At 48.2% G+C, this 288,358-nt stretch overlaps 2 protein-coding genes and 2 long non-coding RNA genes across 20 annotated transcripts; 3 read left to right on the top strand and 1 right to left on the bottom strand.

The window, feature by feature from the left end:
- Positions 1 to 25,346: 25,346 nt before the first annotated feature.
- GPR119 (G protein-coupled receptor 119) lies at positions 25,347 to 26,383 on the bottom strand. Its single transcript, XM_005310936.3, has one exon. The coding sequence runs from the start codon at positions 26,331 to 26,333 to the stop codon at positions 25,347 to 25,349; it is 987 nt and encodes a 328-aa protein (XP_005310993.1). The 5' UTR covers positions 26,334 to 26,383.
- A 35,387-nt stretch (positions 26,384 to 61,770) lies between these two features.
- Positions 61,771 to 217,379, top strand: ENOX2 (ecto-NOX disulfide-thiol exchanger 2). 17 transcript variants are annotated; one of them, XR_010590187.1, is made up of 16 exons: positions 61,773 to 61,981; positions 114,336 to 114,479; positions 120,358 to 120,489; positions 124,391 to 124,546; positions 137,980 to 138,186; positions 148,625 to 148,858; positions 159,526 to 159,738; positions 161,795 to 161,901; positions 176,246 to 176,360; positions 180,606 to 180,787; positions 190,620 to 190,727; positions 197,029 to 197,085; positions 202,797 to 202,934; positions 206,599 to 206,684; positions 215,683 to 215,831; positions 215,931 to 217,379. XR_010590187.1 is itself a non-coding variant. In XM_005313159.4 (15 exons), the coding sequence occupies exons 1-15, from the start codon at positions 61,810 to 61,812 to the stop codon at positions 216,060 to 216,062; spliced, it is 2,157 nt and encodes a 718-aa protein (XP_005313216.3). In that variant the 5' UTR covers positions 61,778 to 61,809; the 3' UTR covers positions 216,063 to 217,379. The 17 variants fall into 17 exon arrangements, 7 of the variants coding, with proteins under 7 accessions (XP_065412442.1, XP_065412441.1, XP_065412440.1 ...); XR_010590185.1 differs by having other exon boundaries at positions 61,774 to 61,981; positions 120,355 to 120,489; XR_010590184.1 differs by having other exon boundaries at positions 61,774 to 61,981; positions 120,355 to 120,489; positions 202,826 to 202,934.
- Positions 70,153 to 76,106, top strand: LOC135973377 (uncharacterized). Its single transcript, XR_010590193.1, has 3 exons — positions 70,153 to 70,299; positions 71,179 to 71,311; positions 74,594 to 76,106. It is a non-coding gene; the product is annotated as an uncharacterized LOC135973377 (long non-coding RNA).
- Positions 217,380 to 224,785: 7,406 nt separating the features above from the next.
- Positions 224,786 to 246,565, top strand: LOC135973378 (uncharacterized). The gene is made up of 3 exons (XR_010590194.1): positions 224,786 to 224,932; positions 244,760 to 244,873; positions 246,278 to 246,565. It is a non-coding gene; the product is annotated as an uncharacterized LOC135973378 (long non-coding RNA).
- The last annotated feature ends 41,793 nt before the right edge of the window (positions 246,566 to 288,358 follow it).

The raw sequence follows: 288,358 nt of genomic DNA on the forward strand, positions 1-288,358 counted from the left end.
GGAGCCCAGACCCAAGCGCTGATCACCTGGGTTAACTCGGCAGTGTAAACATACCCTGAAGGTTGCCCAACACTGCAACATATGCTTCTAGAATGTTGAGTGCACCAAGACTTAAACATCTGGAAAGCAGGAAATCCAGAGCTAACCTTAACTCTGCCCCTTGGAGCTGGCAAGAGCCAGTTGTCAGTATGCTTCAGGTAGGACTGCATCATAATACGCATAATAAGGAGTGACTAAGTAAATGTGCCATTTTTGTGGTGTGATGTGGCCCACAGAATTCTATGTCATCTGCATGCATTCAACCACTCTGTGCTGTGTTGGGGTAGCTGCATAGACTGGGGAAGGGGTAACTTTCTACAGGTTGTCACAGATCACACTGCACTGCCGGGGTCTCTGCACCCAGCGGGATCACAAACCCCTGGTTTCTGTTCTGAGTTATGTGGGTTGTGCAAGTACAAAGGTTTGTTCTTGCTGTAGGGATTTGTAACCATCTGGTAAGGCACATGACTGCGCACTCCAGGGCAGAGGTAAGTGTGGGCGATGTTCCATAGAACAAAGGTGAAGAGGCGGGAACACTGGCGTCTCGGGTGGGGTGTGCAGCTGGCGTTCACAGAGCCTGCCCTAAATGTGACTTTTGCCTTGGTGAGGGCACAACCGGACAGTTTCTCCTCCTGTTTCCACAGTGCTCCAAGGTAGAGAGCTAAGATGTCTGTCAGGGGTGGGTTCGGGCTATCACCTTATATCATGGAGACTAAACTGGCCCATAGCTTAGAGGAAGTCTAGTGGCAAAAGCATGAAAAGAGTCAGGATAGCTGCGTTCTCAGTTTTGTCAAGAACAGTAATAGTGGGACCCCAGGGAAGTCAGTGCCAGTCTCTGAACATGGGTTTTGTTATCTGTAAACCAGGGATAATAAAAGAAACCAAAAAGGCTTAGCAGCAATATCTCCTCTGTGCCGGGGCTAGGCCAGAGCCAGCTCAAAAGAAGGGGAAGTGGAGACAAAGGAGGGGCCACCAAGAGCAGGAAATAGATTATAGGCCCATCCTGCTATTAAAGAGCAGTTCCCATATTGCTATGGTAATCAGACTCCCTCACTGAGATAATGGCCACTGTACCTGTAGGTGTGTATTAATAGCTTCCTGTGCTGGTATATCTTAGAGGAGAACAACCTCAGCCAGGCTCAGTGGAAATGCCCCTGAAGTATGATGACTTCTCCCTGCAGGAGCCTCTCTGGGTTGCTTGAATAAATGATTAAGTGCCTGTGACGCATGAAAGTTATGGGCACATATCTGCTTGCTGTGGGGGCTGGATACTTACCTGGGTGTGAAGCTCTAGTCCCTCCTTAGCTGCTGCAGAAATGCACAACAGAGGGTACCAATACAGTGACATACAGGCCAGCGGCAGTCACACTGACCCTGGGGGCTGTTCTGTGCAATGGGATGTGTAATTAGTGTCATACATACAAGTGGTAAATGCACTCAGAGACCAGGCAAAGGACCATCAGCACCACAGGGCCTGGGTTTATGAGACACTGTAACTGTCTCACAGGACGACACCAGCCCTTTAAGAGAGAGCAGAGCTAGTGCACCTGTGCCACATTAGCTGACCCAGGTTGGGTTTAAAAGAGGGCACCGGGAGCTGGGGGAAGACTCAGTGAGAGAGATCTGGGCAATCAGAACTAGGAAGTGGGGCCATGGTCTGAGCAGTGGCTGAGTCCAGAGGTGATGGGTCATTATTGGTGCCACCTTCAGTTCTATCTACTGGCATGAAAAGGAGACAGGTGGGGTACAACACTGCAGGAGAAAGGTGAGTTATTGACCCACGGGGGGGCGGCCCTCAGGCTTCAGCCTTGGGGTAGTTGGGCAGCAGCCTCCAGCGGCGGAACTTCAGGAGCCTGGCCATGGGGCTTTGGGTGGCGATCCCTGGAACTTGCAGCGGGTGCTGACCACTGGCTCCGGCTATGTGGCCCCGACCTCTGGCTGCAGGACTTTCGGCTCTGGCCACCAGCTACGGCCATACGGTGGTGGGTGCTGGCTCCCATCTCTGGTCCCAGGCTCCAGCTGCATGGTGATGGGAGCCATCCTTGGCTCCAGCCGCACAGCAGCAGGCTCTGAACCTTGGTTCCGGCCACAGCTCTGACCACACAGTGGTGGGTGCTGACCCCCTATTCTGGCCAAGTGGCCCTGGCGCTGACCCACAGCCCCAGCTGCGTGGCAGCGGGTGCTGACCCTTGGCAGCAAGAAGAGCTGGCCCTGGGTGCAGACCCCTGGCCCTGGCTGCGCAGCAGCGAGCGCCGGCTCTGGCCATGCAGTGGCGGATGCTGACTTCCGGCTCTGGCTGCAGACACTGACCCCCATCTCTGGTCACATGCTCTGGTTCCTAGTCACACTACAGGGGATGCCAACCCCTGGCTCCAGCTGTGTGGTGGTGGGACTCACCACCACCACCCATTGCCCTGGGCTATTGCTGCCTCCCTTGGCCCCCCCATCCATCCCCCATCACTCCTCACCCCTGCTGCCTCCCTCTCTGGCCCCCCCATCCAGAGCTTAATTTGTCGTGGGGCTTGCTGAGAAAAGTGATATTAATGTTGCCAGCACAGAGTGCCTGAGGCAAAGCAACAGCGGGTTCGTTGCCCGGTGTGCTTCACGCCAATAAACACACCAGGGGGAGAAGCAAACAAAGTTTATTTGGGATCCCAAAGCGGTGCTAGGAGACAGGCACGTCTCAGATCAAGCACACTAACAGGAACAGTTTTTCTTTTTCTATACATTTTGCAGTTAAGCCTCACCCCCCCCTTTCCCCTCTAGCCCTCTCTTTCTCCCCCCCCCATTCCTCCCTCTACCCCTCCCGTCCCTGGTAATAGTTACTAAGCAAATAACGATTACATTTAAGCAGTTAAATCATTCTTGGCAGCTATAAGCCTAGCTTGTTAGTAACTTCTTTAAACCGTTATCTTGTCCTTTTCCCCTTCAGCCAGAAACATGCAGGCCTCATTATTACCGCTTGAGCAAGGGGTTGCACACAGATAACTGGTTGCTTACATATTCCAATTGCACCTGGCTTTTGAGGTTGATTAGAGTTTAAACATGGAAGGATAGAGTTTGGTTCACTTAGGCCTAGTGCAGGAAGGCTTCATTGACACTTAGTGGCCTTCCACCCTCCCAAGTTACCTAGGGTGAGGCCTAGTGACATCAACATTAACAAACGTGTAACTTTAGTGCCCTCGTGGCCAAGATGGAGTCTGCTCTGCAGGCAGCTCTGGCCAAGAGATGGCGCACGCAGGAATGCAGCAGGAGAAATCCCTTCCACACCAGGGGCACCTTTTTCCAACCCCCCAGAGTGAACACTCCCCCCCCCCCCCCACACACACACACAGGAAAAGTATAGTGGCTATAACAAGAGAAATATTTATTTACAGAGGGATGAGAGGAGAAAAACAACAAGGGGAAATATAGGGGGAGCAGTAAAACAGGGCTGCATCCAAGCCAAGGCCCCACAGGCCCAGTGGTAGCACAGTCTGGAAGGGCAGACACTGAGCAATGTGTCTGCACACAGAGTTCAGGAGTCCTGAGCAAAGTTCCAGTCCAGTGGTGAGTCTTGGGTGCTTCTGGTCGTCTTCAGCGCCAGTGAACTTCCCCCAACAAACCCTCCAGTGCCCTCTTCTGCCGCTCTCTGCAAAGCCACACAGAACGACCACCTCCCCACTTACCTATCTAGCAACCTCCCTCCTTGTTCCCAATGCAGAGTCCCAAGCCCAAGTACTCACTGCCCCGTGCAGCTCTGGGCAGCCGTGATACTGGGTCCAGCTCCGGCCTGTCCTTCTCGGCAATTCCTCCCTGGCTCCTGTCCTGGGGTGTACCCGATCGGCCCTGTCCGTCTTAGGCCTCAGGGGAGGTGCTCTGCTGCTTCACTTTTCCAAGGCCTGCAGGATGCCTCTCCCTCTCCTTGGAGCTCCAGCGCTGCCCCCTGGAGTTTCCCTCCTTTTTTCTTACTCTCCCCCTCCCCCTTAGGAAAAAGATTAAAGGGCCATGCTCTCTAAACCCCAAAGGGGTTACACATGCAAGGATCACTCCTCACAGCAGACTTACTAGCTAGTTAGGAGGCTATGATGAGTGATACTTGTATGTTAATAAGTGTGCTGTGAAAAGTGATATTAATGAACATACAAATATCACTTTTCACAGCATTATTTTTATTATTGAGTCTACAAAAAACCCTACATAAATAAATTACAATTATTTGGATGTGTACTTGTGCATATTTATTTATTTTTCCTAAGGTTAATTAAGTATTTTAGGAAAAAGTGTTAGTGTGGCTGCCAGCAAGAGTTGGTGGCCTCGCTCTGAGGCACCAAAAAATTTGTTGTGAGAACCTCTGCACTAGGATAACCCCTTTGTATTAAGTCCAGGAAGTGTTTAGCTTATTACTTGAATGCAGGGATATTTTCAGGTCAACTTTTAACTTGAACAGTATTTTTCCAATAAGGACACTTGCTTTTTCTTAACTAACCAACAATTTATTAATTCACCCAGAACCACATTCATATACAATCAACAGTTCACCACTGAAATGTAGACACAACCAATTGTGTGTACTATACACAATATAGTCTTGCAAGCGATTATCACAGGCCAGAGTTGAGACTCGGCACTTATATCCAGGAACAATGGAAATTACCTAGATTTCTTATTACATTTAGTTATGATGGTAAATTCTCAATGCCAAACACATTTATCACACTTCTGAGGATGCACTTGTCTTTAAGCCACCTTTTAAGAGTGTGGTTACTTCTCTTTGCTTCTTGCGTAGTCCGTCGGTTTGACAATAACGTTTTCATACTATCTCTTTTTGTGGATTCTGGAGTGATGCTGATGTCCAAAGCATGATGTACATTTTTGGGAGCAGATAGGGCGGGCAGACAGTCATCTCTTTGCTTGGATTGGTCCAAAATGGATAAGTTTAGAATATTAAAAACAATTGCTTAAAACAATTAATTTCAATTTCTTTTAGGCCAATTTGCTTGAACTTATAAAGGAGTTAAAAAATCATGGTTAGGTGAGGTCTCACTAGAGAGTGTAGATTCAGCAAGGTAACCTACAATTGATACTGAAGACTAGAAGGGGAAATACAATCTTTGAAATGAAATCTCATCACTTCTTATCAGGGGGTGAAAGTAAGTCCGGTGACTTACTGGTACGCTGGGGCCAGCTCTGGCCCCCGGAAGGGGCGGAGCCTAGGGCGGAAGGGGCGTGGCTAAGGGAGTCAGAGCCAGCCCCAGCCAACCCTGTAAGGTAAGTCCCCGCCTCCCCCCCCCCCAGGGTAGCAGCAGCAGCCCTGGGCTCTGGAGGCTATTTAAAGGGCCCGGGGCTCCCCTGCTTCTACCGCCCTGGCCCTTTAAATAGCTGCCGGAGCCCTGGAGTAGTGGCGGTGGGGCTCTGTCGGCTATTTAAAGGGCCAGGGCGTTAGAAGCAGTGGGAGCCCCGGTCTTTTTAAATAGCCCCCAGAGCCCCGCAGCCCTACCCCAGGGCTCCAGCAGTGGGGCTCTGGTGGCAATTTAAAGGGAGCCCCTGCTGGGAGCCCCAGGCCCTTTAAATAGCCCCCTGGGGAAGCCGGGCTGCCCCGTACGGGAAACCGGCTCTTGCCGGTACGCCATACCGGAGCGTACTGGCTTACTTTCACCTCTGCTTCTTATCCTCTTAACCCTGGGATGGGAGAGAATCCTTTTCACACAGCTGGTCTGGGCATCTGTCATGGGTTCTTCAGCCTCTTGCTGGGTTTAGTCAACTCAGTTGACACATGGTGACTTCAATTTACACACCCTAGTGTCAGGGCTCATAGGAGAGGGCCACCCTCTTATACCTATTGCACATGCCAAGTGAGTGCCTAAATTTTAGCTCTTTCAATTTCTTTGATTAATTTCAAGGCTTGTATTTCCCCACTATCAGTTGGGAAGCCCCCCCCCCTCCTTTAAGCAATTTCTCTTAGTGTCCCTAAATTATACCATAGTTTTTATGTTTTAATATTTCTTCTTCCTTGTGCCAAACAATTCCTATTCTTCTAGAGTGCAAAAATTATTTACAATGAAAACCAACTCCTTATAATCTTCTAAATTTGGAGGATGTACTCCATATATTATTTGATTATACTTAAGCATTTCACATTATTTAGGACTTACAGTAGAACAAAATACATTATTCAGATATTTTTTGCCTTGTGAGTCAGAACTAAGTCCAATAAAAGTTATTACCTCACCCTGTTTCTCTAAGACAAAAAAATGTGACACTTCTAATTTGGGGTGAAAGACAGTGTATCCTAGGGTTACCATATTTTGTGCCTCCTAATGGAGGACACTTCCGGGGGCCCCGGCCCCGCCCCCAGCCCCGCCCCCGCCCCAACCCCGCCCCCTCCCAAAGTCTCCGCCCCCTCCCCTGCTTCCCGCGAACATTTAATTCGCGGGAAGCCTGAAGCAGGTAAGGGGGGTGTGTGTGGGGGGGAGGAGGCGCAGCCCCGGCCGACCACCCCCGGCTCCCGGCTCCCAGCCCCGCGGGCCTGGCTCCCGGACCCCGGCCCGGCTCCCAGCCCCGCGGGCCCGGCCCGGCTCCCAGCCCCGCGGGCCCGGCTCCCTGAGCCCAGCTCCCCGACCCCGGGCCCGGCTCCCAGCCCCGCGGGCCCGGCCCGGCTCCCAGCCCTGCGGGCCCGGCCCGGCTCCCAGCCTGGCTCCCAGCCCCGCGGGCCTGGCCCGGCTCCCAGCCCCGCGGGCCCGGCCCGGCTCCCCGAGCCCGGCTCCCCGACCCCGGCCCGGCTCCCCGAGCCCAGCCCCGCGGGCCCGGCCCGGCTCCCAGCCCCGCGGGCCCGGCCCGGCTCCCCGACCCCGAGCCCGGCTCCCCGACCCCGGCCCGGCTCCCAGCCCCGCGGGCCCGGCCCGGCTCCCAGCCCGGCTCCCAGCCCCGCGGGCCTGGCCCGGCTCCCAGCCCCGCGGGCCCGGCCCGGCTCCCCGAGCCCGGCTCCCCGACCCCGGCCCGGCTCCCCGAGCCCGGCCCCGCGGGCCCGGCCCGGCTCCCAGCCCCGCGGGCCCGGCCCGGCTCCCCGACCCCAAGCCCGGCTCCCCGACCCCGGCCCAGCTCCCAGCCCCGCGGGCCCGGCCCGGCTCCCAGCCCGGCTCCCAGCCCCGCGGGCCCGGCCCGGCTCCCAGCCCCGCGGGCCCGGCCCGGCTCCCCGACCCCGACCCCGGCTCCCCGACCCCGGCTCCCCGAGCCCGGCCCGGCTCCCCGAGCCCGGCTCCCAGCCCCGTGGGCCCGGCCCGGCTCCCCGGCCCCGGACCGGCCCCACGCCCCCGGCCCCGCGGGACCGGCCCGGCACCGCGCACCCGGCCCGGCTCCCGGCCCGGCACCATGCCCCCGGCCCCGCGACCCCGGCCCCGCACAAAGAGGCCCCGGCCGAGCCTCCCGATTTTCCCGGACATGCCCGGCTTTTGGGGATTTCCCCCCGGACGGGGATTTGAGCCCCCAAAAGCCGGACATGTCCGGGAAAATCCGGACGTATGGTAACCCTAGTGTATCCATAATATACTTGATTAATATATTGATTTACAAGGAAAACAGTGTGTAGTTTATAATTTGGGGTGAAAGCATGTGGCTTGGCTTTCTTGGCGTAACAGGCAGTTTGCCTGTCATTTTTAGTTTGCTTAACTTGCAGCTTCCCCATCTTGATCCAGTCAAGATGCAGTGGGCTACTTTGCATAGGAAAGCAGGGTGTGACCCTTGCTTGGTAACTTGGAGTTCTTTTTAGCTAGGTTGGGAGGGAGAAAGAGGTGTTATCTGTATGCAGATTATGAGGGATTCTTACATAGGCGATTAACAGACCTGAAGAAGAGCTTTGAGTGGTTCGAAAGCTTGTCTCTCTCGCCAACAGAAGTCCAATAAAAGATATTACCTCACCCACCTTGTGTCTCTAATACTCTCATTTAGGCATTTTAGTTTCTATTCTTGGGGAATGTCCAACCTTGGCTGATCTGTGGGTCCTTAGACAAGGTGTCTCACATGATGCGAACCATTTTCTTATTGTCTTCATAAGTGGATCCTATTCTGGGATAAACAGAGGTGGATAGTTTTTTTTTTTTTTTTTTTTTTCTAATTTTTGAGGGCCAGAAGGGATCGTTAGTTATTAATCATTCATGGCATACCTAGTCTATGTATCCCTTACTGCTCTCCCATTCTCTCATCCTGGGCTCCAGCAGGCTCCCACTGGAATCAGTCATTGCAGTGCAGCTGACAAATGGAAATACTCGTTCACTCAGGCTTTATCCCTGTTCACTGCAGACTCTTGGAGACCAAGCCACCAGTTTTTGTGTCACTGCAAACTCTACCAACTGATCGAGTCAGCAAGAGCAAATGGCAAATCCCTCCTTTTGGAAAAAACAAACAAACAAAAAGAAATCAGGGCGGCCAGGACAGGGTTTAAAACAGGGACTGTCCCAGCCAAAACAGGATGTATGGTCACCCTAGATAGTCTAGTCTGACATCCCGTATAACACAGGCCATGAAACTTTCCCAAAATAATTCCTAGAGCAGATGTGTTAGAAGAAACAGCCAATCTTGACTTAAAAGTTGTCAGTGATGGACAATCCACCACGACCCTTGGTAAACTGTTCCAATGGTCATTTACCTTCACGATTTAAAATTTACACCTTATTCCCAGTTTCAACTTATCTAGCTTCAACTTCCAGCCATTGGATTGTGTTAGACCTTCCTCTGCTAGATAGTAAATATTTATTCTCTATATAGATATTTATGGACTGGGCTCAAGTCACCCCCTAACCTTCTCTTTGATAAGCTAAATAGATGGAGTTCCTTGAGTCTATCACTATAAGACAGGTTTTCTATTCCTCTAATCATTCTTGTGGCTCTTCTCTGAACCTCTCTAAGGGCTTGAAATACTAGAGCGGCACTGCTCCAGCTGTCTCAGTGAAGACACTACCTACACCAATGGGAGAGCTTTTCCCGTTGGCACAGGTACTCCACCTCTCCCACTGACCTAGTGCTGTCTACAGCGGGGAATTGGGTTGGTTTAACTGTCGCTCAGGTGTGTGGATTTTTCACACCCCTGAGTGACGTAGTTCTACTGACTTAATTTCCTAGTGCAGACCAGGCCTAATTCATCAACATTTTTCTTGAATTGTGGGCATTGGAACTGGACACAGTATTCCAGCAGCAGTTACACCAGCATCAAATGCAGAGTTAAAATAACCTGTTTACTTCTACTTGAGATTCCCCTGCTAAGGATATTGAAAAGCACTGAGCCAAGAACAGATCTCTGTAGGACTGTGCTTGCAATACCCCTATTGATGACGAATCCCCATTTACAATTGCACGAGTGATCACTCGGTTTGCTAACTTTTAATCCATTTAAAATGTGCTATTTTGATTTATGATGTTTTGATCAGACTATCATATGTTACTTGCAGAAGTCTAAGTCTATCAGAGCTACACAGATACTGTCATGCAAACTTGGGATCTCATAAAAACTGATACAAAGTTTGTTTGACAGACCTATTTTCCATAAAAACATATTGATTGGCATTAATTATACTACCATCCTTTCCTTCCTTATTTGCTTTGTGTGTGATTTGCCTACAGTTACTCGGGTAATCCTGTTTACTGTTTGTAAATATCAGCACAACATTAGCTTCCCCTCAGTGTTTTGGAACTTCCCCAGTTTTCCATGATTTATTTAAAAAGCAACACAGGTGGTTCACAACGTTCCTTGGCCAATGCTTTAATACTCTTGGGTGCAATATATCAAATTGTACAGATTCTAAAAATCTTTAATAGCTGCTGTTTGATGTCTTTCCTAGGTGATAGTCGGATAGAAAGAATTATCACTGTAAGATGTGTATACATCATCCTGCTTCTTTCCAAATACAGAACATAAGTATTCATCCTTTTCTGTGTCATTGATCATTTTAACATCTTCATGCTCTATCTGACCTATACCATTGCTAGGATTCCTTTTGTTCCTGATGTACTTTTAAAAATTCCTCCTTATAATCCTTAACCTTAGCATCCATAGATATTTTGAATGACACTTTTAGTTTCCCTTGTCAGGTCTTCGTATTCCCTTAATTTTAATTTATTGTCATTTCTATCAACGTCCTGTGACACTTTCTCAGGGTGCTCAGGACTGTGAGTCACCTTGTTACACCCCTGCTTCTGTGAGAGGGAGACTTGCTGGTGCTGAACTGGGTGACACCCAAACATCTCCTTATGGCTCTGCCAGCCCTTACTTTACCTTGCAGGTTAACATTTGTTGCACTCCAGTCCCCGACACCCTCCCCCCCCCCGCCAAGTGTCCCCCTGTAGTGTCCAGTTCCTGTCACTGGACTCTCACAATAACCAGGGCCGGCTCCAGGCACCAGCTTGGCAAGCTGGTGCTTGGGGTGGCCACTCCGGACAGGGGCGGCAGGTCCAGCTATTCAGCGGCAATTTGGCAGATGGTCCCTCACTCCCGCTGGGAGCGAAGGACCTTCCGCTGAATTGCCGCCGCAGATCGCGATCGCGGCTTTTTTTTGTGTGTGGCTGCTTGGGGCGGCCAAATCCCTGGAGCCGGCCCTGCAATAACTACCATGTTCACTGTTCCCAAGGGAACAGAATATGCACAGCTTGACAGATGCAGGTCCTTTATATCACCACAGCACAGAGATATAGTTATAGTAAAACAATCTGAAGTTTATTATTAAAGATTAAGTTTTAAGAGATACTGAGTATGGATAATGGGTACCTGGAATTGATATGCAAACTAGATTGAATAAGGACTGGGGATGGCTGAGCCATTACAGACATTGAATCTATCTCCCCTTGTAAGTATTCTCACACTTCTTATCAAACTGTCTGTACTGGGCTATCTTGATTATCACTTCAAAAGTTTTTTTTTCTGTTACTTAATTGGCTTCTCAGAGTTGGTAAGACAACTCCCACCTGTTCATGCTCTCTGTATGTGTGTATATATATCTCCTCAATATATGTTCCATTCTATATGCATCCGAAGAAGTGGGCTGTAGTCCACGAAAGCTTATGCTCTAATAAATTTGTTAGTCTCTAAGGTGCCACAAGTACGTCTGTTCTTTTTATAAAACAAAAGCACAACATGCTTCTTAGAGTCTAAACTTACCTTTAATAGGCTAAAATCCTTGTCTAGACTAGAGCATCTTATCACCCAAAGCTTGCTTTTCATGTCACCCACCCACATGGCTGGGATCCACCATTCATGGATGTAAAAGCACTGTCCTTTTTCTCTCTCCGTGATGGACAATAGGGTGCTGTCCCTGTGCCCCTCCCCTGGTTATAGTCTAATAAACCTTGAAGTGCACCTCTAAACCAGCGGTTCTCAAATGTCATTGCCCTGCGACCACCTTCTGACAATGAAAATTACTACACGAACCCAGTGCCCGGTGTTACTCTGGTGTTAGGGGCAGAGGAATTGAGTGGGGCCCCAGGGGGCTCCAGGAAGCTAAGTTGCTCAGGCTTTGGCATCAGCCCTGCACTGCAGGGCCCAGGCTTTGGCTTTTTGCTTTGGGCCACAGTGGAGGCTAATGCTGACCCTGGCGACCCCATTGAAACAAACTCACAATCTACTTTGCCGTCGCAACCCAGTTTGAGAACTGTTGCTGTAGACAAAGCTCTTTTCCCTGCCGTTCTTTTCCTGTTGACTTCCCATCCCCCTATTGATTTGTATCTAAATAGACTTCCACTGTTTCAGTTTACAATGCTTAATCTACATATGAAGAGATTCAGAGTAGCAGCCCTGTTACTCTGTATCCGCAAAAAGAAGAACTGAATGAAGAAGAATGAAGAGATAATATACATCCCTTTGTCTGGCAAAGCCTGCCTGTGTACCTTGCTTGGGATGCAGATTTTCTAGGGCTACCATACGTCCGGATTTCCCCGGACATGTCTGGCTTTTTGCTCTTTAAATAGCCTTCTAGGGGGGATTTCTAAAAATGTCCGGGATTTCCCCCCTGGTCGGCCGAAAAGTGGCTGACAGGGCAGCCGAGCACCGCTCGCATTGGGGCCTCTGCAGCCAAAGCCCCTTCCCGGCTCCCCCTATCCCCTGCAGCCTTAGCACACTGCCCGGCAGCACTGGGGGGGCGGGGCTGTGTGCCGGTGAGGGAACATGGCGGCAGGGCTGGCAGCGGCAGCCAGAGCCCCTCCCCCGCTTCCTCCCTCCTCCACAGCCTCAGCACGCCGCTCGGGCGGGGCGGAGCGGGGCGGAGCCAGACACTTGCTCTAAGCCGAGCGGCACGGTAAGGGGGCCGGGGAGTTGGAGAAGGGGGGCAGTCGGGACAGGGAGCGGGGGGGGGGTTGGATGGGTTGGGAGTTTGGGGGGGGTGCTGTTAGGGGGGCAGGGGTGTGGAGCGGGCTTTGGGACAGTCAGGGACAGGGAGCAGAGGGGGTTGGATGGGTTGGGGGTTCTGGGGATGCTGTCAGGGAGGTAGGGGTGTGGAGGGGGTCGAGGCAGGCAGGGAGTAGAGGGGGTTGGATGCGTTGGGAGTTCTGGGGGTCCTGTCAGGGGGCAGGGAGCAGTTGGATAGGGCATGGGAGTCCCAGAGGTCTGTCTGGGGGCGGGGGTGTGAATATGGGGTGGGGGTGTGGATAAGAGTGGGGCAGTCAGGGGACAGGTAGGGTCCTGGGGGGCAGTTAGGGTGGGGGGTTCTCGGGAGGGGGCAGTCAGGGGACAAGAAGCAGGGAGGCTTAGATGGGGGTGGAGTTTTAGGGGGCAGCTAGTGGCAGGGGTCCCAGGAGGGGGCAGTCAGGGGACAAGGAGCGGGGGGTTGGGGGTTCTGAGGGAGGCAGTCAGGGGGTGGGAAGTGGGAGGGAGTGGATGGGGCGGGGCTAGAGCAGGGCTCCCCCCCCAGTGTCCTCTTTTTTGATTGTGGAAATATGGTAACCCTATTTTAACACATCTTTTCAGTACATTGACGTAACTTTTAACATATACTCAGTGCATACGTTTCACAATGATAGTAATGACCAGCAGGATCCCACTTTCCCTGAAGATCGTTCTTTATGGCTAAATACAGTGACAGCAGTGTGTGGGGTGTAGTGAGTTTGTCAGGCCCTGTGAGGAGCTGCTGACACAGATCAGTGACCCCTTTGCCAGCTGGCAGGGCCTCGGAGTCACACGTCCATCTCCTAGGGTTACCAGACGTCTGGGTTTTCCTGGACACCGCCTCTTTTTTGAGCCTCCGTCTCTGTCCAGTAGGATTTTTCAAATAACACGCAATGTCCAGGTTTTTGCAGAGCAGACAAGCTGCAGGTCAGCGGGTTGGAGTTGCAGCTGCAAGGTGGGGGTGTTTAGGGCTCTGGGCGGAGGGTGGGGGCTTGGGGCTTCTGACCCTCGGAGTGTCAGGGCTTGGGTGGGGAGCTCAGGGCTTCTGCCCTACAGGAGCATCGTGGCTCAGAGCTTTAGACTTGGGGGGAGAGCTGGGGCTTGGACCTTCAGCCCTGTGGCTCCGTTCCCAGCATCAGTCCTGCAGGGGGTGCCAGGGCTCAGGGCTTTAGCTACAGGGGGAGCACCAGGGCTCCCTGTGGTTCTGCTCCTGATTTTAGCCCCAGTAGCTAAAGCCCTGAGCCCTGGTGCACTCCCCTACCCCAGCTGAAACCGGGAGCTGAGCCATGGGGAGCCCCAAGCTCCGACACCCCCAAGGTGTGTCCTGGGGCCTCCTGGGCTGTTTGCCCGTGAAATCCCAGTGGTGCCAGATGGGGGCACCCAGAGCAGCACCTACAGAGCTGAAACAAAGCAGGAAAACTTGGTTAGCGTCTCAGGTGGCCTCTGGTCAGCCTGGGCTCGCAGGGAACGCTCCAGGATGTGGGTTAGGGCAGGCTGAGAAAGGGTTGGTGTTGTCCAAGGTGGATTTTGGAGCTGCCCTGCCCTCCTCATTACTTCTGTGGGGTTTATAAGCCCCACATGACATGCTCTAGTCTGATCAGACAGGATGACACAGAGGTTAGGCTGGAGCATTGCATGCTGGGAGCTGTAATCTCCCTAGCTGCAGCTGTGCAATGAAGAGGAGAAGCTGGAAGTGGTTCCACTTCATGCAGACAGGTGTGGCCTGGCAGGATCCCAAGCCCCAAATTTGCAAACCCCACAAGTCAATTAAAAACAAAAAGGAGACTTGAAAGTCTAAGGTTCCCTCCCAGAAAAGCAGCCCACTGCCAGTCCTAGTGAAAGGAACTGGAGATAGCAGCCAGAAGCCCAGGGTCCACAAGTGAATAGGAACTTGCACAAACAGGAGTCACCACTGCTGCAGGCACAGGCGCTGACTTTTATTTTTCCCCAGAGGTGTTCCACCCCTGCTCAGCCCTGAGGCCCTGCTCCCACTCTGCCCCTTCCCCTGAGGCTCCGCCCTCATCCCACCTCTTCCCACCCCGGTTCCGCCTCCTCTCCTGAGGCTCCCACCCACCCACCCACTGCTCTCTGCTCTTCCCCAGGCCTCTTCCCCAGCTGCTGAACAGCTGATCAGCACCACCGCTGAACAGCTGTGGCTGGTGGGTGTTGAGCACCCACTATTTTTTTTCCATGGGTGCTCTGGGACTGGAGCACCCACAGAGTCAGTGCCTATGGGTGCAGGTACTGGAAGCATTCCCATGGGACACCAGTGTGCTGCTGGGGTATGGGTGAGGGAGGCTGCCTCTACACAAGCACTCAGGCTCCAGAGGTAGGTGCAGGCAGGACACCCCCTTCCCTCTCTCACTGGGGCTGCTCACTTTCTTCCCCTCTTGAGCCTGATAAAACTAACACAGTCTTGACTGAAGAGACGAAGTGGCTGAGGTACAGGGCCGGTTCTAACTTTTTTTCTGCCCCAAGCAGCAAAAAAAAGCCCCCCACCCCGCCGAGCGCCCCACCCCGCCGAGCGCCGCGCTGCCGGAGCGCCCCCCGCTGAGCGCTGCCGGAGCGCCCCCCGCTGAGCGCCGCTGGAGCGCCCCCCCCCGCGGAATGCCATGCCGCGCTGCCCCCCGCCACCCCAAGATTGGCCGCCCCTTACCAGGTGCCGCCCCAAGCATATGCTTGGTTGCTTGGTGCCTGGAGCCGGCCCTGCTGAGGTAATCTCTTTTTTTGGACCAATTTATGTTGGTGAGAGAGAGAAGCTTTCAAGCTTACACAGAGCTCCTCTGATGGGCTGGGTAAGGTACCAAGAGTATCACTGCTAAGGACAAGGCGGAACAGATAGTTTAGCATAAGTAGTTAGCACATATTCTAAGAGACCATTCAAGAGCAGGCCTATAACAGTCTGTAACAAACAGACTCCATCCATTCAGTGCCTATGCCCAAGTCATTGCATGGCTGCGTTCTCAGAGAGACGGGTGTGGCTGTGCGCAGAACTCGCTCTCAGTCGGCATCTGGCAGAGCAATGGCTTCCATTGGGATGCACAGCTCCCATCACACAGCTCTCCCCTTCCACTGAGCACTATGATCCTTCATCTTGTGTCTCATCTTAATCAGTCCACAGCGGTGTTCTCCTCTCTCCCATGTCAGCCTGGGATCTGGTCCAGAGACCTGAGGCATCTGCACAGGCACAAGAACATGGTTTTATACAATCTAATTTGCACCTGCTAAACTTCTGCTTCAGAGACCCAGTAACAGATGCCTGATGAGAACATCCAGCTAATTGCTCCAGGATGTTGTCTCCCACCCACAATCAGACAAAGGAAGTGGTTCTTTGGGTACTTTCCCCCTTTCCGTGATGGGCTAGATATGGGGAACTTGACTTGTAACAGGATTACATTACCCTGCAAGGGCAGCTCCATCTTGATCTACATTGTCCAGTGTGTATTTACATGTCCCACAGCACATAATTTGGTGACTGGGTACATGTAGTAGTTATGCCCACCTGCACAAATTTGTTATTTAAATGAGTACGCTTCTGAACACTTGGCTCCCTTTTCCCAAATTTCACTCCCGCTCCCTTGTGGTGAGGAGAGGACAAGAAGCAATGGGCTTAAATTGCAGCAAGGGAGGTTTAGGTTGGACATTAGGAAAAACTTCCTAACTGGCAAGGTGATTAAGCACTGGAATAAATTGCCTAGGGAGGTTGTGGAATCTCCATCATTGGAGATTTTTAAGATCAGGTTAGACAAACACCTGTCAGGAATGGTCTGTCTAGATAATACTTAGTCCTGCCATGAGTGCAGGGGACTGGACTAGATGACCTCTTGAGGTCCCTTCCAGTCCTATGATTCTATGATTCAGTTCCCTTCATTCCTTTGACCCCACATTCCCATAGTTTTCCATGACTCCTAACCACCTACAAAGAGGAGCATTCTCCTGAATTAACATAGTGGAAATATTTCAGCAAGGATCAAGTTCATTTTTAGCAGCATCTCCCCCAACCACCGTTGCATATGCTGTGTGAGGAGTTTAGTTCATTCTCTCATTATCCACCACAGATAACCTGGCAACTGAAATGTCAAAAGCCAAGTGCAGTTGTGACGTAGATGACTGTGTCAGTTGCCCTTCTGTAAGTGAGTGTGAATGGGTTTGAATCACCCAGATTGCAGGTCAGTTGAACTGTTATCCCTGCAGGCATAGGCTGTAAGTCAACTCTCATAGGTAGCAATTCAGAGTAATTTCCAGTCATTATGGAAGATATGCTGAGGAAATGAATTGCCTAACCTAGTTTATGCACTAGCAGAATTAAATGTGGCGCAGGAATTCCCCAGTGCAGAAAGTGTAACTATGGTAACCTTCAGATCAATCCCTTGTTTTCTGAATTGTCGTCCTGCTGTACAAGGTAATGCCCAACAGGCCTTTCTCTTGCAAATTTCCATATTCTGCCACATCTTTCCCTAGAAGTGCCACCTATTGGTGCATTGCCATGCCACCTGACTACAGAATTTGTTCTATCCTCGGAGTGCAGTTTCCAGTCCCTGCCCCTCCTCTGGGATTCTCCATGAGATGAGATGCTCCAGCCTTTCATTTTCTCTTAATTTTTCCTTTAACTTCCAAATCCGAAATTACAAAACACTCTCTTGGAATGAGTCCTGGCTGGTGTCTGTGTCCATCAGGAAAAAACAAGCCAACAGAGGGATCTGAAGTGAGGGGGGAATTTCCCTCCCAATTCTGCTTGACCCTAAACCCATGGCAACTCCCTCCACAGCTCCTGGGGCTGAGGAGATGCTGGTATTCTGTTGTAGGCTGACGGAGGGGTGCAGGACAGGGCTGTGGGGAAAGCTTGTTCTGTGATTCTATCCATGACTGAGAAATGGGCTTTATGAACACTTCTCTCCCCTGGACCAATCTGCTGGGAAGTGGGGAAGGGGGCTGAGCATGGGGCTGTGGGAAGCCAGAACCTGGCTGGGCATTAATGCTGCTGTTTCAGTATTAACATGGGCACTCTTAGGGGAGAGCTCGGTCTGGGGTGGATGTGTGCCTTTTGATATTACTTCATTTATTTCCTTTGCAATGTTACTGAGGAATGGAGTGGGTCAGATTCAGTGTTAGGGTAAGCAGGCACGGCTGCCCGTTGACTTTGATGGTTACGCAGGTACTTGCCCAGTATGTCTGCTGCAGGCATGCTTCCAGAATGGGGGCAAGCGCTGCTTGTGTAGCCCCCATGTGGACGGTGAGAACTCCTGCTCTGGGGGTAGCTGCTCTCAGAGGATAACGCTCTTGCCTTCTTTGGGTGATGTCATTTCAGCCATTGGGCTTTATGTGGGTTAAGTGCAGGGGAGCCTGGGAGTGGGGAGGGGGGGATTATGACAAGAAGAGGACATGCTGGTAGTACTCAGTACTACAGAGATTCTGGGATGTAGAGCCTGGGTAAGGCTGGCAAAGCTGAATCTAGCCCCAAATCAATGCATTTCCTTAGTGTCTCTTCATTTTGGTGCCCATTCTTTGTATTTTCTCTGTATTCCCTAAACCCATTGGCATCAGTCCTGCAGTGTCCACTCTCTCCTCCCATGCAACCCGGGCATGGCAATGGCCTCACATCATGAGCTCTTTTATTGTCTGCCCGCATCCTGGGAGCTCTGCACACAGCCATGCTCCCGTGTGACTGAGGGGGCTAGGCCTCTTCCCTGGCATACAATCGAGCAGTTCTGAGTTTGGAACTCCTCTGGTTGTGTGCAGCTCACAGTTCTGATCTTTCCAGCTCACTCTCTGGAGCTGGGGTCACTTGTGTGGGTCTGACCAGCTCTCGGCAAAGGGCTGAATGCACCTTTCTCTAGATCATTTGATGGAAGTGCTGAATAATGTCGGTTCCCCTATGGAGGCCCAAGCCAATTGGGTGACACCAGGGACAGTTCTGACCCATTCTGTCTGACATGGAGTGTGCTGCTGTCTGAAGGGGACATAGCTGTCCAAGAAAGGGCATAAAAGGCAAAGAGGGAGTGGGACTGTTCAGGGCGGGGTTGTGGGGTGGGGTTATGACAAATGTCTGTATTATTTCTTATTCATATTATGGGTGACCCTGTTTCCCTTTTCAGTTTGCTTCTATGACCTGCTTGAATGCATAATCAAATCAAAGCAGGCTGTCAAAAGGAGTTTGTTAAGCAAGCCAGGAGGTAAAACAATGATACAGGTAAGACAGTTTCTCAGGTACCCGCTTCAAAGGAGTTACAGAAACAATAGCTGCGGGCCAACAGTTTGGAGAAGAACCTACTTCGCTGGCACCATCCAGATTAGGCCCTACAATATCATTTAAGAACTTTGTTCTAGCTCACACACCATCGCCAGTACCAGATTTCTGTAGGCTAAATGCTCCTTTCCATTACATCTGTCCTTCCTTATTGCCTTCTGTAACATTGCTTCCTCAGTTACCCTTGTGCATAGACATGGATTGAAATGGTTATTAAAACACAACTGTACCCATGCTCCACATTCCAAAGAAAGAAGCATTCCACAAAAGGAATAAAATCAAACTTATTTGAAAAGTATTTTCACTGTGTCTGAAGCTAGCTAAATTAGCATTTCCAAGTCCATCTGATACCAAACAACCCTGTCAAATGACCCAAAATAAACCCAAGAGTTGCAGAATGCTAGTGGTGAAAGGACTCACTCAAGTAAAATCTTTTGAACTTCCTAAAATAGAAAGTTTGCTCCAAATCCCTGCACATGTCATCTGTCCAATGATGAGGTTATTGCTACAACCTGGTTACTTGACTCAGTAAGCAGCGATAGCGCATTTTCTTTTTGTTGCAAGATTTTTGCTATAAATATGAAATCTGCATTGGCAAGTGATGGTCTTTGATACTGGAAAATGTATCTGCCGTTCTCAGCAGTCATGAAAAAAAATCTCTTGATCACATCTCATCTTTCTAGACATGGAAAAAACTGGAGGGGAGATAAAACTATAATAAGACAGTTGATCAATATAATCGGTGTATACTTAGTGCAGAAACAAAACACTGGTGCAATGGTCTGCATAGACTTGTAGCTCTTATTTGGACACCTGCTGTTCAGAATTTGGCTTTTCAGGGCCATTTGGTAATGGAAACTTTCTTGTGTAGAGTTGATGGGCATGTTTGTTGGCATATGAAAGAACATCTGCAAAGAATAACATCAATTGAGACCCATATTCATTACCTTAGCCCTGGTCTACACTATGAGTTTAGGTCGAATTTAGCAGCGTTAAATTGATTTAACCCTCAATCGTCCACACGACGAAGCCATTTTTGTCGACTTAAAGGGCTCTTAAAATCTATTTCTGTACTCCTCCCCAACCAGGGGATTAGCGCTGAAATTGACCTTTCTGTGTTGAATTTGGGGTAGTGTGAACACAATTTGATGGTAGTGGCCTCCGGGAGTTATCCCACAGTGCTCCATTGTGACTGCCCTGGCCAGCACTCTCAACTCAGATGGACTGGCCAGGTAGACAGGAAAAGCCCCTCGAACTTTTGAATTTCATTTCCTGTTTGGCCAGCGTGGCAAGCTCATCAGCACAGGTGACCATGCAGTCCCAGAATCACAAAAGAGCTCCAGCATGGACCAAAAGGGAGGTACTGGATCTGATCGCTGTATGGGGAGAGGAATCCGTGCTATCAGAACTCGGTTCCAAAAGACGAAATGCCAAAATATTTGAAAAAATCTCCAAGGGCATGAAGGACAGAGGCTATAACAGGGACCCGCAGCAGTGCCACATGAAACTTAAGAAGCTCATAAGATCATAAGTTCATAAGCCAAAGGCAAGCCTACCAAAGAACCAGAGCTCCAGACATGGCACTTCTATGATGAGCTGCATGTCATTCTAGGGGGTGCCCCTACAACTACCCCACCCCTGTGCTTGAACTCCGTCAATGGATTCTCATGCAACAGGGATACGGATTTTGGGGACGAGGAAGATGATGATAGCGCACAGCAAGCAAGCAGAGAAACAGTTTCCCCCGACAGCCAGGAACTGTTTATCACCCTGGAGCCAGTATCCTCCCTCCCAACCCACCCAAGGTGGGCTCCTGGACCTTGAAGGCGGAGAAGGGACCTCTGGTGAGTGTAAATATAATGCATGGTTTAAAAGCAAGCGTGTTTAATGATTAATTTGCCCTGAAGACTTGGGATGCATTCACGGCCAGTACAGCTACTGGAAAAGTCTGTTAACATGTATGGGGATGGAGCGGAAATCCTCTTTATCTCTCTGTGTTAGCCTCAGGAGAGTGATATCATTCATGGTCACCTGGTTGAAATAGGGGAATTTTATTAAGGGGACATTCAGAGGTGGCCGTTCCTGCTGGGCTGTTTGCCTGTGGCTGAACAGAAATCATCCCTGCTGGGGGGAGGGGTGAAGCAATCATCCCAGAGAATTGTGTGTGTGTGTGTGTGTGTGTGTGATTAGCTGGGTTTGTGTTGCACATTAACCAGAAAACCGCAGCCCCTCCTTTTAAATGGCCAACCCAACAGGTGCTTGGTATGGGAAATGAGGGTGCTGCTGTTTGAAACCATTCCCACATATTATGAAGGTTAAAGAAGCCAAAAGACTGTGGCTTACCATGTCTGCCTGCAAGCTGAATTCTGTTGCCCGCTGGCCCTGCGTGTGTGATCTCTCACACCAAACCGGCAGGCCCTTAATATAAGAGGCAAAATGCGACCTTGTAAAGAAAGCACACATGCTATGTAATGTTAACAGCTTGGTTCACCATGAAAAAGTCTACCCATTGTTCTCTAAAACGTGTCTTTTTAAATACTACTCTCCCTTTTTTCCTCCTGCAGCTGCAAATGTTTCAACGCTCCCCATATCATCTCTGTCCCAGAGGCTAGTGAAGATTAGAAGGCGAAAAAAACCGCACTCGCTATGAAATGTTCTCTGAGCTCATGCAGTCCTCCCACACTGAAAGAACCCAGCAGAATGCGTGGAGGCAGACAATGTCAGAGTGCAGGAAAGCACAAAATGAACACGAGGAGAGGTGGTGGGAGCAAGAGGAGAGGTGGCGGCAGGTCCCCCTCTGGATCCTAAGACGAGGTGCAGCCAGGCAGCTCTGCGCGGTGCCCCAGAAGCAGACGCCACCCCAGCAGTTCCCATTGGCTGCGGTTCCCGGCCAATGGGACCTGCAGAGCAGCGTTTGGGGCAGGGGCAGCGTGCGGAGCCCCCTGGCTGCCCCTACGCATAGGAGCCGGAGAGGGGACGTGCCGCGGCTTCCAGGAGCCGTGCAGAGCCACGTAAGGCAGGGAGCCTGCCTTAGCCCAGCTGCACTGACGACCAGACTTTTAATGGCCTGGTCAGTGGTGCTGACTGGAGCCGCTAGGATCCCTTTTCGACCGGGCATTCTGGTCGAAAAGCGGACACCTGGCAACCCTAGGCTGGGCCTAACTGAAACTGGGCTGGAGACTGAAGGGCTGAGTTTTCTCTTGACAGACTTTGTGCTGGCGGTAATATGCTGAACGGGGAATGTTTTGAGTATCTGGCCCATGCAGACTTTTTTAAGGGCGCCTGAGCTAAGGCAGGCCTCAAAAGAAGCACACTTGGCCAGAAGGGGGTGCTACAGGGCAGGCACACCCTTTGACAACCCCACAAGCCAGAGCTTGGTATAGATTAGAAGTTCCCAAACTTTTCTTATTGCGTACCGCCTTCCAGCTCTACCAGCTTCCCGTGTACCCCAATCCTTCTCATCACTGATACTTTGTGTCTTCTTCTTTATGCTACCTGTCTGTAGCCATCTGCCCCATTTCACTGTTACGTACAGATATAGTTACAGTGTAATGTATATAACAAATCCCCACCCCCACCCCACACACACAAAACCCTGACTCAGTTCTGAGCTCACTTAGACTGGACAATTGCTGGGTAACTGAACCTGCACTGTAAGGTGATCGGAAGTGAGAGCTCTGTACGTCAGTGTCTCTGTGTTCTCATTGGTACAGCTTGAAGTAAATTAACTACTGTATTTTATGTAACAAATTCCCACAGAATTTTAAACCTTTGTCTGAATAGCCTATTGTGAAAATGCGATAAATAATAAATAAATAAAACCGTCTGTGACGGGTTGGGTCACAGAAACCCCTTTGGGACTGCCACCTGATGTGCCTAGACTACCTCTGAGCCTGTTTTCCCTGCCAGCTTGGGACTTCAGTGCCCTGCCTGATTGTGCCAGACATGCTAGCCTGCTACAAACACAAACCCAGGTCTAAAACACATCCCCCAAAAGATGCAGGCTTAACTGAAAACAGCTTAAGAAGTGTGCCTGTTTCCAACACTCAGGTGCCCAGCTCCCAATGGGGTCCAAACCCCAAATAAATCTGGTTTACCCTGTATAAAGCTTATACAGGGTAAACTCATAAATTGTTCGCCCTCTATAAGACTGATAGAGAGATATGCACAGCTGTTCCCCCCCCCCCCCCAGGTATTAATACATACTCTGGGTTAAGTAAAAAGTGATTTTATTAAATACAAAAAGTAGGATTTAAGTGGTTCCAAGTAATAGCAGACAGAACAAAGTAAATTACCAAACAAAATAAAAAAAACACGCAAGTCTAAGCCTAATACAGTAGGAAACAATGCAGGTAAACCTCAGATGTTCCAATAAGCTTCTTTGACAGACTAGCCTCCTTCTAGTCTGGGCCCAATCCTTTCCCCAGGTACAGTCCTTGTTCCAGCTCAGGCGGTAGCTAGGGGATTTCTCATGACTGCAACCTCTTTTGTTCTGTTCCACCCCCTTATATATCTTTTGCACAGGCGGGAATCCTTTGTCCCTCTCTGTGTTCCCACCCCTCCTTCTAAATGGAAAAGCACCAGGTTAAAGATGGATTCTAGTTCAGGTGACATGATCACATGTCACTGTAAGTCTTCATTACCCTCTACCTAGCACACAGGTACACAGGAAGACTTACAAATAAACAGAGCCATTACAACCAATTCTCCTGGTCAATGGGAGCCATCAAGATTCCAAGCCACCATTAATGGCCCACACTTTGCATAATTACAATAAGACCTCAGAGTTATACTTCATATTTCTAGTTTCAGATACAAGAATGATACATTTATACAAATAGGATGACCACACTCAGTAGATTATAAGCTTTGTAATGATACCTTACAAGAGACCTTTTGCATGAAGCATATTCCAGTTACATTATATTCACACTCATTAGCATATTTTCATAACATCATATGGAGTGCATTGTCACACCCTCTATTACACAATTTCTCCTGTGCACCCCCCAGAGATGTCTCATGTACCCCCAGGGGTACATGTACCCCAGTTTGGGAATCCCTGGTATAGATTCTCTGCTCCAGCCCCCTCCCTCCATTCATGTGGGAATGATACATTTAAAAAATGTCCAGGTTTGCTTGCAGAGGATTATTCTGCACTGGGCCAGGCCTTCTCAGCCATGTTCTGTGACCTGTCCCTGCCCACACAGTCCTCACTGACCCCTCCCCAGCATATTACGCATGCCAGCCTTGGTGATGCAGGGGCAGGAAAAGGAGTGAATGGCCCAAGTGAGCAGTTCCCCCTACCCTCCCAAGCATGCAGTTTGGGTTTCAGCTGCTCTTTATTGTGTCTTCCCTTCCAGGCAGGTGCTAGCTAATGGTGCCAGGTTTACTGGCCCGCCTCACTCAGCTGCCACCCACTGCCTAGAGGGCAGGAGGAAACATATACAATCCCTTCCAAAGCACACCTGCCTGTGCCAGACTGAGCCCCAAGCTGTGGGTCTTCGCTGTGTGCGCTTTTTGTGATTCTCTGGATAAAGAGCAGAGCTGCACCTGGCTGTTTTCTCATGTCATCATTTAATTTTCCTCTGGGTGATCTGAAATAACCTCAGCTCTGGAGAGCAGGATACAGCACCTGCAGGAGACTTCGAGTCACCCCAAGGAATTAGCTAGGAGGCAGCCATGACAAGGGAGGTGTGTCAGTGGTGGAAAGGGATCCTGAGCTGATGGTGCGAGGCTGCTGTGAAAAAGGCCTGTTCTGAGCTGGGCCGGGCCAGATTCAGAAGACAGAGGGTCCTCTTGCCCAGTGTGGGGAGGCTGCACCAGGGGCTGCACTTAGCTTGGGGAACCTCGCTTTACAAAGGGCCAGAAGAACTTCAGAGGAGGTGACCAGCCTGATAGTGGGAGTGGAGATCTGCTGCAGGGCCCGGAGCGCATTTAACCAGAGAAATGGTACCTGGGGGGGTTGGCAAGGGGGATGCTCGCTTGAAGAGTATGTCTGCACAGCAGCTGGAGGAGTAATTCCTAGCTTAGACATACATCCATGTGATAGTTCTGCTCAAGCTAGCATGCTATAAATAGCATGGTAGTGTGCCAGCTGCCCGAATATGTACCTAGGGTCTCAGACTGCGTTGTACTTGTGTGGCTCACCCAAGCCACCACCTGGGCTGCCGCAACCATGCTACTATTTTTAGCGTGTTAGCTCGGCAGAGCTCATGCAGGTCCACCTACTGCAGCTGGGAATTACACTTCCAGTTGCAGTGTAGACAAACCCTAAATCTGGGAAGGGAGGGAGGATGGCTGTTTTCACAGGACTCTGGAAGGTAAAACCAAGAGCCGACGGACTTAACCTTAACTAAGGCCAAGTCTGGGCGTTGAACTAGGGGAAATGTCCAGAGGGCATAGCCAGATGGACACGGAGCTGATTGCCAGAAAGTGGTTCCTGGCAAACTCAGAGCTATTGACAAAGGCTGTTTGCATAACGGCCATTGATTTTGGTGCCCAACTTGAAACACGCCAGATCAGTGGGTGCTTCTGAAACTGTGGTTGCAACATTTACGTTAGGGCTGAATTTGGCCTTGTCAGTGTCTGCAAAATGGAGCCCAAGAACATGGCCCAGACTGCCCAGTGAGTTCCTCCCAGCTCAGTACCCTCCGAGCCTGTGACTCTACCAGGGGAGGAAGGGGAGAAAAGCCCACATCTCCTTTCCTTACCGTATCACTCCTGGAACTGTGGGTGGGATATGGCACGAATCGGTGCTGGACCCCTGCTGGGAACCCGAGGGCCACTCTCCATGTGGAAGAGAGGGAAAACTTTCCTCTTCACACACAAGCACAGCTGGTAGATCTGCAGCCGCACCTCCTTCTGCCAGTAGGCATAGATCAGTGGGTTCAGCAGAGAATTGCAGAGTCCCAGCAGCCATAGGTACCTCTCAATGACATCATACGGGAGGCATTTCTGGCACACAGTCTTCACAATGCTAGCTATGAAAAAAGGGGACCAAGACAGCACAAAGCACCCAATGAGAATAGCCACAGTCCTCACGGCTTTCATGTCACTGGTGTTATGAGGCGAAGGACTGTTCCCCGACAGCCCAACCTGCGCCACTTCTCGGATGTGCTGTACATGCAGAGAGGCAATTTTCAGGATGTCACAATACAGGTAAATGAAAATGAACAAACCTGGGAAGAACCCGATACAGAAGATGGTGAGCATGTATGTGGGCTGGAAAACCCCAAAGAAAGTACACTTCCCCTCGTAGGTCTGCTGAAAACCCTGCACTATTACTGGTAGAAAGCCAATAAAGCAGGCAGCCAGCCAGAGACCTACAATGCAGGCACCAATTACCAGGCCACTCATAATTCGGAAATACTGGAAAGGTTGTTTAATGGCCAAGTATCTGTCAAAAGTCACCATGATCATGGTGAGTATGGAGGCAGCTGAAGGGGAGATGATGAAGGCCATCCTCAGGATGCAGAACATCTTCGGTGTGGGGTGACTGTGTATGGAAAGCTCGTCTGTGACCAGCCCGGTGATTGTGATGCCAACCAAAAAGTCTGCAACCGCGAGATTAAAGACAAAATACAGCCCTGTGCAGCCGTTCTTCTGGATCAGCCGAAACAAAGCAACAGCAACAAGTATGTTTGTAGCAATAATGAGAGAGGCCAAAACAGCAAGAACCACTCCAAACGCAAAGCCATCCATAGCTAATCTCTCACCAGGGCATGGCAGGTCCAGCCTTACTGACTTGACTCCATGGTGTTCCCTGGGCTTGCTATCGGAACCACAGCTCAGCTAGGAATCCCGGGGAAAAACATGTCCTGGAGAAACGTCAGACAGTCACTGTGCAATGGTCCTGGGCTCAGCTAAAAGAGCTGACTTGGAAAGCTCAGTGGATGTGGGTGTACTTGTCTCCTTTCTGGTTAGGGAGCCCATAAGGTTGAACCGTGCCTATGTATCCCCAGCTGTCAGCCGACAGGAACTGCAAGGTGCATGCTGCCAGCAGCAGCCAGTGACCAGGTCTAGTCCCTCCCTTTCAGGAATCCAGTTACCAGACAACTCCGGAGTAGGGAGGGGGAAATGCTCTTGCTGCTTTCCAGGCTGCTCTGACAACCAGCTGGGTGGCTCAGCATCCCATCTGCATGCATAGCATCACCCCAGGGGTTGGCGGACTGCAGCAGGCTGTGCAGAGTCCATGCTGGGTCTGACGAGAGCAATCATAGTGAACGATCCCACCAGGAGCTCCAGACAGGCAATGCCAACGCTGTTTTCCATCCAGGACAATCACCCAATCCTTTGTAGTTATTGTCGCACACCCCAGCTCATAACTCAGACATCCCGTGTACCCCCTCCTGGCCCCACACATCCAGGACGCCTCCACATGCTGCTGCTGTTTCTTCTCCAAAGTCTTTAAGGTCCATCCGTTCCTTTCTCCACCCACAGCTAAAGCTGCTGGAATCAATGGGTGCTGGGAGATGACCAAACAATTGTTATTACAATTCATTGTTTTTACAGCCCCTAGACATGGGCTGGGCACTTTCCAGCCCCCTCAGAAAGCCACAGCCCCCTACCCCAAAGAGCTGGCCAGCTGCATTTGGGGGAAAGGAAAAAGGTGTGGAAGAACAAAGGCTGCAACATCAGGGTAACAAAGTTAGGCACATGAAGATCTTTGTGAAACAAGAACTGGATTCTGCTGCCCAGCTCCCTGGAACCAGACTTTGGGGTTGTCATGGTTCCCAAGGTAACTGCACCTCTGACCGCTTCATGGCCTCTGTAAGGGCACCCCCATTGTCGTCTCAGGCCATCACCTTTCTCAGGTTCCTGGCGGGATCTCTCAGCCTCTCCCTCCAGACTGGGGCCTTAGGCTGCAGACTTCCACATTTCACTGTGATGAACTCAGCAGGGCTGGCTTCAGCTCAGCAACTGCCGTCTTGTTCTGCCAGGGGCAATGATAGGGTAAACCAGTGGCCAGCCAGCTCTCAGGAAGCAAAGTCCTATTTTATATTCAGAACAAAAGCATGACAGAGAAGATATCTTAAAAACAATACAGAGCCTATATGCAGGGCTGGCTTATGGGCATCTCCCATCTTCCACCTGGAGGGTCTGGCAGGTTTCTGAGTAGGTCAGGTCCTCCCCAAGACCTGCCCCTCCGGTCACAGTCTTACGACCATTCATGGATCAAGGGTGAGTGACCATCTCCATGACAGGTTGGTCACTTTATGCAGCTCTCAATTCTTTGTCTCCCAAGCCTCTTGAACCAGGTCCAGCCAGTCTATGTCATTTCCCTGAGAGAAGAGGAAGGGTAGAATGTCCCCAGACTTGTTAACTGCCTAGCAATTGGCATTCGTTACCCCAGTGACTTTAGTTTCAGCAGGAAACCCGGTAACTCCTCCACTGCGACAGGAACACAATTGCGAGCCCTCCGATAAGGATGCATATGGCACTTGTGGAGTCAATGTAACAGGCTTTACATGGTTCATATGTCCACAGGATCTGTCAGAGGGGCTCATTCCTGAAATGTTGCCTCTGAAGGCAGGAAACTGCACCCCACCTGCCTTCGGAGATTGTCCCCTTCGGAGTACCTGCCACTAACCTGGCAGCTGCTGATTACTCCAGCAGGAGCCTGTGAGGGATGTGTGGTGCATCTGCCGGAGAAGCAACCTCCTGTTCTGGCTGCTGTTGGGCACCTCCCTCTCGCTGCTGCTCTAGAGACTGAGGTGAGATTGAGCTCTGCCTAGTGATGCAAGTGTTTCTATGCTTCCCCATCTCTGAGGCACAGCATCCTGCCTGTGGCACCAAGTAGCCACCCAGCTTGGGGTCGCATTTAGGTTCAGTTGCTGTCTGGCATTTAAAGGGTGGTGTCCACACACATTTGTACAAGGACATCAGGACCGTGGTTCTTTGGGTTCCATGGTTTCTTCTGCCATTCCTGGTATCTTACAGATCTTACTTATCTTACTGTGTCTAGGAACATATCCTGACATCTCTGTCAAGCCCTGCCCTAAGGTCTTTCTCTGATGCACCCAGGCAGGCCATCCTGCACACAGCAAAAATTGGAGTAAAAGCCTTTGGCCTGGGGATCAGAGGCTGCCCTCAGCCTTTCTTGTGATGCCTGTGTCACTGCGGGTACTGTGCCCTGGGAGCTATCTCTCCATTCTGTTACCCCAAGACACCATGTTTATGGTGCTCCGTGCGTCTTTTTGTTGCTGTTGCGGGGCAATAAGAAATAGAAAATAATAAGACCCTCCATCCCTGTCCTAAGATCTCTTCTTCTCTTTAGTGAGATCAAATTTAAAAAGCGATTCCATAGCAGCTATTCAATATCCAGCCTTAATTCCTTCTTCTGCCTCGTTCCTGTGCATTTTACCTGGAATTTATTTCTCCCAATACATATCAAAGCCCTTCTCCCTTTTCCCACAGCCCTTTTGGCAGCAGGAGCACCTTCTGCTCTTTCCCTGGCCCTTGGGCTGCTTTTATTTCTTTAAACTTAAGTCACAGTGACATTAACTGCACTGCTTCCCAGGGCAGTTGACTGACACAAAGCCATGTGAATATTGTCATGCTAGATTGTTGAGAGTCTACTGTGGTTTACTTCCTGGCAGTCTGATAACAAGGGTCTGATAGGAGTTTGTTTCCATAGGGTGGGTCACCCTCGGTGAAATAGTTCACAAAAGGAATCCAGACAAATTGTTGCTTGTTTGTATCTGATTTGGCTTTTCTGCCATCCTAGGCCACGTGCACTGTGGCCCATCATGTACCGAGAACACTTAGAGTACAAAGCAAGGGAAGGTGCTCCTGGGCTGGAGTCGGAGCATTGCATACTCACTGGACATTGCTGTCGATGACAAGGTCACAGAGATGCTGGGCCACAGAGAATCCCTCCCTTCCCCCGAAAGGATCACAGAGGAGCTGGACTCATCTGCAACTGACCAGTTGTGAACATGCATAGTGGGAGAACTGTCCCATGGCGTGAAGCAGGCATAGCTGTCGCCTGTGCCAACGGCGGCCCACTCTAGCACAGGTGTGTGTATGTGCGTTGCAGCGTGGGAGCAAAGCTGGCCCAGAGCTTGCCCTAGGATCCCCAGCAGTCCTGACTGTGTTCTTCACCAAATAGGGTGGCCCTGAGTGCTGATTGTACCTGTGATGCTAAGTGCCCTGTGCTCACATGCTATACACCACTGTAATATTCTTTGTATAACATATGCCTTGTGCAGTATCATCTGCAAACTATGGGTATGTCTACATTATGAAATTAGGTCGATTTAATAGAAGTCGATTTTTTAGAAATCAATTTGATACATTCGATTGGGTGTGTCCCCACTAAGTGCATTAAGTCAGTGGTGTGCATCCACAGTACTGAGGCTAGCATCGACTTCCGGAGCGTTGCACTGTGGGTAACTATCCCACAGTTCCCGCAGTCTCCCCCGCCCATTGGAATTCTGGGTTGAGCTCCCAATGCCTGATGGGGCAAAAACATTGTCGCAGATGGTTCTGGGTACATGTCGTCAGGTCCCCCTCCCTCCCTTCCTCCCTCCATGAAAGCAACAGCAAAAAATCGGTTCTTGACTTTTTTCCTGGGTTACCCGTGCAGATGACATACCATGGCAAGCATGGAACCCGCTCAGCTCACTGTCACCGTATGTCTCCTGGGTGCTGCTGGCAGACACCGTACTGCAGTGCTACACAGCAGCATCCCCTTGCCTTGCCTTGCGGACGGCAGACAGTGCAATACGACTGCTAACCGTCGTCGTCATCTCCTGGCTGCTCCTGGCTGACCTCGGTTAGGTTGGTCGGGGGCACCTGGGCAGACATGGGAATGACTCCAGGTCATTCTCTTCTTTAAATTTAATCTAATGGAGATTCAGTCCTGCCTGGAATATCATGCGAGCTGGAGGCTTCTGCCTCAGGCTGCTCTCCCAGGCGGCAGCACCGTGTGGTTGTACCTACCCCAGCCTACCCCTTGCTCCCATGGCTCATGAAGCCTGGACAGTAGTAAGGAGCAGGGATGGCCGGGAAAGGTACATGACGCTCGCATCTTTAGGAACTCTGGTCTGTGTGAATGGCTGCAGCAAGGGACTTACTTTCCAGACCAGAAAATAACTGTTGGGGATGTTGAAATGCCTATAGTTATCCTTGGGGACCCAGCCTACCCCTTAATGCCATGGCTCATGAAGCCAAACACAGGCACCCTAGACAGTAGTCAGGAGCTGTTCAACTATAGGCGGAGCAAGTGCAGAATGGTGGTAGAATGTGCCTTTGGACGTTTAAAAGTACTCTGGCACAGTTTACTGACTCGGTTAGACCTCAGCGAAACCAATATTCCCATCATTATTACTGCTCACTGTGCGCTCCACAATATCTGTGAGAGCAAGGGGGAGACGTTTATGGCGGGGTGGGAGGTTGAGGCAAATTGCCTAGCTGCTGATTACGTGCAGCCAGACACCAGGGCAGTTAGAAGAGCACAGCAGGGCGCGGTGTGCATCAGAGAAGCTTTGAAAACCAGTTTAATGACTGGCCAGGCTACAGTGTGAAAATTCTGTTTGTTTCTCCTTGATGAAAATGCACCCCCTTGGTTCACTCTACTTCCCTGTAAGCCAACTGCCCTCCCCTCCCCACTTGCAGAGGCAATAAAGTATTGTTGTTTCAAATTCATGCATTCTTTATTAATTCGTCACACAAATGGGATAACTGCCAAGGTAGCCCGGGAGGCGTGGGGGAGGAGGGAAGCACAAGGGTGGGATAGTTGTGGGGGCACCCCCTAGAATGACGTGCAGCTCATCATAGAAGCGACATGTCTGGGGCTCTGAACCTGAGCGGCCATTTGCCTCTCTGGTTCTTTGGTAGGCTTTCCTGAGCTCCTTAAGTTTCATGTGGCACTGCTGCGGGTCCCTGTTATAACCTTTGTCCTTCATGACCTTGGAGATTTTTTCAAATATTCCAGCATTTCGTCTTTTGGAACGGAGTTTGGATAGATTCATAGATTCTAGGGCTGGAAGGGACATTGAGAGGTCATCGAGTCCAGTCCCCTGCCCTCATGGCAGGACCAAATACTGTCTAGACCATCCCTGATAGACATTTATCTAACCTACTCTTAAATATCTCCAGAGATGGAGATTCCACAACCTCCCTAGGCAGTTTATTCCAATGTTTAACCACCCTGACAGTTAGGAACTTTTTCCTAATGTCCAACCTAAACCTCCCTTCCTGCAGTTTAAGCCCATTGCTTCTTGTTCTATCCTTAGAGGCTAAGATGAACAAGTTTTCTCCCTCCTCCTTATGACACCCTTTTAGATACCTGAAAACTGCTATCATGTCCCCTCTCAGTCTTCTCTTTTCCAAACTAAACAAACTGAATTCTTTCAGCCTTCCTTCATAGGTCATATTCTCTAGACCCTTAATCATTCTTGTTGCTCTTCTCTGGACCCTCTCCAATTTCTCCACATCTTTCTTGAAATGCGGTGCCCAGAACTGGACACAATATTCCAGCTGAGGCCTAACCAGCACAGAGTAGAGCGGAAGAATGACTTCTCGTGTCTTACTCACAACACACCTGTTAATACATCCCAGAATCATGTTTGCTTTTTTTGCAACAGCGTCACACTGTTGACTCATATTTAGCTTGTGGTTCACTATAACCCCTAGATTCCTTTCTGCCATACTCCTTCCTAGACAATTTCTTCCCATTCTGTATGTGTGAAACTGATTGTTCCTTCCTAAGTGGAGCACTTTGCATTTGTCTTTATTAAACTTCATCCAGTTTACCTCAGACCATTTCTCCAATTTGTCCAGATCATTTTGAATTATGACCCTATCCTCCAAAGCAGTTGCAATCCCTCCCAGTTTGGTATCATCTGCAAACTTAATAAGCGTACTTTCTATGCCAATATCTAAGTCGTTGATGAAGATATTGAACAGAGCCGGTACCAAAACAGACTTCTGCGGAACCCCACTTGTTATACCTTTCCAGCAGGATTGGGAACCATTAATAACTACTCTCCGAGTATGGTTATCCAGCCAGTTATGCACCCACCTTATAGTAGCCCCATCTAAGTTGTATTTGCCTAGTTTATCGATAAGAATATCATGCGAGACCGTATCAAATGCCTTACTAAAGTCTAGGTATACCACATCCACCGCTTCCCCCTTATCCACAAGACTCGTTATCTTATCAAAGAAAGCTATCAGATTGGTTTGACATGATTTGTTCTTTACAAATCCATGCTGGCTATTCCCTATCACCTTACCACCTTCCACGGATTCGTCTCCCCATACAGCGATCAGATGCAGAACCTCCCGTTCGGTCCATGCTGGAGTTCATTCAAAAGTTCGCGGGGCTTTTCCCATCTACCTGGCCAGTGCATCTGAGTTGAGAGTGCTGTCCAGAGCGGTCTCAATGGAGTACTATGGGATAGCTCCGGGAGGCCAATACCGTCAAATTGCGTCCACACTACCCCAAATTCGACCCAGCAGGGTCGATTTCAGCACTAATCCCCTCATCAGAGAGGAGTACAGAAATCGATTTTAAGAGCCCTTTAAGTCGACAAAAATGGCTTCGTCGTGTGGATGGGTGCAGGGTTAAATCGATCTAATGCTGCTAAATTCAACCGAAAGTAGTGTAGACCAGGGCTAAAAACTCGCTGGTCAATAAATCAAGGTAAAATGTCTCCATGTTGGATTCCTTAAAGGCCTGATCCAGCTCCTGCTACAGTCACTGGGAGTTTTTTCACAGACCTCGCTGGGAGTAGGATTGGGCCCTAAGCCAATAAAGAATTGCCTGTCAGAACCCCAGCACGTTGCTAAGCCCAGGGCGCTTGCATGCTGCAGTGTACAAGGGACCTGGCTAGCAGGGCCGGCTCCAGGCACCAGCTTACCAAGCAGGTGCTTGGGGCAGCCACTTCGAAGAGGGGCGGCACATCCAGCTGTTCGGCGGCAATTCAGCAGACGGTCCCTCATTCCTGCTCGGAGTGAAGGACCTCCTGCTGAATTGCCGCAGCAGATCGCGATTGCGATCGTGGCTTTTTTTTGTTTTTTTGTTTGTTTGTTTGTTTGGCTGCTTGGGGCGGACAAAACCCTGGAGCTGGCCCTGCTGGCTAGACAGGGCTCTGGTCATATAGTGCTGTCATGCAGACAGTCTCATCAGCTCTCCCAAGGTTTTCCCACTTATGGGATTTTGGCTGGGGGCAGCTTGGAGCCCTTCTGGCAATGCCAGAGATGTGCTAGTGATTTTGAGCCCTGATTGGCTGCTCATCCCATTCACCTGCCTCCTGGGGCAGCATTACCAACCAGAGCTGTTGCAGAGACGGCTCTCTTCCTCCCCGGCTGTTCTCACAGGAGGGGAGGGGGGCAGCAAAGAGCCCTGCAGCTCAGGGCAGCTCCTTCCCCTTCCCCCTTCTCCCTGCAGCAATTGGCCTGGGCAGGGCAGAGGGTGGTGAAGAGTCCCTGCAGCCCCCCAGCTTGGAAGAGGGGGTGAAGAACCCCAGGAGGAGCAGAGGTGAGTCAGGAGAGCACTGAACGGATGGGGGGGTGAACTGGGGGGGTCGGGGAGACTGAACAGGGGTTGGACAGAGCTGAGCTGATGAACTGTGGGGTGGGGACTGAGCTGAATAGATGGGGACTGGGTGGGGGCAGAATTAATTGCTGGCAGGGGATGGGTAGCTATGGGGGTGAGAGTTCCTGCAGTGAGGGCCAAAACCACCTTACCTAATACATCTGGGAGAGCGGGCAACATGAATGATCCCCCACACACTGGGCATGGGCACAGGGAGTTCAACAATCAAAAGGCAGACCAAAACCAATAGAATTGTGATGCTGGCAGACCAGGTTCCAGCTCTTGCCTTGGCTTTAGGCCTCAGTTGAGCACTGACAAATTCATTGCTGGAAACCAGTCTGTGTCACCTGTGTGTTAGTGTGACTAAGATGGGTATTGGACTTATAACAATGGGTTTAGGGTGTAGACTTCATAAAATGCTTGCAAATTTCTGCCTGCATTAATGTCACATAATATGTTTATCACACACTATAAGGTAATATTTAAGTTTTTGCTTTGTAACTATAAAAACTGTTTGCTCTGAAACTGTGCACCTGTGAGGAGGGATTGTCCCCTGCCCATCAAGAAGGCCTATCAAAATTAAATGGGCCATTGTGGGACATCCCAATACAAAGACTTTGCTAATTGGCCCTGCACACCCATGAAGAGGTTACGTGCAAAAGGGATCATCCCAGTAGCTTGAATTCTGGAAGAAGGGAATAAAGATAGTGGACTAGAAAATTTTTGATCTGTTTTGCTGTTTGGACTCTCACATGGCTGAAGCTACAAAACAGAATCAGAGATCCCCAGAGTCAACCTGTCTTAGTGCTAAAAGACATTCAGAGCTGACAGATTACTGCAACTCTGTCACTGTTTAAAACCATACATAGACTGTAACTCATTTGTATACATATGTTTGCTTGCTTTAACCTCGTAATAATGCTCTCATTTCTTTTTCCTAGTTAATAAATCTTTAGTTAGTTTATTACAGGATTGGTTATAGGTGTTGTCTTAGGTGATAGATGTAAGGTGATTGGTCTCTTGCGACTGGAAGTAACCTGAATATTTTGTGCTCTTTGGTGTATAGCAACCAATTATCACTAAGTCCAGCTTGCCTGGGTGTCAAGATAGACTGGCGTGCCCAAGGGGACTGTTTAGGAGTCCATGATAAGGCTGTTATAGTGCTTTAGGAGTTCACATTGTTACTGGGTTGGGGAAATCTAATTATAGGACATACAGGCAGTTTGTGATCTCTGTTCTGCTTCTTGACAGTCTGCCCTGAGCTTGGCACTGATGGTCATGAGCCACTCCAGACAGCATGACAATAATCTTTTAAAAAAACCTTATGATTTTCTGGGGCCTGGCTCAGGTTTGGTTCTCTTGAAGTTGGCAGTACTATACTGTACAGGAGACCTGCTGGAGTGCTGATAAGAGGCTACTCTTCATCTCCTAGCCCAGTCTGCATCCATGTATCAGGCTTCAAAATAGGGATGTAAAATGTTAACCGGTTAACTGGTAAGCATTAGGCTTATCAGTTAACCAACCTTAACTGTTAAACCCTGGCCCCGGCCGCAGCACGCTGGACCCTGTCTGCGCCATGCCAGACCGCACCGGCTGGACCCCAGTCCTGGCCATGCCGAACCCCACTGTGCTGGCCAGCCGCCAGCCGCACCATGCTGGACCCCACTGCGCTGGCTGGACCCTGGCCGCACCCTGACCACGCTGCGCCGGACCCCACTTCGCCGGCTGGACCCTGTCCCCAGCCGTGCCACACTGGACTCCGGCCGTGCCATGCTGGACCCTGGCTGTGGTGGCCAGATTCTGGCTGCGCCGGACCCCAGCCCTGGCCCCACCCGGCCGGCCAGCTGGCTGACTCCAGTCCCAGCACTGGCCAGAGCAATCCCAGGCCCTCTCCCTTTAATTGGTTAATCGTTTAAATGATATAATTTGAATAGTTTAAACGGTTAACTTTTAAAACAATATTTACACCCCTACTTCAAAACCACTGTCACATGAGAGGCACCAGCACCCACTGACTCCAATAGCTCCTGTTACTTCTTCCCATCCTGGAAATCAAATGCAAATATAACCATCTCAGTGTGAAGTGGTACTCACCAGAACATGTGATAAACACCCCCAGAGAGCGGGGCAGACAAGGTGCCCTCTCCATGTCAGGGCAGACTCATGGGCGCTCATGGCTACTGGTACAGCCACAATGACCAGGGACTGATTTGGGACGGGGAGGAAAGGGGCAGGATCTCCAAGATAAGAACTTCACAACATTAGGGACTTTTGTTTCAAACCAGGATAAGTCACCATGGGACAGCCCCGATATATCGCAGGGCAGAGCAACTACATAGGAGTGGCACCTGCAACCCCGCCATGGAAACAAGTCCTAAAACACGTGCAGTCCAAGACACCATGCTGAGTCTAAATTAGGGTTACCGTATCTAATAAATAAAAAAAGAGGACCCTCCACGGGCCCTGGCCCCGCCCATTTCCCCCACCCCTAGCCCCGCCTCAACTCCGCCCCTTCTCCGCCCTAACTCCGCCCCCTCCTCCCTCCCACTCCCAGCCACGCGGAAAGGGCTGCCCCAGCGCTACCGGCTTCAGGGTTTGCCGGGCAGCCCCCAGACCCTGCGCCCCCGGCCGGCGCTTCCCCAGCGCAGCTGGAGCCCGGGAGGGGAAGCGCCCAGCCGGGGGCGCAGGGTCTGGAGGCTGCCCGGCAAACCGTGAAGCCGGTAGTGCTCGGGCTTTGGGCAGCCCCTATGCCTCCGGACCCTGCGCCCCCAGCCGGGCACTTCCCCTCCCGGGCTCCGGCGGCGCAGGGTCTGGAGGCACGGGGGCTGCCCGAAGCCGGTAGCACTCGGGCAGCCCGGCTCTTAAACAGAGCCGAAGCGGAGCAGAGCCTCCAGCCGCGGCGGCTCTGCTCCTCCCCGACTCTTCAGCTCTGTTTAAGAGCCGGGCTGCCCGAGCGCTACCAGCTTCGGGCAGCCCCCGTGCCTCCGGACCCTGCGCCACCGGAGCCCGGGAGGGGAAGTGCCCGGCTGGGGGCGCAGGGTCTGGAGGCACGGGGGCTGCCTGAAGCCGGTAGCGCTCGGGCAGCCCGGCTCTTAAACAGAGCCGAAGAGTCGGGGAGGAGCAGAGCCGCCATTTTCCCGGACATGTTCGGCTTTTTGGCAATTCCCCCCGGACCGGGGTTTGACTGCCGAAAAGCCGGACATGTCCGGGAAAAAGAGGATGTATGGTAACCCTAGTCTAAATGGAACCCTGGCCATGTCCCACAGCCAGAGCTCGTCCCACAGGCAGAGTCTGGCCCACAGCTGGAGCCCATCCCACAGCCACAGCCCATTCCACAGCCACAATCCATTCCTTAGCCCCCACACATCCCCAAGCCAGAGCCAGGCCTCATGGTGACAGAGAATCTGGGAAATGCATAAGCACCTGGGGACACAATAGAATGGGCCTGAAGTGCAAAGAGCACCAAGGCCTAGCTTAGGGGATGGAGAGGGCACCCTACTGTAACGATGCTGGTCTTGGTGGGACCCAACTGAGAATGCCAATTCAGGACAAACTGCTTAAAGCAGGGCAGTTACAGCCCAAGGCTGGGGTTTTTCCACCTCTAAAGCAAACCAAACCAGCCAGACAGAGAGGACTTTGGTTTTGCCCCACTGGCTAACCACAAGTCACACGAGCAATTCCCTTAGGCACTCCAGTTTCCCAGTATCACCACCAGTGCCACTCGTTATGGGGATGAATGGTTATGAAACTCAATACCCTAGTAAAAGAAAAAAGGTTCTCTTGATCCCAAAGGACCAAGCCCCAGACCCAGGTCAATATACAAATCAGATCTTACCCACAAATCACACTGTTGCCAATCCTTTAGAATCTATAATCTAAAGGTTTATTCATAAAAGGAAAAAAATATAGATGAGAGCTAGAATTGGTTAAATGGAATCAATTACATACAGTAATGGCACAGTTCTTGGTTCAGGCTTGTAGCAGAGATAGAAAAACTGCAGGTTCAAATCAAGTCTCTGAAGTACATCCCCAGCTGGGATGGGTCATCAGTCCTTTGTTTAGAGCTTCTGTTTGTAGCAAAGTCCCCAGAAGTAAGAAGCAGGATTGAAGACAAGACGGAGATGAGGCATCAGCCTTTTATAGTCTTTTCCAGCTGTAAGAACACCTCTTTGTCCTTACTGTGGAAAATTACAGCAAAATGGAGTCTGGAGTCACATGGGCAAGTCCCTGCATACTTTGCTGAGTTACAAGGCGTATCTGCTTTCTCTCAATGTGTCAATTGTATAGCTGATGGTCCATCAAGCAGGCTAGGCAGAGCTGACACCAACTTGTCTGGGGTGTCACCCAGAAGCATAGCAGAAGTTTGAAATACAGACAATATAGAGCCAATATTCATAACTTCAACTACAAAAATGATACACCTTTACAGATAGCATAACCATAACCAGCAAACCATAACCTTGTCTTAGACACCCTATTTGACCCCTTTATACAAGATTTGGTGCCACTACAGGACTTTGGTTGCAATAACGATCTATACAGTCCCAGTTCATGTCAATAACGTCACACCCACATCACTGGAGGGTAAAGGTATTTCCAGTGGGTCAGAGCTGTTGGAAGAAGCTGGGTGGCACTTCATCCTCTCAGTGGCAAGCATCCACAACCCACCCTTTCTCCCAATGGATAATTCCTCCCTCATAGCTGCACCCTCATCCCTTCCAGCTGCCAGTCGCTCCTGTGCTTCCCCTGCCTAACTTCCCTCCTCGCTGCTACTCGCTCTTGCATTACCCAGTGACAAACACCCCCACCCTGCCATCCCCTTTCACCGCACACTGACAAACACACATATCTGGCCCCCAGGCTCCTCCTGATGTGCAAACCTGACATCACCCTCGTTGACAGTCCTTCTTACTTGTGTCTAACCCACTAGCCCCTGGGCCAGCTCCTGTCCCAGTGGAACTCCCTTCCTGTGATGCTGTGAAGAAAGGTGTCTCAGTTGTTTGGAGCAGAGTCTATGGACCCCCATAAGAGGTGGAGCTGATCTGGCCTGTGATGGGGTGTACTTACCCTTCACTGGCTCTGCAGGGCTTAATTACACCCTGTGAGCCAAGAAGGCCACGCCCTCTCACCCTTGCTGGGCATGCTCTGACTGGAGGCAGACTATAAAAGAGGGCAGCCCAGCTCAGTGTGGGCTGACTAGGGAGGAGAGTGGAGGTGTGTTGTAGACTCCTGCCCAGAAGCTGTTGAAGCCCCAAGCTGCAGAGACCAGCCATGCTAAGACCCCAGTGAGTACCTGGATATCCACTGAGGCCCATGGAGGGGAAGGAGTTGCTAGAAATCTTGCCTGCTGAATACTCCAAGAAGATGGAGGACATGCAGACTTCAGACTGGGGAGGCAGGGTAGGAAGCATCCCATGGGAACCAGATATTGGTCTGGCTGTGGTATCAGGAACAGAGTTAGTGTGTTTCAGAGGGATACCTGCTGACACAGTGGTGGGACCACTTGCCACTGATAGGGCCCTGGGCTGGGATCCAGTGGAGTAGGGAGGACCTGGGTCCCCATACCTCAGCTGCCAACTACACCACTGGGTGGTGGTCTGCTCCCCTTTGGGCCACAAGGGGGGCAAGCTTATTGCTGACATGCCCCAGTCAGGAGACTGTGGGACCTTAGATGGTGAGGGCTGCTTGCCCTGTCCTATTGATTCTGGGCCCTAGGCCATGCTGTCCTGCTCCAAAGGGCCTAGAGTTACCCCCTGGGTGGTATTGACTGGCCTGGCTGTTTTTTTTTTAAATAGATTTGCCAGTTGCAAGAAAAATTTAATCTGTTTTTTTCATGTGGGTCTAAAGATTTGCATTATCATCACAATACACAGGAATATCTAATGTTAAAAGTTTCTGTGTTCAGCTAAAGATGCTGCAGTGTTCCCACTTCTGCAGTTTAACGACAACAGATCAAAACTTGAAAATATAGCAGCCATCTGCCACCAACACCCAAGTGCATGGTGTGTGTGTGTGTGAGGGAGAGGGTTTGAGTAATGTGAGAGTGAGGAGATGTGCAATGTTATCAATCTTACCTCTGTTATCTCGCTAGATACTGTAAGTGACTGTTGAAGGGGGGCTTGTGGAGTTGCTTTGTAGTTGGGGGTTGGGATTGCGGCAGGCTTGCCTTGTGAGGGGTGTACCATTTTTTTGCATTTCAAAGGTGATAACCCTACAAGGGCCACCCTGTTGACTTGGGCCACTGGGCCATGCTGTCCTGCACAGGAGGGTAGCCACCTGATGCTGTCCCAACACCCTGTGACAGGGTGTACTTACCCTGTGACATGGCCCCAGTATGGGGCAATGATCTCTGCTATCCACCATGACACCAGACAAGGCATGGGGGTGGGGGGCAGAGGTGGAGGCAGTGAGATCTCCCTGGTGGCTTCTGCACCAGCACCCAGGGGCAGGCTACATGATATCTCACCACTTAACAATGGCCATTAACACAGTGAGCACTGAGCAAACCAAGGCTCCTAGATACCAGTAACAGCTAATGGCAGGGCACAGAGGCAGCCAAGGGCTATACAATCTGTCACTGTTTGGCTTTGGCTGGAGAGCACTTTCCATCAGGTTAATGAGTAACCAGGACAGAACTGGAATGAGTGACTGACATAGGAGGAAAGGCTCCCATTGAGGTGTCTTTGGAGTGCGCCACAGTGTTTGGTGGGACAGCGCTGAATGCGGGAGTCTCAGCCACACTCCCTGAGATGGGGAAAGCCAGGATCCATACTCCGTACCCCAGCACTGTATCCGGGTTAGCCAGGGTGCTTGAGCCGGGACATAGCTCTCAACCTTCATGTCTGCCAGAGCGTGACAAATGACCAAAATGTGGATCCACTGTTCTTGTGTGCATCGCCCCCTCATTTTAACATGATCGTGTTGTTTAATGATGCCTGTTTTAGGGGAAGTTTTCCTGCTGTGTGAATTAAATAACTAAGATTTTAAAAGAGAACAAATTCCCTTATGCATGACTACGAGAAACCCCGGTTGGTTCACCAAGAGGGTTTGAACCTTGGTCTGTTAGGCCCCCAGCACTGACCTTGGCCACCTGAGCTAGAGGAATACCAGCAGAAGGCTGTTGGGAACACACTCTTTTCCAGTGTCTTACTTCATTACCTGCTAGACAGCATTAGGACACGGGGCCAGGAGTCCAGAGCTCTGTTCCTGGATCCAGGAGGGAGTTCACTTGTACCAACTCCATGTACTGTGGGGAGGCGGACAGGAAAGAGTTCTCTGGTAGGCTGTTTAAAAAGAGAGTTGTGGCTTTCTGAAGCTGCTCAGAGCTCGGGATAAAGGAAGCAAACAAAACGCTCCCCAGAATATAAACCCCCTGGAATTAGCAAGCTGTGACCAGTCACCTCTCCGATCACTTTGTGTGCTTTCCCCACTCTCCACCTGCATTTTCTCTTTCTAGGCTATGTCTACACTTAGAGCGAGGAGTGTGATTCCCAGCATGCACTGATGCATAGATATACTTCCATTAGCGCTCACTGAGCTAGTGAGCTAAAAACATTAATATAGCTGCGATGGTAGAATGGGCAGTGGTGAGTAGCGGCATGGGTTAGCCACACCGAGTACAAACCCACCTGAACCGTGTGTACATGCAGGCCCATGCGGCGGCCTGTACTGCTGCAGCTACACTGCTATTGTTAGCTTGATGAGAGCTGGCAGGAGTATGTTAATGCAAGCTGGGAATCACATGCCTAGTTCATAGGGTAGCCATAGCTGTAGACTGTATTGTGGTCTTATGAATAGGGACTGCATCTTCCTGTGCTCTGTACTGTGCCCAGGGGGCAGGACTGTAATGCTGTTCATAACAATAGTCCCTGCAGTGATGTATTAGCATGCAGAGTAAAGGGACATGAGAAGTTGCATTTATCACACAGTCACAGTCAGAGTCAAAGAGTTTAAGGCCAGAAGGGACAACCAGTTCATGTAGTCTGACCTCCTGTACATCACAGGCCACCACCACCACCACCTAGCGTCCGCACACTGACCCACCAGCCAAAATGAGACCAAAGTATCACAGCCCACAGGAGACTACACTATTATGGGCCACAGGCAGAGAATAGCAGGACTGAGGTGCACCAGTGCAGTAGCAGGGAAATGATTAAGTGAGAGATACCCAGATAATTCTGGTCAGTGACCTGCACCCACGCAGTGCAGAGTAAGGAGGACCCTCCCCCCCCCCCCCCCCCCGGTCACGGCCAATCCGACTTGGGGAAAATTCCTTCCCTGCCCCACTTATGGCGATCAGTTAGACCCTGAGCATGTGAGCAAGAACCAGCCAGCCAAGCACCTGAGAAAGAGAGAATGCTCCATGCCACCTCAGAGCCCTGGCTCACCCTGTCCAATGTCCCATCTCCAGCTGTGGTTACCCCTGATGATTCAGAGGAAGGAGATAAACAAAACCAGAATACATTGTGGGGGAGAATCCTGTCCTGACCCCTGCAGGTGTGGCTGAAACCCTGAAAAATGAGCTTTTAGGATCGTAAGACATAAATTGGAAATGAGCCCCAGGGCTACTGTGCCCTGCCTCACAAGCTGTCCCATCATACAGCCAAACTCAGAAATTTGTCCTGATCTCTCTTAAAACGAATTAAGTTGTCTGGCCCCACAATTCCTAGTGGGAGACTGTTCCAGAACCTCACTTCTGATGGTTGGAAACGTTCTTCTAATTCCTAGCTGAATTTCTTCATGCCAGTTTATACCCATTTGTTCTTGTGCCAACATTGTCCTTTAGCTTAAATAGCTCTTCTCCCTCCCTGATATTTACCCCCCACTGTATTTATGGTGACATTTCCCAGGCTACCCAGGACTGTGAGGCACCTCACTATCACATGCCCTTAGCATGAGTCTGTGCTTGCTGTGGGTCAGCTCTCTGACTACACCAGCCTTTGGCAACACAAGCCCTCCCCTCCAGGTCATTTACAAACCCACACGATGTAACTTTCTATGCTGACCAACCGCCTTTTCCATTTCCCACAGGCTCTCTACTTACTCCTATAACCTTTCTGAGGCTGGGTCTGGAGCCTTTCCCTACAAGCCTTTCCCTTGCTTGAGATGCAAATTTCAGATAGTTTTTGTGTAGTTCAATCTGAAGACCTTCTAAGCCTCTGCCACTCTTAAGTCCTTGAGCTCTTCAGTCCAGTTGAGTTCTTTAACTAATTTCCTTAATTTCCCAGAGTCTGTCCTTTTGAAACACAGAACCATACTTGACGACCTGGTTTTGATTACTCATCCATTTAATTTAAACCGAATCAATTCGTGATCACTCGATCCAAGGTTATTTTCTATGACCAGCTTTTCTATGATGTCCTCACTACTTACTAAAACCAAGTTGAAAATTGCATCAACCAATGAACAAAAAACTGTCACCTATCACATCCAGGAATACCTGGGCCCTATGGGTATTAGTGGCATTTATTCTCAACCTATCTCTGGAAAGTTAGTCTCCCATTGGGATACAATGCCCCAAAACATTTATCTCTAATAATATTAAAGAGATCTCTATCCATATCCAAGTCTGACTCCAGAAGTCTATGGTAGACCCCTAACACTATCCCAGGAGAACCTTTTATAATCCTTCTCCAAAGTGATTTTGACTCAAACAGATTCAGTTTTGTTCATATTATCACATTGTATTTCTTTATGGTTACTGCTTCATTGATGTACAATGTACACCTTCACCTTTATTCCTATCTCTCCTAAACAGCACTTATCCTTCCATACCTGAGTTCCAGTCATGAGTGCTATTCCACCATATTTCTGCAATCCCTATAATATCTGGCTTGACCTCCTGCACCAGTAGTTCCAGTTCCTACATGTTATTGCCCAGACACTTGCATTCATGTACAATCATTTCAGTTGTTTCCCTTGGACCTTCACTCAGTTTTCTAGCTGGATTAGATATAATCCTTCACTAACTGAAACACCTTCCTGACTATTACTCCAATCAATATTGGAGTATTGTATTTTCTTTCTCCTTGCTGTCCATATTCTTACCTTGTGATGTTCCATTATCCCTTTTTATATCTTCTTTTGGATGATTTTTCCTCCTCCTGAATATTGAACCCAGGTGTAGAGATTTCATGAGTCTCTCCCAACCTTCTCCCCTCATCTCCTAGTTTAAAGTCTTTCTTATCAATCAGGACAGCCTTGATCCCAAAAGGTTAATACCCCAGGTACTCAAGTGGAGTCCATAAGTGGAGAAGAGTCGTCTTTCTGTAAATGCTTCCCAATGGTCTATCATGCCAAAACCTTCCTTATAGCACCAATCCTTGAGCCATCTGTTGATTATCTTGTCATGCCTTCACCCTTCATCTAAGGACAGAAATATTCCACTGAAAATCACCTGATCTTCCACTTCTTTAAGTGTCTCACCCAGCCACGCATAGTCATCCTTGGCCCATTCCAGGGAGATTCTAGAAGTGTCATTTATCCCAACATGCAGCACAATCAGGGGTTTTCCCCCCACTCCCATCAGGATCCTTTTCAGCTTCACATCCACATCTCCTATCCTTGCTCCTGGCAGACAGCACACACTTCTGTTTTCTGTATCTGGTCTAGTGATAGGCCTATCAGTTCTTCTTCGAGTGCTTGCTCATATCCATTCCATTAGGTGTGCGCGCGCCGCGTGCACGATCGTCGGAAAAATTTCTACCCTAGCAACACCGGCGGGTCGGCTGTGGAGCCCCCTAGAGTGGCGCCTTCATGGCGCTGAATATATACCCCAGCCGACCCGGCGCACCCTCAGTTCCTTCTTACCGCCCCTGACGGTCGTTGGAACTGTGGAGCGCGGCATAGCTGTTCTCCACTCTCCCTAGCTTAGTTAGTTATTCATAGTTATAGTTAATAGTTCTAGTTGTTTATAGTTCAATAGTTAAATAGTTTAAAAGTTGTTATAGTAGTTCAGGGGATTAAGGGGGTCGTCTCCCCCTTTCTCCCCCGGCCGCGGGGCCGGGCTCATGCCCAACGCTCCAGGCTTCAAGCAGTGCGCCTCCTGCGCTAAGCCTATGCCCACGAGCGACCCGCACGACTCCTGTCTGAAGTGCCTGGGAGAGTCCCATCAAACAGATAAGTGCAAGATCTGTAAGGCCTTCAGACCAAGGACCAAGAAGGAGCGGGACTTTCGGCTCCGGCAACTCCTTATGGAGGCGGCACTTAGTCCGGACGCTCCATCAACAAGTCAGGCCCCGGCACCTAGCGCTTCGGTGCGCAGTGCCCCGGCGGCACCGGCCATGCCGACCACGCGAGTGGCGTCGGACAAGCCTCCCCGGCACCGGACCTCGTCGGCACCGCAAGCACAACAAGTGCCTCGGCGCCGGTCATTATCCCCGGGGCATAAAAAAGCCCATAAGACGGGGACCTCCGTGCCGAAGACGCCGGCTCCCCCAGTGCCGGGGGTAGAGCCGCGTCCGCCTGTGGAGCACCGGAAACAGGTGCCTCCAGCACCGTCGACTCCGGTGCCGAAGCCGTTGAGTCCGGTGCAGATAGCGTCTCCACCGAGGCCGGCAGTGATACAGTGCCTCCCATCGACTCCAGAGACCTTCGCGGCGGCGAGAGACTTAATAGCTCTCACGGAGCCGGCACCGCAACCACCGGCACCGCAGGCACCGTTGACTCGTCCGGTCCAGTCTAGGGGGAAACCTGCCTTGATGCGCCCTCCATCGCAAGGGCTGGAACCACGGCACCGGTCCAGGTCCCGAAGCAGGTCCCCACGCCGCTCGCAGTCCCGGCGCCGAATATCACCTCGGCACCGGTCGTACTCGCGGCCAAGATCTTCGTCGCGGCACCGCTCTACGTCTCGGCACCGCTATGATCGTTGGCACCGATCAACGTCGAGACGTAGTTCTCGGCACCGCTACGGTCGACGCTTGACGTCGAGAGACCGCTCCCGGCACCGGGCCTACTCCAGGTCCTCGTCAAGGTCCAGATCCGACTCCCGGCACCGACGAGGTCATCGGCACCGGTCGCGGTCCCGGCACCGATCGCCGGCACCGCGTAGAGATAGATCATCTCCGGACCGGCACCGTGCGGCACCGCAGCCCACGGGAATCGTCTCGACGCTCTCGGCACCGCCATGGCCATCGAGATCGGTGTCTCGCTCCTCTGAGGACCTATCGAGATAGGCATACCCCCCTCAGGGGCAAGCCGAGGAACAGGACTTGGGCCATTGGCAGGAGATAACAGAGGACCATTCTCATGGCCCATCTCACTGGTCGTTCTGGACCCCGTGGGCGTACCATCAGGCGCAAGGGGCTCCGATAGCTTCGACCTCTTGCTCGGGTCACTCCGTTAGAAGGGCCCCGGAGTCCACCATCTCTCGGCCTCCGCCAGGGGGCATGGAGGCTTCCGTGTCCGCACCACCTGACACCCTGGACCCAAGCGCAAGTGATGCTCCGGCCCAGGAGCAGGGAGACCAGGACCCTCCCTTGGATCCTGTACCACCGGAGGCGTCTTCCTCTTCCTCTCCGGATGAGGCAGTGGCGGGCACATCGTGCACAGGTCCACCTCCAATAGAGCTTCGGGCTCACCAGGATCTCCTGCGTAGGGTGGCCCGTAACATGGACCTGCAAGCGGAGGAGATAGTGGAGGTGCAGGACCCCATCGTGAATATCCTCGCAGCGGATGCCCCATCGAGGGTGGCGTTACCCCTGATCCGCACGATACAAGCCAATGCAACTACGATATGGCAAACTCCTGCCTCTATCCCACCCACAGCGAGAGGGGTGGAAAGGAAATACTTTGTTCCGTCCAAGGACTATGGGTACTTGTATACCCACCCCCAGCCGTGTTCACTGGTGGTGGCTTCAGTGAACGCAAGGGAGCGCCACGGTCAGCAGGCCGCAGCGCCCAAATCGAAGGAGGCTAAGCGCCTCGATTTGTTTGGCCGTAAAGTTTACTCAGCCGGAGGGCTGCAACTTAGAGCGGCTAACCAGCAGGCGCTCTTGAGCCGCTACAACTTCAACTCCTGGAACTCTATGGGGAAGTTCAAGGAGTTGGTTCCCCAAGAGTCCAGAGAGGAGTTTGGAGCCCTGGTAGAGGAGGGTAAGAAGGTGGCTCGGACCTCCTTACAGGCCTCCTTAGACATAGCGGACTCTGCTGCGAGAACCCTGGCCTCAGGTATCGCTATGCGGAGGATCTCCTGGCTCCAGGTTTCGGGTTTGCCTCAGGAACTGCAGCAAACCCTGCAGGATCTGCCCTTTGAAGGACAGGGGTTGTTTTCAGAAAAGACGGACTCTCGCCTGCAGAGCCTCAAGGACTCCAGGACAATCATGCGTTCCCTGGGGATGCATGTTGCGGGCCCTCAGCGCAGGCCATTTAGGCCGCAGGCTCAACGCTTCTACCCCCCCCCCCCCCGCCTCGTCAGAGACAGGACTCGGCCCGGAGGCGAGGGCGAGGTGGTAGAAGAAGGTGGACCGGCCCTCAACCCGGTCAGAACCAGGGGCCACCTAGACCACCTTCAGGCCCCAGGCAGAACTTTTGAAGGTGCGGTCGAGGACGGCGCCCCAGTCATCCCCCAGGATCCAGCCCCCTCCTTTCGGGATCGCCTTTCCCATTTCCACCGTGCTTGGTCCCTTATAACTTCGGACCGTTGGGTCCTTCGCACGGTGGACAGGGGATACGCTATCCAGTTTTCTTCAATCCCCCCCTCCTCCCCCCCTTCCCCGTCCCTCTTCAGGGACCCTTCTCACGAGCAACTTCTTATACAGGAAGTTTCCACGCTCCTTGCTATGGGGGCCATAGAGGAGGTTCCAGTGGAGTTAAGGGGCAGGGGATTCTATTCCCGTTACTTCCTCATTCCCAAGTCCAAAGGAGGTCTGCGACCCATCTTGGACTTGCGCGGACTCAACAAATTCGTAGTAAAGTTGAAGTTCCGCATGGTCTCTTTGGGGGCCATTATCCCTTCCCTCGATCCTGGAGACTGGTTCGCCGCCCTCGACATGAAAGACGCATACTTTCATATTGCAATTTACCCGCCTCACAGACGCTTCCTGCGATTCGTGGTAAGCAAGGTGCACTACCAATTTGCAGTCCTTCCCTTCGGCCTATCCTCGGCCCCAAGAGTGTTCACGAAATGTATGGCTGTCGTGGCAGCGTACCTTCGTCGACAAGGGATACAGGTGTTCCCGTACCTAGACAACTGGCTGGTACGCGGTCGCACCAAAGAGCAAGTTCAAGCTCACGTCCACATAATAGTGCACACATTCAACAAGTTGGGCATCCTACTCAACAAGGACAAATCCACTCTAGAACCTACCCAGAGAATAGAATTCATCGGCGCAGTCCTAGACTCCAGACGTGCACAAGCTATCCTGCCAGACAACCGCTTTTGCACCATCACGAGCCTCATTCAAGGGCTCAAAGCCTTCCCAACTACCACGGTGAGGTCGTGCCTTACCCTGCTAGGTCACATGGCTTCCTGCACGTACGTAACCAGGCATGCCAGACTTCGGCTTCGCCCACTCCAGACCTGGGTGTCATCGATATACCGCCCACATCGGGACAGCCTGAACATGGTGGTCACGGTCCCGAACTCGGTCCTGACCTCCCTCACATGGTGGCTAGATCACAATGTAGTTTGCGAGGGGATGCCGTTTCACGCCCCACAACCCTCTCTGCACCTGGTCACAGACGCTTCATCTCTGGGTTGGGGCGCCCATCTCAACGAGCACCATACCCAGGGTCTGTGGACTGCACCCCAGATAGCTCTGCACATCAATGTTCGGGAACTGATGGCGGTGCGCCTGGCGTGCCAGGCATTTCTCAACCTCCTACGTGGCCGCTGTGTGCTAGTTCTTATCGACAACACCACGGCCATGTTTTACATCAACAAGCAAGGAGGAGCACGCTCGTCAATTCTATGCCAAGAGGCCATTCGCCTGTGGGACTTCTGCATCGCCCACTCAATCCATCTCACGGCATCATTCCTCCCTGGAGTCCAGAACACTTTAGCGGACCGACTCAGCAGGTCCTTTCAGACGCACGAGTGGTCTATCCGTCCGGACATCATACATTCCGTTTTCCAGAAGTGGGGGTTTCCCCAGGTAGACCTGTTTGCATCTCGAGACAACAGGAAGTGCCACATGTTCTGCTCCCTGCAAGGTCGAGCTCCGGGCTCCCTCTCAGATGCGTTTCTCCTTCCCTGGAAAGACCACCTGTTTTATGCCTTCCCTCCGTTTCCTCTGGTCCACAAGGTACTGCTCAAATTGCGCAGAGACCAGGCACAGGTGATTCTGATCGCCCCAGCGTGGCCGAGACAACATTGGTACACCACGCTGTTGGAGCTCTCGGTTCAGACACCGATCCCGCTTCCATTATGCCCGGATCTCATCTCTCAGGACCACGGCCGGCTGCGTCATCCCGACCTGCAATCACTCCACCTCACGGCGTGGCTGCTCCATGGTTCACCCAGGCAGAGCAGCAGTGCTCGCACTCTGTCCAACAGATTCTGCTGAGCAGTAGGAAGCCCTCAACACGGACCACATACTTGGCCAAGTGGAAGCGGTTCTCCTGTTGGTGCGAACAACGAGCCACGTCCCCGTTACAGGCACCTATTCCTCTCATATTGGAATATCTCCTCTCCCTAAAACAGCAAGGGTTGGCGATGTCTTCAATTAGAGTTCACCTGGCCGCTATATCAGCCTTTCACCCAGGAGAACTCGCGTCCTCGGTATTCTCTAACCCGATGGTCGTTAGATTCCTCAAGGGCTTAGACCGGATGTACCCACAACAACGTCAGCCCGTTCCGACGTGGGACCTCAACCTGGTTCTCTCCAAGCTCACAGGTCCTCCATTCGAGCCACTGGCCACCTGTTCACTTTTGTACCTATCCTGGAAGACAGCCTTCCTCGTAGCCATCACCTCAGCAAGGCGCGTTTCTGAACTCAGGGCGCTTACATCCGAGCCCCCTTACACAGTTTTCCATAAGGATAAAGTGCAGCTTCGTCCACATCCTGCCTTTCTCCCTAAGGTGGTTTCTCCTTTTCATATCAACCAGGATATATTTCTCCCGGTCTTTCATCCTAAACCACATGCTACTTGCCAGGATCAACGTTTGCATTCTCTGGACGTACGCAGGGCCCTGGCCTTCTATATTGACCGCACAAGGCACTTTAGAAAGACGACGCAACTCTTCGTTGCGGTGGCCGACCGGATGAAAGGCTCACCGGTCTCCTCACAACGCCTATCCTCCTGGATTACGTCTTGCATCCGGACTTGCTATGACCTGGCAGGTGTCTCAGCACCACACATCACCGCTCACTCCACGAGGGCCCAAGCGTCCTCGACGGCTTTCCTGGCGCAAGTTCCGATCCAGGACATTTGTAGAGCGGCGGTTTGGTCATCAGTCCACACATTCACAGCTCACTATGCACTAGTGCAGCAGTCCAGGGACGATGCTGCATTCGGATCAGCGGTTTTGCACACAGCAATGTCTCACTCCGACCCCACCACCTAAGTTGGGCTTGGGAGTCACCTAATGGAATGGATATGAGCAAGCACTCGAAGAAGAAAAGACGGTTACTCACCGTTGTAACTGTTGTTCTTCGAGATGTGTTGCTCATATCCATTCCAAACCCGCCCCCCTTCCCCACTGTCGGAGTAGCCGGCAAGAAGGAACTGAGGGGGCGCCGGGTCGGCTGGGGTATATATTCAGCGCCATGAAGGCGCCACTCTAGGGGGCTCCACAGCCGACCCGCCGGTGTTGCTAGGGTAGAAAATTTTCCGACGATCGTGCACGCGGCGCGCGCACACCTAATGGAATGGATATGAGCAACACATCTCGAAGAACAACAGTTACAACGGTGAGTAACCGTCTTTTCTTTGGAGTGTATAGTCCCTGATCACATAGACCTGTCTCTTCCTGGTGCTGGTATGAATCTGTTTTATGTTCTCTCTCTGACCCCTGTGCATAATCTTCATTTTCCCTTAGGGACCAGACCTCTTCTGGAGAGACTGGCTTCTCTTCTTTTCTTCCTCACCATCCTATCTTCTGCCTGTTTCTCCTCCTCATTCCTCAGTGCAGCAAACCTGTTACTCAACTTGATTGCACCACCACTAGCTAATCTTTCACTGACTTATCCTCATAGTCACATTCTTCCACAGATCACCCTCCTCTTCTGGCAGTCCTCTCTCTGGACCCTTTTGTTTGGCAGGTGTCTGTGAACCTTGAGTTGAGTGCCATCTCCTCTCTCCTCTTCTGCATTATACATTCAAATTCCCATCTGCATTCCAGCATCGCCTCCAACTGCATCTCTATCCCTTGAACCTTCTCTGTCATGAGCTCAGACATTTCATGCATAAGTAGCTTTTACCATATACCCACTCAAGGATGAAGTATATCCCACAGCTTCTGCATCTGACCATCTTCATTGTCTCTCTTTTCCCTGGGTCACTTCTAGATCTGCCTCAGTAGCCATCATCCTCTTCTCTTCCTAGACTCTATGGGTGCCACATGGGTGGCATGTAAACTAGGTAATGCTATGTCTGTGTACACTGCCAAGTACAAATAGGTCAGATTAGTTAGGGCCCATTCCTGTGGAGACACTTTGACCTGGAAAATAAAATAAATTATTTCAATCAGTACTAAGAATCAGCTGCCCTTAATGGTATTTAAAATAAAACAATTAAAAAATATTTCAACTATTTCATTATCTGATTATGCATTACTAATACTGACATATTATGAAATAATATAACCATGAAACATCATAAAATTTACCTACATCCTCTTTGTGAATCTAGTCCCAAGTTATTTCTGACAATTCTTGTGAGAAATAGACTGGACTTTGCAAAGAACAGTGGATATTTGCAGAGCCAGTGGAAACTGTGCTTTCCAAAGGAATCTTTTAGCAAGCAGTGAGAGAAATGAAAGGCATCTAATCCAAAATGTATTAGGAGAAAATTCAAAGGAGAACAAACTGACAAGAGAAACCATATGTGTTGATGATAAATGGAGGGCATTGCAGCACACAGGGGTCCAGCACCTCTGGTAAGAGACCACTTCTTATATCCTGACCCAGTCTCATTTGAAACAGGTTGTAGTTGCAATCAGTTAAAAGGCCAGTCATATGAGAGGTGTCAATATCCAATGACTTCTATGTTTACAGTTCTACCTTTTTAAAAAACCAAGTGCATCAGCAGTCCTGTGCATCACACCTATATTACAATGATCTAAATATGGAAACCTCTATGTCGGTGCTAAGTTTTATTAAATTATGGCAAACAACTAACTGATAAAAAGATGACTTTGTTATGCAGGACCTTTCACCAGCCATAAAAATGTGCTAAATAAGAAAGCTCTGTGATTCAGAGGTCCAAAAAGATTGAGACTGACTAATAACTTGTCCCAAATACTCCCACTAGCCTTTGCAGTCAATGAATGGATGTGTTTGGTAACCTCTATTTGATTGCTAGGTTTGTATGTGTGTGTCATGACAAAATCAACACCTGGATAAAATAATCACTGAAGATGGTGTTTGAATGTCAATAGAAGTGAGGCTCTCAGGCTCCATGAAAGCATGTCCGTCTGAAGCACCCTGGCTATCCCAGACACAGTGCTTTTGTACTGAGCATGGATCCTGGCTTTCCTCATCTTGGGGAGTGTGGCTGAGACTCCCCCATTCTGCGCTGTCCCACCAAACACTGTGGCGCACTCCAAAGACACCTCAATGGAAGCCTTTCCTCCTATGTCATTCACTCATTCCAGCTCTCTCCTGGTTACTCATCAACCTTACCTGCCTCTGGAAATTTCCATGACTTGCATCTGAAGAAGTGAGGTTTTTACCCATGAAAGCTTGTGCTCCAATACTTCTGTTAGTCTTAAAGGTGCCACAGGACCCTCTGTAACCTTATGGAAAGCACTCTCCAGCCAAAGCCAAACAGTGACAGATTGTATAGCCCTTGGCTGCCTCTGTGCCCTGCCATTAGATGTTACTGGTATCTAGGAGCCTTGGTTTGCTTAGTGCTCACTGTGTTAATGGCCACTGTTAAGTGGTAAGATATCATATAGCCTGGAGTAAACAGCCCTAGAAAGCTCTCATTTTCTTTTTTTTAAAAACTCTTATTTAATTCACATAGAAAATAAATCTTTAAAAACAGCCTTTTAATTAAAAGGCATTATAATTGGAAAACTGTTTTGCAACAAAGCCCAGGTGTTCCACATTTTGGTCGTTTGTTCTACATTTCATTGGCTTGTGTTGCCCTGGTAGGTGTGCAAACTGAGAGGGTCACCTCTTCCCCCTCTTTCTTCCCTTCTGTTGCTCTCTTTACAGCACTGCTGCATGATCACCTTTGCTGTGGTTGAGACTCAAATTACCTCTCCTTGAAGCTATTCTGCAGAGTCTTTGCCCTTGTGCTTCTTTTTTATTTTTCTGTTACTCTCTTCCTGCAGAGATATACTGTGTTCATTTCTAACTCTTCTGTCTGACCAGGCTGGTAGTATCTTAATACTCAACCAGTCATGGGTACCTAGGGACCCCCAACACCATGAGTCTTGTGCCCCTGGGTGAACTTAGCACATGGGGAATCACACACTTTCAGCATGCAGGAATTCACAACCAAATGGTCTCACCAGAGGAAGTGACTCTCTTGAAGCCTTGAAATTGGGTGTCTTTTTGTAAAAGATCTGTTCTAGCTCAGCTACAAATTATTGGGCTCAATGCATGACTCACTGGGTGAAATCTAAGGCCTGTTTTTTGTTCTTCAAACTGGATGATCATTAGCGCTACTCGGAAAATGAAATTTCCATCCCATGGGAAATTCTGACATTTCAAAACTTGTTTTCATTCTGAATCAGAAAGAAAATAGAAAATTTCATTTTTTTGTGTGTAATGGAAATTCCAAAACTTTTTGATTCTGAAACATCAGAATGACCTTATTAGCACTTTTTTTTTTAATAATGTCAAAATGAAACCTTTTAACCTGGTTGACCAGGAAGTCCAGTGGTGGCCATTTCTAATTTAGTTTTCAGTACATCAGTGAATCAGGCTGGTGAGAGAGAGAGGAGGACTTACACATACTAACAAAATAAATAAATAAAAGCTCCCTAGAAGGACTAGGATGGGAGATAAGGTGGAGGAGGGAATGAATGCACCCCCTCACCAGTCCAGAAAGAGGCGCTCCACTCTCTGGGAACATTTCTCAGTGAGGACAGCTCCCTTTAGCTAGCTGCCTACCACCAGTGAGAAAGAGGGCTTCAACACCCCCAGAGGGAGGTACTGGAGTCAAGACTCTCACAGTTTCTCTGGTCCAACCCATACAGCTGATCATACCCTGGATCAGATCTTTAGCCTAGATGTCAAGATCGAGGAGATCACAATTAGAGCTGGTTGGGAATTCTTCAGTGAAATGTTTTTCCATCAGAAAACGCTGATTTGTCAAAACGAAAACTCTTCACAGGAAAGGCTTGGTTCTGACCAATATTTCTACTCAAAAATATTTTGGAACAATGTTTCAGAAATAGTTGAAATGAAACATTTCGACATTTTCAAAATTAAAAATATCTGTTTTTTCTGGTTTGAAACAATGATTTGTTTGACTATAATTAGCTAAAATTTCTAATATATAGCTGTATTAAATTTAAAATGGTTGAAATCAAAATGGTATGTTTCAAAATTATCAAAATGAAACATTTCAATAGATCTGAACCATTTAAAAAAATTATTTCACTTTTTTGTTTAGATTTCAACTTTGTCCCAATTAGGGAAACAAAGATTTTTCAGTATCTTAAAATGTTCACAGGCTGGAAAAACCATTTCCTGCCCAGTTATAATCACACCTCAGCCATGGACATGGACAGACTATCACCTCATTAATGCCATGGTCAGAGCCTTGCCAGCCCCCAAGGAAACAAAGACCAATATTCCTGATTCTACCAGGAAGGCTCATGGACTCCACCAAATTTCAAAACTTGCTAGAGGAGAGCAGCACCCAGTGACAGGATGAGGAGTCAAGGACTTAGTAAATCATTACCATTCTACACTGGCCTTGGCCACTGACATGTCAGCCCCCAAATGACCCTTTCCTCCCCAAAGCCCACACAGATCCCCTGGCTTTTCTGGCTCCTGGAGCTGATAAAGAGGTGCAGAAACTCAAGCACTGATAGAGAAAAATGAAGGTGGAAACAGACAAGATGTGAAACAACAAATTCCTCCAAGCCTATACTGAGGCTTATTACAGGCTGGAAGAACCTTCTTATCTGCCTCCACTGAAGCTGTTAAATCATGCCCTGAGGAGCTATCCATGGTGGTAAACCAGGTACCTCTTCAATCCCGTACGTCTACAACCTGCCTCAGAATTGAGCACCGGACACCCTGAATGTACTGAACTCTGGGAATACAGAGGTACGGGGGAGCTGTTGGTTGGTGGGTGCAGAGCAGATCCAGGCTATTTGAGAAGGCATCCGAAATGTACATAACCTTTTTCAGTGCAGAAGAATGATAGTTTTTCAAAGCATTTGGTGCACTGAAAAGGTTTGGTAAAATTGTAGCATAACCTGGATTTTCAAACTAAGAATAGAAATTAATCTGTTGGGATCCAGATAGGAACTTCCTATCACTTACTTAAAAGGATAAAACAGATTTTTAAGCCTCTTGTTACGAAATTAAAAGTACAATATCAATATCAATAATGCCTTGCTTATATTCAATGCCTTTTATCTTGAGGTATCCCAAAGAATTTAAATTACTCCTAAATAAACTCTATAGGAGTTTCTCCACCCCATTTAAGAGGGATCTGGCTACTGTTTAACAGTGTACTGCAATATTCCAGAACAGTTTTTTTTGATGGGCAGTGAAGACTGTTAATTGAACTGAAACTGCAAAGGAAATTTAGTCATCAGACTACAATTGTCATCTGAAACCTGACCAGAGGACCTTAGTTGAACTGAACTGTAAAGACAAAGGTCTTAATTAAATACAATTACAGTATATAGTATAAGTAGATTCTATGGGAAAACATACAGGCTATTAAAGGAAAAACAATGAGAAGTCCTTGTGGCACTTTAGCAACTAACAAATGTATTTGGGCATAAGCTTTTGTGGGCTAAAACCCACTTCATCAGATGCATGGAGTGGAACATACAGTAGGGAGGTATAAATACACAGCATATGAAAAGATGGGAGTTGCCTTACCAAGTGGGGGGTCAGTGCTAATGAGCCCATTCAATTTAAGTTGGAAGTAGGCAATTCTCAACAGTTGAGAAGGAGTGGAAATCACTTTTCTAGTGTTAATTAGGCCAGTGTAAACAAGGTAGCCCATTTGAAACAGTTGACAAGAAGGTGAGTATTTAGCAAGGGGAAATTAGTTTTTGTAAAAACAAGGAGTACTTGTGGCACCTTAGAGACTAACAAATTGATTTAGTTTCTGTAGTGACCCATCCACTCCCAGTCTCTATTCAGGCCTAATTTGATGGTGTCCAGTTTGCAAATTAATTCCAGTTCTGCAGTTTCTCATTAGTCTGTTTTTGACATATTTTTGTTGAACTGCCACTTTTAAGTCTGTTATTGAGTGACCAGGGAGATTGACGTGTTCTCCTACTATTTTTTGAATGTTATAATTCCTGATGTCAAATTTGTGTCCATTTATTCTTTCGTGTAGAGCAGTGGTTCTCAAACTTTTGTACTGGTGACCCCTTTCACATAGCAAGCCTCTGAGTGTGACACCCCCCCATATAAATTAAAAATACTTTTTTTATATATTTAACACCATTATAAATGCTGGAGGCAAAGCAGGGTTTGGGGTTGAGGCTGACCGCTTGCAACCCCCCCATGTAATAACCTCGTAACCCCACTGAGGAGTCCCAACTCCCAGTTTGAGAACCCCTGGCATAGAGACTGTCCGGTTTGGCCAATGTACATGGCAGAGGGGCATTGATGGCACATGATGGCATACATCACATTGGTATATGTGCAGGTGAACGAGCCCCTGATTGTGTGGCTGATGTGGTTAGGTCCTATGATGTCCCTTGAATAGATATGTGGACATAGTTGGCACCAGGGTTTGTTGCAGAGTTTGATTCCTGGGTTAGTGTTTTTGTTGTGTGGTGTGTAGTTGCTGGTGAGTATTTGCTTCAGGTTGGGGGGCTGTCTGTAAGCAAGGACTGGCCTGTCTCCCAAGGTCTGTGAGAGCGAGGGATCCTCCTTCAGGATAGGTTGTAGGTCCTTGATGATGAGCTGGAGAGGTTTTAATTGGGAGCTGTAGGTGATGGCTAGTGGTGGTGTTACTTTCTTTGTTGGGCCTGTCTTGTAGTAGGTGACTTCTGGGTACCTACTACAAGACTGGCCCCCCACTTGATACAGCAACTCCCATCTTTTCATATACATCCCTACTGTATGTTCCATGTCATGCATCTGATGAAGTGGGTTTTAGCCCATGAAAGCTTATGCCCAAATTTGTTAGTCTCTAAAGTGCCACAAGAACTCCTCGTTTTTGCTGATACAGACTAACATGGCTACCACTCTAAAACCTGGGTATTAAAGGGTTATTTTCTCTAATAGAGAGAAATAGAACAAGAACCAATAGCTGGAAGTTAAAGCCAGACAAATTCAAATTAGAAATAAGACACATTTTTAATAGAGAAGGTGATAAACCATTGAAACTAACTACCAAGGGAAGTGGTGGATTCTCCATCTCTTAGTGTCTTAAAATGAAGACTGGATGCTTTCCTGGAAGCTATCCTTTAGAGAAACACAAATTACTGGGCTCAGTGCAGGAGTAGGGGTGCCCCCACTACACTTGGTTTTAGGGAAATTGTGGGGTCTCAGTCATTAACTAATTTTTGGGGAGGGGGCGCATCAGGAGGAATAAGGACAGAAAGGAGAGGGCTCAGGGGTGGGGTTTATTCCTGAGGACTGTGGCGGGAGGAGGAGGAAGAGATCTGGGGTAGGAGAGGGTATGAACTTGAGAGCACTTGGAAGGGGGCAGGTATGTGTGAAGGGGAGATGGGCTGAACTGGTTTGAGGGATCAAGGCTGCAGTTTCCTAAGAAAGGAAACACAAGTTTCCCTCAGGGATTGGAGCCTGGGAGGGGGAGGTGGTCTCACTGGGGTGGGGAAGAAGGCAGAGCAAGGCAGCACCCTCCCACTACCCTGTCCCATCCCAGCAAGCTCTGAGTGGTGCTGAGCAGTGTTCAGCTGAGTTTCTGGTATCAAGGACCTGGGTTGGGAGCTACCTGAGGTCGTGAACTTTGGAGAAGTGGGAGCTGCACAGAGAAATGGCACCCTGGCCTGTGCCTCCCTCCTGAGTGAGGCCCCTTGACGATTTGAAAGTATAGGTTTGGTCTGCAGGCTGAAAAGATCAGACTCCCCCAGACTAGAGCGTATCTTTCAGAAAGCCTCCCAGGGAGGGATTTTTACAGGAGCCTACGTGATTTAGGAGCACAAGTCCTTTCAATAAGAGTTGCACCTCAGTTACTTAGTCCCTTGTTTGGCTTCAGGCACGGAAATGATTCTTCCCGGGAGTTCAGAGGCACCATTGCTATCCTTTTTCATCATCATCTGTTCTTGTGTCACTGAGTGTCATCACATGGCTTGAAACTTTTTAGGAGTTTTGCTGTGACCAGTTTGTGACCTCTTCACCTGTTGCAAGGTTCTCCTCAATCTGGTTTGTCTTCTCAATCTGCACACCAAAAAGATTTTGTGGCATGTTAATTACCACAAGAGGGGGCTCATGTTCATCTTCTGGACCAATGTCTTCATTTGGTGAATCCGCAGTTGACTTGGCAAGGGTGAATTTGCATTTAGCAAAGCATTTTTTTGATGGTGTGTGGCTCAGTTTCACTCCAGGCTTGATGAAACCAATATATTGTATCCAAGAGTGAAACCATTTTCAAAAGCATTGGACTCGAAGTTACATCAGATCCATTTGATGAAGAATAAATTGAATTTGCCTTTTCTGAAACTTTGTTTTAGGACTTGAATTACCCCAGCATCCATAGGTTCTAACTAAGGTTGCCAGGTGTCTAGTTTTTGACTAAAAGTCTGGTCGAAAAGGGGACCTGTCAGTGTCTGGTCAGATGTACTGACTGGACACCAAAAGTCTGATTAGCAAGGGCGGGGGGAGGGAGGTCCTGGGTCATCAACCCAGGGCAGCCCCTGCTGAGGCAGGGCCATCTTATCAGCATCTTGTGGGCAGTCATGCAGCAGGCTCAATGTCAGGCTGCAGCTCCCATACCAGCTCTGGAGCAGAGGGAGCCCAGCTGGGAGTGGGAGGGAAGTGAAGAGGATAGAGCGAGAAGGATGGGGGAGAGGAGTGAGCATGGGGCGGGGCCTTGGGGGAGGAAGAGGCGGGGAAGGGGAGGGTCTGGTTTTCAGAAAGTAGAAAGTTGGCAACCCTAGCTGAAAAGCAGAGTTTAATGTTTGTGAATTTGAGAGGGAGGTGGGCATGGGGCATTATCCACAAACAGAATTTTACATCCCTCCAGTAGCAAGCTGCGATCAAATCTTTGTAACTGTTTTCCAAAAAGCTCAGAGTTCACCCATGCTTTCTTGTTGAGTTCATATTCCACGGGCAACTCGATAGTCAACTTGCCAAAGCAGTGTGGGTGTTGGGATTTACTGACCAGTACAGGCTTTTCTTTATCTCCAGTCATGTTGGTGCATAGAGCGAGGGTGCTTCAGCAGGATTGCTGAATGCTCAGCACTTTTGAACTCAAAACCAATTAAATATTTTTCAAATTTTGTAGAAACATTCTACTTTGACATTCAGAGTAAACCCAACAAGGAGTCTGGTGGCACCTTAAAGACTAACAAACTTATTTGGGCATAAGCTTTCGTGGGTAAAAACCTCATTTCTTCAGATGCATAGAATGAAAGTTTCAGATGCAGGCATGAACTTTCACGCTATGCATCTGAAGAAGTGAGGTTTTTACCCACGAAAGCTTATGCCCAAATAAATCTGTTAGCCTTTAAGGTGCCACCAGACTCCTTGTTGTTTTTGTACATACAGACTAACAGGGCTACCCCCTGATACTTGACACCATGCAAGAGTAAATCCAGTAACTTTAAGGTGAAACCAATTTTGCAAGCCAAGGATATAGCCTTAAATTGGGGCATTATATGTGCAGCTCGTTGGAACCGGGGACAGACTGCCTTCTGCCGCCTCATAATTTATAATAGGGTTACCATATTTAGTGCCTCCAAAAGGAGGACACTTTAAAGGGGCCCCAGCCCCGCCCCCGCTCCCGCCCCAACCCCTCCCCCTCCCCAAAGTCTCCGCCCCCTCCCCTGCTTCCCGCGAACATTTGAGTCGCGGGAAGCCTGAAGCAGGTAAGGGGGGGTGTGTGTGGGGGGGAGGAGGCGCGGCCCACCCCTGGCACCGCAGGTCCCCAGCCCGTCCCCCGAGCCCCCGGCCCGGCACCCGGCCCGGCACCCGAGCCGCCTGGCCCCGGCCCCCCCCCCGAGCACCGCCGGCCGAGCCCCCGGCCCCCCCGAGCACCGCCGGCTGAGCCCCCGGCCGAGCCCCCGGCCCGGCACCCGAGCCGCCCGGCCCCGGCCCCCCCTGAGCACCGCCGGCCGAGCCCCCGGCCCGGCACCCGAGCCGCCCGGCCCCGGGCCCCCCCGAGCACCGCCGGCCGAGCCCCCGGCCCGGCACCCGGCCCCCCCGAGCACCGCCGGCCGAGCCCCCGGCCCGGCCAGGCCCCCCGAGCCCCCGGCCAGGCACCCGAGCCACCGACCGCATGTCCGATTTTCCCGGACATGTCCGGCTTTTTGGGATTTCCCCCCGGACGGGGATTTGGAGCCCAAAAAGCCGGACATGTCCGGGAAAATCCGGACGTATGGTAACCCTATTTATAATTATTAGCATTGGATTATTATGATGATCAAATTAACATAGAGTGTAATGAAGAATTGTAAGATGCCATGCACCTGACTTGAAGGGTGAGTAAAACTGGTAGGCTATTATAAAGTATTATTGGCACAAGCATGCATCCAGGTAGAGATGGTGCCCTAATGGCACGCTGGGGGGCAGAAGCAATGGGGGTTCAGCCCTGTCTGGCATGCCCTGATGTTGGGTGCTTAGGAGGTCCCCTGACAAAGGGGTGCTGGAACAATCTGTACAGTGAGGTGCTGAGAGCCATTGACCCAAACTGTAAACCCTGCATAGATGGAAACCACTGGAGCACCCCTAGCTCCAGCCCTTATGCCCTGAATGTTCTCCGGATACTCTGGCTGCTATGGCAACCTTCACTGAGGTTGGATCTGCGCCCGTCGCCATGGTTTCCAGGCACGCCCTGGTCACGCGGAGCTACGATGGTCCTGTCAGAGGCTTTGTACATCCCTTTGTAACGAGCCTGCGGCGACCCCGTCGGGCGCTCTCCGCTCAGACACCCCCGCTCAGGCCGGCCGGCGCCTTGTGGGCCGCGGGGCGGGCAGGCAGGCAGCGGGAGATGCGCGGGCCCGTTGGGACTTGCAGGGCGGGCTAGTCTGCTGCGGCCTAGCGGCGCGCTCGGCCAAACCTAGTGCGGCTCTCTTCACAGTCTGCTCTGAGTACAGCCACTACAGCCTACGTTACCCAGAAAGCCTCGCGTCCGGAGTCCTGATGACCAATTAGAGAACGAGTGCCTCCCCAAGAAACTACCATCCCCAACATGCCTCCGGGCACACAGCGCGCTCCCGGAGAGCGGTGGCCAATGGGAGGCGGCGCAGGCCGCTTTGGGGCGGGGTTGTGTCTGCGGCCTGTGCGGGCGCAGGCTGAGGAGCTGTCGGGCGTGCTGCGGATGTATAAGGAGTATCGGGGCGGCGCGGCCCGGCGGGCGGCAGGTGAGGGACCAGTTGGAGCGGAGGGGCCTGGAGGGAGCTGGCCCCGGAGGGCGGCTGGCCCGCCCCGCCCCGAGTATAAGTGGGGTGTATGTGTCCCTGGGGGCGCGAGGCTCCAGACCGGGTTCCCCGGCCTCGGGGGGGGGGGGGTGAATGAGGCCCAAGGGAGGGTGCTTGGCTTGGCTTGGCTTGGCTTGGCTTGAGCATCGACCCGCTGCCCGTGCTGGGTGGGCGTGCACGCCCGGTCCACTCAGGCTGGGTGAGAGCCGGGAAGAGAGGCCTTGCCTCGGGCCCGAAGCGATGGGCTGCAGTCACTGCTCGGACAGAGGCCTTGAGCACGGTTGAGGTGGAGGCATGTGCCTGAGTCTGCAGGCAGCCCGAAAGGATAGCTCAGAGCAGGGTGAGATGCCCCTGACTATGAGCCATGTGTTCATTACACAGCCCTTTGCTGGCTGTTGGGGTCAGTCCTGGGGGTGCATTCCTGCTGCTTGCTGATGGAAAGGGGCCTCTCTTATCATGTTGCTGCTTGTTTGAGAAAGGCCCCCCTTCTTTCTAACTCCTGGTGCAGAGGGAGGAGGGGGGCAGTGCCACAACACAGGGCTGCAGAGGAACCTAGGTTGTGGTGCTTGGGATTTGAGACTGTCTCAGTTCAGCTCTATGTGCCTGCTTTTCCTTTACACCTGTAACCAAAATGCCCAGCAAGCATGTCCTATGTGCACCACCCAAATGGGTATTCATTGCTTTTTTTTTCTCTTATGTTCTCAGCCTTGGCTGCTTCTGTGCGGGCTTGCTTCTGAAAAGCCTTTTGTGTGTGTGTGTGTGTGTATTTCTTGTGTTTTGCAGGCCTAAGTGCCCCTCAGGCCTACCTAGCTATGTAACTCTTCTTGCCATGACCAAATAAACTTGGCAGCTTGTCCCAGATTGCTCAACCCTCTCAAAATCCCCTTCTTGTAGTAAAGATCCATTTTTTTTTTTTCAGAGCTCTATGTGAATTTGTTTCCAGCAAGGGAGCTGCTGATAAGACACTGAAAGTAGTGTGCACGTTCACTAGCCAGCTATTTTGTATCTTTAACATAATTGAGTGGTGCATGTGGGTCACCTCGTTTGGCAAAAGTCTCAATATTTTAGACCAGAAATTAAAATTCCAGGATGGTTGAGACTTAAATTATCATAGACTTGCTTTGGTATTTCTATAATAATAGATAATATGAAGTTATGGGATATTAGTTGTCAACTACAGACCATGAAATCACTCTAGGGAGCAGGATGACCACTTCCTTACACACCCATCGACAATGTGCTTGGGTGGGGGAAGAAAGCTGTGTAATGATGGGAGACTTCAGTTTGAGTGACATGTGCTGGAGGTCTCATGCTGCCAATACTAAAACATCCTTGGAATTTGTCAGTGTTGTAGATGAAAATTTCCCAACTCAAAAAGTGTTGCAGCCCACAGTGGGGAATTCTTTTAGACTTTGTCTTAACACATAAGAACGGCCATCCAGGGTCAGACCAATGCTCTGTCTAGCCCAAGGTCCTGTCTTCTGATGGTGGCCAGTGCCAGATGCTTCAGAAGGAATGAACAGGGCATTTATCAATAAAGAGGAACTGATCACAGAATTAAAAATTAACAGTAGCTTAGATACAAGTGATCATGACTTGATCACATTTATAATGTGCAGGCAGAATAAAGTCCAAACCAGTATATATATATAAAAACAAAAAATTGGTGTTTTAATAGGGCCATTTCACAAAGCTGAAAACAGTTGAGCCAAATCAGCTGAAAAATTCATCCAGAAAAATGTGAATAAGTAGAGAACACCTGCCTAGATGCTCAAAAAGCCAAAATTGAGGAGGAAGGCTGTACTGGTTAAAAAGCCAACCTGGTTTAGAGGGGAAGTGAACGCATCTATAAAATTTTATATTCTTGATAGTAATGATTATAAATCAGAAGTTTGGAATTCTAGTAAATTGGTAAGGGAAGCCAAGGGACAAAAGGAGAAATCTATGGCTTGCAGAATTAAGGACTATATGAAGGAGTTGTTTGAATACATTAGGTACAAAAATAATCCTGAAAATGGTATTAGTCCATTACTAGATGGAAATGGTAGAATTAGGAATAATAATGCAGTAAAGGCTGAAGTGTTCAATAAATATTTCTTTTCTGTATTTGAGGGGAAAAACAGATGCATCATCTCATTATATTGCAATATTAACACTCAACATTCCACTGGTATCTCTGGAGCATGTTGGACAGAAGCTATTAAAATTGGACCTTTCTAAATCAGCAACTTCAGAACTTGCATCCAACAGTTTTAACAGAACTGGCTGAGGAACTTGCTGGACCATTGATGTTGATTTACTATAAGTCTTGGGATGCTGGGGAAGTGCCAGAAGACAGGAAAAAAGCTAATGTTTTGCCAATATTTAAAAAGGGTAAACAAGATGACCAGGGTAGTTATAGGTCTGTCAGTCTGACATTGAACTATGCTTAATCAAGAACTAAAGGAAGGTAATGTAGATTAACATGGGTTTCTAGAAAATTGATCCTGTCAAACTAATTTTGTATATTTTTTTTGGATGAGATTACAAGTTTGGTTGATAAAAGTAATAGCATTGATGTAAAATACTTAGACTTCTCTAAGGCGTTTGCCTTAGTGCTGCATAACATTTTGAATGAAAAAAAATACCTAGAATGATATAAAATTAACACTGCACACATGAAATGGATTAAAAAATGGTTGATAGATCTCAAAATAGAATTGTAAATGGGAACTTATCATTGTGTGGGTGTGCTTCCAGTTGGGCCCCCATAGGGATTGGTTCTTGGCCTTACACTAGTTAACATTTTTAACATTTTACCTGGAAGAAAACGTGAAATCAACACTGATAAAGTTTGCAAGTGACCCAAAAATTTGGGGAGTAGTGAATAATGAAGAGAATAGGTCACTGATACAGAACAATCTGGATTGCCTGGTAAAGTGGGCGCAAGCAAGCAGTGTGCATTTTAAAATGGCTAAACGTGTACATCTAGGAACAAATAATGTAGGCTGTATTTACAGAATGGGGGACTCTATCCTGGGAAGCAGTGACTGTGAAAAAGATTTGAGCATCATGGTGGATAATCAGTTGAACGTAAGCTCCCAATGTGACACTGTCTGAAATCGCTACTGTAATCCTTTGATGCATAAATGGGGATCTTGAGTAGGAGTAGAGGGGTTATTTTACCTCTGTATTTGGCAATGGTGTGACCACTGCTAGAATCCCGTGTCCAGTTCTGGTACCCACAATTCAAGAAGGATATTGATCAATTGGAGGGAGTTCAATCAGAGAAGAGCCACGAGAATTTAAAACGGATTGGAAAACATACCTTATAGTGATAAACTCAGAGAGCTCAATCCACTTAGCTTAATAAAGAGAAGGGAAGGAGTGACTTGATTACAGTCTATAAATATTTATATGGGGAACAAATATTTAATAGGCTCTTCAATCTAGTAGAGAAAGGTATAACACAATACAATTGCTGGAAGTTGAAGCTAGACAAATTCAGACTGGAAATAAGGTATAAATTTTTAAGTGAACATAATTAACCATTGGAATAGCTGACCAAGGGTCATTGTGGATTCTCCATCACTGGCAATTTTTAACTACAGATTGGATGTTTTTCTAAAAGATCTGCTGTGGGAGTTATTTTAGGGGTGTCTATGGTCTGTGCTGTACAGGGGGGCAGTCTAAAAGATCACAACGGTCCTTTCTGGTCTTGGAATTTGTGTATGTATAAAGTACAGCAAAGGAGATGGAAACCCACAATTTTGATTGAATAGGATGAGATGTGACTCTCTATTGAGTTTCTGTTGTTCTAGAACGGTGGTTCTCAAACTTTTTTCCCGCAGACCACTTGAAAATTGCTGAGGGTCTCAGTGGACCACTTAATGATCTTTCCAAATGTTGTCTGTACCGTTAGCTAACTATTGTAAAGCACTTTGGATAAAAGTGCTATATTAAAAAAAACACCTTAATTGTTTTTTTGTTCTACAAATAAAAGCACATAACTCATATTTTAATATCAGTAGTCTTACCTTTCTAATGCAATGGATGTGTCCTCTCTCTCCCCTGCTGCGGCAGCCCCCAAGCTGGGGCTGGGAAGGAGGGGGGTCTCTCCTTCTCTCCCCTGCTGTAGCAGCCCCCAAGCTGAGGCTGGGAAGGAGAGGGGGATATCTCCCTGCCACAGAGCTGAGGCTGGGAAGGAGGGCCGTCTCTCCCCGGCAGCCGCAGCCCTGGAGCTGGAGAAAGTCACCTCTTTCTCTGGCCGCCGCAGCCCTTCATGTCCCAAATTCCCCCCCACCTCCTCTTCTCACCCCACTGCCCCCTCCCACTTACCCCCTATTCCCCCCAAGGACACCACCTCACCTTACATGTGCATCTTCTCCAGGGTTCAGGCACCTAATTAGTGGAGCAGGGCAGCCCCGAGCTGGGCGCAGGTCACTTAGGAAGGCGCTGGGAGTGGGTTCCTGTGCTCAGCCTGAGTTAGGGACATTGCTTCTGCCCCTCCCCTTGCTGAGGGGTCTACTAGTTCTGGGGAGAAACTTTGTTGCTGTGAGTTCCCTGCCAGGGGCCCAGGCTGGCCTGGTAGTATGTGCTCCCTGCTCCTGCAGCCCCAGCCTCATGGGAGCTGGTGGGACTGGCAGGTTCCTGCACCCAGGGGCAATGCATGGGCTGGTCACGTGCCCCCACCTTCCCCTGAACTTTTAAATTGTGCCAACCCCCCCCCCATTGTCAACAGTTACATGTTGCCTCTGGAGTTAGGGAAGTATTAATGCCATTTTCCTCTGGTAAGACCTCATCTGGTCACCCATTTTCAAGAAAGATGAAATCCAGCTTGAACAGGTGCAGGAAAGGGCTTCTGAGATGATCAGTGGAATGGAGGGTCTATCTTATAAGAGGAGACTACAATAGCTTGGCTTGTGAAGCCTAACAAAATGGAGTCTGAGAGGGAATATGATTGCTATCTATGAATACATCATCGTGTAAATGCCAGGGAGGGAGAAGAGTTATTTAAGCCAAAGGACAGTGTTGGCCAAAGAACAAATGAGTAAATTGGCTGTGAATAAGTTTAGTCTGGAAATTAGAAGAAGATTTCTAACCATCAGAGGAGTGAGGTTCTGGAATGAGTGAGCTTCCCAATAGAAGTGGTGGTGGGGAAACCACATATCCTCTTATTAAGCTTGATAAACTTCTGAACAGAATTATATGGCAGGGTTACCAGTCATAGCAGGGGCTCAACTCAGTGACCCAGGAGGTCCCATCTTTTCTTGTGCTGTGTATTTATACCTGCTACTGTATTTTCCACTTCATGCATCTGATGAAGTGGGTTCTAGCCCATGAAAGCTTATGCCCAAATAAATGTTAGTCTCTAAGGTGCCACAAGGACTCCTTGTTGTTTTTGCTGATTCAGCTACCACTCTGAAACCTGTTATTTAAATAAACTTTATCAGAAACTCAGGCCCAACAAAGAAAATAACAGAACACCACTAGCTGTCACCTTCAGCCCCCAACTAAAACCTCTCCAGCGCATCATCAGAGATCTACAACCTATCCTGAAAGATGAATTTTAAGAGTTAGTCAGCAAAAAAAAATTCAAGTAGACTGTCCTACATTGCTTTTGTCTAAAGACAGTAGTTACATGTAGTAGAATTTGTAAATAAAATACAGAAATCTAAATAACATACGTAACATATTCACATAATTGAAGTTGTATAAGTTAGATCAATTTACTGCGGTAGTGTAGACCAGCCCTCAGTGTATGAGAATATTTGTGCATAGAAGAGAACCCTTGCTTGCCTCACAGTTATTTTAAAAATTGTACCATATCTTGTGTGTTTAAAAGGTGCATTATAAGTATGTGCAGGAAAAGTCTCTAACAGTTATATCGTGCCCTTACAAACTTTTCAAAATATGTAGGGTAGATGCCTATGCAAGATATTTGTCCTAGAAAAGCCTCTGTGGAATTTAATCCCTAATTCCGTTTACAAAATACACCGAGTGGAGCTAGCTTGCATGTGGTCATTTATATGTAGAGAATTGTCATCACTGTGATCAAGTAACTGTGACATATGGGATTTCCTCCATGAAGTGTATCTGTTCAAAGCAGGTGAGTCCCATACTGGGCCACTTAGAATGCAGCAGAATATGTAGTCTGCCGTTATTGTGCCCTTGTAACTCTTCTGAAGTAACTTCAGTATGTATTGGAGTGAAGATTTCTTTAATATGGTTGACCTGAACAAGATACAAGCAAATTACAAATTAAAGGTAAGTAATACTGACTCTAGAGTTCAGTCAGCCAATAAACAGGGAGGACCTTGATTGAATTCCTAGTGTGCGTGCGCTCTCTCTCTCTTCTCCCCCCTGCACCCCCCCAATCATTCTCAGGAGAGGCATTTACTTCCCCTTCTGTCATGGATGTTTATGATGCAGATGATAAAGGTATATTTCTGGATAAGGAGACCTATCAGCAAAAACATATTTCCAGTGTGTATGGTGGAGATTCTGTAAATGTTCAGTGTTGCAACCTTCCAAGGGATATTAAGAGAAAAAGTCATTTAATGCCTGGCTGTTCAGTTTTTGTTTAAAATGATACCTGGGGTCTTAGGACAAGAGTGTTTTTACTATTGCTCAAGATTGATGATTTTTATACATGCTACTAGAGTCCAGGTCATGTAATCTTTTCCCTCCTGAACTCAATTTTTGAGTCAAATTTTCTGACTTATGTTGGAGTGAGAGAAGGAGAGAGAGGACTGAGGCACACTAGTGCATTTTTATTAAATTATCAACCCTTTTTACATATGCAAAGCTTAAAATACACTTAAACTTAACAACCTGGCTTATCGTGAAGGAGTCAAATTCTTTTAGGCCCCAGCAGAACATGAGCTTCTCCAAATAGCCCTTCAGACAAAAGTCTGTATATACAGGTAACCTTTCTACAAGGCCTAACAAACTCTGGATGTGTTATTGGACCAGCTTGTGGGGCAGGGAAATTAGTTCTGTAGTTGAGGACTCTTTAACTTCATATAAAAATACTCTTCCCCCATCCCCTAGATGTATAGATCAAAAGACTGAGCAACCTGAGCATTCCAGGTGATATCAACTTTGGGCTAGGAGAGGAGAGGTGGTCTCTGAGGGACTGCTCAGTGATGAAACTCTCATGTAGCTCATTGGAACAGGATCAGGCCCTAAGGTAGCTAGGACACAAACTATGTAGGGCTTAAAAATCAAAGCCAACATCTTGAATTTCCCTCAGCTATGTATTGCAAGCTGGCATGGTCTTGAAGCACAGCCCAAGTGAGTGGACAGCCATAGTGTGCACCAGCTGAAGTTTCCAAATGGTCTTCAGTAGTAGCTCTAAGAGCACATTCCAGCAACCCACCCCTGGGGGTGGGGGGGAAGCATGGATGAATGTCAACCGCACATTCAAAAGAAGAAGTCATAATGTCCTCAACAAATAAATGTAAATCGGGTTGGGGAAAGCATTCTTGGATCCTGTTGCCAATTTTCCAGTTTGGCACTTCTGAATATCAAGACTGACTTCCAGTCAAGAACTCCTTCCCCCCCCCTCCTCCAAAAAACAAAAACAGCTACAAATTTATCAAGACCATCTAGCAAGAGTTGTGTTGCTTTTGATATTGTACTTCTGCTAAGAGGTCCGTCATCACAGATTCCCACACGTGGGTCTGTGCTCCAGTGCTGGAGTTCCTTCAGTTGAGCTTTCTAAAGTTGTTGTTTCCAGCAGGGGCTGTCTTGTACCAGCTCCTGCTATGGAACACCAGCATCTCCTGTTGCTTCAGCAGCCAGTTTCTTTCTTTCACTGGCAGGTGAAGGAGCTCTTTAGCATTACTGTTCCTGCTAATTCAGGCCCTGTAGCTGTCTGTTTCTTAACACCTCATTAGTTTCTTCTGCCACAGGATTTTATTTTAATTATCTGCTACTTTGAATCCTAGTTTCATTTAAGAGGAAAATCAGCAATGTTAGCAGTTGGTGGTGTTGCTTCTTGTGCCTTGAGCAGCTTTCTGTATCTGTTAGCACATCAGTTCTCTCTTCTTGTTCCTTGGCACCGTGTGAGTTGGTTGACTCATTAGGACTGTAGTTCAGTTTGCATGGATGACTCCTGTTTTCTCTTTCAGGTCTGGAAAAGACAAAGCCACTAGCTTTAAGAAGTGTTCTAAATGTGGTTGGACCATGTCCATCAAAGACAAGCATGACTGCTGTATCCTGTACTGAGGAATGAAGTGTGATAGGCTTGGTTGTTAGGCTGCCTCTCAGATATCAGTGTAAGCAATCAAGTCTTGGATGGGGTGCCTGAAAGCTCTTCTGGCTTCCTCTCATGCTTCCTGTAAATTCACTGAGAAGGTAGCTGAGAAGTTCCTGAAGACTTCAGCCCTTGAATCAACTGGAGTTGTGCGTCCCAGCTTCATATGAAGTCTTTGTTGGTTTGGTGAGAGGTCCTGGAGCTCCACTTTGACATCTTTTTAAAATAAGTCAGTGAGACCTAGGGTGTTGGTGACAGCAGTAGTTGAGATTTCAGTGCACTTTGTGCCTCAGAAGTGATCTGCAAAATGTTTTTGAGTTCATTTTTACTTTTTCTTATGGTTCATGAAGATCCACTGCTGCTTTTTAGTTATTTTGTCAAAACCCATGTCTTCATGACCTTTAAAACTGAAAATAGTGTCTCTGACCCCCCTCCTCACTGAAAAACACAAATGAAAGGGATTTAAAATCTGCCCTCTGCTGACATGCAGAATTGTTTCAAACAGCATTCCCCTCTCCATCATACTCTTTGCATATATATTGCTATAGCGTTTGTTTAAAGTTGTTACATTGTTTAGGTTATATTGCTACCTCTCAATATAGAAAGCATGGAGGGGATAAAGCTTGGAGACTAGAAGGAGCTCTGATTAGTCAGTGATTGACGTGTCTGTAGGATTTAGACTGTCACTGTTTCACAGAAAAGGAAGTTCAGCAAGTTGCTGAGGCCAGTGGGGTGTGTCCAAAAGGCAAACTTCAAGGAGGCATAACAGCCAAATTAAAAAAAAAAAAAAGTGGGGTGGGGGAAGAGATTAGGACTTGAAAAAATATGGGTGCTGTTAGAAATACTCATCAAAGTTTTGCAGGTCAACTTTAATGTGTCAGTCTTGTGTTTTGTACCAAAGCTTCATTGAACAAGACATCACTACTTCTGTAGTCTAGAGAGAAGTGTCTCTTTGATCGCAGGAATGCAACTGGCTCTATCTACTTCTGGCAGCAAGCACCTGACATCTCTAGGGACCCAGGCCTGAATTGCTAGTGAGTTGGTGTACCAGTTATTTGACAGAAATAGACAAAAGAATGTGTTCAGACTGATGTCTTCATTTAACCAGACTGCTTTGCTTGTGTCAAGGCTGATTCCCCACTCTGGCACTTTGAGTGCAGAGTGGGAGCCTGCAAGGATTCTAAAAATTAATACTGGCCACTTCAGGCTGGTGTCAAACTCCCAAGGTTACAGCTTTTCTCTGACCTTGGATGGGTAGATGCTGCCACCACCCAAATGCAAAAAATCCCTTTTTACCCAGGAAGGAGCACTTGGGAATTCTTCCTTGTGGGTACCCTCAAGCCCCTTCACCCCCCATCCGGGGAAGAGCTGAGAAGGAAGAACAAAGGAAATCAGCTGTTGCCACCAGCTAATTAAACAACATATGCACAAACCTCTTATCCTTAAAACTCCCAATCCTTAAAAAAGGGAAATTTTATTAAAAACAAAGAGAAAATACATCTAGAATTTAGGCTATTGCTAGATTTAAAAAGAGCAATTATAATTAAGCATCAAGAATGGTTTTCCTGAGGTCCAGCTTAAAGGTTACAAGCAAAACAAAAGCATTTGGAGTTAGCACAGAGGAGTCCACAAGCTTTAATCACGTCTTTTTAGGCGTTTTCTGATCTACTTACATATCTGGGGTTTCAAATTGAGTAGTTTTAGGTATGATCTGGTGATTTTCATAACTGGTTCACAGCTTTTTACAGCATAGCTTCAGCCCTGTTTTGCTCTGTCTCCTCTCTCCGGATAACAACAACAACAGACAGACAAAAGGGGAGTCTTGTTTCAAGTTTAAAAAGTTCTAGCCTTCCCATTGGCTCTTTTGGCCCAGTGCCCACTCACTTCCCTTTACCTATCCATCTAGTCAGACTTTTTAACCCTTTACAGGTAAAGCAAGTGGAGAACAGCTAGTAACAGGGATTTTATAGCGAGCTGGCTGGCTGGCAGTCCATAAAAGGTAGCTCTGCTCCCCCCCCCCATTTATCACAGCTTGCACCAAAGATTTTGTGCCTATGCCACTACATTTTATTCTATAAAGGTTTTTATACTGCAGTCACAACTAGTATCTTGTCCTGACAGTATTAGGAACCCTTGACACTGCACGAGTGTTTGAATTGGAGCTTGTGCCTCAATTATTCTGAAGCAGTTGGAGATTCTCTTGATGCTGGCTTTGACATTCAACTGACATGTCAACAGGATCAAGCAGATTTGGCTGGCCTGCGCACAGCATCAGTGCAGTAGTCTGCAAGGCCTGTTAGAGACAAAGGGGCTGATGATGATGATCAGGAGTGAAATTCTGACAGATGGAGGAATCTTCTGAATACAATTATATTTTTATTGGAGGTGAAGGCAGAGGGAATAACACTCCTGCAGATGATAAAGTGTTAATATCAATTTGGTTATGGCCTTGTTTCACTTTGGAAACAGACCAGGTCCACAAAGCAGATCTTTCAAGGCACCTGGAGATATTTCCCTCTGAAATGTTTATCCAGTACTTTCTGAGCTTGTTGATAAAGGTGTGGAAGCAAACCTATTACAGGTACTTGATAGAAAGTATCTTCTGCTTAGAGAACCAGCAACTAGTCCTCACCATGATAGCCTGGTGCTGGTGTTTGCAGCAGCCTTAGACAAGACTTAGTAGATTTTCAGTGTACTGTTTCCAGGCTTTTTCTGACACCCTGGATGTCTTTTGACGTATTTTAAGAGCTGCAATGCACAAAGTTCCACTGTGAAATGTCAGTTCCTCACGGGCAAACAGTTTAAGCTGTAGAAGAGGCCTTGCTTTTTTTTAAATGGTTTTTGTTTCTGTTCACCAAAGAAAAGCAGGACATCTCTCCTTATTTGATACAGCTGCATATAACCATAACTCCATCTAGAGCATCTCCTTCTCCATTTTAAATTGAAACACTAGCAGGGTATTTTTCCTGAGAGGGTCTCAGCTTTTATAATGTCTTAATGTCTGTCTTCATTTAGTCTGCAAGAACCTGGATTTGTTAACTTTTCTAGCGTGCATTTGCTTTTTGGGAGTGAAGGCATGTTTATGGAGGAGTTAAGTTGGGAATGTAGAAGGTTTGGCTCCAGGGTGTGGTGGTACAGTGTAGGATTAGTGATGATGAATGGGTACTTTTGGAAGTAGATAAATGGATTTAAAAAATTAACTTACAGTTGTGTGGAAACAGCACAATATCAAGAGCAGGTGTCCTTTGCTCATGGTAAATCAGTGAGGGCAGCTGACTCTTGTCTATCTCAAGTGGCTCTATTTAGCAGGTCTCCACCTGGAGGTTCAGCAGTAGCTGTAGGCCCTGCCATATGATACGGGGACTTTTGAAAGGGGGGACGGTGGGTGAAGTAGGAAGTCACTTTTGCAAAACTAGCTTCTTTCCTTCTTTCTGGTATGATGTTCAGGCATTGTTATAGGGGAGAACATAAGATTTATATGCTCACGACAAAAATTGCTTCAAAGTTTGGGTGACAGACTTGTTGCGATGAAGGGGTATCAGGCTTCAAGTTGTTGCTTAGAGTCCTTTTCTTATTGTTTATGGCATTAAGAAGTTAGCCGTGCTTCTTGGGCTTTATGGTATAGTACTTGGCTTGCTTTTACCATAGTGACCTCACCGCAGAAATCCTTCCATACACTTCCAAACATCTAACAGACCCAAAATGGAGAGAACTCAAGAACTGGAATTCAAAGTCAGACGGCCTTTCATTTAGGGAATGTTCTCTCCCCCCTTCTATTTATTTATTTATTAACAAAAAAAAATCTTTCAAAAGAAACAAGTTGTTTTGAAAATCTGTTGCTGATACCAAAAAACTCTATACTTGAGAGAGAACACTAGGACTCCATTAGCTTGCATGGCTGACTAATATGTCAATCCACACATGTGTTGCTAGGGCACACAGTTAATCTGCTGTTTGGATTTTGGCTAACCAGTAATTAAGATTATCGCTGCTTTTTAGACAAATGCAAGAAGTACGGATAACTTCTGTCTTATTGTTGTGTACTGCAAGCAGGAACAGTGCACAAACAAGTCAGTTATAAACTTTCCTGGTTTTGGATGACATCTGCCTGGCATGTCCTGGCTAATTCCTACCAGTTCTTCTTCCTGTGAGGGCAAGGCTGTTTACACTGCCGCCTCCTGTTATGTCAGATATAATCATGGTAATACAGAAATGCTTTAGTTTGCACTTGATTGGACAGAAGCCAGACAACAAAGACAGAAGCGAGAGAATATATTAGGAATTAAGTGATGCTCTTTCCTTCCTTTCTTTCCCAGGAATCTTAAATCCTGATACAGCAGAGGTTTTTTGTTAGGATTCAACTGACCTGCTATCATGATGTCCCCACTAGTCCAGATGAATCCAAATTTTTCCCCAGGTGGCAAATGAGATCAACTGATGTGAGAAACTGTAGCATCATACTGCTGTATTCACACCCTATCCACTATTGTAATAATGTTTGTATAAATTATGCCTTGTAAGGGATCATTTGAAAACTCATAATTTGCTGGTCTGTATTGTCCTGGTAAAATAAGTTGCAACATTGTATGTGAAGTTATAAAAATCCCCTTTAGGGTGTACATATTTCAAACACCACATTCCTGTCCATGCCGAAGCTGACAAACAGATCTGTCTTAAATAAAGGAATGTGTGCTCCTCTTAATTTGCATTTAAGTAGTAAACCGTCATCAAGCAGGTAGGAAAGACAAAGGAAGTTCAAACAGCTTTAAAACCAGCAGGGAACATCCTTCCGCATATGATTCTTTGTTTCCTGGTTCTCAGCTAGAAATGTTTTTAAGAGGGGACTGAGGCTATGTCTACACTGCCGAGTTTTGTTGCCAAAAGTTATGCCGTTTTAATTACAATGCTTTAATTAAACCGGTGTTGCATGTCCACACTATGCTCCTTGTGTCGGAAGAGTGCATCCCACTGTGCAACCAGCCGCAGGGTGCTTTGGGAAGGGTTTGCAATGCCTCATGGGGCAGGTACAGCGTCACATGATGCAGGTTTCTCAATTTAGTTGTTCCATGGGCATCCTACTAGATTGCCAGCTGCTTTACAATTGAAGTGTGCATGGAGGGGTGTGTATGTGTGAGGAGAGACTGCTGGGGGAGTGTGTATGTGAGAGAGAGAGAGTGAGTGTTGGAGGAGTGTGGGTTGGGGGAGAGTGAGCTTGTTGGCATGCTGTCTCATAAGTTCAGATAGCTGCCAGAAGCAACCCCCACCCCCCTCCCTGGCTCTGCACAGCGCGCGCACACTCCACGTTAATGATTTGCTCTTTGTTGCCCAGAGCAGAGCAGCATGCTCAGCTGTCAGAATGGAGCTTTGAAGGGGGAGTGGCGCATATCTGCAGGGTCGTAGAAACTGAAGAGTTTTGTCCCCAAAAGTGGCATAGCAGTGTGTCCACCTCGACTGTTTTGTCTTTTGGTGACAAAACTCTGCAGTGTAGACAAGGCCTGAAGCTAGTAAAAGGAGGGACAAACACCCTAAGGCATCCCTCAGTCTTTCTCTACCCATCACATTTAGTATACCTGAAGAGACACAGGAAGCAGCTGTTGGATTCGGGGGGGGGGGGGGGGGGGTCCTGACCTACACAGTTTGGTCAGTTAGACTGCTGAAAGCATGTGGTGAGAAACTCTGCTTGGAATCTAATATAGTTTGTTAAATTAGGCACCAGTAAATGTTTTATCTTTCTTTTTCTTGTAACTATTTCTGACTTAAGCCTCGTTACTTGTACTTACTTAAAATCTCTCTTTGTAGTTAATAAAGTTGTTCGATTGTTTTTTCTAATCCAGTGTGTTCAAGCTGAAGTGTATGGGTAACTAATTTTGGGGTAACAAGTTGTGTGCATATTTCCTTAAAGGAATCATATATTTAATAACTTGTACTGTCCAGGATAGGGCTGGGCAGTATAGGAAGTACATTTCTGGGGGAAAATCTGGGGCTGGGAGTACGTTAGGGTCACGCTGTGGTACTCTTTAAGGCTGGTAAAAGCTGCAGAACACACACAATAGGCAATGATTTACGTGCTGGATGCTGTTTGTGAGCTGTCTGGGTTGGTGGCTACAGCAGCAAGGCATTGTAAAGGGCACCCCAGGTTAGAGAGTAGGAGTGACACAACTACCCAGTCTGGATTGTACCTTCGTATGTCACAGTCCTCGCTAGTCCAGATTTAGCAGAAAATTTCCCCACAGAGGAGATCAACTGATGTGAGAAACTGCAGCACCTCTCAGGAGTTCCCGGTGGTTCTCACTCAAATGTGCAGAAGGGACGTTATCAACCATCCCTGTCCAGTTTAGACCATTCTACTGCCACAAATATAGACACTTCTTTCTGTTTCAGGGAATTCCTAGCTCATCATTATGCTACCTTGTGACCTTTGGGAATCCTTGGATGTCATTTGAGCCTAAACCAGCTCAGTTACCATGAATTAACTAAGGGGCCACCAAATGAAATTTAACAAGTAGCAGGTTTAAAACAAACACAAGGAAGTATTTTTTTTTTTTTTTCATGCAACACACTGTCAACCCCTGGAACTCCTTGCCAGAGGGTGTCGTGAAGGCCAAAAGGGGCTCAAAAGGGAGCTAGATAGATTCATGGAAGATAGGTCCATCAATGGCTATTAGCCAGGATGGGCAGGAATGGTGTCCCTAGCCTCTGTTTGCCAGAAGCTGGGATTGGGTGACAGGGCATGGATCACTTGATGATAACCTGTCTGTTCAGAACCCTTGGGGCACCTGCCATTTGCCACTGTCAGAGGACAGTATACTGGGCTTGATGGACCTTTGGTCTGACCCAGTATGGCTGTTCTTATGTATAATTAAAGGAATTGCATTGTTTTTTAAATTGTTGATAAAAATTGTGACACATTTACAGATATTTTGCCTGTTTTGGCTCATTGTGGATTTTTTTTTTAAAGATAGCTAAACTTAAAAAACAAAACAACCACCCTCAACACTATTTTTCAATGCAATAGACCACATTCCTTACAGTTTCTTTTGCCAGATATTTCATACCTACATTAAACTGGCTGAAAGTTTACTAGTCCGTCTCTCCCCCCCCCCCCCCCCCATTCCCTAGCCATTGGGTTTATGAGGGCTTGGACATTTCTAATTAGAAAGCCGTCTGTGGTGCTGTTAATATGGTCCTGACTAAGCTGCTGAAGCTCCTTTTCAGCCAGTATGTGCTCAAGTTTCTTAATTTAAGGTCACTTTACTGGTATCAGAGACTTGCGCTCATAAATTGACTGAAGTCCAGGCTCTAAAGTGACTGATCCGCCTTATGTCAAGAGTCTTCAGGGATAAGGTGGTACTAAAGAAGCATCCTATATTCCTTCCAAAGGTGGTGTCAGTACTCTACTTCTTCAGCTATCCTGCTAATATTTGCCCCATGCCCATATATCCATCCCAGCAAAGCTTTTCTTTGCTGCCTCCAGGCCCCAGCTGCTTTTGGACTCCATAGACAGGGACTAGGCCTCTTGGCCCCTAGCCTGCTATTGTTCCTGTTTCCATGGGGATATTGGTGCCCTCTGAATCCCTAGACTGCTCCAGTCTCCATAGAAGGGGCCAGGATGGGGGGATTCTTGCTGCTTCCCGGCTGTAGCATCAGAGGTCAGTGGGGGATGCCACCTATACCCTGTACCTTCTGTCTCTGTTCCTGGCCTGGATTCTGTGGGGAAGGGACAGAGCCGGCTCCAGGGTTTTACCCGCCCCAAGCAGCCCCCCCCCCCAAAAAAAAGCCACGGTCACGATCTGCGGCGGCAATTCGGCGGGAGGTCCTTCGCTGCGAGCGGGAGTGAGGGACCGTCTGCTGAATTGCCGCCGAATAGCTGGACGTGCCGCCCCTCTCCGGAGTGGCTGCCCCAAGCACCTGCTTGCCAAGCTGCCTGGAGCCAGCCCTGGGAAGGGAGGTCTACCATCTTTCCCCCCCATAGGCTGGCTGCTCCAGGTCCCGTAGGCAAGTGTTTATCACTCATCTAGTTGCCTTCTTTCTCTCTGTCTTGATTTAAAAATTGTTAGTGATGGAGAATCCACCATGACTTCCTTATTGCCAATCTGTTTGTCTCACTTCACCTTCTAGCCTTTGGATTGTATTATACCTTTCACTGCTAGATTGAAGAACCCATTACAAAATATTTTTTTGCCATCTAGATACTTATACACTGTAATCAAGTCGTTCATTAACCTCTTTGTTAAGTTAAATAGAGTGAGCTCCTTGAGACTCTCACTGTAAGGCATGTTTTCTAAAGCTCCGTCTACACTGGCAAGTTTCTGCGCAGTAAAGCAGCTTTCTGCACTGTATCTCCCGAGGTGTACACACTGCCAAGCCACTTAGTGCGCAGAAACTGCGCAGTTGTAGCGCTCTAAAAAAACCCACCTTGACGAGAGGCGTAGAGCTTTTTGCACTGGGGCTACAGTGCTGCAGTGCCAGTATAAACACCGTGGTGATTACAGTGCTGCGATTGGCCTCCAGGAGGCGTCCCACAGTGCCTGTTCTCACCTCTTTGGTTATTGGTTTGAACTCTATTGCTCTGCCCTCAGGTGACCAACTGTCATCCCCTCCCTGTACATTCCTTTGCAAATTTGAAAGTTCCCTTCCTGTTTGATCGGTGATGCATGCAGTGGTCTCAGTGCATCTTTCCAGGTGGCCATGCCTGCTCCACACACTAGGCGATCCCATGCTTGGAGCAATGCCGAGCTGCTGGACCTCATCAGCATTTGGAGAGAGGAAGCTGCTCAGTTGCAGCTGCGCTCCAGCTGTAGGAATTATGATACCTATAGTCAGATTTCATGATGCAGGATAGAAAAGGGCCATGACACGGACACACTGCAGTGCAGGGTCAAAGTGAAGGAGCTGCAGAACGCCTACCACAAGGCGTGGGAGGCAAACCGCCACTCCGGTGCTGCATTCACAAGCTGCTGGTTCTACAAAGAGCTAAACGTGATACTTGGTGGTGACTCCACCTTCACCGCGAAGGCCCCTGTGGATACTTCGTTGGCTCACGTGCCAGTCGAGAGTGGACTGAGCCAAGAAGAGGAAATCTTGGACGAAGAGGGAGCAGGGGACCCAGAGGCAGAGGATGGCTCGGAGGCCAGAGATGTATGCAGTCAGGAGCTCTTTTCTACCCTGGAGGAGCCTAGCTAATCACAGTAGTCAGATCTTGGCGAAGAGCAAACAGGAGAGGAGGCCCCAGTAAATGGATCTGATTTTGGGAATTGCTGAAGTGATTTGTTGGGGGCAGGAGGTTTGCCGAAAGCAGGCTTGTCTCCCACCGCATGCCTATTCCGAGCAGTGGAACAGGCTGTTGATAGACTCCCTCACTTCACGGGAATCTCCCTCAGATCGCCAGGAAACTGTCGTGGAGATACTGGGCAATCTGCTGCCTCAGGTTCCTCAGCAGAGCTGCTTTATTTCTTGCCCCAACAACGGTAACTTTCCCACGCCACTGTGCTGTCATGGGAGAGCGGGTGGGGGACCATTGCTGTACATAGGTGAGCAACAGGGGCCAGGGCAGAAGCCGCAGGCTTCAAGAAGACCCTCTCTTGATTTCCTGCTGACCCTCAGCAGCGAGATATCTTCCGTAATGATCACATCCTGTGGAAAGTGTGGGGACAGGAATGATTATCAAGCTCCCCCTACAGTGCTGGCACTCCCCAAGAGCCACATGCCTAGTATACAGCAGAGTCTGGGAATAGTGATTCACTCTGCCCCTGCAGCTACTCACTATTTTGAGGGTCTTGTGGCTCATGTGTGCTTGCCTTGCGTCAGCCAATTAGTGACAGGTGTGTGAGTAGTGGCTGTGTTTTAAAGCACTGAATCAGTGTTGTCTGTGTTGCGAACAATACTGCTTCTGTAAAATGTTACATTTAAACGTCACAGAGATGACCTTGGGAGGCCAGCCTTCCTTATCGGCGGCAGAACGGCTGCACAGAATTAGAAAGCAGCCATGAAGAACTAAGGAGGACTTTCTCCGTGAGGTTATGATGCAGTCCGCAGCCGAGAAACAGGAATTGAAGGAGTGGCGGGACAGCGAGAAGAGGGACCGAAAGGAGAACACGGCACACCAGAAAGAAGCCATGGAGCGGCTTTTAAACGTTATGGAGCGCCAAATGGACACGCTCCAGGCGATACTAGATCTTCAAACCGAGCAGCTCCGCGCCTGCCCTCCCCTACAGCCGCTGTCACAAAATTCTTTCCCATGTGCCTCCCCCACCCCCCCACCGCCAACACATACTTATCAACCTCCTGGCTCCACTCTCTACCCGCAGCATTCCTCTCCTCCCAGTCCAGCAGTGTGGACTCCCACTACCCATTGCACTCAACACCCATCCCTCTGCAGTTTGGCACTGCTGAAGTACAGCACCCACTGCATTGTACTCCAAAGGAGAAGGTTGGGTATGATCCCTGGACATACACAAATCTGTAGCCGTCCTGGGACCCCTCCTCCTCTGGAGACCTTGCCTCCCTCCCTCCTCCCCCCCCGCTGATGTATTTTTGTTGTTTGACTCTCCTCCAATTGTTGTCCTTTAATAAAAGAATTATGTTGGTTTGAAAGCAGTCTTTAGTCTATTAAGTGAAAGCAAAATGAGCACTGTAAAGCAACATACAGTTACGTTAAGGCCCCTTCTTGCATCATGTGCACCAGTCACCTCCTAGCATTACAAGCACTGCAATAGCAACAAATATTAGTGGCTTTCAGCCTCAAATTGCTGCCTCATGGCATCCCTGATCCTTATGGCTCTGCGCTGTGCCCCTCTAATAGCCTTGGTCTCTGGCTGTTCAAACTCAGCCTCCAGGCGCTGAGCCTCTGCGGTCCAGCCCTGAGTGAAGCTTTCACCCTTCCCTTCACAAATATTATGGAGCGTACAGCACGTGGCTATAAGCATAGGAATATTGTCATCAGCCATGTCCAGCTTTCCATCAAGGCAGTGCCAGCGGGCTTTTAAACGGCTAAATGCAAACTCAACAGTCATTCTGCACTTCCTCAGCCTGTTGTTGAACCACTTCTTGCTGCTGTCAAGTTGCCCTGTGTACAGCTTCATAAGTTACGGCATTAAGGGGTAGGCAGGGTCTCCCAATGGGCATTTCTACTTCCCCTATGGTGATCTTCTGGTCTGGGAAGAAAGTCCCTGCTTGCAGCTTCTTGAACAGCCCACTGTTCCAAAAGATGCGTGCGTCATGCACTTTTCCGGACCAGCCTTCGTTAATGTACGTGAAACGTCCCTGGTGATCCACAAGCGCCTGGACAACCATTGAGAAATACCCCTTGCGATTAATGTACTCGGTGGCGAGGTGGTCTGGTGCCAGAATTGGAATGTGTGTGCCATCTATCACCCCTCCGCAGTTAGGGAAGCCCATTTGTGCAAAGCCATCCACAGTGTCACGCACATTGCCCAGAGTCATGGTCTTTCGGAGCAGGGTGCGATTATTGGCCCTGCACGCTTCCATCAACACAAGTTCAACGGTCGGCTTTCCCACTCTGAACAGGTTAGCGACTGATCGGCAGCAGTCTGGAGTAGCCAGCTTCCACAGTGCAATCGCCGTGCGCTTCTCCAATGATAGGGCAGCTTTCATTCTCCTGTCCTTGCGCCGCAGGGCTGGGGAGAGCTCATCACACAGTCCCATGAATGTGGCTTTCCTCATGTGAAGGCTCTGCAGCCACTGCTCATCATCCCAGACATGCATCACAATATGATCCCACCACTCAATGCTTGTTTCCCAGGCCCAAGAGTGGTGTTCCACTATGGTCAGCACCTCCGTGAAAGCCACAAGCAATCTCATGTCATAGCTGCTGCATGTGGCGAGATTAACATTGCACTCCTCTTGACTTTGTAGTTTAAGGAATAACTCCAACGCCACTTGTGACGTGTTGGTCAGAGCGAGCAGCATACTGGCTAGCAGTTCGGGATCCATTCCTGCAGCCTGAAAGAGGCAGGGTGCGAAGTACACAAACCGTTGAAAGATGGCGCCAAATGCAGATGGAAGCACAGTGATTGCTGGGATGCGAAGCAATGCCTCACGGGGCATTGGGACTGGACCCAGGATGCTTTGCGAGCCCCTCCACCTTCCCACAAGTCTTAGCACCTCTTTCTCTTTTGCCACTCTGTGGGATAGCTGCCCAGAGTGCACCACTCCAAATAGTGCTGCAAGTGCCCCAAGTGTGAACACATTATTGCGCAGGCAGCTGTCACTGCGAACACACAACAGTGGTTTTTCTTCTGTGCTCTCTGAGCGGTGCTGTAGCTGCTGACGCTGTAACTTTGACAGTGTAGATGTGCCCTATTCCTTTAACCATTCTTGTGGCTCTTCTCTGAACACTCCAATTTATCAACACCCTTCTTGAATTTTGTGCGTCAGACCTGAGCAAAGTACTCCAGCAGTGGTCATGCTAGTGCTAAGTACAGAGGTAAAATAACCTCTCTGCTCATGCAATCTCTTGATTTTTAACAACTGGGGCTTTATGAACACCAAATACGATAGGCCTAGACATAAAATCATGAGAGTTGGCCACACTAAGGAAGTACATCTAATCATCAACACAACAGTTAAACTGACCAGATGCAAAATGTTATTGAGGCACAAAGGTGCAGAGAAGAGCAACCTGGACGATCAGGGAAATGGAGGGCCTATTTTATGAGAGGAAACTGGAAGAGCTTGACTTGTTTAGCCTAGGAAAAAGAAGCCTAAGAGGAGATATGATCTCGGTCTATAAATATATTAGGAGGGTAAATACCAGGGAGGGTGAAGAGCTATTTAAACTAAAGAACAACTTTGGCTTCAGAACAAATGGGTATAAACTGGCCATGAAGAAATTCAGGTTGGAAATTAGAAGGTTTCTAACAGAGGAATGAGGTTCTGGAACAACCTCCCAATAAGAGTTGTGGGGGAAGCCAACTTAATTAGTTTTGAGAGATGGACAAATTTATGAGTGGGATTGTATGATGGGGTTGCTTGTGATGGTAGGGACAGGGCTTGGTAGTCCCTTCTAATTTTATGTCTTATGTTTCTGCAGGGGTCAGGAAGGAATTTCTGCCCCTAATGCGTATTTTTTTTTTTTTGTTGGTCTCCTTACTCTGAAGCAACAGAGATAGATATGGCTGGAGATAGGACAGTGAGATAGGATCCAGTGTTCTGAAATGACATTGAGCGTTCACTTTCTCTCACACTCATGGTCTGATTGCCATATGTGGGACTGGGGAAGAATTCCCCCCCAGGTCAGATTGGCAGTGACCTAGAATTTTTTTTTTTTTTTTTTGGTCTTCCTCTGCAACATGGGATGGGTGTCACTTGCCAGGATTATCTGGTTATCAGGGTCTTTGGCACTGGTGCACCTCTCTCTATCTCCTATTCTCTTCCTGTGGCACATAATAGTTTGGTCTCCTGTGCACTGTAATACTTTAGTCTAATTTTGGTTGTTGGTTTTCATGTGAGGGCGTTGAGTGGTATTATACATGAGGTCAGACTAGGTGATCCCTTCTGGCCTCTATGACAAAACAAATTTAAAAAAATACCGCAAATTTAATTCTGTCAGTAATCTTTCATTTCTCTCCTATCTTAAATTGAAAAGGTGCCTCAGGCTCTAGAGGTTCCATGCTCTGCTGTCCTGCCAAAAATTGCTAATATACTGTATATATTCCATGAACTGATGCTGTTTAGCTGGGACCACCAATACAGCTTGTCTGACCTGCCTGTGCGGGAGTAGCAACACCCTTTCCCCCAAAGTGATGTCTGGGCACACTTTTGGTGCCTGAACATGATTTTATAGCATGGAAAATACAGGGTGGTTGGGGGTGTGGGCTGAGTGATGGGCAGCCCAATTGCATTTCGGAAGTATGCAGAGGGTACAGTGGTAGCACCAGCCACTTTCAATGTAGACCTCGTTCAGGTACAGGTAAGCAAAGACGTGTTGGTTAGGCTGGTCTAACAGCTGCCCTCTAGTGGCTGCTCTGCGTATTGGTCATACTTAAAAACAAAAAAAACCAACCAAACACCCAAACAAACCCGAAAACTAGCAGCTGGAGTAGGGGAGGGGACACTTGTGCACAAGTGTGAATGAGTTGTACCAGTTGGTGCTGACTGAGCCTTTTTGAAAACTCTGGTCATAGAAACAGACAAGTGAAAGAGCCAAGAGGCCCGATTCTAAATCAGGAGTGATTCTGTTGTGGTCAGTGGAGTTGGACTGGTGTAAAAGGAGAGGAGATACTCACAAGTATCTTCACACAGTCCTGTGTGTCACTGGTTTCTGACTGCCTGGATTTAAAAATCTAGGTCTTTATAAACTGCTTGGGGATAAATTGCTCATCTCCCTACGCATGTCCTTGGCTGTATGTTGGCAGGTAGGCAGGCCAGGCATTGGAAGGCGCTATGCATAACTGACCCTCATGAAGGAGGGTTCTGATTGCCTGTATTCTGAATGCCTCGTTGTAGCTGTGTTGGTCCCAGGATATTAGAGAGACAAGGTGGATGCGGTTGGGTAAGTTTTATTTCCTCACCCACCGTGTCTCTCTCATAAATGCAGGTCTGTTACAGTTGTGCATGCTCCCTTACTCCCCCCTCCTCCCCCCCCCCCCCGAACACAAGCTATTCTGGGAAGCACATACATACCAAGCAAATGATTTTAAAACTGTCTATAAATCCTAGAGGTAGCTTTATGTGCTGTGTCCCTTTACTAGCCAGAGTGGGCATTCAGAGGGAAGTTGGGAGAGTGTGAACGTGAGCTTGCTGTAGCACTATATTGGCAACAGAAACAAACATTCTATGCTGCAGAATGCTCAGCAGTGTGGATAGGCTGTTGTGAGGGCAACGGAGGATGCGGTGGGGAATGATGTCCCAAGGGAGAGGCAGAGACACATAATTTTTTAAATATTTCAAGTAGGGCTGTCGATTAATCGCAGTTAACGCACATGATTAACTCAAAATAATTAATCACAATTTAAAAAATTAATCGTAGTTTTAATCGCACTATTAAACAATAGAATACCAATTGAAATTTATTAAATATTTTGGATGTTTTCTACATTTTCATATATATTGTATTCTGTGTTGTAATTGAAATCAAAGTGAATATTATTTTAAATTAGAAATATTTGCACTGTAAAAATGATGAAAATATTTTTCAGTTCACATTATACAAGCTCTATAGTGCAATCTTTGTCATGAAAGTGCAATTTACAAATGTAGATTCTTTTGTTACATAACTGCACTCAAAAACAAAACAAAGTAAAAGTTCAGAGCCTACAAGTCCACTCAGTCCTACTTCTTGTTTAGCCAATTGCTAAGACAAACAAGTTTATTTACATTTACAGGAGATAATGGTGCCCTCTTCTTATTTACGATGTCATCATAAAGTGAGAACAGGCCATTTGCATGGCACTTTTGTAGCCAGCATTGCAAGGTATTTATGTGCCAGGAATGCTAAATATTCATATGCCTCTTCATGGTTCAGTCACCATTCCAGAGGACATGCTTCCATGCTGATGATGCTCATTAAAAAAATGTGTTAATTAAATTTGTCACTGAACTCCTTGGGGGAGAATTGTATGTCCCCACATTCTGCCCTATATTTCATGTTATAGCAGTCTCAAATGGTTACCCAGCAAATGTTGTTCATTTTAAGAACACTTTCACTGCAGATTTCACAAAACGCAAAGAAGGTACCAATGTGAGTTTTCTAAAGATAGCTACCGCACTCGACCCAAGGTTTAAGAATCTGAAGTGCCTTCCAAAATCTGAGAGGGACAAGGTGTAGAGCATGCTTTCAGAAGTCTTAAAAGAGCAACACTCAGATATGGAAACTACAGAACCTGAACCACCAAAAAAAGAAAATCAACCTTCTGCTGGTGGCATCTGACTCAGATAATGAAAATGAACATGCGTCGGTCTGTACTGTTTTGGATTGTTACTGAGCAGAACCTGTCATCAGCATGGACGCATGTCCCCTGGAATTGTGGTTGAAGCATGAAGGGATATATGAATCTTTAGCGCATCTAGCATGTAAATATCTTGTGACGCCAGCTACAACAGTGCCATGCAATTAATTGCCTGTTCTTACTTTCAGGTGATGTAAACAAGAAGCAGGCAGCATTATCTCCTGCAAATGTAAACAAACTTGTTTGTCTGGGTGACTGGCTGAACAAGAAGTAGGACTGAGTGGACTTGCAGGCTCTAAAATTTTACATTGTTTTATTTTTGAATGCAGTTATTTTTGTACACAATTATACATTTGTAAGTTTAACTTTTATGATAAAGAGATTGCACTACAGTACTTGTATTAGGTGAATTGAAAAATACAATTTTTTTTTGCTTTTTTTACAGTGCAAATACTTGTAATCAAAACTAAATATAAAGTGAGCACTGTATACTTTGTATTCTGTGCTGTAATTGAAATCAACATATTTAAAAATGTAGAAAACATCAAAAATATTTAAACAAATGGTCTTCTATTATTGTTTAACGGTGCGATTAATCACACGATTAATCATGATTCATTTTTTAATTGCTCGATAGCCCTAATTTCAAGTAAAGATTTATTTAATTTCATATTGGCCCAGTCTGAAGGCGTAAAGGGGTCAAAGATCCCTTGCATCACTACGCATAGATTACTTGGTAAAGCAAGCCTCTCTCAGTTCCTGCTGTAGTTGACTTGTATATCTCTGTTGGTCCATGACAGTAGAGGCATTATTGTCTTGAAAACCACATGGAAGCGCCATTGGGCATACCGTAAGGGGGATTGTAGATACACTCTGCAGCATAATCCTGAGTATATCTCTGGTGTGTCCCTCTGCTGCTTGGTGTCTGGAAATACTGCATGGGGTAACTGGAACAAAAAGTCATTTCAAACTGAAAAATGAAACTTTTACCCCCACCCCCAAAATGAACAATTGGGTGAAGTTGGCATGAATTCACAAAACCTTTCAGTGTTGCTGAATCTGTATTTTTTTGCCAAAAAAGAGTTGTCTGTGAAACTTTTTATCCAGCTTTAGTTGTGTGCCCTTCATGCTGCCTGGAAGAGGGAGAACTCTAACCAATTATCTGAATGAGGTGAGGGTCTGTTCAAGACAGTGGTTGTATTGTGATGACTTCTATTTCCACAGCTGGTTCAAAAATCGTTTCTAATGTGTAGCTAGCTCTGTGGGTTGGACTGGAAATGACATATGAAAAGCCTAAGGAGGCAAGAGAGGCAAAAAGCTTTTGGGCTTTTGCGTCAGAGCACTTGTTGAAGTCCCCAAGACATGGATACCTTTGCCACCATTGCTGACAGCAGCCATCAGCTCCGTTCTAAACCTCTAAGTCTGTGGAGATCTGTAGGTGACTAAAAAATCTTTGTTGGCTTTGGTTCTGGTTTCCATTGCTAGATGTAGGACCTGAAAAGTCCTAGTATTTCTTGGAATTGTTTTGCTTTTGAAACTGGTATAGAAGATAAATCCCATGCTGTGCTGACAAGGGGTACAGATAAATGGAGTCCTGTAACTTGGCATTTTCTTGTCTTAAGGGTTTGCGTTGAGGGAATGACATTCACCCAACCTCAGTCCCCTTTTAAGGTAGTTTTTGTTTCTGGCTATTGTGATGTTACAGCCCATATTCTTCATAGAAATATGGTTATGATATGATATGGCATAACTAAGATATACTTTATGCAAGATGGCTCATGTAAGATATCATTGGAAAGGTTATGATTTACCTAATGTGATTATCCAATTGGCATGCATGTATCACTTCTGTATCTAAAGTTAGGAATATTGATTATGTAACAATTACCACTGTGTGTGTATTTGGGAGACACACATCAGACAACTGGTCATCACAGCCTTGATGGGCCATTAGGAAGAAACAATAAGACTGTGAAGATGTTAATCTCTTTCTTTCAGTCCTGGGACATAGCTGTATCAGGTGATCTTATTACCTGATACAAAATAGAAAATACCACCTTGGACACTGCTGGTGCTTTTCCTCTGTAAGGGATGGGGATCAAACAAAGGATTCCCGCCTTAGGTAAATCCTTTTTAAAGGCTGGGGAGGGGGGTTGATCTAGACTGTCCTCCATTGCCTGCCCCAGAAAAAAGACTGCTGAAAGTACCTGAGGGTAAAGGCAGGGGTGAGTCCAGACTGAGACAGGGATCCAGTCTGTAAGAAGAGATAACTGGAACTCTAAGCTACAGTAGGGTTACCATATCTAATAAATAAAAAAAGAGGACCCTCCACGGGCCCTGGCCCCGCCCATTTCCCCCCACACCTAGCCCCGCCCTAACTCTGCCCCTTCCCCGCCTTAACTCCGCCCCCTCCTCCCTCCCACTCCCAGCCACGCGGAAAGGGCTGCCGGAGGCTACCGGCTTCACGGTTTGCCGGGCAGCCCCCAGACCCTGCGCCCCCGGCCGGCGCTTCCCCAGCACAGCTGGAGCCCGGGAGGGGAAGCGCCCAGCCGGGGGCGCAGGGTCTGGAGGCTGCCCAGCAAACCGTGAAGCCGGTAGCGCTCGGGCTTTGGGCAGCCCCTATGCCTCCGGACCCTGCGCCCCCAGCCGGGCACTTCCCCTCCTGGGCTCCGGCGGCGCAGGGGCTGCCCGAAGCCGGTAGCGCTCGGGCAGCCCGGCTCTTAAACAGAGCCGAAGAGCCGGGGAGGAGCAGAGCCGCCGCGGCTGGAGGCTCTGCTCCTCTCCTGACGCTTCAGCTCTGTTTAAGAGCCAAGCTGCCCCAGCGCTACCGGCTTCGGGCAGCCCCCGTGCCTCTGGACCCTGCGCCGCCGGAGCCCGTGAGGGGAAGTGCCCGGCCGGCGGCTGGGGTCCGGAGGCAAGGGGGCTGCCTGAAGCCCATAGCGCTCGGGCAGCTCGGCTCTTAAACAGAGCTGAAGAGTCAGGGGAGGAGCAGAGCCCCGGACGGGGGTTTGACTGCCGAAAAGCCGGACATGTCCGGGAAAAAGAGGACATATGGTAACCCTAAGCTACAGAAACTCTGCTTCCTGCCTAATTCAACGTTTAGGGTGAGAAATTACATTTGTAACCTGTTTTCTTTAGTGAATCAAGCTTAGTTTGCTTGTTTTGTTTTATTTGCTTCGTAATCTCCTTTGTTCTGTTTGCTGTCCCTTATATTCACGTAAAAACTGCCTTTTATAGTTAATACATTTGTTTAGTTTATTATTAAACCCAGTTTTTGCAATCTATATCTAGGGGGGGCAAGAAGCTGTGCATATCTCTCTTCACATTGAGGGAAAGGGTGGATTTTTATGAGCTTGTGCTATGCAGATCTTTTTATACAGTGCAAGACAATATACTTTTGGGTCTGCTCTCCAAGGGAGGTGGGCACCTGAGGGCTAAGGCAAGTCCCTCAAGCGGAGCCTTCCGAGAGCTGATCTAGTGTCTGTGTCTGTGTCTTTCTGCAGCTGGGCGTGGCCCTGCCTGTGTGTGTGCTAGAGGAGGCTTAAGAGCCTGACTCAGCAAGACAGGGTAAAGGGGACCCAGGCTGGCGGAACAGGCGGGCTCAATGGTATCCCAGTACATGAGGTGTCACCTTAAAGGGAGGCAACCTGTCACAGCTATATAGAATTTTTTTGTAGCTCTGCAAATATTTTAGATGTGTAGATGAGTTTCAATAAACACTAAACCCTGACCATTCCTCCTTCCTTCTTTCAGCCTGAAGAGGTGGTGTTCAGTAGAATTTTTTATTTATTTATTTTTTAATATCTATACTGGAGCTTTTTAAAAATGACCACTTTTAGGGAAATTAGATGTTCTATTGGAATGTGAACTTTTTCAGAACAAAAGGAGTGCTATGTTCTCTGGCACTTGTAATTGTGTCCAAGGCATTACCAGTGCTTAGCTGCTCTCTGTGCTAAGGCAGCAGCTTGCAAGGCTTGCATGTTGTGAAGTTCAGATGTGTCAGCTGCATGCCACTTTTCAAGTCACTAACATATGGAATCCCTTACCAATTCACACATGAACATGCCGCTAATTGCTTCTCTACCTGCTCTTCAATCTCCTTCCCCCCCCCATCCAAGAGTCAGCCTATAAGTGTCAGTCACTGGAGACTGATGGTAACACATGCAGCAGTGGCAGCAATTCATAAAAGCCAGTTCAATCCCTCACCCTCACGATTCCTGGATTTTCCACTGCTGCCTTTTGTGTAAGTGTAGTGTCAGTTGTACTAGCATTAGGATCCTTCATTTGCTCTGGTTGCTGTAGGTCAGCTCCATACAAGTAACTGAGCTCAACAAGAGCATCCTATGTATGCTGAACTGTTGTGATCTTTTTTCTTTTATTGTGGAGTTGGGAGTGGCAGGGTATCTGTAGGATCTGTTGAGGAATTTTGCCAGCAGCATCTTGCAATGTTCCTGGTACAGTATACAGGTACAGTATATACTTTGCTCTCTTCCCCCCGAAAATACATTTCCCTGTGATATCGCCAGGTGATCATTGTTAGAAGGTTATATTGGCTTGATAGTGGCAGTCATGTTTTATGCAGACCTTATCTACAGTGGGTCTAGCAGTTTTCTATGTATTTTGAACTGATAATCCTGATTCCTCAGTTGTACATGAATTTCTTGCCTTGAATTGCACATGTCTGAGGTCCGTTACTACTATTAGGTTATCGCCTGGGGAGCTTGCATTGAAAAGCAATTTTCAAGCATTTGGCATTTTTCTGTTCCCCTCCCATTTTTCTTCACTCTACATCTTCTAATTTATTGCAATAGATTTGGAATGCACTTTAGAACGGGGACTTAAAGTCAATCCAGAATAGCAACTTCTATACATTTTCCTATCTATTCAATTTTGAAATGAATGGCATTTAAATAGAGAAATATCACGTAATTTCTTCCCCTACAGCTACTGGCAGAAATAAAAAAAAGAAATAAATTGCTAGCAAAATGGTTACAGAGAAGCAGAACATCTTTTGGCATCAAGTTATTTCTTGGAATAGACCTAAGAGAAACCCATTAAATATCACAAAATGTCACCTTTGTGTAATACCATAAGTATTCAAGATTTCCTTGACGTTTCTAAACACAGACATTGTTGCATTGTTAGAAATAAATGTGATGCCAGAACAAAGACTACAAGGCTTATAGTTCAGGCTGGTGAATATTGCTCAATGTTGGGGGGAAAAAAAATTCTAGTAAGGCCTGGGCCAGTTCATCCACTCCTCCACCCCACCGTGCAGTATCATTACTTCTACAGGGTATTCTTTTGTAAGTTTGTGTTCAAATAAACATCTGGAAAAAGGCTAATGTAGTGCCCATCTTTAAAAAAGGGAAGAAGGAGGATCCGGGGAACTACAGGCCAGTCAGCCTCACCTCAGTCCCTGGAAAAATCATGGAGCAGGTCCTCAAGGAATCAATTATGAAACATTTAGAGGAGAGGAAAGTGATCAGGAACAGTCAGCATGGATTCACGAAGGGGAAGTCGTGCCTGACTAACCTAATTGCCTTCTATGATGAGATAACTGGCTCTGTGGATGAGGGGAAAGCAGTGGATGTGTTATTCCTTGACTTTAGCAAAGCTTTTGATACGGTCTCCCACAGTATTCTTGCCGCCAAGTTAAAGAAGTATGGGCTGGATGAATGGACTGTAAGGTGGATAGAAAGCTGGCTAGATCGTCGGGCTCAACGGGTAGTGATCAATGGCTCCATGTCTAGTTGGCAGCCGGTTTCAAGCGGAGTGCCCCAAGGGTCGGTCCTGGGGCCGGTTTTGTTTAATATCTTTATTAATGATCTGGAGGATGGTGTGGACTGCACTCTCAGCAAGTTTGCAGATGACACTAAACTAGGAGGCGTGGTAGATACACTAGAGGGTAGGGATCGGATACAGAGGGACCTAGACAAATTAGAGGATTGGGCCGAAAAAAACCTGATGAGGTTCAACAAGGACAAGTGCAGAGTCCTGCACTTAGGACGGAAGAATCCCATGCACTGCTACAGACTAGGGACCGAATGGCTAGGTAGCAGTTCTGCAGAAAAGGACCTAGGGGTCACAGTGGACGAGAAGCTGGATATGAGTCAACAGTGTGCTCTTGTTGCCAAGAAGGCTAACGGCATTTTGGGCTGTATAAGTAGGGGCATTGCCAGCAGATCGAGGAACGTGATCGTTCCCCTTTATTCAACATTGGTGAGGCCTCATCTGGAATACTGTGTCCAGTTTTGGGCCCCACACTACAAGAAGGATGTGGAAAAATTGGAAAGAGTCCAGCGGAGGGCAACAAAAATGATTAGGGGTCTGGAGCACATGACTTATGTGGAGAGGCTGAGGGAACTGGGATTGTTTAGCCTCCAGAAGAGAAGAATGAGGGGGGATTTGATAGCAGCCTTCAACTACCTGAAGGGGGGTTCCAAAGAGGATGGAGCTCGGCTGTTCTCAGTGGTGGCAGATGACAGAACAAGGAGCAATGGTCTCAAATTGCAGTGGGGGAGGTCCAGGTTGGATATCAGGAAAAACTATTTCACTAGGAGGGTGGTGAAACACTGGAATGCGTTACCTAGGGAAGTGGTGGAGTCTCCTTCCTTGGAGGTTTTTAAGGCCCGGCTTGACAAAGCCCTGGCTGGGATGATTTAGCTGGGAATTGGTCCTGCTTTGAGCAGGGGGTTGGACTAGATGACCTCTTGAGGTCCCTTCCAACTCTGATATTCTATGATTCTATGATTCTATGAAATGACGTTGATAAGAGTAAAGGAGGTGAAGAATAGGACCCATTTCTGTTTTCACTGAGTGACAGACAGGTGGTATTTAGACTTGAATATGTGCATTGATTTTTCTCTCTCTGCTAAGTGGATATCGGGGAGATGAAGTGTAGGGATCTGAGTCACAGTGTTTCAAGATTACTGTTTCAGAACAATGTAGTAAATCAGCTGTCTAGTCCAGCAGCTGGTGAATTGAATTGTGTTCAGTTAGAACAATAGACTTGTATACAGTGTCTGTGCATCCAGCTGATTGAAAAAGCTTCATTCTCTTTTCTGCATTGATTAGCTTGTTTCATTAAAGACACTTAAAACTTTTGCCAGCATAGCTATGTCTATTAGGAGTGAAAAAATCACACCCCTAAGGGTATGTCTACACTACGGGATTAATCCAAATTTATATAATTTGAATTTTGGAAACAGATTGTATAAAGTCGAATGTATGCGGCCACACTAAGCACATTAATTCGGTGGTGTGCGTCCATGTACCGGGGCTAGCGTCGATTTCTGGAGCATTGTACTGTGGGTAGCTATCCCATAGCTATCCCATAGTTCCCGCAGACTCCTCCGCCCATTGGAATTCTGGGTTGAGATCCCAATGCCTGATGGAGCCAAAAACATTGTCGCGGGTGGTTCTGGGTATATCCTCCCTCCTCTCCAGGGAAGCAATGGCAGACAACTGTTTCGCGCCTTTTTCCTGGGTGAACAGTGCAGACGCCATACCACGGCAAGCATGGAGCCCGCTCAGCTCAAGACAGCAGTCATGAACGTTGTAAACACCTCACGCGTTATCGTGCAGTTTATGCTGAACCAGAACCTGCAAAACCAGGCGGCGAGGAGTAGGCTACGGCAGCGCGGCGGCGAGAGTGATGAGGATATGGACATGGAATTCTATCAAACTCGGGACCCGGTGCTTTGGAGATCATGCTGTAAATGGGGCAGGTTATAGCCGTGGAATACCGATTCTGGGCCCGGGAAACAAGCACAGACTGGTGGGACCTCATAGTGTTGCAGGTATGGGACGAGTCCCAGTGGCTGTGAAACTTTCGCATGTGTAAGGGCACTTTCTTGGAACTTTGTGACTTACTTTCCCCTGCCCTGAAGCGCCAGAATATAAAGATGAGAGCAGCCCTCACAGTTGAGAAGCGAGTGGCGATAGCCCTGTGGAAGCTTGCAACACCAGACAGCTACCGGTCAATCGGGAATCAATTTGGAGTGGGCAAATCTACTGTGGGGGCTGTTGTGATGCAAGTAGCCAAAGCAATCACTGAGGTGCTGCTACGAAAGGTAGTGACTCTGGGAAATGTGCAGGTCATAGTGGATGGCTTTGCTGCAATGGGATTCCCTAACTGTGGTGGGGCGATAGATGGAACCCATATCCCTATCTTGGCACCGGAGCACCAGGGTACCCAGTACATAAACCGCAAGGGGTACTTTTCAATGGTGCTGCAAGCACTTGTGGATCACAAGGGACGTTTCACCAACATCAACGTGGGCTGGCCGGGAAGGGTTCATGACGCTCGCATCTTCAGGAACACTAATCTGTTTAAACGGCTGCAGCAAGGGACTTACTTCCCGGACCAGAAAATAACCGTTGGGGATGTTGAAATGCCAATAGTTATTCTTGGGGACCCAGCCTACCCCTTAATGCCATGGCTCATGAAGCCATACACAGGCAGCCTGGCCAGGAGTCAGGAGCTGTTCAACTACAGGCTGAGCAAGTGCAGAATGGTGGTAGAATGTGCATTTGGTCATTTAAAAGGTTGCTGGCGATCGTTACTGACTCACTCAGACCTCAGCCAAACCAATATCCCCATTGTTATTGCTGCTTGCTGTGTGCTCCACAATCTCTGTGAAAGTAAGGGGGAGACCTTTATGGCGGGGTGGGAGGCTGAGGCAAATCGCCTGGCTGCTGATTACGTGCAGCCAGACACCAGGGCGATTAGAAGAGCACACCAGGAAGCGCTGTGCATCAGAGAAGCTTTGAAAACAAGTTTCATGACTGGCCAGGCTACAGTGTGAAATTTCTGTTTGTTTCTCCTTCATGAAAACCCGCCCCCTTTATTGACTCATTCTCTGTAAGGAACCCACCCTCCCCCTTCCCCCATCTTGCTTTCAAAGGAAATAAAGTCACTATCATTTAAAAATCATGTATTCTTTATTAATTGATTATAAACATAGGGAGAGAACCGACAAGGTAATCTGGGTGAGGTTTGGGAGGAGGATAGGAGGGAAGTAAAAGGCCACTGAAAAAATTCAATATAATGACAGCCTTTTGGTTGGGCTGTCCACTGGGGTGGAGTGAGAGGGTGCACGGAGCCCCCCCCCCCACCACGTTCTTACCCGTCTGGGTGAGGAGGATATGGAACATGGTGAGGGGGGAAGGAGGTTATACAGCGGCTGCAGCGGCAGTCTGTTATCCTGCTGCCGTTCCTGAAGCTCCACCAGACACCGGAGCATGTCCGTTTGATCACGCAGCAGCCCCAGCGTTGCAGCCTGCCACCTCTCATCTCGAGCGTCCCTCATGACCTCATGTTCACTGGCATCTTTCCTAAATTTAGATACTGTGTCCTTCCACTCATTCAAATGAGCTCTTTCATTGCGGGTGCACGCCATTATTTCCGTGAACATCTCGTCTTGCGTCCTCTTTCTCCGCCGCCTTATCTGAGATAGCCTTCGGGACGGAGGAGGGAGGCTTGAAAAATTTGCAGCTGCTGGAGGGAGGGTTGAAAAAAAGGAGAGAAGTTTTTAAAATGATACATTTTACAGAACAATGCTTATACTCTTTCACGGTGTCCAACATTATTCACATTACATAGCACATGTGATTTCAGTACAAGGTCGCATTTTCCATCTTAATATTGAGTGCCTGTGGCTTTGGTGTTAGAGATCACAGACGCAGGTCCGGGCAACAGAATTCAGCTTGCATGCGGCCATGGTAAGCCATTGTCTTTTGGCTTCTGCGCCCTCCTTTCCCACATACCAAGCAAAGCCCGTTGACTGCTGCGGTTTTCCTGTTAACCTTCAGCAGCAGAAAACAAACTAACCAACCCCCCCCCATCCAATTCTCTGGGATGATCGCTTTATCCCTCCCTCCACCGCATGGCTGGTATCCGGGAAGATCCCTGCAGAAACCAAACTAACCCCCCCACCCCCCCACTTCCTGCCATGAATTATCTGGGATGATTGCTGTACCCCTCCCCCCATCGCGTGGTTGGTAACAGGGAAGATCCCTGCACGCCAAACGCGAAAAGCTCAGGGCCAGTTCTCCCCCGCTGCGCTTGACTAACTGCAGGGAAGGATTTCTTTTCAGCCACAGGCAAACAGCCCAGTAGGAACGGCCACCTCTGTCACCTTAATTAAATTCCCGTATTTCAACCAGGTTACCATGAGCGATATCACTCTCCTGAGGATTACACAGCGAGATAAAGAACGGATGTTGCTTGAATGCCAGCAAACACCGGGACCATACGCTGGCAGGCTTTGTCATGCATTTATACCAGATTACTTGCTGCAAGCATGGCGTGGTCAAGTGTCCTACCATGGAGGACGGAATAAGGCTGCACTGCCCAGAAACCTTGTGGCAAGGCTTTTGGAGTACCTCCAGGAGAGCTTCATGGTGATGTCCCTGGAGGATTTCCGCTCCATCCCCAGACACGTTAACAGACTTTTCCAGTAGCTGTACTGGCCGCGAATGCATCCCAAGTCCTCAGGGCAAAGTAATCATTAAAAAACGCTTGCTTTTAAAACAAGTTTTATATTTTAAAAGGTAAACTCACCTGAGGTCCCTTCCATGGGGTCAGAGTCTTGGGTACTGGCTTGGGAGGGTACTTCAGTCAGGCTGAGAAAAAAATCCTGGCTGTTGGGGAGAACGGAGTGCTGGGTGCTCTCCGCAAGCTCGTCGTCCTCCTCCTCCTCCTCTTCCCCGTCCGCAGAATCCTCAGGTGTAGCTGATGAGATTATCCGCACCTCGGAATCCACGGTCAGAGGTGGGGTAGTGGTGGCGGACCCCCCCCCCCCCAGAACTGCATGCAGCTCGGCGTAGAAGCGGCACGTCTGCGGCTCTGACCCGGAGCGACTGTTTGCCTCCTTTGTTTTTTGATAGGCTTGTCTGAGCTCCTTGACTTTCATGCGGCACTGATCTGAGTCCCTATTGTGGCCTCTTTCCATCATGCCTTTGGAGATTTTTTCAAAAGTTTTGGCATTTCGTCTTTTCGAACGAAGTTCTGCTAGCACTGAATCCTCTCCCCATACAGCGATCAGATCCAGTACTTCCCGTACGGTCCATGCTGGTGCTCTTTTTCGATTATTGGCCTGCATGGTTACCTGTGCTGATGAGCTATCTGTGGTCACCTGTGCGCTCCACGCTGGACAAACAGAAAATGAAATTCAAATGTTCGCGGGGCTTTTCCTGTCTACCTGGCCAGGGCATCCGAGTTTAGATTGCTGTCCAGAGCGGTAACAATGGTGCACTGTGGGACAGCTCCCGGAGGCCAATACCATCGAATTGCGGCCACACTAACCCTAATTCGAAATGACAGTATCGATTTTGGCGCTACTCTGCTCGTCGGGGTGGAGTACAGAAATCGATTTTAAGAGCCCTTTATTTCGAAATAAATGGCTTCGTTGTGTGGACGGGTGCAGGGTTAATTAGATTTAACGCTGCTAAATCTGAATTAAAGTCATAGTGTAGACCAGGCCTAACAGACATAATTATGTCCATAAAAGCTCTAGCATGGTTGCAGTTATATTGGCAAGAAAATTACTTTTTCTAGTATAGCTTATTTTGTTTGGGGAACTGGTATAAGTTACACCAGCAAAAGACCTTTTTGCCAGTATAAATAACATCTCCACTAGGGGATATTTGGTGGTTTAGCTCAGTGGCTCTCAACCTTTCCAGACAACTCTACCCCTTTCAGGAGTCTGATTTGTCTTATGTACCCCCAAGTTTCACATCACTTAAAATCTACTTGCTTACAAAATCAGACATAAAAATACAAAAGTGTCACAGCACACTAGTACAGAAAAATTGCTTACTTTCTCATTTTTACCATATAATTATAAAATAAATCAATTGGAATATAAATATTGTACCTACATTTCAGTGTATAGTATATAGAGCAGTAGAAACAATTAATTGTCTGTATGAAATTTTAGTTTGTACTGACTTTGCTCATGCTTTTTCTGTAGTCTTTTGTAAAACTAGGCAAATATTTAGATGATTTGATATACCCCCGGAAGACCTCTGCGTACCCCCAGGGATACGTGTACTTCTGGTTGAGAACCACTGGTTTAGCTATACCAGCAAACCCTTTCCAGTGGAGACAAGGCCTAAGTAAGTGTTGGAGATCTGCTTGCCTGATGGTTTCAATGTCTTATTCAATAACCTTTATCCAAAAGATCCATGTGCACATCCCTGAAAGAAAGGCTTCTGTGTTTTCTGTAGTTGTGACTGAATCAAAGCAGTACATTCTCTTTTGGGATTTAACAAAACAAAAAATAAATAGGAAGATGCAGAGCATGATAAAAAATATGTAAAGTGTTTTTCCTAGAAATAGGATAATTTCTTACTTTACTGAATAATACAAATAAGACTGACTTGAGTTCTCACACTATGGTTACTATATATACCAGAAGAACTTTTTCTTGGCAATGCACTTACTACAGTCATCATTTCAGGAGATGTGTTAAATAATGAACAAAACTGAAATTCCAGAGCTTTTAGGTTTAAAAATCTCATTTCCAGTAAAGAACTACAATTCTTTGTGATTCTAGGGTCATGCTAATCAGTGAGAACCAAACTTGTTTAAGTAAATCTTTAAGAACAAGTGGAGCTGGTGCTTTAACAATGAGCTAAGTCAGTAGTTCTCAACCATTTTTGTTGGAATCCTGCTGGGATAGATTGACAGATTCTCCCCCCACCCCATCCTATGTCATGAAATGGTGCAAATTTGCTACTTTCTCTATTCCACTTTCTATGATTGGATGGTTTTTCAGAAGGATATGCACTAGGAATTATTTTGGGGGAAATTCTGTGGTCTGTGCTATACAGGTCATCAGACTAATGGTCCAGTAGAATCTGTGACTTCAATAGAGTTTTCCCTTACTCAGAATGGCTGCCAGTTTCTATAACTTGCAATGGGATTGAAACTTCTGATGGCCACTACCTCACTACTGTGACGGGGTGCTTCTGGTAACACTGCTCTACAGCCAAAATGCTTCTGAAATAACTGTAGTCAAACTTTACTAATTCTGGGTCACTGAGAACGAAAATGATGCTTAAAATTGTTGATTGGCTCTAGTTTTCAAGATATGCTATTGGGTCAGTATATACGACCCTTGACTTGGGAATGGCGGAGGATAAGTGAGTTATAAAGGGAAGGGATCTCAATTTAAACCAGAAATGACTAAAATACATCTTTGACTGGATCTATGAATAAATCTATGACTGGGTTTGGACAGTACTTGCTTTTTAGGCAAAACAATGAATGATGCAATCTGAAGCTGGTATTGCGTCATGCATGATATGAATTGCATCATGTTATTCCTAGAAGTCATGGATGATGCAATCATAACGAAGCTTACATCACTCTGCTGAACAAATTGCCCTATATCAGCTCTAGAAATCATACAGTGTCGTGCTCTTATTTGTCAGTGTTTGATTTTGCAAAGGGACACATTTCTGTTTAGCCAGAGTGAGCAGAGATGCCTCGTACTTGTGTGAACAGTGCAGATAACTTCTGCTATATTTGTGGTGAAGTGACTTTTGCATCACAAAAGCGCAGTATAACCACTATGGTTAAGAAAGCCTATCACCTTTATTTTGGCTGCAAAATTGGAGATCAGGACAAGGGGTGGGCCCCACACATATGCTGCAACACTTGTGCAACAAATTTTCGCAAGTGGTTGAACAGGAAAAGGACATCTATGCCTTTTGCAGTGCCAATGATTTGGAGAGAGCCAACAGATCATACCAGCAATTGTTACTTCTGCATGGTGCCTCCAGTTGGGAAAGGTGTGTCAAAGAAGAAAAAGTGGACTGTGCATTATCCAAACATTCCATCAGCTATACGCCCAGTACCCCACGGAGAAGGACTGCCGGTTCCTGATGCACCAGAATCATTCTCACTTGAGTCAGACGAGGAAGAGGAAGAGGATGAAACTTCTGGTCCAGAACCATCAATGTCACAGGACCCACATTTTCTCCCATCCTCCTCCTCTGAACCACACCTCATAACACAAGGTGAACTGAATGATCTTGTCAGGGATTTGGAACTACCCAAGAGTAAGGCAGAGCTGTTGGGCTCCAGACTACAGCAGTGGAATCTCCTGGCAGGTGATGTTAGGGTTTCCATGTTCCGTGACCGTCAAAAGGATCTTGTCCCATTCTTCTTCATGGAAGGTGATCTTGTAGCCTGCAACAACATCGATGGTGTGATGGCAGCCCTCAACATCGTTCACGATCCAGATGAGTGGAGACTGTTCATTGATTCATTGAAGACGAGTCTTAAAGCTGTTTTACTGCATAATGGCAATGTTTTGCCATCAATTCCAGTTGGTCATGCAGTCCATATGAAGGAAACCTATGACAACATGAAACAACTTTTGAGGTGCATAAACTATGACCAACATCAGTGGCAGCTTTGTGGCGATTTGAAGGTTGTTGCTCTCTTGCTTGGTCTGCAGACTGGATACACAAAGTACTACTGTTTTCTCTGCGAATGGGATAGTCATGCAAGAGATTCCCACTACATCAAGAAAGATTAGCCACTCTGACAGTCATCGGAGCCTGGGAGGAAAAGTGTTCAGCATCCACCACTTGTTGAATCAAGGAAGATTTTGTTACCACCCTTACACATCAAGCTGGGTCTGATGAAGAACTTTGTCAAGGCCATTGACCAAACACAAGCAGCTTTCAAGTACCTCCGTGGAAAATTTCCAAGGTTAAGTGAAGCTAAGATAAAGGAAGGTGTCTTTGTTGGTCTTCAGATTCGTGAACTTCTTCGAGATGATGCATTTGACCATGTACTGCGTGGCAAGGAAAAGACGGCATGGAAAGCCTTCCAGTTAGTGGCAATACATTTTCTCAGAAACAACAAGGCAGACAACTACAGGTTGTTGGTGGAAAACCTCCTCAAGGCATACAAAAGCCTTGGTTGCAACATGTCACTAAAGATACATTTTTTGCACTCTCATCTAGATTTTTTTTCCACCGAACTGCGGAACAGTGAGCGACGAGCACAGTGAGCGATTTCACCAGGACATTGCAACAATGGGGAAACGCTATCAGGGCAAATGGAGCCCATCAATGCTTGCAGACTATTGCTGGACAGTGACAAGAGATGTCCATTTAATGAATACAAGAGAAGCGCCGAGTAGACACTGAATAGGACTAAACTATGTACATAATAGTTTTTTGCCTTTTGTTTCATAATAAATTTTATTTATATAACCCTTTTGCTGATTTTTAAAGTGTTACATAAACAGGACAGGTGAAATATTATCATGTAAAGCAACCATAAACACATGAAAAGACCTAGGTTTACAATTTGATTAAAACTCTACTATCTACACAATATACATAGACATAAAATGTAAAAACTTAAATATCTTAGAAACAGTAGCCAATCAGTTGTTTTAATTGTCATATTTGAATTCTGCACATCAAAATACATAATAAATAGCACATTTTATCTCTGAAGCAGACGACTTCTCAAAAATTGTAGACCAGTGTAATGATAGCTGCTATTTCCATTTGTTTCAGTTGGGATTGAAGCCACAGGCTCCCCCTGGGAAGATGGATGCCATTTCACTGCCTGCCTTTATGCTTCTCGACCTTCAAACCTGCTGGCGTGTGACACACGCCATATAAATGTGTGACAAATGACTGCAATACACAACAGAACACAGGGATTGCACATTGAGCCTAATTATTATTTTCATTTATTCATATTACAGTAATGCCTAGGCCTGGTCTATGCTGGAAAATTGGGTCATTTAACTATGCCACTCAGGGGTGTGAAAAATCCACACCCCAGAGCATAGTTTAAATGACCTAATCCCCGGTGTAGAAGCACTAGGTTGACAGAATAATTGTTCCATTGATTTAGCTGTTGCCTTTTGGGGTGGTAGATTACCTTTGTCACAGGGAGGGGTTCCCCTGTCAGCATAGGTAGTGTCCACACTGATGTGCTATAGCGGTGCCAGTGTAGCATTTCAGGGGTAGACAAACCCTGAGATTGAGACTCCATCGTGCTAATCACTGTACAAATCTCGAGTAAGCCCCTGCCCGGAAGAGTTTACAGTCTAAATAGACATAGGGTTGAAGAAGAAAGGGATATAAATACAAACAAAATGAGTAATGTGATAGTTGGCAAATGTTATGTTAGTACCATTTTTGTTTAGTGGTTTTTTTTTTTAAACAACCTGGCTGAGGGGGCTTTGGATTACGATTTTTCACAATAAACTGTTTTAAAGATGGCTATCTCCCTGTAACTAAATAAAGAGAACTTGAATTCTGTCATGTGCTGCTATAAAGTTAATAACTTGTCTTTTATAAATTCAACATGGAATAAAAATCTTTGTCATTACAAAACAAAATTATTTCATTGTTAACACCAAAAAGTTATTTAGAGATTCAATACTAACCAAGTTCATATTTGTGGTAATTTTTTTATATACAATCTGGAAAATACTGTTGTTAATGCATCAATATTAATGTCATAATGCAACATTTTAAACGTAATTCACAGTTTACAAGAGTCATCTATATTGACTCAGGGTGCTTTCAACATTAAAATGCTTAAAAAAGAAAAATCAGCTTTGAAGCCAAACCTGTTTCCATGCAGTTTCAAAATTTTTAGTACACCCAGCTGAATGAAGAAAACAGTCCTCCAACGCCAGCCAAAGAAGCTGTAGCAGTCAACAGCTGAGATGCAATTTCCATGTATAGCTGTTCTTATACCTGTCTGTTCATTCCCTTTGGGGCACCTGCCATTGGTCACTGTCAGAGGACAGGATGCTGGGCTTGATGGACCTTTGGTCTGACCCAGTATGCCTGTTCTTATGTTCTTATATGTTGTCACTTGGCTTGCGTGTGTACATGTGCGCAGATAGCTGGTGTAGCAGACATCTAGTGTAGTTGAGTGCTGATGGCTGGAACATTGTTGCCATAGTAACGCTGTTCAGGCTTCTCAGTGCTTCTGTTTTTGCTTATTTTTAGCCGCAGATAAGGTGGCCTGCTTATTCAACAGCTTTTGATGTTACTTATAAAGAAAGACCACAGGCATTGTTCAGTGACAAAGGCACTCGGCCAGGTTTATTGCTAACATCCTGGCTCCGTGAGACCTGGCTCCATGGTTACAGGTACGCTAACACAAGAGCAAAGAACAGCTAAATCAGCAGCCGGAATTTCTGCTGTCCCCGTGGCCGAATAAAGGGTTAAGGCAAAGTACCCTGCCATTTATAGGCTAAGTCAAACAACTGGAATACACAACTTACCACTTTATGTATTTCATAACATCTGTTTGTTTCCTCTTCTTGTTCCTGATATCTTGGACAAAACATCCCTATTCATTATTTTATTAAACTATTTTCTTTGGTACTAAATTGGGATATATCTGTACTAGCTGGAATATATTTACGTAAATATCTAGTGCCTGGTGTGACGGGTTGGATCACAGAAACCCCCTTGGGAACTGCCAACTGACGTGCCAAGACTACTTCTGCCCCTGCTTTCCCTGCCAGCCTGGGACTCCAGCACCCTGTCTTACTGAGCCAGACACGCCAGTCTGCTCCAACACAGACCCAGCATCTGAACCACGTGCGCCACTGCTGCAGACTTAGCTGAAAGCAGCTTACAGAAGTGTTCCTGTCTTTAACATTCAGATGCCCAAACCCCAAGTAAATCCGTTTGACTCTGTATAAAGCTTTATACAGGGTAAAATCATAAATTGTTTGCCCTCTATAACACTGATAGAGAGATATGCACAGCTGTTTGCCCCCTCAGGTATTAATACATACTCTGGGTTAATAAGTAAAAAGTGATTTTATTAAATACAGAAAGTAGGATTTAAGTGGTTCCAAGTAGTATCAGACAGAACAAAGTGAATTACCAAGTAAAATAAAATAAAACATGCAAATCTAAGCCTAATACAGTAATAAAACTGAATACAGATAAAATTTCACCTTCAGAGATGTTTCAATAAGTTTCTTTCACAGACTGGATGCCTTCCTAGTCTGGGCACAATCCTTTCCCCTGGTACAGCTCTTGTTCCAGCTCAGGTGGTAGCTAGGAGATTTCTCATGATGGCTCTCTACTTTGTTCTGTTTAGGGTGACCAGACAGCAAATGTGAAAAATCAGGACGGGGGGTGGGGGGTAATAGGAGCCTATATAAGAAAGAGACCCAAAAATCGGGACTGTCCCTATAAAATCAGGACATCTGGTCACCCTAGTTCTGTTCCACCCACTTCTATATCTTTTGTATAAGGCGGGAATCCTTTGTCCCTTTCTGGGTTCCCACCCCCTTCTTCTCAATGGAAAAGTGCCAGGTTAAAGATGGATTACAGTTCAGGGGACATGATCACATGTCACTGTAAGACTTCATTACCTACTTGCCAGCACACATGTATACAGGAAGACTTACAAGTAAAACAGAGCCATCTACAGACAATTGTCCTGGTTAATGGGAGCCATCAAGATTCCAAACCACCATTAATGGCCCACACTTTGCATAATTACAATAGGCCCTCAGAGTTATATTTTATATTTCTAGTTTCAGATACAAGAGTGATACATTTATACAAATAGGATGACCACACTCAGTAGATTACAAGCTTTGTAACGATACCTTACAAGAGACCTTTTGCATGAAGCATATTCCAGTTACATTATATTCATACTCATTAGCATATTTTCATAAAATCATATAGAGTGCAACGTCACACCTGGTACACTAGCAACAGCTTTGCCCAGTTCATGTACTGGAGAGTGAACTTGCAAGCATCTGCTTTAATACATGGCCTGACTTTGGTTCACAGCATCTGGTTCAGGCCTTAAATCTTGCACCAGGCCCAGTGCTCCAGGCACTGTTTGCTAACCATGATCACGTCCTTCTTTGAGTGATGCTCCCTATGTGTATTCCACATGTTAGTGCATATGTGTGCCATGCCCCGACTTTAGAAGTTTCTTTCCCAGTAGCATCTGTTGACCCACACATGCACAGTATGTTTCCTTGTGCGCGTGACTGATTGTATAAAAGGGCCAGTGTGGGTCGATGCCACCCCAGTTCCCTCATACCATCGCATGGCCTGAGTCTGAGACCCTATTCCTCCTTCACTCTTATCCAGAGAAGAGAGTTATCTTTATTGTAAATAATTTAGACTTTGCTTATGCTGTATAGCTTATTGGGAGAGTTAATATATTTGGTATAGTGATTATAGTTGTAGTACAGTCTGTAGTTTAGTAAAACCCCTCTCCAGTCGGGGGACTCAATCCCTCATCACTGCTCAGGATCCTGGGCTTCAAGAGCTTCGTCTCCTACCCTCATTCCTTTTCCATCTGTGACGAGCATCAATGGTGCCTCTACTGCCTGGGAGAAGCACACATCTCGGCAAAGTGTACGATCTGAAGTCCCCTCTGCCCAGAACCAGAGAGGCCAGTGCGCTCTGTTTCTGCACGTTCCTGATGGAAGAGGCAATGAGGCCTCCAATGCACTCGGCTTCTGGCCAGGGAGACCACCCTGTACAGTGGCCTCCACAGTCGAGCCGTGCCCCACTGAGCATGAACCATTGTGTGGAATTGTTGGCACCGAAAAGTAAGAACAAGTCCCACCATGAGAGCAAGAAACACTCTCCTGGGCACAAGAGCAGATCCCCGCAGAGGATTGCTTATAAGAGGCATGTTTCCTCCCTGAACTGTGCCAGGTCAAGAACAAATAATCTCAAACCAACCTAATAGCTTTCTTTTACATGGTAACAAGGGATGGGGGGAAGTGGTAGATGTGGTATGTCTTGACTTTAGTAAGGCTTTTGATACTGTTTCTCATGACCTATAAACCAACTAGGGAAATATAACCTAGATGGAGCTACTATAAGATGGGTGCAGAACTGGTTGGAAAACCATTCCCAGAGAGTAGTTACCAGTCAAGCTGGAAGGGCATATTAAGGGGGGGTCCCACAGGGATGGGTTCTGGGTCTGATTCTGTTCAATATCTTGATCAATGATTTAGATAATGGCATAGAGAGAACACTTATAAAGTTTGTGGACACTAAGGTTGGAGGGGTTGCAAATGCTTTGGAGGATAGGATTAAAATTCAAAATGCTCTGGACAAACTGGAGAAATGGTTTGAAGTAAATAGAATGAAATTCAGTAAAGCAAATGCAAAGTACTCCACATAGGAATAAACAGTCAGTTGCACACATACAAAATGGGAAATGACTGCTTAGGAAGGAGTACTGCGGAAAGGGATCTGGGGGTCATAGTGGATCAAAAATTAAATATGAGTAAACAGTTTCACACTGGGGGGAAAAAAAGCAAATATCGTTCTGGGATGTATTAGCAGGAGTGTTGTAAGCAAGACATGTGAAGTAATTCTTTCACTCTACTCTGCATGGATTAGGCCGCAGCTGGAGTATTGTGTCCAGTTCTGGGCGCCACATTTCAGGAAAGATGTGGGCAAACTGGAGAAAGTCTAGAGGAGAGCATCAACAATGATTAAAGATCTAGAAAAATATGCTCCTCTAATGTGGCTAGTTACCACCCTTTACCTTGTACATGTTGGTTCGATCAAAATATCTCTATCCATCACCCTGTCATCCTGACCTTATCTTTAGGAGGGGTTAGAGTGTCCCTGTATTATTTTCGGGGAGTGTATTTATACTAAATTTGGTATCAGGGTATTCTGGTACTACCCTTCTGGAATGTGTTCACATGAATACTCAGTGCCTAGGAGTGCTTGTGTTTTTGCAATGCCAGCCCGGTTCTTGCCAAGTTCATGTATTGAATGGTGAACCTGCAGGCATCTGCTTTGTAACAGGGTCTGACTTTTGCTCATAGCCTGATTCTTGCTAACTTTGCCATATATCAGCAGGACCTGACTTTAATTTGGGCCTTAGGCCTTACACCAAGCCCTTATACCCGGCCTCATGTCTCAGGCTCTCTTTTTCTACTACATCTGGGTAATGTCACAGCCCCCTACCATCAGAGAGTGGGGGTCTGACAGTTTTACTCAGCCACTCCAAAGAATGTTTTGACCAGCTGAGGGGCGAGTAGAGTGGAGCATGTGAATTGAGTGTGAGGAAAGGCAGGGGAAGTGATGGGGTAGGAGACAGGAGAAGGAGGAGGGTAGGGGGCAGGTTTAAGGTCGGGGGTGGAGAAAGTGGATGGGGGAGAGAAGGGGCAGAGGGCAAGTGTAAGGTGGGGCATGGAAGGGAGAGGCAGGGCTCCAGGACTATAATATTTAGCACTATGTCACTATTAATATCTGAGCATCTATTGTCTTTTCTGGTGTTAAATTCTAGGAATCTATAAAAAGCATAGGTAGGGAAGTGTCCCAACCAGGAAACCCCATAACTTGCACGCTATGGAGATCCCCAGCGTTTTCCTCCAGTGCTACATAGAGCAGCTGGAGAGTGAGGCCAGAGCTACAGGAGACAGCAGCAATGGTAGGTTGGGTACGCTGGGCACCAGTTAGCACATTCGTGAATATGCTTGGCAGAATTTGATTTTTTTAAATATAATTTTGATGGGTAATATCAATGTTTGTTTTTAAGCATTTTTTATATTTTTATCCATTTAAATTTTCAGTTGCATAAAATTATGGGTTTCAAGCATTTTTTTCTGGTTTGTATTGATATAAATTTTCAGAGTGGTGAGAACTTATAGGGAACCAGACAAAAATTACATAATGAGAGTAGACATTGAGATTTAAAAAGCTAACGTTTTATGACTATTAAAATACAAATTGTCAGCATCACATGTCAAAATAGAAAAAGCTAATATCCTTAAATCAAACTCTAAGTTCTCATTTTACTTACTTTGCCTATCTGTAAATTTCAACTATTATGGATGGAAATATGTTTTGTGTGTGTCTAGTGAAATCAATTCTTGGTGACATATACTAAGAAAAATCGAATCCTTCCAAGTTTGTTTGTGAATCATAGTTGGTGGTGGAGATGCTGATGGGGTTAGTGGGCTCATAGGGCAAGACAGGATGTGGAGTGGGTCTTGATTAGGACCAATCAAAGTCTTCTTGTCCCTCTTTCAATGGATGCGTTTTGAGAGAGATTCATTGGCTTCTTTTGCACATTCTTATTTACTTAAGGAAAGTGGTATACTGTGCACGGAATGTCATTTACACACATTAGTAATTTTGTAATATAAAAAAACAGCTTGTTCAATTGGCAAAGAATGTATCCTACATGGAGGGCTATGAGAAGGCAGAGTCTGAACTTCTGAAACAAAGCTGGTGTTTGGGAGTTATCTGTGTGAGGAAAAAATACTGAACATTTTTTAAATGTCAAGCTCTTTTTAATGCTGACATAATTCAATAAATCCTCTGGATTTTGTTCTCTGTTTCCGAAAAAGCTTCCACCACTGAACTGGAGAGTGATTGCAATTTCTGTCCCAGAGGAAAATGTCTGAGCAAATCACAAGCTTCTGGAAAAGGCGTTTAGAGAAGACCAGTGTTGCCACTCGTGACACTAAGCCCAATAGTCTGAAAACAGGACCCTCCGTTGCTTTTTAGTCTGAAAACAGTTATTCATAGATTCTAAGGCCAAAAGGGACCACTGTGATCATCTAATCTGACCTGCATAACACAGCCCATAGAACTTCTCCAGAATTATTCCTGTTTGAAATAGATCAGATCTTTTAAAACGGCATCCAATCCAGATTTAAAAATCGACAGTGATGGAGAATGTACCACAACCCTTGGAACTTTGTTTCAATGGTTAATTACCCGTATTATTGAAAATTTGTGTTTTTATTTCCAGGTAGAATGTGTCTAGTTTCAACATTTCCAGCCTTTGTCTGCTCTAATGAAGAGCTCATTCTAAAATATTTGTTCCCCATGTAGGTATTTATAAACTGATCATCACCTCTTAATTTTCTCTTTGTTAAGCTAAATAGATTGAGTTCCTTGAGTCTATTACTAGAAGTCATGTTTTCCAATCCTTTAATCATTTTCGTGGCTCTTCTCTGAACCCTCTGCAATTTGTCAACTTTCTGTGGACACCAGAATTGGATACAGTCTTCCAACAGTGGTCGCACCAATGCCAAATACAGAGATATATAATCTATCTACTCCTATTTGAGAGATCCCTGTTTATGCATCCTAGGATTGCATTAGCACTATTGGCCAGAACGTCTCACTGGGAACTCATGTTCAGCTGATTATCCACTGACCTCCCAAGTCTTTTTCAGAGCCAGTGTTTCCCAGCATAGAGTCCCCCATTCTGTACACATTTTGTAAAGTTGCCCTGCCGGGTTGAAGGAACATAAATCCACACCGTGTAAAGGTTAAGCATAGGAGTTCATTATGCACAGCGCTGGCGGAGTGTCACCTTGCTTATTAGGCTCAGAGACACTGCTAATCAATTTATTACAATGGAATATATGGATTTTCCATGGGCGGGGAAAGTGACGGGGTAGGCAGTTCCACACCCCGGGTTCGGTTTAGCCGCAAGACAAGATAGCACATTAGCCAATGGTTAATAGGTCACATAATGTCTCCGCCCATGGTCTCAAGTTAGCAAGTTAACATTTAATTAATACTTTGATAAAATGTTATCAGTATAAAATATATATGTTGAATTCTGATTTGGGGTTCATAGGAATGACGCAACTCCTTTGATTGTTCAACAGGTACATTTCTAGGGGTTAAAACAAAGAAACAGTGAAAATATATGACGATAGAGATTGTCTCCTTTGTGTTTTAAGGCAGGCATTGGTCCCTGGGAAAGGGAGGTGGGAGGAGGCCATATCTTATACTGACAAGTGCCAACCTTTCATAAACTCAAGGTTGGATATGTGGGAACAACATCTCTCTACAAAAGAAACTAACAACCGAAACAGGGCTTCTTTGTTCAATCTGCAACTTTGAATAAGACACAATTATTTAGTCCTCAGCTCCAGCACCTGGCAATTTGCGTTGCCAAAATAAGCCTAGTCAGCAGCTAATCACTATTTGCTAGGCCTCTGGTCTCTTGACCAAACTCTGGACTTTAGGTCTGGAAAAGAGCTGGCACAATCCATGTACCAGGTTGTTATATAAAATGCACATGGATTGTAACCCTTCACTGGTGCACACTATCTAGATCAGGGATTGGCAACCTTTGGCATGCGGCTCGCCAGGGTAAGCACCTTGGCGGTCCGGGCCGGTTTGTTTACCTGCTTCGTCGGCAGGTTCGGCGGATCATGGCTCCCACTGGCTGTGGTTCGCCACTCCAGGCCAATGGGGGCTGCAGGAAGGGCGGCCAGCACATCCCTCAGCCTGCGCTGCTTCCCACCGCCCCCATTGGCCTGGAGCGGCGAACCGCGGCCAGTGGGAGCGGCAGGTAAACAAATTGGCCAGGCCCGCCAGGGGGCTTACCCTGGCGAGCCGCGTGCCAAAGGTTGCCGATCCCTGATCTAGATGATGATCCAAACCAGGGGCGTCAGTATGGGGTGGTCAAGGGGCCATGGTCCTCCCACTTTTAAAAGTGGACGGGCCTGGCCCATCCGCTTTTTGCCACTGGCCCTTCCCCTCCTCTTACCCCTGAGGCCCAGCTCCAGCCAGGCTGGAAGCTGGAGCCCAGCCCGGAGGACCTGGGGAGCTGTGGGCTGTCCACATGCCTGGGGTGGAGGGGCCTGAGAGCAGCCCCTGGCCCTTGTCTCCAACCCCCGGACCTCCTGCCCAACAGCTGCTTGGACAGCTGTTACCATGGCCTGACTGCAGCGCTTCGGTCTCCGAGACCCCATCCCCAGGCCAAGCTGGAGTCGGGATAAGAGCCGCATGGGCAGCTGTGGAGAGCTGCTGACCCTCCTCCTTGGGAGGAGGTCCAGGACACAGACTGGAGGCTGCTCTTGGGGGCCCTGCCATCCGAGGCAGGGGGAGGGGACAAGGCTCCTTGGCTCCGGCTTGGCCAGGAGGCGGGGCCTTGAGGGGAAGAGGAGGGACAGGGGTATGGCCACAGACGTGCAGGGCCTCGTTCCCCACCCACTTTTAGGAAGAAACAGTCATTCCTGGTGCAAACATGGGAGGATATTCTGTACAAAAGCTCCATGTTAAATTGGAGCTGCCCCATATTAGAGCAGTGATGGGAGAATTCCCTGGTATTTTTAGTGCAGGTGCCATGAGAAAAGCAGATTTCTGAAAAGAATTCCAGCCCATTGTATGAGGTAGAGAGGTTGAGTTGTTTTGAAGTAAAATATTCTGTCTCTTGGCAAGCTCCATTTGCCATTTTCACACAGACACTGGAAAATGTTTGTTTTGCATTAGGTCACCATATGTCATAAGTGACAAATTGCTATACAAGTTGGGAACTCTGTCTTTCTATGTGTTGTACAGCATCTAGGACAGTGGGGTCCCAATCCTGACTGGAGCTTCTGAATGCTACTGCATAGTTATTTTCTTAGTTAGCTGTAGTTTTTGTGCACTAAACCAAAGATCATCCCTCTTCTGCACAAGGAAAGGGCACTGCTTCCTTTAGTCCAGAGTTTGCAAATCATTTGCATTTATATATAACATATTATTGCTTGTGAACTTCATGGCCTGTCAAAGTTCAGGTATTTATAATGAGGTTTCAGACGTTTATATGGCGATATTTAACCCTCACAATAGGACTATCAGAGCTCAACCTTATAGGCTTTTAAAGTGTGTGTTGAAATCAAACACTCGTTCTACGCAATAGGGGCTGAAATAGTAGCCGGCCACCTGTCCAGACCATGCATGGTTTAGCTTGGAATCCTTACCAAGATTCCAGTCACATGTAAACACTTGTAAATGAAGAAGTTGGAATACAGCATAGCAGAAAGTGGTGAGGGAAGATGAACTCCACTGTGCTCCATGATGAACTCCATTGTGAACAGTCTCCTACTGTTCCTAGCAGCTTTTGCTCCACTGTATCACATTGCCCCTTAGACTCTTGTTGTTTAGCTTGTGAGATAAGTACATAACTGAGTATCTCTCGCAAAACTCTCAAACTCAGAGTCTAGTGCTGCTTCATGTAGTAGAATTTCAGTTGAGAGGCCTCCAACTTGTTGGACAAGCTTCCAGAACCATCTGCTGAGTCCTAGCCATTGGAGCCACTCTCCCTTCCTTGTCTCCCCACTCATGGAAGGTTCCAGAGGTACACAAGGGGGAGCGAAAGCCCTTGACTCTGAGCGATTTGCCAAAGCGTTTCTGGCCTTCAAGCGTCTCTAGGTTAAGAGAATCTAGTATTGAGGACCTGGGCCTGTCTTCTCTGGAGAGCCACTTACCAAAGTGGTTCTGTGCCCAGAGGGAGCAGCGCTGATGTCCTTGGATACCTCCAGGTTGATAGAATCCAGTAATGAGAATCTGGCATCCATTGTCTTTGAAGAACCACTTGCCAAATGGTTCTGTGCAGGGGCGGCGAGTTGTATGGGCCTGTGGTGCCCGGGCTCCAGCAATATTCAGGGCCCGGGGGCCCGGCTCCACCAATGTTTGGGGCTGGGTCTCATCCCCGGCCCTGCCTGCCACCCCCCCCCCCACACACCTGAGTGTCCCCCGGCCCCACTTACTGCCCCTGGGTCCCGGAGTGTCCCTGCCTCTCCCCTGCAGCTCCAGGCGGACTCCGCTCTGCTGGCTCCTGGCATCAACTGCCACTGCAGGGTCCTAGTGCCCCCCATCCACTAGTGGCAGGGTAGGCTGCCCTTACCTTCCACCTTGGACCCTTACATTTTCCGGCAGGACCCTCCACCAGCACAGGGCCCCCCCCCCGCCCGCAGTCACCGCTCCTGCCCCACGCTGGGCAAGGGGCAGCCCCATCCCTCACCCCCAGTGAGGCTACAGTGAGGGGCAGCAGAAGGGGAGGAGGCGCACACAGGGCCGGCTTTAGGCCGATTCAGCCAATTCGGCTGAATTGGGCCCCACGCCAAGAGGGCCCCGCGCTGCAGCTGTCCACCCCGCCCCCAGATCACTTCCCCCTCCTCCCCTCCCCTGAACGCTCTGCCCCCTCCCTTGCTTCCCGCGAATCTCTGATTCAGAATCAGAGATTCGCGGGAAGTCTAAGACGAAGCAGGGGCGGGCCGGCAGCACAAGGTAAGCTGGGGTGGTGGGGGCAGGAGAAGGGCTCCGGGGAGGCGCGGCCCGTTCCCGCAGGCCCCAGCGGCTCTGGCCCGGCTTGGCTCCAGCCCGGCCCCCGCGGCCCGGCTCCGGCTCGGCTCGGCTCGGCGCGGCCCCCGCGGCGTGGCTCGGGTCCCCCCGTCCCCCCCGCGGCGCGGCTCGGGTCCCCCCGTACCCCCCGCGGCGCGGCTCGGGTCTCCCCCCCCCCCCCCCACGGCGCGGCTCGGGTCTCCCCCCCCCCCCGGCGCGGCTCGGGTCCCGCCCCCCCCCCCGCGGCGCGGCTCGGGTCCCCCCCCCCGCGCGGCTCGGGTCCCCCCTGTCCTCCCCCCCGCGGCGCGGCTCAGGTCCCCCGGCGCGGCTTGGGTCCCCCCCCCCCCCGCGCGGCTCGGGTCCCCCCCCCCCCATGGCGCGGCGCGGCTCGGGTCCCCAGGAATCGGGCCCCGCTCTTGCTAAAGCCGGCCCTGGGCGCACATGTGATGGCAGCCCCCTTCCCCCCCCCCCAGCACCCACCGTAGGGGAGGCGAGGGGGCTTCCTGGACCTGAGAGGGGCCCTAGGAGCATGTGCAGTGACAGTGGTGCGGGGTGAGTGTGCTGCTAGGAGGGAGAGGGGGGCCCCTCCTTCAGAGCTCACTGCTGCTGGCAGGGAGAGGACTGAGGGGAGTCCTCCTCTCTGGCCCCAGTCCCCCGGGGCAGGCTGCCTGCACCCCTAACTCCTGATCCCCAGCCCCGCCCCACCCCAGAGTCCGCACCAACCCTTTGCCCTAATCCTGAGCCTCCCCAACACTCTGACATGAGTAAAGTAAGTGTGTCTATGCAAATACCGTCAGTTCCTTATGTCTTTTCCCCCAGTTCATCAACAGGGCAGGGAGGGGGAGCTCATTCAACCCTGGCTTCCTGTGATAACTATCAGACAAATCCCTAGAGAACAGAATGAGGGAAAGAATCCTGCACTAGTCCCTCAGGGCATGCAGTATATGGTATCTGATGTGTCTTTTCTTCTCCAATTTCTGTGATACTATATGAAGATCACGAAAATCTGAAAATATCCCCCTAATGAGTTACTTCTCTTTTACAGGATTAAGTCAGCTGCCCTTTGATCCTGCCACTAACAACGGACCTCTGCAGTTTACCAACACCACTGGCCCTCTGGTTTCTGAAAGTGCAGTTGAGAATGGAGGAGAGTCAAGCAAGAAGAGAAAGAGAACAAACATTCCTGCAAGTGAGCCAGACAGAAACACTATGTATTTAGCTGGGGAAGAGTATCTGAGGGAAACAACCGAGGCTTCTGCTTAAAATGGCAAAGCAAAGTAGCTTTTAGTCCCTGCTGTGTCAGTAATTCAGAGTTACTGGGAGATCTGTTTCTGTCACTTGTCACTGGATAGCTAGAAATAACTGGAATCACAGCTTGGTACGTGCTCAAGGTTGGATTAGCCAGCAGTACGTGTTCATTTCTGTTTTAGATCAGATTGGTGTGAAAAATTAACATGGTTGTGGCTTCCTGTGTGTTCCCTTCATTTCTGTATATTGAGGCTAGTTGCCATTTATATATAGATATGAGGGTGTCTTCATCTGGAGAAGTGGATGTGCCAGTCTCCAACACCCTGCGTGTTTAATAATAGTTTTGAAATTGTGACTCAAAAATCATGACTCAGGCCCCCAAAATTATGAGACTGGCTAAAATCATGAGATATTAAAACACAATAAATGTTGAGTGCCTTTCATTTGCTTTCTGGTCTTTGAGCCTTCAGAATTCACATTTTCAAGCTTTTCTCTGCAACAATGAGGGCTAGAAACTTTTAAAAAAATGAAAACTGAGATTCCTATGTAATCTCATGATTCCAGGGACTGGGGCTTTAAGAAAAACACCAAATATTATGAAAGGTTTCAGAGTAGCAGCCGTGTTAGTCTGTATCCGCAAAAAGAAGAACAGGAGGACTTGTGGCACCTTAGAGACTAACAAATTTATTAGAGCATAAGCTTTCGTGGACTATAGCCCACTTCTTCGGATGCATATAGAATGGAACATATATTGAGGAGATATATATACACACATACAGAGAGCATAAACAGGTGGGAGTTGTCTTACCACCTCTGAGAGGCCAATTAATTAAGAGAAAAAAAAAAAAAAAAAAAAAAAAAAAAAAACTTTTGAAGTGATAATCAAGCTAGCCCAGCACAGACAGACAGTTAGATAACTGTCTGTCTGTGCTGGGCTAGCTTGATTATCACTTCAAAAGTTTTTTTTTTTTCTCTTAATTAATTGGCCTCTCAGAGGTGGTAAGACAACTCCCACCTGTTTATGCTCTCTGTATGTGTGTATATATATCTCCTCAATATATGTTCCATTCTATATGCATCCGAAGAAGTGGGCTATAGTCCACGAAAGCTTATGCTCTAATAAATTTGTTAGTCTCTAAGGTGCCACAAGTCCTCCTGTTCTTCTTTTTGCAAATATTATGAGACTCTCAGTAAAATTGTGAGTTGGAAACAGTGGGTCTTTTCTCAGCTCTGCAAGCCTGCCATGTGCTGCTCAGATTGCAGGTATCACTATCTGCAGAGTACTCACACTGAATCCCACATGCAGGGATCCTTTGCTTGTAGACTTGCAACCACAGGGAAGGTAATATTCCTATTCGGCCAGGTAGAATGGGAAAGAGACAGCTTTATGAGGAAGACAGAGGGTCCCCAATTCAAAAAGCTTTAAACTACACAGTGAATTTACTAGCTATTGTCTGTTTAGGTTTCTTAATATTTCTTTTTCCAGAAATTATTCTCTTTTTCATTCCACCCTTATCTATATTATCTTTGCTAAATTTGTATTGATTTCCACACTAGTTTTCCAAATCATGCAATGTTCTTGCAAGTAGCAGTGGATGGAGTTCAGGCTTCATAGCAGGTTATTATTGAATTGTGGTAATGTGATTTTTAGATCTTAACAGGGAATATACAGAATATCATTAATAGTTTATTCTTAGAAATGAAAGTGGAAAAGTAAACTTTATCTTTTTATTTCCTAGATTTATATAGTTTGAAGGGGAAAAAAAGTCCAAGATCAACCTTAACTAATGTTCAAAAAAGTTTCAGAAAGCACATTTCTCTAGTTTTCTATGACAGTAAAATAGCTGGTGAATAGAAATAAATGCAAGATACTTATTTAATTTGTATACCAATTTTTACTGATGACAGGTTAATAAAGAAACTTTACTACACCTCTACCCCGATATAACGCTGTCCTCGGGAGCCAAAAAATCTTACCGCGTTATAGGTGAAACCATGTTATATCGAACTTGCTTTGGTCCGCCGGAGCGCGCAGCCCCGCCCCCCCTGGAGCACTGCTTTTCCGCGTTATATCCGAATTCGTGTTATATCAGGTCGCGATATAGCGGGGTAGAGGTGTATTTTCTCTGAGAAGAGAAAAGCCATGAAAAATGAAAAAAAAAACCCATATAATTTGGAAAACTAAATTCTTATGGAAAATTCTCCTTTGACTTCATATTGACAATTAATTGAAACCTGTCAGAAACTGAGGTAAGAATGCTCAGCCTAGTGGTCGGAGCAATGGCACTCTGGCCTTGGGGGTCAGAGCTGGAATTGGGAGTCAGGAGGAAGTTTGGAAGAAGGCAAGGGTAGGGCTGGGAGCTGGGCTGGAGCCAGATCAGGGCTGGAGTAGGACTGGGGACAATTCTGGAGCAAGAGCAGGGCTGGAGCCTGTGGAATCTGTCACCACTGTCAGGCAGAGGAGAGTTCCAAGCCATGAAGTGATGCTGAGCAGACTGAGCTGCTGTTTTACCTGTGAGGTTTATATACCTGGTTGGAGTATCCCCAGACTATCTCCTGGCTTGTGGATTGGCTGGGGCCTAGTGCAGGAATGACTCTCACTGCATGTGGCTTGATCAGGCTCCAGTTCAGGGATGATTCCTCATTCAACAGATCCTAAGAAAAAAGAACTGGAGTACTTGTGGCACCTTAGAGACTAACAAATTTATTAGAGCATAAGCTTTTGTGGACTACAGCCCACTTCTTCGGATGCATACCTAAGATCCTAAGAAGTAGCTGCTGCTGCTGTTAGGTAGATAGGAATGTAAAGACATTCCTTGTATGTAAATGAAGATAAATGAATCCACTTGTGTGTGAATTTTCCTGTGCCAATAGATGGATAAGTAAATAAGAGTGTTGTTTGACAACTATAATATAAATAATAAAAGTGAACATTTGTCTTCTATTTCTTTTATGTGAAATAACTTTATATCTGGAAAATAAAATAGGAAATCTATTGGTAATTGTATCAATGAGAGAAGAACTATAATAACAATAAACCAGTTTATACGAATGCCAATTGATTTAAACACCTCTGCTGGGCCTCTCTCTGTGTCCACCCAACAATTGACACTCCCCTCCCCTTCCTCTCCTGAGAAGGGCTTTTTAAAGGTTCTTTTGATCTGTTCATTAGCAGAACAGCTGTGTCACTTCAAACTGGAACCAGGAGTCACTGTTTGTAATTGCCCTCCTTGTGTGTTGGAAGGTTGCTTGTCTTGATCTATTGTGCTCTTTTCCTGCTTGTTTTACTCATCGTCCCCTATTAAGCTTGAACAACACATTCGTATAAGGAGGTCTTATAACCCAATATACAATCACTTCACTTCAGTGGCGAGGTAACACACAGTGGTCATAAAATTATAACATTTCAGTATTGTTAGATTATTAGATACCAATTCCATGTCTGTCAGAGATTTGTCAGCAGTGACCTAATATTAAAAACCAGAAAATTCAAAGTAAAGGTTCCAGTATACAAAACAAACCCAAAACATTCCAAAGCATTCACAATTTAGGTCACTAGAATTACCTTAATTTGCCCAATAGCTCTGTTAGCCTCCCACCTTCCCAAATACCAAGTTTGGAAGCTGTATTATTTCTGGATGAAAGCTTTTTCTAACAGCTTTAAGAAATAATTTGAATGGCTTGAGTCATAGAGTTTAAGGCCAGAAGGGACCACCAGATCATGTAGTCTGACCTCTTATATATCACAGGCCACCAGTACCACCCAGCCACTCATACACTGAACCCAACAACTGAAATTAGATCGAAGTATCACAGCCCACAGGAGACTAGACTGTTATGTGCCACAGCTAGAGAATAGGAGGGACTGAGGTGCGCCAGTGCCCAAGGCCTCTGCAACAGCAATAATCTTGGGAAGTGACCCACACCCTTGGGACAATTCAAATTCAGAAGAGTCCCAGTGCTGTACTAATATCCTATCTTCTCCATCACTTTTTCAAAAGAGCATAAAGTTTAGTCATATGCTGAAGACCTCGTACATTTGGAGAAGGCCCTGTACTTGTAAAGTTAGTGGATGGAATATTGTAAACATGAACAACAGAGCATTGGCATATAGCAAGCTTCATATATATATGCCTTTGACATGAAATGTGATGCTTTGTCACCACATGAATCTTTTTTCTATTTATATAGGTGCTATAAATTCATGACTTTGGCCTGGGAAGCTTCCCTAGCTTAGTTATATGGGCTCTGTGTCTAATGATGCTGATTTACTTGCTGGCACATGGAATCTTTATGAACAATGGGAAATGACTGCCCTCAGCATGGATTGTGCATGGTTATAAAGAGGACCACTGTGCAATTAAGAGTAAGGCCTTTTCAGCATTATGCTGTACAAGATGTGGGGGGGAGGAATAAACTGCCCTCTTCTGTGTAGTTCTGCGCTCTCCTCCTCTTTAGTCTCTTGGCAGAAGTCTGTTACTATGTCCCTCTAACCCCTCTGCCCCATCCAGCCCTATCTTTGGTCCTCCCTCCTTCTCCTTTAACTGATCTCTCTTATCTGGTTCCTATTCCTTTTGCTCTTGAATCGCTTGACTGGAGAAACCTATCCCCAATGCCATCTTTCCTCCCCTGTTATTGCCCTTCCTTTTGTTTTCAGAGCATTTGAGCAAGTTCACAGATTCATAGGGTCGAAGGCTGGAAGGGACCATTGTGATCATGTAGTCCGGCCTCCTGTATAACACAAACCATAGAACATTCACAAAATAATCCTTAGAGCAGATCTTTTAGAAAAACACCCAATCCTGATTTAAAAATTGTCAGTGATGTAGAGTCTATCACGACCCTTGGTAAATTGTTCCAGTGGTTAATTACCTTCACTGTTAAAAATTTACACATAACTTCCAGCGTGAAGGAAATACACTGAAAGTGGTTAATTTTTTCTGCTAATATGAAATAAATGTTTCCAAATGGGAAGGGGCCAAAGCCTCAGCCGGTGTATATTGGCCTTGAACTCATTTGAGCTATGTGAGTTTACAACCCCTGAGGATCTGTGCCCCGGTTTCTATGCTTCTGTCAGAAGATTAAAAGGCTGCCTCACCCACAAAACAGCACATCTACAAGGGCTCTGTGAGCTCTTCTCAAGAACAATGGAGGAGCTACACCTGAAACTAATAGGGGTATTAGTCATGGGGATGACACCAATCTTTTTTCCTTTGGAAAGTCTTCTACAGTGTATGATGGCAGCAGCTCTTTTCCCAAGTGGCACAGTGCTCGTGCTGGGATCAAGGTCACTGTTGGTGCAGATCAGCGGTTCTCAACCAGGGGTACATGTACCTCTGCGGGTACGACGAGGTCTTCCAGGGGGTACATCAACTCATCTAGATGCCTAGTTTTACAACATGCACATAAAAAGCACTAGTGAAGTCAGTGCAAACTAAAATTTTATACAATGACTTGTTTATACTACTCTATATACTATACACTACACTAAAATGTAAGTACAAATATTTATATTCCAATTGATTTATTTTACAATTATATGGTAAAAATGAGAAAGTCAGCAATTTTTCAGTAGCTGTGTGCTGTGACACTTTTGTATTTTTGTGTCTGATTTTGTAACCAAGTAGTTTTTAAGTGAGGTGAAACTTGGGGATATGCAAGACAAATCGGACTCCTGAAAGGGTACAGTAGTCTGGAAAGGTTGAGAGCCACTGGTGTAGATACTGCAGAACCTTATTGGGTAATGCTTGCTCTGTAGAGGAACAGACGGAGCACCAAGTTTCCAAACGCTAAAATTAATCAACCTCTCCTTTTAGCAGATGGTGTTAGAAATCTGAATGCAGACTCCATCCCAATGGGCTTGCCTATGTCGGACCTCACTGCATGGGCCACTGCGATGAACAATCTAGGGATGGCACCGATGGGAATGTCAGGGCAGCCGCTGCTGCCTGGTATGTAACTTAATTGATACTATGTCTGTCATTAATTTGCTAACTGCTGTCAGCATTGAGGACATATTTAGAGGAGTTTACCTAAACTGATACTTATTTCTGCCTCAAAAACCCACAAAGGTGATGAATGCTTAAAATGCACAGACTGTGCAAGGTGATTTATCTAGAGGCCAGAGTCTAAACCAGGGGTCGGCAACCTTTGGCACGCGACCCATCAGGGTAATCTGCCGGCGGGCCATGAGACATTTTGTTTACATTGACTGTCCACAGGCACGGCCTCTCGCAGCTCCCAATGGCTGTGGTTCGTTGTTCCTGACCAATGGGAGCTGCGGGAAGCGGAGGTTGCTGACTCCTGGTCTAAACTGTGCTGATTTAAAAAATGAACATAATTTTATTTTGATGGGAGTTTAATAACATTTCAACTCCCCACCCCATGCTCTGGAAGAGTTACCACACAGGGCCCAATATAAAGGCTCAGAAGGGAACAGCAGGCATGAGCAGTTCAGGAGTGAGAGATGTTGGCTGAGTTGTGTGTGGCAAGCCCAAGGCTGCAGCAGCCATCTTTCTTGTCAACAAAGCTGTTCACTTTGCTCACTTCATACTGATGCGCTGGAACTGAGCCAATAATGGTTCGCTGACGAGTTAATTCAACAGTGAACAAGCTTTGAATCAATTAGACACAAGGCAGAGTAGAGAAAATAGTATGGGGTTAAATGATAGAGTAGGTCAGGGGTTAATGGAGGAGTCTATCTACACAGCACACTTGAACTCCGGTTCAAGCCTAAGCCCCCGTTCCATCCATGACAGAAATTAGTCTGACTCAGGCCAGGAAGCCTTCTTGACTCAGGCCCGTGGACACTGCTAGGGGGTGGGTCAGAGCCTGAGTCCTGCTCTGACAGATAAATACTAGCACATGGAATGGACCAATGTACTTTGTACGTGCATCCACTGCTGTCCAGGTGTGGCCCACAAATGCAAAACATGTGAGAAAAAACAAGGAGAGCATGGACTTTGACTGATTTTGGACCAAGTTCGGTTATACCATTGTGCTCCACGCCATGATGGCAGCTGGTCTGCATTACTGGTTGGTACAGCATGTAAATAGCTGCATAAAATAAAATGTTTGAGTTGCACACAAGGCTACAATAACAAGTTTTATTATACATAATGAAACAAGTGGCACAAACTTTAATTAATGTCATCACACACCTAATGTGAAAGTTTCATAATAAAAACTTACAAATTGTCATCTCAGTAATTCATAAACTATGGATGGCAGCACATTGCCAGGCTGAATAAAATACAGAACACACCTTCATACTCTTCATGAAAGTGTTTTCAGGTCTCATGATTAAGGCTGCGATTTAGTCACAGAATCCATGACTTCCAGTGGCCTCCATGACTTCAGCCTGCTGTGGTCGGGAGCTGCAGGGTCCCCTGCCGCCCACTGGGGCAAGAAGCTGTGGGGGCAGCAGGGAATCCCTCCATCTCCCTACCGCCGAGGGCAGTGGAAGACTGGTCTCAGGCGCATGGAGTGCATTTGTACCCACAGTGGAATACGGATAGGGACCACATGCCTCAAAGAACTCCAGTTACAAAGGGTAAATAACTTCCTTTTCCAAAGTGTTGATATTAACTATTTCATTACCTGTCATTTTATCAGAAACATCCAGCTAATGTGTTTCCCATTATGGTTAGATGCCATGCAGTGTGGGGAAGAAGTAGGGTGTCTGGTTCCTCTTAAGGGTTTGTGAGCTGGATCTGGGAGCTGAACTCTTTAAAAGCGTCAGGTCACCTCTGCCCCTACCAACAAGAGGCTGGGATAGAAGAGAAAGATTACCTACTCAGGGTTAGAGCTTCAGCCTCCTCCTGCGTGCTAAAACCCAAATTTCCCTCCTTGGTACCAAAACCCTAGCAGCCCATCTCCGCTGCCCCAACGTCTGCATTGCTGGTATGCATTGTCAGTACAAACCTATGTCACAGTAAAAGCTTGGGCATGGTGTAAATAAATGGAAAAATGTGTATTGAATTTAAGCAAAGCCAAATTAGGCAGGCAAAACCGAGCCATGTATCGAGATGCTGCAGAAATGCAGCCCTGGGAAAAACATGGCAGGATAAAGCAGAAGAAAGTAAAACTCATCTACCAGAGCCAGCCATCAGCTGTGCCAGGAACAGCTACAAGTGGCCAGCATCCAGGCCACCATCCCAGCGGAGGGACTGGCTTTTGTTAGCTGCGGCTAGACAATCTTCCAATCTTCCACAAAAGAAACAAGAACTGGTTCTCTAACCTTGGAGCAGCACATGAAATGCTGCCACCTTGTGGCCAGAGGAGAACACATGCAGCGCATCATTCAGAAGAGCAGAATTAGCTGAAATTTAGGCAGGTTGCAGTGATGCCTACCACCCTGAAGGGAACAAATTGAACACACAAATATCCTCTAACTTGCTAAATTTGTTTTATCCACCTACATCCAAAACCTCATGGGCCCCACCACAAGCTGGACCTAAATTCTACAGCCTAATTCCAGGACTTTGCAGTCTTCTAGTGGTTACTGTTAAAAAAAAGTGAGATTGTCATGAATTAAATGTGAACATGAATAATGCACTTGGGCCCCCGTGTTGTTTATTTTGATATTGCATCCAGTTTGTTTTACGCTGTCCCCACACACCAAGGAGTTTTGTATTGAGAAAGCAATACTTATCATGGGAGAGAGTTGGGGCTTTGATACCTGGGGAGACCTGGGCACAGTTTGAAGTTGTGAGACAAGAAGTGTGGCTGGAGATTTCTCTTCCAAAATCATCAGCAGTGCAGTAATTAACAACAAAGATATTTAAGTTACCATGTTTAGGTTTCCGATTTAAAGTCCTGTTGAGGTGAATGATGCAGTTCTCCCTCTCAGAGCTGCAGTTCCAGGCTGGCAGCAGACTCAGGAAGAGCACACTGCACTGGTTACACTTTGGTCACATTTTCAGGTTTTCTTTGCAATCTTTATTTTAAAATGATATTCTTCATGTAAAATGTCCACACCATTCTGTCAGTGAACCTCAGACTTGGCCCACAGCTCTCCTGCTGTTCCATCCTGGGCTCCCTCCACACAGCTGTGTAAATGTGCCTGCAGCCCTGCCTTTCTCCAGCAGAGACGGCCTAAATGGGCATGTAGGCTTCTAGCTCATTTTCATCTGGGATGGAAAAGATTTGAGGCAGGCTAAGACATGAGTGCAGTCTAATGCTGTGCTGCCAAGAGCACCCTCTGTAATCACTGCACAGATTGGGGGTGGAGGAGAATCACTAGTGAATTTATCTTTGGTGCAGTATATGGATTCATCGCATTAAGTATCCATGTCAATTTCCTTTGTGCTGTATTCCTGTCAGCAAACAATGAAGCGCTGGGCTATAACAATCACGTTTCTGAGCTGGAAATTGTAATAACTTCTCTGTACAACTTCTGTTCTTGCTTCTGGGGGAAGATAGCGGTTCATACTGCACCTGCAGAATGTGTGTTTGGGGTGTGTAGGATAGAAAATTTTTCCTAGGTGTGCATGAGAAAGCAAAACATTTCCAATTTTCTGATAGAAAATGGCTCTGACAACATTTCCCATAGCTCTAGTTGTGAGTCTCTCCCTCTTTAGTTAAACTAATGGCCCAAATTGCTTGTGTGCTGTACCACATCTACTCACATATTCTTCTCTCTTGTCCTTCCCTTCCTCCCTATGTTTTTCTATTTACTCACCTGTCATGTATGGTCTAAATCCTAGAGTGTGAGCGCTCTGCCCCAGGGCCTGTCTTTGTGTAATTTGTTTGTGTGCTGCCTAACAGAATGGGGCCCTGTTTGGGTGCCTAGGCACAATTACAGTAGAAATAATAAATAGTAACACTCTTCCTTATTCTCTCCCATTTCAGATTTTGACCCTGCACTTGGAATGATGACGGGAATCCCACCTATCAACCCCATGATGCCTGGCTTGGGGATAGTTCCACCACCTATTCCTCCAGATATGCCAGCAGTGAAGGAGATTATTCACTGCAAAAGCTGCACCCTTTTCCCACCCAACCCAAGTAAGACTCTGCTAATGTGCTGGCCCATCACCTCTGTAAGTTGGAGCATAAGGAAGAATGTCTTTCATTCCTCTTTCTAAATAAGAAGCCAGAAACCACAAGAAAGTGTGATTCATTTAGAACAGTGGTTCCCAAACTTTAACAGCCCGCGAACCCCTTTCACTAAATTGTGACATCTCGTGAACGCCCTCCTAAAAATGAATATTTCCAGGGATTTAAGTTTAAATTTCCTCAGTATGATGGATTCGCTTGCTTTGCTCTGCATAGCTCTTGGAAGTCTGGAACCACTGGAGAAAGATAAAGTCTCAGGTCTGGTTCGGCATCAAGTATGTTTCTGTATTTGGTTTTCAGATGTGCATACGAGGAAAATGCTTTTTTGCATAAGTATGTTGTTGAAAATGGTAACAAAACTGCAGCAGCTTTTTCTGCCAGAAAGGGGTACTCGTTTCTTAAACTCAGCCAAAAGTTGATCAATGATAGATTTCTGAAACTCCTTTTCAGTTCGTAATCATAGGAGATCTCAATCAATTTCTCTTTTTCCTTGGTGTTTATATCTGTGCTGAGAAAGTGGTATCATCAAAAGGGTTGCGAATTCAGTCATTATTGCCTGACATAACTGGAAAGTATTCCCTGAAAGTTGTGCAAAGTCCTTTTAGGTGTGCAGTTATATTGGTTTTAGTGCACTGATCCAACTGAAGTTTATGTTCTACCAGGAAGTCATGAAGATTACTGAATCACTCAGTTTGATTGTTTGTTTTCCAAACAACTTCTCCAGAACTGCAACTTCTTTATCAGGGATTCAACTCGCTCTTGCACATTGAAAACTGTTATATTGAGGCCTTGAAGAGATAAATTTAGGTCATTAATTCTTGAGAAAATATCTGCTAAATAAGCTAGGCTCTGGAGCCAGAAATTATTTTCCATACAGCTGGCAAGGTGGAAAGGGTGGCTGTTGAAAAAAAACTAGGATTTCCGTTCTAACCTCAAACAAGCACACAAGGATTTTACCCCTTGAGAGCCATCTAACTTCAGTATGGGTCAACACACAGACGTGTATACTACCCATTTCTTCACAAAGTATGTGAAATATTCTGGAATTTGTTGGCCATGATTTTATGAAATTCACCATTTTCACTACATTGTCCAGCACTTCCTTCAGTCCCTCTGGCATGTGTTTTGTTGCAAGGGCTTGTCTATGGATTCTGCAATGAGTCCAAGAGACTTCTGATGCAACCTTTTTTGTTTGAGCTACAAATCCAGTATACTTCCCCGTCATTGATGTGGCCCCATCAGTGCAAATGCCTAGGCAACGAGACCAATCTATTTCCTTTTCTTGAAAATATGCATTAGTCAGATTGACGTTATCTTCTCCAGTTGTACGTTCTTCCAATGGTCGGCAAAACAACAAGTCTTCTTCAACCATACCTTCATTCACATAACGTACAAACAGTAGCAAAATAGCTAGATTAGCTACATCAGTTGATTCATCCAACTGTATAGCATAATATGGACTATTTTTCACTCTATGTACAATTGTGGTCTCTACATTATTTGACATGTCATTAATTCTTCGTGACAACGTATTATTGGACAAAGGTACCATGTCAATCCTTTTTGCAGCCTTTTCTCCGAGCATGCAATGAACGACATCTTTTATACATGGACCAGTCAAGCTCTCTGCTATGGTATGGGCTTCTGATGCTTTTGCTACTCGGTAGCTCACACAGTATGACTCTTTAAGTGCATTTACATTATCAGTACTTGCTTTGGATATAAAACTGGTAATGTCACTTTTCTTCTCAGCTAATTTTTGCTTGAAAAACTCAACAGGCTTGTCGAGTTGTGCAGGATGCCTAGTTTCTAAATGGTGCTGAAGTAGAGAAGGTTTGAGGCTGCTGTTTGCTAGAACATCACCACAAATCACACACAGTGGTTTTGGATGTTCTTGATCACCAATGCATGTAAAGCCATATTTTATATAATCATAGTCATATTTTCTTTTCTTTGTAAGTGACTTTCCAGGACCATCATGATCATTAGACTTAGATTTTCCACAGTGTGGACTTGAGGAAACACTAGCTGATTCCAGCGTCTTTACACTTTCCTTTTTCAGCCACTTATCCATTGAACATGTGTACAAAAGTTCTAATAAAAATAACAGAGAGACTGCTAACAACCAACAAACTAGAAACTGAGAAGACAATTCAGCAAATCAGCACTCCAGAGAGAAGGACAATTACTGAGACACCTTAACACTCCTACATTGGCTACAACGTGCTTCTGGCTGGTTTGGCTCGCAAACAGCTTTTCTTCCGCCGAGGAAGGTGCTCTGGGAGGGACAAATTAGCTTGGACCACCCCCCCACGTTCAGCGTGGCCCCCTGCTGACTGCCCTGGATGCAAACTTCTCCTGCCTGACAAGGACAGGGATCCGAGCTGCCACCTGCACTTCGCATGGAGTGCTGGGGTTCGGGGCTGCTGGCTCCCCCGCTGACAGGGGAGGGCTGGGGCTGCCGGCTCAAACTGCCCAGCCCTGCTCTCCCCAAGGCTCGGGCTGCTGGTTCCCTGGCTGACAGGAGGGCTCGGGCTGCTGGCTGAAACTGCCCGCTCTCCCCGAGGCTCGGGCTGCCGGCTCAAACTGCCCACTCTCCATGAGGCTCGGGCTGCCGGTTCCCTGGCTGACAGGGGAGGGGCTTGGGCTGCCAGCTCAAACTGCCCGGCCCCGCTCTCCCTGGGGCTCGAGCTGCCGGCTCCCCCGCTGACAGGGGAGGGCTGGGGCTGCCAACTCAAGCTGCCCGCTCTCCCCAAGGCTCGGGCTGCCGGCTCCCTGGCTGACAGGGGAGGGCTCGGGCTGCCCGCTCAAACTGCCCGGCCCCGCTCTCCCTGGGGTTCGGGCTGTCTGCCCTGCAACGGGTCCCAGCAGAGTCCTCTGGCTGCCATTAATGAAATTTTTCTTGCGAACCCCCTGAAACATTCTGCGAACCCCCAGGGGTTCGCGAACCCCACTTTGGGAACCACTGATGTAGAGGCATACCTTCTGGCCTTTGAGAGGACAGCCCTACAGGAGGCCTGGCCTCGAGATCAGTGGTCTGGCATCCTTGCCTCATTCCTGTGTGGGGAGGCCCAGAAAGCCTACCATGATCTGCCTGAAGAGGCTGTGGCAGACTACCCCCAACTGAAAGCAGAGATCCTGGCCAGATCTGGGGTAACGACAGCAGTACAGGCCCAGCAGTATCACGGTTGGAGGTTCCAGGAAGACAAAACCCTGTGGTCCCAATTGTATGACCTTATCCATCTCGCACGAAAGTGGTTGCAAACAGAGTCCCGGAGTCCGGAAGAGATACTAGCGGTTCTGGTCATCGACGGATACATGAGGGGACTACCAACAGACCTTTGTGCCTGGGTAAGCCAAAACGAACCCTCCACCTATGACGAGGTTGTCGCCCAGGTAGAGAGGCGAAGGACAGCGAGGGAGCTGACCCGACCAGTTAAGGAAGAGGCACCCCGGGTTAAACTAGCAGCACCAAGCCCTAAAGTTTGGGTGATTGGGCCACCAGGAGGGCCCAGGTGGAAAAAGAGAGAGGCTGAAGACCCATCAGAGGCCACAAAGAGTTGGAGCACTGAGGGAGAAGAGGATCGTGATGTTAGACTGCCCAAACCAAGAGACCAGGGAACGCCTAGGGCTCCATACAGATGTTATGCCTGCGGGGAGTGGGGACACACAGCTGCACAGTGTCCCAATGCTGAGGAGCCTATGCAGTGTAACCTGGGGAACTGGGCAGATCCATGCTCCCTACTCCACCTTGTGGGGGTCTCACTAACCCCACATATGTATACCAGACCAGTGAAACTAAATGGGGTAGGGACCACGGCACTGGTTGATTCGGGGAGTGCTATCACGCTTATCTCAGGGAAGCTCGTGAAGCATAGTCAGCTGCTACAGGCTAAACGCACGGGGATAACATGTGTCCATGGGACAGTTAGCTACTACCCCACCATCCCAGTAAAAATCGAGATCCAAGGGAACACTACTGAGGTAGCAGCAGGTGTAGTCCCTAAACTCCCATACCCAGTGCTCATAGTGAGGGACTTCCCAGGGTTTGGAAACTTACTCCCGGTAGGGGGATTGGAGAAAGATGGGGACCCAAAAATTGGTGAGGCATCCACAGCAGACTGTCAACCCCCAATCTTCTCTGAAATATCCCCAGATTTGTTCTCCACTCCTAGACAGGGTAGAAAGACAAAAAGGGAAAGAAGGGCAGCTAAGACCTTGGGAACCCGAATACTGACCAAAAGCCAGAGGGTCGCTCTTGTAGGTAGGCGGACCTGTGCAGCTGAAAAGGAGGCCACGCAGGAGGGAGAAGCACCTGAGTCTGACCCCCACCCTAATGCTTCTGAACCAGTAGAGGCAACAGAGACTGGGCCCCTAGATCTTGGGCAGATTAGCCCCGGGAGAGGAAATTTTGGATGGGACCAGGCAGAAGACCCAAGGTATGACAACATTAGGAAGGAGGTGACTGAAATAGATGGGGTCCCCGTGGAAGGGAAAACCCAGGGACCAGGACCCTACTTCATAATGAAGAAGGATCTCTTATACCGGGTTGCACCAGTACAGGGGCAGAAGGTACAGCCGATCCTAGTACCTCAGAAACACCAGAACGCTGTATTAAGTCTTGCTCATAGTCATCTTTTGGGGGGGCATTTGGGGGTAGAGAAGACCCTGGCACGAGTCCTACGACGGTTCTTCTAGCCTGGAGTACATGAAGAAGTGCGGAGGTACTGTGCCTCCTGCCCGGAGTGTCAGCTGCACAGTCCCCGTCCCCACTTGAGGGCACCTTTAGTACCCCTTCCTATCATAGAGGTCCCCTTCGAGCGAATAGCCATGGACCTAGTGGGACCCCGGAGAATACGGCTCGGGGCCACCAATATATACTTGTTGTTTTGGACTATGCTACTCGCTACCCAGAAGCCGTCCCCCTGCGGAACACGGCCTCTAAAACTATAGCCAAAGAGTTGGTGGGGATCTTTGCCCGAATGGGGCTACCGAAGGAGATATTAACCGACCAAGGAACCCCATTTATGTCGAAGCTAATGAAGGACCTCTGTACGCTGCTCCATATACATACCCTGAGAACTTCGGTCTACCATCTGCAGACTGATTGGTTGGTAGAAAGGTTTAACTGAACCCTCAAGGCTATGATAAGGAAGGTGGTAAGTCGGGACGGGAAGGATTGGGACACCCTACTACTCTACCTTATGTTCGCTATCCGGGAGGTACCTCAGGCCTCAACTGGGTTTTCCCCCTTCGAGTTATTATAGGGGCATCACCCCAGTGGCATACTAGATATCGCCAAAGAGATCTGGGAAGAGGAACCCAATGAGGGGAGAAATATAATAGAGCATGTAATGCAGATGCGAGACCGGATAGCCCGGGTTACCCCTATTGTACGGGAACATTTGGAGATGGCACAGGAGGCCCAGCGAACCCATTACAATCGCCAGGGGAAAGTGCGACAGTTCCAACCAGGGGATCGGGTTATGGTGTTGGTACCCACGGCAGAAAGCAAGCTTCTGGTCCAATGGCAGGGGCCCTATGAGGTGGTTGAACCCGTGGGGGAAGTAACCTACAAGGCGCGGCAGCCAGGACGCAGAAAACAAGAACAGATTTATCATGTTAACCTTCTGAAACCCTGGCATGCACAAGAGGCATGCACAACGGTCCAAAAAGACCTAACCCAGAAAAACAAGTCTTCCAAAGAGGTGAGACTGTCTCCCGATTTAACAGCAGACAAGAAGAATGAGGTGTCTGAGATGATCTTCCAGAACCAAGATGTGTTCTCAACAAAGCCAGTCGAACAACTGAGACATATCACCACATCGTCACGAACCCTGGGGCCAGAGTAACAATGAGGCCCTATCGGGTGCCAGCGGCAAAAAGGGAGGAAATAAAAGCAGAAGTAAAAAAAATGCGGGCGTTGGGGATCATCGAAGAATCCCACAGTCAGTGGTCCAGCTGAATCGTGCTGGTGCCCAAACCTGATGGCACCACAAGATTTTGCAATGACTTCCAGCGACTAAACGAAGTATCCCAGTTCGACGCGTACCCCATACCTCGCATAGATGAGCTAGTGGATCGTCTGGGTAATGCCCGGTACTTGACTACCCTAGACTTGACAAAGGGGTACTGGCAGATTCCCCTTGCAGAAGACGCAAAGGAAAAGACTGCGTTCTCTACACCAGAGGGTCTTTTTCAATATACTGTCCTCCCTTTTGGACTACATGGGGCCCCAGCTACCTTCAAGCGCCTCATGGACAAGCTATTACGCCCGCATAACAGTTATACTGCTGCCTACTTGGACGATGTGGTCATTCATAACCCAGACTGGGAAACCCACCTGGAGAAGGTGGAGGCAGTCCTCGATACCTTCAGGCGAGCTGGCCTTACAGCAAACCCTGCCAAGTGCGCTGTAGGGTTTACAGAGGCCAAATATCTTGGCTACATTGTGGGTAAAGGTTTGGTAAAACCCCAAGTGAACAAGTTAGAGGCCATCCAAAATTGGCCCCGACCAAGTCGCAAGAAACAAGTCCGGGCGTTCCTAGGTGTGGTGGGGTATTACCGACGATTTATCCCCCACTTTGCCAGAAGGGCAAGCCCCCTGACAGACCTAGTGAAAGCCCGTGGACTTTCCTTTCACCAAGGAGTTTATCCTGCAGACGGATGCATCGGAAGTAGGGTTGGGGGCCGTTCTATCACAGATGGTCGGGGAGGAGGAACACCCAATTCTATACCTCAGTCAGAAACTCCTTCCAAGGGAACAAAAATATGCAGTGGTGGAGAGAGAATGCCTCGCTGTAAAATGGGCCATGGAAACATTGCGCTACTACCTGCTCGGGCGCAGATTTGTCCTCGTGACCGACCATGCCCCTCTTCAATGGATGCAGCAGAACAAGGAGAAGAACACAAGGGTGACCAGATGGTTCTTATCCCTCCAACCTTTCCAGTTCCGTGTGCAACACAGAGCAGGGAGCCGTCATGGCAATGCCGATGGCTTGTCACGTGTGCATTGTCTGGCGTCCCAAGCTGCCCAACCCCTTGGCGTTGAGCAGGGGGGAGGGATATGTGACGGACCCAGACTAGTGGGGTACAGGAGTCTGGTAGAGGGCAAATATACTGGTCACTGGATGAGTAGTTTTCTGTTCCCTGAGTGACCAGAGAAGGGGCTGCACTAGAGTAATCAGGAACCTGCTAGAACTAGGTAAGGCAGGCAGGCTAATTAAGACACCTGGAGCCAATTAAGAAGAAGCTGCTAGAATCAATTAAGGCAGGCTAATCAGGGCACCTGGGTTTTAAAAGGAGCTCACTTCAGTTTGTAGTGCAAGAGTGTGAGGAGCTGGGAGCAAGAGGCGCAAGGAGCTGAGAGGGTGAGGGTGTGCTGCTGGAGGACTGAGGAGCACAAGCGTTATCAGACACCTGGAGGAAGGTCCTGTGGTGAGAATAAGGAAGGTGTTTGGAGGAGGCCATGGGGAAGTAGCCTGGCTGACAGGGGAGGGCTCGGGCTGCTGGATCAAACTGCCTGGCCCCGCTCTCCCTGGGGCTCGGGCTGCTGGCTCCCCCGCTGACAGGAGAGGGGCTCGGGATGCCGGCTCAAACTGCCCGCTCTCCACGAGGCTAGGGCTGCCGGCTCCCTGGCTGACAGGAGAGGGTTCGGGCTGCCCGCTCAAACTGCCTGGCCCCGCTCTCCCTGGGGCTCGGGCTGTCTGCCCTGCAACGGGTCCCAGCAGAGTCCTCTGGCCGCCTGTAGCGGGGCGGCCTGGCTCCCAGGCGCCCCAGGAAGGGACGAGCCAGAACAGCCGCCAGAGTGGGCGGAGCCACCGCGGCCTGTCCCCGCCCCCCCCGGAAGTCAAGGGGCGGGACAGGAAGTATAAAGGCTAGGCCACAGCGCTCAGTAGCTAGCTGGCAGCTGGAGAGGACAGACGCTGGTACCCGAGCTCCCGCGGACCTGAGCCTGTCAAGAGCCCGGTACCCTGAGGAGGACTGGCCGAGCCTGCCGAGAGCCCGGTACCCTGAGGAGGACTGGCTGAGCCTGCCGAGAGCCCGGTATCCTGAGGAGCGGTCTGAGCTTCCCCCCGCCGAGGGCCCAGAGGGAGCAACGAACCCACCTGCTGCTCGGGGCCCGGAGGAGCCCATGATCTGCGACCCAGCAGACGGAACTCAGGAGGAACAGGTACCCATGGAGGAGGAGATGGGAAGTGGCCCGGGGATAGCAGACCCCGAACCCATGTCAGTGTGTTGCGGTCAGGATCCCCACTGACTGCGCGGCAGACGGACTGCTGCGGATAGGGCCCCGGGCTGGAACACAGTGGAGTGGGTGGGCCTGTGTTCCCCCCTGCCACCCCGCGCCGGGTGGCAGTCTCTCCTCCTCCTTGTCCAAGGGGCCTGGGCCTCTGACAGACTATTTGTTGGCTGCCCCGCCCTGACCTAGGGCCTGGGCTAACCCAAACTGACCCAGCCCCCGCTACAAGGCCTGGGCCACTGACTGACTATTGGTTTGCTGCCCCGCCCTGACCCAGGACCGGAGCTGCTAATTGTGTGCTCAGCCCCTGCATAAGGGTCTGAGCTCTGAACTGCTAATTGTGTGCTCAGCCCCTGCATAAGGGTCTGAGCTCTGGACTGCTAATTGTGTGCTCAGCCCCTGCATAAGGGTCTGAGCTCTGGACTGCTAATTGTGTGCTCAGCCCCTGCACAAGGGTCTGAGCTCTGAACTGCTAATTGTGTGCTCAGCCCCTGCATAAGGGCCTGAGCTCTGAACTGCCAATTGTGTGCTCAGTCCCTGCACAAAGGCTGAGCTCTGAACTATCAATTGTGTGCTTAGCCCCTACCCAAAAGTCGGGGCCCTAACTGTTATTCGCTTTGTAGCGGGGCGGCCTGGCTCCCAGGCGCCCCAGGAAGGGACGAGCCCCACCCCGGAACTACTACACCGCCATTAATGAAATTTTTCTTGCGAACCCCCTGAAACGTTCTGCGAACCCCCAGGGGTTTGCAAACCCCACTTTGGGAACCACTGATTTAGAAGCATGTGGGAGCCTGTTCCCTGTACAACCCACCAGCACAGCTCGCTGAGGATGTGCATTTTAAGGGGTCCATTGACTATAAAGCAAGTTATAAGGCAATAGCACAGATTGGTCCTAACACCTTGTCACTGGATGTTTATCATTTCACAGGCTCTTTACAAGCAGAAGGAATTAGAGCTTTTTCAATAATAAGCCTGGGAATTGGTAGCAATCCGTGTGTACCCCTGCCCTTTGAATGTTCTGGGTCTAAACTCTATGGTGTGGTTTTCTGCACACATAATTGGGTCACAAAGATGGGAAGATTCTGGAATAATGGTACAGAAAGGCAGCTTTTATCTTAGACACTTGCTGGTGGGAGGCTGAAAAGAGAGAGTGCTGGTTGATGATCCATGTTTCAGTTCTGTAGCGAACTCTGCAGGGGTTGGCTGGGAGTATGAATGCACTGGTGGAGCCAAGCGTGTTGTAGCACATGCAAGATAAATGCATATAACAGTCTGTACAAATCAATAAGAATCACAGACGGGAACCAACGGAAACCCGAAGACAGGAAAACTAATGACCAGGAGTCTGAAAACCCTTTCTCCACTTCCAAGTCCATCAGGTGGCTGGAGGGGAGCCCAGGTCCGCCCATGCCTCTGGGTACTAGCTCAGGGCCCTTGAGCTGGATAAGCAGGATCAGAGTTCATCGACTCTGACAGTGCCCTGAGCTTCTTCCTACCTTCCCCTGGATCTCTGCAGGCTCTCCAGCCTGTCAGGCAGTTCATCCCCACCTGGGCTGTTGTCTATGGGCAGCTCTTTACTAGCTTGTTGGCAGGAGTTCCTTTCTCCAGCCTGCTCACTCCTCTGGTAGCCACTCTGCCCCTCTGCTTCCCAGCCCTTGTATCCTACCACCTGCTGTCAGGCTTCCAATCAGCAGTGGCCGGCAGTGCCTGTATTAACCCTTTGGTCGCTGGGCCAGCGTGGGATACATACACCCCATGACTGTCCCTGAAAGCAGGTGTGGGGTGCTGCTCCTCAGAGTGCACGGAGGGGAGGGCTCAGGACAGAATCAATCAGGCAGGGGCATTAGCTGTGAGTTATAGAGTGGCCAGCAGGGGAGATGTGCAAGTTTCCTGGCTTGCTTTGATTTTCTTCAGGACACCAGCCTCTCCTCAGCACATGTAGACAGTGCTGGCTCTTGGGAGTAGTGCTGGGCCCTGTATGGATAGCGCCTGACATGCTCTAGGGGGATACTGTTCTTCCAGTTGGAGGTGCATGTGAATGCTGCAGGCAGAGCTAGTACCCCCTGTGCTGGGAGGTCTTGGTCTCCATTCCCCCGGCTCTCCGCTTTGATCAGGTTCATGAGGAGCATGGATTGTGGCTCCAGTAGAGGGCTGTCAGGGTGCGGGATGGGCTCAGATCCCTCCCTCCAATGTCCTCTCCCCATTCTCTTCCTCTGCAAGGGCAGCATACCAGTTGCCTCTGAGGTCCTGGCTGGTTTGGGTAACTACTTAGAGCTGGGGCCTGGCGAGTGTGCACTTGTGTAGATGTTTCTGTGTGAGCAAAATAGACAATACAGCCTGTCACACATTCAGCCCCCGCAGACATGGGGGGGTTCAGTTTCATGGATATTAGTCACAGGGCTGAATATCTGCATCACCCTGTTCCCAGTGCAAGGCATTTGGCATCTGAATCATAGGATGGGGAAGAGGATTTACAGTTCGCAGTGGTCTGCCTTTCTGCTGTGGAGCTGAAGATCTGGATGTATGGGGAGCTGCATATCTGCTAGGCACCAGGGCAGCATCAGGAGAAGCAATTACACGTTTACAGCCACAGAAACAGCCAATCAGGCCTCCTCCCGGCTAGAGAGTGGGCTCATGAGTGAGGTGTCTGCACCCAGCCTACAGCTCTGCTCTCTCATAGGGAACCTTTCCCCACCTCTACCCTTGAGCATCCTATTACAATGATTGCAAGGTCAACTGTCTTCTTCACCACTTCAGGGGACCTCTTCCATGCCTCCTTCAGAACCCACCCTATCAGGCACTTCTTCCCACAGTCCAGTAAGTGGCCTACATGTGCCCCAGAGCAGGAGGCATCACTCCTCAGTCACCTGGGTTAGTATCGTTACCTTTTGCTGAGGAACATTTGCCCTCACCTGACCTAGAAACACCACCAGAAGCAGAAGCTTACATGCTGAGAGCAGCTGTCACTCTCACCCTCTAAGTGTCATCTAGCAGCTTTTCATAATCCTGGGTTAGGCATGGAAATCAAATTAATGTATGCTACTATCTCTCCAGAGGTACAGTCAGGACCTCGCAGTTTGGGGTTATATATCCCGCAAAGTCCCATATTTATCCAGTCATCAGTGTGGTGTCTGAAAGGTGCTCCTGCTCCTACTCAGCAGGCTCCCGCAAGGCATTGTTCATCAGGACTCCTTGTTTTGTAAAAGATATACTTTAGTTTAAATGGGAATTCATTCAGAGATCAGACTAGATTATCACAGTGTTTTTTTCTGGCTTTACAATCTATGAATCCTGGTCACTTTACAAAAGTCCATGTAAACAGAAATGCCAGAGCTTCAGGACAAATCCCCTGTATGCAGCTGTTTTTGAGTTTTCTGAATGTGAAAAAGGTGATTGTTTTTTCCCCCTCATCTGATGTGCGTCTGACGAAGTGGGTATTCACCCACGAAAGCTTATGCTCCAATACATCTGTTAGTCTATAAGGTGCCACAGGACTCTTTGTCGCTTTTCCCCCCTAAAATCTGTTTGAAATGAGGGACATGAAAAAAGTATAAAATGGTCTATAGAAGGAAGATCTGGAATTTGTGCTCTCCCTGCCTCACAGCATAAGAAAAAGGGGAAATTCAATTACATTAAACAGTGGCAAATTAAAAATTGATATAAAGAAATATTTTTTTCACATAATACAAAATTAGATTGTGGAACTCATTGCCACAGGTTGTTGGTGAGGCCAAAAATGTAGCAAGATTCAAAGAGGAATTGGACATTTATATGGATAACACAACTAGCCAGAGCTATCATAGTTAATGTTAAAAAGAGAATTAAAAGGGAGATAAAATCTCATGTTTAAAACAATCCACGGGGAGATTATCCCACATCTGCGTACTGTGAGGTTCTTGCACCTTCCTCTGAAGCAGCTGGTGCTGCCACTGTCAGAGACAGGACACTAGACTAGATGGACCTCGGGACTGATCCCATCCGGCAGTTCCTATGAAATAGAAGTGGGACACTGAAAAGAAACATTGGCTGCAGAAGTGATGCTTACAGAAGGGAAGGGTCAGAAAGGCATGCACATTTCATAAGACCACAGCAAGCCATAAAGTCCTGTGTATGCTCCATTGGACAATTTACTAAGGATGTCATGGCACTCTCAGGTATTTAGGACAGGGTAGTGGCTGTATGAATTGACTGGAGTAGGATGTTTCCCACATAATGTGCTGCATGGAAGAAGGCGCTAAGATGTTGGTGGGAGATGAAGTGGCTGGGGATCTCTGCAGCATGACTGTGCTCCTGATGTGCCCGTTCCTGTGGGTGTTCCTCTACTCTGTGTGTGAGATACTGAGCCAGCGCAGCCAGCTCTGTCCCACAAAGTACCTCCCAGACCAGGGGAATCCCCAGCTGCCCAGGTCAGAAGGAGCAGGGTCAGACGCTGGTGTCTTCCGTTGCCTGTCAGTTTGGTTTTTGTAGTTTGGCTGGATTTCTCCTGTGACCAGAGAGTGCAATGGATATTGATTCTGTTGTGGAAAATGGATTTGATGTCTCAATGATTTTGGGTTTTGTATCCATTTCAAGATGTTCTTTTAGTCTTCTCGCTTCAGTGGGATTCTTTGTATTCACACTTAGGGGATAGTTTTAATATGTCATCTTTTCTGGTTTGTTGTACTAGTGTCAAGATTTTGAAATAATAAATTAAAGAAAAGCAAAGTAAAAAGCATGTAATGAGTATCTTATCTCTTTACTAACATTGCTGTAGGGACTACTGTGCACCTGCCCTACTGCCCAGGGCTGGGGCGCAGCCTTTGGTGGTGTTCATTGCAGTTGGTTTTGTGTTATCAGTACCCTTGAAGTCCAGCGCTCTCCAGGAGTGATGTGCCTCACATTGACTAGGGGAGTGCTTATTAACACTGGGGAATCCATTCATTGCTCTAAAAGTCCAGGATATACCAGCTAGTGAACAAGTTCTGCTTGATAGGCCCTGGTGAATACCATAGATGCCAATACTTGGCAAAGTGAGATATACAGGGACTAAGCACATGTTCAAAGAAAGTGATGGTTGGCTCTGAGGACTGCTGGGTGGATATGTGGAGCATTTGGAGAGCGACCTTCTAACCTCCAGTATTTTACCCCTTGCTATGTGCAGATCTTCCTCCTCCTGCAACAAGAGAGAGGCCCCCAGGGTGCAAGACGGTGTTTGTAGGAGGACTTCCAGAAAACGGGACCGAGCAGATCATTGTGGAGGTTTTTGAGCAATGTGGAGAGATCATAGCTATTCGGAAGAGTAAAAAGAACTTCTGCCACATCCGCTTTGCTGAGGAGTTCATGGTGGACAAGGCGCTCTATCTCTCTGGTAGGCATGCCTTTGCTTCGAGTGATGGTTTTGGAAACTGGGACAGAGAAATAGCTGTTTCTGTGTAGTTATATGTGACATGCTCTGTTATTGCTATCTGAAGAGGCGTTTCCTCTTGTTCCCCGTGGTTACTTCTTTCACTGCTGTGGGGTTTGACATCCTCATGCTGGTTTAAATATCTGAAAGTGCCTGCTGGTGTCTTGTTCCTCACAAAACGCTGCAAAGTATCAGGATGAAGTGAGGTATAGGCAGAAAATTCCTCCTGCTGTCCTGTGCATTAATGTCCCACTGGGTCTGTTCCAGCAGACTCCCCAAAAGATAAATGAGGGCCATTTAGAATCATAGACTATTAGGGTTGGAAGAGACCTCAGGAGGTCATCTAGTCCAATCCCCTGCTCAAAGCAAGACCAACAACAACTAAATTTGAACATTTAAACAGTAACATTTCAACATTTCAGGTATTGGAGCCATTAGACGAGGCTCTTAGGTTTCATCAACATCTTTCCAATAACACACAGAGCTCCAACAGCACAGAGCATTCCTCCTCTGACACTCTGATCCTCTGGAGCAGTGGTTCTCACCCTGTGGCCGAATCAGCACACACTGCGGCCCATGTGACATCCTCAGGGCCATACAGGTAGTATATATAATGTGTGGATGCGACCCACGTAACACACAGAGAGCTGCATATGTGGCCCACAGTGGTAAATAGGTTGAGAACCACTGGTCTGGAGACATCTCCCCTGTCCCCTTTGTTTTTTTTTTGTGATCCACACATCTCTTTTAGTCATGAAGGTAGCTTTCCTGATGTCAAGAGTCACTGAAGAGTTCTCCTTTACCTGCTGGACTCCATCTGAAGCGGTTTCTTTCCTTACCATTCCCAGGCTTTATCATTAGGAATTACCCAGTGCCCTTTGACTGTATTGCATCTGCAGACCTGCATCACTAGGATTCGCACAGTCTGATGCACCAGACTCAGAGCCATCTCCAAAGCAGCAACTCCTAGCAATGATGAGTGCGTGCACTGAACTGATCGTGCATGGGCATAAAAGGGGGCACCACAGAAAATATCTCAGCTACATTCCAGTGCTTGTAGGCTGCAGGAGCTGAGTTCCATCAGACTGTTATTTGTTTTCTGCCTTTCCTTTGTTTTATTGGGTAATGTTTAAACTGTAGCTGCTTGGTCATTTCTCAGCTCACTGCATGAGAGTGGGTGCACATAGTTATAGGTAGAGTAGATGTGTAGAAAGCTTTCCCCTAAGGATAAGTGGTGGTGCTGGGGGCTTTGTGCAGGGCCCTGAGGCCTCATCACTTCTAGGGCACCAGACTCTTTTCAGCTGAGACCAACACCAAGTTGTTGTTTTTCAAGTAATGCTGGCTCTGCAAGGCTTAAAATTCCCCTCACAGACTGCCGTGCAGGATGCTTGAAATGCCTTGGAGCATGTCTCCAGCAAGAACTCTGCGTCACACAGCGCTCCCAAACTCTGCCTGTTTGGCAGTTTGTTCGCTGTCCGTTACTTGTGTGAGGCACAGCTGCACGCGAAACACTTGTGAGCTCTCCAGCCTGATCTTCATTTTGCCATATTCCAGAAAAAATAAGGTGGCTCCTTGTCCCTAATCAAAATTCCTTCCTAAAATAGTTTTGGATTTTCCTTTGAGGCATTCATGGACAGAGGACTGTTCTCTCGGGATGGAGTTCATCTGAGTAGGGCAGGAAATAGACTTCTAGGGTGGAGGCTGGCACAACTGATTAAGAGGGCTTTAAACTAGGAATTTGGGGGAGATGGTTGGGAGATGTACAGGTAATCTCCATGCCGGATTTTAACATTGAGAGGGAAGAAAATGAAGTAAGAAAGGATACAGCTGTGGGTAGGAGAATGGACATAAGGAGGAAGGGTAGTGTAGATACCAGTCAAATAGGTGGTACTGACAGTAGAATGTCTGTGCCTAATTGGGTAAAGAATGTGAGCGAAGCCAAACAGCAAAAATTAAGATGCTTGTATGCTAATGCGAGGAGCCTAGGTAACAAAATGAAGGAACTAGAGTTACTGGTGCAGGAAGTGAAACCAGATATTATGGGGATAACAGAAACATGGTGGAATAGTAGTCATGACTGGAGTACAGATATTGAAGGGTATGTGTTGTTTAGGAAAGACAGAAATAAAGGCAAAGGTGGTGGAGTAGCATTCTGTATCAATGATGAGGTAGACTGTAAAGAAATAAGAAGTGATGAGATGGATAAGACAGAGTCTGTCTGGGCAAAAATCACATTGGGGAAGAAAGCTACTAGAGCCTCCCTTGGGATAGTGCTTGGGGTGTACTATAGACCACCAGGATCTGATTTGGATATGGATAGAGACCTCTTTAATGTTTTTAATGAAGTAAATACTAATGGGAATTGTGTGATCATGGGAGACTTTAACTTCCCAGATATAGACTGGAGGGCAAGTGCTAGTAATAATAATAGGGCTCAGTTTTTTCCTGGATGTGATAGCTGATGGATTCCTTCACCAAATAGTTGATGAACCAACAAGAGGGGATGCCATTTTAGATTTGGTTTTGGTGAATAGTGAGGACCTCATAGAAGAAATGATTGTAGGGGACAACCTTGGTTTGAGTGATCATGAGCTAATTAAGTTCAAGCTAAATGGAAGGATAAACAAAAATAGATCTGTGACTAGGGTTTTTGATTTCAAAAGGGTTAACTTAAAAAAATTAAGGAAATTAGTTAGGGAAGTGGATTGGACAGAAGAACTTGTGGATCTAAAGGTGGAGGAGGCCTGGAATTACTTCAAGTCAAAGTTGCAGAAACTATCAGAAGTCTGCATCCCAAGAAAGGGGAAAAAATTCATAGGCAGGAGTTGTAGACCAAGCTGGATAAGCAAGCATCTCAGAGAGGTGATTTGAAAAAAAGCAAAAAGCCTACAAGGAATGGAAGATGGGAGGGATCAGCAAGGAAAGCTACTTTATTGAGGTCAGAACATGTAGTGATAAAGTGAGAAAGACCAAAAACCATGTAGAGTTGGACCTTGCAAAGGGAATTAAAACCAATAGTAAAAGGTTCTATAGCCATATAAATAAGAAGAAAACAAAGAAGGAAGAAGTGGGACCGCTAAACACTGAGGATGGAGTGGAGGTTAAGGATAATCTAGGCATAGCCCAATATCTAAACAAATACTTTGCCTCAGTCTTTAATGAGGCTAATAAGGAACTTAGGGATAATGGTAGAGTGACAAATGGGAATGAGGATATGGAGGTAGATATTACCACATCCGAGGTGGAAGTCAAACTCTAACAGCTTAGTGGAACTAAATTGGGGGGCCCAGCTAATCTTCATCCAAGAATATTAAAGGAACTGGCACATGAAATTGCAAGGCCATTAGCAAGAATTTTTAATGAATCTGTAAACTCAGGGGTTATACCGTATGACTGGAGAATTGCTAACATAGTTTGTATTTTTAAGAAAGGGAGAAAAAAAGTGATCCAGGTAACTACAGGCCTGTTAGTTTGACATCTGTAGTATGCAAGGTCTTGGAAAAATTTTTGAAGGAGAAAGTAGTTAAGGACATTGAGGTCAATGGTAATTGGGACAAAATACAACATGGTTTTACAAAAGGTAGATCGTGCCAAACCAACCTGATCTCCTTCTTTGAGAAGGTAACAGATTTTTTAGACAAAGGAAATGCAGTGGATCTAATTTACCTCGATTTCAGTAAGGCATTTGATACAGTTCCACATGGGGAATTATTAGCTAAATTGGAAAAGTTAGGGATCAATATGAAAATTGAAAGGTGGATAAGGAACTGGTTAAAGGGGAGACTACAACAGGTCATACTGAAAGGTGAACTGTCAGGCTGGAGGGAGGTTACTAGTGGAGTTCCTCAGGGATCGGTTTTGGGAACAATCTTATTTAATCTTTTTATTACTGACCTTGGCACAAAAAGTGGGAATGTGCTAATAAAGTTTGTGGATGACACAAAGCTGGGAGGTATTGCCAATACCGAGAAGGGCTGGGATATCATACAGGAAGATCTGGATGACCTTGTAAACTGGAGTAAAAGTAATAGGATGAAATTTAATAGTGAAAAGTGCAAGGTCATGCATTTAGGGATTAATAACAAGAATTTTGGTTATAAGTTGGGGACGCATCAGTTGGAAGTAACAGAGGAGGAGAAGGACCTCAGAGTATTGGTTGATCACAGGATGACTATGAGTCACCAATGTGATATGGCCATGAAAAAAGCTAATGCGGTCTTGGGATGCATCAGGCGAGGTATTTCCAGTAGAGATAAGGAGGTGTTAGTACCATTATACAAGGCACTGGTGAGACCTCATCTGGAATACTGTGTGCAGTTCTGGTCTCCCATGTTTAAGAAGGATGAATTCAAACTGGAACAGGTACAGAGAAGGGCTACTAGGATGATTTGAGGAATGGAAAACCTGTCATATGAAAGGAGACTCAAAGAGCTTGGCTTGTTTAGCCTAACCAAAAGAAGGCTGAGGGGAGATATGATTGCCCTCTATAAATACATCAGAGGGATAAATACCAGGGAGGGAGAGGAATTATTTAAGCTCATTACCAGTGTGGACACAAGAACAAATGGATATAAACTGGCCGTCAGGAAGTTTAGACTTGAAATTAGATCAAGGTTTCTAACCATCAGAGGAGTGAAGTTCTGGAACAGTTTGCCAAGGGGAGTAGTGGAGGCAAAAGACATATCTGGCTTCAAGACTAAGCTTGATAAGGGGACGGTATGATGGGATAACCTAATTCTGGCAATTAATTGATCTTTGACTGTTAGTGGTAAATATGCCCAATGGCCTGTGATGGGATATTAGATGGGGTGGGATCTGAATTACTACAGAGAATTCTTTCCTGGGTGTCTGGCTGGTGAGTCTTGCCCACATGCTCAGGGTTCAGCTGATTGCCATATTTGGGGCTGGGAAGGAATTTTCCTCCAGGGCAGATTGGCAGAGGCCCTGGTTTTTTTTTTGCCTTCCTCTGTAGCGTGGGGCACAGGTCACTTGCTGGAGGATTCTCTGCACCTTGAAGTCTTTAAACCATGATTTGAGGACTTCAGGGGCTCAGATATAGGTTAGGGGTTTGTTACAGGAATGAGTGAGTGAGATTCTGTGGCCTGCGATGTGCAGGAGGTCGGACTAGATGATCATAATGGTCCCTTCTGACCTTAAAGTCTATGATTCTATGATTAACTGTCTAAATGGATTAGACTTGTGATGCCATTGTTCTGGGTGCTGTATCTGCCAGGCTTCATTGCCATTCCACAAAAGCCAAAGCAACCCTGGTAACTTAATGACAGGTTTCAGAGTAGCAGCCGTGTTAGTCTGTATCCGCAAAAAGAAGAACAGGAGTACTTGTGGCACCTTAGAGACTAACAAATTTATTAGAGCATAAGCTTTCGTGGACTATAGCCCACTTATGCATCCGAAGAAGTGGGCTGTAGTCCACGAAAGCTTATGCTCTAATAAATTTGTTAGTCTCTAAGGTGCCACAAGTACTCCTGTTCTTCTTTTTGCTGGTAACTTAAGGAACAGCTCATATCAAGCTCCTGCTACAGCTGCTGCTTGGAGCTCTATTCATTCTCTCAGACTTGACACTGACTGTAAGCCTTGTCCTAGGAGAGCCGTGTTTCTCTGTTTCATTGAGATTTGCTCCTCAGCCCTTTTCCTCCTCACTGTTTTCCTACCAGTGGAGATTGATGGAGGTGATCCTTGTAGGAGACAGGAAGGTTCCATACCAGTGTCAGGGATTGTGCTCCACCTTTCCCAATCTTCCCTGTCTTCTCCACAGTTCATTGGTGGTGTTTGTAACATCTCCCAGTCGAAGAGAATGGTGCCAAGGATGTGTATGAATAGAGCTCCATGCAGCAGCTATAGCAGGGTCTCGATGTAGAGGTCTGCTTGGGCCTACTTCTAAAACCCAACCTGGACCTGAATTTGACTTGAGCACAGGCTGCTCCCTGCATCAGGCTCAACTTGTTGGTGCTGAGCTGCAGCTACCAGTAGCACTTTCCACTCATGCAGAAATCGATGCACTAGCTGAGGCAAAAAAAAAAGGGGGGGGACAGAAATCTTTTTTCCTTTTGAATCCCTTGACTAAAGCCCAAGCAACAAGTGTCTGCAGAGAGTGCATGGGAATCATGAAGAGTGAATACAGAGGTACGGCTACTGCTGCGCATTCTGTGCGTGGAGTGTGCCAGCTGCCACTCAGCTCAGCACACGTGAAACACCAACCTTCCCCAAATGATCCAGCTGGGCTGCCATAAGCTTGAGATGTAGCATCCCGTATTCCTGCGAGGAGTATGTGGGGAGATTGGTGAGTTAGGCCACCTTCCGGCCTCTGTAAAGTAGATTGCTCACTGTGGCATCCTGTATGAACAGCGAGTAGGCAAGGTAGTGTTCTTCTTTCAGTGATTGCTCGTGTGCATTCCAACAGGTGTGTGCGCGCACCGCGTGCACAATTGTCGGAAGGTTTTTCCCCTGTTGTTATCCATCGGGTCAGCTGTGGAGATCCCTGGAGTGGCACCTTTATGGCAGTGTACATAGGTCCCTGCCAACCCGTCACCTGCTCAGTTCCTTCTTACCGCCAGTGATGGTCATTGGAGCAGCTCAGTCTCTTGCATTTGCATGTGCCTACCTAGTGGTTCCCTTTTCTTAGTTGTATATAGTTGTTAGTTCATGATATATTCGTTTGTAGATTAGTTGGACTTACTTTGGGGGGCTTCCCCTCCCATTCTAGTTTCCCCAGACACTGGGGCTTGCCTCGGTCGCAGGGATTTAAGGCGTGCAAGAGGTGTGCGAAACCTATGCCCACAGGCAATCCGCATGCTGCTTGTCTCAAGTGTTTAGGAGAGGGCCATCAGACAGATAAGTGCCCAATTTGCAGGAGCTTCAGACCCAGGACTAAGAGGGAGCGGGACTATCGTTTGAAGCTCCTCCTGATGGAGCCGGCTCTCCGCATGCAGCCGGCACCGGAAGTGGCACTGGCATCATCAGTGCGCAGCGCCCTGACTTCGGTACGGGATGTCCCGGCAATGAGGAAGGACTCCTCCAAGAAGCACCGGTGCCGCTCCCCAACCTTTAAGGCCAGTGCCACCAGGCGGAACCGGTCGCAGTCTCCCACAGTATTCTTGCCGGCAAGTTAAAGAAGTATGGGCTGGTTTAATGGACTATAAGGTGGATAGAAAGCTGGCTAGATCGTCGGGCTCAATGGGTAGTGATCAATGGCTCCATGTCTAGTTGGCAGCTACTATCAAGCGGAGTGCCCCAAGGGTCGGTCCTGGGGCAGGTTTTGTTCAATATCTTCATTAATGATCTGGAGGATGGCGTGAACCTCACTCTCAGCAAGTTTGCAGATGACACTAAATTGGGAGGAGTGGTAGATACACTAGAGGGTAGGGTTAGGATACAGAGGGACCTAGACAAATTAGAGGATTGGGCCAAAAGAAACCTGATGATGTTCAACAAGGACAAGTGCAGAGTCCTGCACTTAGGATGGAAGAATCCCATGCACTGCTACAGACTAGGGACTGAATGGCTAGGCAGCAGTTCTGCAGAAAAGGACCTAAGGGTTACAGTGGACGAGAAGCTGGATATGAGTTGACAGTGTGCCCTTGTTGCCAAGAAGGCTAATGGCATTTTGGGCTGTATAAGTAGGGGCATTGCCAGCAGATCGAGGGACGTGATCGTTCCCCTCTATTCGACATTGGTGAGGCCTCATCTGGAGTACTGTGTCCAGTTTTGGGCTCCACACTACAAGAAGGATGTGGAAAAATTGGAAAGAGTCCAGCGGAGGGCAACAAAAATGATTAGGGGTCTGGAACACATGACTTATGAGGAGAGGCTGAGGGAACTGGGATTGTTTAGTCTGCAGAAGAGAAGAATGAGGGGGGATTTGATAGCTGCTTTCAACTACCTGAGAGGGGATTCCAAAGAGGATGGATCTAGACTGTTCTGAGTGGTACCAGATGACAGAACAAGGAGCAATGGTCTCAAGTTGCAATGGGGGAGGTTTAGGATGGATATTAGGAAAAACTTTTTCACTAGGAGGGTGGTGAAGCATTGGAATGGGTTACCTAGGGAGGTGGTGGAATCTCTTTCCTTAGAGGTTTTTAAGGTCAGGCTTGACAAAGCCCTAGCTGGGATGATTTAGTTGGGGGTTGGTCCTGCTTTGAGCAGGGGGTTGGACTAGATGACCTCTTGAGGTCCCTTCCAACCCTGATATTCTATGATTCTATGTAAGAAAAAGAAGGCGGACAGTGCTCGTTTCCCCCATCAAGAAGCAGTGAGGGGACTCCAGCAGGGTGCGTCCCCTGGTGGGACACCCACGGTCTAGGCCTCAAGATCCGGCACCATTGACTCTGGCCCCAACAGGAGGCTTGTCAAGTCTGGTGCTGGACTCCTCGACTCGGGAGGACTTGGAGGAAGAGCTTGACCTTCCCTCCACACGGGACACCTATGAAGCAGTGTGAGACCTCATTGCCATGACGGCGCAGTCCCCAGGCACCGTCAGCATCACTGGCGGCGGCACCAGCTGCAATGTCTAGCCTGGCGCCGCATGTGGCTCCGGCACCCTTTGCGGCACCGATGGCGGCACCGCCTCTGGTTAATCATCGTGGCAAACCTATGATGTTAAGGCGCCGCTCACCATCTCCCTGGTACCGCTCCCTGCCACCGTCTGCCTCTGCTCCCCCCATGGTCGGGCACAAACTACTCATCCAAGTCAGACGCCAAGTCTTCTATCTCTTGATACAGCCACTACCGCTCCCGGTCCTGGCACTGGTCCTGGCACCGCAGACTGGTGGAATCATCGGCACCAGCAGTCACCTGGCCACACCAGTGGCAGGGCCCAGTCCAATGTCCCTTTTGGACCCCTTGGGCCTACCACCAGGCTCAGGGTCAGAGCTCCAGGCCGGCATCGGTGGCATCTGTACCCTGTGGCCCCCCGCCCCCCCCCAAGCAACATCGCTGGCTCGCCACACCCCAGGGCTCCTGAGGACCCCGTATGAAACAGGGACTCTGGGCTGTCACGCTCAGGTGCAGCACCCGATCCAGTGCCATCAGTGACACTAGAGCCACCTCCAGTCACGGGAGGCTCCAAGGTACCTGACCTGACCTCCAGAGAGCCAGAAGGGCAAGAAGAACCTGTCCCATGTGCCTCTTCCTTGCCAGACGAGGTGGTGGCGGGCACCACCACCACCCTACCAGCGATGGACACCAAGGGTCACCAGGACCTCCTTAGGAGGGTGGCCCTAAATCTCAATCTCCAGGCAGAGGAGGTCATGGAGGAGTCTGACCCGATGGTGTCCTTGCCTCTGAGGGTCCTTCTAGGGTGGTCTTGCCCCTCATAAGAACAATCCAAAACACCACTAAGGTGCTCTGGCGGGCTCTGGCTTCTATACCACCCACCAGTAAAGGGGTGGAAAGATGATATTTTGTGCTGCAGAAAGGGTACGAACACCTTTTCACCCACCCCCAGTCGGGGACTCTGGTGGTTGGTGCGGCAAACCACAAAGAGCGGCAAGGACAGCCGGGTCCCGTGCCTAAGTCATGGGACAGTAAGAAGCTAGACCTTTTCGGCCGGAAGGTCTACTCAACTGGGGGGCTCCAGCTTCGAGTGGCCAACCAGCACGTGGTACTCAGCCACTATGCTTTCAACTCTTGGAGCTCATTGGCAAAGTTCCAGGAGTTACTCCCAACTGACTCGCTCAAGGAGTTTAGCACACTCCTTGAGGAGGGCAGGGTGGTCTCCAGAACCTCCCTCCAGGCTGCATTAGACACTGCGTACTCAGCGGCTCGGACCATGGCCCCATCACAGTGAGGGGCAGTGTGTGACTCCAGGTCTTGGGGATACCACCTGAGGTCCAGAACACAATACAGGACCTTCCCTGTGACAGTTTGGGCCTGTTTGCCCAAAATATGGACTCTCGCCTGCACAGCCTTAAGGACTCGCGGGTGACTTTGAAGTCTTTGGGGAAGGAACTGAGCAGGCGGCAGGTTGCCAGGCTCTGCAGCTGTGCTGCCCCAGAAGCTCGCAGCCCCGCTGCCCAGAGCATTGCGCCGGCGGCGGAGCGAGCTGAGGCTGCGGGGGAGGGGGAACAGCACGGGAGGGGCCGGGGGTAGCCTCCCGGGCGAGGAGCTCAGGGGCCGGACAGGAGGGTCCTGCAGGCCGGATGTGGCCCGCGGGCCATAGTTTGCCCACCTCTTCCCTAGCTGCTGTCTCTGTTTCTCTCTGGCAGGAGAGGCTCCATGTGCATTGTATCCTACACAATGCACTGTAATCACTGTTACTGGTTGATTGGGTAGCTTTGTGGAACCAACAGGCAGTCTCTGTAGAGCTGTATGAGCTAGAGGCACAATCACCATATGGGTTAGTTATTGTACAAGCTGTCTTTGAATTTTTTGTTATGACGATTAGGTTATCGCATCAGGCTAGGCTCCAGCACTGACAAAAAGGATACCGGACGCCTCCATGTGGACTTTGCTCAAGCTCGGGATGATCTGTATGAGTGGGAATGTAAACAGCGGATGCTGGCACGAGAGGAGCGCCATCGTAGAAGAATGGAGGAGGAGAGATTCTGTCCTCCTTCTCCACCCCCTGTTGTCCACTACTCTGACCACGAGTGCAGCATTGTTGCTGAAAAGCTGAAAGGTATGTAGTTCTAAAGACTGGTTGTTTTTCATAGCAAATAGTAAGAAATGAAACACACCCAGATTTCAGTGGCTTCCTTTACTAGACTGAATAATACCACCACCTGGTACCCTGTAATAGGGTGTTTACCCCTCACAAGGCAGGACTGATAAAGTAGAATAATTAGCCTGATAGTCTGTACCTAGGGAAGAGCCAAGGATTGGAAGAACTGATTGAAGATGGACTCCAGCTGGGGAGGAACAGGAGGGGCTGGTATAAAACCAGGAAGTTGGCAGCAGAAAAGGGCTGCAGGGGAAATAGTTCGCAGTTACTCCCTGAGAGAAGGGAGCTGTGTTTGGGTCTACAGTGCCAGGTAGCCTGCAGTTACTGTCCGGGAGGAGGGAGTTTGGGCTGGTAAACATGAGAGGGAGGAGGGAGGAGCCAGAAGTAGAGCTGAGAAGTAGGAAGATGTAGGAAGGAGGTCAGGGGAAGAGCAATATGGTCAGGGAATGTGCAGGCCACCGTTGCTAGTGATAATTAGGTCCCCTACTAGCCACTGGAGGAGTGGCACAGTCAGGGCAGTGAAGGGGAGCCTGCCGTTTTGTATAGAGGGACTTTTGCATTATGGGGTCCTTGTATTCCCCTGTCTTGATGACTGGCTCCTAGCAGTGCAATCCAGAGACGAAGTTTGGATCTCGACCTCCATGTTGCTCAGACTCCTTTCCTTCCTAAAAGTCAGACTCTGTCAAAAAATCAACTTTGGTTCCCGCACAGTCCTGAGTCTTCAGAGAGGCCTCCATCAATTCAGTTTCAGCATGAGCTTACCTACAAAAGGACAGATTCCAGACTCTGCAAGAACTCATGACCCAAGTAGTCAACTTTCCATCTGTCCCAGTCAGAAGTTGCCTATCCCTCCTTGGCCACATGGCAGCCTGCATGTATGTCACTGCCTTCGCCTGCCTCCACCTCTGTTGCCTCCAGATGTGTCTCCAGGGAGTTTACTCGCCCATGCAGCACACCAGGGACCTTCTGCTGACAGTCCCCTCCCTTGAGGTGCTCTCTTCCCTCCCATGCTGGATGGACCCATAACATATCTGTGTGAGGATTCCCTTCCTCCCAGGACAGGAAGATCATCACACACACACACATCCCTCTTAGTATGGGGAATACACATGGGAGACCACATGATGCAAGGCACATGAGCCTCTGAGGAATACTAGATGTATATCAACATCCTGGAACTCTGGGCATTACAGAGAGCATGTCAAACTTTTCTCCCATTCACTCCTCCCATCATGTCAGACAACACTACCACCGTTTATTACATCAACAAACAAGGGGACACAAAATCAACTGCTCTGTGTGTGGAGGTAGTCAATCTGTAGGATTAGTGCATTGCCCACAAGATCCTGCTTTTGGCAGCCTGTCTTTTGGGTACTCAGAATGTGATTGTGTACTCTCTCTCAGCAGAAGATTCGTGACCAATCATGAGTGGGAACTCCACGACTGTATTAAGTGACATCTTCAACCAATGTGGGTCTCCAACCAGAGACCTCATCGCCTCCTATGTCAACCACAAATGCAGCACATACTGCTCTGGGGGTGCATCGGTCCCCACTCTCTGGGCGATGCTCTCGTACTCCGCTGGTTGGAGCAGATCAACTACACCTACCCTCCTCTACCACTCCTGCCACGAGTACTCCACAAGAGTAAAAGAGGGAAAGAGCTATGGTCATCCTGATTTCCCCATTCTGGCCAAGACACTTCTGGTTTCTCAACCTTCTCCACATGTCAGTGCGTCCCCCACTTCCCAGTCCCACTTTCCCTGAGCTGTTAACGCAACACAGTGGCAGGATCAGACACAGATGCTTCACCCCACCTCAGAGTGTGGTATTTGGATGGGCATCTTCTCTAGAATGAGAATGCTCATCAGAAGTGCAAGAAAGAGTCCACTAGGCATCCCTACTGGGCCAAGTGGAAATGATTCACCTTCTGGGACCAACAGGAAGGGCTTTCCCCAGAGGATGTCGAGATTCCCCTTCTTTTGGCTTATTTCCTGTCTTAAAGATGTTGGAGCTAACCTTAATCTCTTTCAAGGTCCATTAGTGGCAACCAGTGCCTTCCACCCTCTCGTGGAAGGACACTGCATATTTACACATCCATTAGGTTTTGGAAAGGCCTCTTCAGAACTTTTCCACCTGTACAACCTATTGCTCCCCACTGGGACCTCAACCTAGTTTTATTGGCACTGATGAAACAACCCTTTGAGTCACTGGCTTCATGCTCTATGTCCCTTCTTTCTATGAAAGTCACCTTCCTTGTGGCTATCACTTTGGCAAGAAGGGCAGGGGAACTTGGGGCCATGATGGGAGACCCCCTTTTCACCACTTTTCATAAAGACAAAGTCTCCCTGCACCTACATCCTAAGTTTCTACCAAATTTCGTCTCTCAGTTTCATGTCTACCAACCCATCCAGTTACCTGTTTTCTTCCCAAAGCCTCACATCTCGGAAGAGGAACATCAACTTTGCTCCCTTGACATCTGCCGGGCCTGCAGAGGACAAGATCAATCAGAAAGTCTGCTAGATTGCTTGCCCCTTCAGTCTCTCTGCTATTGAGATAAACAGTTTCCACACAGAGAATCTCCAAATGGATTTCCAGGTGCATTACACCAGTGGCTCTCAACCTTTCCAGACTACTGTACCCGTTTCAGGAGTCTGATTTGTCTTGTGTACCCCCAAGTTACAACTCACTTAAAAATTACTTGCTAAGGGTCACCAAATGAAATTCATAGGCAACAGGTTTAAAACAAACAAAAGGAAGTATTTCTTCACACAACGCACAGTCAACCTGTGGAACTCCTTGCCAGAGGATGTTGTGAAGGCCAAGACTATAACAGGGTTCAAAAAGAACTAGATACATTCATGGATGATAAGTCCATCAATGGCTATTAGCCAAGATGGGTAGGGGTGGTGTCCGTAGCCTCTATTTGCCAGAGGCTGGGAGTGGGCGGCAGGGGATGGATCACTTGGTGATTGCCTGTTCTGTTCATTTCCCTCTGGGGTACCTGGCATTGGCTGCTGTCGGAAGACAGGATACTGGGTTAGATGGACATTTGGTCTGACCCAGTATGGCTGTTCTTATGTTCTTATTACAAAATCAGACATAAAATGCAAAAGTATTACAGCACATTATTACTGGAAAAGCTGCTCACTTTCTCATGTTTACCATATAATTATAAAATAAATCAATTGGAATATAAATATTGTACTTCCTTTTCAGTGTATAGACTATAGAGCAGTATAAACAAGTCGTCTGTATGAAATTTTAGTTTGTACTGACTTCTCTAGTGCTTTTTATGTAGCCTGTTATAAAACTGGGCAAATATCTAGATTAGTTGATGTACCCCATGGAAGATCTCTGCGTATCCCCAGGGGTACACGTACCCGTGGTTAAGAACCACTGCATTACACTATGCTATCAGTTGTCAGGACTGTCTCCAAACCTCAGCGTGAGGGCCCATTCCACAAGAGCCCAAGCATCCACCAGGGCCACCCTCCACAATGTGCAGCTTAGAGACATATGTATGGTGGCAACATAGAGTTTGATACATACCTTCGCTACACATTGCAGCTTGGTTCAGAACTCTGCAACGGATGTCTCATTCAGCACAGCCGCCTTCCACGCCACTCTTCTGAATTAGGTACTGCTGGTTAATCACCCTCAGTGGAATACAATAGGTACCATCACTTGAAGAAGAAGAAGAGGAGGTTACTTACCTGTAAGTGGAGGTTCTTCGAGATGTGTTGTCCCTATCTGTATTCCACTTGCCGCCCTCCTTCCCCTCTGCTGCAGATCTGTTGGATTTGCGACGGTGAAGGAACTGGAGACTGTCCATCTGACCTGTCTGTTATCACCTCAGATTAAACCATGAGGTAAAGCAAGGGCAGAACAACAGAAACTACTACTTTCAAATTCTACAGCTCTGGATGCATGCTGCACATGTGTAAACCCTCAGTGGAATACAGATAGGGACCATGCATCTCGAAGAACCTCCACTTACAGGTACGTAACCTCCTCTTCTCATCTAATGACTGTTTGGTGGCCTGTACATGATGTCTGGTGGCACCTTAAAGACTAACAGATTTATTTGGGCATAAGCTTTCGTGGGTAAAAACCTCATTTCTTCAGATGAAGTGAGGTTTTTACCCATGAAAGCTTATGCTCAAATAAATCTGTTAGTCTTTAAGGTGCCAACCGACTCCTTGTTGTTTTTGTAGATACAGACTAACACGGCTACCCCCTGATACTGTACATGAGGTCAGTCTGTGGATCTAGTTCCAGCCCGTTACCTCTCACAAGCGTGTTTATCCTGACTCAAAGAGATGTCCTGGTGCCCTTCCTAGCAGTTACCTATCACCAAGATCTGCTGATGCAGATTCCTATAAGGTGCCAAGATCCAGAAAAATTCCAGCTGATGGCTTTGAACATGAGGAGCTCAACCTCTGGAAGCTCAGATACTCTGATCAACTGCTGGCCTCTGCCAGGATGCTCTCTGGCCAGGATAACTCTCCAACTCCTGAAAGGATTCCATACACAGAGCTTAAATACTCAGATCTCTGAAAGATCTGCAGATTCTGGAGTGCACAATGTGGAGCTCTGAGTGTTGTGTGGTGACTCCATTAAAAAGCTGAGCCTCAGCAGTGGCTTTTGGGTTCTTCTTTGAGTGATTGCTCATGTGTATTCCACAATAGGTGTGCGTGCTCACTATGTGCACCGGTGCCAGAAGTTTTTCCCCTAGGCGTACCTGTAGGTGGGAGTGCCCCCCATGCCTCCTGGAGTGGCGCGTGCCTGGCGCGATATAGGGGAGCTGCGCGTTCCCCACACCCTCAGTTCCTTCTTGCTGCCAGTGAAGGTGCGTCAGAACTGCTCTGCTCCAGCTTTGCTGTAGCTTGTCCCCGGAACTGTTCATTCATTCAGTATTAGTACCTGTAGTTAGTTAGCAGTTTAGATAGTTGGTGAGCCCGGGCTGGGGCATGTCCCGCGCTCCGGGGTTTAAGTTGTGCGGCTCTTGTAGGCGTTCTATGCCAAGAAGCGACCCGCATGCAGACTGTTTGCGCTACTTAGGCGAAACCCATATCAGCGAAAGGTGCAAGATTTACAAGTTGTTTAAGCCTCAGACCAAAAGAGAAAGGGACATTAGGCTCCGTGCCATCCTGATGGAGTTGGCGCTGACCCCAACATCGGCATGCCACTCCGAACCAGTACCCAGCACTGCGGCGTCGGTACGTGGCGACCCTCCAGTACCATCGACCAGTCAGCACCGCTCCCCATCCATGTGGCATGCCAAGAGGGCCAAGAAGACTCCTTCTTCGCAGCGGCACCGAGGGAAATCTGGGACAGAGGATAGGACCATGTCGGGCAGTCCTCGATCCCCACCGGGCCCCAGGCCTCTGACTCAAGATGAGCGGAGTAGCCCGGCCCCTTCAGAACAGGCCTCTCTGGATGTCCAGATGCCTTCCACACCTGAAGCCCTCCAGGCGGCCCGGGACGTCATGTCCATGCCGGTGCCCAGAGCGCCACCAATGTCGGCCCCGCGCTCCAGAGGCAAGCTGCCACTGGGATCTCTGCAGTCGCCTCTGGCCTGGTACCGGTCTCGGTCGAGGGAACGTTCCTGATGCCGATCACTGCCCAGCGACTGCTCGGGGCAGAGTCCAGGTGGATCGCACTTGATGCCGACCAGACTGTCTGGCTGGGTACCATCTGTCTGGGACTCGTGGCACCGCTCGTCCTCAAGGAGGGAATATCGACGGGACCGCGGCGGGTGTTGCCATTGGTCCTTGTCTTGGAGAGGGTACTGCAGTCGGTCACGGCACGGTCATCGACGCCATTCCCGCTCGGACTCCCGCTCCAAGTCTCCACCAAGATACTGCAGCCCCGGGCGTCGATCGCCAGCATCTCGCCGTCACGGGTCCGCCCGTTGAGGCCATTCACGGAGGAGCTATTATTGTTGGTACCAGTCCTCCACGTCGAGATCACGGTCCCGTGGCCATTGTAGATCCCGGCACCGCCACTCCTCCTGGTCCAGAGACAGCAGCGGATCTTAAGCCAGCCCAGTCTCCATTCATAGCCGTCCTTTGATGGGCCAGACCAGCCAACCCAGACAACTGGGCCTGTCGGTGCCACAGCAGGTGCAGTGGCACTGAGTGTCGTGGATGGCTGAATGGTACCAGTGGGCACCGTGGCCTCCAGCACGGCCCCAGTAGGAACTCGCTCTGTGGCCGGAGCTTCGGAAGCACCATCGGCCTCCCTCTCCAGACTCCTGAGAAAGGAGTCGGTGGGACGTACATCCTTGGCACCATGCCCAGAGTCCGACCAAGTGGTGGACCCTCCAGTGCCGGACGACACCCAGAGCACCACAATGCCTCTTTGCCCCGCCCGGAGGTGGCGGTTGCGACCCCGCCCCCCTTCGTCCTGCAGGAGGACTTTAGGGCCCACCAAGAACTCTTAAAGAGGGTGGCAGCAAGCCTACACCTCCAGGCAGAGGAGATGGAGGAGCCTTCGGACTCCTTTTTAACGTGTTGTCCCCATTGGCACCGGGTAGGGTGGCCTTGCCTCTTCATGAAGGTGTGGCTAAGATTTCAAATGCCCTATGGCAAACATTGGCCTTGATGGCCCCCATCTCTAAAAAGGCAGAACAACCTCTCCGGATGTCCGTATAGCCCACCACATCCATCTGAAGGCCTTCCACCTACCGGGTGCCCGGAGCGAGAGGGTGGATTGCTTGAGCAGGGACTTTTCCTCGCAACACGAGTGGTCCCTCCACTCGGGAGTGGCCCACTGGCTCTTCCGAAGGTGGGGAACTCTCCAGGCGGACCTATTCGCGACTCGGCAGAACTGGCGATGCCCCCGGTTCTGCTCTGGGGGGGCCTGGGGAGGGGTGCTATCTCTGATGCCTTTCTCCTGTCCTGGTCAGGCTGGCTTCTCTACGCCTTTCCCCCGTTCCCCCTAATCAGCGGGGTTCTGGAGAAGATAAAGTCGGACAAGGCCCGGCTCCTCCTGATCGCCCCGGCATGGCCCAGGCAGCATTGGTACGGGACCCTCACAGGCCTGGCAGTAGCTCTGTCATGGCTGTTGCTGCTCTGCCCGGACCTGCTCTCTCAGGACCAGAGCCGCCTCCTCCATCCCAACCTAGTGGCTCTTCACCTGGCTGTGGCTGTTCAGTGGTTAGGTGGAGAGGAAAGGTCATGCTCAGACCAGGTTCAGTGCGTCCTCCTCGAAAGTAGATGGCCCTCCACCCGCCGCGCTTATTTGGTGAAGTGGTCCTGGTTTTCTAGGTGGACGGCGGACCATGGTGTCTCCCCGGTGACTGCCCTGATCCAGCTTATCCTTGATTACCTCCTCTGCCTGGCGCCCTCATTGGTCAGGGTGCACCTGGCAGCCATATCGGCCTTCCATCCGCCAGTGCAAGGGCACACATTTTTTTCCCATGCTATGACTGGCCGGTTCCTTAAGGGTTTGGACCGTCTTTTTCCGTATTCTAGACCCCCAGTCCCGCAGTGGGACCTAAACCTGGTGTGGGCTCGTCTCACGGGGCCCTCGTTTGAACCACTGGCCACGTGCTCCTGGTCTCACCTCTCGTGGAAGGTGGCCTTCCTGGTTGCAATCACGTTGGCCAAGCAAGTCTCAGAGCTCAGGGCCCTGACCTCCGAGCCGCCGTACATGGTCTTTCATAAGGACAAGGTCCAGCTCCACCCACATCCCGTATTCCTCTCTAAGGTGGTCTCCGCCTACCACATGGGTCAGGACATTTTTCTACTAGTCCTCTGCCCCATCCCTCATGCGTCCAGTGAGGAGCACTGTCTCTACACGCTCAATGTGCAGCAGGCTCTGGCTTTCTACCTCGAGCGGACTAAGTCGTTCAGAAAGTCCTCGCAACTGTTCGTCGCCCTGGCTGAGCACGCAAGGGGCCAGCTTCATTTCCACTCAGCGGCTTTCCAATTGGATCACTTCGTGCATCCGTTCCTGTTATGAGCTGGCGGGTGTTCCCTCCGCCACCCATTGTGAGGGTGTACTCGACTCAGGTGCAGGCCTCGTCGGCTGCCTTTGTGGCCCACATCCCCATCCAGGACATTTGTAGGGCCGCCACGTGGTCTTCGGTTCACACGTTCACCTCGCACTATGCGATCGTCCTCCAGACAGGGCCGTCCTCCGTCCTGGGAACTTGTGAACTCCTACCCACCTCCAACAGATATAGCTTGGAATCACCTATTGTGGAATACACATGAGCAATCACTCGAAGAAGAAAAGACAGTTACCTTTTCCGTAACTTGTGTTCTTCGAGATGTGTTGCTCATGTCTATTCCACATCCCACCCTCCTTCTCCTCTGTTGGAGTTGTCTGGCAAGAAGGAACTAAGGGTGGGGAAGAGCGCACAGCTCCCCTTATACTGTGCCAGGCAGGCGCCACTCCAGAGGTCGCGGGGGGCGCTCCCCCCTACGGGTACTGCTAGGGGAAAAGCTTCCAGCACCAGTGCATGTGGCGAGCACGCACACCTATTGTTGAATAGACATGAGCAACACATCTTGAAGAACACCGGTTACGGAAAAGCAACCTGTCTTTTCTCTCACAATGTCATCTGACAAAGGCAGTCTGGCTTCTCTCCTACACATCTCCCGGTTTCTTAAAGCAGTGGCAAAGATTTCCTTTCTATTAAAGCTCCTGTACTAGCTGGAAGCTAAACCTCGTTATGGAACACTTCACAGAGCAGCCCTTTCAGCCGATGGTTAACTCATGATATTTCCTCTCTATCAAAGTTGCCTGCTTAATTGCAGTCACATCTGCTTGAAGGATTAGCAAGTTAAATGCACTGTCTGTCAAGAGGCTTTTCTGCAGCTTTCCCCCAAAAGTAATACTCAGATTTCCTACCTAAAATCCGTTCTTCTCACCAGCTCAATCAGGACTTCATTCTGTCCTGAGCCCTCTCATCCTCAGGAGATAGAGATGACACCATTTGGATGTCAGCAGGGCCATCAGGCTCATCTTGGGTGGACAAAGTCATTCAGGAAATTGGATATTTGATCCATCACTTATGTCACCAAGAACAAGGGACTAGAAGTTTCTGAGACACCCTTCTCTAGGTAGAATTGAACATGTTTGTGGTTATTTAGGGGTTAAAGCTGGGACATTTTTCAGCTGAGGTGGTGACACTTTCCAGGCTAATGTGGGAGGAGCAGCAAAGGCATCAAGACATTAACAGCTACCTTTGTGGTCTTGGGGGTATGGTTAATCGACTTAGAGTAGTAAAATCTCTGCTATGAAAAGACACATTTACAACAAAGTTAAGTGATCTGTTTTTGTGAGGCATAAATCTATATAGGGCATATATATATTAAACAGGACCAGATTTTCAAAATCTAGTGGCATTGGGTGCCCAACTTGTGACTCCTAAAATGGGCCTGAATCTGAGGGGGTGAGGGTGCTCAGCACTTTCTGAAAATCAGCTACTTTCAGGTGTCTCACGTTGGGCACCTAACATCACTAGAAACTTTTGAAAATTTGGGCTGCAGTTTCCCAGCTGGTCAGCATGGAACCCCTCTCAACAGCTAGAGGGGTGACGTAGGCTGAGAACAGCAACCCCTTTCACAAAGGCTAGACAATACCCTTCATCTGGCAAGTCCTCTCAGTTACTGTTACCTGAGGCAGATATGACCCAGTGACCTAGAGGTAAACAGCTTTTGTGGCCAAGCATCCCCCTGAATTAACTATTCACCAGTCCCCTGAGCCAGGCACTCCCAGCACCTTGCCCTGGAGCCAGTCACTCACCAATTCCTGGGCCATCCGTTCACCAGTCCCCTGAGCCAGGGTCACCCTGCTGCCCACCCCATAGCCAGCTGCTCACCTGCTCCTCAGCCAGCCTTTTGCCAGTCCCCTGAGTTGTAACATTTGTTATTGTTCTTTAGTAGCCTGAAAGTGACATTCCTTGCTAAACTAATTTTGTTTCCATTAAGTAAACATGAAGCTAAATCTTCATGCCTTTGCTCAGGCAAACTGTCTTTGAGTCAGTGGGCATTTTGCCAGGGCAAAGAGTGACTAAAACTGGGTAGGCATTTCAGGGTTTGATCCATGCCTTTGTATTGTCTCTTCAGTAGAGCTGCTGCAGTTTACCCAACTCTGCTCCAGCACTATGGTTGTGAGCTAGCTGTGGGCCTTGCCTTCCTCTGTATTGTATTTCAGCAACTACTTTTTTTTCTTGATTTCTCTGCAGCAAAGAGGCAGATTTAAAACTATGTATAATTCTGAGGACAATTCAGATAATAATTTTAAGACAGATTAGGCCTGTGGCCTAATGTAATGCATTTCCCCTTTAAAATATGGTCATAATTGGAGAATATTTAAAAATAGTAGTAGGTAGCCAGATTCATAAATTATCATCAAATACAGAGAAACCAGAAAACCTCTTAGATAATCTTTGCAAAGCATGCTTTCCATAAATTGCTGAGCTGGCAGCCCCTAAGTATTTGATATTTGACTGAAAGCTGGCCATGTTGTGTTTTGAGGAATCTAATCCTGCTAGACTAAGCAAATAGTTCAGTGCTGACTGCTGGGAAGGTGGCTGCTGAACAGCTGTGCCACAGGAAATGACTCTGCAGATTTTGCCTGTTCTAAAAATTTTCTGTTTTGACCCAGATGATTCCAAGTTCTTGGAAGCAGTGCAGACCTTGGTGACCTGGATAGAACGTGGGGAAGTGAACAGGCGGAGTGCAAACAACTTCTACTCCATGATCCAGTCAGCTAACAGTCACATTCGCAGATTGATGAACGAGAAAGCAGCCCATGAGAAAGAGATGGAGGAAGCTAAGGAGAAGTTTAAGCTTGCTCTCTCAGGGATTCTAGTTCAGTGTGAGTAGTATTTCTGCACTGAGCGTCGTTCATGTATTACTGGGAGATTTTTTTGTTTTTGAGGTGGCACAGCAAGACCCCAGAAAAAATAATCACCATGGCTGAACAAATACAGTTAATTTACAGATATATGTCATTTACCTCCATAAACTTCTTCTGGTGTATCGTGGAGGAAGCATTTACGCACGGGGGAATGAACTCCTCATTTGTTCTCTCTCAAATATATTCTGTTAATTATTCTACTGTAGCAATGCCCAACATTCTGCCTTTTTGTGTGCAGTCAAGGTAAGTCCCCAGCAGCCCAGTGCCTCGGTGCAATGTTCAGGATTGATTCACCAAAGGTAGGATGTAACAGAATGTTTCAAAGTCCTGTTTCCATAAATAGGAGATTAAATCAATTTCTCATGGTGATGTAGGACCAAATTTTAAACTAGTGCCTTTTGCATTTGGTTTTCCTTTCATGCTTAATCTTGTTTAATCTTGATTCAGATTTTTTTCTATTCTTAACATAAACAAATATGGGCATTGAATCCAAGAGATGCAGTGTTTTCTGCAGAGTAAGTAGTAATAGAGAGAGCAGGAAGTGTTGTGTAATTAGTCACAGACAGGTCACGGGCAATAATAAAAAATTCATGGAAGCCCGTGACCTGTCCTTGACTTTTACTAAAAATACCCATGACAAAATGGGTAGCCTGGGCAGCTGTGGGGGGAGGGAAGGGAGGCAGGGAGTTCCAGGGTCCCCCCCCACTGCAGCTGGGAGCTGCCGGGGCCCCCCCGCCACCTGCAGCAGCCGGGAGCTCCATGGATCCCCCCGAGGGCAGCAGAGGGAGCAGTGGGATTCCCCCTGCTGCGGGTTCCCCCTGCCGCCCATGGCAGCGGGGCGTGATGGGGGTCCCTCTTGTCACCAATGGGGATGGGGAGTGGCGGGGATTCCCCCCCAGCCGCCAGGACCTCCTGCTGCCCTTGGGGGAGGGATTGGTAGGGTCCGTCTTGCTACCTGCAGCGGCTGGGAGCGGCAGGGATCCCCCCTGCTGCCGGTTCCCCCCGCTGCCCGCAGTGGCTGGGAGTGGTGGTTCCCTCCTGCTGCCCGTGGTGGCTGGGAGCGGTGGGGAGCTGCGGAGTTCCCCCCTGCCACCTGCGGTGGCTGGGAGCTGCAGCGGTACCTCACAGTTCCCTGTCTCCACATGTTGCAGGGGACCCTGCAGATCCCAGTCACAGATGTCTTTGGAAGTCACGGATTCCGTGACCTCCGTAACTAAATTGCAGCCTTAGTAATCAGTCATTATAGCACACCCATTAGTATTCTTATTACAGCTGCACTGGTGAGTCTAAACATTGAGTACACTGAGTTTTATTTCATCATGCCCACTGCAGCAGGCCAAATATACAAAGCCAATTCTAGCTATGCTTCTTGTTGTGAGGTGAATTCTACCCCCTTGCAGCGGGAGATAACGTACTTCTTTTAAAAACTTCTCCAAAAATTGGCAGGAAAATGACTCCGGAGCCCTGGTTTGACAGGTGAGTGTCCAGGGAAAGGATAGAGCTTCCTGGTTTTGCTGCCCTGTGGTGGAGGACCCTTCTCTGTTTTTATGTGGGTGGTGTGTTATAATGTCCAGGTTATGTCTCTGTGCTTTGGGACTGAAACAATGGGACAGAAGAACATCCATAAAGCCAGCTACACAATCCTTCCATTCTAAAGAGTGCAAGACCCTGTTCTGCTGGATTTCCAGGAAATCCTGTTTGACTTGTTGGCTCCACCTCTACAATGTATCCTTCGTGCATTTAACCCTGTTTCGCTTTTGTTCTGTTGAGAATGACACTGGCTTCCCCAGTTGTTAATAACTTGATAGACACTTAGGCTTTGGCCTTCTGGAGTCCCCTCTTTCCTTTCTGGGCACTGAGTCCCTCCTGAGCATGGCCTCAGCACAATACAGTGTTATAACAAAAGATTAGCCAAACCACCTGCCTGATTCCGCTCTTTTACTCCTTTACTCCTCTCGTTCGCATTCTCTGGATGATATTCTGGCCTGATTTGACTGCTGATTTCACACTACAGTTGAGCAGATAGTGGCTGTGTACCATTCCGCCTCCAAACAAAAGGCTTGGGACCATTTCACGAAAGCTCAGCGTAAGAACATCAGCGTGTGGTGCAAACAAGCCGAGGTTGGTAATTTTTTATTGTGTTAGATCCTCCAGAGTACAGTCTCTTTTTTAACAGGATATTGATTTTAAGTTTACGTGGGCACTTTGCTCACATGGACAGAAACAGCCTTGATGAAATGGTGCAATATGGGCCTTACTTAGATCATCTGCTGCAACAAAGGTAATATGTGTTCCATTGATGTCTCTGACTGGAGAAGGATCCTGCGTATGCTAACACAGCCCTAACAACGATAAATTGAGCCCTGTAAGCCATTGGTATTGTGTACAAGAATAACTATTGGGCCATGGTTTCTATTGTGGTATTAGGGCTGTAAACATTTATGTACTGGTATGGAAACTGCGTGGAGTCACCTGAGAGAGAATCCTAAAAAGGACTACACAGTCCTTTATCTAATCCTTGTAACAGTCTTTAGAGGTGCAAAGTTTAAAGCTGACACAAATCCAGCAGGTCTGATGAAGGACATCATTATACTTCTGTGCCAATAGAATGTAATTAAGGCCATGTCTTCGCTGGAGACCTCACAGCGACACAGTTGTACCGCTGCAGCTGTGCCGCTGTAAGGTCTCCTGTGTAGCCGCTCTGAGAGCTCTCCCGTCGGTGTAATTAAACCACCCTCAACGAGTGGAGATAGCTACGATGGCTGGGAATTTTGCCAGAAGCTGGGAATGGGCGACAAGGGATGGATCACTTGGTGATTACCCGTTCTGTTCATTCCCTCAGAAGCAACTGGCATTAGCCACTGTCGGGAGACAGGATACTGGTCTAGATGGACCTTTGGTTTGGCCCAATATGGCTGTTCTTATGATTTAGCGCTGTCCACACTGCCGCTTCTGTCACTGTAGCTCAGTGGTTCTCAGCCTATTTATCATTGTGGTCCTCAGGCTGAGAACCACAGCGCCCCCCTCCCAGAGACCCCTCAATAGAGTGAGACCAGGAGCGGAGCCCTGGGCGCAGGGACAGGCAGCTGGACCCCAGGCCCTGCCATGGAGGGCCAGGCAGCCAGAGGCTGGACCCTGCTGCGGGCGGTTGGGCAGCCAGGACCTGGATTTTTTAGCACACAGCTAGGCCACAGCTGTGTGTTAATTAGGCTGCATATGGGCCCGTGGGTTGAGAACCACTGGTGTAACTTAGGTCAGTCAGGGCGGTGTTTTTTCACACTCCTGACTGACACAAATTTTACTAACAAATGTGCTAATGTAGACATAGCCTAAGTTTACAGTGTAACAGTGGAATTACTTTGGGTTGTGATTAAAACTGCAGTTCCTTCTAAAGTGAGAATAAAAGATGAGAGAGACAAGGTGGGTGACGTAATATCTTTTATTGGACCAGCTTCTGTTGGTGAGAGAGAGAAACTTTCAACCTTACACGGAGCTCTTCCTCAGGCCTGAAGAAGAGCTCTGTATAGCTCCAAAGTTTGTCTCTCTTACCAACAGAAACTGATCAAATAAAATATATTTCCTCATCCACCTTGTCTTTCTCATATCCCGGTACCAACACTGCTTCAACACTACAAACGATAAAATATGAGGCAGAAGAGATCTGTTCTTACCTGGCCCCTGTATGAAGCAGTGCTGCACCTTCACAGGTTAGTTCCGGAACAAATTAAGATCACCGAACACTTATTTTTATGGAAGTGATATTCTCCCAGGATTTGGCTCTCAGTTTCTAAGGATGGAAAATTAGTACCCTGGAACCCATTCTTCCATCAGACCACTGGAAAGGGTCATAACACTAGATCCCTGCCTGTAGAGTTCATCTAGCTCCTCTTTGGCATGCCTGAGGAAGTGTGCAGGAGGAGACTCTGCTATAGTGAACCTTGTAAGGTCTGCAGGAGTGGCTGCAGAGATCTGCTACGCTGAGGAGATCTGTAGGCATGAAGCTCCTCTCCTGAAAACCTCATAGGATGGGGCTCCTCCCACACTGAGTCCCTCTCTTAGGCTGGGTCTACACTACCCGCCTGAATCGGCGGGTAGAAATCGACCTCTCGGGGATCGATTTATCGCGTCCCGTTGGGACGCGACAATCGATCCTCGAATTGACACTCTTACTCCACCAGCGGAGGTGGGAGTAAGTGCCGTCGATGGGAAGCCGCAGAGGTCGATTTTGCCGCCGTCCTCACAGCGGGGTAAGTCGGCTGCGATACGTCGAATTCAGCTACGGTATTCGCGTAGCTGAATTTGCGTATCTTAAATTGACCCCCCCCCGTAATGTAGATGTAGCCTTACACCTCTCCCCTTAGGAAGGCTGATGTCAAAAGTGGTGTCTTCCAAACTGTTATCCCCCCAGGATATAAAGAGTGATGTAGAATATGCTAATAATTCAGTTATTTTCAGCTAATGAAACTTAAAAAAGAAGTCTCCATCTAGATTTAATAAAATCCTCCAGTGAATCAGTCATCGAGTCTCACAACAAAGACATTCATCAGCTGCAGAGATCCAAAACAGGCTAGGCTTGTGAATCAAAGTTCAAGAAGGAATAATTTTAAAATACTCCTGCCTCTTACACTGAACAGTGGAGACATTTGTGAATTCACAAAGTCCATTCTTTATTCACAGAGGAAGTGCTGTAAGTTTGGAAATAATCTTTTATGTTTGAAAAATAAAGTAATTGAGTCCCTGCTAATCTCAACATAACCTTAACCATGGAGCTGCCCTGGCAGCTGCATAATGAGCAAGCTGAGCCCATGTGGGAAAGTACAATGCTGTATTAATAAGAGACTGCAATTTGGGTAGGTATTTGTAGCCATTGTTTACAAAATTAGGATGGATGTAAGATAGGGTATTGACTAATCAAAGCTTGGGATGCAGAGTCAGGAGATCTAGGTTATAGTATGCCACAGACCTGCTGTGAGGCCTCGAACAACTCATTACATCTCCAGGTCTCAGTTCCCTGTTGGTAAAATGGAGATCTATCTGCTTCTGTGGCCCCAGCAATGAGGTATCTGGACACATCACAGTCATTAATGAACTGATCCCTGAGGAAGGAATATACCAATACTATCAACACTACCATTTTACACATGGGAAGCTCAAGCACAGAGTAATTAGGTGGTTGCCCAAGGTCATGAACTTTATGACAGACAGGACTTTTGTCTTCTGAGTCCCAGTTCAGTGCTTGAACCACAAGACCATCCTCCTCCCAGGATGCTGTCAGGCATAGTTAAATCCTTTGTGACCCACAGAAGGAAGGGGGTAGCAAGGTTTGTCTTTCCAGGCTGACAGTGCTCCCCTGGCTTAGAATTGGAATGACAAAGGTGTGCAGCTCTCCGAAAAGATCCAGGCTGGACCCTTCCTCACCCCATACAATTCCCCTGCCACGTGGGCAGACCCTGCCTCCCACCAAGGTGTCCTATTCACCTCACTTACTATTGCTTACATTTTGCACAGCCCCACAGCATGCTGTTGCCAGGCTGCTGTACCCTCCCACCACCTGGAACACACAGAAGACTGTTCTTCTCTAACTGTAATTCTCAGAGGTCCTGGTGCTAGTTGTGGAGTGTTCCTGTCTTTCTGGCCATGCTGTGGTGTGTGATGTTAAAGCTGGGCACTGGAGCTGTGAAAAATGTAAGCACCAATCCAAAAGCAGACAGTGTTCTCCTGGCTTAGAATTGAATGACAAAGGTGTGCAGCTCTCCAAGAAGATCCAGGGGGGACCCTTCCTGACCCCATACAATTCTCCTGCCAACTATGGCACCTGGGCAGACCCTGTCTCCCACCAAGGTGTCCTACTCACCTCACTTACTATTAGTTGACCAATGGGGATAGAGTTTTCACCCTCAACAAAACTTTTAGGGGAGCTGGCTTGGACATTTCCCCAGCTCAACATCTTTATGGATGATGGAGGCACATGTCCCCCATTCTTCAGGGGAGCATGCTGCTGGGCTGTTCACCTCCCATTGCTTCATTTGGGAGCGTCAGTACCAAGAAATCCTCTTCAATACAATTTGCTTCTTATTTTGCAACCATCCCCATGCTGTATGAGAGACTCCTGTGGGTATGTTTACGCTGCAGGTGGAAGGTGTGATTAAAACACGTGTAGACAATCCCCAGCTAGCATTGATCTAGCTAGCTTCAGTAACAATAGCAGTAGCAGTGGCTGCCCAAGCAGGTACCCAGGGTGCTGGGCATGCACGGCTAGCCTTTACAGGTGCCCCTGCTGCATCTTCACTGCTATAGTTACCCAAACTAGCTTTGACCTAGATAGCTCAGGTATGTCTATACGTGTTACAGTCACACTTCCTGATTGCAGTGTGGACAGACCCTAAGAAGAATGTTGATAAATTGGTGAGGATTCAGAGAAGAGCCATGAGAATGATTAAAGGATATGAAAATGTGCCTTTTAGTGATAGACTCAAGGAGCTCAATCCATTTAGCTTAACAAAGAGACGTTTAAGGGGTGACTTGATCCCAGCTTATAAGTACCTACATAGGGGAAAAATTGATATTGGGCTCTACATTCTAGAAGACAAAGATATAATATGATTCCATGGCTGGATTCAAAGCTAGACAAGTTTTGACTGGAAATAAGGTATAAGTTGCAAATAGTGAGAGTAATTGATCATTGGATTTTTTTTTAGATATGCTCTAGGAATTCTTTCAGGGAAGTTCTGCGGCCTGTGTTATACAGGAGGTCAGTCTAGATGATCACAATGTTCCCTTCTGGCCTTGGAATCTAGGAGTCTATGAAACTCTCTCTGTGTCCTAGCTGCTAACAGGTGACACAAAGCCACATTGTGCTAGAGTAAGCTACAGAAACATCTGGAAGGTTATGTAGCAAAGCGGGTAAGATTTCTGTTTATCGTAGGTATATCTTAGAGACCTAGGGTTTACTCCCAGCTGTGCCTGAAATAACATTATACAGGCTCTGAGTTATGTTATCTGTGAATAATAGTTATCTCTCCAGCAGTATGACACTTTGGCTCAGGATAAGGGTGGTGAAGTGCACAGAACCATTAATAATTGTCAGTGGAAGATGTGTGACAAGAATTAATGGCCTATGGATGCGCACCTTCCGCTGGGCTAAAGGGGATCATGTGAGGTAGCCCATGTCTCTCATATTTTGCTTCACCCAGATTGTATGATTGACAGACCTATCATTGCAAGACTGCCTGCAGCAGGGACCAAAATTGTGAGTTGGCAGCACTGCAAAAGGGATCCTCTCCCATAAGGGGTGTTGCCTGCAGGCTCAGGGTCTGATGGGCACACAGGAAGTGTCATGGATGGAGAATCAAGCTAGAGGGATGGAAGGTGACAATTATTCATTTTTCTTATAATTAAGAACCATATAATCAAACTGGCTGTGTCTAACTGGTCAGTTTACAACCTCTCTAACTTGTTCCACTTCACCTCCCATAACTATAGGTAGCTCTCAAAATCAGAATAGAGTGGATATGTAACAATAAAGGTTACATTAAATCGAAAAGCGTAATGTGTAACAGTGACAGAAGGCTCTTTGCAGCTATGTTTTTGCTTAGAAAAAGTGCAGTCTAACCTACCCCTACTGAGGTCTAACTTACCTCAGTGTATTTCCTGTGCTATACTTTGACATTAAACCATGGTATCATTTCAGTCAGCACTGCATACTATTTGTTACACAAAAGGCTTTATGCAACGTGGGAGTGAAAGACCCAGTGACCTAACCTACTGAGAAGCATTGCTTTTGTGCAGGGGGACGTTGCTTAGTAATCATAACATAGGCAAGCCATAAATCACTGTGAGGCAAGGAGCTCCACGTGGCTTCACTGCAATGGATGGGGGTTCTGATTCATCCTGCTCTGGTGCAACAAATGAGCAGGGCTGCCAGAAATTCTGTCATTAACCTATCACCATCGTGTGAGAGTATCCAGAGGAAGCTAAAATCCTGACAACACATCATTATTTTGCAAATTAAATAAATGCACACCTAGGCAAAACCATGAATGCAGGTGTCAGAGGATTCACATTAATAACATATTTTAACACTAATGACCCTAATTAACATGTTGAGTGATTATTTAGGTATAAATGATTTGCTTGGTGAAAAATATAACCTCTCAGCCTCCTATTGAACTTTTCTTACTCATTGTGATTTTATTGTTTTATTTACATCATAAACACAAAATGCGCTTAGACATGCTTTTCTAAACTTATGCCTTTAAGTAGTGCTAGTAGCTGAAAGCCCATGCTGTCACAAAATAATTCACCATCTGTGTCTCCCTCATACAGCCAATGAAACTGTTGCATGCGAATTAGCTGTGGAGTAAGGATGCTGATTGGTTCAGCTACTTCTGATATCACAGCTACACACTACGTGCATTTGTCATATTGTGTAATACTTTGTCTACCCTATGTAACGTTGATAAATATTTACAACAGACACATTTGTATCATAATTACAGGAAGTGTACACTAAAACACACAGCTTTCAAGAATAAAGAAGAACAGGAGGACTTGTGGCACCTTAGAGACTAACAAATTTATTAGAGCATAAGCTTTCGTGGACTACAGCCCACTTCTTCGGATGCATATAGAATGGAACATATATTGAGGAGATATATATACACACACAGACAGAGAGCATAAACAGGTGGGAGTTGTCTTACCACCTCTGAGAGGCCAATTAATTAAGAGAAAACAAACTTTTGAAGTGATAATCAAGCTAGCTCAGTACAGACAGTTAGATAACAAGTGTGAGAATACTTACAAGGCGAGATAGATTCAATGTTTGTAATGGCTCAGCCATTCCCAGTCTTTATTCAAACCGGAGTTGATTGTGTCTAGTTTGCATATCAATTCTAGCTCAGCAGTTTCTCGTTGGAGTCTGTTTTTGAAGTTTTTCTGTTGTAATATAGCCACCCGCAGGTCTGTCACTGAATGACCAGACAGGTTAAAGTGTTCTCCCACTGGTTTTTGAGTATTTTGATTCCTGATGTCAGATTTGTGTCCATTAATTCTTTTGCGTAGAGACTGTCCGGTTTGGCCAATGTACATGGCAGAGGGGCATTGCTGGCACATGATGGCATATATCACATTGGTAGATGTGCAGGTGAACGAGCCCCTGATGGTATGGCTGATGTGATTAGGTCCTATGATGATGTCACTGGAATAGATATGTGGACAGAGTTGGCATCGGGGTTTGTTACAAGGATAGGTTCCTGGGTTAGTGGTTTTGTTCAGTGATGTGTGGTTGCTGGTGAGTATTTGCTTTAGGTTCGGGGGTTGTCTGTAAGCGAGGACAGGTCTGTCTCCCAAGATCTGTGAGAGTAAAGGATCATCTTTCAGGATAGGTTGTAGATCTACAAAGATGATCCTTTACTCTCACAGATCTTGGGAGACAGACCTGTCCTCGCTTACAGACAACCCCCGAACCTAAAGCAAATACTCACCAGCAACCACACATCACTGAACAAAACCACTAACCCAGGAACCTATCCTTGTAACAAACCCCGATGCCAACTCTGTCCACATATCTATTCCAGTGACATCATCATAGGACCTAATCACATCAGCCATACCATCAGGGGCTCGTTCACCTGCACATCTACCAATGTGATATATGCCATCATGTGCCAGCAATGCCCCTCTGCCATGTACATTGGCCAAACCGGACAGTCTCTACGCAAAAGAATTAATGGACACAAATCTGACATCAGGAATCAAAATACTCAAAAACCAGTGGGAGAACACTTTAACCTGTCTGGTCATTCAGTGACAGACCTGCGGGTGGCTATATTACAACAGAAAAACTTCAAAAACAGACTCCAACGAGAAACTGCTGAGCTAGAATTGATATGCAAACTAGACACAATCAACTCCGGTTTGAATAAAGACTGGGAATGGCTGAGCCATTACAAACATTGAATCTATCTCGCCTTGTAAGTATTCTCACACTTGTTATCTAACTGTCTGTACTGAGCTAGCTTGATTATCACTTCAAAAGTTTGTTTTCTCTTAATTAATTGGCCTCTCAGAGGTGGTAAGACAACTCCCACCTGTTTATGCTCTCTGTCTGTGTGTGTATATATATCTCCTCAATATATGTTCCATTCTATATGCATCCGAAGAAGTGGGCTGTAGTCCACGAAAGCTTATGCTCTAATAAATTTGTTAGTCTCTAAGGTGCCACAAGTCCTCCTGTTCTTCTTTTTGCGGATACAGACTAACACGGCTGCTACTCTGAAACTTTCAAGAATAAAAGCTCATCCTGCTCAACAGATAAAGCAGCCCAGAATACAAGCCATAGATGTGTGGCTGAGCAATTCTGAGGTTTTGTTTGTAAGCATGTGGAACCCTCGACAAAGACACGAGTCACTTGTCCGTATTTTATAGACTGGACTAAGGGACTCGGAGATGACCTTTCTCTTTACCACCAGTACAGTAACTCCTCACTTAACGTCCTCCCGCTTAACATTGTTTCAGAGTTACGTTGCTGCTCAATTAGGGAACATGCTCATTTAAAGTTGTGCAATGCTCCCTTATAACGTCGTTTGGCTGCCTGCTCTGTCCAGTGCTTGTAAGATTCTGCGGAAGAGCAGTGACTTTACAAGGGAGCATTGCACAAGTTCCTCTTCTCCGCCTCCTCCCCCTACCTCCCCCATTGCCAAACAGCTGTTTTGTGGCACTTAGGACTTTCTGGGAGGGAGGGGGATGAGCGGGGAAATGCCGCGTCTCCACTTCTCCCCCTTCCTCCCAGAAAATCCTAAGCACTGCTAAACAGCTGTTTGGCACCACTTAGGACTTTTGGGGGGAGGGAGGAAGGGAAGGAGCAGGTATTTGGTGTGCTCCGGAGAGGAGGTGGAGTGGGGGTGGGAAGAGATGGGCCTGGAGTGGAGCGGGGACAGGAAGAGGCGGGCCTGGAGCATTCCTGGGAAAGTCAGTGCCTGTTCTTCTCCGGGGAAGCTGCTGCTGCAAAGTGCTTCCTAGCGTCCTTGCCTGCAGAGGGGTGTGCCTGTGTAGGGTAAGCCAGGGGCACTTCCCAACCACAGTACAGTTCTGTATAGTATATCATGCCTTTTGTCTGCCCCCCAAAAAATTCCTTAGAACTTAACCCCCCGCATTTACATTAAATCTTATGGGGAAATTGGATTAGTTTAACATCGTTTCACTGAAAGTTGCATTTTTCAGGAACATAACTACAATGTTAAGTGAGGAGTTACTGTACTGCATAGTGTCATGGAAAGGCAATTTGTTTTTGTTTTTCCTTTCATGAGAGCTACGTAGTGGCTGGTTTTCATGCAGGAAGTCACTGCTTATATGTGAGAGAGGCTCTGTGGCTCATATCTTATTAATAGATTTTAAGGCCAGAAGGAGCCCCTATGATCATCTATAACTCACTCAGTAAACTCTGTATCAAGCCCATAACTTCTGTGTGAGCCTATGACACTATGGGTTTCACCCAGGCCAGTAAGGGGTTGTGTCACTGGCTGTCCTGTATCCCTGGGTGCTTTTGTGCTGTGCTGCTTTGGCTCAGAGCCCTGACACCAGCAGCCTGTTCACAGAACAATGGCCTCACTCTGGCTTTCATCAGCCGGGCTATTCCTTGCAGGGTGACACCAACAGCTTCTCCAGTCCTGTGTCTCCTCAAAACCCTCTCACTGGAATCACAAATCTATAATTCGTTATGTGCTGCCCTCACATAGATCACTCAGTAATATCAATGAACAGCGTGTTACCAGTTGGCATATGATATCTCACATGATACTCTTTAGAAACAGATTATGACAACAGGGTGTTGGGGCAATGAGAGTGTGAGGCCTGATGTGAGTTATGTTATGGTGTGTTCTCTGTCTGTGGGCATTGAGGGACTCCCTGGCTCACAGAGCTATAGTAGCTCTCTTAGAGAGAAAGTCAGTCTTGTATTAATGCCTTCCAGTGATGGATAACCCACCAGGTCCCAAGGTAGGTTATTCCAGTGCAGCAAGAGCATAAAACAAATTAGTTTTGATGTTACATTCAATAAGAGGGGCTGCTGTATTGTGTGTATTATTCAGTCCTGGATTTAGTTTATTCTAAATAAAGCTGCCATAGCACCAGAGTGCTACAGAGTTAGATCCTGCTTTCAGTTGAGCTCAACAGACAGGTTACACGGTAATGTGAGGGTCTGAGAGGTGGCTTGGTGACTTCTTGTAGGGGGGAGGGATAGCTCAGTGGTTTGAACATTGGCCTGCTAAACCCAGGGTTGTGAGTTCAATCCTTGAGGGGGCCATTTAGGGATCTGGGGCAAAAATCTGGTCTGGGGATTGGTCCTGCTTTGAGCAGGGGGTTGGACTAGATGACCTCCTGAGGTCCCTTCCAACCCTGATATTCTATGATATGTTGGGAGTCATTTCAATGGCTGGGGTCAGGTATAGGCCCTATTCAGTACTTTGCCTATGAGGGCCTGCTGGTGCCCAGAACTGCCAAATGCTGCTGCTGAGTACAACTACTGAAGGAGTCAGTACATGAAACTTTATAGGCCAGGGTAGCTACCTAGCTACCAAGCATCATCCCTTGAATAAGATCTCTCTTAAGTACCTGCACTCTCTCCAGCTCCACCCTCCAGAGCTCCCATTTTGGGTGCTTGCCAAACCTTGCTATGCACCCTGGGCAATGCTGGCTCCTCTGCGCCTCTCTGGCTTCAAGGCCATCAAGAATGCTAGGTATTAAAGAGTGTGAATTAATGCATCTGGGAAGATTTCCCTCCTGATTCCTGTTCCCCATCACATGTACCATTGGATCAAATGCTTGACAGAGGCCCTTGTTTGTAGCCTAGCCAGCTCTGGCTCCTGAACTTCATTGCACTGTCATCTCTGACTCTCACTAGCAAAGTCCGCATTCAGTCCTGTCCTTTTCATGGTACCTTTCCTATGGCCTTCCCTTTGCACCGATCTGAGAATATTTCTGTTTCCCACGGCTTGGCTGCTTTTTTCATGGGTAGCCGAACATGAATAGAGAGAATGCTTATTGGCTCCAGGCTCTTGTGGTAAGGTCTCCTCTTGTTTTGCTTAGTAAATGAGACTTCTCTGCATTCTCTACTGTCACTATTTATGGGACACTCAATCTTAGCAAAGCTCTTTCTGGTAAGTTGGCATTAGGAGGGGCACTTTGCAACCTCTGACGGACTCTGGTAAGTAACTTTGGCATCCTAACACCTGAACATATTTACCCATCTCTCTTCCTGTGTGGTTTCTGTATTGATATTGTGCCCTATAACAGCACCCTGGGTGTGAATAACACTTTGCAGCGAGAAGGTCAGAAGTTGGGAATAGGTGACAGGGGATGGATCACTTGGTAATTACCTGTTCTATTCATTCCCTCTGGGGCACCTGGAATTAGCCACTGTCAGAAGACAGGATACTGGGCTAGATGGACCTTTGATCTGTCCCATTATGGCTGTTCTTATGTTCTAATGAAGCTGCTGGACTGGCTTCTCCGCTGTCTTGCATGTGGCGCAGGCAGACGTTTACACCTGTGCAAAGTGCGGGTGAACTTCTGCCACTCTCCCCCAGTACAGGTGCAAATCAGTTCAAGGCTGAGGACAGTCAGGCCCATGGCCCTGCCATGAGCAGCTGCAGGCTAGGCTGGCTCTGACATCACGTAATGAGAGCAGAGGTGAGGCCAGGCAAGGACGAGGTGGAGGCGGGTTGGCACTCAGTCCCTTTTGGAGCCTGGTTGTGCCATCGTGATTCCTACCCCTTTTAGCTCCAAAATCTGATGTGGGAGGGCAAGTTCCTGACACAGAGTGGAAAGGACAGAGGGAGGGTTTGATAGAGGAACAGGAAGGCTGCATGGTGCACAGGCCCAGGGAGGGCATTGCAGGCACAGGGGACAGAATGGGAGCATGCTAAAAAGCAGAATGCACAGAAATCGGATCAGCATGGCCCAGAGCATATGTGGGAGTGTGTCCCCAACTCCCTCTCGTACTAACAGCTGCCCCAACTCTCTCTGCAAACAGGCTTCCCCTCTGCATCATTGTGCAGGTACAAAGGGGCTCCCTTGGCTGTGGGCTAAAGAGGCTGCACTAAGAGGTTAGCATAGGTGTAAAACATTCACTCTTGTGAGTCATTTGTATGAAACCCTCCCAAGCAGTGAGTGAAGAGCTAGGTGTATTCTGACTTGCTAGCTTTAGGCAACATGATGAAATGCATCCTAGAATACTCAAGGAGCTAATAGAGGAGGTATCTGAGCCTCTAGCTATTATCTTTGGAAAATCATGGGAGACGGGAGAGATTCCAGAAGACTGGAAAAGGGCAAATATAGTGCCCATCTATAAAAAGGGAAATAAACTAACTGGTCTGTAGTTTCCTGGGTTGTTTTTAACTTCTGTACCAGGGAAGATAATGGAGCAAGTAATTAAGGAAATCATCTGCAAACACTTGGAAGGTGGTAAGGTGATAGGGAACAGCCAGCATGGATTTGTCAAGAACAAATCATTTCAAACCAATCTGATAGCTTTCTTCGATAGGATAACGAGTCTTGTGGATAAGGGAGAAGCTGTGGATGTGGTATACCTAGACTTTAGTAAGGCATTTGATACGGTCTCGCATGATATTCTTATTGATAAACTAGGCAAATGCAATTAAGATGGGGCTACTATAAGGTGGGTGCATAACTGGCTGGATAACCGTACCCAGAGAGTTGTTATTAATGGTTCCCAATCCTGCTGGAAAGGCATAACAAGTGGGGTTCCGCAGGGGTCTGTTTTGGGACCGTCTCTGTTTAATATCTTCATTAACAACTTAGATATTGGCATAGAAAGTACGCTTATTAAGTTTGTGGATGATACCAAACTGGGAGGGATTGCAACTGCTTTGGAGGACAGGGTCATAATTCAAAATGATCTGGACAAATTGGAGAAATGGTCTGAGTTAAACAGGATGAAGTTTAACAAAGACAAATGCAAAGTGCTCCACTTAGGAAGAAAAAATCAGTTTCACACATACAGAATGGGAAGAGACTGTCTAGGAAGGAGTACAGCAGAAAGGGATCTAGGGGTTATAGTGGACCACAAGTTAAATATGAGTCAACAGTGTGATGCTGTTGCAAAAAAAGCAAACATGATTCTGGGATGTATTAACAGGTGTGTTGTGAGCAAGATACGAGAAGTCATTCTTTCTCTCTACTCTGCTCTGGTTAGGCCTCAACTGGAGTATTGTGTCCAGTTCTGGGCACCGCATTTCAAGAAAGATGTGGAGAAATTGGAGAGGGTCCAGAGAAGAGCAACAAGAATGATTAAAGGTCTTGAGAACATGACCTATGAAGGAAGGCTGAAAGAATTGGGTTTGTTTAGTTTGGAAAAGAGAAGACTGAGAGGGGATATGATAGCAGTTTTCAGGTATCTAAAAGGGTGTCATAAGGAGGAGGGAGAAAACTTGTTCATCTTAGCCTCCAAGGATAGAACAAGAAGCAATGGGCTTAAACTGCAGGAAGGGAGGTCTAGGTTGGACATTAGGAAAAAGTTCCTAACTGTCAGGGTGGTTAAACACTGGGATAAATTGCCTAGGGAGGTTGTGGAATCTCCATCTCTGGAGATATTTAAGAGTAGGTTAGATAAATGTCTATCAGGGATGGTCTAGACAGTATTTGGTCCTGCCATGCGGGCAGGGGACTGGACTCGATGACCTCTCGAGGTGCCTTCCAGTCCTAGAATCTATGAAAAAATTGTCATATCTCCTGGGTATCACTTGGCTGTGTGGCTGTCAGAAGGCTTTGGTACCTTCCACAATTGGGAATGGCTGAATGGACACAGTGTCCCGTCCTCAGCTGGATCCTTAATGGAGCTGCAGTAATGGTTCGTGGCTCCATTGCTCCAGCTTCACGTTGATGGAGCAGGGGGGCAAATACAGCCCCCTTGAGTGATTCACCATTTCCTCCTGTGAGCAGTTGGACATCAGCAGCTCATACAGGTGATGGCTCAAATCTGGTTCCTGGCTGCTTCTCAGCTGCTTAGCAGTACAATACAATACAAAACCAGAGAAGAGGCTTCTCCCAGCCTGCAGCACCAGAACTGGCACTAAACTACTTCATAGACCTGCTTTGCAACCTGGGCAGGTGTGAAGAGGATGTATGGCAGGGCAGGGCTGCGCAAGGGTGATGGGGAGGGACAAGGTGGGGCATTGCTGAGCAAGGTGCATGTTGGGGAAACACTGGGTGAGGGCAATGATTCAGGTGGAGGGCAGTGCTGGGTGAGTGTGCTGGGGAAGTGGGTGGAATATTTTATGCCAGGAGTGTTTTACAATGTGAATGGTCTTTGCTGTTATGTGGTTGGGGCAATGAAGTACTCCTCACATGCTCTTTTTTGGTAGCACTGGGTTTGTTCCTTGCAGACTCTTAAAACAAACAAGTGGCTTGTAACCTTACATTGAAAGATCTTCTGTTTAAACCTTAGGAAATCCGCAACATTCATAATGATGAACTCATGGGTATTCGAAGAGAAGAGGAAATGGAAATGTCTGATGATGAGCTAGAAGATCCTTCAGAGACGAAAGAAACAGAAGAATCAGGTACAATCGTTTGCTATGGATGATATATATATCTGCATGTGTGTCTGCAGTGTGTGAATTCCTTGGGGAGCCCCGAATGACCAGCTCATTTCCACAGCTAGGAACCTATCACCTAATCTGAACAATGGAGCTTCTACTGCAGTTTTCTACAATTAGGATTTAGAAGCCCAAAATCTCAGGAATATTGAACTCTGGGCTTTGGTTATCCCTGGACTAATGTGCTTCAGATTCCTGGAGAATAGAAACAGAGGAACTGCCAGACTGCATCAAAGCCGAGGTCCATTTAGCCCAGTTTCTCATCTCCAACAGTGGCCAGCACCAGCTGCTTCAAAAGGAGGCGTAAGAACCTTGCAGAAGCAGATGTGGGGTAATCTTCCTTCCCATCAGGCTCTCATCCTAATCCCTAATAGTCAGAGACTGGCTTAAATCCTGAAGCAGGAGGTTTTATAGTCACTCAAAATGTCTGTTAATATTAATGATTATAACTCAGGATATTCTTGTTAGTGATACAAATGTCTAATTCCTCTTCGATTCTTGCTAAAGTTTTGGCCTCAATGACACCTTGTTGCAGTGAGTTCCACTGGTTAATCACGCTTTGTGTTAAAAGGCATTTATTTTTGTCAGTTTTGAATTTGCCACCTTTGAGTGTCATATTCTTGTCTTATGAGGCAGGGAGAATAGAAGTTCCTAATCTCCCTTCTCTAAACCGTTCATTATTTCTATAGTTTGATCATGTCCCTGCTTATTTGTCTCTCAGCCTTTTCAATCTCTCTTACAAGAGTTTTCCAGGACCTTGATTATACTTGCTGCCCTTCTCTGAACCCCTTCTAGTTCTGTAATATCCTTTTTGAGACAGGGTGACCAGTAGGCTGACCAATTTACATAATAATATTAGAATATCTTCTGCATTATTCAGGGGCAGTGCCAGCCTCTTCCCGTTGGGGGCTAGACAGAAAATTGGGGGAGGGGGACTGCTTCCTCCTCACCACAAGGCCCAGCCCTCTCCATGGCTCTGTCCCTGCTCCTCCTCAGTTAAGTGCCATCCCCACCTTCTTTCCTCTAAAATCCCCAGGTTGGAGGCCAGAAGCCAGAGCTGGGCAGTGCAGGGTGGCTGCTGTGCTGTCTGGTGCCATGGTGCAGGAGACTGCAACGCTTCCCTGTCTCCTTCTCCTGCTGCTGCTTGGGGCCCTGGGGCTGCGGCTGCTCCTCAGCTCCCCCCCGGCCCTTTGACTGTTCACAGCTCGTAAAAGCCGCCTGGGTGGGGGGACCCAGCTCTGGGGCTGGCAGAACCCTCAGGGAGCAGCAACCACATGGAGTGGGGCCCAGGAGCTTTGGCCAGACTGTGTCAGTCTGGGCTGCTGTGGGGAGTCCTGGACTCTATACCTGCTGTGGGCGGTGCACCCCATTGGGCAGGGACACAGGCTGGGGGCTGCTGTTGGGCACCCCAGCCCCTGCCTAGGCTTACTTCTGCACTGCTGCTGGCACTGTCTTCAAAGCTGGATGGCCTGAGAGCAGTGGCTCTGGCCGGGTGCCCAGTTCTGAAGGCAGCAGAGAAGTAGCAGCAGAAGCAGCAGCAGCAGCGAAGTATCTATGTTTGACCTTTGTACTGGGGGGGTGCCTATAAGGGGAGGCTAAGGTAAATTTGGGGGTGGCTTTAGCCTCCGCAAGCCCCCCTCTAGCACCGCCCCTGGTATTATTCACCTCTGCATTCCTTATGCACCCTAACATCTTGTTTCCTCTTTTGACTGCAGCAGCACACTGTGCAGAGGTCTCCATTGAGCTATCCACAGGGATGCCATGCTCTTTCTTGAGCTGATGTAGTTAATTTGGATCCCAGTAAGAATTATAGCTGAGTGAGAGCTTTGCTGTCGTAAAGGTTAAGACCCGCTTTCAGTTTAAGGGTTGGCAGTTCTAAGTGCTCTAAACTCTATACAGTTAATCACATTGCCTTGAAATTTAGAGTGTCTCATGGGGGTGCAGGGTACAGTCAGTGATCTAAATTTGGAGCCATTGGACCTACCATCTCAAGGTAGTCCTGAGATACAGTCCCCTAAATACACCTTTACACGTACTCTATTATTATTATTCTATTACATACACAGGATTTTAAAAAGACATTATTAAGATTGCAGTATCAAACACTCAAAAATGTCAGCCTGAAAACTGCCCATGCAGCCCATTCACCGGCCCCTCTCCATGCTTTTGCATTGTGATACATCTTAATTACATGTTCACAATTTTTTCCACAGGATCCCTGCCTCGTTCAGTGCACAGGATAGATGGTGCTTACTGAATTAGCAGCTATTCACTATTTTGTTTTGTCCTTATTGTTCAGTGTGTGGCCTATGCTTTATTTACTGCCCATTGCTCAAATCCTGTTCTGAAGGATCTCTCAATTAATTCCTCATGTTGTTCATCGATACGGTATCTGAATGCTTCACAAATATTTGTGAATTTATCTTCACAGTAACCTGAGATGAGGGGGTAATATGATTACCATTGTGCAGATAGGGAACAGAGTGATTAAGGTCACACAGATCTCTGCCACTTGAGCTAATGGAAAAATGGATAGTGATAGTAGATTATCATCCTCTGTGTGGGACAGCCGCAGAGGGGATGGGGCACTTTGCTATTGGGTTTCACAGCTGTTTGCTGACAGCAGAGGACTGGTGAGACTCAGGGATGCTGGATTCCATTCCAGCATCCAGAGGGGAGTGCATGCTAGTGGGCACAGACCCTTCTGTCCCCTCCCCTCCAACCTGTCCCAGTCCCTTTTCCCCACTCCTGGCTCTTCATCCCAGATCCAGGTTCCTTAGCTAGTAGATCCTAGTCTCCTCCTCTCTGGATTCCATGTACCAGTTTTCCCCCCACTTTCAGTCCCAGTCTCCTGGCCCAGTCATTTCCTGTCACCTCCTCAAGTCCCCAACTCCTTGTCTCCATTCTCCTTGTCCAGCCAGACCCAATTCTCCCCCTGCATCTTGGCTCTTCATCAGATCTGTTTCCCCACGCCCCTCACCTCCCTCCTACAGATTGTCATTCCCAGTCTCCTTGTCCAACCAGTCCCAATCTCCCCCTCCTAAACTCCCAGCTTGAGTTTCCCTCTCTCCTGCCAGCCTCCAGTTCCTGTCTCTCCATCACCACCCCTTGTTTTTTAGTCCCAATTTAGTCCCTCTCCCCCCACCCCCAGGATTCAAATCAGGCAGCTTTTTCCTCCACGCTGCCTGGGCCTATGAGGCTTGGAGTGGGGGTGGGAGGGGTCGCTGAGAGCACAGGAGGAAGAGTCTATCTTCTCTCATTTCTGATGCCCTGCTTGGGGCCACTCCATGGTAGCCCAGAGCTGTAACTGCCCACTCAGCTGCGGGATAGAGCATGCCCAGTATGGCCAGACTCTTTGGAGATATTAGCTGTTAAAATCTAAGATGTCTTTACTGAGCATGTGCAAACTGTTATCTTTCAAGGTCTTGTAACTTGGTCAAATTTGGACAGATTTTCGTGGGGATGACAAAATGCACATCCTTGATAAAAAGGTCACCTCCCGCCAGATTTCTAGTACTTGCTCCAAAGTGTGGGATGCTAGAGTTGTTTGAATGAAAAGTCACCAGAACTTTTTAACATTGGCAAAACAGTGTATTTTCCCCCAGCCTTGTCAGAAACCACTGAACTGCTTTGGCTGGGGAAAAAAAAAATTTGAGCCTGGGGCAGGCTCCTGGCATGGAAAATTTCAGCTCAGATGGTTAAAGTTTGGCAAAATTCTATGCAACTGAAAACAGGGTCTTGTAATGGAAGTGTCAGGCAGCCTTAATAACAGATAGTGCTACCAGCCCTGCCTATAATCACATTACTTGTAAGACAGTTGTACCTAGAGGCTTCCGTTGATATCAGGGTCCATTATGCCAGGAGCCACACAGACACATACTGACAAACAGCCCAGCCCCAAAGAACTAATAGTCTAAATAGACTTCGCAGACAAAGGTTGGGAGGAAGTAAATTGTGTTATCCCCATTTTACAGATGGTGTCTGAGGCCCAGATCCTCTGAGGTATTTAGGCACCAGACCTCCATTGATTTCAATGGGAGTTAGGCTCTGAAATACCTTTCAGGATCTGGGTGTACGTGATTGGCCCAAGGTCATGCTTTTGGGCAGAGCCAGGAACTGAACGCAGGACTCTTACTCACAAGACCGACATTGCTTTCCTTTTATTTGTTTTTTTTTAATGTTTGTTCCCTGTCTTCATCATTCTCCTAGCACTGATATCCCAGGCAGAGGCCCTAAAGGAGGAAAATGACAGTTTGCGCTGGCAGCTGGATGCCTACAGGAATGAGGTGGAGCTGTTAAAGCAAGAACAGGGTAAAGCGAACAGAGATGAAGACACAACTAGAGAGCAGCAGTTAAAACTCCTCCAGCAAGCTTTACAGGGAATGCAGCAGGTAAGGCTACTCTTTCCTATAGTCACAACCTTGGTATGAATGCAAAGTGGCCTCAGCTTCTCTCCATGGCTCTAAAATGGGAGTAATGGCAACACACTCAAAAAGCCACTTTCCTTTTTTTCAGCTGGAGCACCAGCTAATATCTTGGAAGTTTATATTCAGATGAAAGCAGCTTTCTGCCATTCCCAAGATTACAAAAACAATAGAACTCCTGGGTGGATATGAACTGATGACAATCACCTGGAAGTCTAGTTCTGTTATTTACACATTAATGCATCCGACAGCTGTGTCTGAAATGTAGGTGTCAGGGACCCCAGGGTCTGGTCTTTGCCCCAGCCTGTAAGGAGTCCCTTGGGAGTGACACCTTTGATTCTTGGAACCCCCAGGGTTCTCACAGTTCCACACCTGTGACCGCCAAGACTCCAAAACTGGACCTTTGGGCACCTGTGTTCCCTGTTTCTCTCTGTGTCTTCTTGCAGCGAATCCGGCCAAGGCAGACTCCTGTGGGGCACTTATACAGTACCCCTCCAGGCCACAGTGCTCTCAGTGGGTATGCCTACACTGCATTGTAAGCCTTGGCGCAGTCTCAGGATTGAGCCCAAGCCCTCCTTCCATCTTAGACACAAATCTGTCAGACTCGGGCTCAGACCCGAGGGCCTAGTACCCTACAAGAGTGGAAGGTTTGAGCCTGAGTCAAGCCAGGACCTAAGGTTTGAGCCCTATCACTTTGCACTGTAGACGCAACCGCCCCGGGGTAAACCACATGCCTGATTGCTTCAGAAACCTCTGCCACCACTTTACCCACAGTCGGCGTTCCAACACCAAACTTGCTGGCAATGAACCTGTAGCAATCTGGGATAGCCAGCTTCCAGATGGTTACAGTAACTCGCTTCTGCACCAGCATGGATGCCCTCATGCATGTGTCTTTATGCTGGAGAGTTGGGGCAAGCTGCTCACAGTGCTCCAGAAATGTAGTTTTCTTCATGTGAAAGTTCTGGATCCACTGCTGGTTGTTCCAGGTTTGCAAGACAATGTGGTCCCACCAGTCTGTGCTTGTGGCCCTGCACCTGAAGCACTGGTCTATGTAGCAGCTATGGCAAGCGTCATGAGCAGCATCAGCCAATTCGAGTCTGCGATGTCTGTGTCCTCCTCCTCCTGCTCCATCATTAGCTCTGTCAAATGCCTTGGGTGGATCAGAAAACTCTGCTGAAAGTTCACTAGCGTCTCACAGAAGCTCTGCCCACCTCCTGAAACAGGAGTGAAAGCCCAAGCAGAAGTAGTTCTTCAAATCTCTTCTCCATTTTGCTGGCTCCAGTTGTTGGGAGCCTGCAGACCAAAACGATGGCTTGGCAGAATGTGTTTGGTGAGCAGTTCAAACTTCCAGTAATGTGCCAGGTGGACAGCCAAATTTTCCCATGCTGCACCTCAAACAAAGGGCTAGAGCAGCCACATTTTGAGAGGGTGCTAGGGAGTCTGGAATACAGTTGGTTGGATTTGGGTCTGCATACTGTAGTGTTAATGCCAGAGCCCTGGGTTCAGGTCTGGGTTGGAAAATCCTTGATTTAGGACTGGCAATCAGTGTAGATGCTCAAGGCCATGGTTCTCAAACCCGGGATCCTCTAACTCAAGTTCCACTAGCCCTGGGCTTACATTGCAGTGTAGCTATACCCAATGAGCATTTGAAGCACTATCAAAACAGAGTAGAGTTTATTAGTCAACTGGAACACAGCATCGGGATGTCCATAGATAAGCCTAGAGAAGCAAAGGTTAAAACAGAGTCCAAGATGGCCAATGCCGGGACTCCCTTAAGTCATGCTGCTGAATGAAACGTCTTGTTTTCCTCTCTCTTTCTCTGTCCCTTTGTCTCTCAGTCCCAGGTGAGTTTGTGAGTCTCTGCAAAGGCCAGCTCTGAGACCAGCCACCTGATACCTTTCCCCTTTGTTCTCCATCTGGGACCTTTGCTCTGCTTCCCTGTCTAGGTGTGGGGGAAAATTGTCTTCCTCTTGGTTTTTGGTTGCTAAGTGTGAACAGCCTGGCCATTGGGGTTCCTGTTGTTTTTCCAGATCCTCCATTTCTCTGGGTCACTTGCAGCCAGTCCTTTAATGACCCATTCATACTACCCTAGACAGTTAAAATGCCTCATGTCCCCTGCTCTGCCCCAAGAGCAGCTTTTAATTCTTTACACTCTGTGCATAGCAATGCAAAGCACAGAGGAAAACTGAGGCATGTGCGGGAATGATAAAAATAGTACCAAAATTTCTACTTTATCACAATAGGGTCTACAGTTAACATCTCAGTAACTACATGGTGTGAACTATCTATTTATTGTTAACTTGGGTGTGCAGGAAAAGTGGAAATTACAAGCTATTTTTGTCCTTGTTAATGGAATGTTCTGGGTTTCTAATACAGCGAGAGGGCACTGGGGGCAAACATGTTCCCAGTGACTTCCCCTCTGGTGTATGGATACATGCTATAACTGGAGGTAGCGAGGAGAGAGAGAAAATATGAGGCCTTTGCAGCTACAGCTTTAATCTCCCTAATGCCAGCACAGTGTTGCTTGTAAATCTTGACAGCAGCCTCAGACAGTTCAGGCAGACTGACCTCCAAAATTTATGGAGTCCATGACAGACCAGTGGGCTACTCTATTGAAACAAGAATGTCTGAGGTTCTGAGTGAGTTGGGTATCACTGGGGGATGTGTTGCAGTTTGCTATGTGTTGAGGATAGCGGTGAAAGTCTTATGGAGCATTGGAGTGTGATATTGGCCCATTGTAGGTCAGGCACAAAGGATGCAAGGCACTATTCCCTCAACTTTATATTTCCATATTTTAAATATTGTGGGTAGGTGGGATTGGCCCTGAAGCAGCCTTCCCAGTCTTTTAAACACTGTTGCCAATGCTCACAGCTGGGGACAAGTCTTGTGAGATTTGGTGGGGGGATGTTTTAAGCCCCAGCTTCTGGGGCCACGTGATGATGTGAGACTCAGCTTTCATTTACAGAGAAGTAAGTTTCTAGCTCAGATGGGCAAATAATTGATTTGATTCGTTGGCAGTGTTTTCAAAAATTCAAAACCAAAGTTTATCAGAATATTTAGTTAATTGAAACACTGGAAACATTTTTCCTTTGGGTTGGTGGAATTATTTCATTCAGCACAAATGGAAATGTTTTGTTTCAGAAATATTTAAGAAAACCAAAGGAAATGAAGGGGTCAATTCAAAAACTGCCACAGGAAGAGGAGGAGTCCTCCCCCCCCCCCTTAAAATCTTTAGCTCTGTGGTTAGGACATTCACCTGGGATGGGGGAGACTAGGGTTACCATCCGTCCGTATTTCCCCGGACATGTCCGGCTTTTGCGTCTCTAAATAGCTGTCCAGGAGGAATTGGTAACAAGGTTAAAAGGTCTGGGATTTTCCCCCCTCGGCTCCCTCCCTCCCTTCCATGCAGAGTGCGGCTGTTGATTGGGTGGCTGGGCCTGATTGAGCCGCTCCCATTGGCCTCCAGCAGCCAGAGCCCCTCCCCTGCTCTCCCCCTGCTGCCTGCAGCCCTGCAGTGTGTTTTGCCTACACGTTGACATGGGCATGCTAAGGGGAGTCCTGGGGGGCAGTCAGGGAGCAGGGGGAGGGTTGGATGGGTCCCCGGCCTCCACCTGCCACCCCCCCTCCCCGCGTCCCCCTCCTCCCTGCCTGCCTCTCCCTTGCCTGCTTGTACTGCCAGAGCCAGCAGCAACTGCTGTCTGCTGCCCCCGGGTCCTAGTGCCCCCCATCCACTAATGGCAAGACAGGTTGCCCTTACCCTGCCTTTCCACCCTAGCCCCGAGCCTCTCCAACGCCCCAAACTCCTCATCCCCCGCACCCTAATCCTCTGCCCCAACCCTGAGCCCCCTCCGGCATCATGAACCCCTCATTCTCAGCCCCAACCCTCATCCCCCCGCACCCTAATCCTCTGCCCCAGCTCTGAGCCCCCTCCTGCATTATGAACCCCTCATCCTCAGCCCTCATCCCCCCGCACCCTAAACCTCTGCCCTAGCCCTGAGCCCCCTCCTGCATCATGAACCCCTCATCCCCCTGCACCCTAATCCTCTGCTCCATCCCTGAGTACCCTTCCTGCATCATGAACCCCTCATCCTCAGACCCACAGCCCTCACTCTTGCACTCCCTCCTATCCCCAAACTCCCTCCCAAACCCCCTCCCCCTTCCCTCACCCCCTCCTGCCCTCAAACTCCCTCCCAAAGCCCACACCCCCTCCCTTTGCACCGCGTCCCACCCCCAAACTCCATCCCAGAGTCTGCACTCCTCACCCCCTCCTGCACACCCATCCCCTGCCCCAGCCCAGAGCCTGCACCCAGCACCCAAACTCTATCCCAGAGCCTGCACCCTGCACCCCTCCTGCACTCTAAGCCCCAGCCCAGGACCTGCACCCCAGACCTCCTCCCCCCCACCCAACCCCCCTCCCAGAACCTTAGGCAGGTGGGGGGGGGTTCTGGACACCACCAAAATTTCTATAACCCTGCCACCCATGCGAGTGGATAAGGGTCGGGGCAGTCAGGGGACAGGTAGGGTCCTAGGGGGGCAGTTAGGGTGGGGGGTTCTCAGCAGGGGGCAGTCAGGGGATAAGAAGCAGGGGGGGTTGGGAGTTCTGAGGGGGGCAGTCAGGGGGTGGGAAGTGGAAGGGAGTGGATGGGGGCAGGGCGGGGCTCCCCCCCCCAGTGTCCTCTTTTTTGATTGTGGAAATATGGTAACCCTAGGGGAGACCCAGACTTGAATCCCCATTTTAAGACCAGGAACTTAAACCCAGGTCTTTCAGCTACCATGTTAGTGGACTAACCAGCAGGCTATAAGGTATTCAGAAATAGGGCTTTCCTATGTTGAAGCTGTTCCACTTGTATAAGATACAGTCATTGGTCCAGAAAGAGAATGTGTGACACTGACTCTAGCCCAGTGGTTGGGGCTCTCATTGGTGGGAGAACACCTAGCTTCCAGTCCCAGATCCACTCAGGGTATGTCTACACTACCTGCCGGATTGGCGGATAGTGATCGATCTATCGGGGATCAATTTATTGTGTCTAGTGTAGACACGATAAATTGATCCCCGATCGCTCTGCCGTCGACTCCTGTACGCCACCATGGTGAGAGGCTGAAGCGGAGTCGACGGGGGAGCGGCAGACGTCGACCCCGTACCGTGAGGTAAGTCGACCTAAGATATGTCGACTTCAACTATGCTATTCTCGTAGCTGACGTTGCGTATCTTAGGTCAGTTCCCCCTCCAGTGTAGACCAGGCCTTAATAGCCCACAGCCCAGGTGAGGGCCCTAACTGCACCACGTTCTCCTCCTATGTTTTGGGGCCTCAATCCCCTTGTGTATCTAGCCAGAAAAATCAAAACAAGACTTTGGGGGAAATGTCAAAGTTTTGGCATTTCCAGGTTTTTTTTTCGTTTTGACCAAAACTATTTACCACACGTGACGCAAATTTATGAAGTAACAGAGGGTCCTGTGGCACCTTTGAGACTAACAGAAGTACTGGGAGCATAAGCTTTCGTGGGTCAGAACCTCACTTCTTCAGATGCAAGTCAGTGCAAGAAGTGAGGTTCTGACCCACGAAAGCTTATGCTCCCAGTACTTCTGTTAGTCTCAAAGGTGCCACAGGACCCTCTGTTGCTTTTTACAGATTCAGACTAACACGGCTACCCCTCTGAAATTTATGAAGTGTTTCAGTTGCTCTATAGTTGTCTTTTTCATCAAAACCAAGTTTCAGTCAAAAAATTTCACCCCGCTGTAGTTCTTAGCCCTCATGCTGCAAAAAGAAGCTTGAAAATATGATCCAAGTGCAGCCCAAAGGCTCAGTAACTAGAAGGCAAACCCAACCTTTTTTTCTTCTTCTTCATATCTCATGATTTTAAGCAAATCTCATGATTTTAGGGCCTGACTCTTGATTTTAACTGCTTAGGGTTGGCAATGTTGCTTAACAAGGCTTGTGTTTGTGCTATATAAATAATATCCCAATGTAAAATACGATAGCGTCTATCAGCCAAGTTGCTTCACAATAGGAACTGTGCAGAATAGCCCACCACAAGACAGACCCCAGGACGAGCAACCTCGGAGATCCCTCACCTTATCTGGTGCTGGGTCAGTCCACTGCCCTTTTTAAACAAGTAAAGGTCACAGAGGAACAAAGGTCGTCACAAAAGCACCTGAGCTTTAAAAAAGTATTAACATTTTAATGATCACTTGTTCCTGGCCTCCCCATATTGACAGTTCTCCTTCCTGGTTGTAGGGAAAGCCAGATCCTCTGCTGTCTCTTCTGTTTCAGCTGTTGGGCTCGGGGCCAGAATTTGCTGCAGAAGAGAAAATCTGCTTCTGCAGGAAGATGATCAGGAGAGCTAAGGGACAAGCAACCACAGGCCCTTGAGGCAGGAGCCCTCCTTGGCACCAGCTAGTCTGCAGGAACCAGGGATAGGGCTCTACGTGGCACACGGTTTAACCCAACTCTTGCAACCTCCCAAGTGAGCTGTGCTGGAGGAACCGAGAACGTTCTGGAAGGGCCGGATTAACTTTTCGTGGGCCCGGTGCCAAATATATTTGTGGGCCCCCATGGGGCAAGGTGAAGGGGGATGGGATGGTCAGTCTCCAGAGTGAAGAGCAGGCTGGGGGCAATGAGGCACAGCGTGGCGGGAGCAGCACCACTCTGTGCAGCCCAGCTGGAGGGCACTGTTTACAAACCTGCAGCTGCCAGCTGCACAATGGCCTGCTCAACCCTGTGCTGCCAGCTTGCCCCTTCCCCTTGAGGGTGGGCCTGCACCACACTGCCCCCCTGCCCAGCACCCCATCCTTATGCCCAGCACCCCATCCTTATGCCCAGCACCCCCTAGCCCAGAGACCTCCACTATAGATCTCTATGCCCAGCCCCAACCCCTCCCAGAGACCTCTCCCACTGGCCTTCCACCACAACTGCACAGCACCCTGCACACCACACCGCTCACCCAGCACCCCCCACCCATAGACCTTTCCACTACTCACCACGTTCCTCAGACTCCCACCATCACAGCACCCCATATTCCTGAGGGGATTCTGCACCAAAAAATTAAAAATTCTGTGCACAATATTTTAAAATTCTGCAAATTATATTTGTCAATAAATAAATGTAGAGGCTCCAACATGGCAGTGGGGAGCACAGGCCACTGGTTGCAAGAAGGTGGGAGATTACCCTGCAGCCTCCCCCACCCCACCCCACCCCGGGACAGGGACTTGGCAGTGGGGCTGCACCCAACCCTGACACAGTGCAAGGGCCAGGCCCGCCCCAGGGCCTGGGGCCCTGCCCCCCTGTGCCAGGCACACCAGGTGTGGGTGAGCAGGCTCAGTCTGGCAGCAGGATCCAAGTGCAGAGGGACTTAGTGTGGGGGGATCCAGATAGGGGTAAGAGTTCTCCGTGGGGCAATCTGGGTGTGGGCAGCTCAGTGGGAGATCTGGATGCACAGAAGCTCATTGGGGGGTTCCAGGTGCAGGGGCAATGGGACTCTGCAGGGGATCCAGGAGAAGGTGTTTGGGGCTCAGCAAGGGGGGAGTCTAGGTGTAGGGGAGGTGGGGTTCATTTGGGTGGGGGTGCAGGTGGTTGGGGCTTAGATGGGAGGGTGGTACAGATGCAGGGGAGGTGGGGCTTATCAGGGTGAGGGTTCGATGGGCCTGCTTAACAGGAGAGCCCCAGCTTCTGCTAAGGGGATGCCGCATGCTGGGCTCCAGCTTCCCCCCTGCCTCCACTTCCCCCATTCCCTTCTCTTCCCCATCCCATGCCCCTTCCCCACTGCTCCATCTCCTCCTCATCCCACCCCCTTCCTTCCTCCCTGCCTCTTTCCCCAGCCCCCGCTTCCCCTGCCCCATTCTCTTCCCCATCCCATGCCCCTTCCCCACCACTCCATCTCCTCCCCAGGCTTGGGGGGCAGGGGGGAAACTGCCCCCCAGCACGAGCCAGTGGAGCGGAGCAGGCTGGGGCCGGGTCGCTCTACTTCCCGCTGCCCAGTGAGTGCAGGACGGGCCCGACCCCTGCTGCAGTCCCCCAGGATGCGTAGCTCATGGGAGGAGGTTTGGGGGGGACGGGGTGGAGAGGGATCAGAGCTGCGACGGAGCAGGGGTGGGAAGAGGTGGGGTGGGGGCAGAGCAGGCGTGGGGGCAGCTTTCCTGGCCGGCTCAGCCTGCCGAGGGATTGGGCTGGCCGGGGCCCCTTCTGACTCTGGGCCCGGCGCCATGGTAAACCTGGTACTGCATTCTGAGACTATATAGATACCAGGAGGAACTCCCTAGAAGCGAGAAGATATTTGTTTCCTGTTGTGACGGTCCACGCTCCTGAGGTCATCCGTCACCGTCCGTAAAGCAGCCCTTCAGCACAGGGCAGCATGGCCTAGCAGCCGGAGTCTATAGCGCCACCCTTCGGTGCAGGGCAGTGTGGCCTAGCGGCCAGAGTCCATAAAGCGACCCTTTGGCGCAGGGTAGCATGGCTTAGTGGCCAGAATCTATAGCATTGGGGTGCGGCTGCCCCGGTAGGGGGGGCCCAGGCCCACTCAACTCCACTGGGCCCCAACCCAGGGCCCTAACAGTGTCATAGCGGCTTGCCACTGACTCAGCGGGGGGGTCCTACTGAAACATGCTGAGTTTCCCTGGGTGGGAGGTACCACTCCGACATCCTCCCTGGGTCACTTCCAACCAGAGTCTGTGATGGGGTTTCCCATGAGACGTCGATTCCCCTGTGTTCGGCAGGTCCAGTCGTCTCCAGAGTCTCCTCCAGTCGCCGGGATGCAGGCGGACTGTGGATGGCTGCGATTCCCGGCGTAGTCAGAGGCTGTGGCTGGCCCTCCGCAGGAGCTTCCCAGGCAGGTCCTTCCCCTGCAGCCTCCAGCCCAGAATGAGCCAGTCTCCCTCCCTTTATACTGCTAGAGCACTTGGAGCATGCCCAGTCTTGCCAGCGGGACTTCCGCTGTCAACACCTGGGGCTTAATCCTGTCTGGGCTAGTGCGGGGTAAGCCGACCCTTTCACACCTGTAGAAAGACAAAGCAATCTCATAAATCTATTTTTGGAGGTGTCCTATATTAGCATTGCTATGAGTAGATGATAATTGTTCTGAAGTGTAGCAAAATATGTTATTTCAATAATTATTATTCTGTGGGTGAGGGAGAAAAAAGTGCTGTCAAGCTGGACAGATAGGGGGAAAAAAATGGACTATTTTAGGCCTGGAAAAATAGCTAGCCTAAAACATAACTGCACAAAAAGGGGTTGAACGTTTGCCTAGTGTTCCTGAGAAATGCAGTTTCTGCATGAACATTTTCTCTTTCATGCAGTCTTGTAGTTTTATTGTGTTGTTTAATTTTTATAGGTGCTCATTTAGGAATTATGTGCAGTTTTGCAAATCACCATTATGCATTTCCTAGAAATATAAAACTAATATTACAAAAAGTAACACGTCACTTTTTGTTTAGAAAACATGCAACAACAATAGAGTTATCATGGTGTTTTTCTGTTAGTCTGGATAAAACAAAGTACAGGACAAACCACCCTACACAACCTAGGATGTAGTGTTTTGGGGTATTTTCTTGAGCTTCAAGAAAGTTCTGCCTTACCTCATGTTAACAACCCAACACATTTTTTTAATATCTAGCGATATTCAAAGAAGTTTGTCACATGCCATAGGATTTTGTGGAAGTTTTTCTTCCTTTTATGGATGGAAACTTTAAAAGTGTTCTGAATTTGACCCACGTCTTTGTCTAAGAGTTTGTTACTCATTCCATGTTCTCTAAAACAATGATGTGTGAAAGTCAGGCTGTGGTCTGAATTGACCTTTTCTCTTCTAGCATCTTCTGAAATTGCAAGAGGAATACAAAAAACGAGAAGCCGAGCTAGAAAAAGTGAAGGAAGACAAAGTACAAATGGAAATGTTGTTAGAAACCCTGAAGGAGCAGGTATGTACAGTCTAGGCCTCCAGGCTTCTGTATGACGTTTCAGTAATAGACTGTTGCTAGGCTTGTCGCCTTTGGATGTCATAGCTCGCTCTGTGTGCAGCACAAGGTACAGGTGGAGGAGATAGCCTGGGGCTGCCTTGAGTGGCAATGGTCTGCTTTGTTTGAACAACTGGCAGACTCCTAAAGAGATTTGCTACCACATTTATCAGTGCGGACTTTGTGGATATTTTGGAGTTGGAACCACCGCATGAATATACATGGCAGAATTTCTGGTGCTTACAATGCCATTCAAACATCCATGTCTCTTTTCATGAAAGTAAAGTTGTTTCGTGCACCTTTGCTTTCCATAGCAAAAGAGAACAAAACTAAGTGCATGTCTTAAGAGAATGCTTTGCAAAATGCAGACTCATCTACCAAATGTTTGTGAAAACTACAGTAGTCAGCATGAACACTGTTACTTTCAAGAGCAAGTAAAATTCCTTTCCCCTCCCAAATAGATCTTCATAGAGGAAAGCTGATAAGAGCCTAAAATGCTGAAAACATGGAGCCAAATTTTACATTCCTTAGTCCAACAGAATTCCATTGAAGACAGAGTTTCCAGGCACCATCTGTAGTAGAGAGAGAGCGAGAGCTGGAGCACTGGGCTTGGGTGCAAGATCTGAGGCCTGAATGAGAGGCTGTGAACTAAAGTCAGGCCATGTATTAAAGTAGATGCTTACAAGTTCACTGTTTGGTACATGAACTTGGCAAAGTTGTTGTTAGTGTACTAGGCACTAGATACTTATGTAAATATCTTTTAGAAGGCTAGTATAGATATACCCCAATCTAGTACAGATAAGGTGGTGGTTTGACAGAACAATGAATAGGAATGTTTTGTCCAAGATATCAGGAACAAGGAGCGATGATAAACAGATGTCATGAACCACTCAAGGTGGTATGTAAGTTGCTTATCCCATTGTTTGGCTTAGTCTATAAATGTCGGGGTACCTTGCCTTAATCTTTTGTGCGGCCAAGGGGACAGCAGAAACTCCCGCTGCTGACTGAGGCACTCCTTGCCATCTGGCACTCGTGTTAATGTGCTTGTGCAAGTTGTGCAACTCTTGAGGACAATAAACCTGGCCGAGTACCTTTGTCACCCAACCATGCCTGTGGTCTTTCCCTATGAGTAACATTGAGGTCTGCTGAATTAGCAGGCTGCGCTCTCTGCTTGTGCTGATAACAGCAGAGTTCCAAGGACAGAAGCGTTGAGCAGCTATAACAGCGTAGCAGTCTTGACAGCGTCACAGCAATGACATTCTTTAGTGCTCTTCTACACTACCTGCACCTTTTGATACAATAATTCCAAGGAGAAATTGTAGAAGAGGGGGGAGGGATAGCTCAGTGGTTTGAGCATTGGCCTGCTAAACCCAGGGTTGTGAGTTCAATCCTTGAGGGGGGCATTTAGAGATCGGGGGCAAAAATCTGTCTGGGGATTGGTCCTGCTTTGAGCAGGCGGTTGGACTAGATGACCTCCTGAGGTCCCTTCCAACCCTGATATTCTATGAATGCAGTTCAGAGTCCTTGTGCAGGGGAGAGGGCTCTGTTCATAGTTTTCAGGCTCACAGAAAGGACATAGAAACATAGTTTTTCCACCATAAAGTACCACATAGTGCATTAGGAGTACAGCCCACCCACCAGGGACGCTCAGGAGGCACAACAAGGGTTGCTGACTGTGGCTTCTGAAAGGAGGCCCCTGTACCTTGTCCAAAAATCTATACAAACCCTATGGGACCAAACTCATTGATCCAACTTGCTCTTAAGTCACACGGAAGCATCCAGAGTGCCAGTTCTGAAATGCACAGATGGTGGAGCATTCCCTAGAGAGAAACTGATACTGTGTTTTTTGGGTGTCCATACACACTGAGATGTTGTAGGATTGATTTACCTGAAAAAAAGCCTTTCGAGCCTCTGCTTGCACAATGTCACCTACCCCTCTCCCTCTCATCTGAATCTCATTTGGACCCCAGAAGGACAGGAAATGTCACTGAAGGTGCAGTGTGCTGAACCATTACCTGCATAGCCTGAGGATTTATGTCAGCAGTGAATCTGCCTAATGGTTCTTCTTTCAGGCTGCAATGAGGCAACCTTCCCTAGACAGTTGTGTACATTTCCAGGCTAGCTCTCATGTTCCAGTGCACATCATTTCAGCTGGAACGTTTGTTTTTTCTGTAACAGCATCAATGCTAAATATGGTAAAGAATACATTTTAAAGAGATAAAGAGCAGTTCTACATTATCCCCAGTAAATCCTATACTTGCATTTAAAGATATGTTCTGATCTACATTCTCTAAAAGATGTTTATGGATTTAATGTTTCCAGCAATGTTGCTACAATATATTTACATTTATTTTGTATGACATGAAGGGAAATAATAAATACTTCTTTAGAATGAAAGCTTTTACATTAGAAGATTTTATTTCTAATCACAGAACTCTCTTGGACAGTAATTTGTTTTCTTGCTGTCTTTTTGCTGATGGCTCAGATAAATGTGGCATTCCGTTAATTAGGATTTTGTGATCTCAGAAGCTTGATAAAGTGGATATGCTAGCAGAACATGATGCTGTAGAGAATTATTTCTTCATCTTGAGTTTGACACAAAGTGTCAATTGAACAATTCTTCAATAGGTCACCTCTTGAAGATGCTGGATTCTGGGATCAGTATTGCAGAATCTATGAACCTATAACTAGATTGCAGAACTAGGAGTTGGTGCAGAACTTCTGTGTGTGAAGCTAAAGGGCCTGCTCAGTGTTATCCAAATGCTAATAATTTTAAGCCATCAGATAGAGGATTCATTGCTATTTGTGCTGAAATACAGCTGTGTAGACAATAGGCTGGGATTTGCAAGGGGTGTTAGGTGTCCGTTCCAGTGAAATTCTATGAGCGTTGGGGACCCAACTCCTTTATAAATCCCAGCCTAAAATTCTACAGGCTTGGAGTTGATTGTTTTATATTGTTCTTACTCCCTCTATCCTTCCAGATAAATGTTTGTATCAAAAACACCACTATATCCTGTTTAAATTAATGTAAAATAGATGACTTTGCAGTATTTGTAATGTCTTGATTTAAATCAGTGGTTCCCATGCACTGGGATTGATCCTCTATACTCATCCCCACTTCTTTGAAGATGAACCTCTGTAATGTCCCTCATAAACAGCTGTTACCAACCTCCCATTCAGTTGCAATGTGCTGTTGGAACAGCCTAAGATCCACTGTGGCTTAGAGGGTAGAGTTAATGGGAGGCAGTGGACTGGAACATCGGGTGAAATGTTACTCTAAGCAGAAAGGGCTGGGCTGGACAAATACATTCCTGTAGCCTAGGCAAGTGACAAAGAGGAAGGAATACGGTTTGTGGCAAAGCTCTGACCTTGCCCCCATGGGTCCTGCGCTTCAAGGCGGTTTATGCTAGCCTCAGTGGCTCACTGTGACCCTCCACGTAGCCCTTGTCTCTCTAGGGCCAGGGTTACAGTCTAATGAGCCCTTTTCATCATAGGCTAGCAAGGAGGTTGGTGAGAGAACTCCCACAGTCTCTGTTGTCCCTGGGGGCTTATTTCAGAACAGTTTAGCCTCCTGTGCTGACAGGGGCCTGACTTCCCCTCCCAGGAGATGTTCCTGTAGTGGTGGGTTGGGGGGAACCCAGGCCTGCCCTCTACTCCGGGTTCCGGTCCAGGGACCCTCATGGTAGCAGCTCTTGGCAGCCAACCTTTCACTGCCAGAGTTGCTACATTTCCCAGGGCCACTTCCCCACAGCTCTCTTGCTTCTCCCTTCTTCACTCTTACCTTAGGGTTCCTTTACTGATGGTTTGAGGGTGTCTTCATTAACCAGCCCTTCAGCCACGCTTTCTCTCCCCGGCTCTCCTCTGCCTGACTGGAGTGAGCCTTTCTTATAGTATCAGCGGGGCCTTAATTAGAGTCAGGTGGTCATATTAGCTTAATGACCTCACCTGACTCTTTGCAGGTTAATTAGAGTCAGGTGTTCTCATTAGCCTGGAGCAGCCCCTGCTCCAGTCAGTCAGGGAACAGAAAACTGTTAATCCAGTGGCCAGTATATCTGCCTTCTGCTATTCTGCTGTACCCAACTGGCCTGGGTCTATCACATGTTGAAGAACAATAGGTCGCAATCCTGAGGCACTCAGCACTACACAGGACTGGGCCCATTACTGGACTCGTCCACACAGCACCCATTTAGATAGAATTTAAGACTAAATTGGACTAAATTTTGGAAAAGAGCATCTTGATGAATGGAAGTTACCTTACTGTACTCCTGGTGAGAGATGATCAGGGTTAGGGCAGGAGTTGGGGCCATGTGGGCAGAGAGGATGGGTCCAGTCTTGGAGATGTGCAGGTAGAAGCCACAAAATTTAGCCATGGGCTGTGCGTGTGGAGACAAAGACAGGGACAAATCAAAGAAGCAGCTGAAATTTTGGGATTGAGCAACACAGAGGATGGTGATACTCTTCACCATGATATAGAAAGTGGGGAGGGAGAAGGGCTTCAGGGGAAGATCAGGAGCGCAGTTTCGCCCATGTTCGGTTTCAGAGATGACTGGACACCCCCAAGGAGATGTCAAGCAACCAGGCTATTAGTGTGGATGGAGGGAACAGGTCCCAAGCAGCGAGGTAGATCTGTGAGGTGTCAGTGTAGAAATGGTTGCAAAGCTAAGTTGGCAGAGATGATAATCCGGAGAGAGGCTCTGAGGGAGCTGAAGAGGGAGGCCTACAGTGGGATGCCCCATGAAGAAGGGGGGGGGGCATGGGAGGTGCACCTTCTGTTTGAGATACCGAGGGCTTGAGAGTTAGAGAATCAGGAGAGGATGAAATCATGGAAACCCACGGGGGAGAAGATTTCCAAAAGAACCTGTCTGATGATGTCAAAGGCAACCAATAGACAAGGAGGGAAGGCAGAGGAAAGAGAAGGTAAAGGCTGTGAAGGGTTCCACAGCATGAACTTCTAGCTGTGGTTTATTAGATCCCCTGCACCAATCCTGGCCTGTTGAGAGAGAGAGAAAGAAAGAAAGAAGGGTTTGCTGCTCCAAAAATGAGCACTGATTGAGCTCCTTGGGGAGCTGGAAAGAGCTGCCTGGTCTGGAATGGCCAGCATGTTCCCAAGGTTCCCAGTTGGCCCCCATCTGCACTGTAGCTGCTGTTGCGAGTGCCACAGGGAATGCCCTGGCAAACATTGTCTAGTTAGTGAGCTAGACTCAGAACCCGCAGCCAGGATTTGGGACTTGGCTTTAATGAGGATTCAAAAGTCCGGAGCATTTCCACATGGAGTGTCTGTGCTGGGCTGTGAGTAGAGGAGCCTCTTGGCCAGCTCTTACCATCACATGTAGATTCTTGCTGTTGTTTGACTGCTCCCATCTACTGACTGCACCTTGTAGTCACACCCATTTGTCAGTGCTGGGCCCAGAGAGAAGTAGAGCTCCCTTAACTGTTAACTATTATCTGTTACCTGTGTGTTGCAGCAAGCTTGCTAAGACCACCCACTGAGGTCTCAGGGACATAGGTATGGTCAGCAGGGGAAGTGGGAGTTGTTTGAGTCAACGGATTGATTTTCTGTTGGCTTTATAAAGTGTCACCTTCCTCTCTCTGCTCCTCTCCCAAACCACCTCCTCCCCCCTGTGCTCTGCACTAACTGTTTTCATGAGGTATATCTTGGCTGGCCGTTGCCTCCTCAGAGCACTGTCTGTTGTGTGCTGGGAGGGAGGATGACAACCATTCTGTATACATCCTCACATGAGGTGAAGGCCCCGCACAACTCTGTTCACTGAGTACAGTAGATCCAATTGGACAGTGATGGCACAGATCTGGTCAATACCTCCCTGACATGAGAATTTGCCCTCCCCCTGTGCCTTAGAATCATAGAACCATAGAATATCAGGGTTGGAAGGGACCTCAGGAGGTCATCTAGTCCAACCCCCTGCTCAAAGCAGGACCAATCCCCAGACGGATTTTTGCCCCAAATCCCTAAATGGATTGGACTCACAACCCTGGGTTTAGCAGCCCAATGTTCAAACCACTGAGCTATGTCAATCCCCCCCCCCCCCCCATTAATGGAGATATCCTATCTCCTAGAACTAGCTAGTGCTATGTACTGGATCAGGGGTTACACACAGTAATTGTCTTTCTGGTTGTTAAAGTATCTGAATCTCAATTAGATTGCTCCAGTTTGAGAGCTTCATTTGCAAAGATCAATGAACAAAGCTAATATTTTACCAACTATGCTAAAGATTATAACCTTTTCCCTTTCTGTAACGGAATGTAGCAAGAGATGGCAGATGAAGAGGACAAGGAGAGAGACGTGGCTGATAATCAAGGAAATGTAAGTCAGTGTGTTTCTTTCTGCTACTTTAGGTAGAGCATCTTACTGAGAGAAGTGGTGACAGTTCATAATAAATGGATCCACTGTTTGGAGCTAAGTATATAAGCCTGACGCATCTAGGTTAGGAAACAAGAAACCATCACATTAAGCATCATCTCAGGCTGGTAAAGAAGTACATTTCTATAGAGCTGTGGTATGGGGAGCAGACTCAGGGTATGCGATGACTTGCTGCATCCTAACGTCCTGTCCCTCTGCAAAAATATCTGTTCCCTGATTAAAGAACAGGAGTACTTGTGGCACCTTAGAGACTAACAAATTTATTTGAGCATAAGCTTTCGTGGGCTACAGCCCACTTCATCAGCTGCATAGAATGGAACATATAGTAAGAATATATGTGTGTGTGTGTGTGTATACACACACACACACACACACACACACACACACACACACACACACACACACACACAAACATGAGAAGGTGGAAGTTGCCATACCAACTCTAAGAGGCGAATTAATTAAGATGAGCTATTATCAGCAGGAGGGAAAAAAAACTTTTGTAGCGATAATCAAGATGGCCCATTTCAGACAGTTGACAAGGTGTGAGGATACTTAATATGGGAAAATAGATTCAATTTGCGTAATGACCCAGCTTCTCCCAGTCTCTATTCAAGCCCAAGTTAATGGTATCTAGTCTGCAAGTTAATTCAAGTTCAGCAGTTTCTCATTGGAGTCTGTTTTTGAAGCTTTTCTGTCCAAAATTGCCACCTTTAAGTCTGTTACTGAGTGACCAGAGAGGTTGAAGTGTTCTCCTACTGGTTTTTGAACGTTATGATTCCTGATGTCAGATTTGTGTCCATTTATTCTTTTGCATAGAGACTGTCTGGTTTGGCCAATGTACACGGTAGAGGGGCATTGCTGGCACATGATGGCATATATCACATTGGTAGATGTGCAGGTGAACAAGCCCCTGATGGCATGGCTGATGTGATTAGGTCCTATGATGGTGTCACTTGAAGAGATATGTGGACAGAGTTGGCATCCAGACAGAGTTCCCGATTGCGCCTTGAGGAAAATATTGTGCCCTCTTTTACTGATTTAGTAATATGTGATCTGGCTCTTCTACCTACAGACTGCAGGAGACCCTTATGTATGTCTCTCAAAGGGCCACACTCCTTGCTGGCTATCTGCAACAATACAATTAGGAAAGCAGGCTTCGTAGGGCTGCTACATCTCCTCCCCACACAGGAGAGTGTTAGGGGGCAGGAGTGGGCAGAGCATGCACCCATCTCTGTAACTTCACTGGCATGTTGGGGAGTACCTGCCACCGAGTATAGACCTGGTGCAGGTTACTCCCTTTCTGGAGCAGCAAGAAGACTGAGAGGGAGAGTGGGACTCTGCTAGTTCCAATCTTCAGGCCAACACACTATCCCTTTGGTTAAGTAATTGGATTTAGAAAGTAGCTTCCTTGCAGATTGATTAGTTCTGGGGATTGACCCGTGTCTGTCACTGGTTCAAATCCAGCCACATCAGGAGTGACTGAAAGTCATTGCCAGCTGATCGCTGTCTGGTTCATAACGAGTGAGGATGATGGATTCACTTTCAGCACCTACCAACAACTGGCCAAGTGACTGTCCTTTTTTTGGCCTCTGCAGAGAGGTGAAAGGTTAACTGCCGCACCCGGCTGAGCAGGGTTGATGTACAATGGCAGGAGATGACGTAATAGGCAACACTTGCATTTTAATGCTTTGCTACACCTGTTCTGTGGATAAACAGACTATTTGTTCCCTAGAGAAGTCTCTGTCCCTTCTTAGATCAGTCAAGAATTCAGGACAACACTTAAGTACATGCTTAACTTTAAAGCGTGGTTACATTGTATTGATTGTTGAAGTGCTTTCTTGAATCAAGGCTGCAAGGGGAAGTTCTGTTCTGAAAAGGGGACGATGTAAAAACAGCAGCTCCTTTATCAGCAGAGCTGCCCTAAGTGTGTATTGAGTTAGATCCATTCAGTTTAGTAATAATGATTTACTGCTTTTTATTCCATAGCCTTGCCGAGCTGACACAGATCTGGGAAAGTGAGCTAGAGTCTATTCCAATCTTATCATAGAATCATAGCAATTTAGGGCTGGAAGGGACCCTGAGAACTCAAGTCCAGCCCCCTGCACTGAGACAGGACCAAGTAAACCTAGACGATCCTTGACAGGTGTTTGTCCAACCTGTTCTTTAAAACTCCAATGATGGGGATTGTACAACCTTCCTGGGAAGCCTATTCCAGAGTTTAACTACCCTGAGAGCTAGAAAGTTTTTCCTAATATATACCCTAAATCTCCCTTGCTGCAGATTAAGCCCGTTGATTCTTTTCCTTCCTTCGGTGGACATGGAGAATAATTGATCATCATCTTTTTTATAGCAGCCCTTAACATATTTGAAGACTGTTATGAGGTCTTCTCAGTCATCTTTCGGCAAGACTAAACAACCCCAGTTTTTGCTGTCAGGTTTGCTAAACCTTTTATCATTTTTGTTGCTCTCCTCTGGACACACTCCAATTTGTCCACATCTTTCTTAAAGTGTGGTGCTCAGAATTGGGCAAAGTACACCAGCTGAGGTCTCACCAGAGCTGAGTAGAGCAGGACAGTTACCTTCCTTGGCTTACATACAACAGTCCTGTCAATATACTCCAGAATAATAATATCCTTTTTCGCAACTGCATCATATTATTGACTCATATTCAATTTGTGATCTACCATAACTTCCAGATCCTTTTCAGCAGTACTATCACCTAGCCAGATATTCCCCATTTTGTAGTTGTGCATTTGATTAGTCCTTCCTAAGTGTAGTCCTTCGCACTTGTCTCTGTTGAATTTCTTTTCGTTGATTTCAGACCAATTCTCCAATTTGTTAAGGTCATTTTGAATTGTAATCCTGTCCCCAAAGTGCTTGTAGCCCTTCCCAGGTTACTATCATCCACAAATTTTATAAGCATATTCTCCACTCCATTATCCAAGTTAGGAATTACTGGACCCAGGACTGACCCCATGGGACTCCACTAGAAATGCCCTCCCAGTTTGACCATGAATTATTGATAACTATTCTTTGAGTACAGTCTTTCAACCAGATGTGTACCCACCTTATAGTAATTTCCTCTGGACCACATTTCCATAGTTTGCTTCTGAGAATGTCATGTGGGACTGTGTCAAAAGCCTACTAAAATCAAGATATATCATGTCCACTGCTTTCCCCCCAACCACTAAGCCAGTAACCTTCCCAGTGAAGGAAATTAGATTGATTTGGCATGATTTGTTCTTGACAAATGCATGCTGGCTGTTCCTTATAGCCCTATTATCCTCTAGGTGCTTACAAATTGATTGTTTACAAATTTGTTCCAGTATCTTTCCAGGGACTGAAGTTAGGCTGATCAATCTATAATTTCCCAGTTCCACCTCGTTTTAAGGATAGGTGCTATGTTTGCCCTTCTCTAGCCCTCTAGTACCTCACCCATTCTCCATGAATTCTCAAAGACAATCACTAATGGTTGAGAGATTGCCTCAGCTGGTTAGTTCCTTAATTGACCTAGGATGAATTTCCTCAGGCCCTGTTTATTTGAATACATCTAATTTATCTAAATATTCTTTCCTTTTTTTTTTTGGCTTGTGCTCCTTCACCCTTGTTAATATTAATTGTGTTGAATATCTGGTCACCATTAAGCTTTTTAGTGAAGACTTAAGCAAAATAGGCATTAAACACCTCAACCTTCTTGATATCATCAGTTATTAGTTTTCCTTCCCTGCTGAGTAGAGGGACCTACACTTTTCTTTGTCTTTCTCTTGCTCCTAATTTATTTAAAGAACCTCTTATTGCCTTGTCAGGTGTAACTCATTTTGTGCCTTAGTGTTTCTGATTTTGTCTCTACATGCTTGTGCTATTTTTCTGTATTCCTTCATAGCAATTTACACATATTCCCATTTTTTGTAGGATTTGTTTTTTGATTTTCAGGTCATTAGAGAGCTCTTGATGGAGCTATATTGGCCTCTTACTGTTTTTCCTATCTCTCCTTCGCATCGGGATAGGTTGCAGTTGTGCTTCTAATATTGTCTCCTTGAGAAACTGCCAGCTCTCTTGAACTCCTTCATCCTTTAGATTTTCTTCCAAGGGGACCTTACCTACCAGTGTTGGGATTTCCTCCAAGATCTTTCCACTCGTCTTATCCAGAACACCTCATCCAGTTTTGGAAGAAGACTTATCCAGTTCTCTGGTATCCAAAAAATTCTCTTGACTCCAGCTCATCATTGAGGTTACTTTTTTAGGCATGTTACAGCTCTTTGCCTACGCTGGCCAGGCCCAGATGCAGGGCGTTTAGGTACAGGGTGATACCACAATTCCAATTCATGTCACACATCACACAGTTTATATACATCTTTCCTAGCTACTAACGTCTATACTTCTTGCATGTAAAGACCAATTGCTTTGCAGATTGTGTAAGGCAAGTTTGTAAGTTCAGGGTGTTTCTGCCTACTTTGTTTACTATAAACACACTCGCAATAGCTAGCTGTTTCAGCAGTTATGTCTTCAGGCCTGTTCAACAGTTGCTTGTTCAGGCACGTCCTGTCTTAAGTTGGGCCTGCTCATGTCAGCTAAACCACACTTACAGTCAGTTGTCTGAGTTTGTTAAAGTCTGCTGTTTTGAAGTCCATTGTCCTTAATCTGCTGCTGTCACTCCTTCCTTTCCCGAGAATCATGAAATCAATCATTTCATGATCACTTTCACCCAAATTCAAATTTCACCTTCAGATTTACAACCTATTTCTCCCTTTTTCTCAGAATCAAGTCTAAAATAGCTGTCCCCCTCCTAACTTCTTCCTCCATTTTCTTAAACAAAAAGTTGTCCCCAACTCATTCTAAGAACTTAGTGAAAATTTTGTGTTTTGCCCGATTATTTTTCCAACAGATGTCTGGGTAGTCCCCCATTACTATCAGGGCCTGTGTTTTCGATATTTCTGTTATTTGTTCTAGAAATGCCTCATCCACCTCCTCTTCCTGATTTCCTTTACTGCAGATTCCTACCATGACATCACCCATGTTTTTTCCCTCTTATTTTGAACAGCATCAGCTGAATTGTATACTAAGTTCCAGTCATTTACTCCTGTGGAAAACTATTGGAGGCAATGAGGTTACATAGGGATCGCTAGGGGCCTACTATGGCCTGCCAAGGCCTTTATTAATGGTGAGGATGCATGTGTTGGAAAGAACCCAGTTTGACTTACCAATCCCAGTGTGACTTAAATTCAGGGAATTTAATACCTAGAGAAACAGAACACAACTGTTAATAATAATAATACCAAGCTCTTATATGGTGCTTTTCATTCATAATTCTCAAAGTGCTTTACAAATTAGGTTAGTGTCATTATCATCATTAGTCTTACTGTTTCCATCTAAGATTTATTTTTAAGCTAATAGTCTGTTACATGCAAATACTGTAAGGACACTTTTTTCTAACAGTGGGAGGAATTGATCAAGGCAAATATAAAGGTTCCCACAGCAACATGACCAATGTCCCCCATTGCACATCCCATGTGTTTTGTGGGATGTATTTTATGACGTAAACAATGTATTGACACATTGAACCAGGAAAACAAGAATTGCAACTCTGTAAAAACTGTTCAAGTTAAAAACTAAGCTGGCATTTAATTAATTAGAATGAGTGCTGTATTGTGCAGGTATGGAGTGGACGGTGTTGTTTTTACAGGAGAGCAGTACTTACAGGATCTGTGCATCTAGCCAGGAGAAGGAGTCCCCACTTGAGAGGACCCTGAGCTGTAGCCCTGTCAAATCTGAACGAGAAGCTTTATTAGTAGGTAAGACTCATGGTACAGTATGTCTGCTAATGGCAAGACTGTTGTAATGCTGCCATCCATGCTACATAGATTCAGACTCCATGAGAGATCCTCTCAGGAGGTATTGTAAATGCAGCTCTTCCAGTCTCTGAATGTGCTTCTTTCCTCAGTTTCATGGACTGCTACAATAGCAGGCCAGGGGTGAAATGCAGGTCCCACTGAAGTCCATGGTAAAGCTCCCACTGACTTCACTGGAGCCAGGATTTCACCCTTTGTGCATTGCTCACGTAGAGGTCTCATGTCATGTACCTAGATCTGTTCTAGTCACTCAATGACACATGCTGTACACTTGTGCACATTGGTACTATGTATGGGATGGTGACTTTCATCGGATATATTGATATGTTATGCACCTTTGATCCCCTTGCCTGCACTCTCCCTGCTGGGCTTTTATCACTTTAGCACTTGCTAAAGTGCAGTTGCTTTGTCACAGGTCAAGCTAGGGCTAGCATCATTCCACTGAATCTTCATCTAGACAAGGTCACATCTGCCTCCCTGGGACATATTTTCACATTCCAAACCTCTGAGCAGTTTCAAACACTCTCCATTTTTTTTAAACAACCTGCTACTAAAAAGTTTTCTCCTTTTTCTCCAATTGACAGTGCTCTGAAGTACAGGATAGACAATATATAGTCCTGGACCCAAGACCATGTTTAAGGTCCAAAATCTCATGGACCATAAGTGCTCCTCCATCATAGCAGCTGCTAAATCATGACCCACTAAACTGTTCTAGACTGAATTATGTTGTTAAACTACACTTGCCTTCACGCATGTCCACAGCCTGGCACCTCCTGCTGTGAAGAACCATTAGCCTGTTCTCGGAGAAAATTGCCCACATTGAATTGGGACACCAGGAAACATATAATGAACTTACGTTGATAATGTGATCTCTTCCTTCTCTGCATTTGCTCTATTCACACAAAAAAGTCTTAAAAAGTACTGCAGGAAAACTGAGCTCCCTGCCATGCTGATCCAGTCCTTTACTAGCTAAAGCATGTGGGATGCATAATCATTGAGATTAACAACTTTTCATTTGAGGAAGGAAATCCACCACCACCACTTCAGAAGCATGCTAAAATTCAGCCAACTGACCACTTTCCAGCTACCACCCAGCGCCACCCATGCTGGACTAACTAACTAAGAAGTTCACCCAGGGTTGATCGCATGACAGCCAAGATCCTAGACCCTTACCAACAGGCTTCAGTCCAGTTCATGGAACAGAGACCATGCAGTGAGATGATGTTCTCTTGGCAATGAACAAGGGCCACACAGCCAGGCACTCAGATAATATGATGAGAAGAGCCTTAAAGTTTTAGACAGAGCAGAACTGACTCACTTACACAATCTGATTCTTGGATCCCATGGTGCAAAGGGGCTGGAAACTCAGTAGATCTGGCCAGCTGGAAATTCACCTGGTGTACAGGGAGTCCCCACGTGGTGTATTCCAGTGTACTTAGGTATATTCCTATGTTGTGTCCCCAGCTCCCCTAGTGCTCCCCTGGTGTAGGGGCAATGGCCGACTTGCCTCTGGGCCGGTTATTCCCAGCTGCCCAAATGATCTGCTGGGGATGTAGGCAGCCAGGTATAAGGAAGAATAACCCTAGGGGCTGATTCTGCCTTTGGCCAGACCCGGGCCCAGGGGAGAGTAAATGTGATGTAAAACCTGTTTTGCCACCCATCACCTTGTGCTAAGCAGAGCTCTGTCTGCCTCCAGAATCCAGCCATTAGATTGTATCAAGCTCAATGTTATTGGCTACTTTAAAAATGTATTAATATGCTAATTTCTGTTGTATTGACACTGTTAATCATAACTCTAGCTTTGTCATGATTATTGCTGACAAATATTTTGATCATCAAATCAACTTGTCATCTCAGGGTAGCTCCAGAATTGAAGCTTCCATTTAAAAGATCTGCTTCTAGACCTCATGGTGAAGAGGAACCCTTGATTACACTCCTTTTTTTTCTTCCAGTATTAAATGAGATTGGTTCCAAGACCAATCCATAACCTCCCTCCCATCTGATAATTCACCTTTCAACACAGCGCATTGCTTTTTCCCCTTTAGTCAATTCTTTATCCACCTTACAATTCTTGGACTAATCCCCATTTTCTCTATTAATAATCTCCCATGTGGTACCATGTCAAATGCTTTACTGAAGTCCAAACATATTATTTTTACTGCATTTCCCTTATCTAAAAAAATCAGTTCTTTTCTCAAAGAAGGAAATCAGGTTAGTCACCCCCTTTTCTGTTTACCTCATTAATTTAATTATTCTCTTTCACAATTTGTTCCAAAGTCTTGCATGCTACTGAGGATAAGGACATAAGAATGGTCATATTGGGTCCAACCAATTGTCCGTCTAGCCCAGTGGCCAATGCCAGATGCTTCAGAAGGAATGAAAGCAGAGATTTTGGAGCATCTGATATGGTTGTTTTGTAATTTTTCATGCCCAGCAGTTTTTGTTGATAATTTTACATTGTTATCACTCGTTTTAGAAATACTGAGTTTAGACATAATGATGTTGAGTCTTTCAAGTTCCCCTGTGACTGAGACAGTCTTAAAAAGAGGTAATGGACAGCTCCCAACCCAGGTCCTTGACAGCAGACTCTTGATAGAATGCTGCTTAGCTGCTCTCAAAGCACCTGCCAGGAGGAAAGTGGAGGGTGCTGCCTTGTTAAAGCAATCCGGACCCTAAGGGCATGCCCAGCCCTGCCTTCTTCCCAGTCCCAGTGAAACCCCCAATCTGGCCCCGGTTCATGAGGGAAACTTTCATTTCCTTCCTGGGGAAACTGCAGGTTTGAGCCCTCAAACCAGCCCATCTCCCCCTGCACACACCCTGTGCTCCCCCGTACACATTCTGTCCCACCCCAAATCTGTTCCTCCTTTCCCCCATGCTCCTCAGGAATAAACCCCATCCTCCAAATCCTAGTTCCCTCTGAGCTGTCTCCTCCCCACAAATCAATTAAAGTCAACTGCAGAAAATGTCCAAACTTCTTTCCTAGGGGTCAATCCCAAAGAGTTAAAGTCTGGGCTGTGGAGGACCATGTGTCTCTGGGTGGGAGACAGAATCCTAGTGCTTGGGTCTCATGGGCCTGGGCTCGTTTTGCTTCTGGTGCTGTGGGCACTGCTTCATGGATATGCTGGGGGCCTGTCTGCTTCGTCTACCTGCTGTCTGCTTGCTCTGTTGATGGTCAGGTGGTTTCTGCTCCTGTTGGGCACAGCCAGACCTGCCTTCATTTGGTTCAGCAAAATGTTTGGGAACTAATGTGCATACCTGCCACTATCTCCCTCCTTTGTGTCTCTCACCCTTCTCCCTCTTTGTCTCCTTCCACCTCTTTGAGGGCCCGTCCTCCTCATGTTGATGCAGACCCATTGCTGCATCTCATAGTGCTTCATGTTGCCCATTGCAGGAGCTTCCCAATCACTTTGAGAGTTGTCTGTATTGGACTGAGGGATATTGCTGTCTGAGTTGCTGCCCAAAGAAATGCTGTGCTCCACATTACATTGCAGCACACAGGCCAGGACCCAGCACAGCGCATGCAGGGAAAAGCCCTGCATGCAGACTGTGCAATCTTGGTGCTCTCAGCTGAATCACAAGAATGACCCCTGCCATGTTATTTCCCTAGGTATAATTTCAACATTTCTTCATGTTCACCCATTTGGAGCAAGCATAGAGTACATCTGTTCCTACTTACAGCGGCTCGACACCAAGGTAGGTGTGCTGAGGTCTCGGTCTCTCTGGGCAGACTCAGATGGGGAGGAGGGTCACTCTCTGTCTAGGCAGGCCAGGAGGGTGGTTGTCTTTCTGTGTGAATCATAGATTCACAGAATATCAGGGTTGGAAGGGACCTCAGAAGGTCATCTAGTCCAACCCCCTGCTCAAAGCAGGACCAATCCCCAGACAGATTTTTACCCCAGTTCCCTAAATGGCCCCCTCAAGGATTGAACTCACAACCCTGGGTTTAGCAGGCCAAATCTCAAACCACTGAGCTATCCCTCCCCTGGGGGTTCGGCAGGGGTCTCTTACCCTCGCTTCCCAGAACCCAGGCCACCATCTCCTTACACCCTGCTCTGGCTGGTCACTGACAGCTTCAGCTGCCACTTCTTCCCCACCTCCAAGGACCAGCTCTGGGTGAGAGAGACTGGCCGGAATCTCCATTCCCTCCACTCCACTCCCAGCAGATCTATCAGGACCAGCTGGGGACTCTCCCCACTTCCTCCACCTTCTCACCGGAGAGACCAGGACGTCTCCCCCTTTCCCCTCCCATTAGAGAGAGACCAAGACTGGTCAGGACCTCTCCGCCATCCCCTCTCACTGGAGAGACTGGTATTGGCTGGGACCTCTGCACCCCTCCCACCTGAAAGACCCCTCAGACCTGGCTCCTGGCTTCCCAGAACCCCGGGTCACCATCTCCTCATGCTGCCTCCTCCCCTTCTTCCACTTGTGGGCTCACTCCAGAAGTTGAGATAGCAGCTTGGCGAGGACATTCACGTGAATTTGTAGTAGCATCTAGGGCTTGGTGTGGGTAGCCCACGCTTGTTGAACGCCTGTCCGTGCCCTAAAGACCTAGCAATCTAGGTTACAACAGAGCAGAACAGGTGGATGGAACAAACAAATGGAGGGGGAGAAAGGTGATGAAAATAAGAGCTAAACAAGCAAGTTGTAGCACAAGGAGCATGAGTCATTTGTTCTGGCTTCTGTTTTGTGCAGCATCTCTTAACCAGTTTCTGATGATGTCTGGCAGTTTTTCTCTCTTACTCCATGTCTTGGTTTGCTTAATAGCCTTAATAGTGAGGGACTTTGCCAACGGCTTTTGAAAGTCTAAGTGAATTATGTCTTCCTATTCTTCTCTATCCACTATTCTATTGACTTGCCTTTATGGTCTGTCCCTGGTGTACGGTATCATGTTCATCAAGGTTGTTTTATAACTCTCTTTTTAATTAATTTGCAGATAATTTTCCTGACTGGGAAGTAGAGCTCATTCTTCTGTATTTCTCCAGGATCACTCTAATGTCTTTTCTAAAGATGTATACAGTATTCACTCGCCTCCAGTTCACCAGTGTAAAATCCCGTTACAGGATAAATCATGTATTTTTGATAGCAACATAACCACTTAATTCTTAATTTCCCTCAGCTCCCTTGAGAAATACCCTCTTGTCCTTTTGGCTCATTACCATTTCTTCCAGTGTTTTCTGTTTGGACAGCTCAATCTCTAAGAGAGCCTCACCGTAATTACTTTGGAATAGGTATCTTCACATTATTCTCTGTGGCAAAGACTGAGGCACAGAAGTTGTTTAGCTTCTCTGCAACTTGCTTATTCTCCTTGTTGTTCCCTTAACTTCCTCGTGGACCTGCTGATTCTCTTCCAGGTTTTCTGCTGCTGATTTAGTGAAAAAAGTTCTTGCTATTGTTTTTATATCTTAGACTGTTTGCTTTTCAAATTCCATCTTGGCCTTCTCATTTCGTGCTTGTTTTGCTTTCCTCTTAGCGATGGTCGAGCTGGATACTGGCCTGGCCTGGTGGGGATGATGATTTTCTGTCTCGGCAGACACAGAGGTGGATGGGTGGAGGGGAGGTTTGGAGTATCTCTCTGGGTACAACCAGCTATTGAGGGGATAGAGATGGGCTTCCCTCTGAGTATGTAGGTCTGACCTTTTGTGTGGAGTGGGGTGACTGTGTATTCTGGCCTTGCTGCGTTGGTGGTGATAGCAGGGTGTGTGAGAGCATCTCCCTTCATAAGCCCTGTGTGTCAGGTGCTGCCTCGTGGTAGTCAGGCCTGGTGGTTGGAGTGGCAGTCGAAGCTGGATGTAGGGTTGGGACTGGGCCAAGGGTGGCGCTGGAATTGAGATCCGGGGAGTCGGAGGTCAGAACTAAGATCAGAGTCTGTGGACAAGCCACGTAGCTGGAGTCCAGGTGCAAGCCTGGGGTTGAAACTGGGTGCCCAGAGTCCAGGGACAAGCCAAGCTGGTGTCCAGATACAGGCCAGAGGTCAAAGCCGGGCAGTCAGAGTCCAAGCATCCAGGGAGGGCCAGGAAGCGGAGGCAAGGCTGGAGCAGGTTGGTAACAGGGCTGGAACAAGGTCAGAGTAGGGCAAGGACAAGACTGGAACAGGGCTTGGGCAGGAACAGAAACAGGATCAAGAGCAGGCTGGGAGTCTCTGGCGTCTGTTCTCCTGCTACCTCACTGTGTGGTTCTTGGCTTGGTAGGGCTGTTGCACAGACTGATCTGCAGCTCTGGTGGGGTTGGGGAAATAGCTGAGCCAGGGGTTATCTGACCCAGACTTGGCTCAGGGCTAGGTTGCTGCTGTATGCAGGCTCTGTTGGAAGGGTAAGTCAGTTGCTGCATGCCTGAGTGGTGACTCACCTCATCTCCCTTGGACAGGCACATGTTGAGCACTGTGGAGTTACACCGCAGCTTGCTGCTCAGTAAGTGTTCGCACAGACATGCCCTGGGAGTCCAAGATGCCCACTTGTGTCACTTCCTGGATGGTGTCCAAATTCTGGTCAAGTCACATCTAGCCCAGGGAGGTAAAAGCCCAAGCTCTGTAACCTTTACAAGATGATGCTGTCGCAGATCCACGGGGTCTGGTCTGTGTTCCAGCTAGTAACCAACCAGAGAGCCTCAATGCTCTCTGTGAGAATTTGCAGCCGCAGCAGGCAGCCTTCTCGAAACAAGGCGACAGTGTATTAGGCACCTGGCTACATAATCTGAAAGTCCTTAGGTTAGCAAAGGAAACAAAAGTTAAGACAGAGTTCAGCCTGGCCAGTGCCAGGCCAGAGCTCCCTGGAGCCATGCTGCCACTGAAGCCATTTTGGTTCCCTCTCTCTGTCTCTGTGCCTTTGTCACTCTGTCCCAGGTGAGTGTGTGAGTCTCTGCAAAGGCCAGCTCTGAGCCCAGCCACCTGACACCTTTCCCCTTTGTTTTCCAAAGGGTGGAGGGAAAATCACCTTCCTCTTGGTTGTTCGTTGATAGATGTGAACAGCCAGTCCATTGGGATTCCCGTTGTCTTTTCGGATCCTCCCTTGATATGGGTCAGTTTCAGCCAGTCCTTTAACGATGCATTCATACCACCCCACAGATGAGCGGGGAGCGTGTCTGCCTCCCCGTGGAGCCAAACACTGTCCCGCGGGAGCGCGCAGCCCCGGCCCCCGGAGCGCTGTGTGCGTAGCGGCAGGGCTCCAGGAGAGGGGGGAGGGGCCAGCGGCTTGCTGCGCTCGGCCGGGCACTCCGGCCCGGGAGCACGGACCCCGTGGCTTGCTGTGCCGGGAGAGTGGGGCCATTTGGCAGGGTGTGCCTGGGCACAGCCCGTGCACACGCCTATGCTTCTGCCCCCTTGCCCCTGCGGGGGGGAGGGGAGAGCAGAGAAGAATGGGCTGGGCCGGGCCAGGCAGGATTTTTAATGGCACACTGCTCGGGCAGGCAGCAGCATGCCATTAAAAATCGGCTCGCATGCTGTCTTTGGCACGCGTGCCATAGGTTGCAGACCCCTGCTCTATAATGTGTGTTTGGGAGGTCGATAGAGAATATTCAACCTTGAAAGGGAAGGGAGTGGGGGGGAGCCAGATTTTCTTTGCTTTAGATTGTAATATAGTATCTAATGTCTCATGTCCCCCTGATTGCCTTTCTTGACTCTCCTGGGATGCCGTAACCCTCTGGTTCAGGCGCCCTGCTTCACAGGAAAGGCTACAGAGCTTAGCTCACGAGTACCATCAGTCAAACCAACAGAGAGAGGTGAAGTGATTTGTTCAAGGCCACACAGCAGGTCAGCTGCAGAGCTGGGACCAGAACTCATAATACATTACTCCATAAGAAGTGTGACAAAGTTCCTCCTCTATCTTGGTGGGTCCTGCGCTTACTGGCAGATTTTCTTGCCTCAGAGATTCACCATGTGGGTTGGGGAGCAGCCCAGAGACCTTCCCCTCTGGAAGAACCCACAGTCCAGGTCAATTGGGAGGTTTGGGGGGAACCCGGGCCCGCCCTCTACTCCGGGTTCCAGCCCAGGGCCCCGTGGACTGCAGCTGTCTATAGTGCCTCCTGTAACAGCTGCATGACAGCTACAACTCCCTGGGCTACTTCCCCATGGCCTCCTCCAAACACCTTCCTTATTCTCACCACAGGACCTTCCTCCAGGTGTCTGATAACGCTTGTGCTCCTCAGTCCTCCAGCAGCACACCCACACCCACACCCTCTCCCTCTCAGCTCCTTGCGCCTCTTGCTCCCAGCTCCTCACACTCTCGCACTACAAACTGAAGTGAGCTCCTTTTAAAATCCAGGTGCCCTGATTAGCCTGCCTTAATTGATTCTAGCAGCTTCTTCTTAATTGGCTCCAGGTGTCTTAATTAGCCTGCCTGCCTTACCTGGTTCTAGCAGGTTCCTGATTACTCCAGTTCAGCCCCTTCTCTGGTCACTCAGGGAACAGAAAACTACTCATCCAGTGACCAGTATATTTGCCCTCTACCAGACTCCTGTACCCCACTAGTCTGGGTCCGTCACATATCCCTCCCCCCCTGCTCAACGCCAAGGGGTTGGGCAGCTTGGGACGCCAGACAATGCACACGTGACAAGCCATCGGCGTTGCCATGACGGCTCCCTGCTCTGTGTTGCACACGGAACTGGAAAGGTTGGAGGGATAAGAACCATCTGGTCACCCTTGTGTTCTACCAACCAATCAGGCTGCAGATGATAGACCGAAGTTCTCAGAGTATGTATATGGAGCAGCGTACAGAGGTCCTTCATTAGCTTTGACATAAATGGGGTTCCTTGGTCGGTTAATATCTCCTTCGGTAGCCCCATTCGGGCAAAGATCCCCACCAGCTCTTTGGCTATAGTTTTAGAGGCCGTGTTCCGCAGGGGGACGACTTCTGGGTAGCGAGTAGCATAGTCCAAAACAACAAGTATATATTGGTGGCCCCGAGCCGTATTCTCCGGGGTCCCACTAGGTCCATGGCTATTTGCTCGAAGGGGACCTCTATGATGGGAAGGGGTACTAAAGGTGCCCTCAAGTGGGGACGGGGACTGTGCAGCTGATACTCTGGGCAGGAGGCACAGTACCTCTGCACTTCTTCATGTACTCCAGGCCAGAAGAACCGTCATAGGACTCGTGCCAGGGTCTTCTCTACCCCCAAGTGCCCCCCCAAAAGATTAATACAGCGTTCTGGTGTTTCTGAGGTACTAGGATCTGCTGTACCTTCTGCCCCTGTACTGGTGCAACCCGGTATAAGAGATCCTTCTTCATTATGAAGTAGGGTCCTGGTCCCTGGGTTTTCCCTTCCACGGGGACCCCATCTATTTCAGTCACCTCCTTCCTAATGTTGTCATACCTTGGGTCTTCTGCCTGGTCCCGTCCAAAATTTCCTCTCCCGGGGCTAATCTGCCGAAGATCTAGGGGCCCAGTCTCTGTTGCCTCTACTGGTTCAGAAGCATTAGGGTGGGGGTCAGACTCAGGTGCTTCTCCCTCCTGCGTGGCCTCCTTTTCAGCTGCGCGGGTCCGCCTACCTACAAGAGCGACCCTCTGGCTTTTGGTCAGTATTCGGGTTCCCAAGGCCTTAGCTGCCCTTCTTTCCCTTTTTGTCTTTCTACCCTGTCTGGGAGTGGAGAACAAATCTGGGGATATTTCAGAGAAGATTGGGGGTTGACAGTCTGCTGTGGATGCCTCACCAATTTTTGGGTCCCCATCTTTCTCCAATCCCCCTACCGGGAGTAAGTTTCCAAACCCTGGGAAGTCCCTCCCTATGAGCACTGGGTATGGGAGTTTAGGGACTACACCTGCTGCTACCTCAGTAGTGTTCCCTTGGATCTCGATTTTTACTGGGATGGTGGGGTAGTAGCTAACTGTCCCATGGACACATGTTATCCCCGTGCGTTTAGCCTGTAGCAGCTGACTATGCTTCACGAGCTTCCCTGAGATAAGCGTGATAGCACTCCCCGAATCAACCAGTGCCGTGGTCCCTACCCCATTTAGTTTCACTGGTCTGGTATACATATGTGGGGTTAGTGAGACCCCCACAAGGTGGAGTAGGGAGCATGGATCTGCCCAGTTCCCCAGGTTACACTGCATAGGCTCCTCAGCATTGGGACACTGTGCAGCTATGTGTCCCCACTCCCCGCAGGCATAACATCTGTATGGAGCCCTAGGCGTTCCCTGGTCTCTTGGTTTGGGCAGTCTAACATCACGATCCTCTTCTCCCTCAGTGCTCCAACTCTTTGTGGCCTCTGATGGGTCTTCAGCCTCTCTCTTTTTCCACCTGGGCCCTCCTGGTGGCCCAATCACCCGAACTTTAGGGCTTGGTGCTGCTAGTTTAACCCGGGGTGCCTCTTCCTTAACTGGTCGGGTCAGCTCCCTCGCTGTCCTTCGCCTCTCTACCAGGGCGACAACCTCGTCATAGGTGGAGGGTTCGTTCTGGCTTACCCAGGCACAAAGGTCTGTTGGTAGTCCCCTCATGTATCGGTCGATGACCAGAACCGCTAGTATCTCTTCCGGACTCCGGGACTCTGTTTGCAACCACTTTCGTGCGAGATGGATAAGGTCATACAATTGGGACCACGGGGTTTTGTCTTCCTGGAACCTCCAACCGTGATACTGCTGGGCCCGCACTGCTGTCGTTACCCCAGATCTGGCCAGGATCTCTGCTTTCAGTTGGGGGTAGTCTGCCGCAGCCTCTTCAGGCAGATCATGGTAGGCTTTCTGGGCCTCCCCACACAGGAATGGGGCAAGGATGCCAGACCACTGATCTCAAGGCCAGGCCTCCTGTAGGGCTGTCCTCTCAAAGGCCAGAAGGTATGCCTCTACATCATCCTCCCGTGTCATTTTCTGCAGCCAATGGCTGGCCCATATGAGCTGCGTCCCATCATGGCTGCGATTCAGCTCTGTAAGGGACTTTACTTGGTTTACCAGTTCCCGCAACATAGCTCGGTCTTGAGCAGCCTGGTCCATCAGCAGGCGATTAGTCTCTTGCTGCAGCCGAACTGCCTCCGGTTGGGCAGCTGCCTGGACACAGGTAGCTTCCTGCTGGGCCGCCGTAGCTTGTATCAGTGCCCGCACTACGTCATCCATGGTGGTGAAAAAAAATAAACCCTGTCCCTTTTTGTTGTGTTTCTTTTTTTTTTAAATCGCCCTCCTTCTTCTGCCGCGCTGTGCACCCCAAGATCCCACCCCTGACACCAGTGTGACAAAATTCCTCCTCTATCTTGGTGGGTCCTGCGCTTATTGGCGGATTTTCTTGCCTCAGAGATTCACCATGTGGGTTGGGGAGCAGCCCAGAGACCTTCCCCTCTGAAAGAACCCACAGTCCAGGTCAATTGGGAGGTTTGGGGGAACCCGGGCCCGCCCTCTACTCCGGGTTCCAGCCCAGGGCCCTGTGGACTGCAGCTGTCTATAGTGCCTCCTGTAACAGCTGCATGACAGCTACAACTCCCTGGGCTACTTCCCCATGGCCTCCTCCAAACACCTTCCTTATTTTCACCACAGGACCTTCCTCCTGGTGTCTGATGATGCTTGTGCTCCTCAGTCCTCCAGCAGCACACCCTCACCCTCACCCTCTCCCTCTCAGCTCCTTGCACCTCTTGCTCCCAGCTCCTCACACTCTCGCACTACAAACTGAAGTGAGGTCCTTTTAAAACCCAGGTGCCCTGATTAGCCTGCCTTAATTGATTCTAGCAGCTTCTTCTTAATTGGCTCCAGGTGTCCTAATTAGCCTGCCTGCCTTAACTGGTTCTAGCAGGTTCCTGATTACTCCAGTGCAGCCCCTTCTCTGGTCACTCAGGGAACAGAAAACTACTCATCCAGTGACCAGCCCTCTACCAGACGCCTGTACCCCCACTGGTCTGGGTCTGTCACAGAAGATAGCTGGAGAGTGAATCCTGAACTACAGTTCTCCCAGCCCCGAAATGTGCTACTCTGTGCTAACCTAAGGGCTTTCCAGTGCTGCATTCCAGTTGACTAATAAGACCTACTCTTCTTTTGAAGAGGCTGTCGGGTGTCACTGCAAATACTTACTAAGGTGCATGGATCCCTGAAGAATGTAAAAGTCTCTGACCAGGAGTCTTTCTCAGTTGGACTCAGTTGGGTAGAACTTATGGTGCAAAACAGAGGCTCAGTCTCGGACGTTTTGAAGCTGTGTGCCCTGCCCTTAAGGAAGGGTGGGACCCCTTGGGGGTCTGCATTCTGAAGGGATTCCTCCAAGGGACTGTTTAAAAGCTGGGACATAGCATAGATCCTGTGTATCCATGACAGAGAGCAGCAATATGTGTTTCAACTTCTGGATTTTCCAAAGACTGTTAAGGTCTTCCAGGGAAAGTCATGTCAGGATCTGATATTTGAAACACAAAACAAAATTTTGTGCGGGACAAAGCAGAAACTAGCAGGTGGCCTTTCCTGTTCATCCAGGTGTAACAGAAAAAGCAAGAAACAAAGTAGGGTTTGATTTGCAGTTCCCCTTTGAAGGGGCTATCAGTGCTGCGATTGTTTAGTGTCTCTCTAGAACTCCATTTGCTGATTAAGTGGTTCCCTGGCTGTTACAGACAAGCACCTCCAGTAGATGCACATCGAGATGTGACTTGAATATTTTGCATGTCTGTGATTCCTCTCCCCCTTCAGAAGATATTCTTGAGTCCATAGCAACATTCATTTGCATTTTGTTTCTATTTGAATCCATTATTTCAAGTCTCATAATTAAGTAATGAGAATAGTTTTTCTTCCTCCTCTTTTTAGTATTCCTTATGTCTGCAGCCATCCCTCCTCAAACTGTGATGACAACACATCTCATAACTTAACCAGAAGCAGGCTGGGTCACCATTAGCACTTGGACGGGCGATCTCGGGAAACCCTAAATACTGCAGAAAGTGGCGTTTGTGCCTGGGGTCAGCATTTTCAAAACTGCAAACATGTAGCTAGAGAGTTGGGATTCTCAAGCCAGAAGTCAGTTAATTTTCAGTAAAAGTTTCACTTCTTTCCCACAGATTTGTCCCGCTGAAGTGGAAGTTCTGATGAGCAGACTGCAGCACACCTTCAAACAAGAGCTGAGTGGTGTTGGGGCTAGCCTGGAGAAAAGATGGAAATTTTGTGGCTTTGATGGACTGAAAATGACTTGAATTTTCAGCTTGATTGGCTTTGGTCATTGAAAATAATGACAGACTATGTACCTCAGACAAACCTAGGATGTTACTCTAACCTACATATACAATGGTTTTCATGAATAAATTATAGATTCTTTTATGGAATATCCCATGACTGAAATCACAAATGTAAGACAGCACCTAGCAGGAGACTCATGGAAGAAATTCAAATGAATCCCAGGTGCTGTAACTTTTTTGTTCAGTTGTCTTTTGTCTTATACTTAAGTACTGTCCAACATGTTCTATGAACAAACTCTTTGCTACTGTTTGACTTTTTGATATATTTTAAACCCAGCTAGCTAACTAATGTTTTGACAATTTGTATGTGTTTTGTGTCCCCAATCTCTCTCACCATGCATGTTTTTGCTGTTGAGAGCAGCCATACACTATAATATGGAATAGCAAAAAAGAGACTTTCTGGCTTCTAGCATTAACAGAAGGGGAAAAAATCAGTATTTTATACAATTATATGCTAGAAATTCTGCACATTTTAAAAGAGAAGAGGAGGTTTATATGACTTTGCAAAATGCTTATGAGCCTAAAGGTCACTTACTTTACAAAGCTATTTTCTCTACTATATCAGATATGAGACTTTTTCAGATTTAAAAGCAAACCTAGATTAAAGCCAGTGTCATGGCAGCAACACAGTGTGACGTGTCCACCCTGTGCGGAATCACTTTGTAAATAATCTGATTTTAAAGGGGAAGGGTATTTAATTTTCTATACAGCTGGGAAACAAGAGTCCTAGTAAATGCCTGTATTTTAATAGTGACCTCTCCTTTGGGTTTACCATTGTCTGTCTTTCATTGCCTTTGTCTTGCTGAACTGTGGAAGAACTGCTGCTGCAAGGGTCATAAACAGAGCATTTCCCTCCTCTTGAATGTTTCTAAAGAGTGGATCTGTGTATTCATAGCAAACTGTGAACTGCTCAAACCATGGACAGGGATTCCTGAGATATGGGGAGACATGAGAACACAACCTCCATTTACAAACAGTGCCTATTGCACACACGTCCTGCCAGACACCGCCCCATTGGCATGGTTGTGTACTCCGTGTCATTTCATGTGGAGATGGAGACAACTAATGGAACTGTTCTCTTCAGTTCTGCTCTGTGAGATTCAGGCTGCGTTGGCCTGTGGTGCTTTGGGGTGTGGGTCACTCGCTGTCACGAGTCTAGTGCTTGTGCTGACTAAGCAGAAAGCAGGTGGAAAGCATTTCAGGGAACTTGTAAACGCCCATGTCACAGCTGTTGAAAGTTGTATTTTTTAAAAATAAAACTTTTTTACATCCTAATTTTGTCTTTGTAAATTTCTTGATTCCTGTTTTATTTATTCTGTACCTAGGAATAATAGAATAACAAAAATAATAGGGACCTCGATAGGTCATCTAGTCCTGTCCCCCACACTGAGGCAGGACTAAGTATTATCTAGACCATCCCTGACAGATGTTTGTCCAACATGTTCTTAAAAACCTCCAATGACAGAGATTCCACAATCTCCCCAGGTAATTTGTGTCAATGCTTAATTACCCTGATGATTAGGAAGTTTTTCCTAATGTCTAACCCAGTGGTTCTGCAGCCCAATTAGCTCACAGCTGCAGTTCAGTGGTGTGCTAAAAAAAAAAATCTGGCCCCTGGCTGCCCGGCCCCTTGCGCTGGGATCTGGCACCCAGCTGCCCGGCCCCCCACGCTGGGGTCTGGATCCTGGCTGCCGAGCCCCGTGCCTGGGGCTCTGTCCTGGTCCTGCTTTGTGGAGGGGTCTCTGGGTCGGGGTGCTGGACATAGGGGTCTGGGCAAAGAGGTTTTTTTTGGGTTGGGGGCGCTGTCATTCTCAGTCTGCGGCCCACAATGATAAATAGGTTGAGAACCACCGGTCTAACCTAAATTTTCCTTGCTGCAATTGAAGTCTGTTATTTCTTTTCCTGTCCTCAGTGGATAAGGAGAAAAACATTTCACTCTCCTCTTTAAAACAACCTTTTACATTCTTGAAGATTGTCATGCCCTCCCTCAGTCTTCTCCAAACTAAACAAACCCAGTTTTTTCATTCTTTCATCATAGGTCATGTTTTCTAGACCTTTAATAATTTTTGTTGTTCTCCTCTGAACTTTCTCCAATATGTCCACATTTTTCCCAAAATGTGGTGCCCGGAACTGGTTTTTAGAGGTTTTTAAGGTCAGGCTTGACAAAGCCCTGGCTGGGATGATTTAGTTGGGGATTGGTCCTGCTTTGAGCAGGGGGTTGGACTAGATGATCTCCGGAAGTCCCTTCCAACCCTGATATTCTATGATTCTATGAACTGGACACAGTACTCCGGTTGAGGCCTTACATGTGCTGAGCAGAGTGGAAGAATTACTCCTTGTGTCTGGTTTACAACACTTCTGCTAATACATCCCAGAATGATGTTCGCTTCTTTTGCAACAATGTTACACTGTTGACTCATATTTAGCTTGTGCTCCACTATGATCCCCAGACCCTTTTCTGCAGTACTCCTTCCTTTCTAGGTACTCATTTCCCACTTTACATTTATGCAATTGATGATTCCTTCCTAAGGATAGTACTTTGCATTTGTCCTTACTGAATTTCATCCTATTACTTGAGACCGTTTTTCCAGTTTTTCAAGATCATTTTGAATTCTAATGCTGTGCTCCAAAGTGTTTGGTATCATCCACACACTTTATAAGTGGACTGTCTAAGCCAGTGTTTCCCAAACTTGGGACGCCACTCGTGTAGGGAAAGCCCTTGGTGGGCCGGGCCGGTTTGTTTACCTGCCCCGTCTGCAGGTTCAGCCGATCGCGGCTCCCACTGGCCACGGTTCGCTGCTCCAGGCCAATGGGAGCTGCTGGGAGCCGCGGCCAGTACATCCTTTGGCCCGCGCCGCTTCCAGCAGCTCCCGTTGGCCTGGAGCAGCAAACCGTGGCCAGTGGGAGCCGCAATCAGCCAAACATGCGGACGGGGCAGGTAAATAAACTGACCCAGCCTGCCAGGGGCTTTCCCTACACAAGCAGCGTCCCAAGTTTGGGAAACTGCTCTAAGCCATTATCCAAACCATTTATGAACATATAGACTAGAACTGGTCCTAGGACAGCCTGTAGGACCCCACTTGATATGTCCTTCCAGTTTGATTGTGAACATTGACAACTACTCTGAGTACAGTAACTCCTCACTTAACGTTGTAGTTATGTTCCTGAAAATTGCGACTTTAAGTGAAACGATGTTAAGCGAATTCAATTTCCCCATTAGAATGAATGTAAATGGGGGGGTTAGGTTCCAGGGAAATGTTTTTTGCAATACAGTACAGTACTATAGTTGGGAGGTGCCCACGCCTTACCCCACACAGGCACAGTCCACTGGCACTGGAGACAATGAGGCAGGCAAGGAGGCTGAAGGTGCTGTAGGCTAGGAGAAGCACATTGCGGCAGCTTCCCCTATTCTACAAGCACCGGTGGCGGGGGGGGGGGGAGGTTCAGGAGGGTGGGGGAGGAGCAAGGACACCACACAGGCTCCCACTCCCTCCCCTGCCTCCTGAACACCACAAGCCAGCTGATTGCCACAGGCAGGAGGCAGGGGAGGGAGGGGGGAGGTGGCCGCGTCCTCGCTTCTCCCCCCTTCTGCCCGCGGCAATCGGCTGGCTTGCAGCGTTCAGGAGGGAGGGGGGAGGAGCAAGGACTCAGCATGCAGGCTCCACCCTCCCTCCCCTGCCTCCTGCCCACGGCAATCAGCTGGTTTGCGGCGTACGGGATGCAGGGGAGGGAGGGGGAGCCTGCGCGCCGAGTCCTCGCTCCTTCCCCCTCCCATCTGAACACCGCGAGCCAGCTGATTGCCGTGGACAGGAGGTGGGGGAGGAGGCGGAAGGCGCTGATCCGCGGGGTCTGCCGGTAGGTGGGAGGCACTGTGGGGGGGCATAGAGGAACTGATCGGAGAGGGCTGCACAGTGAAGAACACACGGTTGTAGGAAAATCCAGGACTGGGAGTGTGTTGGGGTCATCCTGCACATAGTAACCAATGATGCTAGAAGCCAGAGTGTGGCTGGTGTGTTGCAAACTGCTGGGATCAGAGCTGTTGGATCAGGGCTGCAGCTACACACAGACACCCAGGGTGTGACCTGCATGCTGGTAGGCTGGTTGTGAGCAGCACAAGTTGGGAGCTAGAGAAGCAAAGCGCTGTGAGGCACCCAGGGTTACAAAGCATATGGTGACACAACCCCTCACTGGTCTGGATTGAACCCCAGAATGTGACACCCACAAACTGATGGTCAGTCTGAATGAGTGAATCAAGTGTTAGAACAACACTTGTGCTGCTTCAAGAATTTCCACCAGATCAACTGGTCGAGCCTCCTACCCCAAGCAGAGTTTGCTTACAACAACACTGATCACATCCTCACTCTATGCAACCTGTGGCTTCCACCCCTATCTCCACCCAGCCATACCCATCAACTCCACCAATCCCGATGGTGAGGTGTCGTCTCGGGTTGCGCCTTCTGATATCCCCACCAACTGCCACTAGCTTTCTTCTTCTCCGCCACCTCCACCCATTTGGCTCAGATCTCCCCCACCTTGATTATAGTTTTGGGCCTCATATCTAGGATGTACCTTTGTATTTCCTCAGGAACACCCTCTAAGAACTGCTCCATTTGTATTAGGAGAGACAGCTCTTCCAGAGACTTAACATTTGCTCCTGATATCTAGGCATCCACATTTTTTACAATGTGGTAGGCGTGTCGGGAAAATGCCACGTGTGGTTTCCACCGTAGGGCTCTGAACCACCGATGGGCATGCTCGGGTGTTAGCCCCATCCTAATTCTGGCCTTGTTTTTAAAAAGTTCGTACTCGTTCATGTGTTCTTTAGGCATTTAAGCTGCCACCTCTGCTAAGGGTCCATGTTGTGGCCTCAGTTCCAGCATACATTGGTCTGTAGGTATGTTGTACCCAATGCAGGCCCTTTCAAAATTTTCTAAGAAGGCCTCTGTATCATCGCCTACCTTGTATGGGGGGAATTCTTTGGAATGGGGACCGGTACCTGGAGAAGGATTGTTAGGGCTACTTGATTGATCCAGCTTAGCCTTTTCAGCTCTAAGTGCTTCAGTTCCACTTCCAAACGCTTCATTTCCAAGTGCTTTGCCTCTCTCCTCTCCTCCGCTTCTGCTTCCAAGCGCTTTGCTCCCTCAGGCAGCAAAGAAAAGAAAAGAAAAGAAAGAAAGAAAAAAACCTCCCTGGCTTTGCAGGTTGCCGAAAGGAAAAATATATCTTTTTAAAATCCTGAGGTCTGTGCTTCTTGTTCAAAATGATCCCACCGCTCTACCACCATGTCATGGCTGATTCCCCACTCTGGCACTTCGAGTGCCGAAGGTGGGGGCCTGCAAGGATTTTAAAAATTAATACTGGCCAGTCCAGGCTGGTATTAAATTCCCAAGGTCACAGCTTCTCTCTGACCTTGGATGGGTAGATTCTGCCACCACCCAAGTGCAAATCCCTCCCCACCTTTTTAGAGAACCCAAAAAGGCGCACTTGGGAATTCCTTCCTGTGGGGGTACCCTCAAGCCCTTTCACATCCCCTCCGGGGAAGAGCTGAGAAAGAAAAACAAAGGAAATCAGCCGTTGTCACCAGCTAATTAAACAACATATGCACAAACCTCTTAGGACACCAAAAATCCAATCCTGTTCTTAAAAAAGGCGAATTTTATTAAAAACAAAAAAGAAAGAAAATACATCTGGAACTTAAGCTTTTGCTAGATTTAAAAAACCCAATTACAAAAATTAAGCATCAAGATAGCTCTCTTGAGGTTCAGCTTAAAGGTTACAAGCAAAACAAAAGCATCTGGGGTTAGCACAGAGGAGTCCACAAGCCAATAAGAAATAAAAGAAATAACCCTAATCGCGTCTTCCTCGACATTCCCTGATTTACTTACATAATTGGGGTTTCAGATAAATAGGGTTAAGGTATAGAATCATAGAATCATAGAATATCAGAGTTGGAAGGGACCTCAAGAGGTCATCTAGTCCAACCCCCTGCTCAAAGCAGGACCAATTCCCAGCTAAATCATCCCAGCCAGGGCTTTGTCAAGCCGGGCCTTAAAAACCTCCAAGGAAGGAGACTCCACCACCTCCCTAGGTAACGCATTCCAGTGTTTCACCACCCTCCTAGTGAAATAGTTTTTCCTGATATCCAACCTGGACCTCCCCCACTGCAACTTGAGACCATTGCTCCTTGTTCTGTCATCTGCCACCACTGAGAACAGCCGAGCTCCATCCTCTTTGGAACCCCCCTTCAGGTAGTTGAAGGCTGCTATCAAATCCCCCCTCATTCTTCTCTTCTGGAGACTAAACAATCCCAGTTCCCTCAGCCTCTCCTCATAAGTCATGTGCTCCAGACCTCTAATCATTTTTGTTGCCCTCCGCTGGACTCTTTCCAATTTTTCCACATCCTTCTTGTAGTGTGGGGACCAAAACTGGACACAGTATTCCAGATGAGGCCTCACCAATGTCGAATAAAGGGGAACGATCACGTTCCTCGATCTGCTGGCAATGCCCCTACTTATACAGCCCAAAATGCCGTTAGCCTTCTTGGCAACAAGAGCACACTGTTGACTCATATCCAGCTTCTCGTCCACTGTGACCCCTAGGTCCTTTTCTGCAGAACTGCTACCTAGCCATTCGGTCCCTAGTCTTCTAGCAGTGCATGGGATTCTTCCGTCCTAAGTGCAGGACTCTGCACTTGTCCTTGTTGAACCTCATCAGGTTTTTTTCGGCCCAATCCTCTAATTTGTCTAGGTCCCTCTGTATCCGATCCCTACCCTCTAGTGTATCTACCACGCCTCCTAGTTTAGTGTCATCTGCAAACTTGCTGAGAGTGCAGTCCACACCATCCTCCAGATCATTAATAAAGATATTAAACAAAACCGGCCCCAGGACCGACCCTTGGGGCACTCCGCTTGAAACCGGCTGCCAACTAGACATGGAGCCATTGATCACTACCCGTTGAGCCCGACGATCTAGCCAGCTTTCTATCCACCTTACAGTCCATTCATCCAGCCCATACTTCTTTAACTTGGCGGCAAGAATACTGTGGGAGACCGTATCAAAAGCTTTGCTAAAGTCAAGGAATAACACATCCACTGCTTTCCCCTCATCCACAGAGCCAGTTATCTCATCATAGAAGGCAATTAGGTTAGTCAGGCACGACTTCCCCTTCGTGAATCCATGCTGACTGTTCCTGATCACTTTCCTCTCCTCTAAATGTTTCATAATTGATTCCTTGAGGACCTGCTCCATGATTTTTCCAGGGACTGAGGTGAGGCTGACTGGCCTGTAGTTCCCCGGATCCTCCTTCTTCCCTTTTTTAAAGATGGGCTTTGATTTGATGCTTTTTCATATCTGGTTTTAAAACTTTTTACAGCATAGCTCCAGCCCTGTCCTGCTCTGTCCCCTCTCTCCGGAGAACAACAACAGACAAAGAGAAGGTTTCCCCCCCCCCCCCATTTTAAAAAGTTCTACCCTTCCCATTGGCTCTTTTGATCAGGTGCCCACTCCCTTTCTTTTACCTATGGGCTTTTTTAACCCTTTACAGGTAAAGCAAGTAGAGAATAGCTACTAACAGGGATTTTGTAGCTAACTGGCTGGCTGGGTGTCCATAAAAGGTAGCACCCCCCCTTCATTTATCACACCTACATTGACAACACCTCCTCTTACTGAGCTCATCAATCACTGTCACCTCTGGTGCGGATGCAAACACACGACTAGTATGAGGTCCACGGGATACTGGATTTGAAAATCAAACATGGCTCCCTCTGATACCTTGTAGACTGGGAGAGCTATGGGGCAGACAAGCGATTCCAGGTCAATGGCCCTAGCCTTGCGGCAGCCTTTGACACAGCCTAACCAGGCAAACAGTATCCCTAGAGGGACAACGTAAGGCCCAGTGGGTCTCAAACCTGTGCCTACCAAGCTATCAGGCATGAGACAATGCCACGCGGCCACTCAGCAGCCGTGGTAACCAGCTCACACTCCACTACCCACGATTCGCTGTGGATGCAGACCCTGGGAAGTCACACCTCAAGGGGTCTGACAGGCAGCAGTCTCAAGGCTCTCCACCCTAAATAAACCCAAGGGACATTCCAAGAAGAGTGTAGGCAACAGTGTAGATTTCCTGTAGCTGCTCTGACCATTCCTGTTCTTGAACTCCTGGCTTTGACTTTGGCTTCATTAGGACCTTGCCTCTTGACCCTGATCCTGAAACCTGATATGGACTCTGATCCTCAGTACTGACCCTGGCTTGGAACTTGACTATGAACTCCTCTGCTCCCTCTCAGCTTCAGGTTTGACCCTGTTCTGATCCTTGGTCCTGACTGCCCTTGTCAGGATCCTGACACCAACAAGGTGTATGAGGTGTTCAAATGATTCCTTCCAATGTGCATTATGTTGCATTTGTTAATGCAATGTCCTGAGGAATATTTGTTTACTCAGAAATTAATTGAAGACCATAATCATACCTGATTTCTTCAGGTCATTCATACACAGATAACAAATTAAGTAATGCTTCCTCAAATTTAATATCAGATGGGTCTCGTTGTGAAGATCATTGAGGCCAAGAGTTTAACAGGGCTAAAAATAAAATAAGGGTTAAATATTTCTAAGGCTTGATGTTTACATTAGAGAGGCAAAAGTAGAAGGGCTCTAACCCCTCCTGTGTGAGGGCATTAGTTGATGTGCAACTAAGAGGGCTAGGGAAGCAGTTATCCTGTCATTGTCCAGGCTGCACTTTGCACTGAAGCAGTTGTTACAGGCCATTGTTGGAGAGGAGTGAGGTCTGATCCATGTCGCAAAGCCTACTGATCAGTACTGATGCAAAAATGGTAATTGATAGAAAGATAACTTATTAGCATTTGATGTTATTGCAAGCTTGTCTTTTGTTTTCATTGGATTTTATGAGCTAATGACTCTTGTGTTCATGCACAAGATGTTCGTGGTAGTTCACGTTTATGTTCTTGGATGTTCATGTTGTGAAATAGTAGGATATAACCATGCTAGGAATTCCTTTGTAGAAAATCCAGCTTTCTGTCAACCAGTGATATGTGTCAAAAGCATCAGAGGATGAGACCTTAGCCAGGAAACCCAATTTATCCCATCTAAGTGTGTTTGCACAGACCCTTGAATCCAGCTGTATAACTTCTATTTTGCTTCAACAGCCTGTTATTTTCCGATGGATCATATCTGAAATACATAGATAAATTTCAGTTACGGTGGTCTCTGTCTTGCACAGAGTATTTGAGTGGAGTCTCTGTGATTGTAAGTGTACTGCAAATGGTACGTTATAAATGTCAGAAAGGCAAACAGACAACACGTGTCTTCTGGAGAGCAGAACTTCCATCTGTGCAAGACATCAGTTGGGTACAGACATAACCTATAAAAAATAAATAGCCTGGGATATCTATGTCCTGATGGAGAAGGCTGGCTCTATAAAAGACTATTAAAAGGTTCTTATTTAGGAAAATCCAAGTAGAAGTGATGTTTATAGATTGGTGTTACGAAAGCCATAAAACCTAAGCCAGGGCCTCTTTGTGCTTCCTTTCAACCCCCCGCCCCTCTGCTTTTGCCTCTCTTCAAAGACAAAGCACTGAGTTTTGAACCCACACAGAGAAGTGTATGTATTGAAATGGATTTCTTGTGTAAACTGTCTACAATCTTTGTCCGTCTTAACTTTAAGGAGACCATTTATAGTTGGGACATGTTTTATAGAAGTTTTTGGTTACTTCTTACCTCATGCGTCTATTTTATGGCAAAAACCTTTGTTTATTCCTTGCTTGTTTAAGATGACATGAACTTCTTTTGGTATTTTTTTTTTTTTTTGGTAAGTGTTGTGTATCTATGCCCTTCATACGGTAACTCCCAGATATTATTATTCTGTGAATAGTGAGATGTTTTATGTACAAATATGGAAGCAAATGGCCTTGCTATGAATGTCAAGTATCAGGGGGTAGCCGTGTTAGTCTGTATCTACATAAACAACAAGGAGTCTGGTGGCACCTTAAAGACTAACCGATTTATTTGGGCATAAGCTTTTGTGGGTAAAAACCTCACTTCTTCTAGTCTTTAAGGTTCCACCAGACTCCTTGTTGTTTTTGCTATGAATGGTTACTAACATAAGAATCCACTGGGATATTACAATGCTATGTTTAGTAATTTTTTCCTGTTAAACACCAGTTTGTTTAGACTGTGAACTCCTGGAAAGGAGAGATCAGCTAACCTTGGTTAACAGAGCGAGAGTGGAATTTCATTTCAATCTAAGTGTTTTTGACTTTCATTAATTTGCTTTTCTCAAGGCCATTCCTGAAAGTGAATTGGTGGGATTGTATGTAACATTGCTATTTTAAATGAATGCAAACTACATGGAAACTTTTAAAAAACACCATAATAGAGGCTCAAGTTAAATGTATACCCCAAACAAAACAAAACAAAAAATAGTAAGAAGACCAAAAAAATATGCCAGCATGGCTAAACAACAGAGTAAAAGAGGCAGTTAGAGGGAAAAAGACATCCTTTAAAAACTGGAAGTCAAATCCTACTGAGGAAAATAGAAAATAGAAAGGAGCATAAACTCTGGAAAGTCAAGTTTAAAAGTATAATTAGGCAGGCCAGTCTTTTGCTGATTGGTCTTCAAATTCCAACAGCAAAAAATTTAAGTGAATCAGAAGCAGGAAGTCTGCCAAACAATCAGTGGGGCCACTGGATGAATGAGGTACTAAAGGAGCACTCAAAGAAGACAAAGCCATTGTGGAGAAGCTGATTGAATTCTTTGCATAAGTCTTCTCTGCAGAGGATGTGAGGGAGATTCCCACACCTGAGCCATTCTTTTAGGTGAAAAATCTGAGGAACTATCCCAGATTGAGGTGTCAAGGAGGTTTTGGAACAAATTGATAAACAGTAATAAGTTACCAGGACCAGAGTTCTGAAGGAACTCAAATATGAAATTGCATAACTACTGACTAGTATGTAACTTATTCCTTAAATCAGCTTCTGTACCAGATGATTGGGGAATAGATAATGTGATGCCAATTTTTAAAAAAGGCTCCAAAGGCAATCCTGGCAATTAGAGGTTGATAAGCCTAACTTCAGTACCAGGCAAATTGGTTGAAATGATAGTAAAGAACGGAATTATCAGACACATAGATGAACACAATATCTTGAGGAAAGAGTCAACACTGCTTTTGTAAAAGGAAGTCATGCCTTGCCAATCTATTAGAATTCCTTGAGCGGGTCAGCAAACATGTGGACAAGAGTGATCCAGTAGATACAGTGTACTTAGACTTTGAGAAAGCCTTTGACACTGTCCATCACCAAAGGCTCTGAAGGAAAATAAGGAGTGATGGGATAAGAGGGATCAGTAAGTGGTTAAAATATAGGAAACAAAGGGCAGGGATAAATGGCCAGTTTTCACAATGGAGAGAGGTAAATAGTGGGGCTGCCCAAATATCTGTACTGGAACCAGTGCTGTTCAATATATTCTTAAATGATCTGGAAATAGCAGTAAACAGTGAGGTGGCAAAGTTTGCAGATGGTACAAAATTACTCAAGATTGTTAAGGCCACAGCAGACTGCGATCATTTACCAAGGGATCTTACAAATTGGATGACTAGGCAAGAAAATGGCAGATTAAATTCAATGTTGATAAATGCAAAGTAATGCACATTGGAAAACATATTCCCAACTATACATCTAAAATGATGGGGTCTAAATTAGCTGTTACCACTCAAGAAAGATCTTGGAGTCATCATGAATAGTTCTCTGAAAACATCTGCTCAATGTGCAGCAGCAGTCAAAAAAGCAAACAGAATGTTAGGAACAAATAGGAAAGGGATCGATAATAAGACAGAAAATATCATAATGCCACTCTATGAATCCTTGGTATGCCCACCCCTTGAATAGCTTTTAGGAGCTTTCGAAAATTTCACCTATGGTCCTTTCCTCTCGGAGTTTTCAGTCTAAATAGAAGATGAGAAAACTGGTGGATATGACAAAGGGATGGGGAAGCACAAGGTCCCATGTGACAGTGCTGCTGGTAGGACAAGCAGAGGTCACAGCGCACCAGCTCCCTAATTGTTGAGATTTTTGTAGACTTCTTAGGGAGGTACGGTAAGTTTTCAGGAGGAATGTGAAGGATGATGGTGCAGTGGCCTTGCAAATGCTACAAGAGAGCTTGAGGCATACAGGGCGGTGTGGAAGAAGGTGCAAAGGGATTTGTTGGACAACTTAACAAACAGGTGCCTTGGCGGAACGGGAGCAGAGTTGGGGCCATACCCTGCAGTGAGGCCTTGAGGGGAAAATGAAAAATAAATAAATAATGTTTTTACAAATGAGTTTCATCCAGTCTGGACCAAGCATGCTGCTAGGAGCCAGACATGACTATATGGTTCTTGCTGGGGTCTCTGCAGGTGCCGTGTCCCGGACACCTTCCCAGCATTGCCCTGTTGGCCAATGGACCTAGCAAAGCTCAGTGCAGCACAGGTCCCTGCCTTGCAGCAGTGCTGCACAGTTATCTCCTAGGGTGCTACACTACCATTATTTCTCTAAGTAGCTCTCCATTCCTAAAGCTCACCTCAATGGGCTAGAATGTGAAACCTCTGAGGTTACCCAGCTGAACCTTGGTTAGGATGTGTAGCCTCAGGTGATGTTTCATATTCTAGCCCAGGTGGAGAGGAGGGATGGGTCAGTCGATAGGGCACTTGCTTAAGGCTTGGAGACCTAGATTCAGCTCCTTGTTCTGTCACAGACTCCCTGTGTGACCTTGGGCTAGTCCCTTAGCCTCTCCGAGTGTGTCTACACTGCCATAAAAGATCGACAGCTGGTCTGGGTCAGCTGACTTGGGCTGTGGGGCTATAAAATTGTGGTGTGGAAGTTTGGGCTCAGGCTGGAGTCCAGGATTTGAGACCCCCACGAGGGGGGAGGGTCTCAGAGTCCGAGCTCCAGCCCCAGCCTGAACATCTACACTGCAACTTTATCGCCCACTGAGCCTGTGTCAGCTCTGAGACTCGGTACTGCAGAGTTTTTATCAGTGTAAACAGAGTCTCTGTGCCTTAGTTCCTCGTGTGTACAATGGAGACGACAGCCATGCCCTGCCTCACAGGTGTGTGAGGGCAGGTGCCCACAGATGCTATATTGATGGGTGGCCAGGTAAGTACCTAAGGCCTTGGCTACACTGGCGCTGTACAGCGCTGCAACTTGCTGTGCTCAGGGGTGTGAAACCCCCCCCCCCGAGCGCAACGAGTGCAGCGCTGTAAAGCGCCAGTGTAATCAGCGCCTGCAGCGCTGCACGCTCGCTCGCAGTGCTGCAAGCTACTCCCCTCGGAGCGCTGTTAATATTGCACATGTGCAGTGTCTGAATGCTAAACTACAGCCAGTGCTCTGGGGAGGGGAGGGAGACAGAGGAGCCTGCAAACTGTGCCCAGTAAAAGGCTCCCTCTGTTTGTAATTTTTTTGTTCATTTTTGCAAGAAAAGATCCAAGCAAGCAAATTCCATCAGCATTCTCAAACATCCGGCCGACCTGTGAGCTGGACCCAGTGGCTCTGAAGCATTCCCCACATGCCAACTAGCTCCTTCTCATTTTTTTTAAACAAGGCCACTGCATTCAATATTTACTGTCCATCTCCTCAAGGCGAATGGACCTTAATAAATCAAGTTGTGTTTTGTGCTAGAGCCAAGAAAAACTGTGGGTGTGAAAGAGATTGAATGAGGGCAAGCTGGGACTGAAGAGTACAGCACTGGCCCTTTCACAAACAAGGGTCCTTCCGTGAAAGCCAGAGCGACATCAACCGGCAATTGCAGCCACCTGCTGCATGGGGGAGCACTGCACATAGGTGACTGGTAGGAGCCCAATGCAATGAAAAGCCAGCGGGGCAGAGCCACACTGACTTTTCCTCTGGGTGTTTCTGCTTTCTGGATAATGAAATTATGTTGTGTGGTTTAGGAGCCATTCTGATGTCTGTATGGCTGTTTGTTCCCCAAGGACAATTGAGGTAACACAATCCATTGAGAGTAGCTTGTGGTTCAGTGGGCAATGGGGCTGGACAATGGGTGCTTGGGTACATCTCCTCTCACACTGGTGTCACAGGGAGTTGGAACCTCCCTTCTCCACGTGGAGTGGCTTGTTTCTCAAAGTGGCTGAGCAGCTCTGGCTGGGCATGGACCCCAGTCCCTCCCTTGTTCTTCAGCGCACATGGCTGGGTGTTTAGCTACAGGCAGTGTGTACTGTAGCGCCAATCACCAGTGCATCTGTCTCTGTCTCACCCAGGGCCTCCTTGTGGGGGTTCACATTCATTTTCAACAGTGACCTTGGGAGATATGTGATTAGCCTTGGCCAAGGCTCTGCTGGTGAGTCACTGCTCTGCCTGTGACTGCTGAGTAGGGTGACCAGATGTCCTAATTTTATAGGGACAGTCCCGATTTGGGGTTCGTTTTCTTATATAGGCTCCTATTTTTTCCCCCTGTCCCGATTTTTCACATTTGCTGTCTAGTCACCCTACTGCTGAGTAAGGTACCCTCAGGTACGACAAACCAGCAGCAAGTGCCTGACCTGAGCGTGTCACCCGTTTCAGACCACTATCCCATGGCTTTGGCCAGCTTACACACCCCGCCTTGCTCCCCCTCCACTGCACTGAGGAGGTCGAGTACTCCTGCCCAACCCGCACTGGAAATGCTGAGAGGCCAAAAGCTCTGTGCAGCATTGCGAGTGCACAACCAGCCCCCTGCACCAGCTCAGCATTTTGGGATATCCTGGCCTTAGTGACAGTTGAGCGTGCATCCAGGCACAGCCACCCACATGCTCATCTCTGTAAAAGCACAACAATCAGAAGCCCCCCAAATTGCTGTCAGTAATTTCACTGTGAGCCGTTCTCTGCCCTCCCCCCGGCATAGTGACATGCAATATGTCCCCCAACTTCAGCCAACTCACCATCTCACACACAGCCTTACCTGTCAGTTCATGGGTGCTGAGGAAGAGGAATCTGCCAGCAGATACACGGCCAGCAGGTTAGTCAGATGATGTGATCTGTTACAGGGTCCCCGAGGACAGCAACAGCGAGGTTCGTGGCCTGGGGTGCTTCACGCCAATAAACACACCAGGGGTGGAGAAGCAAACAAAGTTTATTTGAGATCTCAAAGCGGTGCAAGGAGACTGGCACGTCTCAAATCAAGCACACTAACAGAAACAGCTTTTCTTCTTTTATACATTTTGCAGTCAAGCCTCATCCCCCCCCTTCCCCATACTACCCCTCCCTTCCTCCCCCCCATTCCTCTCTCTCTACCCCTCCCGTCCCTGGTAACAATTACTAGGCAAATAACGATTACATTTAAGCAGTTAAGTCATTCTTGGCAGCTATAAGCTTAGCTTGTTAGTAACTTCTTGAAACCGTTATCTTGTCCTTTTTCCCTTCAGCCAGAAACATGCAGGCCTCATTATTACCGCTTGGTACCACTGATAGCAGGTTGCTTACACATTCCACTTGCACCTGGCTTTTGAGGTCGATTAGAGTTTAAACATGGAAGGAGTTTGGTTCAGGCCTAGTGCAGGAAGGCTTCATTGACACTTGTGATTTTCCACCCTCCTGAGTTACCTAGGGTGATGCCTAGTGACGTCAACATGTGGTTTATCACATCGCAGTAATCGGCCTCGGTAATCTCCTCTAATGTCTCATCCAGAATGTGTGCAATGCGCTTGCGCAGGTTTATCGGGAGAGCCACCGTGGTCCTTGTCCCAGCCAGGCTAATGTGTCCACGCCACTGTGCCGCGAGGGGCGGGGGGACCATTGCTGCACACAGGCAAGCTGCATATGGGCCAGGGCGGAAGCCACATTGCAGTAGAAGACCCTCCCTTGCTTCCCAGGTCACCTTCAGCAGCGAGATATCGTCCAGGACGAACTCCTGTGGAAAATGTTGGGACAGTGTTCAGTGTAGGTGCCCCCTGAAGGTGTTGGCTCTCCCCAAGGCACAGAAACCCAGAGGACAGAGGACAGAATTTGGTAGGGCCTTGCACATGGCAGACCAGCATTGCGCTCTGTGTTCCAGAGGAGGTCTCGCCACTGCTCACCACCAAGGGCTGGGAGAGCTGTGAAGGTCACACCAACCGTGGGCCCCACTCACTGTGTTCTGTTACCTGTGGGGATCTTTAGTGCCACGCTGAGGAACTCCTGCCAGGCACACACCACTTGGGCCCACCCATGCAGATATCACAGAGCGCGGCGTTTCCAGCCAACGGTGGGAATGTCCGGAGTGCCGGGCTCTGACTCCCTCTTACGGCCGATGGAACCAGAGCAGGGAAGTCAGTTCCCTGCACTGCTCTGGATGCCGTCAACTACAACAGGATGGGGCAGAAGGGCCAGATCCTGGGGCTTTGGGCTAAAGCTGCCCTAAGGACAGATCAGTCCCTGAACACGCGTGTCCGCAGCTGCTGTACAAGCACCACAGTGGCTCCTACAGCCAGTGCAGTGAGCGTGAACAAGGCATCCCTCTACCATAGCTTCCCCTGGCTACCTAGCTCCATTGGGGGGCTTTTGGCAACAGGGACAGATTAGATCAGCTCCTCTGTCGAGCGCTAGGACCCAGCCCAATGAAGAGTGGCCCCAGGACTGGGCAGGTACGAGGACGGCTTAACGCCACCTTTGCCCACACGCTCCTCCATGTGACAAGCGCTCGTCCCTGCGGCCAAGGACCTGCCTCAAAGGAGCTGCAACTCGGGTGCTGACTGACAGTCAGATCTGCGATCATGTGTTTTAAACCCACGGACAGGAGATACAGAGGAGCAGGGGAAGAAGCTCTGCATTTTCACACTCATGGGTCACAGCATATCTGGCGCGTGGCAGCAGGAGAGCAAATCACCGCCCTGTTTCATTAAGGTTTTATCACGAGGCAAAACCATTAGGTAGACATGGCTAGGAGCTGCTCCGTCCCACGCGGCTCAAGGAGAGCACAGACACCAAACCCACTTGAAGGACCATTGCTCCTTCTCAGCCCAAGTCCCGGCCTAGCACTCAATGATAACGACTCTGGCCATCGTGTAAAGGAGGTTGGGGGGGGGCTCCTTATACACGCCCACTCTGCACACCCACGTGAAGCTCAGAGACTCTCTAGTGCCTTAAACGACAGCCTAGGCCAACTCACTCAGCGAGGGCGAACGGCCCAGTATACGTCCACAGGTAAATAGACAAAGTAGCAATGCTTCCGCTAGGGATCTGCGATGGGGTCAGAGCCCGGGGAATAAAGAGCTAGATGGGAGAGGGAAGATGGAATGTACTGCTGCATCCCACAGGTGAGTCTGCCCTTAAGTTATACAATAACCAATACATGTCCAGAAAGCTACCTTCATCCACCCGGGGGAGCAAAGAAGCTGGAACTAGGACAAGGGTTTTCCGGTGGAGACAGAGGAGTGTGAACTGCTGGTGCAGTAAATGCGTACGACTGAGCGATTTTTCTCCTGGGCCTAAAAAGCATTATCCTACATTGCACCAAAGTGCCACAGAAGCCCTTACGAACAGAATGGAACACTTGCTTCAGATCTCAGATCCCTCCTCGGGATTCCCAAATCCCCCGCTCCAATGGTAGTACACAGTCCAACCACAAGACTCTGAGTTTAGCCCATTACAATGCATTTCACATACACTGGGGGCCAGGAGTTCCCCTCGTACAGCATGTCAGGGATCCTCGGGGAAACCTGCAGTGTGCTACGCCTGCTTTGGCTGCTGGACTAAAAACAGCAAAAACCCAAGAGATTAATAGAGCTACCACCCCTCCATTCAACCCCACCTCCACATACCACCTCCACTCACCAAGAGACTCCATTCATCTGCTGCTACCACCCCTCCAATCAACCCCACCTCCACATACCGCCTCCACTCACCAAGAGACTCCATTCATCTGCTGCTACCACCCCTCCAATCAACCCCACCTCCACATACCACCTCCACTCACCAAGAGACTCCATTCATCTGCTGCTACCACTCCTCCATTCAACCCCACCTCCACATACCGCCTCCTTCTCCCATTCACTACTCCATAACTTGTACCTTTAACAGCCTTCCCACTGGGAGCATCAAAAGCATCAGCATCTGCTCCTGGCTGGCTCCTTTGGATTGCAAAGCAGCCGTCTAGCACAGAAGAATGTAAAGGATCCTAGAGTTAAACAATCAGCCAATTAGCTCCAACTGATGAGGAGGCTGAAGCAAGATCCTGTCTAGGACCCGTGAGTAGGTCACAGCCAGCCAAATACAGATTGTTGTTGGTGTCCAATGCAAACGGCAGTACCGGGATTGCAGCCCTAGCAAAGGATTCTTGGTAGGGAGATGGGTAGGTTGGGCTTTGGTTTTCCTACTTTAATTATTCTGATTCCTTTGATTGCTCCTAGAGAGGCCCCTAGAAGAGACCAGCCTCAGTCACACACACATTGGGGAGCTCAGCACAGCTCAGCGCTTTTAACTCTCAATCGCTGTGCAAGTCCCCACGCTAGCTACCATGGGATCCTACTGATTAACAAAGCGGAAGAGTGTAATGAGACCACAAAGTACAGCTGGGAGCCTGCTAACAGGCTTTGTCATTTCCCTGTTTTTTCACCTGTAGTAATGACACACAGTAGCTCTGGGAAACCCTCATGCTTCAGGGCATAAGCCACCCTCTCACTCAGGTCAGGAAGAAACTTTCCCCACGGGCAGGGTATCCCACACAGTCACTTAATGAGACAGTTCCTACTCCAAAAGCTTACCATCTAAATAGACAAATGCTAAGAGGAGAACACGGAGGCACAAAGGCACGGCAGCATTGCTCACACGCTTGCTTTGTCCAACCCTGCCTGTGGTCAACTAATTGTTCCTTCCTAAATGGAGTACTTTGCATTTGTCCTTATTGAATTTCATCCCATTTACTTCAGACCATTTCTCCAGTTTGTCCAGATCATTTTGAATTTTAATCCTGTCCTCCAAAACACTTGCAACTCCTCCCAGCTGGTCTCTTCTGGCCTTGGAATCTATGTCTCTGTGACTCTATTCCAGGATAACTCAGACAAGCCAAAGAGAAATTAAGCCTCCCCCATGTCATGTACACTAGACAATCTGCAACTGAAGGCTGAATTATTCAGCCTGTCAATGGGATACCGGCGTCCCTGGCGTGGCTCCTTTTCAGGACTCGTCCTCCGCTGAGAAACGAGGCGTCAGAAAGGGTGCAAGCCATCAGGGCAACCCACCGGGGAAAGAGACAATCCAGAGGGAGCGAGGGAAGGGGCAGACACTAGCCAGATGGAAACAATACTGAACTGTGGGGGAAGGAGGAGAGGGTGCACGACCGGCTTACGCTCTGAGGGAACTGAAACAACTTGGGAGAAAAATAGCAACAATGGCCTTGATTCTGATCTCCTGACATCAGCATAAGAGAGGAATAACGTCGCTGGAGTCACTGCAGCTGTATTGGTGGAAGTTCAGAGGCAGGCCACGACTGAGCCTGGCCCTTGCTTTTGGCCCCTGTGGGGTCATGTCTTTTATTGTAGAATCATAGCAACATAGGGTTGGAAGGGACTTGAGAAGTCATCAAGTCCAACCCCCTGCGTTGTGGCAGGACCAGGTAACCCTAGACCTGTCCTGACAGGTGTTTGTCCAGCTGTTCTGAAAAACCTCCAATGACGAGGATTCCACAACCTTTCGTGGAAGCCAGTTCCAGAGCTTCACTCCCCTTGGAGTTAGAACACTTTCCCGAATATCTAACCTACATTTCCTTTGCCACAGGTTAAGCCCATGACTTCTTGTCCTACCGCCAATGGACATGGAGAACAATTGATCGCTCTCTTCTTTATAGCAGCCATACACGTATTTGAAGGCTGTTATCCATTCCCTCCACCCTCCAAGTCATCTTTTCTTAGAAATAAACATGTCCCTTTTTTTAACCTTTCCTCATAGGTCAGGTTTTCGAAAGCTTTGATCAGTTTTTGTTGCTCTCCTCTGGACTCTCTCCAATTTGTCCATATCCAGGTCCTTCCACGCTCCCGGTCGTCGTCGGCAATTCTGCGGCAGGGGGGTCCTTCCGCGCTCCCGGTCTTCGGGGCACTTCGAGAGCGGGTCCCGGAGCGAGTGAAGGACCCACCGCAGAATTGCCGCTGAAGACCCGGAGCGTGGAAGGACGCCCTATGACAATGCGGTTCTGGCGGAACCCAACTGAGAGTGCCAACTCAGGACAAAATGCTCAAACAGGGCAGTTACAGCCCGAGGCTGGGGTTTTTTCCACCTCCAAGGCAAACCAAACCAGCCAGACTAGGAGGACTTCGGTCTCACCCCACTGGCTAACCGCAAGTCTCACAAGCAATCTCCTTAGACACTCCAGTTTCCCAGTATTACCACCAGTGCCACTCATTATGGGGACAAATAGTTATGAAAACCAATACCCCAGTAAAAGAAAAAGGTTCTCCTGATCCCAAAGGACCAAGCCCCAGACCCAGGTCAATATACAAATCAGATCTTACCCACAAATCATGCTGTTGCCAATCCTTTAGAATCTAAAATCTAAAGGCTTATTCATACAAGGAAAAAGATAGAGATGAGAGTTAGAATTGGTTAAATGGAATCAATGACATACAGTAATGGCAAAGTTCTTGGTTCAGGCTTGCAGCAGCGATAGAATAAACTGCAGGTTCAAATCAAGAATACATCCCCCGCTGGGATGGGTCCTCAGTCCTTTGTTCAAAGCTTCAGCTTGTAGCAAAGTTCCTCCAGAGGTATGAAGCAGGATTGAAGACCAGATGGAGATGAGGCATCAGCCTTATATAGTCTTTTCCAGGTATAAGAACACCTCTTTGTTCTTACTGTGGAAAATTACAGCAAAATGGAGTCTGGAGTCACATGGGCAAGTTCCTGCATACTTTGCTGAGTCTCAAGGCATATTTGCCTTCTCTCAATGGGTCCATTGTATAGCTGATGGTCCTTAATAGGCCATCAAGCAGGCTAGGCAGAGCTAACACCAGTTTGTCTGGGATGTCACCCAGCAGCATAGCATAAGTTTGAAATACAGACAGTATAGAGCCAATATTCATAACTTCAACTACAAAATTGATACACACATATAGACAGCATAATCATAACCAGTAAACCATAACCTTGTCTTAGACACCCCATTTGACCCCCTTTATACAAGATTTGGGTGCCACTACAGGACCTTGGTTGCAACAATGATCTATATGGTCCCAGATTATATCAATAACGTCACCCCCCCCACCGCCGAATTGCCGCCAAAGGCAGCAAAATGCCGCCCCCCCAAATCCTGGTGCCCTAGGCGACCGCCTAGGTCGCCTAAATGGAAGCGCCGGCCCTGTCCACATCTTTCATAATGTGTGGCACCTGGAACTGGACACATTACTTCAGATGAGGCCCACCAGTGCCGAGTAGAACAGGACAATTACCTTACACATGACACTCTTGAGACACTTCCCTGATGCTGGAATATTTGCAGGTCTCCCAAGGCCAAATGCCCCTCGTTTAGTGACATCTTGGAGCTTGTGGTGTCTTTGGTATTAATAGGAGCTCTGTAATCCCTGATGTTAGCTCAGTTTGCAAAATGCAACAGAAACCTGCACAGAAGAGCAAACAGCAGCATTGGCAAAGCGCAGCTGTGTATCATGGGAGTTTGTTTCTGCTCTCACACACACTATATAAATCAGGAATTACTCCGTTCTGCTGTTTCTCTTTGAAGTCTGTTTTGTAAGTTTTTTTGTTCAATGATAGTGACTTTTAAATCTGTAATAGAATGACCAGGGAGATTGAAGTGTTCACTTACTGGCTTATGTATGTTACCATTCCTGATGTCCGATTTGTGTCCATTTATTCTTTTGCGGAGGGACTGTCCGGTTTGGCCAATGTACATGGCAGAGGGGTATTGCTGGCGCATGATGGCATATATAATATTAGTGGATGTGCAGGTGAATGAGCCCTTGATGGTGTGGCTGATGTGGTTGGGCCCTCTGATGGTGTCGCCAGAGTAGATATGGGGACAGAGTAGGCAACGAGGTTTGCTACAGGGATTGGTTCCTGGGTTGGTGTTTCTGTGGTGTGGTGTGTAGTTGCTGGTGAGTATTTGCTTCAGGTTCGGGGGTTGTCTGTAAGCGAGGATTGGCCTGCCTCCCAAGGTCTGTGAGAGTGAGGGATCATTTTCCAGGATAGGTTGTAGATCATGGATAATGCGCAGGAGAGGTTTTAGCTGGGGGCTGTATGTGATAGCCAGTGGTGTTCTGTTATTGTCCTTGTTGGGCCTGTCCTGTAGCAGGTGATTTCCCGTCTTGCTCTGTCAATCTGTTTCCTCACTTCCCCAGGTGGGTATTGTAGTTTTACGAATGCTTGATAAAGATCTTGTAGGTGTTTGTCTCTGTCTGAGGGGTTGGAGCAAATTCGGTTGTATCTTAGGGCTTAGCTGTAGACTAATGGATCGTGTTGTGTGTCTTGGATGGAAGCTGGAGGCATGTACGTACGTATAGTGGTCAGTAGGTTTCCGGTATAGGGTGGTGTTTATGTGACAGTCACTTATTTGCACTGTAGTGTCCAGGAAGTGGATCTCTTGTGTGGACTGGTCCAGGCTGAGGTTGATGGTGGGGTGGAAATTGTTGAAGTCCAGGTGGAATTCTTCAAGGGACTCCTTTCCGTGGGTCCATATGATGAAGATGTCATCAATGTAGCACAAGTAGAGGGGGGGCACTAGGGGATGAGAAACAGACTTCAAAGAGAAACAGCAGAACTAAAATTCATTTGCAAATTTAACATCATTAATCTGGGCTTGAATAGGGACTGGGAGTGGCTGGCTCATTACAGAAGCAGCTTTTCCTCTCCTGGAATTGACACCTCCTCATCTATTATTGGGAGTGGACTACATCCACCCTGATTGAATTGGCCCTGTCAACACTGGTTCTCCACTTGCGAAGTAACTCCCTGCTCTCCATGTGTCAGTATATAATGCCTTCAGCTGTAACTTTCACTCTATGCATCTGAAGAAGTGAGGTTTTTACCCACGAAAGCTTATGCCCAAATAAATCTGTTAGTCTTTAAGGTGCCACCAGACTCCTTGTTATTCCAGAAGGATGTTCTCAATGAAAGAGAAGTCAGAAAAAAGCCTCAAGAATGATTCAAAGGTTAGAAACCCTGCCTCTTAGTGAGAGACTCACCGAGCTCAATCTCTTTCGCTTAATGAAGAGAAGGTTACGGGGTGACTCGGTCACAGTCTCTAAGTACCTACATGGGGTGCTGGGTGTTAGGATAGAGATATTCAGGCCTGTCTGCAAAGGCCTATACTTTAAGAATTTAGGTGTATTCTTATCACTTAGCTAGTTATCGAGGTATAAAAAAAGTGATTTTAATTCTTTTTTTTTTATGTGTAAGGGACAGTCTGAGGCTCTGTTCTTAGGCTAAGGGTATGTCTACACTACGAGAGTAGTTTGATTTTACTTAAATCGAATTTTTGGAATCGATATTGTGTCCACACTAAGGACAGTAATTTGACTTTGTGAGTCCAGACTAACGGGGAAAGCGTCGACATTGGAAGCGGTGCACTGTGGGCAGCTATCCCACAGTTCCCGCAGTCCCCGCTGCCCATTGGAATTCTGGGTCGAGCCGCCAATGGCTTCTGGGTAAAAAAATGTGTCGAGGGTGCTTTTGGGTAACTGTCGTCATCCGTCCATCACTCCCGCCCTCCCTCTCTGAAAGCGCCGGCGGGAAATCAGTTCGCGCACTTTTCTAGTCAGTGACAGCGCGGACGCCACAGCACTGCGAGCATGGAGCCCGCTGCGACCATCGCTGCAGTTGTGGCCGTTGTCAACGCCTCGCAGCTTATCATCCACCTTTCCCAGAGGCAGATGCGGATAAATCAGGCGAGGAGGCTACGGCACCACGGTGAGGTCCTGAAGTCTGAGAGTAGCACAGACCTGTCAGAAAGCACGGGACCCAGCGCCGAGGACATCACGGTGGCAATGGGTCATGTGGATGTTGTGGAACAGCGATTCTGGGCCCGGGAAACAAGCACAGACTGGTGGGACCGCATAGTGCTGCAGGTCTGGGATGAATCCCAGTGGCTGCGAAAATTTCGCATGCGGAAGGGGACTTTCCTTGAACTTTGTGAGTTGCTGTCCCCTGCCCTGAAGCGCAATGACACCCGGATGCGAGCAGCCCTGACTGTCCAGAAGCGAGTGGCCATAGATGGAACTCACATCCCTATCCTGGGACCGGACCACCAGGCCAGCCAGTACATTAATCGAAAGGGCTACTTTTCCATGGTGCTGCAAGCACTGGTGGACCACAGGGGACGTTTTACCAACATCTACGTCGGATGGCCGGGCAAGGTTCATGACGCTCGTGTTTTCAGGAACTCTGGTCTGTTTAGACGGCTGCAGGAAGGTACTTACTTCCCGGACCACAAAATAACTGTTGGGGATGTGGAGATGCCTATAGTCATCCTCGGGGACCCAGCCTACCCGCTAATGCCCTGGCTCATGAAGCCCTATACTGGTGCCCTGGACACTGAAAAAGAACTCTTCAACTACCGGCTGAGCAAGTGCAGAATGGTGGTGGAGTGTGCTTTTGGCCGTCTCAAGGGGAGATGGAGAAGCTTACTGACTCGCTGTGATCTCAGCGAAACCAATATCCCCATTGTTATAGCAGCTTGCTGTGTGCTCCACAATCTCTGTGAGAGCAAGGGGGAGACCTTTATGGCGGGGTGGGAGGTTGAGGCAAATAGCCTGGCTTCTGATTACGCCCAGCCAGACAGCCGGGTGATTAGAAGAGCCCAGCGGGACGCGCTGTGCATCCGGGAGGCTTTGAAAGCTAGGTTCCTGAGTGAGCAGGGTAACCTGTGACTTTTAAGTTTGTGTACAGAGAAGCTTAACCTGCCCCCGTTTCTTTACCCAGTTAATGTTGACTATCCTCTCCAGTTACATACCCCCTTCACCCCCTTCCAACACACGTTTAAAAATAAAATCACTTCTACTTTGTTAATGAACACCGTTTTCTTTATTACTGTTTTCGCGGGAATGTTTTAAACCTGGGACGCAGACTGTGGTGGGGAGCGGGTGTAGTGTAGTGATGCAAATGACGCTTCTAAACTCCAGGAATGACAGGCTCCGCAGTGGTGGACTGGTTGTTTCAACGGAGCCTGCCACCCCTCCTGATCGGGACTGTGTGTATGTGCAGGCTATGTCACTTTGTGGCAGGGGGAGGACGGTTACAGATCCCCTGCTGCGTGGCTCTGTGATCCAGGATAAGGACCGTTGCATAAGATCTGTAACTGCCCTCCCCCGCCACAAAGTCACAGAGCAACCCACCCCCCCACCACAGAATATGAAAACCACCTCCCAGACTGACCAGGGTAACTAGTGACTGCACTGTGTATGTGCCCTGCTGCTGGACCTGCCCCGGCCTATGTACCCTGCTAAAGGTGACTGTCCTGTCCAATTACCAACCCCCTTCCCCCCCTTCAGACAGACTCTCCTCCAAAAGAACATGATGGAAACAGTAATTAACAGAAACGTATTTTTTATTAGCAACTACACATGAAACTGGGGGGTGAAACTTGGACGGGGGCTTGTGTGAGGTGGGAAGGAAAGGACTTGTCAAATTTTGGGGAATGAGAGCCTTCTACTACTAGAGCAGTCTGCAGGGGTGGAGTGAGAGTTTGCACGGACTCTGCCACCCCTCCTTCTTTGGACTTTGGGTGAGGGGACTGCAGCGGGGCTCTGTCCTCCTGCCTCCGTTCCTGCAGAACATCCACAAGGCGCCGGAGCGTGTCCGTTTGCTCCCTCATTAGTCCAAGCAGTGTTTGAGTCGCCTGCTGGTCTTCCTGCCGCCACCTCTCCTCCCGTTCCATGTGTGATCGGTGCATTTGGGACAAGTTCTCCCTCCACTGGGTCTGCTGTGCTGCCTGGGCTCGGGAGCAGCCCATAAGTTCCGAGAACATGTCCTCCTGTGTCCTCTTCTTCCTACGCCTAATCTGCGCTAGCCTCTGGGACTGTGATGCCAGGCTAGGTTATGAGACAGTCGCAGCTGTGGCTGTGGGAATGGGAAAAAGGGAGTGAATTCCTCAGAAAGATAAATGTAGTTGTGAACAAAGAACATAGTCTTTCTCTGTGAACAAGACCATGCACAGCACCTATCACATGCGCACTCAGGACAAGGTCGAATTCTCGGCCTTCGCATTCAGTGCCTGGGGTCTTGCACTGCAGATCTGAGAAGCGGGGCAGGACACCGGAATTTGTGTAGCGGGCAGACATGGTAAGCCGTAGACTTGTGGCTGCTTAAAACTTTAATAGTAGCACTGGCCTCCTTTCACATTGAAAGCAATGCCAGTCCCTGCTGCAAGCAATCCGGCAAGCAGGAACTCTGCCCCTGTCCCACCCCCTCGTGGCTGTGCCAGGGAAAGATCCCTGTATGCTGCCCCTCTCCTGCCTCCACCGCGTGGCTGCAAACCGGCGGTTACAGTTCTGTAAAGGAATGGGCAAGCAGTCCCAACACAAACATTCCCCTACCTAATTCAAAGCAGGTCACCATGAGCGACATCACCCTGATGAGGATCTCAGACACTGAGAAAGAAAGAATGCTTCGGGAAAGCCTGCAAAGACCAGGGCCGTATGCCGCCATGCTCTGCAGGGCAATGATCCCGGAGTACTTGATTGTCTCCTGGCGCGGAAACGTTTCATACCACGGAGGAACCAATAAGGCCGCTCTCCCCAGGAACCTGATGCAAAGGCTTTCCAATTACCTCCAGGAGAGCTTCCTCGAGATGTCCCAGGAGGATTTCTGCTCTATCCCCGGACATATAGGCCGCATTTTACTGTAGCTGCACTGGCAGGGACTAAACAGTAGAGCGGCTTGGGCAGAACAATCATGCTAAACCGGACATTGTTAGATTTTTTTTCAAGAGTTGCACTGCCCAGGACTGAAACGTTAAGCGCCTAGGGCAAACTAATCATGAGAAACCCATTGTTGTTATTCTTAATATTCCTGTTCTGTTAAAAATAAATGTTTAGATGTTTAAAACACTTACTGGCTGATCCTTCCCCAGATTCTGTGTCCGGGTTAACGGCTGGGGACGGTTGGTAGGGGATCTCTGTAAGGGTGATGAAGAGATCCTGGCTGTCGGGGAAATCAGCATTGTAAGCGCTGTCGACTGCCTCGTCCTCCTCATCTCCTTCCTCATCTTCCCCGTCCGCTAACATGTCCGAGGAACCGGCCGTGGACAATATCCCATCCTCAGAGTCCACGGTCAGTGGTGGGGTAGTGGTGGTGGCCGCACCTAGGATGGAATGCAGTGCCTCGTAGAAACGGCATGTCTGCGGCTGGGATCTGGAGCGTCCGTTTGCCTCTTTGGTCTTCTGGTAGCCTTGTCTCAGCTCCTTGATTTTCACGCGGCACTGCGTTGCATCCCGGCTGTATCCTCTCTCTGCCATGGCTTTAGAGATCTTCTCATAGATCTTTGCATTCCGTCTTTTGGAGCGCAGCTCGGAAAGCACGGACTCATCGCCCCACACAGCGATCAGATCCAAGACTTCCCGATCAGTCCATGCTGGGGACCTCTTTCTATTCTGAGATTGCACGGCCATCTCTGCTGGAGAGCTCTGCATCGTTGCCAGTGCTGCTGAGCTCGCCACGATGTCCAAACAGGAAATGAGATTCAAACTGCCCAGACAGGAAAAGGAATTCAAATTTTCCCGGGGCTTTTCCTGTGTGGCTGGTTAGAGCATCCGAGCTTGGACTGCTGTCCAGAGTGTCAACAGAGTGGTGCACTGTGGGATAGCTCCCGGAGCTATTACCGTCGATTTCCATCCACACCTAGCCTAATTCAACATGGCCATGTCGAATTTAGCGCTACTCCCCTTGTTGGGGAGGAGTACAGAAGTCGAATTTAAGAGACCTCTATGTCGAACTAAATAGCTTCGTGGTGTGGACAGGTGCAGGGTTAATTCGATGTAACGGCGCTAACTTCAACATAAACGCCTAGTGTAGACCAGGCCTAAGTAAGGCCTTCGGCTAAGCAGCAGAGGCAGCCCTAAGCTGAGAAGTGAACGGTCACATCCTCAGATTCCAGACTAGTCCCATGAAAATAAGGTGCTATTGGCTGTTAGGAATACAATCCTGTCCTGATATTCCTGTCACCTCCAGAGAAAGGAAAGAGCCTAGAAGATGTAAAAGGAAACTTAGTTTAATAGCATTCTGTCTGGCAAGAACTCACTTATCAATAGCTGGGGTGTAAAATTCTTGCTCCTGTATTGTTTTGTATGTTTATTTGCATGGTCTGTTTGGTTCTGTAATTGTTTCTGTCTGCTGTATAATTAATTTTGTTGGGTTTGTTAAGGTGGTGGGATATAATTGGTTAAAGAACCATGTTATAGTATGTTAGAATTGGTTAGTTAAATTTCAGTAACATGATTGGTTAAGGTATAGCTAAGCACAACTCAAGTTTTACTACATAGTCTGCAGTCAATCAGGAAGTAAGGGGGTGCGAATGGGAACAGGGAATGGGGGTGGGGAAATTGGAATCATGTTTTGCTAAGGGGGGAATAGGAACAGTGAATGGGAACAGGAATGGCTCTGTGGTGTCAGAGCTGGGAAGGGGGACACTGAGGAAGGAAACTGGAATCATGCTTGCTGGAAGTTCACCCCAATAAACATCGAAATGTTTGCACCTTTAGATTTTGGGTATTGTTGCTCTCTGTTCATGCGAGAAGGACCAGGGAAGTGAGAGGGTGAAGGAATAAGCCCTCTAACATCTTGGTGCCGTGACTCGGATGCATCGCATTGGATAGGTGAGTGGCAGCCTGTAAGCCCCCCCACACCCCCGCAACAGTCCATGCAGCTCTGCTTGGAGGGGGTATAGTGAACTCTCGTGATGGTAGTTGCCGGTTCTGGCAAGCCAGGGAAAAGGATTTTTTGGATAAATGGATAAGGAAGAACCAGGGCCCATACCAGGAGCAGCGGTCAGCCTGGGATGAGATTAAAAAGGAAATGGATGCAGTGTTAGGGGATCCAGAGGGATGGGAGGTGGCTGCGGAGCCCCCCACCTCCTTTGGTATATGGGTAGTGGAAGAAGGTCCCTGCCCATTGGGACTGGATGCCCTCCAGGGAAAGGAGGCACTTCAGTCCACTTGTGAGAGGTTTGAAGTAAGGGCAGCATTATGGGAAGCTGCCAGTAAACTTTCAAGGTTGGTGCTGTTTCAGCAAGGGCTGCTGAAGGGGTGTAGAGTAGTTCGGGTGGTTAAAGATGATTTGGCCCATCAGGATTTAGAGTCAGAAGCAGAGTTAACAGACCACCTTTAGAGACAGGAGCTGGGACTTGGTCCTGGGGAAGTGGGCACGGGAAGGCAGTTACACCTTGTGTAAAATTAATATGGCTAATATAATGTTATGGAGGTTAAACTATTTCCCAGGACATGTGCAGTGTATATTAAAAAAGGGGTAAAAGAAATGCAAACAAAACGTGGTACTTAATTAAAATCCTATTAGGGCTCCAAAAGAAGCCACAATAAATTGTGCTTTCTTTTTCAAATCTCTGTGTGTTTTAAAGCAGGAGATGAAAGTGAAAAGTAATGAGAACTCTGGTGGAAATGAAATGTGTCCCTTTTAAGACAGTCTCTGAGCTGCTGATCGCTTTGGATCCAGAGGCAAGCCAAGAAAGCCTCTGTGTAAATGCAAATTACCTAACTGATGGGGGAAGAAGAAAACTACCCATAAGTAGCAGCACAAAAAATCTGGAAATAATAAATCCATCTAGTAAGCAAACAAGCTACTAGAAGACTCAGATTATGGCCCTCCAGAAGAGGGAGATGAAAAAACAAGTCAAGCCTGAAAATAAGGGGGACAGGTTAACCCTAAGAGGTGTGGGGGGAGGTGTACAAAGCCAAAATCTAAAGCTGTCTCTCAGCTATTACCTGAAAATAAACGTAAAGCTTGGTACAGCAAAAAAACTATTGCAAACCTGGTCTGTTGTACAAGAGGGGAAACTGAGGCACGCCACCTCATAAATTTCATAAATGACCAGTGAGTGGGGTAATTCACTAGCCTGACTATAAAACAAAATAAGAACAGCCTAAAGGTAATTCTTCTGTTTTTCCTGCAATTAGCAAGGAAATTTGTAAAAGGAATTAGTATTATTATTAAGCAATAATCTGTCCCCACCAAAGGGGGTAAAAATTGTTTCTTTTGTTTTTCAGACACTCTACAAGCATGCTGGCGCCAGTGAAAGAATAACCCAGAATACTATGAATCTATGTTTTGCGTTGTTTGTCTGTGGTGTTTGTCTTGTTGCTAGCATGACGTGGGTGGGGGATGGGTTCAAAAGGCTGACAGGGGTGGAAAATGTGTACGAAAATGCAAAATGCTTAACGAGGAGGCCAGCACCTGTGTAACAGCTACCATGGTACCTGAAAATAGAATGGCAACTAAAATGATGCTTGCTAAAAGTTTACCCCAATAAACCTCAAATTGTTTGCGCCTTTGAACTTCGGGTATTGTTGCTCTCTGTTCATGCAAGAAGAACCAGGAAAGTAAAAGGGTAAAAACATAAGCCCCCTAACACTGGGGAGGGGCTGTAGGGAGCTGAGGATCTTGCTCACCTCTGATGCGTGCAGTCCCTTTGTGATGTCAGGACCCGCCTGGTCCTGGCCCTTTATGATGCGTCACTGGAACAAACAGCCTCTCGGGAGAGATCCAATGGCAACACCAGCAGGGAGCCCAGTGTTCAGACCGTCCTCCCCAGCACGAGGATGGGGATCACACAGAGCTGGTTCTGTGCCTGCTGGGACAGCTCCTGGGTGTTGTACACCTGCGTCCTTCTGGTCCTGGTCATCTGGATGGCCATGGCGACCCAGCACAGTTTCTCCAGGAGAAGCAGGATGGTAGGAGGACACCCCCCCCCAACACCTGTGCAGCCATCCTACACTCTCAGCAGAGCTTGCCTGGACACAGCCCCATGGAAGGAAGGGAGGGTGGGTGGCCAGAGGCCCCCTGTTCTGACCAGGCCCCATTGGGCTGGCAGGACACATCCACAGAGAGAGACAGGGCCACAGACCGAGCTTGTGGCTCCATTCATTGGTTGTTCCTTACTGCCCCGACCACCCCAGCTAGTGATGATAGAACACTTGCTGCTACCTAATATAAGACATACCCGTGGCATTTTGTCCCTGCTGGGATCACTCCATATATGGTGATCCAGTAAGAAGAGGCTCTGTTCTTGAATCCTCCAGTTTTCATGAACACTTTAAATTCAGCAAAATCACAAAGAACAAAATGTCTGAAAAGAGCATGCAAATACAGACTTGTTTTGCTCAGATTAAAATGCAGAGCAGCCTCTAATTGGCATTTACAGGTATATTACAAGTTAAAATATTTATTATAAGATCAAATGAATAATTAATTACCTCCAAGCAACAAGTAGGATAGAAAAACCAGGAGTACTTGTGGCACCTTAGAGACTAACAAATTTATTTGAGCATAAGCTTTCGTGGGCTACAGCCCACTTCTTCGGATGCATAGAATGGAACATAATATTGAGGAGATATATATATACACATACAGAGACAGGTGGGAGTTGTCTTACCAACTCTGAGAGGCCAATTAAGTAAGAGAAAAAACTGGGCTATCTTGATTATCACTTCAAAAGTCCCAGTACAGACCACTGGGGGACACCACTATTTACATCTCTCCATTCTGAGAAACTGATTATTTATTCCTACCCTTTTAACCAGTTACTGATCCATGAGAGGACCCTCCCTCTTATCCCATGACAGCTTACTTTGCTTAAGAGCCTTTGGGAAGGGACCTTGTCAAAGGCTTTCTGAAAATCCCAGTATGTCAGTGCACTGCAAGGCCTTCAGTGGCTTTTAAACTTTCCCAATGGGACATCGGAGACATGGTCCAGTTAACTTGTGTTCAGGCCTAACAAGAACCTGCTGTGAGAAACTCGTTTTAACAATGATGCCCCTGTGCCAGCACAGGTCACAGGTCAAAATGTGTCACTTCAACAACTATGGCATTGGGAGAGCCAAAATAACCACCACACACCACAGGAATGTACTGACTATGACCCCTTACTTCAAATGCACTGTGGCCTAGTGGATAGAGCACTAGCCGGAACTCAGGAGACTTAAGTGCTAGTCCTGTCTCTGCTACTGTCTTGCTGGGTGACCCTGGGTAAGTCACTGTTCTTCTCTGTGCCTCAGTTTTCCATCTCTAAAAGGGGGCTAATGCTACAGACCTCCTTTGTAAAGTGCTTTGAGATCCACTGACTAAAAGTGTTAGATAAGAGGTAGGGCTCTTTATTATCTCATGATATAGGGTGCTTTTCTTAAAGCTCCCACTGCTGGAGTCAAGTGATTTATCTGAGAATCTTGGCTTTTTATTTGATTTGATTTCATTTCATTTTATCTGTTAGCACATTTTAAGCCCTCATGGTTGCAAAGAGAAGCTGGAAAATGTAAATTGAGTGCATCCTAGCAACTCAGACACCACAAGGCAAATGAAGAGTTCCCCAGATGAATTTTTTTTAAGATATCGTTATTTTGAAGTCAATCTCATGATTTTGGTGGAGCCCAGCTCATGGTTTTGGAATGCTTGGGCAGGCGATACCATGAAAGTTTTTCTGCACTTGTAACACTAGATTATCACTTCAGGCTGGGAGATTCTGCTTCACAAGTAGGGAAAAAACGTCTCTTGCACAGGGACTTGAGAGTCATAAAGCTTTGAAAAGACCCAGGGTTTTCCTGGGAAATCTGATGCCCTCTCTCCTGCCTAGTTCTGAGCTCAGCAGCTCAGCCCCCTTGGGCTGTTGCCAGATCCTATCTCCTCATGTAAACACAGCATTGACAGCTCACAGGCTAGAGGGAGATTGCAGGAGGGCAGCCCCATTCTGACCTAGAGACGACATCAGCGCCTGCCAGATGCCAGAGCAGCAATCTGCCGTCAGGTGTAGCCTGGACGTAAATATAAAATTGCTGCTGATAAAAATGTGCTGATGACACAAAGATTGGCAGAATGGGAAATAACAATGAGGACAGGGCAGTCATACAGAGAGTTCTGGAGAGTTTGTTTGGCAAATGGGGCCCATTCAAACAAAATGTGATTTCATACAGCCGAACACAGAGTTCTACATCTAGGAACAAGGAGGGCATATTCAGCTTTGGACTGAAAGATCTTTAGTTTTGTATCATCTGCAAATCTGGCCACTTCACTGTTTCCCCCCCTTTTCTAGATCATTTATGAATATGTTGAACAACTCTGGTCCCAGTACAGATCCTTGGGGGACGTTGCTATTTATCTCGCTTCCAAAAACTCACCATTTATTCCTACCTTTTGTTTTCCATCTTTAAAACCAGTTACTGGTCCATGAGAAGACCTTCCCTTTTATCCCCTGGCAACTTACTTTGCTTAAGAACTTTTGTGGAGGGATCTTCTTAAAGGCTTTCTGAAAGTTCAGGTACACGATATCCACTGGATCGCCCTTGTCCACATGCTTCTTCACCGCTGTGACATTACGCCCTATATTCTTCATAGAAATATTGTTCTATGAATATGGCATAACTAAGGTATGTTTTATGCAAGATGGGTCATGTGAGATATCATTGGAAAGGTTCTGATTTACTGAATGTGATTATCCTATTTGTATGGATGTAACATTTCTGTAACTGAAGTTAGGAATACGGGCTCTGTATCAATTACAAAAGTGCTTGCACCAGGGGAATGCCCACCAAACAGTAGGCAATCAGCCTGGATGGGCCATTAGGACTTTGAAGATACTAAACTTCCTCCTTCCTGAGAAGTTTCCTGGGATGCTGATTTGACACTGCAGGGTCATGTGATCATGTCACCTGGTACTGGACATCATTTTGGACTGGTGGTATTTTTCCACTAGGAGGGAGTTGGGGCTGGGGGTCAAACTGGGAGACAAAGGATTCCTGTCATATCCAAATCCTATTGAAGGCTTGGAAGTGAGTTAATCTAGGTTCTTCTCCACCACCTCCCTGCCCAAAAGGGAAGACTGCTGAAAACACCGGGAGAAACAAAGGAACTAAACTGAGAGGGAGGAGGGCAGGGGCTGAGCCCAGGTGGGAAAGATCTAGCCTGTGAAAGGAATACCTGGATATTTAAGCTGCAATCAGTGCAGTTTACCTTCAAGAAACTTTGCAACCTGCACAAAACAACATTTAGGGTGAGAATGTGCTACTATTAACCAAGTATCAGAAGAAGTGAGGTTCTTACCCACGACAGCTTATGCTCCCAATACTTCTGTTAGTCTTAAAGGTGCCACAGGACTCTCTGTTGCTTTCTACTATTAACCAGTTAATTTAGCGTATTAAGCTTAGGTTGCGTGTTTTGTTTGATTTGCTCAGTAATCTGCTTTGATCTGTTTGCTATCCCTTATAATCTCTTGAAATTTACCTTTTGTAGTTAATAAACTTGATTTTGGTTTGTGCAATTCATAACTGGCGGGGGGGAGCTATGCATATCTTCCTCCACATTGAGGGAGGGAGAGAATGTCATGAGCTTATGTTGTATAGATCTCTGTACAGCGCAAGACAATATAATTTTGGGTTTACACTCCAGAGGGTGTGTGCACCTGAGTGCTGGGCGATCCCCGAGCTGAGTCTTCCCAAACAGAGCTGATCGCAGACTCTGTGTGATTCTACAGCTGGGTGTGCCCCTGCCAGTGTGTGTGCAGCAGGACAGGGTGAGGGAGCCCAGGCTGGTGGAACAGATGGGCTCAGTGGGACCCCAGTACATTAGGTGGCACCCCGGAATGGGGGTCCAACCCCTCACAACCCCCTCCAAGAATTCTAATAGATTGGTGAGGCATGATTTCCCTTTTCAAAACCAGTGTTGACTCCTCCCCAACAAATCGTGTTCATCGATGCATCTGATAATTCTGTTCTTTACTATAGTTTCAACCAATTTGCCTTGTACTGAAATTAGGCTCACTGGCCTGTAATTGCCAGGATCGCCTCTGGAACCTTTTTAAAAAATCAGCATTACATTAGCTACCCTCCAGACATCTGATACAGAGGCTGATTTAAGCAATAGGTTAAATACCACAGTTAGTAGTTCTGCAATTTCATATCCGAGTTCCTGCAGTACTCTAGGGGGAATAGCGAGTGCCTTCTCTAAACCATTCATTTAGTCAAACACAAGTTATTGGACTCAATACAGGATGAAATTTTCTGGCCTGTGTTATACAGTAGGTCAGACTAGATGATCTAATGGTCCCTTCTAACCTTAAATGCTATGAATCTATGAATGATTTGATACCTCTAGCATGTTCCCTCTTGAAATAGGTGGGAGGGATAGCTCAGTGGTTTAAGCATTGGCCTGCTAAGCCCAGAGTTGTGAGTTTAATCTTTGAGGGGGCCATTTGGGGCAAAATCAGTACTTGGTCTGCTAGTGAAGGCAGGGGGCTGGACTCAATGACCTTTCAGGGTCCCTTAAAGTTCTAGGAGATAGGATATCTCCAATAGTCCCAGTCTTTTCAGTCTCTCTCTGGATACAGGAGTCTTTCCAGGCCTTTAATCATTTTGGACCCTCCTATTTCAGCTCATGACAGGGTGTGCCACCCTTTCCCACTGCTCCGGAAGGGGAGGTTAAAGTGCTTTGGAATGCAGGAAAAGTACCTTAAACACCCCAAAGGGATGGGCCCTGATGACAGCTGGTTCTGGGTAAGAAGCTCCTTCAAAGGAAGATTTTGAGCCATGGGAGAAGTCCTTGCTCCCAGAAAGAAGCACACTCTATCTGGGCCTGGGTTGAGAATATTTGTCCTACCGAAAGGACCCAGAGCTGAGCAGAGTGATGCACTCTGAACTCAGGGTGCTTGGTATTCTTAGGACTGTCAGAACAGTCCCCGGTCAACCAGGGACCCTTTGTTGTGCCTCCAGAGGGTGAAATAAGACCTGCAGTGAGTATGTAGCTAAGTGTTTGAACCCTGAAGTTGGCAGACCTTCATCAGCCCTATTGGGGCTGGCAGGTGTGGTGGCAGAAGTCGGATCTACAAGGCACCATATCCCAATGACTGCTGCTGTGCTGGGCAGAGAACCAGACCCAGCAACAGCACTTCTATTCTCTCCTGCAATGCTTATAAACTCTGCAGGCTCCTGGTACCAGCAATCCCTGTTTCTACAACCCCTGGATTATTCCAGTGACCCCTGTTATGGGTTGTGCGGTGTGCTGTATATTGGCTGCATCATAGAAAAGCACAATGCCTACCCATGATGCCTCCTAGTGCAATACTCTCCCACAAGGAAAAACTTCCCTCTGGCCCCACATGGCAATCACCTCTGGCTCATTGTTATCCCTGTTTTATTGAGGAGTTCTCTTATAACCCTGCTGCTTTCTCTGTGTGTGGCAGGCTTCTCCGAGGAAGACGAGGCACAGGGACAAAAGGAAGAAACCGAAAGGTAAGCAGTCCCTGACCCCACAGCTGCGGTGGCAAACTCGGGCCCCACGCAAAGCAGAGAAATAGGGTCTGTTCCCCCACCTGCCTCCCGTCTTCCTGTGAAGGCACAGTCATGCCCACAGTCTTGCAGAGGCACTGGCTGGGGCCCCTGAAATCTGGGGCTCTGGTGCGCTAGGAAGCAGAGGGTGCCCAAGTAGCTCAACGTCTCCTTTATGTCTCACTTCTGGCAGGTTTTGGACGCTGTGAGGAGGATTTGGAGGAGGGTTGTGCACGCCTAGAGGCATGGTAAGTAATGCCCGGCTCCATAAATCTGCAGTGGGTCAGTCCCCTCCTCTCGTGTCATGCAATTCATCCCCCCACCCCCCAGGGGCTGTAGCCCTAGTAATCCCTCCCCTGCCCCGACCTATAGACCAGGCAAGCAACTATTCTCCTTAGAATCATGCAATTCTTTCCCACCCAGCAGAAGTTGCCATCTCTAATCCACCCCCATGCATTGTACAGTGGGTCATTCCCTTACTCTAGCATCATGCGGCTCATTTAACCTGCAGGGGACGGGGGGAGGGCGGTGGCGGCGGTAGATTGTGTCGACTGGAGTGGACTATCCTCCCCTCCCAAGAGGGGGAAAACTTGTTTGATGTGAGCAGCCCCGTGCACACCAGGGAGGTGAGGTGGAGAGGTCAGGAGGAAGGCTGGCCTTTCTGGTACGGTGATTAGGGTGAAAGGGATCTGGCAGCACTTGTGTAATGGCTCCTCTTGCACCTCCAGTCCCCCAGCAAGGGTTCCCAGTAGGATTTGCACCCTGGACCTTCAGCTCTGCAGCAGAAAGCACCCCTTACAGCTAAAGAGGCAGCTGCATTAGTTGGTAGCTGTAGTAGGCTGTTATCCTATATGTTGATAGCTTCTGTGGAAGGGACATGACACACACGCTGCCAGCAGGATACATTCTCCCCTTCTCCACACTAGACAGGGGTCACCTAACAATCCAGCTAACCCAAAACCAGAACATCCAAGGCCTGGGTATTGCAGGGAAGGAGGCTGTCTCCGTGGAGAATGGGACAGGGAGCCTTTCAGTGCCGCCCATCTGGGTAAAAGAGGGCCTGAGTGCAGGGCCGGTACTCAGCTACCTACTCTCTCTGTTCCACAGCTGCCGCATGCACCTGGAGAAGCTCCCCTTGGCTCACACCCTCAGGATCGTTGAGAGGAGGATAGAGTACGTGGACAGACACCTGGATGAAGTTCTGATACCGTAAGGCAACTCCACGGGGGGCACCAGACTGGGGACTGGGTGGGAGCGGATAGTGAATGGAGAGAGGAGGGAGCAGAGAAAAGCAGACACTCCAGGATCCTAAAATAACAGGGAAAAAGCCACTAAGAGGCTTTAGCTTCCAAGGTGAGATACCAGTGACAGTGAGGTGAGGGATTATCAGAAATTAAATGCAGAGACCACAAGCTGGGTTGTGAGTAGGATCAAATCCTTCTGTCCAGCAATATCTCCCAGCAGGCCATTGTCTAGAACCTGCCCCTGCTCTCTGCTGTGTTTGAAAGGAACAGCAATCGGATGACACGCTGGGATGGGGTGTCCACCCCACACAGGACTGGAAGGGGCTAAGGTGGCCAGGCAGACCCATTAACTCTACATGGTGTCCCTGTAGAGGAGCAGGGAATTGATGGCAAGCAGGCTCAGCTTGGCAGGAATAGGCGGGGCCCATAAAGCCAGGAAACTGGCAACAGACCGGGGCTGCTGCTGGGAAAGGACAGTCCCTCCCTGGGCAGAGGGGGACGTGTTTGGAGTGGATACACCCAGAGCAAGGAGGGGAACCAGGAGTGGAAGGAAGCAGTCCAGGGAAGTAGCAGGGAAGGCTGGGAGAGGAAAGCCCAGAACTGCTGGGTTGAGGGTCCCTGGCCTGGAATCCGCCGTAAAGTTCTTTTTTGACCCCTGTTTATGGTCTTGGCCTTCACAACATGCTCTGGCAAGGGTTACACACACATGCTCACATCTTCCTCACCCAAACCAATTTTTGTTAGCTAATCTTTCTATTAAAATAGCACTAGGTCCCCAATCATGCTCAAGGCCCCATTGTGCTAGGTGTTGCACATGTGCATGTGACAAAGGGGTTATCGTTATAGATCAATTGAGTGCCAGCTCCCCCTCTCAGTCTTTCGTCAGCCAGTTGATGTCCTTGTCTCAGAGTGTGGTGTGCCATGCATGCCTAGGCACTGCCCCATTGCAGTACAGTTGGAAGGCTTAGCTCAGCAGGGCCATGTCCCATCTGTCCATGTCTGCTCTCTCCCACAGGCCAAGTGTGACGACATCTGCGGCGAGCCAGTTCTCCTATTCCTCTATGGAATCCATCCCCTCTTCCCTCTGGAGTCACAGCTCCTTTTCCCTGGCAGAAGTCTCCGTGACTCAATCAGAGCCCCTCTGCCACACAAGGGAGATCACGCCTGTCGCGGGCTGGGAAGGATCCACTCATCCCATCCAAGCCCAGCCTCTCCCCAGGCCTCCTGCCCACAGCAGATAAGACCGGCGAGAGCAGACCACGGGTCTGGACCAGACGTCAGCCCCTGGCTCAGACTTCAACATCCGACAGAAGCATCTGCAGAGCCAACTGGGGGAACCTACCCTATCCACTGAGTCGCTGGCCAAGGTGATCCCTAACGCCCCTGCTCTACGCCCACTGGACAGAGACCCCAGGGTGAAGTTCAACATGAGCAGGGGCCTTTTCCTAAGCGTTGAAGTCCGGGAGGAGCTGGACTGTCACGTGCACTCAAAGAGACTCCAGCACGAGCAGGGCTTACCCCTCACCCCCCAGAAACCCCACACAGCTCTTCTGCCTCCAGCTCCACAAACCTCCATCCTGGGGGAGCCATTGCTGGGGGAGCGGGACACCAAACAGCAATGGGAATTCAAGCTGCAGGATCACGTGGCTCAGAAATGCTCAGAGATCCAAATGATGGCGTTTCCTAAGATGGTGGGAGAGTCGCACACAGATGCTCCCCTTGTGAGAGAGACTGCCCTGCCTGGGCCACTCCACCCCCCTAGGGAGCCAGGCAAGCCCAGGACAGCGGCATTGCCTACGATGGGACAACAGCCTGCCCACCCCATCGAACTCCACATAAGGCGTAAGCATCTCGTCATGCAGCGGGGGCTGCTCACCTTGGACCCAGAGCCCCCGGCAAAGGTGCCTCACACCATCCCAGCCAGGGGAGCTGGGGTGGAGTTCAGTGAAATGGAGACCGATTTCCTGCTTCATGAGGTCAGGGAGAAGTTGGGCTGGCACACGCAGCGGAAGAAGCTGCAGCAGGAGTGGGGTTTGCCGGATGCCCAGTGGAAATCCCTGCGGACTTTCCTACCCCCGGTTCCCAAGCTGTCCTCCCTGAAGGCAAAGCCTGAGGGGAGCCGCTCTTCCTTGGGTGGGACGTTAAAAAGCAGCTGGAGTTCCACATTATAAAGATTCAAGTGCAGCAAAGATGGGGACTGCCCATGAGGATCCAGGATTCCCTGAGGAGGTTCATGTCTCCTTCCCCAGAGGAGAGAGGCCGGCTCTCTCACCCTACGTGCGGGGGCATCGTGACTCCGTACCTGTCACCGTTTCAGGTGCGTTCCAAGAAGGCTCGGTCTATTCAGTTGCCTCTAAGGGCCCCCAGTCAGAGGTGGCTGGAGGATGTACATGCCCTACCCACCGACAGAAGGCAGCAAATGGCCAGGTCTTACTCCTGGAAGCATCCTGGGGCAGCAGCTTCGAAAGGGAAAGAAACCCCAGACCATGGCAGCGCATCGCAGACAGGGAAGCAAAGCACAGGCTCCTCTTGTTCCACACGTCCTCCAACGCCAGTGGAAGATACCACCATGGAGATGGGCAGGAGTGAGGGTGCGGCAGGAAACCAGGCTAACCCAAATCACTTCACTCTGCCAGCAGGGGTGGATCTGACATTGCCACCTCCAGAAACCGCAGGAACAGAGAAGTTGCTCGCAGCGACACTCCATATTTATAGGAGTGAGTTTGAGAAAGTCCCTTACCGGTGTGAGCGGCACCAAAGGGACAGAAGAGACGCTGGAGCTGCACATGGAGAGGAAGGTTATCTCGGGAGAAGGCTCCTGCCTGAGGCCAGGGGCACAGGCAGGTGAGAGCAGGGCAGATCGTCCCAAGACCCAACGCCACCAGGTTGCCCCAGAGGCACCAGGCTCTGGTCAGCTGACAAGATCCATTCTTGATTCTCTCATTGCTGGTCAGGCTGCACACGACCGGCAGATCAAGCACCTGATGGAAATGTTGAGCAGCTCCCGCCCCTTGGCGGGCCAGGTCTCAGTCTGCCAGCTGTGCCGCAAGACACATCCAGGAAAAATGTTGAGCAGCTCCCGCCCCTTGGTGGGCCAGGTCTCAGTCTGCCAGCTGTGCCGCAAGACACATCCAGGAAAAATGAAGGGTCAGAAAACTCAGGAGGAGACACAAGTATCTGCTGAGCTGCATGGTCTTCGAGACATCACGGCTCCACACGGGTTCAATGGAACTGTGAATTCAAAGCTCTCCAGGGACCAGCCACCAATCAGAGTCTGCAAGTGCGATAAGGTTCGACAGAAGAGACCTGCTGGCTCTGCAGGTGCTGACTTGCCCAGAAGATCCCATGGAATTCCACAGCGATGGACTCCAGGAGACTCCTCAGCATCATCAAACCACAACAAGATGCCAGTGGTGTGGCTCCTTCCAGCAGACAGGAGCAAGACGCAGGATGGAATGGGGAAAATGGCCCCCACCAAGCAACCAAAGATGGTGTCCATTGCTACAAGTACAAGAGGGCTTTCGCAAGCCGGGGAGAAAGCAACTGGGAGTCCTGACGGTTCTCTTCCAAAGCCACCAAAGGCTTCCAGAGCTAGGACACCGTCCCCTTCAAGGAACAAAGTTCCAGTTCTCAAATGGATCTTAATGTGCCTCAGGCAAACCTTCTCCAAACTTCAAAACACAGTGAAGTCTCAAATGTCCAAGGACACCTGATACTAAATTTACAAAGCCACCCTTTTGGAAGGCAAGGGCCTCCAAGGGTGTTTGGTAGTAGTATAAAGCCCTACCGTCAACCCCGCCCCTTGACCTCTTAAGCCCCGACCACCTGTCACCGGAAGTCCCACACATGGGGGGTATTACTTCCGGTGTCAAGGCGGACACATGACTGGAAGCAAAGTGTGTCATGTGACCCCTATAAGAACTCCTCCCACTGCCCTCTACCAATCAGAATGGGTTTTGCCCGCATAGGCCTGTCCCGAGAGGAGATTTGACCAATATGGGGGAGTTCCGGGGCGGGGTGACCCATCCGGAAGGGGTTCATGTGACCCCTCTAAGAACTCCTCCCACCTCCCTCTACCAATCAGGAGGGGTTTCAGCCACATAGGATTGCCCCGAGAGCAGATTTGACCGATCGGGGGTGTCCCGAGGCGGGGTGACCCGTCCGGAAGTGGATAATGTGACCTCTCTAAGAACTCCTCCCACCGCCCTCTACCAATCGCAATGGGTTTTGGTCATATAGGACTGCCCCGAGAGCAGATTTGACCAATCGGGGGTGTTCTAGGGCGGGGTGACCCGCCCAGAAGAGGGTCATGTGACCCCTCTAAAAACTCCTCCCAGCGCCCTCTGCCAATCAGAGTGCAGCACCATCACCCCATAAGTCCCAGAGCCAGGGCAGAAGAGGCCATCTTTTACCAGGAACGCGTGCTATAGACATCGTGGAAACATGGACTGCTTCAGCACCCCCGTGAGAACTTCGGACTTTGTTTTAGTCCCGAGGGCCTTTTACCATCCGCGGAGAAAGCGCTACATCAGCGACAGTTCCAAGGAGGAGGAGGGAGCGACCGAGGAGGGCCCTTTGGCCCAGCCGTTGATGGATACGCCAGAACCCGAAACCCAACTGCTTGTGAGACACCCCGATGAGCGTGGTGGCCTCTTGTCGTCCACCCCCCTGGAGGAGGAAGGCGAACACAGCTCGGGGGGAGTCACCGGAGGACAAGGTGAATGGAAAAGACGTCCCTCAGGTAAATGAATTATTAAGAAGTGACGGTTGATGATGGGGTGTAATGGGGTTAGGAATCGGGGGGTGGGGGGTTTGTGTAAATTTAAAAACACGCAGTGGGAATTTACACTGTTTCTTTTCTGAAAATCTCTCGACAGCTCGACGATGTCTTTCTAGAGGAGCAGGAGGCCCTGGACAGCGTTGCATCAAGCAGCGAAGATGAACTGGGCCCACCTTGGTTCTGCTCAACGCCGATACAAATTGTTGAAGAGGACTCCGAGGATGGCGGCTATGAGGAGTTTAGGAGGAGGCTTGGCATGGAACTAACTGAGCCAGTGCCATGTCGTGAGCGTAAAAAAAGTCCTGCGGACTATTGTATGCATTACTGTTTATGCTGTCCTTAATCACTGCCTTAGGGAAAAGCTTTTTGAAGATTGTGAGGGCTGTGTCATAGATGCGCCAGCCCAACGGCACCATGACTGTGTGACTTGGACTTCAGTGGATATAAACTGCAAACTCCGGGGCCTGTGTGCTGAGCTGTGTTTGGAAATCCTATTAAACACTATTATTGCCATAGGTTATGCTATGCAATGTCTGTGCCTAACCCAAGAACATTTAGCGCCGGGGGGACCTTGATAAAAAACAAGCCCCAAGACTTTGATATCTGCAAAGGGCCCCCACTTGGAATGGGTACTGTAAGAGGCCCTACAGAAAAATATATTTGAACTAAAAGAAAAAAAGAAAAGAAAAGAAAAGCAGCCCAGTTGTGCAGACAACTTATTCCCCCAGCCCAGACCACAAAAGGGAATGCTAGGGAGGGGTGAGCCAATCAACCTGCTGACTATTTTGATACAAAGAGTTAGGATGGTATAAAAACCTCAGGGAGCTTGGAGCCTGTCTCTTTCAAGAGAAACGTTCTTGAATTGCTGCTGGACTGCAAGAGGAGGTATGCGCCCTGTTTTGAACTCTGAAAATAGATATTCTATAATGCCATTCTTTGGCCATGCCGTCTTAGTAAATAATGGTGCCTATCTTTATTGCAGTGTGATCTGTTTAGCATGGAACCAGGAACTTTAAGCTGCATTTCACCACCAGGCCAAGGTAAAAACCATTTTAACTATAGATGTGCTTAATACTGTTAAATTAAAAAAAAAAAAAAAAGCTTCAGGTATTACACAGGTTGTATAGGGATTTGGGGGTAATCCTAACTTAACATGTTTGCTTGTTCTTTAACCTGAACCAAACACACATGGCAGGGGTGGGGGCGGGGTGGTGGTGGACAGAACAACCATGTGCCTTTTAAATGCAGGTGGGTTTATTGAAAAGTATTTTCAATGGATTTTAAAAGCAGTTTGGTTTTTATTTTGCAAAATGAGATGTCTTTTTTAAAAATGTTTGTGGGTTTGTTTTTTAAAGCGGTAGAAATAAACTCAAAACCTGTGTTTGTTGTACAGCCTGAAATGGATTATTTTGTTTTAAAGCTGTGACTTTTCAAATAGAAAAACACCCTAACGAATATTTTATTTTTTTAAGTTTACAAGACAATTTCATGTGTTTTATAATGTTTGCTTCACAGTACGGTCAAAACATGAGAGGGTAAACAAGCTCAGAAGAAAAAGGAAAGAGACAGCTGAAAAGGAAAATTCACCAGCATCAATGACTGATGGATGGATGAAGCCCAGTAAATATATTTTGCTTATTTGGTTGTTTCATGAGGTTTTGTATTTTAAGTAAATCCATAGGTGTGGGTGAGAAAGATGGTAAAGTTCAGTTTCGTAAAATGTCTTTTCTCCCCCCTCATAGGCACGGGCAGCTTTCCTGACAATGCTGTAGTCGAAGCTACAGGGACACCTCTAACAGAACCGCCAAAGAACCAGGAATCTGCTTTGAGACCATTAACAACGCTAACACAAAACAGCACAAGCAGGAGCGCCGCCAGCTTTTCTGCCGCCCTAGGCTGCGGAAGGTCCCCCCCCCCGAAATGCCACCCCCCTACAGAGGCGGCGGAAAGTCCCGCCGCTGAAATACCGCCGCGGTTGCCGCCCTGCAAATTGTAGCGCCCTAGGCGACCACCTAGGTCGCCTAATGGGTTGCGCCGGCCCTGAGCACGAGAGTGCAGATGAAGCATCAGGGCAGTCCAAACCTCATATACGTCAAACCCAAGGACAAAACAAAAGACTCTGGTAAAGACCAACCACGCAAACACAACTCCAGTTCCTCAGTGGCCCCCACCACACCAAGCCCTGAGAAAACTGAGCAAAAACGCTCACATTCACAAAGCCGGAGTACGCGCTCTAGGGGTTGTGAACGTGAGCAAAAATACACACATTCACAAACCTGGAGCATGCGCTCTAGGGGTTGTGAATAAAAAAACAAGGACTGACAGACCATTCTCCCAACACCATAAGCTCGTCACAGCTCCCCCATATTCTAATATTTGGGAAAAGTATGATGCTTCATTCAAAAAACTGATGAAGGTTTGGGGAAAATATGAGGCTTTGTTCAGAATACTGGTGGCTGCTATATCCTCAGGGGTCTAAAAGAAAGGAGTGCTGGAAACCACGTCAAAAATGCAAAAGCTCTGGCGGGTGACTTTTTGAAAAATACTTCAATTTTTCCAAAAGGGGGCTCTGAGCAGGCGTGACTAGCCATGGAAAGGGGCCTGGGTAAAAAGGGCACCCTCAAGGGTACATATCAGCTCAGGTGTAAACAAAAGGGGGGACAGCTCTTGGTGGACAAACAAATGGCGGCCAAATTGTTCCAGGCCAGGGTCTTAGTAAAAATTTTAAAAAAGGCTAAAGAGGTAATGAGGAAAAAAAACAAAAAGAGAAGCTCCCTACTGGAAGCTCTCAAACTGGCTTGTCTGAAAATGGGGAGGTGGAACCCGACTCTCACGCAGAGTCTGGTTTAGAAAATTCCCCAGAGGGCTCTCTAGAAGGTCCCCGTCTCCTCCTGATGACCCTCATGGAGGCCCCTCGGAGTCTGACTCTCAAATAGTCTCTGATGTAGAAGATGCTGCTGATGGTCCCGTAGAGTAACCCCCAAGTAACCCTGAAAATGCAGAGGTGTATATGGAGAGAGTGAGAAGTTGGTAACGTGAATTACCTAGATTTGGGGGGTCAGTGTATTGTGAGGAATTTTGTTTTGTCAATCCTGAGTGAATAAATTCAGCTCAGCAGGTTGTTGAAGCCATACACAGGGGAATACAGTTATTTCTAGATGACGTTAATGGTGATTATGATGATTATGTTCAGTTACGTTTAGAGACCCGAAATTTAACTAACCCTTTGTTTTCAGTCAGAAGAACTAGGGATGAGCTGTCTGCTGAGGATTTCTTAACTCAGGCCTCAAAGCTGCTACAGAGCAATAGAGAGTTGCATCTCGATGGGACGTTGCGCCTCGTTGTGACAGTTGTAAAAAACAGGGGTGGGGGTGCTCGTAGAGTTTTAAATTCTATCTGCGGTAGTCAAATCCTCCATAAAAAGAGACAATGCTTAGTAGACCTGATTTACACTGGTACCAATCTGTGTTTTGTGGGTGGGCTCTTGGCCGTTATGTCCGACCATAAACCTATGGACGCGGAATTGTTAGTGGGGGCGAGAAAGTTGCAGGAGAAACTGGGTTGGTCAGATCAAAAAAAGGTTCTGCTCAGTGACGTAGCAACGTTTGAACAGCATTTAGGAGTCAATATACAGGTGGTGCTGTATGCGGCGAAATGGGGATGGGGCTTTTTTAAAACGGAGGGCCCAGTGTACCCCAAGACTTTTTTCATCCTGTTGCATGATGAGCATTACTATGGGGTTCTGGATGTGAAAAAGTTCTTCGGTGTGAAAAATTATTGTGAGTTTTGCCACATGGCGTACAGTCACGACCACTCTTGCAGGTATCGTTGCCGGCTCTGTTTGAGCGTAACGTGCTTGGACAGCATGGGCGTGCAGCTGAGGTGTCCTAGCTGTAGACAGTATTGTCGATCCAAAGAGTGTTTAGACGGACACGTCGACTGTGCATCGAAAAAACAAGTCGAATGCCTGTCTAAAACTTTGTGTGATAAGTGTCAGTCTTATGTGGACAAGCGGCACAGGTGTAAAGGGAGGCGCTGTAAGCAGTGTCAGGGTTTGATCGCTGGTGATGTAGACAGTCACCTGTGTTTTATGGACAGCCTTAGAAAGCCCGAATCATCAGAAAAGTATCTTTTTTATGATTTTGAATGCACGCAGGAGACTGGGTTGCACACGCCCAATTACATTTTTGTTATGTCCCTAAAGCCGGGAAAATCCTGGGAATTTAAGGGCGACGAGTGTCTTTCTATGTTTGTTGAGACCTTTATTGGCAAAGAGTTCTGGGACTACACGTTCCTAGCTCACAATTCCAAAGGTTACGATGCGTACTTCATCGTTAGACAGTTACTGAAGGAAAAGATGTACCTAGAACTGATCACTCAGGGTACCTCTTGGAGCCAGATTCACCAAAGGGCTTAAGTGCCTAACTGCTGCTTTAGGCACCTAACTGCCAGAATCAGGCCCCACTGGGATTCCCAACCCCCCCGCCCACCTGCTGCTCACCACTGCAGGGTCCTAAACTCATTTGAAAGTCATTTACAACAAGAGGGTCCTAGAAGAAGGGTTTAAAACCCTGCCCTACAGCTTTTAGAAATGGATACGAGGTGGAAACACCCCTTTTCTGCAATTCTCGCGGGGCCTAGCAACTGCGGGAAAAGTTACTTTATAAAAAATGTGTTGGATAATGCCAAACAAACACTATCTGTTATGCTTGAGAATATTGTGTGGTGTTACAGTTGTTGGCAACCTCTGTATAAAGAACTGCTCTGTAAATATCCCTTTATCAATTTTGTGGAGGGGCTGCCTGATGCTTTTGACGATGACCGTTTGTTTCCTACCAATCAAGTAAATATGATTATCATAGACGATCTGATGAACTCTGCTTGTGAAATCAAGAAAGGTTTTACCAAGTATGTGCATCACAGAATCCTGAGCATTCTGTTTATAGTTCAAAACGTATTTTGTCAGGGGGAAAAGAGTCACACGATTAATCTAAACGCAAAAACCCCAGGGATAAATTACAAATCGCTACACTCGCTTGGCAAATGTACCCCTGCAAAGCTGAATTCTTTCTAGAAGCTTTTGAGGATGCTACCAAAAGACCTTATGGCTACCTAGTGGTGGATTTAAATGCTTCCACAGAAGCGTGTAGACTAAAAACTGGTGTTTTCTCTTCAGACTGGCTGGTGGTTTATACTTTGAAAAGAACAACAGCCGGGTATAAAAAGAGATGAACTATTGGCAGGCCCCTTTGTAACAGCTGGGGTTGCTGTCCGAAAACATGTCTAGCTGTGTAAAGAGAAACCTGGTCCTTTTAAAATTACTTAGCAAATCGTCCCCGCATCAAAGGAGGGCTATACTATGTTCGGCCTCTGACGATTTAGTAGCGGCCATCTCAGAAATAGCACTCAAGCTCCCAACTTCCCTGGGGGTGTAATAAATTTTCTTTAACAGGGCTGCCTAGACATGACTTTTACTGGTACCGTCTTTTACTAACACAAATATAAAAGGGGACACATTCATATTGACACATTTAAATAAATACGTTTTATTAATCGCCTGGTTTACCACGACCTTTTACAGCCGCCTGTAAAAATGGACTCCATAAGGAAGTCTGAGCTGGTTCATTCTTCCATTTTGTCCTTTTCCAGATTTTCATCTTGATATCTGTGTCTCATATCATGCATCAGCTGTTTTTGCTTATGTCTATTTACTCCCAAGGGGCTACCGATGTGTAAGTTCTCAAAGGCTTCTAGAAAGGCATCATTGAGCTGTTGAGAGACTTTCAGAAAAGAAAGTAAGCACCCCACTGCTTGTTTTTAGATTTACACAACCCGCTGGTTCCTAACCCCATTATACCGCATCATCAACCGTCACTTCTTAATCATTCATTTACCTGAGCGACGTCTTTTCCATTCACCTTGTCCTCCGGTGACTCCCCCGAGCTGTGTTCGCCTTCCTCCTCCATGGGGGTGGACGACAAGAGGCCACCACGCTCATCGGGGTGTCTCACAAGCAGTTGGGTTTCGGGTTCCGGCGTATCCATCAACGGCCAGGCCAAAGGGCTCCCCTCGGTCGCTCCCTCCTCCTCCTCGGAACTGTCGCTGATGTAGCGCTTTCTCCACGGATGGTCAAAGGCCCTCGGGGCTAAAACAAACTCCGAAGTTCTCACAGGGGTGGTGAAGGACTCCATGTTTCCACGATTTCTAAAGCATGCGTTCTTGGTAAAAGATGGCCTCTTCTGCCCCGGCGCTGGGACGTATGGGGTGATGGTGCTGCACTCTGATTGGCAGAGGGCGCTGGGAGAAGTTTTTAAAGGGGTCACACGACCCTCTTCTGGGCGGGCCCCCGCCCTGGAACACCACCGATTGGTCAAATCTGCTCTCGGGGCGGTCCTATGCGACCGAAACCCATCACAATTGGTAGAGGGCGGTGGGAGGAGTTCTTAGAGAGCTCACATTATTCACTTCCGGACGGGTCACCCCGCCCCAGGACACCCCCGATTGGTCAAATCTGCTCTCGGGGCAGTCCTATGTGGCTGAAACCCCTCCTGATTGGTAGAGGGAAGTGGGAGGAGTTCTTAGAGGGGTCAGATGACACACTTTGCTTCCGGTCATGTGTCCACCTTGAACCCAGAAGTAATACCCCCCCACGGGGGGGACTTCAGGTGACAAGTGGTCGGGGTTTAAGGGGTCAAGGGGTGGGGTTTAAGGGGCCAAGGGGAGGTGTTACGGTTTGATTGATGGTAGGGTCCTTATACTACTTCCGTTTTCCATACTACTGAATCCCACCCTGCCAGCATGCCCACTAACAGAAGGGGCCCACAAATTCCACCATCTCCCTAGCATCCAGCGGGCACCGTCAACACAGCTCTGTGTCAAGGCATCACCCATCTTCCGTGGCCTGCCACGCCCCTGCTAGTCCAGTCCAAACAATGCACCTGGAGAGTGATGGGCTTGAACACACAACTCTCAGTCCTGATGTGCAACTGCCCTCTGCTCTGCCCCTCTCCACTGAGCTCTGCTGCTGTATCCCGCTCTGCTCGGCTCTGCAGCACCCTTGGCGAATCTAGACCTGCGCAGGGGACAGATCATCTTGCCGAACTGCCTGGTATTTTTTATCATGAGAACGAACCTCAGGACTGTTGCCCTCAAACCCAAGTCACACATACACCTGATCAGGCTATAATCAATCCAGTCTCAGTTCCACCCGCGTCATTCTCCTTTCTCTCTTGAGTGGAAGAGTTTCTTCCAGTAATTAAAGATTTGTGGTCCATGGATTAACTATGAAGTTAAATTAACTGCAGATAATTTAAATCACCCATTTACATTTTCTGGTCCTCTGAATATCCCGACAGAAACCCGGAGCGGATAGGAATGACTTTTGCTACATTTCATCCCAGGGTTTATCAGTTTTATTGGTTTTAGACTGTTGGGCATTTTCCTGCCATTAATCAAGTTCCTCTCGAACCCACTGCTCTGTAGATCCATTCATAATGCTCCATGGATGGATACGCAGGCGGCATCACACTCGTTAGCCACCCACTTACCTGTGGCAGTTGGAAATGTGGCCCATGACCCTGAGCTCCAGAAATGCAGCCCTTGAGGGAAAGGAGCAGCTCCTCCGCTATTCAGAGGAAAACAATAGAATCGAATAGATACTTAATCTGGTCTGATGTGCTTTGTGCAACAGAGGACAGCAGTGCATGTCCATACACAGTCCCCTGGAGATGTAGGGCTGGGGATCATTGCTTGACATGGCTGACTATGAATGGATTGCAATTAGGACTGGGTGGATTGGGTCTTGTTACAAGATTTGCCCATTACTTTGGGGTATGCTCATTTATTCAGGTTACTCTTCTGGGGAAGGGGATTCTGTAATTCTATTAGTGTACTGTTTGTGTCATTTGTGTTTTTATATGGAGCTCTACTTCTCCCTTCTGCAAGTCCCCTCCCAATGGAGCTATCCTGCAGGACCTAGGTTCCCCAGGGCTGGGTTTCTCCAGCCCCAGAACCGGATGAACACACCCACATCCACACATACATTAACAAAGCAAGTCTGAGCGGACCGGGTCAATCAGCACTGTCAAGCTGACCCCTTATATGTCTCTGGACTCAGTGGGCTGGAGGAAGCAGTACTTTCAAGCTGTCCCCCCTTATATGCCCCTGGGCTCCATGGACTGGGTCAAGCAGCACTTTCAAGCTGTTACCCTTATGTGTCCCAGATTCAGCACATCCCTATCCCCAATTTCACAACACAATTGCACTGGCAGTAACCTACTTGATGAGCAAATCCCACAGTATTTTGGGCATTGCAGGGTGTGACGGGTTGGATCACAGAAATCCCCTTGGGAGCTGCCACCTAATATACCAAGACTACCCCTGCTCCTGTTTTCCCTGGCAGCTCAGGACTCCAGCACCCTGTCTTGCTGAGCCAGACACTCCCGTTTGCTCCAACACAGACCCAGGGTCTGAATCACTTGTCCCAGAGTCGCAAGTTTACCTGAAAACAGCTCACAGAAGTGTGCTTGTCTTTAGCACTCAGATGCCCAACTCCCAATGGGGTCTAAACCCAGATAAATCTGTTTTACCCTGCATAAAGCTTATGCAGGGCAAACTCATAAATTGTTCGCCCTCTATAACACTGATAGAGAGATATGCACAGTTGTTTGCTCCCCCAGGTATTAATACATACTCTGAGTAAATTACTAAATAAAAAGTGATTTTATTAAGTACAGAAAATAGGATTTAAGTGGTTCCAGGTAGTAACAGACAGAACAAAGTAAGTCACCAAGCAAAATAAAATAAAATGCGCAAATCTATGTCTAATCAAACTGAATACAGATAATCTCACCCTCAGAGATGCTTCAGTAAGCTTTTTCTCAGACTGGACACCTTCCAGGCCTGGGCACAATTCTTTCTCCTTGTACAGCTCTTGTTGCAGCTCAGGTGATAGCTAGGGGATTCTTCATGATGTCTCCTCTCTCCCCTCTGTTCTCTTCCACCCCTTTATATATCTTTTGCATAAGGCAGGAACCCTCTGTCCCTCTGGGTTTCCACCCCCCCTCACTGGAAAAGCATCAGGTTAAAGATGGATTCCAGTTCAGGTGACATGATCACATGTCACTGCAAGACTTCATTGCCCACTTGCCAGCACACACATATACAGGAAGACCAAATGGTAAACAGCCATTTGCAGACAATGGTCCTTGTTAATGGGAGTCAAGATTCCAAACCATCATTAATGGCCCATACATTACATAATTACAATAGGCCCTCAGAGTTATGTTTTATATTTCTAGTTTTAGATACAAGAGTGGTACATTTCTACAAATAGAATGATCACACTCAGTAGATTATGAGCTTTGTAATGATACCTTACAAGAGACCTTTTGCACGAAGTATATCCCAGTTGCATTATATTCACTTATTATCAAATCATTATAAAACTATCCCAGTTACATTATATTCACTAATTATCATGTTTTTATAAAACCATATAGACTGCACAACGTCACACAGGGATCTTTAGCATAGGTAAAAGAAGCGTTGCTGTAGAGTTAATGGGGGAAGCTAAAAACACAAAAGAGTAAAGTTCATCAAGAGAGAGGGAAGCAACCAACTTAACCATAAAAGTTATTTATTGAATAATAATGATAACTACACAAGGAGGGCTAAACCAACATAACATACATGATTAAAGGTTAATACCTAAGGTAGAAAGGAAAACTGAGAGAGAGAAAGAGAGGGGATCTCATCCACTCCATGAGGCTTGAACTGGTCGGGGTTCCCAGATGATGGTGGTAGCTGAGGGTCCTGAATGCTGGAGACAGGCAGAGCCCCCAGTACGATCAGTCAGGAGAAGATGGAGTTCCAGTGGAACTGATGCATAGTTTGGATCTAAGCATCAGAACCCTGATTGGAGGGTGAGTTGGGATTTTTGTAGAGAAATTACAATGGTTGAAGGGAGAACACTAGATTTCTTTATAGGTAAGCTGATGACTCAAGGGTTTTCTTTAGGCTAGACAATAGGAGCTGATCCCTCTTGGCTATGGGTGGTGTTTTCTTCCAGGGAGCTCACAATGCAAGAAGGCTACTTTAGTATTTGGATATCAATTAAGGATTCATTACTAGAATTGGTCTGATAATTGCTGAGCTGGGTGTGTGCAGACATAGGTTCATTAGCATCTGAAGCAGAGATTCCCATGATGCAGTGCTTCCCAACTTTTTCTGGTCCCAGAATTCAGTGTGGTTCTCTGTTCTCCATTCTGTACGTAAACTGAGATGTCTTCCTGTCCCATCTTCCATGCAGATGAGGCGAGGGGAGTGGTCTCTGCTCTCCATTCTGTATGCAATGGAGATGTCTTCATCTTGTCACCCTTGTCAGGAGGGGTCTAGGTGTGTCTCCCAGCGCCCTTCACTGCTCTCTGCAAGTTTTGTCCTCTGATGGGTTTTGGTTTATGCAGAGGATGGGCGGGCGGTGTCTTTCATGAGTCAGGCTGGATACAGCACCCTGGTTCCCCAAGAACACAGAGGTGTCTGGTATCAGTCTAGGACAGTGGTGGGCAACCTGCAGCCCGCGGGCCGCACACAGCTCGTCAGGGTAATCCAGTGGTGGGTCGCGAGACAATTTTACATTGACCGTCCACAGGCACGGCCGCCTGCAGCACCCAGTGGCCGTGGTTCACCATTCCTGGCGAATGGCAGCTGCGGGAAGTGGCAGCCAGCACATCCCTGCGGCCTGCGCTGCTTCCAGCAGCTCCCACTGGAAGTTGCGGGTGGCTGTGCCTGTGGATGGTCAATGCCAACACTGTCTCGGGGCCTGCCAGTGGGTTACCCTAATGGGCCACAGGTTGCCCATCAGGTCTATTGAAGGACCATTGGTCTAGGAGAAGGACATGCCTGTGGTTAGTGCACTGAGATCAGGAGATCTAGGGTCAGTTCCCAAATCTGCTCCAAACCCGCTGCGTGACCTTGAGCAGCTCATATTGTCTTTCTGTGCTTTCATTCCCCAGCTGTAAAATGGGGATAATGATCCTTTATGTCCCATTTAGACTGTAAACTCTTCAGACCTGGGATTATCTCTTGCTATGTGTTTGTACAGCTCCTTGCATGGTGGGGCCCAATCTCTGTCATGGCCTCTAGGTGCTACTGTAATATTAATAATAGGCAGCCACCCCAAACTTTACCTAGAACTGTAAGAAAACCAGCAGCATCTGACTTTGGAGTGCTTAACAGCATGACAGGAAGGGTCCCTTCATGTGGTTATTAGTGAAATTTCTGAGGCTTATTTAAAATAAATGCCAGGATTTGGAGCTATTTGGCTGGGCCATGGGGAATAGGTGTTAGCTCAGCAAGGCCAGGGCAGTTTGGGAGCTCTGGCCTCATTTAGTCTGCACTGGCTTGGCCTAGTAAAAACTTTATGCGCTGTCTATCCTTGCTCGTTTCAGTGCTGGGATTGGTCAAAAAGGATCATGAAGTTTCCTGTCCAGCTTTGTGAACTGGGAGGAGGAATGTCTCACAGACGCAGAGACTGAGAGCGAACCAGGCAGGCCTTAGCTAAGCAAATGACCCAGGGCCAGAGTTTCAAAGGCAGTCGGCATGTTGGGTGCTGAGCACCTTTGAATATGTGGCCCTGGTGGTGGAGGCTGAACCCTTTAAAATCTGCACCGTGTCTCTCTGTGTTGGCGGGATGGTGAAAGAACCTAAGGGATTCTAAATACGTGTGGCCCCTCCCTGTTGGGAGGAGCTCCCCATAAACACCTGCAAAACGAACTCATTATCCACCCTCAGAACTCTCCTGCGCCACGATGCCTGCAGAAAACAAGTGAGAACCGTCAGGCTGCTGGTGCACTGATACCACGGCCTGCCACGCCGACCAGTATTGTCTGATCATTTCCCTGTACTCCCCAGCTGCCCGTCTCCATCTGTCTGTGGTCTCTTGCCTTATACTGAGGTGATAAACACTGTGGGGAATAACCGTCTTTTTGTTCTGTGTTTGTACAGCACCTAGCGCAGTGGGGCAGGCTCCTGGTGCTGCAGGAATACAAATAACAATGATTTAGGATGGAGCGTGGAGGGTATAACTAGGAGGACTGGGGTGAAATGAAGAAAAGGACGATTTACCCTGAGCAGCAGGAAAATGCCTGGGGAGATGCGGTAGGGGCTATAGGATAGCAGGGAAGTCTCGTTATTTCAGACTTTTAAAACTAGCCTGGACATAAGAATGGCCAGACTGGGTCAGATCAAAGGTCCAGCTAGCCCAGTATCCTGTCTTGCGACAGTGGCCAATGCCAAGTGTCCCAGAGGAAATGAACAGAACAAGTAATCATCAAGTGATCCTCTCCCTGTTACTCATTCCCAGCTTCTGGCAAACAGAGGCAAGGGACATCATCCCTGTCCATTCTGGCTAATAGCGATTGATGGACCTATCCTCCATGAATTTATCTAGTTCTTTTTTGAACCCTGTTATAGTCTTGGACTTCACAACATCCTCTGGCAAAGAGTTTCACAGGTTGACTGTGCATTGTGTGAAAAATACTTACTTTTGTTTGTTTTCAACCTGCTGCCTATTCATTTCATTTCATAACCACTAGTTCTTGTGTTAGGAGAAGGAGTAAATAACACTTCCTTATTTACTTTTTCCACATCAATCATGATTTTATAGATCTCTATCATATCCCCCGTAGTTGTCTCTTTTCCAAGCTGAAAAGTCCCAGTCCTATTAATGTCTCCTCATATGGAAGCTGTTCCATACCCCGAATCATTTTTTTTTGCCCTTTTCTGTACCTTTTCGAATTCCACTAGATCTTTTTTGATGAGGGGGGACCACATCTGCATGCAGTATTCAAGATGTGGTTGTATCATGGATTTATATAGAGGAATATGATATTTTCTGTCGTTATCTATCCTTTTCCTAATGATTCCCAACATTGTTAGCTTTTTTTGACTGCCGCTGCACATTGAGTGGATGTTTTCAGAGAACTATTCACTATGACTCCAAGATCTCTTTCTTGAGTGGTAACAGTTAATTCAAACCCCATCATTTATATGGATAGTTTGGATTGTCTTTTCCATCTTGTATGGGTCGCGTTCGCTGGAGGCCTCACTCCCCTGAAGGCAAGGGAATTAAGCCACTGAGAATCTGACCCCACTGTTGGGTGTGTCAGGGATTGAGTGAAACGTGGCTGATTTTTCACCCTCTGTCTCTTTGTTTAATGGTGCCTCAGGTCCCCTTTGCAGAGGGAGCAGGAGCTGGACATTGGAGTCTCTCCAGGGCAGGGACCGTGTCCCCCTGTAGATGCAAGTTCAGCACGTGGCACAATGGGAGTGTGACCGGGTGTGTCACTCATGGGGTGTTCATTTGACACCTCCTGCTGGTCACTCCATGGATTAGCTCCAAGGTCAACACGCTTTCCATGGTTGCATGCCGTCACACAGTCTGTTCTCTTCAGGCTGCAGCTCCTCTCTGGTTCCGGGAACCACATCCCCCTCTTTGTGACTCAGCCCCCTGGTCAGGTCACTCAGGATTTCCCCCCATGCTCGAGTACAGTCCTTCAATTCTCTGTCACTCCTGCAGTGACCCTGGCAGTCTTCCTGTTCACTGCCCCACTGGTCTATGCCTCACCCTTGGTGGCTGGTAGGGGAACCTGGGCCTGCCCTCTACTCCGGGTTCCAGTCCAGGGATCCTCAGCTAGGGTGACCAGATCGCAAGAGTGAAATATCAGGACACATTGGGCGAGCGGGGCAGGGGGAGGGGAGAGGACGACAATGACAGACACAGATGCACAGAGCCATGAGAGGGGGCCCTAGGAAGCTGCGAGAGGGGTTGTACGGCCCCTGCTGCAGCCCGCACCACAAGCCACAGGGCAAGGACACCTATTGAATTCAATGAGAATTTTGCATGTGAATTGATATACTTAGTTCTGAGATTATAAAGCCAGACGGGATCCGGTGATCACCTGGTCTCACCGCCTGTATAGCACAGACATAGAACTTTCCCAAAATAATTCCTAGAGGATAGCTTTTAGAAAAAGCTTTTAGAAAAACACCATAACCCTTAGTATATGGTTAATTGTTAATTACTCTCACCATTAAAAAGGTATGCCTTATATCCAGTCTGAATTTGTCTAGCTGCAACTTCCAACTGTTGGCTCATGCTCTACCTTTCTCTGCTAGACTGAAGTGCCCATTAACAACTATTTGTTCCCCATGTAGATACTTACAGTCTATAACCAAGTCACTTCTTAACCTTCTTTTTGTTAAGCTAAATAGATTGAGGTCCTTGAGTCTATCACTATAAGGCATGTTTTATAATCCTTTAAATCAGTCTTGTGACTCTTCTCTGAACACTCTCCAATTTATCAATATCCTTCTTAAATTGTGCACACCAGAACTGGACACAGTATTCCAGCAGTGGTTGCACCAGTGCCAAATACAGAGATAAAAATAACCTCTCTACTCCTACTTGAGATTCCCCTATTTAGGCATCTGGTCACCCTATTTCTGTATGCATTTCCCCAGGTTTTTTTGTAAAAATCAAAACTGAACTGCCCCAGAAATTCTGGCATGTGGAATCATCGTGAAACTCGCATGGCTCCAACCCTGCCGATGAACCTTTAGATCCACTGCACAGACTTCTGCCACTTGAGCTAATGGAGTAAGTGATGGCAGAGGCAGTAGGTTGTCATCCTATATGTGATAGATCAGCTCTATAGGGGGATGAGACACTTTTTGCCACTGGGTTTCACAGATATCTGCTGACAGAAGAGGAACTGTGAAACTCAGGAATCCTGGGTCTATTCCAGGCTCCTGAATGGAGTGGTCTCTAGTAGTCAAAGACCCTTCTTCCCCATCCCCTCCAGTCTATGTCTATCCTATTGCTGTCTAACCCGCCCCAGCTCCTCATCTGATTTCAACTGCCCCCCACTACCGCTCTGGATTCCTTGTCCCAGTTTCCTAGTCCTGTCTCACTCTCCTCTCTTCCCGCCCCCATCCCTCAGATGGGATGTTCGTTCCAGACTGGCAAAATTATAAGGCTTCCCAACTTTTCAACACTTCCCATTCTAAATTTTCGGTTGCTTAACTATAGGCTAGCTCTGCCTACAACAAAGCATATTCAGAACCTCTGATTAAAGGGATTATAAGTGTAGCAACCTCCATCATAGCTAGTCACCAAAGATTGAACCCAAGCCATCCAGACTTAAAAGCATGAGCTTCTGCTACTTGAGTTCAAGATATAACTCCCTTAGCTGGTAGCTATACAGTTATCCTCTAAAAATCCACCAGAGGAGGGCACAAAACACATGTTGGACAGTGAATTACAAAAGTGCCAAATATTATTAGACCTGCAATACTTTTCACAATGAACATCAGCTGGGGATAAACTGGGAGTTTAAGAAAATTTGGAAAAAAAATTTAGAATAACATGCAGTGCTGTGGTTTAAAAGAAAAAAAACCTGTTAAAACTCATAACTTAGCAGTATTCAGTGTTTGAAAAAAACAACAACAACTTTTAGGAGCTATGGGATACAAGTTAAGAATGTTGAAACAGGAAGATATGCTTAGTTACCACTTGGGCAAGGCGGCATGCTATGTAATACTTGTAAGACTTCACTGTAGTGTTTTACAATATATAGCAGCACAATGCTGATTCCATTGATATTGTTGAGCAATTCAGGCTGATTTTATTTCAGCCCACCTCTTAATAGTTTTGAATACTATAGATGACAATTTTCAGCTCAGTTGGTCTGAACAGGCAGAGCTTTAAAATTGCTATGCTCTAAACTGTATGTTAACTACAATTTTATAAACCTGCATGTCAGAGAACTGTGTGCCACTACTACTAGACAGTGGCACAAGGCAATTCAGTGTGAATCACAGAAATGTAGGACTGGAAGGGACATCAACAGGTCATCTAGTCAAACCCCTGCACTGAGGCAGGACTGAGTAATAACAACACTAGACCATCCTTGACAGGTGTTTGTCTAACCTCTTAAAAAACTCCAATGACTGCTATTCCATAACCTCTTTAGGTAATTTGTCCAGTGCTTAACTACCTCTACAGTTAGGAAGTTTTTCCTAATGTCTAACCTAAATCTCCCTTGCTACAATTTAAGCCCATTGCTTCTTTTTCCTGCATGTCCTGAGTGGCACAGGGGTGAGTCCAGGCAGTGGGATTGGGGGGAGGGAGGTCGAGGAAGTCGGTGGGTGTGTGGGGATGGACCAGGGGAAGCAGGGTGGAGGAACTGAGGGGGACAGAACTAGGAGAGTCAGGGGGGCTAAGGGGGATGGGACAGGACTGGGATGGGGGAGCAGGGTAGGGGCTGAGGGGAGCATGAATGGGACAGGGTAGAGAGCTGTGTAGAGTGAGCAGGGCAGGGAAGATAATGAGGCTGGGCTTGGGAGAGGGACAGGGTCTGGAGGGGATGAGACGGAGGGGAGCAGGACTGGAATGGGGGGGAAGTTGAGGGGGTGGGATGATGGGAGAGGCTGAAGAAGAGATTTGGGGTAGGGCAGGGACTGAGAGCAGTGGGTTTGGGGTGGGAGGTACAGGGGGGACTGCAGGGGAGACTGAGGGAACAGGGTCACGGTGGGGGCTGAGGGCAGTGGGTCGGGTCTACACTGGCACCTCTCAGCATTGCTGTGCCAGGCGGCAGACCTGCGCCAGCGCTACCCTGGCGATGGAAGAGTCCTCAGTGGAAATGCAGACTTCATGACACAGACCCTCCTCGTCACGTCAAACCTGATGCTGCTCTGGTCAGTCGCTAGGCTCTTGTCACTTTCAAACCCATGCAGGGTATCTGGCTCTTTTTCAGTTCTCAGGTTAACAGCAGGTCCATCAGATTAATGAGCAACACAGGGGGAAGGAACACAATGGTGTCAAGGATTTTTATTTTTTCAAACCACTTTGGCCTCAACAGGGATAACAGCAAATCTGGAAAGAGCAGATTGGTGCCAGGGCTGGTTTGGGTATTTATTTATTTATTTATTTATTTATTTATTTAAGTGAAAATGTTTGGGTCTGAGCAAAGGCTGCAAACTTCCCTTTGGAAACCTCGGCTGATCTTTTGCCCCAGGGGTTAACAACAGCCTGGAATCCGGGACAGATTTCCACATCCATGCAGGGTGAGATAATTGGGGGGAGGAAATGTGGGGGAGGCTGTTGGAACAGGGGCAGGGACTGAGGGCAGTGGATTGAGGGTGGGGGGCACAGGGGGGACTGTGGGGGAGGCTGAGGGAACAGGGTCAGGGTGGGGGCTGAGGGCAGTGGATTGAGGGTAGGGGGTACAGGGGGGACTGCGGGGGAGGCTGAGGGAACAGGGTCAGTGTGGGGGCTGAGGGGAGCCCCCCAAGAGGGACATCCCAGGGGGCCAGGTGAGCCCAGCAGTGCTTACCTGGAGCGGCTCCCAGGAAGCATCCAGCAGGCAGGTCCCTCCCAGTCCCTCTGGCCCCTTCCTAGGGTCGGGTCAGGTCGGGTCGAGACCGTCGAATCGTGGAAGTCAACGAATGGCTACGCAGGTGGTGTCGGAGAGAAGGCTTTGGATTTTTCGACCATGGGATGGTGTTCCAAGAAGAAGGAGTCCTAGGCAGAGACGGGCTCCACCTAACGAAGAGAGGGAAGAGCATCTTCACCAGCAGGCTGGCTAACCTAGTGAGGAGGGCTTTAAACTAGGTTCACCGCGGGGAAGGAGACCAAAGCCCTGAGGTAAGTGGGGAAATGGGATCCTGGGAGGAAGCACAAGCAGGAAAGCGCAAGAGGGGAGGACTCCTGTCTCATGCTGAGAAAGAGGGATGATCGATGAGTTATCTTAAGAGCCTATACACAAATGCAAGAAGCCTGGGAAACAAGCAGGGAGAACTGGAAGTCCTGGCACAGTCAGGGAACTATGATGTGATTGGAATAACAGAGACTTGGTGGGATAACTCACATGACTGGAGTACTGTCATGGATGGATATAAACTGTTCAGGAAGGACAGGCAGGGCAGAAAAGGAGGGGGAGTTGCGTTGTATGTAAGAGAGGAGTATGACTGCTCAGAGCTCCGGTATGAAACTGCAGAAAAACCTGAGTGTCTCTGGATAAAGTTGAGAAGTGTGAGCAACAAGGGTGATGTCGTGGTTGGAGTCTGCTATAGACCACCAGACCAGGGGGATGAGGTGGATGAGGCTTTCTTCTGGCAACTAGCAGAAGTTGCTAGATCGCAGGCCCTGGTTCTCATGGGAGACTTTAATCACCCTGATATCTGCTGGGAGAGCAATACAGCGGTGCACAGGCAATCCAGGAAATTTTTGGAAAGTGTAGGGGACAATTTCCTGGTGCAAGTGCTGGAGGAACCAACTAGGGGCAGAGCTTTTCTTGACCTGCTACTCACAAACAGGGAAGAATTAGTAGGGGAAGCAAAAGTGGATGGGAACCTGGGAGGCAGTGACCATGAGATGGTCGAGTTCAGGATCCTGACACAAGGAAGAAAGGAGAGCAGCAGAATACAGACCCTGGACTTCAGAAAAGCAGACTTTGACTCCCTCAGGGAACAGATGGGCAGGATCCCCTGGGAGAATAACATGAAGGGCAAAGGGGTCCAGGAGAGCTGGCTGTATTTTAAAGAATCCTTATTGAGGTTGCAGGAACAAAGCATCCCGATGTGTAGAAAGAATAGTAAATATGGCAGGCGACCAGCTTGGCTAAACAGTGAAATCCTTGCTGATCTTAAACGCAAAAAAGAAGCTTACAAGAAGTGGAAGATTGGACAAATGATCAGGGAGGAGTATAAAAATATTGCTCAGGCATGCAGGAGTGAAATCAGGAAGGCCAAATCACACTTGGAGTTGCAGTTAGCAAGAGATGTTAAGAGTAACAAGAAGGGTTTCTACAGGTATGTTAGCAAGAAGAAGAAAATCAAGGAAAGTGTGGGCCCCTTACTGAATGAGGGAGGCAACCTAGTGACCGAGGATGTGGAAAAAGCTAATGTACTCAATGATTGTTTTGCCTCTGTCTTCACGCACAAGGTCAGCTCCCAGATTGCTGCACTGGGCAGTACAGCATGGGGAGAAGGTGACCAGCCCTCTGTGGAGAAAGAAGTGGTTCGGGACTATTTAGAAAAACTGGACGTGCACAAGTCCATGGGACCGGATGCGCTGCATCCGAGGGTGCTAAAGGAGTTGGCGGGTGAGATTGCAGAGCCATTAGCCATTATTTTTGAAAACTCATGGCGATCGGGGGAGGTCCCGGATGACTGGAAAAAGGCTAATGTAGTGCCCATCTTTAAAAAAGGGAAGAAGGAGGATCCGGGGAACTACAGGCCAGTCAGCTTCACCTCAGTCCCTGGAAAAATCATGGAGCAGGTCCTCAAGGAATCAATTATGAAACATTTAGAGGAGAGGAAAGTGATCAGGAACAGTCAGCATGGATTCACGAAGGGGAAGTCGTGCCTGACTAACCTAATTGCCTTCTATGATGAGATAACTGGCTCTGTGGATGAGGGGAAAGCAGTGGATGTGTTATTCCTTGACTTTAGCAAAGCTTTTGATACGGTCTCCCACAGTATTCTTGCCGCCAAGTTAAAGAAGTATGGGCTGGATGAATGGACTGTAAGGTGGATAGAAAGCTGGCTAGATCGTCGGGCTCAACGGGTAGTGATCAATGGCTCCATGTCTAGTTGGCAGCCGGTTTCAAGCGGAGTGCCCCAAGGGTCGGTCCTGGGGCCGGTTTTGTTTAATATCTTTATTAATGATCTGGAGGATGGTGTGGACTGCACTCTCAGCAAGTTTGCAGATGACACTAAACTAGGAGGTGTAGTAGATACACTAGAGGGTAGGGATCGGATACAGAGGGACCTAGACAAATTAGAGGATTGGGCCGAAAAAAACCTGATGAGGTTCAACAAGGACAAGTGCAGAGTCCTGCACTTAGGACGGAAGAATCCCATGCACTGCTAGAAGACTAGGGACCGAATGGCTAGGTAGCAGTTCTGCAGAAAAGGACCTAGGGGTCACAGTGGACGAGAAGCTGGATATGAGTCAACAGTGTGCTCTTGTTGCCAAGAAGGCTAACGGCATTTTGGGCTGTATAAGTAGGGGCATTGCCAGCAGATCGAGGAACGTGATCGTTCCCCTTTATTCGACATTGGTGAGGCCTCATCTGGAATACTGTGTCCAGTTTTGGTCCCCACACTACAAGAAGGATGTGGAAAAATTGGAAAGAGTCCAGCGGAGGGCAACAAAAATGATTAGGGGTCTGGAGCACATGACTTATGAGGAGAGGCTGAGGGAACTGGGATTGTTTAGTCTCCAGAAGAGAAGAATGAGGGGGGATTTGATAGCAGCCTTCAACTACCTGAAGGGGGGTTCCAAAGAGGATGGAGCTCGGCTGTTCTCAGTGGTGGCAGATGACAGAACAAGGAGCAATGGTCTCAAGTTGCAGTGGGGGAGGTCCAGGTTGGATATCAGGAAAAACTATTTCACTAGGAGGGTGGTGAAACACTGGAATGCGTTACCTAGGGAGGTGGTGGAGTCTCCTTCCTTGGAGGTTTTTAAGGCCCGGCTTGACAAAGCCCTGGCTGGGATGATTTAGCTGGGAATTGGTCCTGCTTTGAGCAGGGGGTTGGACTAGATGACCTCTTGAGGTCCCTTCCAACTCTGATATTCTATGATTCTATGATTCTATGAGGGGGGCTGGGGTGGGCTCTCTGTCCAAGTCTACAGGCCCCACCCCACTGCAGCACACATGGGAGCGAGACCTCCTCGCTGCCGCTCTGTGTGCCAGGGCAGGGTCAGGGCTGTGCTCTGCAGGCTCCTGCCGGCCAGGCGGGGGGCCCCGTGGGCTGGCACACCCGCGCCGGGAGCTCAGCTGCGCGCTGCCCCAGGGGGGGAAGGTGAGTGGCGCCAGCTTCCTGCAATCTCCGTCATATAGGGTGACCAGACGTCCCGACCAATGTAAGGTCGGGACAAGTCCCCTAAAATCGGGACTGTCCCGATAATATCGGGATGTCTGGTCACCCTATCTTCAGCCCAGCAGTTCTTGGCTTTCTTCTCTTAATCCTCACTGCTCCTTCCCTGGACTGTTTCCTACCACTCCTGGTTCTCCTCCACCCCCCTTCCTCTGGGAGTAGAAGCTCCAAATACTCCTTCCTCCTCCCAGGGAGTGACTGCAGCCTATGCATCTCTGCAGCCTCCAAACACGTCCCCCCTCTTCCCAGGGAGGGGCTGCCCTTTCCCAGCAACAGCCCTGTCTGTTGCCAGCTTTCTGGCTTTATAAGCCTGGCCTATTCCTGCCCAGCTGAACCAGCTTACCATCAATTCCCTGCTCCCTGGCTTTTCCTCCAGGTGTAGCCTATGGCGTTAATAGGCATGCCTGGGCACCTTAACCCCTTCCAGTCCTGTGTGGTGTGGACACCCCGTCACAGAGAGCATGATCCTGGCTGGTGCATTTGGGCACCGCTCTAATGTCCATTAATAGGGGGCAGGGCCAGATTCTCCAAAGCTGCCCCGGATCTCTCCAGTCAGCTTTGCTTTCCCCCAGCCTCTTTCACCCTAGAGCCCGAGTTGAAACTAGCTTCTTTGTGTGACATCATCCTTTGGGTACCTGGCCTGCAAGGAGTTACTCAGCCAATCCTTGCTTCCCTGACAAGAGGCTGCCCAATCAGGAAAGGCCATTGGCTCGGCAGATCAGCTGGTTTGGGGCTGATGTCATGGCAAGATCCTGGCATGTTGGGCTTCCTGGTAGAAGCCTTTAACAGCATTAAGTGAGTAGCACTGGGAGCGACAGCCCAGGAGCTGGGCGTTGGGGGTAAGTAGCAAAGGAAGGCAAATTATCCCCTGGGAGCGAAGCAGTGAGGAGCTCAGTGAAGGAGGCCAGCGTGGGGGTCTGTTGCTTTGGTGGGTTGAACCCTGGAATCCCAGGTGGGTTGTGCCTTACATTGGGTTAGCAGGACAATCCCATGTGGAGGAAGTGGCGCTAGGGGTTTTTACAAAACTCATTGGCAGCGTTTGCCGTCTTTCTATTCCGTGTCTCCTAAAAGTCCGGGCTGGGGCTGAAAGTGCCGTGATCCCCGCATGCAGAGTGGCTCCCCGTCACTGGGTGTGTCTAGCTGCAGGCTCCCTCTTTGTCTGTCTGTCCTGTCTGACTCCCACGTGCTGGCTCGCTCTCACCCCTTGGGAGGGCCCACTTTGCTTTGCTGCTTGGCAAGGTGCAGGCTCCGGTGCCTGTAGCAGCATCCAGGAGTGGTAGCTACTGGACCACTCCAAGAGAGATGCCCAGCTCCACCCCAACAGCTGGGCGCCAGCTCCTTCCTCTTCCTCATCATCCCAGAGCTCATCTATGCTTGGAGCAGGGCTGCCTGTGCCCAGCTGGTGGGTGCATCCACCTGGGCAGGGAGAAAGTGCAGTGAGTCCAAATCTGAATGCACTGGTTAGTTCTTTCCTTTCAAAAGTGGGGGCCAGTGTTTATTCTGGGGCTGGATTCTGTATATTTGACGTTTTCTTTCCTACTAATCTGTCTAGCCATAACTGGATTGCATGGGGTTTTATCTCTCTCTATCTCTCTCTGTGTTTTTCTTTCCTTCTCAACCCCACAATAGGTGCATTGGGCCTGATTCTGATCTCCAGCTGGTGTAAATGAGGAGTAGCTCCACTGAAGTGAGTTTACATGGGGGTAAAGTCAGTGTACATGGGATCAGGATCAGGCCCGCTACGTTCAAGGTTCGCGGGCTGTACCCAGAGCACAGGCGGGTCTCTGATCCCACTTCCCATCTGGCTGCAAATAGCTGCCTCCCTGTCCACGCATCCCATCCACCTTTGGGGTGGGGGAAACTCCATTAGCCCCGAGTGGGGCCAGTTAGGGTCACTCCCTGTTCCGGAACATGCCCCGAGGATGTCACCTTTGGGGGCAGCCCCACCTGAGAGCCAGCTGGGGCGGGACGGGATTGCAGGGGCCTGGCCCGGGGGTTCCCAGGTGGGACGTCCCGGAGACGGAGCGTTCCAAAGAGGCTTCCCCTGCCTTGCTAGATGGGAACAGCAGGCACGAAAGCAGTGAGACATGAGGAAGCAGCCAGGGGACGGGGGGTGCTGTCAGTGCTGGAAATGGGGAGGGGTGCGCAGTCTGCTTTATTGATGGAGGCAGGAAACGTTCTTTCCTTGTGGTGTCTTTAAATATTTATTTCAGATGGGGGAGGGGCAGGTGAGAGCGAGGAGAACTGGGCAGCAGCTGGAGGGCCAAGAAATGCATCGAGCTTTTAAAAGCTGAACCAGCCCTGGGGAGGCTGGAGGTTTCCCCACCTGGGGAGGGCTGTGCAGGCAAATCGCACCTGCCCTTCCAGACACACGGGCACCTCATTGTTCAGCCCAGATGAGCTCATCTGGCATTATGCACGGCGGCTGCTGCCTCTGTCTAGCAAACAGCAGCGCTCACAACAAAACTAACTGGAAGTCATCACTGGGCTTCTTTTAATCTCCAGCGTCTGCTTCCACAGTCCCGATGGGCTCCCTGCCCCGCAGCCTGCCTGGCCTACGGGCTATTTCCAGACGGGATGCTGGTGCCCCTCACTCCTGACCTGCAGCCCCCCATAGCTCGGAGCAGGCCCAGAGCTCCGCAACACCGGGAGCCCGCCAGCCCGCGGCCCCGTTCCGCCGGCCGGAAGGAGCGCCGGGAGCCGGCCAGCCCGCGGCATTGCCGAGTGTGGGCAAGAACCCAGCTGGAGTGATTCTGAGGTGCCTGCGGAGGTGCTCAGGGCAAGGGGAGCTCGCCCCGCGTCCGGGGCAGTGCCAGGCGGGTAGGACGGGGGTGTGGGGCTTTCAGAGCTGCCTCTGCTGGCGTCATAGCTGGACTCAAGGTCCATACTTTGCCAGTAGATAATGGACAGCTTAATGGCCAGCCAGCGGCCCTCTTCCGCCGGCCAACCGGAGCGTTGAGAGCCTGGATGTGCTGCCGTGGTGCCACTTTAGGACATATGTCGGCGACCAGGTCCTCCCACCCGCACAGGGCCCCTTCCCACACAGCGAGTCCCGCTCCCCTCCTGAGCGCCAGGCAGGCAGCCAGCAAAAGGAGCACTGCCTGCCGGGGAAGGAGGAGATGGGGCTGCCCTGCCCGCAACAGGCCAAAGGCTCCTTCGGGGAGCAGGAGGAATGTCTCTGCTGCTCCTCTCTCTGGGATGAGACTCTCCTTCATGGGCAAGAGCAGGCTCATAGCTCCTCGTCCAGCCAGCTGGAGCTGACCCTTCGCAACTCATAGCAGGCCCAGAGCTCCTCATCCGGCCAGCCAGAGCCCGCCCTTCACGGCTCGGAGCAGGCCCAGAGCTCCTCGTCCAGCCATTACACACTGTCCCACAGCAGTGGCCCTGTTCCACTGGCTGGCCGGAGCTCCGGTAGCCAGCCAGCCTACGGCCCCGTTCCGCCGGCTGGAGCGGCCGGGAGCCGGCCATCCTGTGGTTCCATTCCGCCAGCCGGCCGGCCGGAGCACCGGAAGCCGGCCAGCCCACGGCCCGAGAGGGGTGCTGGGAGTGCGGACAAGAGGGACATTTTCGGTGGGATTGCCCATTTATGGACTGCAATTATGGACAAGCCTGGGTTGCCGGAAGAAGGGCCCGGAAGAGAGGACTGGGAAAGCTCGTGGTCCCCGTCCGGGTCAAGGGGATCCGCACAAATGCCCTCGTGACTCGGGGTGCAGCCAGACCCTCATACGGGAGGGGCTGGTCCCCAACCTCAAACTCTCGGGCCCCTCGATCCACTTACAATGTGTACATGGGGACATCCACCCTTACCCCCCGGCCTGGGTGAAGATAGAAGTCTGCTGCTGCGAGGGGGGCCTCCGGGTGGGCGTGGCCCCCAGGTTAGCCTACCCGGTGGTACTGGGGCGAGACTGGCCAGGCTTCGGGGAGGTTCTCCAGAAGTACCAACCGCCCAACCCACGAACGGGCAGGCTGAGGCCTCCAGGAGCAGGGATGCTCGGGTGCACGATGAGGATCGACCCCGGAGAAGGGACCTCGGCGCCGGAGGAGATACCCACAACTCGTCCCGCAGGCCCCGTTCGGTGGGAGAGGCCCAGGTGGAACTGGAGCGAGACGTGGACTGTGTTCAGGAGAAGAGGGAAGACTGAACCCTAAGTAGAGCCTGGGAACAAGCCACCAGCCCGGACCCCAATGGAGACCCACCTCCGTGAGCCCCACAGGGCCCCCGCTTTGAGATATGGCGGGATCGTCTATATCGGATTGCCCAAGAACTCTAGACCCAAGAGACGTTCCGCCAGCTCTTGATTCCCAGGAGGCTCGGCAAGGCCTCCTTCAACTAGACCATGCAAACCCCTGGGCAGGACACCTGGGGCGGGAGAAGACCCTCCAGAGGGTGGCTCGCCGCTTCTTCTGGCCGGGCATACACCAAGAGATTTGGGACTATTGTGCATCTTGCCCGGAATGCCAGCTGGCAGGACCGAAGGGGATAGTCCGGGCACCCCTGGTACCCATGCCGGTTGTCAGCATACCCTTCGAATGGATTGGGATGGACCTAGTCGGCCCCCTTGAAAGAAGCAAGACGGGGAATCGCTTCAATACGTTACCCGGAAGCCGTTCCCCTAAAAATGGTGACAGCACCTGCAATTGCTAATGAACTAGTTAAGATTTTTGCTAGAGTTGGGATACCTGCGGAAATCCTGACAGACCAGGGCACGAATGTGTCCTCCAAACTGATAGCCGAACTGTGTCGCCTCCTCCACATACAAACGCTCTGGACGTCTGTTTCCCATCCGCAGACAGATGGCCTGGTGGAACGTTTCAATGGCCCCTTGAAATCCATGCTACGGAAGTTTGTGGAGGAGGACCCTACACATTGGGATACACTGTTGCCAGCACTGTTGTTCGCCATAAGGGAGCTACCCCAGGGCTCGACAGGATTCTCGCCCTTTGAACTCTTGTACGGAAGGCAGCCCAGGGGGATCTTGAACCTCCTGAAGGAGGAGTGGGAAGCCCAGGAGACGTGAGTTCTTGGGACCACCCAGTACGCATTACACATCCGAGAGTGGCTCCAAACACTAAGGGCCTTTGCCCGGGAGAACTTGATACAGGCCAAGCGAGCCAAGAACGCCTCTATAACCGCGGGACTAGGGGGCGGAGTTTCAGCCCAGGAGACCAGGTGTTGTTCTTGCTGCCCTCGGCTGAGTCGAAACTTCTGGCCAAATGGCAGGGCCCCTTCGAGGTAGTCCGGCGAGCTGGGCCAGTGGACTACGAGGTCCGACTATTGGGGCGACGGAGGGAGAACCTATGTCTGCACACACCCAGCTCAGCAATTATCAAACCAATTCTAGTAATGAATCCTTAATTGATATCCAAATACTGAAGCAGCCTAGTTGCATTGTGAGCTCCCTGGAAGAAAACACCACCCATAGCCAAGAGGGATCAGCTCCTATTGTCTAGTCTAAAGAAAACCCTTGAATCATCAGCTTACCTATAAAGAAATCTAGTGTTCTCCCTTGAACAATTGTATTTTCTCTACAAAAATCCCTACTCACCCTCTAGTCAGGATTCTGATGCTTAGATCCAAACTATGCATCAGTTCCACTGGAACTCCATCTTCTCCTGACTAATCGTGCTGGGGGCTCTGCCTGTCTCCAGCATTCAGGACCCTCAGCTACCACCATCATCTGGGAACCCTGACCAATTCAAGCCTCATGGAGTGGATGAGATCCCCCCTCTTTCTCTCTCTAGGTTTTCCTTTCTACCTTAGGTATTAACCTTTAATAATGTATGGTTATGTTGGTTTAGCCCTCCTTGTGTAGTTATCACTATTATTCAATAAATAACTTTTATGGTTAAGTTGGTTGCTTCTCTCTCTCTTGCTGAACTTTACTCGTTTGTGTTTTTAGCTTCCCCCATTCACTCTACAGTAACGCTTCTTTTACCTATGCTAAAGATCCCTGCAGCGCCCAAAATACTGTGCGGTTTGCTCATCAAGTAGGTTACTGCCAGTACAATTGTGTTGTGAGATTGGGGATAGGGACGTGCTGAATCTGGGACGCATAAGGGTAACAGCTTGAAAGTGCTGCTTGACCCAGTCCATGGAGCCCAGAGGCATATAAGGAGAGGCAGCTTCAAAGTGCTGCTTCCTCCAGCCCAGTGAGTCCAGAGACATATAAGGGGTCAGCTTAACAGTGCTGATTGACCCGGTCTGCTCAGACTTGCTCTGTTAATGTATGTGTGGGTGGGTGGGTGTCTGGTTCTGGGGCTGCAGTAACCCAGCCCTAGGAACCTAGGTTCTGCAGGATAGCTTCATTGGGAGGGGACTTGCAGAAGGGAGAAGTAGAGCTCCATATGAAAATACAAGTGACACAAGCAGTACATTGATAGGATTACAGAATCCCCTTCCCCAGAAGAGTAACCTGAATAAATGAGTATACCCCAAAGTAATGGGCACATCTGGTAACACTATCGTCTCCATATTTCTACAGTGCAGTGCTGAATTTGTGACATCACAATTGCTTCTACTAAGCAACAGACTAAGAATTTCATGATGACTTCGCTGCAGAATTAAGCAGAAAGAGGAGCGAGGCTGAAAACCAGAAAGAATTTTTAATAGTTAAAAAGAGTGATGCTGCAGTCCTTGGGCACCCAAAACTCCCACTGACTGAATCACTCACCCCAAAGCTGCAAGTTTACCTGAAAACAGCTTCCAGAAGTGTGCTTGTCTTTAGCACTCAGATGCCCAACTCCCAATGGGGTCTAAACCCAAATAAATCAGTTTTACCCTGCATAAAGCTTATGCAGGGCAAACTCATAAATTGTTCGCCCTCTATAACACTGATAGAGAGATAAGCACAGTTGTTTGCTCCCCCAGGTATTAATACATACTCTGAGTAAATTACTAAATAAAATAAATAAATAAAAAGTGATTTTTTTAAATACAGAAAGTAGGATTTAAGTGGTTCAAAGTAGTAACAGACAGAACAAAGTAAGTCACCAAGCAAAATAAAATAAAATGCGCAAATCTATGTCTAATCAAACTGAATACAGATAATCTCACCCTCAGAGATGCTTCAGTAAGTTTTTTCTCAGACTGGACACCTTCCAGGCCTGGGCACAATTCTTTCCCCTGGTACAGCTCTTGTTGCAGCTCAGGTGATAGCTAGGGGATTCTTCATGATGGCTCCTCCTCCCCTTGTTCTCTTCCACCCCTTTATATATCTTTTGCATAAGGCGGGAACCCTTTGTCAGTATTGGTGAACCGGGAAGTGGGCGGGCTCACTGGAAAAGCACCAGGTTAAAGATGGATTCCAGTTCAGGTGACATGATCACATGTCACTGCAAGACTTCATTACTCACTTGCCAGCACACACATATACAGGAAGACTCACAGGTAAATACAGCCATCTGCAGACAACGGGAGTCATCAAGATTCCAAACCATCCTTAATGGCCCACCCTTTACATAATTACAATAGGCCCTCAGAGTTATGTTTTATACTTCTAGTTTTAGATACAAGAGTGGTACATTTCTACAAACAGGATGATCACACTCAGTAGATTATGAGCTTTGTAATGATACCTTACAAGAGACCTTTTGCATGAAGCATATCCCAGTTACATTATATTCACTTATATTTTTATAAAACCATATAGACTGCACAACGTCACAATCTGCATGGGCAAATTTGGTCTTGCATTGCTTTAAAATATTTTGTGTATTGTGACACTTCAGATATAATTGGTAGAATGATTAAGTTGCTCATCTATCCCACTGTTCAGATAGGAAGATGAAATGCTTCATTAAAAGTTATTGTATACAGTAGTTAAATCTGGCACAAATAAGTCCAGCACTTATGTAACTGACTGCTGTTCTATTTGGGGGGGAAATGAAGTATATTTAGACAAAGGACAGACTTTGCCAGGAATGAAGAACATATGAGATTTAGGACATTCCTGTGTGTAAAACTGGGAGTATTCCTTGCTGTCATAGATTTGTAAAAAATCTTCTTATGATCACACTGTTAAATTCAGCTCCATGTTATGTTCATTTCCTATCTTTCCTGCTATTAATCAGATGATTGGTTTCAGTTAAAAGTTAATCAGGCTTCATACTGGAAATATGCATTGAAAGAATGTGCTACAAAAGAGGGAATACTCCGATTCCAAATGTTTTCAAGACACAGATATTTAACAGTTTTAGCAGTGTTCAGAAGGTTCAAGGTCCTTAAGCAAACAAAACAAACTCACAAAGCCCTCTATTTTTGTTTCTTGGCACTTAACTTTCTGAGAACTCTGGCTTTTTTTAGTATTGTTGGGAGTTAACGGGTGTCAAAAGCTCCAGACAGACAAATCCATCTTAGAATTTGGTGATCTGAAATGTGCTCCTGCTGTTAAAAGAATTGTCAAAATTCTGGCACCTTTAGCTTGTATTCACTGAATACCTCAATTGCCAGACTAACAAGGGCACTCAGCACACAAATACTGAAAATCTCATTTCTGTTTTTGGTTAGTTTCCAAGACATGTAGCCCGGATAATTGACTCCAGCTCTTACATGATGGTTTAGCCAGTTGGAGGCATTACATTATTCAAGGATCTCCCTGCAACATGGAGCCAGTCTATAGGAAACCAAATAAGTATCATTTTTTTACTCTATTTGCGCAATTTGGCAATGACTAGGGGTCTTTTAATATTGTCCTAAAGGATATAAAATATTAGAAGACAATAGTAGCAACTTGCAAACTATGCTATCTAGAAAAAGGTCAATGTTTGCTTCACTCCCTGTAGACTAGCTCAACATTTCAGAGGTGTTTAATAGTTTGATGCTTCCTGTGGCATTATATTGTAATAGGACCACAT

This window comes from Chrysemys picta, chromosome 9, assembly GCF_011386835.1.
Source record: "Chrysemys picta bellii isolate R12L10 chromosome 9, ASM1138683v2, whole genome shotgun sequence".
In the NCBI taxonomy this organism is placed as follows: Eukaryota; Metazoa; Chordata; order Testudines; family Emydidae; genus Chrysemys; species Chrysemys picta.

Excerpts from the sequence above, each read along its gene's own strand:
- GPR119 (XM_005310936.3), bottom strand. The coding sequence starts at position 26,333 with ATGGATGGCTTTGCGTTTGGAGTGGTTCTTGCTGTTTTGGCCTCTCTC.
- ENOX2 (XM_005313159.4), top strand. The coding sequence starts at position 61,810 with ATGCCTCCGGGCACACAGCGCGCTCCCGGAGAGCGGTGGCCAATGGGA. Across the intron at positions 61,982-114,335 it reads CGCGGCCCGGCGGGCGGCAG|GATTAAGTCAGCTGCCCTTT; the intron begins GTGAGGGACCAG and ends TCTCTTTTACAG. Across the intron at positions 138,187-148,624 it reads CAAGGCGCTCTATCTCTCTG|GTTATCGCATCAGGCTAGGC; the intron begins GTAGGCATGCCT and ends TATGACGATTAG.